Source organism: Medicago sativa, chromosome 3 (genome assembly GCF_051527215.1).
Source record: "Medicago sativa cultivar Bolivia chromosome 3, Bolivia_mono, whole genome shotgun sequence".
Taxonomy (NCBI): domain Eukaryota; kingdom Viridiplantae; phylum Streptophyta; class Magnoliopsida; order Fabales; family Fabaceae; genus Medicago; species Medicago sativa.
The window spans coordinates 75,894,610-76,174,947 of record NC_140751.1 but is presented as its reverse complement, the minus strand read 5'-3'; the positions used below and the strand labels follow the sequence as shown (position 1 = coordinate 76,174,947).

The window sequence follows — 280,338 nt, the reverse complement described above, 5'->3', positions numbered from 1 at the left end:
CATCATACCATAAATCACATAGCATCTTATCATAAATCACATAGCATCTTATCATAAACAACTTCATAATCAATCATCATAAGCAACTTCGTAATCAATCATCATACACATCATAATCATTCATCATCTTAAGCATCATAATCATTCATAAAGCACTTCATTAATAGCTCATGAACTTGACATCTTAACATCTTAACATCTCGATAACTTGACATCTTAACAACTTGACCTGACAATGCATCTAGACTCGACTATGCAACTCTTAACGTCTTAAACCATCTTTGATCATCATGAAAATGCAAATGCATGTGGTACCATTTTAGGGCATAAGCCCTCATCATCGTGGTTGAGCATAAATATACTCCTAGGGCATAAGCCCTCATCGTCGTGGTTGAGCAAAAGCTCCATCGTCGTGGTTGAGCAAAAAGCTCCATCGTCGTGGTTGAGCAAAAGCTCCATCGTCGTGGTTGAGCAAAAGCTCCAGGGCATGAGCCCTCATCTTTAAATGAGTATGCATGGACTCAACATTTTACGTCTTAGAAACTTTATGAACATCTATGACATCCTAACATCTTGATATCTTGACAACATAACATCTTAACAACTTGATGACTTCATAACGACTCGACGACTTAACAACTCTTATCATCTTAACGTCTTAACATCTTAACATCTTGACAACATATGGATCACATAAATAATTCATGTCATATCATAATATAACAATATCAAATGATAATAAACAACATCTTAAAACATCATATTCATCAATCATAAACAACTTCATATAACATCGTATTTAAACATCGACAATAATTCACTATGTATCTTTGTAAAAACATAATAAATTATCCACAACATATTTTCATGTCAAACCAAAGCTACTGGAAAGATATCACAAATATCAACAACTTTCATGTTTAGAACAAAGATCAATTCAAAACAGAAACATATGAACAAAACGCAAAAACATGAAACAGAGAATGTTGTCACCGTACAATTTCGCTAAGACCTTCCTGTAGTATTTTAATCATAACTCAAAGACCAAACATCATTTTCACGTCAAACCAAAGCCACTAGAAAGCTAACAAAATTATCTAAAACTTTAATGTTTATGCCTAAGACCAATTCTGTACTGATCAATACCAGTTTTTATTTTAAATTCGGAAAAGTTGTGCTGAAAGTCCATAAAAATTCACTGTGACCTACGTGCAGTAATTTGACCATAACTCAAGTTCTATAAATCTTATTGACGTGAGACCAAAGGCATTAGAAAGCTAACATCCATACCTACAACTTTCGTGTTTACACCTAAACCCAGTTCGGAACTTAAACTTGTCAAACTGAGACAATAAAAACGTGTTTTGCACATTGACAGCAAAATCGCAGTTCAGCTGCGATTTCGCTTTGGGGAAATCTTTTCCACTTCTTATTCGATCCAATACTCTCCAAACTTGATCCTAATCATTACTCTATGATTGCCCTATCATTAGAACACTAATTATTTATCAACTTACTGTATGCAAATTCAAAGGGTTCTCAAATCTATTAACAACCTATTACAATTATTAAACCCTAATTCTTAAACTCACCAACATCTCATCCAATTTCATGGTTTTAACCTCAAAACTACATCCAATAATCATCCTATGGGTTATCTAAGGACTGTATACAATTTCTACATCAATTCAACAAGTTTTCATCATCAAATCTCTCTCAAAACCCTAATTCTCAAATTCTCACAAACTTTCCCCAACTTGTTAGATGCAATCTAATGATTTAACAACTTAATATTAATGCAAGATAGTCTCACCCTCACCTTAGATTAATTCCTGAATCAGCGGCAGCGTTCTTCTTTCCTAAGGTCTTCTCCTGTTCTTTTCTCTCCTCTTCTTTCTTGTTCTCCTCTTTTCCAAAAAGCGGTTTCCGGTAAACTCTTTCTAACCTAAGCTTCTCTATTTATAATACTAAACGCTCTTCCTAAATCTATTTTGGCCCAACAACTTATTCTTCTTTCTATTCTAACCCCCTTCTTATTTCTCTTACACCTCAAAACTACTATATTCCTCATAATCTTATTTATTTCTAAATTAAATATATCTCTCCCCCACTTAATAATAATAATACACCAATAACAAATATATCTCTAACAAATAACAAATATATTTCTACACCAAATAACAAATATATCTATAACAAATAACAAATATATTTCTACACCAAATAACAATTATATTATGCAAGTAAATACCAACATATAACATAAGAAAATATCACATAAATCATGTAAATCATACCAATCATATAAATATATTCTAAAACTAATTAAAATAATTAAATAAAAAGGAGGGCGTTACATGACCACCTGGATTTTGTAATTTATGCGTAGCAGAACTTTATGCTGAAGTATTGTTTTTAGTTTTTGCTAGATTTTGTCTCCTTTTCATAAATTCCTTGATTGATTTATAACCGCATGTTCAAATTGTTATAATTTATAAAATTGAATGTCCTTGCTTAGCTGCTAATGAAATTGAACGAAAATTTTATGTATCAACTTGATATAGGGCACTTGTCTTGTCCTGATCTTAATTAAAAAGATGAGCATGAAGCGACCAATATAGTCAAAAACTATGGGGGAAAAAAATCAGACATTTCTAAACATTTAAAGCAGGCATAGTACTTGGTTATAATTGAAATATGACATGTTAATGACTGCTTCATTGTTCCTATCTTGTGACTGCATGTCATGAAAATTTAGTTGACGACGCAATCAGGATGGTGAAGAATTTAAGCTTCAAAATCTTGCGAAAGGTATCTGTTACTTATCTTGTGTCTATCTGAACTTAATATCATTGTTACTCATTCATTGTTCTCTACATTTAATAAAAATATTGTTTCTTGTGGTAATGAAAATTATGTACTTAATGGTGTTATCATAGATTTCCAGATTATTGTACTTTATATCACATTTCTCAATTATTTGTGGATCTACATGATATCACAGAGAGTTTATTCAGTGGGAAATTATCAATAGTGTCTAAATTCTATTTATGATGACATTACATATAAGAAACAAGACGTTTATGTTCCTGCTCTTCGGTTTTTTATTTCTCTAATATTCTTTCCGTTTTAAGGTTACTTTGAAAGATGCAACAGGTTTGTGTAGATGATAATATGATTTTATTCTCTTATTCTCCCTAATTTGTTCTTCCAAAATAGCTTATATTTATTGACTTGAGATACAACTCAGATGGTTTCTCCAAATCTTGTGATATAAGTCTAGCTTTTCATTAACCTATTATTGTTATAGTTATTATTATATTGATATTTATAATTTAATGGATTACGTAGAAAGAGTTTTACTCAATATCAGTATTGTCTTTCTAAATATGAAAACTTTCATTCCAAATTTTGAATTTTATAAGAAACTGAGGGGATTTTATTTTTCCAAATTTATTTTGTGAGAATAAAATTATTTTTTGTAAGTGTGAGAAGAATGCAAAGAATAATCAAAAGAATAAGAAGATGAGGCGATGGTGGGTGGTAAATGGTGAAGATGACGAATGATGACAACAACAATCACTTTTATTATGGTAATTGTTTTTCTTTCAATTTGAGTTTGAACCATGACTTTTCTTATCCCTCAGCCTTTTCAGTTTCTGATTTTCCGCAAGAAACATAATGCTTTTGCTCAATGATGCCAAAAATTTTGGTTACCTCATTGAAAATTGTTTAACCTAATGATGCCAAAATTCAGTGTCAATGACGTAATTGTGTTATTTGTCTGCTACTCCATATTTGACCAAAAATTTAGTGAAAATTGTTCAAGTTCCAAGTGTTCTTCATCTGGGAGGTTTTTTATGTATATAATTTTGTAGCTACCTCTTACTCGATTGTAACCCGTCAAACCAAAACATCTTTTCATTTTTTCACACCTTGTTGCAAAAGAAAAAGGTTGCTTGTGAGAGTGATTGTTTGTGAGTGAATAAGGATGACAGACTGCACAAAAGAAAATGTGAGCTATTCTTCTTCAACAATGGAACTTGAACTTTCTGATGTAAATGAAGGCATAAGGCAAAAGGTATCTGTAACTTGTGATTTAATTGTAACATAGCTCGGTTCCAACGTAGTCTTTTTTATTCTTATCTAACATTATGTTGACAAAACAATGTATCTCTCTAAATAGCAGATAAGGAATCTGCGGAAAAACGGCGTCTCAAATGTTGATTGGGCATTACATGACATGAAAGACGCTTCCTGGGAAAACAACAAACAAGAACCAATGTCTTATTCAATTTTCAACCATTTAGGGACAAGAAATATGATTCCTTAGACGTTGTTGTTGCAAATGACATTTCCATTGCAAAAAGGTATGACCTTTTCTCCATCTGCTTGATATCCAGCACCCCCATATACTTCAACTTACTGTTTAGGCGGTGGATTCTTCTGTTGACTATCAGATCTTTTTGCACCACCAGGTCCATCAGCTCTCCTCTTCCAATCTGAGGCAAGTTCATTCTTAGGGGAATCATGCCCTTCCTCCACAAAGTAAATCATCACTAAGGTTTCCCCTTCTCCCTGGAAAAGGGAGCTATGGCAAGAAGTGTGTTGTTATGGAAAACCTTTTCTTTTGTTGAGTTAGCTAAAAAAAGACAATCATCAGTATGATGTAAGTTCCACTTTCAATGGTGTGTAGTTATTTCTTACTATTTATCCTTATATTTATACTAATTGATAATGTTCTTGTGCTAGAAATAAATTGCTGATGCTGATGCATTTTGAACATAACAAAAGATACTCCAGTGTTCAATCAAGTTTATTTGGATGAAGTTTCTCTATCGGTAGTAAAATGCCCCGTATGCTATTTTGACATTGAAGTTTCCGTGCTTTAGGACAGTTCAAAATATTATGATGCAATTACTATGGTATGACCTCCTGGATTTTGTAATTTATGCTTAGCAGAACTTTATGCTGAAGGTATCTGTTACTTATCTTGTGATTTATGTGCTTTAATTATAATATAGATAAGTTTCTGCATAGGGAGTATTTGATTCTTACATAATTTAATTCATTATGTTGATATAAATATGTATACTTACTTTCTACTTGCTGATTTGGAACTAGCGGAAAAACACCATCTCAAATTTTGATTGGGCATTACATGGCAAGAAAGATGCTTTCTGGGGAAACAACAAACATGAACCAATGTCTGATTCAATTTTTGCCACCATTTACAAACAATGGATATGTTCCAAGGTCTGATGATTTTCTTTCACATGAAGAAGATATTATCAGCAATGCTTCAGACATTACCATTATAGGATACATTTCCATTGCAAAAAGGTATGGTCCTTTTTCTATCTATATGCTGGTTTGAAAAATTAAACATAAATCAATAACTTCATTTTTTCGATATTAAAAAAAAAATAATTAACATATTTTTCCCTTTGCTGTCTTTGCTTATTTCTTGTTCTTGGATATGTTGCAAATATAAACAAAGCTCATAAGTGAATTAGTCTATCTGAAACCATGTTTGGTTTTGATTTTTTTCTAATTGTTGCAACAGGGTTGATATGCATATTCTGTTTCTATTAGCATGAGTTTATAACAAACTAAGGTATTGTTTTTGACAAGAAAGAAACCACCATGATAGTAACAGCAAAATAACCAAAAACCAACTAGTATGAATATTCAATTTTGTTGTTTCACTTTCTTTGGAAGAAGATACACTATTCAAATGGCACACTTATGTTTTCATTTAATGGAAGATATAAAAATTAGTAATCCATTATTTCAACCCAAAACAAACTATCATCTTTGATTTTATGGTGACAGTTGAAAATTGACTCAATATTGATGTTGAAGTTCTCAATATTGTGGCACAATTTGGTTCAGTAATTTGGAGGTTTTGGTTCACAAAAAATCGTGACACGATTGGCAAATATCGTGGCGGGATTTTGTATCAGGTTCACAATACTATGTACGATCTCCAAATTGTGGCGCATTCCAGGAAAATACATTGCAATTTGTGAACAAAGTTTTCATTCTTCAATTTTTTTGAGTGTCTTCAACAGAGAGAATCTTAGGAAAACTTAAGGAGAAAACTTTAGAGTTAAGTTTCTTTGGGTGAGGTTTTTGGGATTGGGAATACTTCACAAACACCTTTGGTTGTGAGATCTCATTAAAGAAATAATCAAAAAGCTTTATGTATTGTTTCCTCTTTGTATCACTGATTTCGTAATGGATTATAGAGTTGCTCTCTTCCCTATATGTAGGATAAATTTTTCCGAACTAGGTAAACAAATATTGGTGTGTTGTTTTTCTTTTCCTTCTTATCTTGGTTGCTTTGGTTATGTTTATGGTGTTGTTTCACACTTAGATCTAGGTATGTTTGTCGTTGATGTTGCTTGAAACTACTTTGCTCATTGATTATCCTTCCTTTGCCCCGCCCATCTAAAATTTGTTGGTGTGATTTTATTGTTCGAATTCACAATAGTGACGAAAACTAATTATGATTAAAAAAATTGAATTATTTTAGAAACAAAACTAATTTTGAATGTCAATAATACATATTTCAACTGACAATATCGATAATGTTAAGTTGAACACTTTCATATGAGTTCGAGCTTGAGACCTCATAGTTTTGTTTGTAAATTTCATGTGGTGATTGCCACTCTAAAAAAAAAACTAATTTTGAGAAGCAAGACTATTTTACTTCGAAAATATCAATCACTCAAATAATGATCGAGAAAAGGGGATGTTGGAGTAAATTACATTGACAAAAATGTGCTAATGTAATTTCGATAACTAATCAACATTACAGTCTAAGTGAAACTGGATCCAAGTCGCTTATATAATGTCTTAATCAACTAAATTTTTTAAGGGAAGATTGTCCATCAACAAAATCAGTAAAGATTTCACATTAATAATATGGATAGATATTAGTTAAAAAAAACATGGGTAAAAATATGTTTTGAAATTCCGATAGCTAAATAAAACAAGTTTGAAGAAAATCAGATAATTGTAAACGGGTCGAGGCTTGAGAGAGGTAGGGTATTATTTTTCCAAAGTTGCCATTGAAAAGAGGATATTAATTTATTCAGTCAAAAAAAGGTTTATTAAATATATATGTTTTATTATATTTATTTTTGAGAGACATATTTTTTACATAAAATTAATCGAAAATTATTCAAAATATTTTTTATTCAAAATAAAAAAATTTAAAAATGTAAAATTATATTTTGAGGGTATTATATTTTTTATTATATTATTTATTACTTAAAAATGTAAAATTATTCAAAATAAATTTTTAGAAAAATGATTAATATATATAATTATTATTTTATTATTATTGTAGACGTGCGTGTCTATTTCTTCTCTTTTTCTTTCTTTCATCTTTTCCTTTCACATGTCTTCAAAAACTATGGCTATGGTTTTAATTATTTGATTAATATAAAAGAACAATATTCTAAATGTAATTTTTTGAAGGAAGAGTTAAGTTGAAACAAACAACATTTACATAAAACCTTAATGTTCGTTCACTTTACATATTATATATACTAGCGGAAAAATACATTGATGGTCAAAAGTATTTGGACATTTTCTTTGGACACATTCACTAACTTGAGAAAAGTTAGAAAGAGAAAAGAATAAAATAATATATATATATATATATATATATATATATATATATATATATTCTAAAAATAATTGAAAATTATAAGTATTTTTGTGTGAATTAAAACTATGCCATTAAATATTTGTAACAATCCAAAACTTCTTCTATCGTCAACTCTCATTTCCCCCTTTGTTTTCTCTTTTGATTTTCCACTTCTTTTATTTTTTATTTTCTCTTTAAAGACAATGTCTATGACTATCATCAATATTATAATAATGTTATTAATGTTCTTCAAATTTACAAGTGATATATACCAAAAGTTGCAATTTATAATAAAAAAAATAGAAACTACAAAATTTTATACAATTATTTTAAAACAAATTAGTTATTTGACAAATAAAATAGATAAGAATTATAAAGTAAATCATTTTTAAAAGACAAAATGTCAACACCAAAATTTGAGAGGAAATTTTGGTCAGAAGTATTAAGACTCACATTTAGATATAAACACAAAAAATATATCACTCAATTATTCTATAAATATTTTTTTTTCTATTTGCTCTGAAGATTTTGTTCAAATACTTACGATGAATTATGATTTTACAAAATTTGATTATTTCTTATAAGAAAATATTAACAAATGTCTTTAGACAAATTTTTAAAGAATTAAAAAAAATAGCATGAAAAGTTGTGAATAGAAATGTCAATGTAGAACTTAGCAAGGACGGAGGTAGAGATGGAGGTGTGAAGTATGACGTAGGTAGGAGGAACGAGGGAGAAAAAAATAGGGGAAATAAGGAAGGAAAAAAATCGAGGGAGTTGGAAGAGAAAGTGGATGAGAGAGGGGATAGTAGGAAGTTGGTGTTAGAAAAGGTGAAGGTGGCAGCCATCCGGAGTGAGTTAGAGAGGGAGAGGGAGAAGGTTTTTAAGGTGGGGGATGTTGAATGTGGTGGAAGGAAGGAGGTGAAGACGACGAAGGAGGAAGTTAACAAGTTGAAGGTGGAAGAGGTGCAGGAGGAGGGGAGGCCGAAGGTTGGTGAGGGGGAAGGAAATGAATCCATATGTGGTAATATTGCTTCAGATGCGGCTCGAGAATATTTACCGTTTCATGATGATGTAATTTGGGCAAGCAAGAGTATTTTGGCCAAAATTAAGGATGGTATGTGTTTTTCTGTTATACAACAATCTTTGTTAGATGCTGGCTTTGTGGATTTCAAGTTAATATCCTTGGGAGGGGATAATGTTTTATTACATCCGTGTGTGGAAGGTGATGTTACAGAAGTATTTAATTCAGCAGCAGGGTTATTGGGTAATTTTCTATGTGACTTCCGACCTTGGACGAAGGACACTAATGTGCAGTATGAGAGGGGTGCATGGGTCAGATGCTATGGGGTGCCACTACATGCATGGAATGACATTTTTTTCCTAGAATTGGCTTCAACTCGAGGAAGACTACTCAAAATAGATGATGCAACTGTGAATAAGGACAAATTGGATTTTGCTCGTTTCTTGATAGCTACTTCTGAATTGAAAGAATTAAATTATGTTGCTCATTTTTTGATTGAAGGGAGAGTGTACCCTATTCGTTTTATTGAAGATTTAGAGTTTGGGTTTGCTGAAGATGCATGTTTAGTTGAGTTTGAGGATGACAACAAATCACAATGTTCAGCCCCAGGTTGTATGCAACAGGATGAGCCTTTAATTGATGCTCTTGTTCATCAAATACAAGAGGATTTTGTTAAACATTCTAATGAAGTTAAAGGTGCAGCTGAACCCGATACCATTCAGTTAAATCAAAGAAAGGTGGAGCAAGGTGTTGTTAAGGAAATTTCGGTTTCTTCTCCCATGAATCATATGGCCGAGTGTGCACCAGTGAAGGGTGTGGAAGGGATTGTCAAAGGGGTCAAGAATAAGTGCGTTTCTAAAAGAAACAAGGCGGCACCGTCGGTAACTGGATTGAAAAAAATTGCAAGACTTTCAGAAGCCGACAGAAATATGTTGATCAGGTCCTTGAAAAAAGCTAAAAGTGTAAAAAAAAAATCAGTGAAGGGTAAGTCTTCTAAATCCTCTTCCAATATTTCTTCTTCCAAGAAAAATGTGGTTTCCTTGTCAGCGGGATCAGGTCCTTCAGGTAAAACTAAAGATTGGGAGAACTGGGAGATACTTCATGGGAATGCAAAGGTAGTGGAGGAAGATATTTTAGAGGTGGGAGAAAGTATTGGTGTCCGGTGTAGTAACAGTTTTCAGGTTCTATCTAGGGGGGGTGTTCGTGGAGGGTCAGAAGGAAGTGGGGAGGGGAGGGTGAAGGGGGTGAGGAAGGTGAGGGTGGTTTAGGGGGTTTCGGAGCCGTGTGGAGGGGTGTGGGGTGTTGGTGGTTTTTATGAAGATATTATCTGTTAATATTAGGGGGTTAGGGGCGCCAGAGAAGAGGAGGGAGATTAATAGGTTGGTTGTTGAGAGGAAGCCGACAGTGTTATGTATACAAGAATCGAAGTTGGAGGTTGTTGATGAGTTTTTGTGTCGCTCTTTGTGGGGGTCGGCCCCTATGGCATTTTCTTTTAAACCTTCTGTTGGTGCGTCTGGTGGTATTATTACAGTGTGGGATCCTTCTGTGTTGGATGTTTGGTTCACGGTAAATATTGCAAATTGCTTGATGATCAAAGGGACGTTTATTAAAAATACTGAAGTGTTTTGTTTGGCAAATATTTATGCTCCTTGTGATAATAGGGGGCGACAGGTTTTGTTTGACGCTGTCTCTAATTTGATTCAGTTACACGATGATGTTGTTTGGTGTGTGCTTGGTGATTTTAATGCCGTTCGATCTACTGCCGAAAGAAGAGGCCGAACTGAATATACCTTTGATACTGACTATGCTCCTCTTAATCAGTTCATTGACGATAATTTTCTCATTGATTTACCTTTATGTGGGCGCAATTTTACCTGGTATAGAGGAGATGGTGTTTCGATGAGTCGTTTAGATCGGTTTTTATTATCAGAATCTTGGACGACTTTATTTCCTAATTGTATTCAAGTTGCTCTTCCTAGAGGATTGTCGGACCATTGTCCTATTCTGTTAACCATTGATGAGGAAAATTGGGGACCTAAACCTCTTCGAATGCTCAAATGTTGGGCGGATATACCGGGGTATGGTGACTATGTTAAAGAAAGTTGGCAGTCGATTCATGTGCAAGGCTGGAGTGGTTTTATTCTGAAAGAAAAGCTCAAAAAATTGAAAGAAAGGTTGCGGAATTGGCACTTGACTCATACTCTTAACATTGATAGTAAGATTCAAGGTGCGAAGGTTAGGTTGGCCGCTTTGGATGCTATTGGTGAGAGTAACTCCTTGAGTGATGAGGAATTGACTGAAATTCACATGCTTTCGGCTGACATCAAGGCTTTTTCGAAACTTCAAGCTAGCATGCAGTGGCAGAAATCAAGGGTTGACTGGTTGAAGGAGGGCGACGCTAATTCTAAGTTTTTTCATGGTATCATGTCTTCCAGAAGGAGGATGAATTCAATTATTTTTTTGGTGTCCGATGGTGTTACTATTGAAGGTGTGGAACCTGTGCGCCATTTGATATTTCAACACTTTCAAAATCACTTCAAGAGGAACATTCAGCCGCGGCCAGATATAGGGGGATTGATCTTCAAATCTTTGTCAGTATCGGATGGGGCAGATCTCATCAAACCCTTTTGTTTGGAAGAAATTAAAGCAGCAGTGTGTGACTGTGATAGTTATAAATGTCCCGGCCCAGATGGTATTAATTTGGGTTTTTTCAAGGACTTTTGGGAGATTTTGAAGATTGATTTATTGAATTTTTTTTGCGGAATTTTATCACCATGGTAAGTTAACTAAAGGTCTTAATTCCACTTTTATAGCTTTGATTCCAAAAGTTGAAAGCCCTCAACGGGTGGCTGAGTTTCGTCCTATAGCTTTGGTGAGTAGTGTTTATAAAATTTTATCCAAAGTATTAGCCAATCGCTTGAGAAATGTGGTGGGGAATGTTGTGTCGACTTCTCAGTCTGCTTTTATAAACGGTAGACAGATTCTGGATGGGATTTTGATAGCAAATGAATTAGTAGATGATGCGAAGTGTCATAATAAAGAGTTACTTATGTTCAAGGTGGATTTTGAAAAAGCGTATGATTCCGTGGATTGGAGATACTTAGATGAGGTGATGGCCAAGATGAACTTTCCGTATTTGTGGCGCTCTTGGATTATGGAGTGTGTTACAACGGCTACAGCATCAGTGTTAGTTAATGGCTGCCCGACTGATGAGTTCCACTTTGAGAGAGGCCTCCGTCAAGGGGATCCACTTTCTCCTTTTTTGTTCCTGTTAGCTGCTGAAGGTCTTAATTTGATGATGTCAGCGGTTGTTACTAATGGTTTGTTTACGCCTTATAATGTTGGGGCGCAGGAGTCTGTGCCAGTGTCCCATCTTCAGTTCGCTGACGACACACTACTGATTGGTGTTAAGTCTTGGGCTAATGTTCGGGCAATGAAGGCTGTTCTCTTGTTATTTGAAACTGTTTCAGGCCTGAAAGTTAATTTTCACAAAAGTATGTTGTTCGGAGTGAATATCAATGAGTCTTGGCTTCATGAGGCAGCGGTGGTAATGCATTGTAGGCATGGTCGGATACCTTTCATTTATTTAGGATTGCCTATTGGTGGGGATTCTCGTAAACTGCAATTTTGGTATCCGTTGGTTGAGAGAATTCGTCGGCGGTTATCCGGGTGGAAGTGTAAAAATTTATCTTTGGGTGGTCGGTTGGTTTTGCTAAAGTCTGTTCTGTCGTCCATTCCAGTTTATTTCCTTTCTTTCTTCAAAGCTCCCTCAGGTATCATTTCTACCCTTGACTCTATTTTTATTAATTTCTTTTGGGGAGGGGGTGAGGATTTTAGGAAAATTTCTTGGATTAAATGGGACAATATTTGTTTGAAAAAAGAGAATGGAGGTTTGGGGGTGAAAAGGTTGCGGGAGTTCAATATTTCTTTATTGGGGAAATGGGTGTGGAGGGTGTTGGAGGAAAGGGAGAGTTTGTGGAACGTGGTTTTGCGAGCGAAGTACGGAGAGGTTGGAGGGAGGGTGCGGTTTTGTGAGGGAGTTGGGTCTATTTGGTGGCGTCAGCTAAACAATATTAGAGCTGGTGTGGGTATGGCGGAAGCTACGTGGTTGGTTGATAACATAGTTAGGAAGGTAGGAGATGGGTGCACCACCATGTTTTGGGAGGATACTTGGTTGTTAGATGTTCCGTTAGCTGTGTCTTTTTCTAGACTCTTTGAGTTGTCGGAACATAAAGAGGTTTCGGTGAGGGAGATGTTTTTGTTAGGTTGGGGGGCGGATGGGGGAGCTTGGAGGTGGAGGCGGAGACTATTTGCTTGGGCGGAAGAGTTGGTGGGGGAGTGTGTGGAGAGGTTGGCTAACTTTGTTTTGCAGGTAGACACATCAGATAGGTGGGTGTGGAGACTACACTCGTCACAAATCTATACGGTGCATTCAGCTTACTCTTTTCTAACATCGGTGGACAGCAACATCACTGTAGAGTTTAATCAATTTTTATGGCTTAAAGAGGTTCCCTTAAAGGTTAACATTTTTGTTTGGCGTCTCTTTCTAAATAGACTTGCTACAAAGGACAATCTTCGCAAGAGGAATGTTCTTGAGGTCAACAATACTTTGTGTGCGGCCTTGTGTGGTAAGGAGGAGGAAAGGGACCATTTGTTTTTTCAATGTGACTATTATGGTCGGCTATGGCTCTTGATATCGAATTGGCTTGGTTTTGATACGGTGTTTCACGGTAATCTAAATATGCATGCTAATCAGTTTTGTGCTCTTGGAGGTTTCTCAAAGAACTCTTTAACAACGTTTACTATTATTTGGATTTCGGTCTTATTTGTTATATGGAAAGATCGCAACAGGAGAATTTTCCAAAACCGTATTGATCAACTTGAAGCTCTACTTGAAAGGGTTAAACTTCAAACGTTTTGGTGGTTGAAAGCAAACTTCATCACATTCGCTTTTGACTATCCCTATTGGAGACAAAACCCCTTATGTTGTTTACAGACTATCTTGTAATGTCTGTTTTTGTTTATGATTTTTGGCTGCTTTAGCCTTACTGTATTGTAATTAACTTTCTTCAGTTCCCTTCGGCACACCTTGTGCTTTAGGGACTGATTGTTTCTTAATATAATTTCTCTTAGTTTCTTCAAAAAAAAAAAAAAAAAAAAAAGAACTTAGCAAGGACTGCCTTGATTTGATGGGGAATTTTTTCCGACGGAGATGGAGAAGAAATTTAGTAAATTTTAAAGGGTATTAGGGTGAGTTTCAAAAGAGTTCTTTGAATGAGTTTTTTTTTTTTACTCAATTTAGTCCCTGGAATGTATGTGTAACAAGTAGCCACTGTAGTCTCTCAATGCATTGAAATTTTGAAATAATCCTTGATTATGCATGCACTATGTTCGTCAAAATAGTTCATTACGTTAAAATGATTCGTTAATAGTGTTATCTTAGTCGCTCAATATACTTACTTATTGTCATATTAGTCTTTATAATTATTTATTTAATGTCATATCAGTCCCTGTATGAAAGCAGTTAATGTTAATATCGAGAGACTATTCTAACGAAGACTATTTTAACTAACGAAGTGAATATCGAAAGACTATTTTGAAATTTTGACATCAACCTATTGTCATGGACAAAAATTTAAGTTTAAAAATTTAAGTTTCAAAAGAACTCTTATGAAAAACAAAACGATGAAGAAGTGGTGATGAGTGGTGCATGGTGAATGGTGATGGCTACAAGTAACTTCAAAGCTTTCCACTCTTCTTCACTTCAATCACTCTACAAGTAACTTTCTTCGGTTTTCTGCTTTTTCAATTTCTTGATTTTCCGCGCCAGGAAAATCAAAACAAAACAAAAACCTTTTAATTTTGGTTAGCTCAATGAACAGTGTTTAGCCTAATGAAGCCAAAATTTCTTATTATCATTTGTCTCAAGTTAATAAATTTCAAAATTATTATTTGACCAATGAATGTGTTCCAATTGCCATTCATCTGTACAATTTACCGTTTCCTTTGAAGAGAGTACTATTTCACATAGACGTTCTTAGCTTCAAGGATGATCACAAATTCTTAGCTTTATTTTAATTACAATATTCAGTTTATGGAAAATTATAATTTAATACAGTATTTGCAATAATTGTTTTCCATTTGTGCTTATCACAATTTACACACAAATCTCACAAAGAGAATTTGTTGTATATAAATAAGTAGCTACCTCATAAACCATCTAAAGAAAAAGAAAAAATAAAAAGCTTTACACTGAGTTAGTGAGTTGTGAGTGACAATGACGATTGAAAACAAAAACATTGTGAGCTCTTCTTCACCAACTACTACAGAAGAATTGCCTCAAAGTTTTCCTGCTTCTAACAATCTGGATTCGATCGAGCTTTATCTTTCCAATATCAATGAAGGCATGTTCATACCAAGGATCAGAACTCGCCCTGGCCGAGAAGACTATTTTAATGGGAATCAAGTTGATAATGACAGTACCTCTGAGGATGGAAAAGGTTTTTTCTTTTTAATTTGATTTTTTTAATCTGTGTGTGTGTGAAAAAATGAGTTCTTTTGCTTAACAGTAGCATAACATAAGTAGAAAAAAAAAAATAGGTTCTGTTTGATCTATGAATGCTATTGTGTTTGGTTCTCTTAACTGAACATTGGATAATTTGCTGAATAGAATGATTGATCATATGTCAAGTCTTTAATTTAGGTGTAAATTTTATTGTCTTACTGCTTATTGATTTCATGTGCCATGAAGGTTTGTTGTAAATTTGGATGGTAGAGAAAGGAGGAAAAGGGAGGTGAAAATTTGAATCTTGTCCTTGTTGTGAATTCTCTAAGCTGATCGAGATTATCAATAAAGCTTCTAAACGTAATCCTTTTAAAAAAAATATTGCAAAAACAAGTTTTCCCCTAATTAAGAGAATTTTTTATGATTTCACTCACACAAATTTTCCCCTAATTGCAAAAACATGTTTCTCAGATTTAGCACCATTATTTTTTGTTGCTTATTGGTATTTTATGAGCTTGTGCATCTGTATCAGTGTATGTCATGCAAAATGTAGTTCTTTTGCTAGAAATAAGTTGCTGATGCTGATCCATTTTAAACCTAACAGAAGGTGATTCAATTTCCAATCCTATTGATCTTCATAGTGATTCTCCATGTGCTATAAAATGTCCCACTTGCACTTTTGAGATTGAAGTTTCTGCACTGTGTGACCGTTCGGAAGATCAGACATATGACTCATATACTATGGTACAACGTACTGGATTTTATAATTTATGTTCATAAAAACTTATTGATAAAGTATTTTCCATTTTTTTAGATTTGGTTTGATAGATTTGATAACAGGACTAATGACTTGTTTTTATAAATTGATGTCTTTGCTTAGCTTCTAATGAAATTGGACAAAAAAAAAATTATAGCAGCTTGATATAGTGCACTGTCCTGATCTTAACAAAAAGATGAGCATAAAGCAACCATTTTAGTTAAAAACTAAGGAAAAAAAATGAAAGAAGACTTTTTAAACATTTAACGCAGGTATACTTAGTTATAATTGAAATTTGATATCTGAATGATTGCTACACTGTTCCAATATCAGAATTGTCCTGTATGTGATGAAAGCTTAGGGGAGGATGCATTCAGGATGGTGCAGAACTCAAGCTTTCCAACCTCGCCAAAGGTATCTGTTGCTTATCTTGTGATGTATGTGCTTTAACTGTAACATAGCTCAGTTTCAGTGTAGTATTTGATTCTTATCTAAATCAATTCATTATGGTGATATAACAATGTAAGCTTTCTACATAGGGCATTTGGAGGCCGCGGGAAAACTCCGATGTTGATTGGGAATTGCTTGACAAGAGAGATACCATCACTAATGCAGATGTTCCATCTCAGGACAATGCATATGTTCCAAGCTCCGATGATTTTTTCTCAGATGAAGATACCATCAGTAATGCCTCAGACGCTGCTGTTAAAACTGGCATTTCCAGCGGAATAAGGTATGATCCTTTTCTTGGATATGTTATAAATATCAACTATACTTACGAGTGAAAATTTCTATCTGAATTTAATAACAGTGTAGCACATCTCTACAGATAATAAAATTATTGTTTCTTGTGGTATTGAAAATTATGTACCTGATGGTGTTACCATTGATTTCCAAATTATTGTACTTTTTAGTACATTTCTCAATTATCTGTGGATCTACAAGATATCGCTGAGAGTTTATTCAGTGACAGATTATCTATAGGGTCTTCATTCAATTTATGATGAGACGTTACATATAATTAACAAGACCATTATATTCCCGCTTTTCACATTTTTATTTCTCTAAGATTATTTCCGTTTTAAGGCTGATAAAGGAGGTGTGAGTAGATGATAATATGATATAATTCCGATCTTCTCTATAATGTAGTGAGAGGTTTACTAAGTAACTTATCATTATTGTCTTTCTGAATATGTAAACTTTTATTCCAAACCAACCTTGAGTTTTGTAGAGTTGTGTGACACCCCCTTTTATCGCCAGAATTACTTGACTTTGATCAATATCTTCCTGTGATATGGTTCACAATCACATTCTCTCGAGAAGTAAATCTGTATTCTACGTCTCTTTGTATATGTTTGTTTAATTACTTGTAAACGTGGAGTAATATCTGAATTTTGAAGTGGTACCATGAAGTACATTCCAAACATCTATGTATTAAATATTTGTTGAAGTAGTTTAAGTTCTTTATACACATTTTTAAACTATGCTTTAATTTTTTTTTCAAATTTTACCGATGGTTTTCTGTATGCAGCTTTGAGAAAGATGCACCAGATACCGGCGATGAACAAGATGTTCAAGAGAGAAATGACAGGGCTGCATTTGCTCAGGAGCTGCTCATTTCAGCTTTATTCATAGATTAATTGAATTGATACATAGTCGTTGCGAGGAACTGCTTAATTATATCTTCAGAGAGCCTTGATGCTTGTAACATCAAGCATTGAGTTTTATTCTGGTGCATGAATTATTAATATAGGATAACAACATATCTTTAGCATATTGGATAGCTAGCAAATTGGATGGTTGGTTGGCTTTATTTTGTGGCAATGTGGTTACTGAACAATTTAGTTACATTTATTTATTTAAAAGTTTTATGTTTTACTTTTCTTTATTATCACCATGTTGTGATATGCATATTTTCATGGAATGTTTCAAAATTTGAATTGGAAATCGAATCGTAGAGACTTCTTAGTCATGATTCGTTAACCAGCCTATTTCATGATCAACAGACGACTCATATGCAATGGTATGACCTCCTGGATTTTATAATTTATGTTCAGAAAAACTCGTTGATAAAGTATTTTTCTTTTTTTTCAAATTTGGTTAGATAGATTTGATAACTGGACTCATTGAAGTTCTGCACTATGTGAAATTGAATAAAAAAATTATATAGCAGCTTGATATAGATCATTGTCCGGATCTTAATAGAAAGAATGGCATGAAGCAACCATTTTAGTTAAAAACTATTGAAAAAATGAATAGGACATTTCTAAACATTTAACACAGGTATACGTAGTTGCAACTTAAATTTGATATCTGAATGACTGCTTCACTGCTCCTATATCAGATTTGTCCTGTGTGCCATGAGAATTCAGGGGAGGAGAAAATCAGGATGGTGCAGAGTTCAAGCTTCCCAACTTTGCGAAAGCTATCTACTGCTTATCTTGTGATTTATATGATTTAAATGTAACATTAGCTCACTTTCAGGGTAGGTGTATTTTATTCTTATGTAATTCAATTCGTTGTGTTAACATATCGATGTACACTTTCTACATGGCGCATTTGAAACTCGTGGACAAACGGTGTCTCCGATGCGGATTGGGCATTGCATGACAAGAAAGATACCACAAGTAATTTTTTCTTAGATGAAAATACCATCAGTAACGGCTCAGACGTTACCGATGCAAATTGCATTTCCATTGGATAAAGGTATGATCCTGCTGTTTGATATGTTATAAATATCAACTATGCTCATGAGTTAAAATGTCTATCTGAAGTTAATATCATTGTAACTCATTCACTGTTATCTACATTCATTAAAAATATTGCTTCTTGTGGTCTAGAAAATTATGCACCTGATGGTGTTATCATAGATTTCCAAATTATTGTACTTTATAGTACATTTCTCAATTATCTGTCGATCTACAAGATATCACTGAGAGTTTATTCAGTGGAAGATTATCAATAATTTCTAAATTTAATTCGTGATGATACATTACATATAAGAAACAAGACAGATATATTCCCACTTTTCGGAATTTTATTTCTCTAATATTCTTTTTGTTTTAAGGTTACTTTGTAAGATACGGAAGGTGTGTGTATATGATATCATATTCTCGGAAAATCAAAGGAACACTTAACAATACATTTACTCAGTAATCTATCATATTGTCTTTCTCAAAATGAAAACTTTCATTCCAAACGATGAATAAATTTTATTGCTAGAATTACTTTGACTGTTAATGTGGTGTGGCAGTGGTTAAATTATTCCTTTGATATGGTTTACAATTCCATTCTCTCGAGAAGTAAATCTACAATATTTTTCTCTTTGGTTTTATGTTTGCAGCTCTGGCGGAGCAGCAGTATCGGACACCGGCCATAAAGAGGATGTTCGAGAGAAGTAACAAGGCTGCATTTGCTCAAGATCTGTTTATGTCAGCTTTATTATCGGAATAATTAATAGGACAATTAGTCAATACATTGTGAGGAATTGCTTAATTACATCTTGAGTTAGCTTTGTGTCTAGTAGAAATTACAGCATTGGCTTTTATTCTGATGCATGAGTTATTATTATTATAAGATAATAATAAATATTTTGCATATTGGATAGTTAGCAAATTGGATGGCTTGCTCTATTTTGTGGCCATGTGTTACTGAACAATTTAATGACATTTATATACAAGTTTATGTTTTAAATTTTCTTTCATATCAGTATGATTTGCAATTGCATACATTCAGGGAAATGTTTTGAAATTTGAATTGGAAATCGAATCGGCAAGACTTCTTGGTTTTGGTTACTTTACATATTGCAACAGGGTGGAAATGGAAATGGTGAGCAACAATACTCACAGTCTATTGAATCACCAAAGTAAAATCTATGATGGTAGTTTTACGAATGATCGATTTCATATGAAACTAAGATTTCAACGAGAGAAACCATGATAGAAATCGAAAAATAATCGAAAGCTAACTGGTATGAATATTCAATTCAGCTGTTTCACTTTCTTTGATAAGAAAAATAATCAAAATGGCACACTCCTTTTTTAATACTCCTTTCCCAACTTATTCAATTCAGCCACTTCTCTGATGTTTTCATTCCAATCACTTCCCTTTTCTCAACTACGGTGCTTTTCTTCCCATCTATTCTTCATTTTCGCTTCATTTTCTTCTTTCCCTCTTCCCTTTAAGCTTCAACTATGCATTTTGAGTTTCTACCTCTACCTCGTTACCTGTCAAACCAAAAAAAGCTTTTCAGTTTTTTACACCTTGTAGTCACAGAGAGTGATTATTGAGTGAGTGACAATGACGAATTGCAAATAGGAAAAACACGATATTTTTATGAAGGCCATAAGAAAAATATGAATTGCGCGCGAGAAATCAATAGGGTGGGAGAAGGAGTCTTTTTTTATTGATATGGGCTCAAATTGTGATCCAAGCCCAAGATTGTGAATAGAATTTGCCCAGATGATGATCAAAGCCCAATATTATGATTGGTAAGGCCACTTTTGTAACAAGACACATGTACATGGTGCATGTGACACAAGTAGCCTTTTTCATGTAAGGCAAAGTGGACAGTTGCATGCATTGACAAGTTGCAAGATGCATGAGATACAAGTGACATGTTGCACACTTGGTTGTTTTGCATGGAAGACAAATGGCTGGTTGCATGTATGGAGCTATGGTTTACCTCTCCTATAAATAGCAAGTTCATTTGCACAATTTCATTCATCCCATCAAGTAACAACAACAACAACAACTGGAGCTTGTTGAGAGTGAGAGAAAATATAGAGGAAATATATGTTTTCTATCTTGTGCACAAATAAATAAGACTGCAATTTATTTATTTGTTTTTTGTACTGCTCTTTTTGTTTTCTTGTGCAAAAAGGAGTTGCTGAGCTAGAAATAACTTCTTGATGCTGATTCATTTCGAACCTAACGCAAGATACTTCAGCGTTCAATCAATTCGATTGTAACTAAATCATTTTGAACCTATCTGTCAGCCATCAAAGGTAGAGAAATTAAACTAGGAGCAAAATTAAAAATAACGATTGTGCAGAATTCAAGCTTCCCAATCTTGCAAAAGGTATCTGTAACTTGTCTTGCAATATCTATGTAAATTAACTGTAACATAGATCAGTTTCAGTGTAGTATTTGATTCTTGTCTAACTCAATTCAATATGTTGATATAACGATGCATAATTTATATATAGCAGATTTGGAACCTGCGGAAAAATGGCATCTTGGGGACAATTTGTAATAACAACGCTTTCCTTGAAGAACGGCATGTTGAAGAAAAATACACATTTTCTTCATCTAAACGTTGTTATTACAAAAGACATTTCCCTTTTCTAATGTTGGTTTTTTATAATTTCACTTTATATTTGTTGTTTGATCTGTTTACTTTGGCTACGTTTCTGGTGTTTGATTTTTGTTAAGGAGGTTGGGCTCTGCACGATGGACGCGACAACTATGGCGGTGAATGTGATGGTTATGGTGGTTGGGAAGATGAATTTGCCTCAGATCCTATTCAAATTCAGACATTTCTGGTGGGAGGATGAACTTGCCTATGACTAAGGATCAGGTGGAGGAAACACCGAAACTTGATAGGGTGCTGATTGAGTTGAGGTAGCTTGGTACACCTCTGGTGTTGGTTACCTCTCTGGGCCGCCATATGAAGGAAATACATCATGGCCACCTCCAGCACCTGCACCACCACTATATCCATCTCGGCCACCACCAAATCCACGGTCTCCTTGCTGAGATGACCCTCCTCAACCCCAACAGTATGGAAGGCCTACTGAGTATCAAGAAAGGGGAAGGGGAAGCCCTCCTCAACCCCCATCATTAGATATTCAAGTGGTCTACAATACTGTTGTTGGGGTTGAGGAGGGCCTTCTCAGCAAGGAGACTGTGGATATGGTAGTGGCCGAGGTGGATACGGTGGTGGTGCAGGTGTTGGCGGTGGCCATGTTGTAGTTTCTTCATACGGCGGCAGACCGGTGTAACCAACACCAGTGCTGTACCAAGCTACCTCAACTCAATCAGCACCCTATCAAGATTTGGTGTCTCCTCCACCTGCTCCCCAATCTGAGGCAAGTTCATTTCCCAGCCACAAGAGGTGTCTGAAGTTGAACAGGATCTGGGACAAATGACATTTCATTCTTGAGACTCATTCCCCTCCTCCACAAAGTAAATCATCGCTGATGTTTCCCTTTCGCTCTGGAAAGGGAAGCTATGGCAAGATATGTGTTGACAGTGGCGGAGCCAGGAAAAAAATCTCGGGTGGGCCATAAACAGCGATGGAGCTTAATTTTCTTATAAGGACCTTCATCAGTATGATGTAAGTTCCACTTTGAATGATTTGTATAATTACTCTTTATCCTTTTAATTATACTTACCGCTAGTATTTCTGCTCTTGGTCGCGTAGGTAACAATTACTCCAGAAGCGAATTCTAGAGGTGTGAATTTTGCAAGTATGGAGCAGTTTGTGAGGTTGTAGGTTGTATCATGATTCATACTTGCGAAACAGACTTCCCTCTTATGATGGCTATAAGTAGCTTATACTACAAGCCCGCTTCCTTTTATTTTAAGGACTTTAGAATCACCCTACAAACTGATGGGGAATATCGTTAAAGCCTCTAAACCTTACCCTTTTAAACAAAAAATTGTAAAACAAATTTTCCCCAAATTTAGAGAATTTGTAATGATTTAAATCACACAAATAAAGGAAAGGAAGAGGTCTTTAGCACCAATTTTTTATTGCTGGTAATTTGTGAGTTTGTGCATCTGTATGCATCAGTGTAAGACATATTTATTTTCCTGTACTGCTCTTTTATTTTAAGAGCTGCTTTGTATGCCATGTAAAATGCCTCAGAAGATACCGTTGCAAAAGGCATTCCATTGGAGAAAGATATGATCCTATTCTTGGATATGTTATAAATATCAACTATACTCATGAGTGAAAATGACTATCTGAATTTAATATCATTGTTACTCATTCATTGTTCTCTACATTTAATAAAAATATTGTTTCTTGTTGTATGGAAAATCATGTACCTAATGGTGTTACCATAGATTTCCAAATTATTGTACTTTATAATACATTTGTCAATTATTTGTGGATCTACATGATATCACTGAGAGTTTATTCAGTGGGAGATTATCAATAGTGTCTAAATCCTATTCATGATGACATTACATATAAGAAACATGACGTTTATGTTCCCACTCTTCGGTTTTTTATTTCTCTAATATTCTTTCCATTTTAAAATTACTTTGAAAGATACAGCAGGTTTGTGTAGATGATTATATGATATCATTCTTTTATTCTCCCTAACTTGTTCTTCCAAAATTATATCTTAAATTTGATCAAGGGAGTCACAAAGTGTATGCCAGTAGATACACTCACTTTTCAATTTTCCAGTGTTGCAATAGGTGGAAATGGAAATGGTATTGGTGAGCAACAATGCCAAACAGGAATTAATTCCGTCAACTACTTTCAGTGTGTGGTTTCGTCGGTTGTTTGACTTAGCTGAGAACAAAACCATTATTGTGGCTAATTTGTTCTCTCTTGATCTGGAGCAGGGAGGGGAGGGGTGGAGATGACGCCGTAGGTTGTGGGCGTGGGAGGAGGAGTTGTTACAGGAGTGTAGGGTTTTACTGCTTGATCTCTCTTTGTTTCCAAATGTTTTAGATACATATGTGTGGCTTCCAGACCCTCCTGAGGGTTATTCAATCTGAGGTGCTTATGAGTTACTAACATCATGTGATACTCCCCTTGTAGATTCGGCAATGGATTTAATATGGCATCATCAGGTTCCTCTGAAGGTCTCAGTTTTTGCTTGGCGGCTCCTTCGTGATCGATTACCTACGGAATCAAATTTGACGGTTCGAGGGATTATTCCTACAGATGCGACTTCTTGTGTTTCAGGCTGCAGACATATTGAAACGGCTCAACATCATTTTTTATCTTGTTAAACTTTTGCTTCGTTATGGCAGCAGGTGCACGATTGGATTGGATTCGTGGGGGTGGATTCTCATAATATTTTCGATCATTTGGTGCAGTTTACACATATGACAGGTGGTGGTAGAGCTAAGCATTCGTTTTTGCAACTAATATGGCTTCTTTGTACCTGGGTTGTGTGGAACGAACGAAACACCCGTCTGTTTAATAATGTTGTAACTATAATTCCCCGGTTACTGGACAAGGTTAAATTGTTATCTTTAGGTTGGCTGAAAGCTAAAAAAGCCTTGTTTGTTTTTGGCACTCAGAGGTGGTGGTCAAGCCCTTTAGCTTGTTTGGGCATTGGCTAACTACTTATGCTTTTTCTTTTTCGATACTGACTAATCTTGTATATTTGTAGTAGTATCCTAGGCGCACCTTGTGCTTTGGAACTACTATTGTTGTGGTAATATAATTTCATTTTGGCTTGTTAAAAAAAAAAGAATAATGAAGTTGATAAGAAACTATGATTTTGATTTTGACAAGAAAAAAACCATTATAGAAATTGGAAAATAACCAAAAACTAACTGGTATGAAAATTCAATTTGGTTGTTTCTCTTTCTTTGGTAAGAAATATTAACCTAATGGGACACTTCAACGCCAAACAAACTTTCATTTTTTATTAAAAGGGTTTTCGATCATTTTAGGAACAAAATTTTGATTAGATGTAACCAAGCAATTGAACTCAATTAATTAATGATCGTCACTATGACAAAATATTCAAGAGAATCAATTTCTACGTGGAACAATTTTTTGTATTTTACTTATTTTTCGGCCGAACTCCGAATTATCAAAGTTCTTTCTCCTGAGAACGTGAAAGGTTAACAAAAAAAAAACAAAAACAATTGATGGGAAATTATTTGAATCCTTTTCAGAAATAAAACTAGTTTTACTATAAATAAAACATAAGAACACTAGAATAATAATCAAATTATTTTATGTTTCAAGTGGTCAATTACTCTAAATGGATAAGTTATATGATGCACCACACACATTTTTTTTTTTCATCTTCTCCCTTTCCACTATAGAGTACATGTTTTAAGCGAAGGTTGTATTCTTTTAGCCAAATCAAGCGAAGAGTAACACATTCAAAATGTCTCAGCCGATGGAGTTACATTCCATTGTCAAGTCATGACCTTTTAGGGGTTTGGCTTTTGACATTATAGGACAAATTCATCCACCTTCTACTAAAGATGATAGTAACCGATATTGTTGATTGTTTCACACATGTAAATACACAATTTTAATCTTTTATTATCTTTAATTATCTATTACTAAAAGTTATAAAAAAATATATTAAAAAAAACTTATATTTTGAAAATATTCATAGACATAGGAGTTTAGTAAAACTCGTCATAACATTTTCACTCATTAATTTTCATAAAAAATTAGGTTTTGAAATTGATTTTGCAACTAAACGGAACCTTTTTGTTGACAAATACAGTTTGATGGTAAAAGCAATATGCAAATTCGACACTCAATATTACCGATTTAATTTATTATTTGAAACGATTTCATACATTTGTGAAAATAAGAATTAAACAATTTCCAATTTGAAAAACTTCTCAGGATAGATGCAATATTCACAATGCCTATATACTACGAAAAGATATTATTGCCTCTTATAAAATGGAGGCTTCTGTTGTCGCGCCTACTGCATACCCTCAAGTCCACCTTTGACCGGAGTGAGTGTGTGTAATTAACGGGTAGTGACTTGAGAGGAAGGTAGGGTATTACTTTTCCAAATTTGCCATTGAAAAAAGATATTAATTTATTCAGTAAAAAAAAGGTTATTAATTTATTATATTTTTAGTCAAAAAAATTTATCTTTTTTATTATATTATTTAATACTTAAAAGGATAAAATTATTCGAAAGAAATTATTAACAAAAATTATTATTATTTCAAAAAATTATTATTATTATTATTTTATTATTATTGTAGACGTGCATGTCTATTTCTCTCTCATTTTTTTTCTTTCATCTCTTCCTTTCAACTTATGACTACAAAAACAATGGCTATGGTTTTAATTATTTTAAAAACTCAATTATTTGATTGATATAAAAGAACAACATTGTAAATGTACTCCCTCCGATCTTTATTATAAAAGAAAACTCAAAAAATATTAAAATCAATACAATCATTAATTATTAAAACATTATAATTAAATAGGACAAATATATATTTTTTTTCATAATAAGGATGGGAATGAGTAATAATTTAAATCAAGAGTTAAGTTGAAACAAACAACACTTACATAAAAGTTTAATATTCACTTTATATAAAAAAAAAAATAGTCGAGTAGTCTAGCGGTTAGAAAATTCACCTTTAAAAGTGAATAAGTGGAGAACGTAAGCCCCTGTAAATATAATGCATATCCCTATCAACTGAGCTAAACTCACGAGACTATTCACTTTATATATTATACATTGTTGGTCAAAAGTATTTGGACACATTCACTAACTTGAGAAAAGTTAATTATTCAAAACAAAAAAAACTTGAGAAAATTTAAAAAGATAAAAGAATAAAATAATATATATTCTAAAAATAATTAAAAATATATGTATTTTTGTGTGTGTTCAAATTATGCAATTAAGTGTTTGTGACTATGCAAAACTTTATCTACAGTAGTCTACATATGATCATATATCAACTCTCTCATTTTCCCCTTTATTTTCTCTTTTTATTTTCCAATTCTATTTTTTTTTTTCTCTCTTTAGAGACAATGCCTATGACTTTTTTTCCTGTTTAGAAGACGAGAAAAGGACAAAATTCAGAAAAGTGAGTGTAATCAAAAGAACTCTTCTGAAGAAGAAGAAGAAGAAGAAGTGGTGCATGGTGATGAACTCTTCCCTTATTCGGAAGAAGAATTCAATCACTTAACAGACTATAGACATGCACTCAAGTGCTTCCACTATGCTACATTTGCTTCTCTCTCCTTATTTTCTTCACCCCATTTTCACTTTCTCTCTGTTTTCTCATATGCTTTTTCTTCTCTCTCTACTTTTTCAGTTTCTGCTTTAGCCCAATGATGCCAAAATTCTTTATTATCATTTGTCTCAACTCAATCAATTTTGAAAATATTATTTGACAAATGAATGTGTTACAATTGTCATTCATCTGTACAACTAACCGTTTCCTTTGAAGTTTGTACTATTTCACAAAGACCTTCTTGGCGTCAAGGGTGATCACAATTTCTTACCTTATTTTATTCACAATCTTCACTTTATATAAAATTATAATTTATTACAATAACTACAATTTACAATAATTGCTTTCCATTTGTGCTTATCACAATCTCACATAGAGGTTTTCTTGTATATAAATAAGTAGTACCTCGTAAACCATCGAAAAAGTTTTTCAGTTGAGTAATTGAGTGGTGAGTGACAATGACGATTGAAAACAAAAACATTGTGAGCTCTTCTTCATCAACTACTACAGAACTGCCTCTAAGTTTTCCTCCTCTCAGCAATCCGGCTTCAATGGAGTTTGATCCTTCTGAAATCAATGAACTCTTAAAGTCCATACCAAGGATCAGAACTCGTCCTGGCCAAGAAGACAACTTTATTGGGAATCAGGTTGATGATAAGAGTACTTCGGAGGAAGAAAAAGGTTGTTTTTTTATTTGATTTTAATAATCTGCGTGTGTGAAAAAAATGAGTTCTTTTGCTTAATAAGTTCTGTTTGATCTATGAATGTTATTGTGCTTGAATCTCTTAACTGATCATCAGACATTTTGCTGGATAGAATTGATTGATCATATGTCAAGTCTTTAATTTAGGTGATGAATTTTATTGTCTTGCTGAGTTTGATTTCATGTGCCATGAAGGTTTGTTGTAAATTTGGATGGTCGAGAAAGAAGAATTGCAAAAACAAATTTTCCCCTAATTAAGATAATTTTTTTATGATTTCATTCACACAAATTTTCCCCTAATTGCAAAAATAACTTATTTCTCAGCTTTAGCACCATTCATTTTTGTTTCTTGTTGGTATTTTGCGAGCTTGTGCATCTGTATTAGTGTGTATGTCATGCAAAATGGAGTTATTTTGATAGAAATAACTTACTTATGCTGTTCCATTTTGAACCTAACAGAAGGTGATACAATCTTCAATCCAATTGATCTTGATGCTTATTCTCCATCTGCTATAAAATGTCCTGCATGCAATTTTGACATCGAAGTTTCTGCCCTGCTTGACCGTTCGGAAGATCAGACATACGTCTCATATACTATGGTATGATATCCTGCATTTTATAATTTATGTTCAGAAAAACTTGTTGATAAAGTATTTTTTCGTTTTTATAAAATGATGTCTTTGCTTAGCTTCTAATGAAATTGAACAAAATATTTATATAGCAGCTTGATATAGTTCACTGTCCCGATCATAATAAAAAGATGAGCTTGAAGCAACCATTTTAATCAAAAACTAAGGAAAAAAATGAAACAAGACATTGAAATTTGATATCTGAATGACTGCTTCACTGTTCCTATATCAGATTTGTCCTGTGTGCCATGAAAATTTAGGGGAGGAGGCAATCAGAAATATGCAGAGTTCAAGCTTCCCAGCCTTGCCAAAGGTATTTGTTGCTTATCTTGTGATGTCTGTGCTTTAATCGTAACATAGCTCATTTTCGCATAGTATTTGATGCTTATCTAAATCAATTCATTATGGTGATATAACAATGTATGTTTTCTACATAGGACATTTGGAACCCGCGGGAGAACTCCAATGTTGATAGGGAATTGCGTGACAAGAGAGATACCATCACTAATACATATGTTCCATCTCAGGATAATGCATATGTTCCAAGCTTCGATGATTTTTTCTCAGATGAAGATACCATCAGTAATGCCTCAGACGCTGCTGTTGAAAAAGGCATTTCCAGCGGAATAAGGTATGATCCTTTTCTGGGATATGTTATAAATATCAACTATACTTACGAGTGAAAATTTCTATCTGAATTTAATAAGATTGTAACACATTTATTGTTCTCTACATGTAAAGAAATTGCTGGTTTTTGTGGTACTGAAATTATGTATGTGTTACTATAGATTTCCAAATTATTATACGTTATAGTACATTTCTCAATTTCATGTGGATCTACATGATGTCACTGGCAGTTTATTCAGTGACAGATTATCAATAGTTTCTTCATTCTATTTATGTTGAGACATTACATATAACAAACAAGATGATTATATTACCGCTTTTCACATTTTTATTTCTCTAATATTCTTTCTGTTTTTAGATTTCTTTGGAAGAGGTGTGAGTAGATGATAATATGATATCATTCTGCTGTTCTCTCTAATTAGTTCTTCCGAAATTATATCTTAAATTTGATTAAAGGAGTCTCATAATGTAGGCAAGGCAGATACATACATGTACTAAACCCACTTAAATAGCTTGTATTTATTGACTTGAGATACAATTCGTACGGTTTCTCTAAATCTCATGATCTAAATCTAGCTTTGCAGTAACCTACTATTAGTATAATTACTATATTGACAGTTTAAAGAATAATGTAGCGATTAGCGGGAGGTTTACTCAGTAACTTATCATTATTGTCTTTCTGAATATGAAAACTGTTATTCCAAACTTTGAGTTTTGTAGAGTTGTGTGACACCCATTTTATCGGAAGAATTACTTGACTTTGTGCAATATCTTCCTGTTATATATGATTCACTATCACATTCTCTCGAGAAGTGAATCTATATTCTTAGTCTATGTGAATATATTTGTTTAATTACTTGTAAAACTGTAGCAATACCTGAATTTTGAAGTGGTACCATGTCGTACATTCCAAACATTTATGCATTAAATATTTGTTGATTGTAGCTTAAGTTCTTTATACACATTATTAAGGTATGCTTTAGTTTTTGTCAAAAAATTTCTCATGGTTTTCTGTTTGCAGCTTCGAGAAAGATGCACCTGATACCAGCGATGAACAAGATGTTCAAGAGAGAAGGGATAGGGCTGCATTTGCACAGGAGCTTCTCATTTCAGCATTATTTTTAGATTAATAGAATTGATATATAGTCGTTGCGAGGAACTGCATAGTTATATCTACAGATAGCCTTGATGCTTGTAACATCAAGCATTGAGTTTTATTCTGGTGCATGAATTATTAATATAGGATAACAACATATCTTTAGCATATTGGATAGCTAGCAAATTGGATGGTTGGTTGGCTTTATTTTGTGGCAATGTGGTTACTGAACAATTTAGTTACATTTATCTATTTATAAGTTTATGTTTTACATTTCTTTATTGGGAGCCCCTAATATGGTCCTCTATTTTAAAAGGTCCATCCATGGTCCTCTTTAATTGACCTTCTAATGCAGGTTTCACTTTTTTTTTGTCCATGGCCCCATACAATGTAGTTACATTTATGCCTGCCTAAAATCCCTAGGCTGAGAAATATCATTTTGCTCCTCTCTCTTCATTTCTTTCTATTAATGGCTACAGGCCCTTCCTTCTTCCTCTATCTCATCTTCACCTTCACCCCTCCATTTAAACCATAATATGTGGGACAAAAGTTGATCAATTCACAACCGAGATCCCAACCCTTCTTGGTGTGATAGACAGAAATGTGCTGAAATGTTATTTTTTATGAAAAATATGTGGGACAAAAGTCAGATTTAGATTTTTGTCAAAAAAAAAAAAAAAGTGAGATTTAGAGAAATTGTGGGTATATGTAACCAGCAGTTGAGAGTACATTTTCATGAGGGAAATCAATTCCCTTAAAGACAAATCACCCAAGACCTACTTTTAAATGTCAAATTTCAAGATCATTTTTACGGTGAATTATAAATTGTTGTCACTGCACAAAAAACACAAGTGATAAACCAAAACAAGAACTAAGATCCAATATTTTTATTTTTATTTTTATTTTTTGACTGGATGCTCATTACTAGCTGGAGGAATCTGACTGTATATTTATTTCAGAAGAAGAAGAAGTAGTAGTATGGCTATGAAATGAGAGAAATGATTTTGCACCTACATACTTTGGTGTTATATGGAAGGGCACAAAAGTAATCTTTGCTGCTACACTTTAAAAAAGAATTTTTTTTGCTATGTGGGGCATGGAACAAATTTTTGTTTTAAAACCTGCTATAGAAAGTCATTTAGAGAGGACCATTGATGAACCCTTAAAATTGGAGACCATATTAGAGGCTCCCTTCTTTATTATCTTATCACCATGTTGTGATATACGTATTTTCATGGAAATATTTCCAAATTTGAATTGGAAATCAAATTGGAGAGACTTCTTGGTCATGATTCGATAACCAACCTATTTGATGATTCGGGTGAAGCCAAACCAGCTATCTTAACAAGGATCGAAAACACAACTTGAGGTCTTTTAGGTTGAACGAAGCATGCATGCCATGTTTGGTTTCGATTTTTTCTAAATGTTGTAACAGGGTTGAAATGCAACAATGCTCATTAAGAGATTACAAGGTCATGGACAAGGTAACAGTTTATTCCGTCTCTATTAGCATGATTTCATAAGATACGGTGATTTTGTTATAAAGAAACCATCATGATAGAAACGGGAAAATAACCAAAAATATTTCAACTTTGTTGTTTCACTTTCTTTGGCAAGAAATATTATCAAAATGGCACACTTTTTTTTACTACTCTATCCATAACTTATTCAGCCAAGAAATAAAAGTGGGGATAAAAATTGGCAACTCTGATGTTTTCATTTATTGGAAGATACGAAAATTAGTACTTTTACTGTAACCTCAAACAAACTATCGTTTTTTATTTTTTTGGTATCGAAAACTAATTTTGATTAAAAAGGATTTCAATCATTTTAGAAACAAAACTAATTTTGATTGTCATAAGATTAGCTAAATTGACAATGCCGGTATTGTTAGGCCGAACACTTTCACCTAAGTACGAACATAGGACTCCATAGTTGTGTGTGAGTTTTAAGTGGTGTTTGTCATTTCATCTACATAGGCCGGACACTTGATTAGAAGTGATTTGAATCCATTTTAGAAACAAGACTAGTTTTACTTCGAAAACACGAAACACTCAAATAATGATCGAGAAAAGGGGACGATGGTGTAAAATAGTTTTACACTTATGTCCAATAATAACTTAGTATTAGGTTGTTATTTTAAAAAGTTATTATGTTTACTGTTTACATTAGATGACGGTGTAAAACTATATGTTGTGATGCATCTTCATTAAAAAAATTGACAGAAGTCTTCATTAAATTATTAATAACAGTTAGATGTACCAAATCTTTTTTTTTTTTTTGAAGGAAGATGTACCAAATCTTTTGATCCAATGCACGAATCAATATCCATTTTCCCCCTTCCAACTCATCTTTTACTAGAAATGGTTTTATCATGAAATGAACATGAAGGAAACCTCAGCATTGTTACTAGAAATGGATTCGTGATTGTGCTAGAAATCTAAATACGAAGGAAGAGACAGAGAGTGAGATGGTTGAGTGGTGAATAGCCACTTATGCAACAAAAAAAAAATGTTTTTTTCTTTTTACAATTGACATTAACTTTAATGGAATGCAAGATGGTCATTTGACATTAATTTTTTGAATACATATTGATTGGCCACAAAGGCACAAACGCCTTTCATTAATGCTTTAATTTTGTGCTTCAAACAGTACTAATTTGGCATTCATAATCAATCTTTGAGAGGCTATAATTTAATTTTGTGCATTTAACTTGAGCGTTCAAATGAAAATGAAAAACTTGAGACTAAACGCAATATAACATAGCGAAAGACCAGGACTTTATTTTGGCATGATAGGTGGTTAGGTGATGTTCCTTTGTATAGGTGGTTTAGTCGTTTATTTGACTTAGCGACGAATAAGTCAAGTACAGTGGATGATATGTTCTCTCTAGGTTGGGAGGAAGGGGTGAGGCGTGGAGTTGGAGGAGAAGGTTGTGGGCGTGAAAGGAGGAGATGGTAGTTGAGTGTAGCTGTGTAGGCATTTACTTAACAATATTGTTTTGCAGCCTGACATTTCTGACAGGTGGCAGTGGTACCCTGACATTGAGGGGGGTTACACAATGCGTGGCGCTTATCAGATTATAACTACCCAGGTTTCTCCTTTAGTTAATGTCACGGGAGATCTCATTCGGCATAAGCAGGTACCCATGAAGGTCTCTATTCTTGCTTGGAGATTGCTGCGTGACAGATTGCCAACAAAAAAATAATCTCTTGTGGCGTTGCATTATTCAAGCCGCGGCTATCAGGTGTGTGGCGGGGTGCGGGCTCGACGAATTAGCATCTCATCTGTTTCTTCATTGCGGGCAGCATATCAAGACTTGGATTGGCGTTTTAGGAGTTGATCCTCATAATCTTCGTGATCATTTTATTCAGTTTACTCACTACATAGGACATTCGAAGACTCACCATTCTTTTCTTCAGCTTATCTGACTTCTGTACGTTTGGCTAGTTTGGAATGAACGTAATAACAGACTTTTCAATAACATCCAAACTCCCATCATAGAGCTGATGGGCAAGGTTAAATATAATTCTTTTTGGTGGCTGAAAGCTAACAAAGCCACTTTTGTGTATGGCTCTCAGAGATGGTGGTCGGACCATTTGCTTTGCTTGGGTATCGACTGACCTTTGATATTGTAATTATTAGACTGACTGATTGTATCTTGGGGTGGCCTTTTTAGTACACCGTGTGCTAACGAGGATTCATTGCCGTTGTTAATATATTTCATTTTTTATTCTTAAAATATATATATATATATATATAGTTGCAGATAATATATTTGTGTATGAAATGTGGATCACGATTCACGTCCACTCTCAACAAACTACAGTATCAAATAAGAAAGTAAAAAAAGTCCTCGTGAATTTAGCACAGTTGATAGAGAGAATGGATAATATATGGGAAAATACTTGGGTGACATTATGTCACCCAAGTATTTTCCCTAATATATGCAAGGTCCGGGGTTCAAACTCCGACACCACCACAAAAAAAAAAAAAAGTAAAAGAAAGTAAACACTCTTTTATGAGCAGCTATAATAAAACCATGATCAAAACTGCTGAAATCTAGCAACTTAGATCTCTCCACATCCACCATTAAAATTAATCAAACTTGATTTTCATTATATTAACCGCTTCTCTTGGTTTCTTTACTGCTCTCTCGCTTTCTCCATTTTACGTCAACCAAGATACAAGAGTTCATTTGTCAAAAAGAGATGGAAGAGCCGGAGCATATATGAAAGACCAGGACCAAATATATAGCATGAACATCGATCAGAGGAGGAATTAGTGAAGTTTGCTAAGTTTTCAAAACTCAATTTGCTTACATTTTCACATCATTTATTGTTGTCCATTATAGCACGCATATGAGGCATCAACCACAGATTATGGGTAACATTCAACTCTATCTAATTAAGGGTAAAACTGTAACAGTTGATCCCTCAACACAATCTCATCATTGATGCAATTTAAGGAACTCAACAATAAGAGAACAAACAAGTATAAGCAAGTAACAACAACAACTTACAAAACATCCCGATGGAAAAATAGTATCCAATTCGACTAAAGACAATCCGAAAGTTAAATTTAACCCTATAAAATTACCGCAGACAAGTTGTATGAAGGCCAAAAGTCAATTAATTGATTGCATCAAAAATAAAATAAATAAAAAGAAACTCCATTTGAAGAGTGATGATGCAGCAACTGGATAGCAATCTTCATTCACTCAATGATAGCTCCGATAACACCAGCTCCAACGGTCTTCCCTCCTTCTCTAATAGCAAACCTCATTCCTTGTTCAATAGCCACAGGGACAATGAGTTCAACCACCATCTTAACACGATCACCGGGCATCACCATCTTCGACTCCTCATCCTTGTCATTCATGATAGATGTAACTTTTCCGGTAACATCTGTGGTTCTCATGTAAAACTGAGGCCTATAACCAGCAAAGAAAGGTGAATGTCTTCCACCTTCTTCCTTCTTCAAAACATACACAATACATTCAAACTTAGAGTGAGGAGTGATAGTTCCAGGCTTAGCCAAAACCATCCCTCTTTGAATATCAATCTTCTGAACACCTCTCAGCAACAAACCCACGTTATCACCAGCCATAGCATCGTCCAAAATCTTCTGAAACATTTCCACTCCGGTCACTGTAGTGCTCCTCGTTTCCCTCAAACCAACAAGGTCAACTACATCACCAACCTTAACAAGCCCCCTTTCAATTCTTCCGGTGGCAACTGTTCCACGACCAGTGATTGAAAACACATCCTCAATAGCTAGCAAAAAGGGGAGATCTGTTTGTCTTTGAGGGATTGGTATATAGTTGTCAACTTCATCCATAAGTTTATAAATCTTATCCACCCACTCGTTATCACCACGTTTAATAGTAGGGTTTGCCACTAATGCTTCCAACGCCAATAGCGCTGAACCAGAAACAATCGGAATGTCATCTCCAGGAAATTCGTAAGACGAGAGTAGCTCCCGAACTTCAAGCTCCACAAGTTCAAGAAGCTCCTCATCATCCACTTGGTCCTGCTTGTTCAAGAACACAACCACACTCGGAACACCAACCTAAGATACCAACCAATCAAAAAACAAACAAACATTTCAACCATTAAAACCAACGATTCAAAAACCATACATAACGATAATCACCAAAATTTATATACAGACTAGACATCTATCAATAAATCTTCTACACACGCCTAAATTCCATACAGCTGTTGCATTAATTCATCACTACATTAAACAATAGTGTAACATTGCATTAAATCTTCACTAATTCTAATCCTAACTAAAATTATTAGTATTAATACTACTAATAGTCTAATACTAATCTAATAACTAGATTAAGATAAGATAATTACCTGCTTAGCGAGAAGGATGTGTTCTTTGGTTTGAGGCATAGGACCATCGGCACCGGAGACAACGAGAATAGCGCCGTCCATCTGAGCAGCACCAGTAATCATATTCTTGACATAATCGGCGTGACCGGGGCAATCAACATGAGCATAATGACGAGTTTCAGTCTCATATTCAACAGTAGCAGTATTAATTGTAATACCACGAGCACGTTCTTCAGGAGCAGCGTCAATTTCATCGTATTTTTTAGGGGCACTGTTACCTAGAGAAGCCAAAGCCATGGTGAGAGCAGCGGTTAAAGTGGTTTTGCCATGGTCGACGTGGCCGATGGTTCCGATGTTGAGATGAGGCTTTTTGCGCTCGAATTTGCCACGGGCGGCACGGACGGTGAAAGGGGAGGAGCGAGTGGTGGTTGGTTTGGAGGAGGGAGTGAGGTGGAGGATTGTGGAGGGGTTGAGGAAGGAAGAGGAGAGGCGAGTTAGGGTTAGTTTGGGACGGAGAGTGGTGGAAGGGGAGGAAATGGAAGCGGAAGTGGTGAAGGTGTGGGTGTGTGGGGGGTGTTGTGATAGTTTGAGTTTGGTGGAAGAAGATGAAGAAATTGAAATTGCCATAGTTGAATTGAAGAGAATTGAGAGTGAAGAGAGAAAGGAGAAGAGAAGAGAAGAGGATTTGTTTTGTTATCCTCTCTTTCGGAGTGAAGAGAAGAGGATTTTGTATTGTATTGTGTGGATGAAGAAATGAGAACCTCTTCTTATCGAAATGAATTGTGTTATCCTCTCACTTTTGGAGTGACGCGCCGCGGTGCACTACTTTGCTTCAGTACTTCAATCCCACTGCAGATTAGATTTTTTAACTATGCTTATTCATTAATCATAATTATTTGTTTTTTGTTTATTGTTGGTGTTTTTTTGTGGATTTGTGTTTATCACTCGTATAAGATCTTTCTAGGCTTTGTACTTTTAAAGTATTTATTTATTATAAAATTTTAAAATTTATTGTTTTTACTTATTTCAATTTTGTCTATGTAGTGTAAAGATACAAACTTAATTTTGTGATTTGATTATAATGTTATTATGTCTTTTTCTAACACATTTTTTATAGATGAATTTTAGTGGTTAATTTGTTTGAAGGTGAGATAACCAGTTGGTTTTGACAAATTATTTTTAAGTCAAATTAGTTCACTAAATTGACATCGAAAATAATCGAATCTAAAAGGGGTAATAGTCATTTTGGTCCCTGAAATTGTAATGAGTAGTCAAGATAGTCCTTCAATGTATCAAAACTTCAAAGTAGCCTCTGATTGTGCATTTTGTTAGTCAAAATAGTCCTTAATGTTAAAATATTTCATTAATATTGTCAGAATAGTCCTCCAATATACTTACTTATTGTCATATTAGTCCTTATAAGTACATATTGTCATTTTAGTCCCTATATGAAAAGAGTTATTGTGAACATTGAGAGGTTATTTTAGTGTCGATGACTATTTTGACTAACAGAATGCTCAATCAGGGACTATTTTGAAATTTTGATACAATGAAGGACTAAAATGACTAATCATTACATATTCAGGGACTAAAGTGACTATTACCCCAATCTAAAATATGTAGAGAAACACCCTCAAGTTTTTAACATTATTTCTAACATTACTTTAAGAGTAATGATATTTTGACATCCATTTAATGACAACTTTGTTGACAACCTTGGTTTTCTCACTTCTTATTGGTCAAAAACAATGGAGAGAGAAAAAGGAAGAGAGAGGATAACAACATCATGTGAGTATGAGAGAGAAATTTGTCAAAAAGTTGTCAAAAAATAGTTGTCAAAATATCATTTCTCTTACTTTAGTGTTTAAACTCATACCATTGAGTTACATTTTTGAAAACAACTATTATTTCTAACACCTATTGTTACGTAGCTTATGTACTAAAGATATTATTATATGTGGTATAATTTGGTTAAGAGAAATGATATTTTAACAAACTATTTTGTGATAATTTTCCACATCATATGTTTTTACTTTCTTTATCTATTGTTTTCTTTTCCGTGTCAATATTTATTTTTCGTGTCACACAAATAGTTGTTCAAATAACATACATCTTTGATTAAATTGAAAATGATCATCTATATTTTAAACTCTTTTTTTTTCAAATTTTTTTGTTACTTAGTTTTTAGTTCAAATACATATGTTTTCAACGTAAAATAATTTTACACATGTATTCAATGAGAAATCATTATATACAATTAATTTTAAAGAAAAAAGTATGTACATTGTTAGTGTAAAGTAGTTTTAAATTGACGTCTAATAAAAATGGAGGATTTGGCTATTGTTTTTTAAAAAATTCTTTATATAATAAGTATACGTGACAATTCAATAGATTCTTATTGGATGGTGGTGTAAAATTTTAAATCCATTAAACTCAATTTTGAAACACTCCTTTTTCTAAGGTGATGTTAATAAATAATGAATTTTCTAGTGTCTTTTTTTAAAATCTGTTTTTGTTTTACTTTTTATTTTGTTTTGACAACCACGTATATTTACTCCTTTGTGCTCTAAATATTTGGGGTATTCCCTTAAATAAACATTTTTAAGATTAGAGAAGCTCCACGGAGACTTGATTGTGACATGTATTCAACCAATGTCTCCACATTAAGGAGACTTGTTGGAAGTCAAATCCACCACAAAAAGAACTCAAGTCTTGCTCTAGTTACTTAGCTTCAAATAATGTTAGTACCTCTCTTGACCAAACAAAACAAAAAAGTTACATCTAGACCTTACTTAGCTTCAAATAAGTGAAGACCTTACTAATCGAATTGGAACATAATTCCCGCATATCCGGGGCTTAACGAGGTGCATGTTATTTTGCGAAGGTAATTCTGAAGCCACAATGGTGACACACACGAACTGAATGTTCCACTCAGTCCAGAACTGACTTTGCCTAAATCTACAAATATATAATACTTTTTTTTTTGGGTGAAATCAAATACATAATACTTACATCCTAGTGCCAAATATGATTACATAGACTTATGAAACTGACTTGACATCAGAGGGTAGAAGTGTCATTCTTCTTTATTCGATTGATCAACTATAATGAAGATCAATATTCATGGAGAAGCTAACGCTAGCTAGTGTCTCACACTGATCCTAGTATCATATATTGGAAAGTCATTCAACTCAGAGGCCAATTGCAACAAGCCAACAACCAAAAACATATTCATATATGGCTATGGAGAAGAAGCTTCACTAACACACATTTCTGGTATGCTTAACTTGAGTTAAACCACACATATTCCACAAATTTTTAAGAAATTTTGGTAGAGAAATTGAGCTCGCTTCCCTGCAAGTCCATTTAAATGGCCACACCCTTCTTTCTTCCAAGAAACTCATTAAATGGCCACACCCATCAAATAAACTCATTAACAAGAAACAAACTATGATCCTTTTATTTAGTATAGTCCTATAATTTATATTTTTATTCAAAAAATCTTGTGTTAATATAGTCCTATAATAACATGGTTATCAAAAACGAAGAGTCCCAAATCTTTAATTACTATTTTTTTTTTAAAAAAATAATAGTCTATAAACTTGATCTTAATATGCACATTTTAAATATTTCGTTCAAACTACGTTTTAACTACAACTAATTTTACTTGTTCAAAAAAAAACTATAATTAATTTCATAAAATTAAAATAATTGAAAATTATGTTCACAAAGTACAAACTTCCACCAAATTAAGTCTATGATGCCAAAATTATGAGAATACTTTGACATGATAATAAATTAAAATAATCCGCAAAGAGAACCGGGTCAAATAGTTGATCTCAAAGCCCTCAACTCCACCAACGGTGAACTCCTAGCTGGGAAGAACTCCATGTAAACTTAATATGTACAAGTATACACTTCCTATAGTTTAATAACTTGTACCAAACTATGTACAGATTTTTTTGGGAAATGAAATTGATATGATCTGGTCTTTACAATTACCTATCATTTCACTCCACGCTTCATTCATAAATACACCAACAGCATCCAAGCTCGAGAGTACACTAAGCCTTCACTCAGCCAAAATCTTCCTGCAAAGATGATCCAAAGTTATTTTGTTGCAAAGTAGATGATCCAAAGTTATGACTTGGCTACATTTCCTCCTAACATAATTTGAAGAACATTTTAATAAAAACAAATCCGTCTCTTAAGCAATCACAAACCCAAAATATGAAGAGTACGCAATTTGATCCAAGCAACATACATTAAAGATTTCAACTTCACAATTTCACAACTTCTAAGTGTCCTAATGACCACAAACCCCACAAAATGGGTATTTAGATAAGGAAAGGGAAAGCTCACCCTACATTTCACCGTCAGGCATCTGCAGGTTGCACATATTTAGAACCTGTAAGGAAATTTCTGGAGAAAATTCATTCAAAAAATCCGAGACAGCTAATTTGTGCTTCCTCTTCAGTTCGTCTAACTCATCTTGTTGCATAACCAACAAAGTTTCCAGCTTTGTTGCTATTTTATTGATGTCTTCTGTTTCAGAATCTTTCAAACTTACAGATATTTCTTCTTGAGAGGACATTCCACCAGTTGATTCAGAACAGTCTGATGTAATACTTTTTTCGTTGGAGGGGGAATCAGCAGTCCCATCACATTCCTTCCCCGTGCTATTTGCAAAGAGGCTGCCTTCCTCAGCAATCACATCCCCTTCATAAGACAAGTTTGAAGCAGCGTGCAGACATGGAGAGTTTCCACCAACCCCCTTAGGTGAGTCTGACCAGTACTTGCGACCTGAAGGTAATATTTCCAAAGCAAGACTGCCAGGAGATTCATTTCCCATAGGAGAAGCCTCAGGCATAGTTTCAAGGGTATGACCTGAATCTTGACAAGAACTATTGTCAAGAGTTTCAATGGGATTCCAATTAGGAATGTGGTATCGAATTTCGGAGTCAATCGTCATAGCAATAGTCGAAACATCTTGATCAGTAAGCTCCAACTCCTCAACCATTTCACTGGCAACAGAGATTGAAGTGTCTGCTTCAATATCGAAAGGAAAGTGGATATTTCGAATATGGCCTGCAAGCAAATGAACATCAGAACCATGAAAAAGCAAATAGATGCTCTCTTTCTTTGAAAGAAAAAAAAATAAACTAAGAGAATACCTGAGGAATCTGCAATTCTCAGTTTTAAAAATATTGTATTAACATCTCTTCTCTGGCCTTCCACTGTGAATTCCCTACCTGTCTCAGCAGAATTATCGTTGGCACTTTTTCCAATGGATTGATTATCAAAGTTATTTCCTGCATTTGATACATTGGATGGTAAACAAAAGTAGATCATTCATTTGGAGCTTTATAAGTTAAGTATATTTACCTGATTGCTGGGTTCTAGATCTCGAAGATCGACCGACGCTGTCACCATCCCAATCTGACTGAAGGAAGGGATCCATCAAGAGAGCCTTTGCAGGCAACCGTTCCGTTACATGAGCAGTACACTTTTCTATAAATGCTTTAACTTCAGGATCATTTACTTTTGCCAATGATGCTGGCTTTATTCCCTATCAAAAAAAGAAACAACAGTTATATAATCATGACAATGATAGAAGATGATAGGAACCTATGTGTATGTGGTTCTAGAAATTGTTTTCATTTTCGTTTCTATTTTCACTAATGACTACATAATCACAAATGGTAGAAGACAGAGGATCTATTTTCACTAATGACTACATAATCACTAATTACTACTACTTAAATGACTTCTTTTTTCACTTTATTTCCTATTTACAAATATTTGAACAAAAAACGGCAAAACAAAAGCAATAAAACATAAAATGAACAAGGATTTCTAAACAGTTATTTGATCACAGCACAGCATGTCAGTAAAACAGTAAAGCAAAACATATTTTTCAAAGTTTTGCATTTAAAAATTTCCATAAGGACATCTTTTCGGTAAGATTTACAATCTAAAAGGTCATAATCAAGCCTTGTCACAAGTCTCCTTAAAAACACTAATCATATCTCAAGCAATTTCATACATAAGGAACACTGAGACTTAAGATGATTCTTATAAAGAAGATAGAGCCTAATTAGAGTTCACGTGCACCAAGTAGAGAAGAAGAAAAAATTCCAATTCAGACATTATAGGATTTTTATTTTGTTATTTTAAGTTTGTCCTGCAAATTCACCAATTTTTTCTTGACAAAAGAACCCAATTAGAAGAAATTTCTGTAATATTTAACATCTGCCCAGGTTCGTGAAGTCTCCAATACTGTTATTGATAACTCAATATCTGACTAGCTGACTCGTGAAACAAGCAATAGGTCAAAAGTGATTTTATCAAGTTGATGCTTAAATTGATTCAAATGACTTTTAGTAACAAGCAGTAGTTCAAAATGATTCAAATGAAGTAAATGTCACAATGTTACATCTTAGAGACTGTTGTACAGCAGAAGTGATTTTATCAAATTGATGCTTAAATTGATGTACTATCCAAATTCCAAAGGGTTCCAGAAAACCTTAGTCTTTGGAAATTTACATGGCTTTCAGATTGAATGCTATATACATTTCAATTGAGATAGGAGTTAATAATTCTAAAACAAGTGCTCCATCACACCACAAGTAATATTGTCTCAACATTTTGAAAACAATGCACTTACAGATGTCACTTTCTTGTATATTTGAGCAGCATTGGCACATTCAACATACGGGTACTCAACAGTTACCAACTCTAGCAAGCACATGCCAAAAGCATATATGTCAACAAGCTCATTGTACTCCTCTTCATAAAGTTCTGGGGCCATAAACTCCGGTGTACCTGGGATCATGAGGGAATTACATATACTTTCAGTAACAATATTTTCACAGTAATACACATAAGAAAACAATAACACATGTAATGATTTCACAGAAAACGGTTACCTATAACACTGTGAGCTGAAGTGGCTTGTTGAAGAATAGCTGCCAATCCTAAATCACCAATTTTCACCTCCCCTTGATTCCCGTTGACAAAAATATTGTCACACTTAAGGTCTCGATGAATAACCGGTGGATTATGACTATGAAGATACGAAAGGCCCTCCAAAATCTGCCTAGACCATTTCTTCAACGCTCTCAAGTCAACATGCTTATGTTTCTTCCGGTATCTAAATTAAGAAAGGTAAACTTAAAACTCAAGAAGAGCTTGCCAAAATCTAAACGAAATCACAAATTATAAACAACAGATACATAAACATAACAACGAGCCAAAAGACACTTACTGGCGCAAAGTTCCGGATGTAAAAATTTCAGTAATGAAATTAATATTCTCATTCTTTGTATCAACCCATGAATTATAAAATTTAATAATATTCTTGTGCTTCAAAGTCTTGAGCAAATGAACTTCAGAATAAAGACGCTCCAAATCTTCAGAATTTCGCAATAAATCAGACACCTTAACCTGATTCCAAGCCACTTCAATTCCCTCCAACTCATCGAAAGCTCTATATCTACATTTCCAAATTACTATCAAGGAAAAACAAATCATCATACTTTCATTTCATCCCAAACAAATCCATGTCACATATAATAGACACAATGAATTACCTCCATAGTACATTGAATAAATATTATTAACATTTATCAATTGAGCATAAAAATTGATAAACAAATAAAAAAGGATACACTTTTTTGAAAGCCCCCTTCCCTAAAATTTCCTTGTACTGTGAAATTGAGAAAACAAAATCAGAAACACGAGATATAGTTATAGTTAGTTGTGGATCAGATCAATAGAAAGATTTGAATTTGACAATAAAAAAAAAATAGGAAATGAAAATTGAAAAAGAGAATGCAGTAACGAATTGAGGATCATGAGAGTTGAGACTAACCCGACCATAACGACCGGTGGGATCAATTTCGGCGAATTCGGTATCGGGATCATCGTCTTGTTCGGCGGAATCCGGCGGCATTGGTGAGAACCTAGCTGATATGGATTGGGTCAAATAATTTACGTTGCTATACCTGAAAATACGCTTCCGTTTCTCGTCGCTTTCTTCTTTTGCTTCAAACTAAGGAAGGAAGGTACAGTGTTGGTGACACGAGACGCAACTACACTCACGTCACGTGTTTATGTGTCTCTTATTATCGCTTTTTTAATAATTAATGTTTGTCCAGTTAAAGTACGGAAAACACATGAGATAAAAGTAAAACATTCAACACTACTATGTTAGAAACTAGTGTAACTTCCCGTGCCAAGCACGGGATTCATTTTATTTAAAAAAAAATTTAACGGGGTTTACATATAAATAGGTTTTTTTAGATATTATTTGATTTTGTTAATTTAATTTCATTTTAAAATTTTGATATTATGTGGTACTTTATCCTTGTATTTAAAATTGAAACAAAAAATCACTGTTTATTAACACAAAAAAGTTAAATTTTAAAAAAATATAATTATTTTTGTGAGAGTCACCACCCTCCTTCTCCTCCACCCTCCTTCTTTGCTCATCCTACCAAATCCAAACCTTCCCTTCACAATGTAACCCCATGCATCAAGGAGGTGGTGGTGTGATTCTTTGACCACCTCCAAGAACCCCTTTTTTAGGATTGGTTCCATCAAACCAGTCAGCACTTGCCATGGATTGTTGCTCTCAAATCTGGTTTCTAGACAGAGACAATATGATGTGGTTGTCTCATGTTTTGCAGATCAAGTTTTTTTTCTTGGTTTATTGAAACCGCCGTGAATCTCCTCTGTTTTGCGGTGGTTGGGTTAGCGAGCACTGTGGTTGTGTTTCAATGGCGGGGGTTGGGTTTTTCGACGCCATTGTTGTCGGGTTTTGTGTTATCCTACAAATCATGTTTGAATTTTTCCTTCACAGTCTGATTCTGATTATGAGCTCGACATTGCTTCAAAGTTGCGTTTTTTCATATATGGTCTGACAAAAAATGGGGGCGCTGTCATCGTTGTCAATAGTGAACTGTATGGCTTGAAATGGCTTTTGAAGCTTGTTGTTGTCATGTTAGATGCATTGGGTTGGTGGCGTGTGGATCTGTTTTCGTGTTGGCTATCAATTCCTTACCGCCTTCAAAATTGGGATTCGGGACTCATCAGTTCACACATCACATTTCTTTTACAATTTGGTTTCGTGCCTGTACTGCGGGTTCGCTGGATTGTGCATCGTGATGTGTGAGTCTAGTTATGAATTCAGATTTGTTTCTTTACCCATTGGATTGTCATGTATTGTATTATCATATGGCTGGTTAGTTTTTTTGGTTTAACTGGATTAGGCACTATGTCCCTTAGTCTTTTTTTTTTCTTTCATAAAAACAAAAATATTTTAATATAATTAGGGTGCTGCAGATCTATCTGCATCCCATTTCCTTAAAAAAAAAAAATATTTTTATGAGTCATAAAATAGTGGGCAAAAGTACAACTATACTTAAAATATAAAAATACTATAAATAATTAATATATTCTTAAAAATAAATCTAATTAATAAGAGTTCAAATTAACTTTGGTTTCGCAGTCATTCAATATATTAAACAGGTATGATTACCTCCGTTTTAATTTACCTGGATGAAAAAAATTATTACTTTTTTTTTTATTTAATCACAATACTCTCGGATTTCAATTATAAAAATATCTAACTTCAAAATTTCACTTATATGCAATTAGTTTTCTTGATTTGATAAAAAAAAACTATGAAAAGTACCATCTATTGGAACGTGTTTCATGAGAATAAAAGAAATTAAAATGAAACTTACATGAACTAAAGTGTATATTAGGACAAATAACATTAAATAGAGTCAAAGTAAGTTATATTTTTTTTTTTAATTTAAGATAAAAAATATAATTATTTATTTTTTTATATTTAAGATTGGAGAGAGTATTTCTCTCGGAAGCAAATTATCGCCAGTGAGAAAAAATTGAGAAAACAACTTTCTTTAATCTCCTCCCATCATTTTTTTTAATTAGAGATCATGAGTCACAAATTAAAACAATCTAACCTAATTTTGTTATAGTTTACTGTAATTTTGATTTCGAATTCATTGCTTCCCCTTTTTCCAAACAAACACTTCCTCCTTCTTAAAGTTCCTAACCGAATACCACAAACTAAAACCTCCACCAAACGTGGGTTAGAAAAAAGTGGGAGATCTATGTCAACCCACTCAATTACATGCAAGTTCTTCAACTCATTAATGGTGATCCTAAGAATAAGGTTAAACAAACTCTTCTAGTATGCTAATGCGAGATAGATCAGGCAACTAAAAATAAAGGTAAAAAATAAAGGTCATAAATATTACCATTTATTAGAAATTGTATTAACTAAAATGATTGTGAAAAAAAAAATCCTCCATCAAAGTAATCATACATTTTCTTTAGTTATTTTTGTCTCCATAATTTAACGATTGAATATAACGTATAATTAAATCATATCAAACAAAACATTTTATTAATTCAACCGTTAAGATAATTATAAAGCGTCTAAAAATAAACTGTTACATTGAAAAATAAAACTATCTTCATTACAAAAATAATTAAATTATTGTGTTATTTTTGTAAACAAACAATAATATTTCTTCCAATTTACAGGAAGAAAATTATAGTCACTTACCAACCAAGTAGTTGTTGTTGTAAGATTCATTGAAAACATCAGGTGCAGGTGTAAACGTATACACGTTTCTTGGGACCAAAGCAGTTTTAGATAGTTTGACTTTTGTGTTGATTGTGAAATTCAGTTTGTATTCGCTACGTGATGGTCGATACGAATCACTGTTGCAAGAAACGTCAAATGAGAAATTGTGAACACCATTCTCTCTTGGAGCTGCTCCTTGAACTTGTAGATCAATGTTCTTCGTATAGACGCACCAATTCGACCACACTAGATAACAAAGATTAAAACACTATACTCACTATACTTTAAACAAAAAAAAAACAAAAACTAAAACGATATAAAAAAAGTATCTTTCGATCCATTAGAACCAACTCCATGGAAAATGGTAGTTTTTTATTTTTGTAGTCTTGAACAAACCAAGCACGAACAACCCTCACAACCAATGTCCACAATTGTTTTCTTGGCTAAACATCAGAGATGAAGTCGTGTTTCGTAGACATTTTTCTTTGCAATAGAAAAAATTACAAAAATAACTTAGAATATAGATATCAGAGAACTAGTGAACAGAAAAAGAAGAACTATATTTTGTGACGGTTGTGTACTCGTACCCAAAAGCGCAACTATTTATATAGAAAAATAGTACCATAACGGTTAATATCTATTAATTATTAATTTGACCGTTTTAAAATTAATATTATTAGTGTCTTTAATATTATAAAATATGCATTACACGATTAGATTATATTTCATGTAACCTACAAAAAATTAACTTCATAACATTTGAAATTTAATAATATCTTATTAATATTAAGTAATATAATTTTGTAATGAATAAAAATTAATTATATAACCTTAAAAACTAATTACTGCAATTAAATTTTTAATTAGTAGGTTACTGTCATAGTGTAACGAACCAAAATTCAAAATATAATTTATTCAAGTTATTTATTATAATTTTGTATCCTACTAAATTTTTAACGTACCGTATAAATGTTAATCGAATACTTATTATATTAATAATTATTTGATTGTAACGTACAAATTTTTAATGTAACATATAAAATATTTGATTGTAACGTACCAATTTTTTAATTTAACATATAAATTTTAATCAAAACAATAATTATATTAATAATTATTTGATTGTAACCAACTATGTATTTTATGTACAATTTAATGTTAAATAAAAAAAGTTTTTTAATAATAATTATAATTATTAAGCTTGTATTAAAAATTAGGAGAAATTTTTGGAACAAATGCCAAGTAGGATTATGATGATGTGGACATCTTTAGAGGAAAGGATTTTGGAATAAGCTATTTCTAAAAACTCTAAATTGTTAGTATAAAGATTTTTTTGGTATTCAACAATTTTTTGATTTATTTGATTTGTTTGGTGGTTGTTTTGATATTTTAGACACTTTATTATATTTTAGTGAGAGATAAAAAAATTAAATTTTGTCTTGTTCTCCACTCCAATTTGTTTTCTTCTTTGAACAGTTTTACGATTAAACATGATATAATTGAATTATAATTAGTGAACATATTTATTTATCAGAGCAAATATTGGGATGGATATATTTTTGCGAGAAAAATACACAAATGAAAAATTAATAGAATTCATTAGTAAACTCATTTAGGTTGGTCTGATGATAGTTGGTTTAAATCTTAGTATATTCATTTTTAAAGTGTCATATCTAATTCTTCTTGAAACCAATTTTTTTTTTTGTGGTGATCGGGATATGAACTTCGGACCTTGTTTATGCATTGTCCTTACCAACTGAGTTAAGCTCACGAGGACTCTCGATACCAATTTAGATAAACTAATTTTTCTTCTTAAAAAAAATAGAATTCATTAGCGGATCCATTAAATATAATAGGTCTAATTAATCTTCCACATGTATAAGTAAATGAAAGATTGATAAAATGAAGTAAATCAGAACTCTCTATCACCTACGTCTATGTTATTCATAAATGCAAACTTCATAAAGTTTATTTTTTCTAATATTGTTTTAATAATATTAATATTTAGTCAAAAAAGTATTAAGAGGCCTAGTCCATATCTTTTGAGATGTTGATACTTAGGCTAGCTGGCTTGGATTGGGTTTTAATTTTCCCCAAATTGTGCATCATGTTCAATTTTGAGGGTTTGGACTTTGTACTTTTTTTCTCTTTTTTGAAGAATGGCCTTTGTACTTCTAAGTTTCAAATTCCGTACTCAATTTAATACTACATTACATCAGAGAGATAGTTTTTGATAGAGATTAAAAAATTGTAAGAAATAAAAGAAGTTAACATAAAGCTTTTTTAAGGGCTGACTTACCATTAAAGCTTTTTTTAAGATAGTCAACGTATTTGTAAATATCTGGATCTTTCATTAATGATTGTCTATAAAGTTGAGTTCAATTTGCAATGTCGATATTGTTGGTTGAAAACCTTTGTTTGAGTTCGAATCTGAATCTCGCAGTTGTACATATAAGTTTCAAGTGACACTTCACATTTTGTCTACAAACCAGTAAAATACAAATAGTGTGAAGGAAAGTAAACACATGAAGTGGCAAATATTTGTCAAAGACAGGAAAAAAGGGTTGGATCATGCTTGTGCTTCAAGCGATTATATTGTACGTCATGAGATATTTTCTTGTTGACTCATTTTCTCAGCGATAAGATTGAGAAGACGATGACTTCCTTTTTGGTACGGTTATGGAGGTAATGAGTCTAATGAAATTCATTGGTTACCATAGGAGAATATCTTTGTGAGAAAATATGATGGTTGTATGCATTGTTGTCAAAATCGCAACTTAAATCTCAAAATCTAGGATTTTGCGACTTTACTCACTTTCAACGATTTAAATCCATAGTAGAATCCTGAATCAGGCAAAATCCTAATAAAATTGCATCAAAATCGCACAAAATCGTGAAATTCATGCAAAATTGTAGGATTTTAAAGAATTTTGTCCATTTTTATGATACACGTCAATTTTGACTAGTTCGTCAATTGACTCAGTTTGTACCCGTAACCTCGGTTCTATAAATACATAAAAGACCAGGTTTTTTTATTCTTTCATGCCACACTATCTCTTCAACGTAAGAGATTGATGAAGATGAACGTGTTGATATATGATGAAGGATAATCCATATAATTGGCAATTTCTTCGTGATTTATGATTGCATCAAGGCTTTGCCTTTAATGTTTTGTTAGGTATCTGGTCTTTATCTTTAAGTATTTTGTCTAGGTTATTTAGCATTATTATGACTACTAAAGAATATTTGACATCTAAGATTCGAGACATTTATGTATAAGTATTTTGCTAGGTATATCTACTCAAGGTTGTTTGCTATTCTACAATAACTATCACCTGAGAATGAAGCTTTTGTTTGTGGTGAATATATGGTGTATTTGGAAATCAAAAAACCAGTGGGTTTGGGGTAATATTATTGAAAGCTCAATTGAAATTGTTATGAGAGCTAAAATGATGATTGTCAACTGACAAAAAGCTCAGTTGATGCGCCTACTTCAACCTGGGACTTAGGTTGAAGATAGGTTGGACTTAGGTTGTGCATTCTAGACGAGTTTGACAATTTTGTCTTAGCTAAAACAAATTGGATATCCCCTTTGTCAAGCTAGTGAAGTCGAAGTGTGTGGTCGTTTATCTAGTAACTAGTAACAATTGGGTGCATGACTTGCATGCAGTTGGACAATCTGAACAATATTTTGTATGTGAATGCAAGAAATAAAACAAAATAAAAAACTTATATATATATATATATATATATATATATATATATTTATTTCCTTTTGGTTTGTATTTCATTGGGAGTTTCTGAAGATAGTAATTGAGTTTTTTTAAAATATATTTTAAAGCACATGAAACTAGGTATGGTTGTTATGATTTAAGATGAGATCGACATTTATTAACATATTTTATGAAATTTTATCGAAGAAATTGGATTGTAATATATGAGCAAATTTGGGGATTTGGAGGATTGTATTATTATCAAGGTTAGATATAGCTTACAATAATTGTCTTTCTATTATTGTTATTAATTTTTCATGTATAATTCATGATTTTCTGTGGTGGTGCTACACTTGTTGAGTATTGGTACTACATTTCATGCTACATCATTCAAGTGTTTTTACACTTGAGTTTGTAGAGAATGCAACATGTTTGTCCATGTTTCATGGTGCTTATCCATGTCCAACGCTTTTGGTTTCTCTTTTGATTTAGCAGGGTCTGTTGGTTTAGCCTATTCCTTGAATTGAATTGTGTAATAAATAATAGCAGTTGATTTTGAATCCTGTGATTTGCTACTAGTTTGTTTCTCTCAAGGGTTATTGGATTGAAAAGTTTTACTAATATTATTTATAATTTAAATAATTTTCCTAACGTTTTGATGAGAGAAGTTTTGGTTCTCTTCTAGCCCTAAGACTCTTCAGGTGGTAAGAGTGATCCATACTATAAACTCAATGTCAAAAATGAGGTCTCTTAGTTTTAAAATTAATTTAGTTTAAAGTGTATAATTTGTTAAATGAGAAAAATATTTTTATATGGTTGATTTTAGGATAAGAAAAGCAGATCATATGATATTGAAGACATAGTGATAAACAAATAAAAATCAAAATAAACAAAATTTGAGAGAGATCCACAAAAATATTAACCTATGAACAGTAAAACAAAAATTAGGGTAAAACTAGAAATCAAAGGTCTTACTAATTCATAGGTACAAGCATTTATGATTTAAAATCTAACTAAAAATAGGAAGAATTTAATATGATTTATACTGATTGCAGATACATATTAGCGGATTTTGGAACATGTCAACTAACTATGTAACCAGTAGATTAAGAACAAGATTTTACCAACATGAGAATGTACGGTTTTGTTGTATATGATCTGTATGGGAAACAATGACAATATCTTAATGAATGTAATATAGACCAATGATTTTAATGACATGCCTTCAGGATGAGCCATCTTTTGCATTGCTGTTGGAGCAATCATGATAGGCAGACATATTTTTAAGCCTTGTATAGTTGTCGTCAAATCTATCTTGCTTACATCCATAAGAATTGGCGGCCTGAACTTACTTTCAGTAAAAATATATATTGAAATAAGGGTTTCGATTCAATAGAACGCACAAGATAAAAGGTTAAAGGGAAAATGGAAATCAAATAAAAAATGTTTGTAGATTACAGAATTCTTGCGAATGCATTTCGGTTATCTTGCAAATTCCGCTGATCTTCTGCCCCTGATTCATAGTAGTCATAAACCATCTTTGCCAATTTTTTCTTTGCAATTGCTTCATACTCCGCTCACATTATTTATCAAATCCATCTTCCTAAGGTGAGTAAAACACAATGATAAAATAACATGATGTTGAGTTTCACTCTCAACTTATGAAATTTTAGGAAACATTCTGCTTTGGATAACTTCTATTATAGCAGTTAGTTAGTTGACTTTGGCTATAAGTCTGTTGCATAGCCTTGCTTTGTAACCTAATTCTAATGTCATTCCTATATCAATTACCTCATCCAAACACACTCTAAGGAATTGGAAATGTGGCTGCCGGAAATTTCAGTTGGCCACAAGGCTGCCAAAATGTTTTCCCGGAAATTCAGAACATTCGTGTAGTGTAAGCTCTTACGCTTGGAGGAAGTGAAGTTGCATGATAAGCTTATGACTCCATTGTGATAATCAAAGCGCAATTCATCTTTCAAGGAATCAAGTCTATCATGAGAGGACAGAGCGTGTCGATATCAAGACAGATTTTGTTAGAGAGGTGTTGGCTAAAGGGTCAGTGATTGTGAAGAAAGTCTCTATTGATCATAATCGTGCTGATATGATAAAAAAGGTGCCTGCCTAACTGTAAATTCTTTCACCGCTTGGGGCTGCAGCCACTGATATCGGAAGTTGCTAAGTTACTGGTTCAAGTAGAGAATTGTTGAGTTTGGCTTAGTCTACTTATGCAATTTTAGTCAACATTCTGTTGGAGTAAAAGTCAGGTTTGTTAACTGACTCTAACTGCTTTTGTCACAGCAATTACATAGTTCACTCTGGCTATAAGTAGTTTGTTGCATAGATTTGCTTTGTAAGCTAATTTTATTCATTCCTAGACAAATTTTTTGCTTGTAGAGAGAGACTGTAATCCTCAAATGAAATAGAAGATCATCAATAATAGTAGCTGCCATGTACTAGACTAAAGCACAATGTTTTATGATCAACCCACGTAAATTTTTTGGTGTTGTTTAACTGTTTTTCAATTTTAATTTGCTTTGATTGTTCTTAGTTTGTCTTGCTATCTTTATAATCATTTCTTTGATTATTAAGGAAAGATATTAATCAATTGTTTTGCAAGTGTTAATCTATGAGGATGAGGATTATCCTAACACAAACTCATTCATACCAGTTCCCTTCGAATCCAAAGATACAATGGAACATTTATAAATGCATTCAGTTTAAAATTGTTTACACACTCAACAAATCACAACCAATCATTTGTGTGACTTTAGAAGTAGTTATGATTAAAGTGAAATGTTTTTTAATAATATGACGATCGATTGATGCCATAAAAAAAATTACAATCACAATGTATATGAATTAAATCCTAAAAATAAATACATTATTTTCACAACATAAATTTATCATGTGAAAATTACATACAAAAAATCGCTAAATTTCATGTGAGAGAATCCCCACCCCCTCAATAGTACTTGAGTAATCAATCATCACTGAGTAATTTTTTTGTATAAAATATAAGGGAAATGTTGCTTATAGTGAAACATGTCCTCGGGAAGGCATCATGATTGGGTTGTAGTCCGTAACTGTATCTTTAGTGGGCCCTCTTATTTTTATTTTATTTTTTATCCAACAACCCATGTTGTCAGCTAAAGGAGATCTAAGTAAGGGTGCAACTACTTCGTGAAATTGCTCTTGATGAGTATTTCCCTTTAAATAGCAGTACTGAAAATATAGACAGACAACTATAACAAGGTACTAAACAGACACCAGACATTAGAATTAGAACACAATTTGATTGAACGTGTTCAAAATTCATTAGAACTATTACATCCATACAATACAAGTGAGATAAAAACAAAAAAGGCCTATAACAGATAACTTCAGCATCCATTCAAATTATTGCCCAGTTCTAGGGCTCACCCGAATCTAAAAAAACTCAAACGAGATGATAAACCAAATATCAATATAAGGTTGTGGTGGTTTAGACTTCAGAAGCAAAAGAAAAATAAAGAAAATAAAATATCATGATGAATAATCTAGTTTAACTGGACTAACACAACGGATTTACCAAAAAAAATATCCCAATTAACCGTGTCTTCGCAGTAATCATTGGCATAGCTGCTCAACTGCAGTCACAATTTGAGCAGGTTGAACCACTGTCCATTCTTCCAATGTTCCGGCATATGGGGTCGGCACATCCTGAGAGGATAAACATATGATAGGAGCATCCAAATAGTCATGGAAATTTTCAGTAATGGCAGCTGTCAGACTAGCGCCAATTCCACCCGTCCGCATACACTCCTCCACTATGAGAACCCGATGCGTCTTTTTTATTGAATTCCCAATTGTGTGAAGATCAAATGGTTTCAAAGACCTGATGTCAATTACTTCAGGGTCATACCCCTTGTTCACTAATGTCTTGGCAGCTTGCATGACATGATACCTCATCCTCGAATAAGTTAATATTGTGACATGCTCACCAGGCCTAACCATCTCAGCTTCTTCAAGTGACAATACATACTCTTCATCTGGAATTCTTTCCTTGAGGTTATAAAGCAAAACATGCTCAAAAAGTATCACAGGGTTGTCACTTCGAATCGCAGCTTTCATCAAGCCCTTGGCGTTGTAAGGTGTTGAACAAGCCACCATCTGAATACCAGGGATTGATTGAAAATACGATTCCAAACGCTGTGAGTGTTCTGCTCCAAGTTGCCGACCAACTCCACCGGGGCCACGAATAACAACTGGTATTTTAAACTGACCTCCGGATGTGTAATGCAGCATTCCACAATTGTTAGAGATTTGGTTAAATGCCAGAAGTAGAAATCCCATGTTCATGCCCTCAATGGTTGGCCTCAGACCAGTCATGGCAGCTCCAATGCCCATTCCAGTGAAGGCGTTCTCAGCAATAGGGGTGTCCAAGACTCTGAGGTCACCAAACTTTTCAGCTAGGTTTCTAGTCACCTTGTAAGATCCTCCATAATGACCTACATCTTCGCCCATAACACAAACACAAGGATCCCTTTCCATTTCTTCTTCCAAACCTTCACGGAGGGCTTCAAAAAGGAGAAGTTCATGCCTGGGAACAAAATGCACATCTGATGAATGCCATTGTTATTGCCTATTGGTCATAACTATTCAATTAATGCAACCAATAAAAAAAAAAAATGCCAACACAGGTTTTACCAACTTCAACCAATCAATGCAAACCAATAAGAGAGAAAAAAAAATGCCAGCGCTGAATAGTCATGAACCAACTACTTCAAAAGCTTATGCTAATGAGTAAAAAAGCACACATATGGTCTTATAACTAATATACCACCACAAGCAAGAGCCCTTTGCTCATGAAACATGGATTATGCACAAGCATGCCTTGCACAAAAATTTAACATTTAGAAGACTGAAAGCATGGTCCACTTAGTCACACTCACGGGTGATCCAATACCGTGTCATGAATTACCACAAGGGCTCAATTTTGTTTGATGAAAGCAGGAGAAGGGTCTTAGATCTAACATTTTACAAAATAACCTCATAATATCACTATCGTGTCTTAGAATAATTAATGTATCCTCTAGACATTTCTACCATACAGGAGTTGTTTCCATATTTCATTACATTTTCTAAATTAAGATATCCTCCGGATATTTCTAACATATGGGAAACAGATGGATTTAGCTTGTGTTGGTATTGCATACATAGAAAGGAATGTATAGAACATGTTTGCTCTTCAATTCAGAGATGTATTGTTGTTTTCAGATGGAAATATCGCCTTGTTCATCACAAAATAAAATAGAAAAGGAAAAAAAATTGCACAACACCATTTTATACTTTGAGAAAACATTGATAAACAAGCCAAAAGATGAACTAAATTGACTAATTACATCACAACTACATCCTGGAACTAATTACATCTCACTTATGAGAGCGTAAAATGTGCTTGTGCAAGGATGAAACAGTATACAGTTCCCCGCATTCTTTACACCTAAAAAGGTAAGGAAGTTTAGGCTATGCTTCACTGTTTTGGCCTTCCCTTCTTTTCAAGGCTTAGCTTTCATCTATACCAAACCAAGCATGCACTAAAAACATTCTTAATTGAAGTCCCGATCGAATATAAGGCATGTAGATTTTATTGTGTTTGATTTTTAAAAAGGTTGTCAATTCCAGTCCGGATCGAATATATTAGATTTTATTGTAATTTTAGGAAGAAAAGGGTAACAAAAATATGAATATATATTGTAAACAACAGAGAGTTCAATCAATGAGCAAAAGCATAAACATAACAAATAAACAAAAAAGATTAAATTGACATAACAAGAAGTGATTGTAGGATAGGACATACCCAGGTTTTGAGGCCGCAGAAGCCAGGGAACTGCTTCCCTGTTTTCATTCAAACTTGATTACACGATGCAATTACACAGAAATGTGGAATGGAGAGTGAGAGTGATGAGATAACTTACTGCAACTGCATTAGGAATCAACAATTGACCACCCTTACGAGTTGCTCCTCCTGATTTCAAAACCACCTGATTCACCTTTGCATCAGATGATCTGACAACAAAAATGCTGCTACCTTTCCTCTCTGAAATCGGTTACAAAATGAAACAAACAAATAATACTAAAATCAAAATAAAACCCAACATCAAAAAACAAGTTTATCCAAAAATAAGAGCGATAGATTGCATAAAAAACAAACCTTTGGATTGAAAGGAATTGGATGGAGACAAAGGGGTAACAGCAGCTCCCAATGCTTGGAAAAGGGTCGCCATTGGATTGGATGAGAAGAATGGAAATGAAGGGAGCTTTCTATGAAGAAATGAAATCGGGCGGAGAAATTAAGGAAGATTTATAGTTGTGTATGTTTGTTGTTGAGTACCGCTGGTACTAGTAACTATATGTGTCTTGTTTCTTACCACATTGTACTACTAAAATAACCAACAAGCTCCCTCCGTCTCATTTTATTTGTCCTCTTAGAATTGTGTGATTTTTAACAATCATATCATATATTTATAAAATTTAATTGTATCACATAAAGAATTTGTACAATTGAATTTTTTTTTTTTCTCTATTGATTGTTATCTATCTATCTTTTATGGCGCCGTTTACCGTGCACAACATCAATGGGTCTCCTGCCGTGCATTACTATTTGACTTGTCAAATATGTAATTATATTAAGGGTTTTTCTATCATGTGCAAATTTGCACATGATAAGAAGTTTAAAATAGCAACTTTGACTTGGAACTTGTGTTTTTTAAATAAATATGTAGCTTTTGAATAAATATTTGTAGGTTTTCAATGAAAAGTTACTACTCTTGGTTACCTTAACATGTGCAATATTGCACATGTTAGACAAACCCTTATATTAATTAGACATTATTGTATATTCATTAGGCATTATTAGTTTCTATATCAGAAGTCTTCGTGAGCTTAGCTCAGTTGGTATGGACAATGCATAAAATATGCAAAGGTCCGGGGTTCGAACCCCGACCACCACCAAAAAAAAAGTTACTATATCAGAATCATGTAACACAATTCTCATCAATAATAATCAGGGAATTATATTCTTGCAATTGAGACTGAAATTACGTATTGAAAATTTTATAGGGACCAGAACATATACTTTTTTTTACGAGGACTAAAAACGAAACTGACTATATTTATATGGATCAAAAACTTATTTAACCCATAAGGAAAGAAGCAATTGAGACTAAAATTACGTATTGAAAATTTTATAGGGACCAGAACATATACTTTTTTTACGAGGACTAAAAATGAAACTGACTATATTTATATGGATCAAAAACTTATTTAACCCATAATAATATTTATACTTTATTTTGTGTTATAAATCTCGGACGTATTTTCTCATGTACAACTATCAGAATGTTATTTTCTTGACCCATTGATTTTCAATGACGTTGAACTTAGTTGTAGGATCATCTACATTACACATATGTGCTAATGAGTTTAATGATGTATCAACTTTGTAGAAAGAGGTCAATAAATTTGTTGAATGTGCAAGCCATGTTTTGGTTAGTTTTATAAGAAAAAAATCTTTCTTTTTTTATGTCAGAATAATATGTAATTTGTATGGTTGAAAAACACAAATTGATTTTCATTACCATGAATATATTCCAGCATCAGTTTCAAAACCCATTGTATAGAAATCGAAATGGATTTCTTATAATGTGCAATGCTTTTTCAAAAGAAATTTAATGTTTTTAATCATAAGAAATGCTTTTTTAATGTGTAATGATTTTTTAATGTTTCAAAAAATTTATTGTAATGCTTTTTTATCCTTCTTAAAATGGATTTCAATATATTTGTATCGTTTTTAAGAAGGATAAGAAAGACACAAAATTTTATAAAAATGACGTTATCAGTAAATCGACTTAGATAAGGGCGCATAATGGGGGTTATAAAAGAAAAAGTAAAGTTTGAAGATAACAACAACGTAAAATGACCATCTACATGCACATTCACTGTGGTGGCAGACAACTCCTCCCATAGTGTGAGGTTAATTGATTGAGTATTGAAGTAAAAAAAAAAAAAAAAAAACATAGAAAATTCAACGAAGAAGAAAAAGTGAAAGACACGAATAATCATGATAGTGTTATCATTTAGATTTAGGGCCTTAATTAAAGGCATACATTATTTTTTTAATAAATTAATGCTTTCTAGTATATCTAGCCAACACTTATTACACTTATTGCGGACCATCTCATTCTTTAATATAGATCTTCAAGCATAGATGCTATTTTTTGATAAACCACTTCATGCATGTGATGTCATGTCATGTGTTGAGAATAGAGCTGTCAATTTAAGGGGCCTTGACAATTTGAGCCCCAACTCCAATAACACGAGACTTGAAATATTTCAGCTTGAGAAGGTGGGTGCCGAAGAGTAAACATGGTAAGCTCGTTGGATTATACAATAGATTGTTTAATAGTTACATAAATTATTGTTACTTTCCATGTAATGATTTAGGACTAGACTCTGAATTTACTTTTTGCGTTTCACTTATCTACTTTACATTGATTTTCGCAAGTTGAGCGTGGTTAATTTCTTCGATGTTTAAATGAAATTTTATTTGGATCAAGAAAGTATATTGGTATGTTAGTTGGAAAGATTTTGTGAAACATGCCAATTTAAAAGTTGGAGTAAAATTACATTTTTGTTGTGAATGTTTATTTTTTAAAATTGAAATGTAAACATCTCTTTAAAATATGTAATGTTTTGTTATTTTGAGGCATTGTATAGTATTTCATGTTAATGTGAGTAATATATTTACTTTGATATGTCTTAATATTTATTTTGCATGTGTCTATTTTATATGTAATAATTTTTTTTCTTCTTATAAATCTATGTAATGGATATAGTGAATCTAAATTAGTGAGATTGTATTATTATTGATGTTGTATTCCGTTGAATGTTTCTAGCAAAATCCAATCTCAACTATTTCTCTTTATTTATGTAACGCCCCATTTTTATTCTAATATTTTAGTAGATGTGTGAATATTTTATATATGACTTTAATTGCTATATAAATGATTTTATGTGAAATATATGTTTTATATGATTTTTATATGAAATATGTTATGATGCAATTTTATTATATGAATATTGGGGTTGTGTATTATTTAAATGAATGTTGTTATTATTTGATAGAAATAATATGAGAAATAGAAATATTATAGAAATAGTATTTATTTTTGGTTAATGGGAATTAAGTGGAAATTAATAGAAATTAAGGGAGTTGGGTGAGAAAAGAAAAGAGAGATATTTTTGAAGTAAAAAGAAAGAAAAAGGGAGAGAAACATTTTCACGTGAAAACATTAGAAGAAAACCTGCTTTTGGAGAGAAAACCTAGAAGAGGCAAAGAGAGAGCTAGGAAGGAATCGATTGCGGTAGCTTGTCGTTTGGTGTTGCTGAATTAAGGTAAGGGTGGGATTCCTTTCAATAATCTTGATATATAATTTGAAAATTGATGAAATTGTTGTTCTTGAGTTTAGGGTTTGAGAGGTTATGTTAGATGATAATTTATGATAAAACATGTTGTTTAATTGTATGAATATAGGTTGTTTTACCCCTATGATGTATATTAAACCTGTAAACATTGTTCTAATTCATTTTGGGTGATTGGGGGATCAAAAATTGGGTTTTTGGAGTGAAAACTGGTCTTTCCCGTAAGCTGTGAATGTCCAAAATCGGGCCCCGAACTGCCAAAATCGGGCCCCGAATTCTGAGCTGATTTTTCAGCTTTGGTTCGACAAAAATCGGGCCCCGAACTGCCGAAATCGGGCCCCGATTTTCTGTCAGTCAAAACTGGAAAACACTCACTTTTTCGCCCGTTTCTGTTTTGAATTAGCTTTCGGTGTAAACATAAAAGTTGTAGATAATTGAGTTAGCTTTCTAATGGCCTTGGTTTGGAGTGGAAAAGATTTGTAGATTTTGAGTTATGATAAAAATAGTCCAAGTGGGTCTTTAGCAAAATTTAAGAAAACTTAGCATAACTAATCCCAAGTTAGTCCAAAAACTTATGGTTGGTTTCCCAACTTCAAACTTAAGTGTTAGGGCTTTAGTTGAGGTGTTTTATGGATATTTGACTTATGTTCTATTGATCAAAACTTAATTGCTTTTGGGGGATGTTTTAGACTTGAGATGAATGTAATTGATTTATAAATATATGTTATGTTGTTGATTCCGTTGTTGACGTTGTTGTATCATCTAATGTCAAAGTTGGGGAGTGTGTCATAATTGTTTTAGGCACATATGTTGTTGTTGTAGTCGCTGTTGAAGTTGTATGTTTGATATACACAAGTTGAGTCCATTTGCATACTCACATCTGTTGGAGGCTTATGCCCTGGAATGTTCATCATTCAACCCGTTGGGGGCTTATGCCCTGGAATGTTTATCATTCACCTGTTGGGGGCTTATGCCCTGGGATGCTTTAACCATCCAAATTGTTGGGGGCTTATGCCCTGGAATGCTTAGCATTCAACGCGCGTAGATTGGTACCACCTGCATGATGCATAGTTGTTGTTGTCGTAGCATTGTTGAGTAGTTGTTGTTGTCGTAGCATTGTTGAGTCGTTGTTGTTGTCGTAGCATTGTTGAGTCGTTGTTGTCGTTGTAGCATTGTCGAGTTGTCGGTGTCGTTGTGGATAATGTTGTTGTTGTTGTTGTTGTACCTTGTTGCTGAAATTAATTATGTTGTTGCTTATGTATTTATTTATATACTTTATTAATGATGCATGTTGTGATATGTTGTTGTTTTCATTAATTCGATGAATTATATATTATTATTATTGGATAAGTTTCTCACCCCTTCTGCGTATATGTTGCCTCGACCGTGGGTAATGTGCAGGTAATGATGGCTTGTAGGTTGATTGGCTCAAGTGTCTAGGGCTCTGATACATATTAGGATGGGGATCGTCGCGAGTGTCTTCTCATTTCTTTTATGTATCACATATTTTGGAAAGGACTTGCTATTAGAATAAAGTTGAATTATGTTGTGGCCTTTGTGCCAAGATTTTTATTGATGTTGAATTTGGTTAAATTTATATTTTAAAGAATTATTCCGCTGCAGTTTGTAAGATAATTTAAATGTTGGTATTTAAATAAATAGATATTTCCTATTTATGAAATTTTGATTAGCAGTGTGACACTCCGTTGTGTGGTACTCTGATTAAATTAACTAATATTACGCTGTTGGGAGAACGGGGTGTTACAATTGGTATCAGAGCAGGTCGGTCCGTCCGGCCAATTAGTAGAGTCGTGTCGAGCCTAGTAGTGTTGTGTGACAATTTTGTATTGTCCTTGTTGTCCTGTTTGTTGTTTGTTGTGTAACCCTTAGTACGAACAGGTTGGAGTACAACCATGTTCATATTAATTGTTTTAGGAAGACGGTGTACTTTTCTTCTGCTGAAGAAGAGAGTGGAGCAGAATTTTTATCTACCAAGCAGCTGAAGCAGTTAGAGCATGATGGAAACTTGATGTTTTCCTTGATGGCGTATTTGTCTGTAGAGAATCAGTCGATAATTGATAGATTGCCCGTTGTGAATGAATTTCCTGAAGTTTTTCCTGATGAGATTCCAGATGTGCCACCAGAGAGGGAGGTTGAATTTTCAATTGATCTAGTGCCGGGTACGAAGCCTGTGTCGATGGCTCCTTACCGTATGTCAGCTTCAGAGTTGGTAGAGTTGAAGAAACAGTTAGAAGACTTGCTTGATAAGAAGTTATAAGACCAAGTGTGTCACCTTGGGGAGCACCTGTGTTGCTAGTTAAGAAGAAGGATGGTAGCATGAGATTGTGCATAGATTACCGTCAGCTGAATAAAGTGACGATAAAGAATAGGTATTCACTTCCGAGAATTGACGACTTGATGGATCAATTAGTGGGTGCTCGAGTGTTTAGCAAGATTGACTTGAGGTCAGGTTATCATCAGATTAAGGTGAAGGATGAAGGTATGCAGAAGATGACCTTTAGGACATGGTATGGACACTATGAATATAAAGTGATGCCTTTCGGTGTTACTAATGCGCCTGGTGTGTTCATGGAGTATATGAACAGAATTTTTCATGCTTTTCTGGATAAGTTTATTGTTGTATTTATTGATGATATCTTGATTTATTCTAAGACTGGAGAAGAGCATGCAGAACATTTGAAGATTGTTTTGCAGGTGCTAAAAGAAAAGAAGTTGTATGCTAAGTTATCCAAATGCGAATTTTGGTTAAGTGAAGTAAGTTTTCTTGGCCATATTATTTTTGGTAGTGGAATTGTTGTAGATCTGTCGAAGGTTGATGCGGTATTACAATGGGAGACTCCGAAGTCGGTTACAGAGATTAGAAGTTTCTTAGGTTTGGCTGGTTATTATCGTAGATTTATTGAAGGATTTTCGAAGTTGGCACTTCCATTGACTCAGTTGACCTGTAAAGGTAAAACGTTTGTGTGGGATGCTCAGTGTGAGAGTAGTTTCAATGAACTGAAGCAATGGTTGACGACAGCTCCAATTTTAATTTTACCAAAGTCAGATGAACCTTTTGTTGTATATTGTGATGCGTCCAAGTTGGGCTTAGGTGGTGTGCTTATGCAAGATGGTAAGGTAGTAGCTTATGCTTCTAGACAATTGAGAATTCATGAGAAGAATTACCCTACGCATGATTTAGAGTTGGCTGCTGTGATTTTTGTGTTGAAAATTTGGAGACACTATTTGTACGGTTCCAGATTTGAAGTGTTTAGTGATCATAAAAGTCTGAAATATTTATTTGATCAAAAGGAGTTGAATATGAGGCAGAGAAGGTGGCTAGAGTTGTTGAAGGATTATGATTTTGGTTTGAATTATCATCCGGGTAAAGCCAATGTGGTTGCAGATGCCTTGAGTAGGAAAACATTGCACATGTCTGCTATTATGGTAAAAGAATTTGAATTGCTGGAACAGTTTAGGGACTTGAGTCTTGTTTGTGAATTGACACCTCAGAGTGTGCAGTTGGGTATGTTAAAGATTAATAATGATTTCTTGGAGAGTAACAAAGAAGCACATGAAGTTGATGTGAAAATTGTAGACTTGAAGATTGCTAGTAATCAGGCTACAGGTGGTGATTTTCAGGTTGTTGATCAAGGAGTGTTGAGATTCCGAGGCAGGATTTGTATCCCTGATAATGATGAATTGAAAAAGTTGATTTTAGAAGAAAGTCACAGAAGTAGCTTGAGTATCCATCCGGGAGCTACAAAGATGTATCATGACTTGAAGAAGTTGTTTTGGTGGTCCGGGTTGAAGCGAGATGTCGCGCGGTTTGTATATGCGTGTTTGACTTGTCATAAATCGAAAGTTGAACATCAGAAGATTGCTGGTTTATTGACACCATTAGATGTGCCAGAATGGAAATGGGATAGCATCTCCATGGACTTTGTGACGAGTTTACCAAACACTCAAAGAGGGCATGATGCCACTTGGGTTGTTGTCGATAGATTGACGAAGTCGGCACACTTTATTCCGATTAATATCACTTATTCAGTAGCTCAGTTGGCGGAGATTTATATTCATAATATTGTGAAGTTTCATGGTGTCCCGTCGAGTATTGTGTCGGATAGAGATCTGAGGTTCACCTCAAGATTTTGGGAGCCTGCAAGAAGCTTTGGGCTCTCAGTTGAAGTTGAGTTCGGCTTATCATCTGCAAACAGATGGTCAGTCGGAAAGAACGATTCAATCATTAGAAGATTTGTTGAGGGTGTGTGTACTTGAGCAAGGTGGAGCTTGGGATAGTCACTTACCGTTGATAGAGTTCACATACAACAATAGTTACCATTCGAGTATTGGTATGGCACCTTTCGAAGCTTTATATGGTTGAAGGTGTAGAACTCCTTTATGTTGGTTTGAGTCGGGTGAAAGTGTTGTGCTGGGACCTGAAATAGTTCAGCAGACTACGGAAAAGGTCAAGATGATAAGAGAGCATATGAAAGCGTCGCAGAGTCGACAGAAGAGCTATCATGACAAGCGTAGGAAGGACCTTGAGTTTCAAGAGGGTGACCATGTGTTCTTGAGAGTCACTCCTATGACCGGTGTGGGTCGTGCATTGAAGTCCAAGAAGTTGACTCCGAAGTTTATTGGTCCTTATCAAATATCTGAGAGAATTGGCACAGTGGCTTATAGAGTTGGTTTGCCACCACATCTTTCAAACTTGCATGATGTGTTTCATGTGTCGCAACTTCGGAAGTATGTAGCGGATCCTTCACATGTCATTCCTAGAGATGATGTGCAAGTTAGAGACAACCTTACGGTAGAAACTTTACCTTTGAGGATTGATGATCGCAAGGTGAAGACGTTGAGAGGCAAGGAGATACCTCTAGTGAGAGTTGTTTGGGGGGGAGCAGCTGGTGAAAGTCTTACTTGGGAGTTGGAGAGTAAGATGCAGGAGTCTTATCCTGAGTTGTTTACTTGAGGTAATATTTCGAGGACGAAATTCTATAAGTTGGGGAGAGTTGTAACGCCCCATTTTTATTCTAATATTTTAGTAGATGTGTGAATATTTTATATATGACTTTAATTGCTATATAAATGATTTTATGTGAAATATATGTTTTATATGATTTTTATATGAAATATGTTATGATGCAATTTTATTATATGAATATTGGGGTTGTGTATTATTTAAATGAATGTTGTTATTATTTGATAGAAATAATATGAGAAATAGAAATATTATAGAAATAGTATTTATTTTTGGTTAATGGGAATTAAGTGGAAATTAATAGAAATTAAGGGAGTTGGGTGAGAAAAGAAAAGAGAGATATTTTTGAAGTAAAAAGAAAGAAAAAGGGAGAGAAACATTTTCACGTGAAAACATTAGAAGAAAACCTGCTTTTGGAGAGAAAACCTAGAAGAGGCAAAGAGAGAGCTAGGAAGGAATCGATTGCGGTAGCTTGTCGTTTGGTGTTGCTGAATTAAGGTAAGGGTGGGATTCCTTTCAATAATCTTGATATATAATTTGAAAATTGATGAAATTGTTGTTCTTGAGTTTAGGGTTTGAGAGGTTATGTTAGATGATAATTTATGATAAAACATGTTGTTTAATTGTATGAATATAGGTTGTTTTACCCCTATGATGTATACTAAACCTGTAAACATTGTTCTAATTCATTTTGGGTGATTGGGGGGATCAAAAATTGGGTTTTTGGAGTGAAAACTGGTCTTTCCCGTAAGCTGTGAATGTCCAAAATCGGGCCCCGAACTGCCAAAATCGGGCCCCGAATTCTGAGCTGATTTTTCAGCTTTGGTTCGACAAAAATCGGGCCCCGAACTGCCGAAATCGGGCCCCGATTTCCTGTCAGTCAAAACTGGAAAACACTCACTTTTTCGCCCGTTTCTGTTTTGAATTAGCTTTCGGTGTAAACATAAAAGTTGTAGATAATTGAGTTAGCTTTCTAATGGCCTTGGTTTGGAGTGGAAAAGATTTGTAGATTTTGAGTTATGATAAAAATAGTCCAAGTGGGTCTTTAGCAAAATTTAAGAAAACTTAGCATAACTAATCCCAAGTTAGTCCAAAAACTTATGGTTGGTTTCCCAACTTCAAACTTAAGTGTTAGGGCTTTAGTTGAGGTGTTTTATGGATATTTGACTTATGTTCTATTGATCAAAACTTAATTGCTTTTGGGGGATGTTTTAGACTTGAGATGAATGTAATTGATTTATAAATATATGTTATGTTGTTGATTCCGTTGTTGACGTTGTTGTATCATCTAATGTCAAAGTTGGGGAGTGTGTCATAATTGTTTTAGGCACATATGTTGTTGTTGTAGTCGCTGTTGAAGTTGTATGTTGATATACACAAGTTGAGTCCATTTGCATACTCACATCTGTTGGGGGCTTATGCCCTGGAATGTTCATCATTCAACCCGTTGGGGGCTTATGCCCTGGAATGTTTATCATTCACCTGTTGGGGGCTTATGCCCTGGGATGCTTTAACCATCCAAATTGTTGGGGGCTTATGCCCTGGAATGCTTAGCATTCAACGCGCGTAGATTGGTACCACCTGCATGATGCATAGTTGTTGTTGTCGTAGCATTGTTGAGTAGTTGCTGTTGTCGTAGCATTGTTGAGTCGTTGTTGTTGTCGTAGCATTGTTGAGTCGTTGTTGTCGTTGTAGCATTGTCGAGTTGTCGGTGTCGTTGTGGATAATGTTGTTGTTGTTGTTGTTGTACCTTGTTGCTGAAATTAATTATGTTGTTGCTTATGTATTTATTTATATACTTTATTAATGATGCATGTTGTGATATGTTGTTGTTTTCATTAATTCGATGAATTATATATTATTATTATTGGATAAGTTTCTCACCCCTTCTGCGTATATGTTGCCTCGACCGTGGGTAATGTGCAGGTAATGATGGCTTGTAGGTTGATTGGCTCAAGTGTCTAGGGCTCTGATACATATTAGGATGGGGATCGTCGCGAGTGTCTTCTCATTTCTTTTATGTATCACATATTTTGGAAAGGACTTGCTATTAGAATAAAGTTGAATTATGTTGTGGCCTTTGTGCCAAGATTTTTATTGATGTTGAATTTGGTTAAATTTATATTTTAAAGAATTATTCCGCTGCAGTTTGTAAGATAATTTAAATGTTGGTATTTAAATAAATAGATATTTCCTATTTATGAAATTTTGATTAGCAGTGTGACACTCCGTTGTGTGGTACTCTGATTAAATTAACTAATATTACGCTGTTGGGAGAACGGAGTGTTACAATTTACAATCCAAAATTATTCCTCATATCTTTCATCTTTCATCAAACATCATTGTCTCCATAATTATAGAAAGTATGACATTGTCAAAAAAAAAAAAAACCAAGGAGGATATTTGGATATTATTATAGCAACAATCTGGTCACCATTTTATGCACATAATTTTGTAGTAAATCATATATTGTGGTAAATGATTTGAAAATATAATTACATATATGAATTAGTATGTGTAAGTGGTGGCCCTTAGCACGGTTGTAATGATCAACCCCCAGGATCCATACATAAAAGGGCACCAAATATTTTTAGTAATACATGCATATCCTATGTATAAATGTATAGAGGACACTAATTTTTATAATAATTAGTATACGTTAATAGTTAGATTAGTATCATTTTTTTTATATTTGTGCACTTGTGCGCTCGTAAAATATCTTTTGTTTTACGCGTTTGCGCTAAAAATAATTAAAGAAAAGGAAATAGAAAATAATAGATGAACCAAATGAGATAACAAATAAATAGTTCATGATGTTGATGTTTCTCATCTAATTTTAAAGTAGTAAATAATTTAATTTACATTTTATCCATAAAATAATAGAATATTACAAAATCTTATGCGTTTATTTATAAATAAAAAATCGGTTATTTGATAGATAATAGATACATAAATATAACAAGAGTTAAAATTTACAACTACTTTATATTTCTAACATATATAATATTTATTCTCACATGACAGACATGATTCAAAGAGTCGTATTTAATAGATGAAGAATAAATGAGGTATGTATTATTTGAAAGATATATTGATGGTTAGTGCATGTGTTGGTAGTGATGTTTGTGGTTGAAATTGATGACTCTTAGAGTCATATTAAATACATATCGAACAAGAAAAAGAGAGAGACATTGCTTTTTTCAAGATTTATTGATGATGCGTGCATGTATTAAGTTTTGTTGTTTGCGATTGAAATTTATGACTCCAAGATTCAAACTTATTCCATGGGAACGAGAGAAAATGACTAGTTATGATTTATGTAATATTTATAATTGATTTTTTTATTTAAAATTAATGATATATTAATTGTGTTTTTATATTTTGTTTCATTAATAAAATATACATTCATCAATGATTGACAAGGTTCTAAAATACTTATCTTTGTTAATTGATTCAAGAAAGTTGTGAATCAGTTATATACAACATTGAATGTTGTAGTAACTAGTTTTTTTTAGTAGAATTTAAGTTGCTTACTTTTTAAATAATTCCATATCAACATTCAAGCACTCACTCAATTGTTCATTCGTTACTCTCAGATATCAGGGCAATATGTCAATCCTCACAAATCTTCCATTTTTGCTGGTTCTATTTCTCAACAGAGACTTACTCAAATATCTCATCTGATAGGTTTTAATATTGGTACACTTCCTTTCACTTATCTTGGTGTTCCAATTTTCAAGGGCAAGCCTAAAACTATCCATTTTCAGCTAACTACATCTCTTCTTTCTCTAGCAGGGAGAGTGCAATTAGTGAAAAGTGTCATTCATAGCATGCTTCTTCACTGTATTTCTATCTATTCCTGGTCAGTCAATTTGATTAAGATGATGGAAAGATGGTTCAAAAACTTCATTTGGAACGGGGATATCAACAAAAGAAAATTAATGACAATTTTGGCATAAAGTCTGCAATCCTTTGAAGGGAGAAGGTCTTGGCCTCAGATCATTATCAAAGATAATCTCAACCTTTGCTGGGAGTTAACACAATCTAATTCTCAATGGGCTCATTTTCTCAGGAATAGAGTTTTACGCAATCAATCCCCCATTTCTTATCACATTTCTTCATCTATCTGGAGTAGTATTAGACACAAATATTCAGAGGTGATTCAAAATTCTTCTTGGCACGTTGGTAATGGAGCAGATATCAAATTTTGGACTGATACTTGGTGTGGTAAGCCTCTAACCCCAACATTTCATATACCTCACAATATCCATCATAGGCTTCAGTCAACAATCAACCTTTTCATCAACAACTCAAAATGTAATACTCCACATATTTTGAATTAGGCTTTTCCTACTTTACAGAATTATATTGATAAGATTCCAAAAGATGACAAACTTGTTTGGTCTCATTCTCACAATGGAGAATTATCTTTCAAGGAAGCTTATCTATTCCATTGTCCTATTGGTCAGAACATTCAATGGGCTAAAGATGTAACGCCCACTTTGATATTTAATTATTTTTATTAAGTTAGAATCTATTTATGTGATTTATTTGTATATATGAGGTGTTAGTATTTTATTATGTGGCATTATTCTATTATTTATTAGAATATGAGAATTATTAGTGTAAGTAGAATTGGAGGTTAGAATAGAAAGAAGAATAAGTTATTGGGCCTAAATAGATTTAGGAAGAGTGATTAGTATTATAAATACGGAAGCTTAGGTTAGAAAGAGTTTTATGTTAAACCGCTTTTTGGAAAAGAAGAGAACAAGGAGAAAAAGGGAGAAAAGACAAGAGAAGAAGAGAGAACTCTGGAGGCTGCCGATTTCATCTGTTATAAGGTAAGGGTGAGACTATCTTTCACTAATATTAAGTCTGTAGATCATTAGATTGCATCTAACATGTTTTAGGATGAGTTGTGAGATTATGAGAAATTAGGGTTTGAGTGAGAATTGATGATTAGATGATGGAAAACTACTGAATTGATGTAAGGGGGGAGTCTCTATTCACCATAAGGGTTGTATGAACATATTGGTAGTGAAGGGTTTGTGTTTTCTTCCTTATTTTCATGATCTTATGATGAATATGTTAAATTCGTGCTCTAATTTATGACCGTGATTTTGATTATATTATTGTCTCTGAATTCCATATTTTCATGTGCTAAATTTGTAGTTGATTCATAGTTATGTTCTGATTTGATCTTGAGTGTCAAAGTGTGAAAGAGTTGTTAGCCTCCAATGATTTCTTAATTCTTTTGATGACTATTTGTTTGTTAGTTTCCCTGAAAATGTTCCGCTGCTCCACAAGGATTAATCTTTTATTGTTGTGATTGCTCAAAGCTTTTAATCATGCTTATTGACAGGGTTTAATAATCTGAGAAAATAATTATTCTATCGTATTTCCTTTTATCGATCTATATATATACATGGTTTGTGCCGCTGGTTTAGGTTTTAATCAATCTATTATATTTAATTGTTTCATGTTGCTTGTTCGTGATCCGTATCAGCTGTAGTAAATCATTATATTAATCTTCACATGTGCATAATTGTATGACTTAATTCCACTTTTTCCAGCTGTCCAATTTTATATTTGTGCAACATATATCATATGTGCTTTCTTGGTATTCTTTGTTCTTTTCACGGTGCCATTAATTATGTGTATATGTACTACTCAAACCTTGGCACTCGATTCAATATGAATTGTTCCTGTTACTAATTTTTAGTTGTGCATCATGAAAATATTTGTCAAATTGAGACGTGGCCGTAGAACAATAATTTGGCTGCATATTATTAATATATATACATGACATAAAAGATGAATCATTCTCTAGTTAACCTTTTATTTCTTAATAAAAGTTATTAAGTACTACCTTATATTTATTTTATTTATACTTGTTCTCGGTATAGTCTATTTGCAAGGTCTCTATACTATAAGCTTCTACATATTTATAAGTAGTGTCCTTGTTTCTTTTATATATGTACAGTTATTGTGTTAAATGATTATACTAATATAAGTAGTGTCATTGCTTATATCGTTCTTGTAAAATATATTTATATGAAATGCGTGGGAATGTATATATTTATGAAGTGTGTAGAACAAGTCCATGGCTTTTACAAACTTAATTAAGAAATAAATGAATAAATAATGAGTTTATTTGGTTTATTTGACCTCATGAGTAGTAAACCTTAGAGTATACTTTTATTTTATTAAAAAGAAATGTCAAGGTTGTTATTACTTTAATACTATAATATTAATAAAGGTGCTGATTGAGGTCAATCATCTTGAACTGTTCTTTTGTGTGCTTTATTTAACGAAGTGTGATTGATGAATTATTTGACGAAGTGTAATTTGTGAATTATGCAATGATTGTAAAATTAATGTGATAATGTTATATATACATTATGTGGAATATTACGATGTTAAGATGTTGTTGATTATCATTTGATACTGTTATATTATGATGTTGATATGCTATGAATTAATATGTGCTGCATATGTTGTTGTTGATTTTTATTAAGATGTAAATGTCGGTCTAAGTCAAAGAGTTGTAAGATGTTCATAAAGTTTCAAAGACGTAAGATGTTGAGTCCATGCATACTCATTTAAAGATGAGGGCTCATGCCCTAGAGCTTATGCTCAACGACGATGAGGGCTCATGCCCTAGGAGCTTTTGCTCAACGACGATGAGGGCTTATGCCCTAGGAGTATATTTATGCTAAACGACGATGAGGGCTTATGCCCTAGATTGGTACCACATGCATTTGCATTTTCATGATGATCAAAGATGGTTTAAGACGTTAAGAGTTGCATAGTCGAGTCTAGATGCATTGTCAAGTCAAGTTGTTAAGTTGTGATGTTTTAACGAATTACTTTGTGATGCCTTTTAGTATGATGATATGTGACGATGATTGTGACTGCTATATGATGATATATTGCTAAGATGAAATGATGATGTCTATGTATCTGATTATAATTGTTAAATTATAAGATGTTTATATTGTTAAATGTAATTTATGATTTATGAGCTTAATATTATTGTTTGAGAAATCTCACCCCTTCTGCTTGAAAATGTTGCTCTTCGTATGGGTAACTTGCAGGTAATCAAGATTAGCTGCGGTCGAGGGTGACTATCTCTCACTGTGTCCTTAGATGCTCTGATACGTAACGGGATGGGAATTTGTTATTGCTTTCTGTTCCTTACGTATTATTTAAAAGTTTTCATGAATTATTATCGAACTAAGTTGCTTTGAGATTTTATGTTGAGGCCCTTGTGCCAAAGATTATTTAAGATGTTGAAATAATTTCCACTGCGAAGTTTTAGATATTACATTGTTGGATTTTGAAGGATAAATTATTATTTATTCCATTTATGATTTTTAAGAAATGTGACACTCCGTTTTGTGATGAAAAACTCTGATAATTATTATGAAATTTTTATATTGGGAAAACGGGGTGTTACAAAAGACATCTGGCATAAGGACATCCGTCCTTCCAAATCTATAATGGTCTGTAGATTCTTGCACAATAAGCTACCAACAGATGATATTCTGTCTGCTAGAGGATGTATTTTTCCTTCAATGTGCAGTTTATGTAATTTCTCCAATGAGACTTCACAACATTTTCTCTTTGATTGCATTTTTGCAAAATCTATTTGGCAATGGCTAGGTAACATCCTGAATCTGCATTGCAATTTTAACTCAGTCTCTGATGCAATAGATGTCTGCAATAGAGGCTGGTCTCCTCTCTGCAAGCTAGTGGTCCTTTCAGCCACCATCAACTCTTTTAATACAATCTGGTACTACAAAAATCAGAGAAGGTTTGAGGACAAAAAGATTAATTACAGATCAGCTATTGATATCATTATCTCTAACACCTCTTTGTCTGGAAATTGCCCTAAGCTTCCTGCTAGATCTTCTATTTCAGATGTTGTTCTCCTCAAAGCTTTTTCAGTTAAGCATAATTTGGGTAAAGCTCCAAAAATCAAAGAAGTCTTATGGCAACCTCCAATTTTTAATTGGGTGAAGTGTAATATTGAAGGTGCATCCATTGGCAATCATGGCCCCTCCTCTTGTGGAGGTCTTTTTAGAGACAACAATGCAAACTTCTTGGGAGCTTTTTCTTTCAACCTGGGCATATCAAACTCCTTGATAGCTGAACTTCATGGTGCCATTATATAGCAATTGAAATGGCTGCTAAAAAAGGTTGGATGAATCTTTGGCTAGAAACTGATTATATGCTAGTCACTCTAGCTTTTAAGTCTAAAGCCATTGTGCCTTGTAGCCTTAGAACCAGATGAGATAATTGTCTACACCTTATTTCTTCTATGTCTTTGTTGGTGTCTCATATCTATAGAGAAGGGAACCATTGTGCTGATAAGTTGGCTGCTCCCTTAGTACTAATTTTTGGCGGGATCATCTTCCTAGTCAGATTAGTGATGATTTTGCTAGGAATAGATTGAGATTTCCTTATTTTAGATTTTGTTAGTTCTTCTAAGGGTTTTGGTTGTTTTGTTCCCCCTCTCTTTTTGTATCTTTTGTTTTGATATTGCTAAAACACTCCCACATAAAAACTAGTGGGTGTGTTCTAATCAAAATTAAATTCAAATAAACAAGTATGAAAGTGTTGGTACATTAATATTTGTTTGAATAGAATAATATATGTAGAGTGCGTTTAGAAGGGGAAAGTAAAAGATTTTTCCACCATAGGAAAGCTCACTTTTCACCCATTGATATATTAATACTTTAAGTCAGTCAAAATATTAGCATGTTTAACTCAAACACCCAAAAGCATCTCTACCTGCAATTAATATTTGGGTGTGGGTCGACCCACAAATTTGATGACCCAAATCGACCAAACATGCTAATTGCACGAATCCGACCATTTACATGTCTAACTCAAACACAACCCATTATAACCCACAAAGTTTGGTTCGGGTATTGAGTTTAAGTGTTTGAACATGTAGACCCAACCCGCTAGTATTCGTTTATTATATTATTATTACTAAGTCAAAAAAACTTAAGTAATACATGTCTATTTTTTTTTATATGTGCTCAATTTCTACCAAAAACAGTTATAAGCCAAACCTTATCATAATTTTATTTAGAATAGATTCCCATTCCAAACCAAATTTTTTTAGAATTTAAATTATAATAAATTTTCTATCAAAATTATATATTTTTTATATTAGACGCATAACCCGTGAACCCAACCCGGTCCAACTCGTTTTGTTGATTTGGTTTGGGTTTGGTACTGAAAATGCGGGTTGGTTGACGAACCCGACCTGTTGAAAGTTGAATGGTTGGATAACAAGTTTGACCTAACCCAGTCCATGTGCACCACTACATACAAGTATTAAACATGTTTATTGAATTATGTGTAAAAAAAGCCTTTACATTGTCGATGCATATAAATGGAATAATTACATTTTTTTTTTTGAATCGGCAAAATTTATTAATCCAAAACTCACGCAAGACGCGAAGAGCCGGAGAAAGAAAAGAAATACAAGATGCCGCCTATAAGCGTAACATCACCCAACACACAACAAGAAACAAAGATTGCAAAAGCTATGTCTTTGAAATCCAGCGGTGAACACCAAAGTTCAACCCCATAGCCAAGCCTCAGATACAGCAGGCCAGCAACCAAAAAAAATCTCTAAAAGCCAACAAGAACAGCCGACAACCAGCAGAGACACCTGCTGAACTAGCCAAAACAGCAGGATACAGCGTTGGCAGCAGAAATGCAGCACTGCTGGGACAAGCCTGCCAACCAAAACAGCAGCAATTACTGCACCAGAACTAGACGGGGGCACCAGCACCACTCATAGAACATGCATGCCGGTATGGAGGTTCTCCCAAGAATCCACCTCCACGACATCACCTTCACCTCCTCCACTAACTCCTCCCACGTAGTCACCACATCATTAAAGATTTGTTTGTTTCTTGCCTTCCACAAAACCCAAATTACCGCCTCCCAAATCATCCTCAATCCCCTTCGAACCTTTTTATGCAAAGGCCCCCCGCTCCAACACTCCCAATGAATGAACAAATTAGGCGGCAATACAAAATTCAAATCAAGCCATAACATTAAATTTAACCAAACATTCCTAGCTAAGTCACAATGAAGGAAAAGATGCAAGGAATTTTTGGGCCTATCCCCACACCAAACACAATTACTACCAACGTCAAGAGGTAAACAATTCTTTTCCAAATTTACTCTTGTCAGAATTCGATCAAGAAGAACCTTCCACACAAAAGCAATGATGACCTTAGACGGAGCCCCGGTCTTCCAAATTTGATCAAAACACCCTCCTTTCCCCTTCCGGGTGTCCCACTTCTAACATCTCCCTCCCCTTCAACTTCAAGTACATTGACTTAACCGAGAAAGAATAATCTTCCTCCCGCTTCCACCTCTAACTATCCTCCTCTACACTTCCCACGAAACCATTCAACTCTTCAAGAAGCTCCGTTAAAAGATTATTTTCCCAAACAAACAAGTTCTGCCGCCAATTAAAAGCCCAATCCCCTCCGGATAAACTTGGCCTCCACAAATCATGAACCGAAGCATCTTGATTTGTAGAGATAGAAAAGAGCCTATTAAATTTAACCATAAACGGAATACTACCTCTCCAAGGTACCCTCCAAAAACTTGTAGTCCTACCGTTCCCCACATTTCGAACCACCTCCTCATTAAAACAATCTACCTCCATTCCCTTAAAGAGCGACACCAAATCTTTCCACCATCTCGAAGCATTCGTAGGCCACCTTCCGACGCCATCCGCCATTAACTCACCTACCTTAGGACCATACCTTTCCATAAGAGTAGACTTCCAAAGAGCGTTATGATCATGCAAAACCCTCCATCTCCATTTAGCAAGAAGACTCAAATTAACCTTGCTAACATCCCTCACACCTAGACCTCCTACCTCTTTAGGTTGACACACCACCTTCCAACTAACCCAATTAATCTTCCTACGTCCTTCCGTGCCTCCCCAAAGAAACTCCCTTTGAATTCTAATTATCTTCTTTGCCACACAAACCGGCATTTTAAAAAAAGAAAGATAAAAAATTGGAATTGCATACAAAACGGAGTTAAGGAGCACAATTCGACCTCCGAAACTAAGGTACCTATTTCCCCAAGAAAACAATTTCTTAGATAATTGGTCCAATAATGGATCCCAAGTCTTAGCACAACCCGGATTCCCACCCACCGGCAACCCCAAGTATTTGAACGGGAAAGAACCTTGGACACAATTCAAGAATGTACACGCCATATCCATGAACTCCGGAGCCACATTAATCCCCAACAAGCAACTCTTGAAAAAATTAATCTTTAAATCGGAAACCATTTCAAAACCCCTCAACAAAGCCTTCAATGTCCACAAATTCCCTACCGTTGCCTTACCCACACGAAGAGTATCATCGGCGTACTGAAGATGAGAATAAACAATCCCATCCTCCTTAAACTTGAAGCCCTCAAAAAGATTAAGACGCACCGCATTGGACATAAGACCACTAAATCCCTCCGCCACCAAGAGGAAGAGAAACGGAGCAAGAGGATCTCCTTGTTTAAGACCTCTTTGAATATTAATCTCTTCCGTTGGGCTACCATTCACAAGAATCGACATACTCCCACCACACACACAAGCTTTCATCCAATTAATCCACTTGGCGCAAAAACCCACCCTCCTCATCATATAAACCAAAAAACCCCAATCCACCAAATCATATGCATTCTCAAAATCCACCTTAAGAATCAAACATTCTTCATTCAACTTCTTGGCAAAATCAACAATTTCATTAATCACCAACACTCCATCCGCTAGATTCCTCCCTTTCAAAAAAGCCGATTGGTTTTTAGAAATGATTCGGTGCATCACCTTTGCCAACCTCCTAGCAAGAACCTTTGCCAAAAGCTTATAAAGACACCCAAGTAACGAGATAGGCCGAAAATCTTTCAACTCCATTGGTAAATTAATTTTAGGTATCAAAACAACAAAGTAAGCCAACATTGCCTTAGGGAGCCTCCCATTACCATGAAATTGTTCAAACATAATCCGCACCTCACCTTTAATCAAATACCAAAACTTCTTCACAAAAGCAAAATTAAACCCATCCGGGCCCGAACTTTTATCTCCATCACATTCCTCCAAGACACCTTCAATCTCCTCCAAAGAAAACGGAGCCACCAAACCCGCATTCTCCTCCTCCTCCAATTGGTCAAAAGGAACGCCGTCTAGTTTGGGGCGCTCCCAATCCGAGGCCGCTACATGATTAGTGAAAAATCCACCACCACTCTTCTCACATCCGTCGGGGATTGCACCCAATCTTCTCCTACTTTTAAAGCTTTAATAGAATTCCGACTATGCCTCAATTTCACACACTTATGGAAATACTTAGAATTAGCATCCCCATGTTTGAGCCAACTAGATCTTGCCCGTTGCATCATATTTGCATCCTTGGCCCTAAGAAGAGTCCACAAATCCGAAAACATAGTCTTGCGCCTATGTATTTCCTACCCATTTAATCCAACCAACTCACCCCTCACATCTAACTCATGAATATCTTCCACCAACTTGTCAACTCTCGCATCCATATCACCATACTCCTCCTTATGCCACTCCTTGATTCTCCCTTTAAGAGCCTTGAGCTTCTCCTTCAACACAAAACACATCCACCCATTACTATGTAGAGCCCTCCACTCCTCTTCAACTACATCTTGGAACTTCCGATTTTCCAACCAATAATTGTTAAAGCGGAACGGCCGAGGTCCCCAATCCCAACCTCCATCTATCAAGACAAGCGGGCAATGATCCGAAACGTCACGGGGGAGCACCCAAAGAGAGTTTTCCCCCTAAAAAGATATCCACTCTTCCAAAATAAGCACTCTATCAATCCGACTCATCGAAGTCTCGTTAGGGTGATACCAAGTGAATCTTCTACCCAAAACACTCAGATCCTCCAATTGAACCTCCCGCACGAATGTAATATCCCGCTGAATTTGTAATAAATTGTCGTATCAGTTACATGTCATAACGGAAATAATTTTCAAAGGATTAATTACTTATTGAGAAATCGACGATATTTGGTAAGTTTCTCGTATTACTATTCCAACGGACATGAGAAATTAAATGGTTACGAATTAACGGAGGATAATTATGTCTTTTTCACTTGAAGGGCATTTTGGTAATATTTCCACCTAAGATTATTTAAATGAAAAATCCCTCACTTTCTTCATTCTTCTACACTCTTCTCTCACAAAAAAAAAATCAGCACCTCCCTCTTCTCTTCCTCCTCCCTCACGTGTTTCATTCTTTCACTCCCACCATTACCTATTTCACTTTTGTAGCAAAATCAAGCTAGAAATGACATTTCATGTTGTAGAAAAATGATTTTGTGTTGTGTTTTGAGCATTAGAGGCAAGCTTGAGCAAGAAACAAGAACATTGAAGCTAGGGTTTGGCTTGGTAAGAAGATTGAGGCAGGGGCTGAATGTAAGTATAAGTGATTAATAGCTTAAATTGAGGTAAAAGTGATTATTTTGAGAAGAAATTCAAGTTATGTTGATTGATTAGAAGTAAAAGTTTTTACTGCCTTTGGGATGCTGTGATGACTCTGTTTATGGGCTGTTAGTAGTATAAATTTTGTTGTTGCTGCTGTTTGGAATGAAAAGTTAGAAGTTAAAAGCCATAAGTTGTTCCAAAAGCTTCCATAATTGATCATTGAGTTAAATATGTTAGAATTTCTTTATGACTGGTGTAGGAGCTGTGTATACATATTTTCTTTGATTCTGGAAAATTTGAGTTGAAATTGAATTGTCTAGAGGTCATAAGCTGTCAGTAAGCTGTTTTGGGAATTTTGCCTTAAATGACTAAGTTGTGGATTAACCGGCTGTATAAGTGGTTCATGGGGCTGAGTATATATGTTGGAACATCTTTGTTAAAGGATGGGTCGAAATTAATTTGATAGAAGCCATAAGCTGCTAATTAAGCTGTTTGTAAGTGCTTAAATAGCCAAACGACGTAGTTCTGGTGCAAGGACTGAAATTGAAATTTTCGTGTATGCTGGTTGATGAAGTAAGAGTATGTCACAAATGAGTTGAGTTGTTTTGGAAAGAGCAAGAACTATAAGCCAAGACATAAGCTATTTTGGAAAATGGATTATGGAGATTTGGAGCTAGCAAAAGCTGCAAATTGTGGATAAGCTGCTTGCGATTTCGGGACTAATGCCAAGGTGAGTTCCTTTAGTTTAGAACCCACCTTTGGGGATCAATTATGATTATGTTAGATTATTGAGATAATATGAATAATTAGACCATTTTTATGATTATTGGCCGACTGTGCAAGCATGACTATCATGCCATAGGATTGGTACATTTGAAACATAATAAAAATGAGATAGTAGAATGATTATTTCTGAATTAGGTTTGGGGTATTTTGATGATGAGTATGAACATTTGAATTAGAGATTGAAATTGATGAATTAAGATGATGGGCAAATTAATAATGAATTTAAAGAACTCACACATGAGTCTTTATCGCTGAGGAAATAGTGCAGCCATATGCATATTATATGTTTGATGTTTTGTTTGTTAGAGAATTAAAGTTATTAATTTATTGGTATGTTAATGGTTGATATTAGTATGTGCTAGAAAGTAAATTAAATTTGTTGTACCGAAACTAACTGTGATTGATGTGGTTTACTGAATTCTTGAAGTGGTCTGATGAATAAATGCTAGGTAAGTTAAACCTAGAAAGTTATTGATGTCCTAATTGCATATGAAATGATTTGAAAGAAAATTTGAAATGCACCCTATGAGTAATATGCTCACATTGAATTATAGAAAATCACAGAAAAATGGAACGAGGAGAAAAATTGAAATGAGTAACATGCTCATAGAAAAAGAAAGAGAAAGAAAAGAAGAAAAAATGAGAATATTAAGAAAAAAACTCTGTTTGCTGCAACGAAGAGATAATGCAGCCTATGAACAAATTGTTCATAGTATTTTAAAATTTATATTCCGTTCGCCACAACGAAGAGATAATGTGGTATATTTCCCGTTCGCCACAACGAAGAGATAATGTGGTATATTTTCCGTTCGCCACAACGAAGAGATAATGTGGTATATTTCCCGTTCGCCACAACGAAGAGATAATGTGGTATATTTCCGTTCGCCACAACGAAGAGATAATGAGATAATGTGGTATATTTCCGTTCGCCACAACGAAGAGATAATGTGGTTTATGTACAAATAATGAAAAGAGATAAATGATGAAATAGTTTATATTGAATGGTACAGATGAGAAAATATTTTATATTGATGAGATAATTTATATTGAGTTGTATAAATGAGAAAATAATTTATATACTTTGTTGATAGTAAATTCACATCATGAGATGAGATGATAAAGTATACGGGAATGTGTTAAATTTCAGTAGCTTTGTTCTTTAGAGAAGTGTATCGATATGAAAATTATGTTTGGAATGAATTAGCTACGAAGCAATATTTTATGGGCATTCTACTAATCGTTGGAAATGAGGAATTTTAGTTATGGAAATCCGGCTTAGTTAGCCGAAACTAGTTGTTATCAGAAAAGAATCAGAGACATACTCAAATAAGTATGTCAAAGTATAAGTTATATCAGAATACAATAGATTGGATATATGTTTATGATTATTGTAATGTTTATGATTAAAGTTATGAGTATGACTATATTTATTATATGATCAAAATAGTATTTCAGGCAGCGATTTTAGTTATCCCCTGATCGCTCAGTTATGCATAATGAAATTGTATAAACTCAAAATGGGTTGAGGTTAGAAACAGATGGCGATCCTAGGTTTACCGAGGTTGCCTACAACCTAGGATAGATGGAACTCACTGAGACATCTTGTCTCACCCCAGTCCCTTTTATTTATTTCAGATATACGAGTTATTATACAATGGAAGGTTCTTGATGAAGAAACAAAAGTAGCTGGACCATATAAAGTACATGTCAGTGGCACTATTTCTGAGTTAACAGGTGAGAAATTCTATGATTTGTTCAGAGAGTTTTTATTTATTGTAATTTTAATGTACCCGATGCTAAGTTTAACACTCATGCTAGATATACTAAGAAATTTTCTAGTAGGGGTGTTTCAATTTGGTATCAGAGCAGGTCGATTCAGATCGTGCCTTGGGTCATTAGAATTCAATAAGATGTAGTGTGGCTATTGGGTTCCAGATATTTATTCCAAATGTCATGTCTGGCTGAGCCTGATCAACTCAAACTAGTATATGACAGTTAGAACAAATGTCTGAGAGCTGAATATGACCTTGGAGGAATGAAGCGTACGAAGAAGGAAAGGCATGATGTGAAGTTTATAATGAATTCTCTTAAGGAAGTATACAACGCCAATGGTGGCTGGTACCTGTGCAATTTAAATTAGTCAGTCAGAAAGAACCAGTTAGTAACAAATGTATGTTAGAGCCTAAAGTCAAAAGTATAGAGGAATTATTGGTAGTTATTAGCAAGTAAATCCCTAAATTTTGAGGACGAAATTTCTATAAGGGGGGTAGATTGTAATATCCCGCTGAATTTGTAATAAATTGTCGTATCAGTTACATGTCATAACGGAAATAATTTTCAAAGGATTAATTACTTATTGAGAAATCGACGATATTTGGTAAGTTTCTCGTATTACTATTCCAACGGACATGAGAAATTAAATGGTTACGAATTAACGGAGGATAATTATGTCTTTTTCACTTGAAGGGCATTTTGGTAATATTTCCACCTAAGATTATTTAAATGAAAAATCCCTCACTTTCTTCATTCTTCTACACTCTTCTCTCACAAAAAAAAAAAAATTCAGCACCTCCCTCTTCTCTTCCTCCTCCCTCACGTGTTTCATTCTTTCACTCCCACCATTACCTATTTCACTTTTGTAGCAAAATCAAGCTAGAAATGACATTTCATGTTGTAGAAAAATGATTTTGTGTTGTGTTTTGAGCATTAGAGGCAAGCTTGAGCAAGAAACAAGAACATTGAAGCTAGGGTTTGGCTTGGTAAGAAGATTGAGGCAGGGGCTGAATGTAAGTATAAGTGATTAATAGCTTAAATTGAGGTAAAAGTGATTATTTTGAGAAGAAATTCAAGTTATGTTGATTGATTAGAAGTAAAAGTTTTTACTGCCTTTGGGATGCTGTGATGACTCTGTTTATGGGCTGTTAGTAGTATAAATTTTGTTGTTGCTGCTGTTTGGAATGAAAAGTTAGAAGTTAAAAGCCATAAGTTGTTCCAAAAGCTTCCATAATTGATCATTGAGTTAAATATGTTAGAATTTCTTTATGACTGGTGTAGGATCTGTGTATACATATTTTCTTTGATTCTGGAAAATTTGAGTTGAAATTGAATTGTCTAGAGGTCATAAGCTGTCAGTAAGCTGTTTTGGGAATTTTGCCTTAAATGACTAAGTTGTGGATTAACCGGCTGTATAAGTGGTTCATGGGGCTGAGTATATATGTTGGAACATCTTTGTTAAAGGATGGGTCGAAATTAATTTGATAGAAGCCATAAGCTGCTAATTAAGCTGTTTGTAAGTGCTTAAATAGCCAAACGACGTAGTTCTGGTGCAAGGACTGAAATTGAAATTTTCGTGTATGCTGGTTGATGAAGTAAGAGTATGTCACAAATGAGTTGAGTTGTTTTGGAAAGAGCAAGACCTATAAGCCAAGACATAAGCTATTTTGGAAAATGGATTATGGAGATTTGGAGCTAGCAAAAGCTGCAAATTGTGGATAAGCTGCTTGCGATTTCGGGACTAATGCCAAGGTGAGTTCCTTTAGTTTAGAACCCACCTTTGGGGATCAATTATGATTATGTTAGATTATTGAGATAATATGAATAATTAGACCATTTTTATGATTATTGGCCGACTGTGCAAGCATGACTATCATGCCATAGGATTGGTACATTTGAAACATAATAAAAATGAGATAGTAGAATGATTATTTCTGAATTAGGTTTGGGGTATTTTGATGATGAGTATGAACATTTGAATTAGAGATTGAAATTGATGAATTAAGATGATGGGCAAATTAATAATGAATTTAAAGAACTCACACATGAGTCTTTATCGCTGAGGAAATAGTGCAGCCATATGCATATTATATGTTTGATGTTTTGTTTGTTAGAGAATTAAAGTTATTAATTTATTGGTATGTTAATGGTTGATATTAGTATGTGCTAGAAAGTAAATTAAATTTGTTGTACCGAAACTAACTGTGATTGATGTGGTTTACTGAATTCTTGAAGTGGTCTGATGAATAAATGCTAGGTAAGTTAAACCTAGAAAGTTATTGATGTCCTAATTGCATATGAAATGATTTGAAAGAAAATTTGAAATGCACCCTATGAGTAATATGCTCACATTGAATTATAGAAAATCACAGAAAAATGGAACAAGGAGAAAAAATGAAATGAGTAACATGCTCATAGAAAAAGAAAGAGAAAGAAAAGAAGAAAAAATGAGAATATTAAGAAAAAAACTCTGTTTGCTGCAACGAAGAGATAATGCAGCCTATGAACAAATTGTTCATAGTATTTTAAAATTTATATTCCGTTTGCCACAACGAAGAGATAATGTGGTATATTTCCGTTCGCCACAACGAAGAGATAATGTGGTATATTTCCCGTTCGCCACAACGAAGAGATAATGTGGTATATTTCCCGTTCGCCACAACGAAGAGATAATGTGGTATATTTCCGTTCGCCACAACGAAGAGATAATGTGGTTTATGTACAAATAATGAAAAGAGATAAATGATGAAATAGTTTATATTGAATGGTACAAATGAGAAAATATTTTATATTGATGAGATAATTTATATTGAGTTGTATAAATGAGAAAATAATTTATATACTTTGTTGATAGTAAATTCACATCATGAGATGAGATGATAAAGTATACGGGAATGTGTTAAATTTCAGTAGCTTTGTTCTTTAGAGAAGTGTATCGATATGAAAATTATGTTTGGAATGAATTAGCTACGAAGCAATATTTTATGGGCATTCTACTAATCGTTGGAAATGAGGAATTTTAGTTATGGAAATCCGGCTTAGTTAGCCGAAACTAGTTGTTATCAGAAAAGAATCAGAGACATACTCAAATAAGTATGTCAAAGTATAAGTTATATCAGAATACAATAGATTGGATATATGTTTATGATTATTGTTATGTTTATGATTAAAGTTATGAGTATGACTATATTTATTATATGATCAAAATAGTATTTCAGGCAGCGATTTTAGTTATCCCCTGATCGCTCAGTTATGCATAATGAAATTGTATAAACTCAAAATGGGTTGAGGTTAGAAACAGATGGCGATCCTAGGTTTACCGAGGTTGCCTACAACCTAGGATAGATGGAACTCACTGAGACATCTTGTCTCACCCCAGTCCCTTTTATTTATTTCAGATATACGAGTTATTATACAATGGAAGGTTCTTGATGAAGAAACAAAAGTAGCTGGACCATATAAAGTACATGTCAGTGGCACTATTTCTGAGTTAACAGGTGAGAAATTCTATGATTTGTTCAGAGAGTTTTTATTTATTGTAATTTTAATGTACCCGATGCTAAGTTTAACACTCATGCTAGATATACTAAGAAATTTTCTAGTAGGGGTGTTTCAAGTTGGTATCAGAGCAGGTCGATTCAGATCGTGCCTTGGGTCATTAGAATTCAATAAGATGTAGTGTGGCTATTGGGTTCCAGATATTTATTCCAAATGTCATGTCTGGCTGAGCCTGATCAACTCAAACTAGTATATGACAGTTAGAACAAATGTCTGAGAGCTGAATATGACCTTGGAGGAATGAAGCGTACGAAGAAGGAAAGGCATGATGTGAAGTTTATAATGAATTCTCTTAAGGAAGTATACAACGCCAATGGTGGCTGGTACCTGTGCAGTTTAAATTAGTCAGTCAGAAAGAACCAGTTAGTAACAAATGTATGTTAGAGCCTAAAGTCAAAAGTATAGAGGAATTATTGGTAGTTATTAGCAAGTAAATCCCTAAATTTCGAGGACGAAATTTCTATAAGGGGGGTAGATTGTAATATCCCGCTGAATTTGTAATAAATTGTCGTATCAGTTACATGTCATAACGGAAATAATTTTCAAAGGATTAATTACTTATTGAGAAATCGACGATATTTGGTAAGTTTCTCGTATTACTATTCCAACGGACATGAGAAATTAAATGGTTACGAATTAACGGAGGATAATTATGTCTTTTTCACTTGAAGGGCATTTTGGTAATATTTCCACCTAAGATTATTTAAATGAAAAATCCCTCACTTTCTTCATTCTTCTACACTCTTCTCTCACAAAAAAAAAATCAGCACCTCCCTCTTCTCTTCCTCCTCCCTCACGTGTTTCATTCTTTCACTCCCACCATTACCTATTTCACTTTTGTAGCAAAATCAAGCTAGAAATGACATTTCATGTTGTAGAAAAATGATTTTGTGTTGTGTTTTGAGCATTAGAGGCAAGCTTGAGCAAGAAACAAGAACATTGAAGCTAGGGTTTGGCTTGGTAAGAAGATTGAGGCAGGGGCTGAATGTAAGTATAAGTGATTAATAGCTTAAATTGAGGTAAAAGTGATTATTTTGAGAAGAAATTCAAGTTATGTTGATTGATTAGAAGTAAAAGTTTTTACTGCCTTTGGGATGCTGTGATGACTCTGTTTATGGGCTGTTAGTAGTATAAATTTTGTTGTTGCTGCTGTTTGGAATGAAAAGTTAGAAGTTAAAAGCCATAAGTTGTTCCAAAAGCTTCCATAATTGATCATTGAGTTAAATATGTTAGAATTTCTTTATGACTGGTGTAGGATCTGTGTATACATATTTTCTTTGATTCTGGAAAATTTGAGTTGAAATTGAATTGTCTAGAGGTCATAAGCTGTCAGTAAGCTGTTTTGGGAATTTTGCCTTAAATGACTAAGTTGTGGATTAACCGGCTGTATAAGTGGTTCATGGGGCTGAGTATATATGTTGGAACATCTTTGTTAAAGGATGGGTCGAAATTAATTTGATAGAAGCCATAAGCTGCTAATTAAGCTGTTTGTAAGTGCTTAAATAGCCAAACGACGTAGTTCTGGTGCAAGGACTGAAATTGAAATTTTCGTGTATGCTGGTTGATGAAGTAAGAGTGTGTCACAAATGAGTTGAGTTGTTTTGGAAAGAGCAAGACCTATAAGCCAAGACATAAGCTATTTTGGAAAATGGATTATGGAGATTTGGAGCTAGCAAAAGCTGCAAATTGTGGATAAGCTGCTTGCAATTTCGGGACTAATGCCAAGGTGAGTTCCTTTAGTTTAGAACCCACCTTTGGGGATCAATTATGATTATGTTAGATTATTGAGATAATATGAATAATTAGACCATTTTTATGATTATTGGCCGACTGTGCAAGCATGACTATCATGCCATAGGATTGGTACATTTGAAACATAATAAAAATGAGATAGTAGAATGATTATTTCTGAATTAGGTTTGGGGTATTTTGATGATGAGTATGAACATTTGAATTAGAGATTGAAATTGATGAATTAAGATGATGGGCAAATTAATAATGAATTTAAAGAACTCACACATGAGTCTTTATCGCTGAGGAAATAGTGCAGCCATATGCATATTATATGTTTGATGTTTTGTTTGTTAGAGAATTAAAGTTATTAATTTATTGGTATGTTAATGGTTGATATTAGTATGTGCTAGAAAGTAAATTAAATTTGTTGTACCGAAACTAACTGTGATTGATGTGGTTTACTGAATTCTTGAAGTGGTCTGATGAATAAATGCTAGGTAAGTTAAACCTAGAAAGTTATTGATGTCCTAATTGCATATGAAATGATTTGAAAGAAAATTTGAAATGCACCCTATGAGTAATATGCTCACATTGAATTATAGAAAATCACAGGAAAAATGGAACGAGGAGAAAAATTGAAATGAGTAACATGCTCATAGAAAAAGAAAGAGAAAGAAAAGAAGAAAAAATGAGAATATTAAGAAAAAAAACTCTGTTTGCTGCAACGAAGAGATAATGCAGCCTATGAACAAATTGTTCATAGTATTTTAAAATTTATATTCCGTTTGCCACAACGAAGAGATAATGTGGTATATTTCCGTTCGCCACAACGAAGAGATAATGTGGTATATTTCCCGTTCGCCACAACGAAGAGATAATGTGGTATATTTCCGTTTGCCACAACGAAGAGATAATGTGGTATATTTCCGTTCGCCACAACGAAGAGATAATGTGGTTTATGTACAAATAATGAAAAGAGATAAATGATGAAATAGTTTATATTGAATGGTACAAATGAGAAAATATTTTATATTGATGAGATAATTTATATTGAGTTGTATAAATGAGAAAATAATTTATATACTTTGTTGATAGTAAATTCACATCATGAGATGAGATGATAAAGTATACGGGAATGTGTTAAATTTCAGTAGCTTTGTTCTTTAGAGAAGTGTATCGATATGAAAATTATGTTTGGAATGAATTAGCTACGAAGCAATATTTTATGGGCATTCTACTAATCGTTGGAAATGAGGAATTTTAGTTATGGAAATCCGGCTTAGTTAGCCGAAACTAGTTGTTATCAGAAAAGAATCAGAGACATACTCAAATAAGTATGTCAAAGTATAAGTTATATCAGAATACAATAGATTGGATATATGTTTATGATTATTGTTATGTTTATGATTAAAGTTATGAGTATGACTATATTTATTATATGATCAAAATAGTATTTCAGGCAGCGATTTTAGTTATCCCCTGATCGCTCAGTTATGCATAATGAAATTGTATAAACTCAAAATGGGTTGAGGTTAGAAACAGATGGCGATCCTAGGTTTACCGAGGTTGCCTACAACCTAGGATAGATGGAACTCACTGAGACATCTTGTCTCACCCCAGTCCCTTTTATTTATTTCAGATATACGAGTTATTATACAATGGAAGGTTCTTGATGAAGAAACAAAAGTAGCTGGACCATATAAAGTACATGTCAGTGGCACTATTTCTGAGTTAACAGGTGAGAAATTCTATGATTTGTTCAGAGAGTTTTTATTTATTGTAATTTTAATGTACCCGATGCTAAGTTTAACACTCATGCTAGATATACTAAGAAATTTTCTAGTAGGGGTGTTTCAAGTTGGTATCAGAGCAGGTCGATTCAGATCGTGCCTTGGGTCATTAGAATTCAATAAGATGTAGTGTGGCTATTGGGTTCCAGATATTTATTCCAAATGTCATGTCTGGCTGAGCCTGATCAACTCAAACTAGTATATGACAGTTAGAACAAATGTCTGAGAGCTGAATATGACCTTGGAGGAATGAAGCGTACGAAGAAGGAAAGGCATGATGTGAAGTTTATAATGAATTCTCTTAAGGAAGTATACAACGCCAATGGTGGCTGGTACCTGTGCAGTTTAAATTAGTCAGTCAGAAAGAACCAGTTAGTAACAAATGTATGTTAGAGCCTAAAGTCAAAAGTATAGAGGAATTATTGGTAGTTATTAGCAAGTAAATCCCTAAATTTCGAGGACGAAATTTCTATAAGGGGGGTAGATTGTAATATCCCGCTGAATTTGTAATAAATTGTCGTATCAGTTACATGTCATAACGGAAATAATTTTCAAAGGATTAATTACTTATTGAGAAATCGACGATATTTGGTAAGTTTCTCGTATTACTATTCCAACGGACATGAGAAATTAAATGGTTACGAATTAACGGAGGATAATTATGTCTTTTTCACTTGAAGGGCATTTTGGTAATATTTCCACCTAAGATTATTTAAATGAAAAATCCCTCACTTTCTTCATTCTTCTACACTCTTCTCTCACAAAAAAAAAATCAGCACCTCCCTCTTCTCTTCCTCCTCCCTCACGTGTTTCATTCTTTCACTCCCACCATTACCTATTTCACTTTTGTAGCAAAATCAAGCTAGAAATGACATTTCATGTTGTAGAAAAATGATTTTGTGTTGTGTTTTGAGCATTAGAGGCAAGCTTGAGCAAGAAACAAGAACATTGAAGCTAGGGTTTGGCTTGGTAAGAAGATTGAGGCAGGGGCTGAATGTAAGTATAAGTGATTAATAGCTTAAATTGAGGTAAAAGTGATTATTTTGAGAAGAAATTCAAGTTATGTTGATTGATTAGAAGTAAAAGTTTTTACTGCCTTTGGGATGCTGTGATGACTCTGTTTATGGGCTGTTAGTAGTATAAATTTTGTTGTTGCTGCTGTTTGGAATGAAAAGTTAGAAGTTAAAAGCCATAAGTTGTTCCAAAAGCTTCCATAATTGATCATTGAGTTAAATATGTTAGAATTTCTTTATGACTGGTGTAGGATCTGTGTATACATATTTTCTTTGATTCTGGAAAATTTGAGTTGAAATTGAATTGTCTAGAGGTCATAAGCTGTCAGTAAGCTGTTTTGGGAATTTTGCCTTAAATGACTAAGTTGTGGATTAACCGGCTGTATAAGTGGTTCATGGGGCTGAGTATATATGTTGGAACATCTTTGTTAAAGGATGGGTCGAAATTAATTTGATAGAAGCCATAAGCTGCTAATTAAGCTGTTTGTAAGTGCTTAAATAGCCAAACGACGTAGTTCTGGTGCAAGGACTGAAATTGAAATTTTCGTGTATGCTGGTTGATGAAGTAAGAGTGTGTCACAAATGAGTTGAGTTGTTTTGGAAAGAGCAAGACCTATAAGCCAAGACATAAGCTATTTTGGAAAATGGATTATGGAGATTTGGAGCTAGCAAAAGCTGCAAATTGTGGATAAGCTGCTTGCAATTTCGGGACTAATGCCAAGGTGAGTTCCTTTAGTTTAGAACCCACCTTTGGGGATCAATTATGATTATGTTAGATTATTGAGATAATATGAATAATTAGACCATTTTTATGATTATTGGCCGACTGTGCAAGCATGACTATCATGCCATAGGATTGGTACATTTGAAACATAATAAAAATGAGATAGTAGAATGATTATTTCTGAATTAGGTTTGGGGTATTTTGATGATGAGTATGAACATTTGAATTAGAGATTGAAATTGATGAATTAAGATGATGGGCAAATTAATAATGAATTTAAAGAACTCACACATGAGTCTTTATCGCTGAGGAAATAGTGCAGCCATATGCATATTATATGTTTGATGTTTTGTTTGTTAGAGAATTAAAGTTATTAATTTATTGGTATGTTAATGGTTGATATTAGTATGTGCTAGAAAGTAAATTAAATTTGTTGTACCGAAACTAACTGTGATTGATGTGGTTTACTGAATTCTTGAAGTGGTCTGATGAATAAATGCTAGGTAAGTTAAACCTAGAAAGTTATTGATGTCCTAATTGCATATGAAATGATTTGAAAGAAAATTTGAAATGCACCCTATGAGTAATATGCTCACATTGAATTATAGAAAATCACAGGAAAAATGGAACGAGGAGAAAAATTGAAATGAGTAACATGCTCATAGAAAAAGAAAGAGAAAGAAAAGAAGAAAAAATGAGAATATTAAGAAAAAAAACTCTGTTTGCTGCAACGAAGAGATAATGCAGCCTATGAACAAATTGTTCATAGTATTTTAAAATTTATATTCCGTTTGCCACAACGAAGAGATAATGTGGTATATTTCCGTTCGCCACAACGAAGAGATAATGTGGTATATTTCCCGTTCGCCACAACGAAGAGATAATGTGGTATATTTCCGTTTGCCACAACGAAGAGATAATGTGGTATATTTCCGTTCGCCACAACGAAGAGATAATGTGGTTTATGTACAAATAATGAAAAGAGATAAATGATGAAATAGTTTATATTGAATGGTACAAATGAGAAAATATTTTATATTGATGAGATAATTTATATTGAGTTGTATAAATGAGAAAATAATTTATATACTTTGTTGATAGTAAATTCACATCATGAGATGAGATGATAAAGTATACGGGAATGTGTTAAATTTCAGTAGCTTTGTTCTTTAGAGAAGTGTATCGATATGAAAATTATGTTTGGAATGAATTAGCTACGAAGCAATATTTTATGGGCATTCTACTAATCGTTGGAAATGAGGAATTTTAGTTATGGAAATCCGGCTTAGTTAGCCGAAACTAGTTGTTATCAGAAAAGAATCAGAGACATACTCAAATAAGTATGTCAAAGTATAAGTTATATCAGAATACAATAGATTGGATATATGTTTATGATTATTGTTATGTTTATGATTAAAGTTATGAGTATGACTATATTTATTATATGATCAAAATAGTATTTCAGGCAGCGATTTTAGTTATCCCCTGATCGCTCAGTTATGCATAATGAAATTGTATAAACTCAAAATGGGTTGAGGTTAGAAACAGATGGCGATCCTAGGTTTACCGAGGTTGCCTACAACCTAGGATAGATGGAACTCACTGAGACATCTTGTCTCACCCCAGTCCCTTTTATTTATTTCAGATATACGAGTTATTATACAATGGAAGGTTCTTGATGAAGAAACAAAAGTAGCTGGACCATATAAAGTACATGTCAGTGGCACTATTTCTGAGTTAACAGGTGAGAAATTCTATGATTTGTTCAGAGAGTTTTTATTTATTGTAATTTTAATGTACCCGATGCTAAGTTTAACACTCATGCTAGATATACTAAGAAATTTTCTAGTAGGGGTGTTTCAACGAAGTTGTTATACCCAAGCATCTCTTCCCTTTGAGTATAGGACACTTCCTCATTCATCCCTCTTCTTTCCTCCCTTCCTCCCACCGCATTAAAGTCTCCTAAATACACCAAGCTCCCTCTCCCAAACTCCTCCTCAAATCAACTAACCTCTCCCATAACCTTCTCTTAGCCGGAAGATCACACTTGGAATAAACATTAACAACAAAACACTTTTGCTTCAACACTCCCCAATCCAAACACACCCCAACATACCCTTCACCTCTAAAAGTAAAATTAAAAGAAGAATTTGATTTACTCCATATCGAAAGAATACCACCACTATTTCCTTCCGACGGAAGAAAAGCCCAATCACAATCCTCCCCTCCCCAAAGGTTATTACAAAAATTTTGCGTAATTACCTCCATCTTAGTCTCTTGCAAGGCCAAAAACTCCACTTTATGTTTGCGAACAAGCTCCCTAATTTTCCTTTTATTGATCGCACCTCCTAGACCACGAACATTAAAGGTTGTGATAATCATTGATCCACTTGCCTAGACTCCCTAATCACCTTATTCTTGACGTCCACCACATCCATTACCTCCAACCTCTCGGTGTTACATTGACTCGGCGTTGTGAACGAAACACCCATAACATTTTGAATACCAAAAAGGGATTTAGCCTCTAACTTTTTGAGGGGATCCCCACTAGCTTCCTCCAACGGTGTTACCGAAACTTGCGTGCCTTCCTCACCAAGAATCAATTGCAAACCCGATGGTGGAGAGGCCATAACCTCGGTATGAACACCCACTTAGGTCACCTCTGTCGCTATCCCATCCCTCTCTTCCGGCACAACACCTTCAAGGGAATAACGATCCTTGTAAATCTTTTTCCCTTTCCCTTTTCCACCTTTAAAAACTTCAGCCACTAGGACAAAATTTGATGCACCCAAAGGAGGTGCCTTTCCACCCCCTTGGACCTTTTTCTTGGCTCTACGTTTCACCTTCTGCAGTGCCTTCTTAGCTTGCTCCTCCCCCAAGTCTTCCAAAGAATCACTAAAATCCGATAAATCGGAATCATCCGTTGTAAAACGCATATGTCTGTTGACTTTCTGCACTTCCCTTTCCTCAACATTAGCTACCACAGCACCCTCCAAAGAAAGCAAACCTAACGGCCCACCAACAGAATTCTGCAAGGCAGGCCCAATAAGGCAGGGCCCCTCTATCTCTTCTCTCTCTTCTGAATTAGGAAGCTCCACGCACTCCTCACCTTCCATCCCACCAACATGCTCGCAATCCTCTTTGCTCACATCTTCCTCCATCACGCGCTCCACACCCCTCCCATCCTGGGCTGCCACTTGTCCTCCATCCAGACAAGGAGAAAGTGACAGTCTCTCCCCTGCTCCCCACTATGCAGCAGCTTAACTGGAGAGGCTTCAGCACTTGCTACTTGTCTAGTCACGACAGGCCCATTTGAAAAAGGTTTGGGAATAGCAGGCAGCATATCCTGACCCACAGATACTTCAACTTCTGATATCCTCATTGGTCTCTGCAAAATTAAATGCTGATTTGGCTCCCTAGACTCACCCAACCTTTCTAGGTGTTCAACGCTACACCCCCTAGGACTAGCCTCACAACCTTCATCCCCTACCTCTAGCAACTCCGGCTGCTCCCTCATACCTCCATCGTGAGAAGACATGGAAGAAGCCACCTCCAACTCCTGGCTCTTCACTATCTTTCCCGACACCACCAAGACCTGCTCCTCCACCACCCAAACATCGTAGCTCGCCCCCATAACCTCAAGCTTCAAATGTTCATCAATTAAACCCATCCTGCTTGTATTTACTAAGATTCTAGCAAAATCCAACCTCTTAAACCCAATGGTATCTTCATCAAAATCCAAAAAGGAACCATAAATACCACCCATTTGTTTGAAGCTTTCTTCCTCCCAAACATGAAGTGGAAGACCCACAACCTTCAGCTAGACCCTCCTCTTACTGGCCAGCCTGTTTGGAGACAATCTCTTCACCAACTTAAACAACCCTCTCCACCAATTCTCTTGCTTTCTTTCAACTTCCTCTATCACCTCAGTATTGACAGCTTGAAGAAGAACAAGATTGTCCCCCATAGGAATCACTGCAATCTTCTCAAAACCACCCATCACCAAGCTATTCCGGATCTAATTTGGCTCCCTGAAAAAAGCCATATCCGCCACAAAGCAACTTTCCAGCACCTTCAGCCTGTCCTCTGATGGTGTGAGCACCACCTTACCTGAAACTGGAACCGGCTTCTGAATCCTGACATTAGCAACAACTTCCTTGTATGTGACGACAATCGGACCACCACTCCCACCACCAGTAACTCCAAGCACCTCCCTTCGCCTAACATCCACCTGAGGGCTGACGTGTTCTCTACCGAAGCGGGCCTTGTTAACCTTCATCTTACACTCCCCCATCCACACATCCTCCAGTCGGTAGCTCAACGCCTCCACGTCTTCCACCTCCAAAAACTTAACAAACCCAAACCTCCTACCTCTCTTATCTAGCTTTTTGGCCAGAAACACCTCTCTCACCTTCCCAAACTGAAGAAAGACCTTCCATAGATCCGAGAGGAGACAGTCATCAGGAAAGTTTGTGAAAAAGAAAGGATTTGTAGTCCTATCGATCTCTGCCAGTTTCCGTTTTTGCTTCACAACCATCGGACCACCACTCTGTTTGTCCCATGTGGACCCTACCCCACCCTTTGTTTCTCTCTCTAAGTTCCTCTCCCTCTCACTCATACTTTTTGCAGCTGCTGCAAATGGAATAATTACATTGAAAGTTGAATGGGTTGGATAACAAGTTTGACCTAACTTGACCTAACCCAGCCCATGTGCACCACTACAAACAAGTATATTAAATATGTAATTATTCCATTTATATGCATCGACAATGTAAAGGGTTTTTTTACACATAATTCAATCATTAAAAATATTAATTTTATTTTAATTATGTTTATCTTCAAAGTCATACAAATGATGATCTATGATTTACTGACAATGTAATTTTTTTTTAACTGCAGATGTATCAAAATTGAACTCAAATAAAGAATTATGAAAGAAAAATAAGTTAAAACAAGGGTTGTCAATTCGTATACGTGCATGCGGAGATCCCACAAAGACAACTTTGGAGATCACCTTGAGGACCATCCCATTTGGGGATTGGGTGTGTGTGTGTGTGTCTATATATATATATATATATGTGTGTGTGTGTGTGTGTGCGCGCGCGCATGCAAAAATTTCATTTACGTGATGTTCTGTGATAATGTCTTAATATTTTATTTACTTCATGACTAAATTTTAATTTGATTACTTCCATTTGACTGCAAATAATATAAATTTTGTGTTCTTTAAAACAATTGTTATTAATTTTATGTTGATGAAGTCCCTGTAGGGGCCTGAGGAGGCGAGGACTGAGAGAATGAGAAAAAAAAACTTCCAGAAGCAGGAAATGAGGACATGAGTGCTAGAGATCATTTCGGGTGGTAGGGTCGGGGAGCGATGAAGTAGGGCTGGACTAATATATTAAGAGGCCTAAAACAAAACAAAAAAAATTCAACGAGGCCTTTTAAATTAATCTTTTAAGAAAATAATTTTGTGGTGTCAAAGATTTGAAACCATGAAAGTCTAAAACAAAAAAAAAAATGAGGCCTTTTAAAGTAATCTTAAAAAAAAAATTGTGGTGTCGACGAGCTGAACCCATGATCAAGAGTATGATTGTGGTGTCGACGAGCTGAACCCATGATCAAGAGTATGACGAGTTGAACTCACGATCAAGAGTATCTAAGCATTTTTAATAACCAATTAAACCATGCAAATGTGAATAGTTTATTTTTCCATAAGATATATTTTTATAACCAAATTAAATTTTCTTGAGGCCTTTTTTTGATTCAAAATTTTGAGGCCTCAAATCCTTACTCGAGTTGCTTGACCCTTAGGCCATTCATACGGGGAAGTACTCCCTCGCCCCCTCACCCGTTCACTCCGTTTACATCCCTAGTTAAGACATACAACATAGAGAACTTTGAAGTTTACTATTCAATTTTTTCTTTTAACTAATGCATTCATTACTCAAACAAAATGCATGCATCTTGATGACATTATAGTATACTCCTCTTAATATCTCTTATTCGAATCTTTTTGGTGTCAATTTCTGTGAGTTAATTCATATAAACCTTTGTGCCGCCTTTAAATGGATTTCCCCCAAATTAATAGATCATTGAATTTGATATCAAAGTTTAAGAAGAAATATGTTACGCCTGTTACCCAAACACTACTTACTTTTCTTGTTATTTATGTTTATTACTTTTATTTTTTGCTTTTTATTTGTGGTCGATGTGTGAATTTTTTTTTTCTTCTGACCCTCAATCCAAAAAAAATGATACATATGCCCTTTGTTGAAAAGTATTGATAAAAATACCCTTGTTAGCCAAATGAATTGGCGAACATAGGTTTTTTTTCAATTTTTTTATACATGTTATCCTGTGTGTTTGGTAAAAAGCTAGGTGCACGCAGAAAACGGGCAGGCTTTTCATGTTTGTTCTTTAATTTGGCGAACATGCAGTTTTTTTTTTTTTTATGTTATAAGGACTAAATGGCCAACATGTCTTTTGAATTAGTTTTTTTTTTTTATTTAAAAAAATATATTTTGATATTTTTATAAGGATTATAAATATTTTTTGAAATCAAAATATGTTTTAATTAAAATATGAATTAAAATGTTTTAATTAAGGGTTAATTAATTAAATGGTCCCTGTCAGAAATTTGTTTTTAGTCCCTACAAAATAAAATCACACTTTTTGGTCCCTATAAAATTTTTCATCAGCATTTTTAGTCCTTATAAAATTTTTCATCAGCATTTTCAGTCCCTGTCAAAAATTTCCATCAACATTTTTAGTCCCTAAAATGCTTAAGGAAAATGTCACAGGGACTAAAAAGTGTGATTTTATTTTGTAGGGACTAAAAACAAAACTGTGAATATTTATAAGGATTAAAAACTTAATTAACCCTTTAATTAAAATGTATTTATAAGCCGTTTTAGGATGACTTTTTCTTCTTCCAATTATATATTTAAGCAAATTTAACTATAAGAATGCTATTTCGTTGAGTCTAAAAGTTACAATTAATTAACTTAAAGGACTTAAACATTACGAAAAATATTTAAAAAAAGAAAATGAAGTTACATGTTCGCCAAACAAAAGAACAAACATGGCAAAGCCTGCAATTTTCCTGCACACCTACATGTTCATCAAACACACAATATAACATGTATAACAAAATTGAAAAAAAAAAAAAAAAAAAAACTATGTTCGCCAATTCATTTGGCTAACAAGGGTATTTTTATCAATACTTTTCAACAAAGGGTAGATGTATCATTTTTTTTGGACCGAGGGTCAGAAGAAAAAAAAATTCGTCGATGTGTATGTCTTAGCTCTTAAGCAGTTGGAACGTTATCCTATTGCACGTGGACTGTTATGGATCTTCTGGTTGTTACATTTCCTCAGCTAGGGCAATGATCAAATTCAATCACTAGGATCAAATAAATTCAAAACTTTCCATAGCATTTTTCTTCCCAGGTTGAGGGTTGCTGATTCCAGACAAGGACTCTTTGTCTTTAGGCTAAATGCTGAGTTAGTCCATATATATGCAATTGTAAAGATTTCGATGGGATTTCCTTTCATCTCATCTGCCTTTCTTTGACGTAAAATCTTATAAATTGGATAAAAGCTAAGGAAACATAGTAGATTTACAAGCATTAAAAAGTATATTCCAAATTATTTCTTTATAAATAAATTTAAAAGTTAGACTTAATTACACTTATGATCTCTCTATTTTTACATGTCCACGAAATTGACCTTCCATTTTAAAATCATCTAGTTTTCGTCCCTTTTTAAAATTTCTAAACTCAAATATGATGATGTGGATATTTTAAATAATGTGGCATACAATCTAATGATGTGGAATGATCAGAAATTGGAAAACAATTTCTTTTTTTTTTTGAGGGATGGAAAACAATTTCTTAAAAACTTCAGTTTCTACTTTAGAAATTATTATTCATTTTTGTAATTTAATTAATAACATATAAATAATTAATCCATTTGTATGACTCTACTGCATTATCATATTGTGTGTCATGTCTTTTAAACACACCATATCACAATTTTAGTTTAGAAATTTAAGGAAGAGAACAAAATTTGGTAATTTTATAATCGGAAAATATGAGATTAAAATTGTAATTAAGCCTAAAACTTAATTAATTGATTGTATAAAATAACCTAATTCTATTTCTTAAGTAATTTTCAGTATATATTTAGTAAATTGTATCATAGTATATCATCATGCAACTTTTTTTTTTGGGTGAATTCATTATTATGCAACATACTTTGATTGCATGAAACTTTATTTTATTATCCTCCATGTATAATTATTAAACTAAAAAATTTAAGATGCAAAGTGTCACGAGAGAAAGGTAATAAAACTGTTGCATGCTAAGGATGTGGAAATAGAGATATTAAACATGAATTTTATACGAAAAAGCCAACCCTCAAAACATCAAAATTTTGATTCCTCTTTCAGTTTTGACATGTTATTGACCTTATCATAGTCTTGTATCATGTTATTTTCCCCTTTCATGTGCTATCATGAATAAAAATATGCAAGGTTCGGGGTTCGAACCCCATCCACCACAAAAAAAATGAATAATTAAAAGACCACATCTAGAGTGAAGAAATGTCACATATACCGTAGATTATTTAAAACTCTTAACAATAACCAAGACTACTCTTCATAAATAGAGGCTTATAGTATTAATTTTCCTCACGATTAAGGTGCCTAGTCGATCAATGTCATTTCAACAAAAAATAAGAAGAAAAATTACTTTAAAATTTAAATTTATTTTAAAATAATTAAATATAAAAAATTACATGTTATTAGAATGATGATTGTGTATTCAACAAAACTCTAGAGTATAGTCTTTACAAAAAAAAATGTATATGTTGAAAATTAAGAAGTTTCACATATTGAATAAAACTAAAGTTATTATAAGTGGTGGAGAGTTTGAGTCTAGTGGTTCGAACATTTGGACTATGAACATTCACACTTAATAACACAGATTAGTCCACAACTATATCACAAATCAATTAAGAGCTAGGTTAACTAAAAAATCCTATAATTTAGACCGTGAACTTCTACTTAAAGTTGTGGATATTAGTCTTTGTTGAAATTTTAAGTCATTTTTTAAGCTTCACTCCACCGTAAACTACATGATACACTCCATACAATAGCAAAATTTGTTAATTAAAATGCTATTTGTCCTTAGTTTTTAAACATCCATACACCAAATGTGATGAAAAATGGCCTCCCTACATCTACCTATACCTAGAAATATGCACCTTTGAATATAGCCAATCAAAACCACATTGGATCCGAAAAAACAAGCTTTTCAAGTTAAATGTTAAACTAAACCAAAATATAATACTGCTAAAGTGCTAATAATAATAACTAAAAGAGGTGACAGGTAAGAGATTATAGACAGGTGTGTATAATATTAAAAAATTAAAATGGTTGTTCTTCTGTAACTCTCAGTCATTGCCAGTCCATATGCCAGTTTGGAAATACATATTTATTTCCCTTTTCAAATCCCATTAATAATGCTTTCAATAACACTCTGGCATACCTTTCATACAGCTTGTCACTAAGATCTCTTCTAACACCAACAAATGTTATCCGGTTGATAATGAGTTGCCTTATACTGCGTAAAGGAGTGACTTCAACTTTCACCGCTAAAGTGAAGACTTTGTTGGTGTAATTTATAAGTATTTTTGTCAACGCGTTTTCTTAGCTTTGGGACATGTCCGAACTCTAATGTGTTTCGGGACCCAACTCACCTAAATTTATTTATCTATTAAATAAAAAAATCTCTTCTCTCATCTCCCACTCCTTAAATTCCCTCTCACTCCAATCTGTTCACATCATTTTCATCTTCTCACTTTTTTTTTTCTCTCTCTCCAATAAACTCATCATCAACAACAATGCAAGACTCAATTGGAATTCCTGCATGTTTTTCTTCTGCAAGTGATGATCATCATCATCATGGAGCTGTGATACGTTCAGGTAAAACTGTTTACATGTCAGTATACAGAACAAAGTTAGCTGGTCACTGCCGTTTGATCACAATCACATGGTGCAAAAACTTGATGCTTCATGGTTTATCAGTAACAGTGGAAAACCCTGAAAAGGAAACTCAATATAGCTGCAAGGTTGAGCTAAAGCCATGGTACTTTTGGAGGAAACAAGGTTCAAAACGGTTCACGGTAGATGGAAAAGCAGTAGATGTCTTTTGGGACCTTAAATCTGCAAAATTCAATGGTGAAACTGAACCAACTTCAGAGTACTATGTAGCAGTGGTTTGTGATCAAGAGGTTGTGTTACTTCTTGGTGATCTAAAGAAAGAAGCTTACAGAAGAACTGGATGTAGACCATCACTCATTGATCCAATTCTTGTTTCAAAAAAGGAACACATATTTGGTAAGAGAAAATTTTCAACTAAAGCTAAGTTTCATGAGAAAGGTAGGTGTCATGAGATTTCTATAAAGTGTAAGAACAAAGGAAGTAGTAATAATGTTGTGGAAGATGGAGATTCTGTGATGATTGGTGGTGGTGTTCAAGTTCAACCAGAAATGGAGATAAGATTTGATGGGCATTTGGTGGTTCATGTGAAGCATTTGCAATGGAAATTTAGAGGGAATGAATTGATTCATCTCAACAAAATGAGAGTTGAGGTATATTGGGATGTTCATGATTGGTTATTTAGTCCTGGTTTAAAACATGCTTTGTTCATTTTTAAACCTGTTTTTACATGTCATTCTATGTCACCATTTTCTTTATTTTCACCATCTTTGTCATGTTCATCTTCTTCCACTACTCCATTATCAAATGAGACAAGGAGTAGTACTTGTGAGTCAGTGGAGGGCAGTAGTGTCAGTGATTCATTATCATCCTCATCTGAGTATTGCTTGTTTCTATATGCTTGGAAGGTTGAATGAAAAGTATGCATCATACAATATGTCTCATCCTAACGATGAATTTGACAGAATCACAATAACATTATAATTTTGTTATATAGTTTTTGACAAAATTACGGTGACACTGTGATTCTGTTAAAAATTATCGTCAATCTAAAGATGCAGTTAAGTGGGGTGTGGGGCCAAAAAGGTATATAGGAGTTAGCAACAGCTGGGATTGGAGAAACAAATGTACATGATGGACGGAAGTAATTGAGTTACAAACCACGTGGCCAACAATAATTCTTTGTCCAGAGGCATCTCTGTCTACATCTATCTACATCTGTTATCTACTCCTTTGAAAAATAATAGTACTCTTTACTATTTTGATCTAATGTTGAAAACTGAGCTATATTTGTATCAACCAGAGGTGTATGTTGTCTAATTATATTATAATAGTATATAGTACATATAATTATGTAACAGAAATTATATAGACAACAGATTACTGAACTGAATGTCTGTATTTGGCCATATAATATAAAGTTCATGCATGTGAATGAGAGTTGGTGTCCCGGGAAGTGAGGACGAGTGTTTGGTGATGATGTAGAAATTAGGATCACGAGAAAAAATATCCAACAGTTTTGGATTTATGATATAGAAATTAAGGAAGGTTGGTTTGATAGTTAGGAAAACTGACGATAGTGTCTGCATTTTTGTTAATTTGAAAATGAAATAATTTTGTCTATATTCACATTGTTCTGTTTCGGTTAATTATATTATCAACTTACTGCTGTTATCTGATAAAAAAGATATATGGTTTGGCTGCCTAATTTCAATGAGTTTAATCCTTTTCATTTCATAAATTTTAAACAAAAATATGTTTGCCGGTGTGGTCCTTTTATACGGTTCCACAATTACCTACATTTACGGAAACACCTCAACATAACTTAAATTCTAGGTACTAGAGTTTCATTGGGTCGGTACCCGTAGGCAAAATTTGTTTAACATTTAAATTTATTTTAATATGAATTTATATAAAAATATGGCATGATATTAAATGATTGGATGAAGGATACATACTCAACCAAACCCCATGGATGGCATTGTGTTCACTCATTCATAATCTCAAATAAGATTACAAGAATTTATAAACCAACTCAATAAGTGAATAATGTAACGCCCTCCTTTTATTTAATTATTTTTATTAAGTTAGAATCTATTTATGTGATTTATTTATATATATGAGGTGTTAGTATTTTATTATGTGGCATTATTCTATTATTTATTAGAATATGAGAAATATTAGTGTAAGTAGAATTGGAGGTTAGAATAGAAATAAGAATAAATTATTGGGCCTAAATAGATTTAGGAAGAGTGATTAGTATTATAAATAAGGAAGCTTGGGTTAGAAATAGTTTTTACGTTAGACCGCTTTTTGGAGAAAAGAGAAGAAAAGAGGAGAAGTCTGCGAGAACCCTAAGAACGAAGAACGCAGCCGTTGGAATTCAGAAAAATAATCTAAGGTAAGGGTGAGACTATCTTGCTTTAATATTAAGTTGTAAATCATTAGATTACATCTAACAAGGTTGGGGAGAGTTTGTGAGATTAAGAGGATTAGGGTTTTGAGTGAAGAATTGAGGATTAATGGATGAAAATTGTTAGATTGATGTAGAAACTGTGAACAGTCCTTAGATAATCCGTAGAATGATTATTGGAATAGTTTTGAGGTTTAAAACATATGATTAGATGAGAAGTCGGTGAGTTTAAGAATTAGGGTTTATGAGCGATTTTGATGATTAGATGATGAAGAACCGTAGAATTGATGAGAGAATCATGAACAAACCTTAGATATCCTATAGGAATGTTATTAGAAGTAGTTTGATGGTTAGAAACATGAGAATGGATGAAAAGTTGAGATTCTAAGAAAAAGTGATTTTTAAGTGTTTTTGAGAAATAAGTGATTCTAGGATAAGCTGTTTTGGAGATTTCAAAATATGATTTTTCAGTAAAATATGATAGGATTTGTCGAATAGAACGCGTAGGCGAAAACGGAATCGGATTCGGAGTAACGGTTAGGTTTTTACGGACGAAACGGTGAAACCGAAAAAAATGGGACTGCACAGAGCTGCGTCGCAGGTGGGCTACTGCCTTCCCACGCCTGGGCGCAGTTTTCCACGCCTGAGCGCAGCAAGGCAGCACCTCATGGGTGACTGCTTGTTGTGCTTTCGTTGCGTGCTGTCAGAACCTCGATTGTTGCGTTCTTGTGTCTTTTTCACCCGTTTCCGTGTTGAATTAGCTCTCGGTGTAAACATGAATGTTGTAGATAATTGAGTTAGATTTCTAATGGCTTTGGAGTGACTAGAAAATTATGTGTAGATTTTGAGTTTTGATGAAAATAGTCCAAGTGGGTCTTCAGAAAACTTTAAGAAAACTTAGCATAACTAATTCCAAGTTAGTCCAAAAACTTATGATTGGTTTCCCAACTTCAACTTAAATATTAGGGATTTAGTTGAGGTGTTTTATGAGTATTTGGCTTATGTCTCATTGATCAAACTTGATTTGCTTTTGAAGAATGTTTTGGACTTTGATATGAATGTAATTGATTAATGTATATGTGGTTATTGTTGTTGATATGTTGAAATACATTATGTGAGTATTGTATGATACATAATATTATGATGTTCTATGATGTTAAGTTGATATGATTCATTTCTTATTGATGATATGATATTCTAGCACTGTTATATGCTGCGATTGTTGCTGTTTGTTGCTGCTGAATCTTAGTGAAGATGTATAAGTCGGTCTAAGTTGTCATGATTTAAGAAGTTGTCCATTTTAATGGAATTGTATAAGATGTTCACGTTGTTGTCCAAGTTGTAGGAAGATTGTGTCGTTGCATAGTCAGTGATGGGGGCTTAATGCCCGACAGGTTCTTTATGACCTTAGCGATGGGGGCTTAATGCCCGACAGGTTCTTTATGACCTTAGCGATGGGGGCTTAATGCCCGACAGGTCCAAATATGACCTTAGCGACGGGGGCTTAATGCCTTGGTGGTACCACATGCATATTGAAGTTGTCTAAGTTGTTGTTGAAGTTGTCTAAGTTGTTGTTGAAGATGTTGTTGCATTGTAGAGTCGTTATAACTTATATTTGATGATGATTTAATGATGATGTTTGTTTAAGAAGCTGATTACGAACTTAATTATGAAGTTGTTTTCGATAAATGATATGCTTTGATAATGATACTTATGTGAAATACATGATGATGCTTATGATTATATTTGGTGTTAGATGTTGATGCTTATGATCATTATATGTGTTGATGTTTATGATTAATATATGTGTTGATGTTTGTAATTAATATTTGATGATGTATGCTGATGTTTATGAATTAGTAATTGATGTTATATGATGATGTTTACGTCTATAATTAAGATGATATAAGATGAAGTGTATAACTAATGTAGGAGATTAATGATGCTAGTTAATGGAGTATAAGATATATTAATGATGTTTAAGTTGTTGAATGTACTTTATATGATTTATATGTTTAATATTATTGTTTGAGAAATCTCACCCCTTCTGCTTGAAAATGTTGCCCTTCGTATGGGTAACTTGCAGGTAATAAAGACTAGAAGTGTTCGTGAGTGGACTCCTCACTTGTGTCTAGGTGCTCTGATACGTAACGGGATGGGACTTACTTTCATATCTATTCCTTGTGTGTCTTTTATGAACTTTTTATGAATAAGTATTGAACCAAATTATGAGATTTTCTGATAAGGCCTGCGTGCCAAGACTTTATTCATGTCGAACTATTTCCGCTGCGTATTTCCAGACTTTTATGATGTTGAACCTAGAAGGATATTTATTAATATCTATTTTATGACTTTAAAGTAGTATGTGACATTCCGTTTATGATTTAAATACTCTGATTTAATATGAAATTTTTATGTTGGGAAAACGGGGTGTTACAAATAACCCTACAACATTCTCACTAAAAAACTATAAAGAAACATAACCACTCACATATCAAATGATCATCCACATCCTTCTCTCAACATGATTGGGGATGCATAAATACATGATTACCCAAGAATGGAAATGCTTCAACTATTCATGAGTTCTCCTATTTCTAGAATTAGGAAGAAGCTTCCATTCGTGAATATAACATCGTGGACATTAATTTCCCCACCTCTCTTTGTGATCATGAGATTTTCAAGTGTAAAGATATATTCATCCATCTCTTAGAATGTACCCCCTTTGTACTTAATCTTTGGTCATTTAAGAAGTAATAAAATTTGATAAGTTTAGACCTTAATTAACAACATTCATTTAATGTGTGCCTTTGGTTTTTGTAAGAGGTAGTCCAAATAAAAAACATCATTAATTGTAGATTTCCTAAAAGAACCAAAGTGTTGAGTTGAGACAAAACTAATGTACTAGTTAAAAGATCCAAAGAGTAAGATGGAGGAGTACCTCTTGAAGTTCCAACATATCTTCCCTCGATTAAAATTTCTGAACTTCTAACCATCACAAGACTAAGTGCCTCCGCTTGTAGACCTAGCAACTCCACTTCAATAACCTTGAGTGTGTTCCCTGCCACAGCTCTGATCTCAACATTCATATACCGATATTGACCAACATGATCAAAAAATATAACTATTGATCAAATGATCAGTCGCACTCTCCTTTCTCTAGACCTTAGTTGGGATACATCAAATTTCCACACGATCATCCAAAGGTCTAAGACACTTTAACTCTTCAAAAAACTTCCTATTTATAGGAGAGGAAAATGAGTTCAATTCGCAAATATAGCATAGTGGATATTAATTATCTCACCATTCTAAGTAGCTTCACTATAAGTTTCCAAGAATCTGTATACTCTCTTCACCTATAAAACATATCTCTAGCTTTTTCCTACTTGCATTAAAATTTATTATTGGTTGAATTTTATAAATGATTCCTTACAGCGCTTGCCGTAAAGTAAAGTAAAGTAAAGTGAAAAGGTCTGAAGTAAATAGAAAGCAGTCGAAAAGCTGTAATTCAAGCTCTGTTTGGTAAAAATAGCTAGAAGCTAAGAGCTAAAAGCTCTTTTTTGGTGTTTACCAAACAGCAGTTACATAATCACAACAAGGTTTTCGCTCTAATAATACACAACAGCAGTATGAAAGTGCTAAAAATATGTAAATAACTCTAATAATACACAACAGCAGTTACATAATCACAACAAGGTTTTCGCTCAAAGGTATGCCGAGCGATTAAGTAAAATTTCACAACAGTTTTATAATACCGATTAACAAATCACATAAGCACGGTAACAACCCCAACAATGCTGCATGTTGCATCATTGCCTCTCTCAAAAGGAATGAGCATGTTTATTCAAGAAGTTGCAAGTTAGAAGTACCAGTTACAACCGCGTTATTCCAACTTGGGCAGTACTTTAATGAGACCATAGGTATACTCCATAAATTATTGATTAAAGAATGTGTGTCTTCTAAACATCATTTCATACAAATTGAAGTTATTGATGATCAAAATGCATGTCGGTATTCGCCATTCTATCAGTTCCTACAAGTGATATCTTGTCATCATAGACATAAACGCTTCCAAATGCATCTGTACCAGGAGGACATTCAAGAGCAGCTTCAAGAACTCTATGGTGTACCCCATGAGAATCAATGGAATACCCACCTTTATGATCGTGTCCAGCAAGAACGGCTTTAACACAACTGTATCTGTGTATCAAATTCATCACTTCATCACAATTCCACAATAGCGCCTCCTCGGTTGCTGCACAAGGATCTAGAGGCAGATGACACGCGACAACCACCTTCTGTTTCAATTTGGTTGCATCCTGGAGAACACCATCCAACCATTCCATCTGTTCCTTTCCAACACCGCCGTTAAACATAAGAAACCTTCTTTCAAGCCCCTTCAAATTATTTGGACTGTTCTTATCTTCGTTTGGATTCTTCTCCCTAAGCAATTTCAAGGCCTCCAATGTTTTTGGATGATCCTGAGGCCAACCAATGGCACTGATGTCATAGGTATCCAGAACTACAAATCTATATTCTGGCACAGGGGTGAAGTCATAGTAAGCACAACCATCAAGGGTTGGGATCTTCAATAATGGAAGTAACGTGCTTCGAGGAAGATTGTAAAGACAGTGATTGCCAATCATATGATACACAGGTCCCTTGAACATTTCAAATTCATCCACAACTTTCTTTACAGCATTAATAGATTGGTCTTTGGGACAAAACCCATCAACAATATCTCCTAAATTAATCACAAACTTATGCTTCTGATGAGAATTCCATTCTTTCACTGCTCTCTGCAACACAAGAATACTATGCCTATAATACCGCGGAACACCAAGGAATGAGCGGCCATCAGGAATGTCAGCGTACTGGACGTCTGAAATCAATCCAAAAGAAAAAAGAGGCTGTGTAGTAGCGACCCCAGCAGCAGACACCATGGCGTCTCTCTCTCTCTATGAGCACCTGCCATACATATAACATTGATCATGTCAGAAAAGTAGTACTTTCCAAACCCAGTCTAAAGAAAAACTAACAGGAACCAATCATTTCATTCCCAACCTCTAAGTAAACATCCAGAGATGGATAAGGATTAAGAAACAAATTATACAGCGAACAAACTAACTATTAACTAACTATAGGGTAACTGACTTGGCTTCTATTTGAATTATCTAGCATTTTCTTATCAGAAAGTAGTTTCCCTTTACTGCATTACAGCCTACTTGGGGATAAATCCATCGATCTGAGTTAGTCAAATGTAATTTCCATTGCGCATGTTTTCCCAATTTGTACAAATAAAATTTAAACATAGGTAACAGATATAACTTCGATATACTTGAGAATAAGTTTTTAAGAATCATTTTCTGGTTTCAGGTATGAGGATGATAGAACTAATAAACACAAAACAATGGCAATTGGTGAAATTAAGAATAAGGATAGTTTTTGGGGGGTGAGGGGATGAACCTGTTAAGGATGACACTTCTTTTTAAAATACTTTTCCTGTATGGCTGCAAGTAAGACATTACTTAGGGGGGTTTGAGAGCTTACTATGTGTTGTGGGGAAGATAGATGAAGGTCAAACAGTGAAAGACTAAGATGATGAAAACATAGATATGTTGTTGAATTTAAAGATAAAGAAATCAACATTAAACAATGGTTGATAAATCTTTACCTTGGATTCTACGTCCTATGTCATCATAAGTTTTGTTTTATCTACGTATCAATGGTATCATTAGCACACACAGACAGAGGTTTAATTAAAATTAAAAAGAATAAATTATTTTTCTTTTATCCTATATAACTGAGCTATCTCAGTGTTATATAGGGCAGATTGCAGAAAATAGCAGTATGTTCAAATTTCACTATGTAACAATGTTATCGTGCTGCTATAGCTGTTGTGTTACAATCTTTTTTGCTAAATAGTATATTGAGGAACAATAGTGATAAGTTCAAATTCCGCTATTTAACAACATTGAACTATCTAAACCAAAGGTCTAAAACAATATGTAAACAACACAACCGGCCAATTTGCAACCATATTATAATAATGAACAAAATATGCGACGTTACAGAATCATCTATCGATCACAATCACAACTTAGAACAATTTAACTGTATAAACTATTGAAAACGAAAAAGAAAAAAAAGAAAAAAAAAAACTTGTAATAATGTAGTATGCGAAGCACAATTCACCTAGGTAGGACAAAATAATCAGCTGATTAATAAATCAGATTGAGTTATTGAATTTGAAGCGATAAGCAAACGCACGTGATCTGATTAGAGTAGACACGTGAATTGAAAAAAGAACAGGAAAATTGGTTTGATAAACAGAGAAAGAAAGGAAGAATTGATTAGGGAAAAGAGAAGCATAGACTTATACCGGTGTGAGTTAGGAGTATTGATAGTTTTGAAACAAACGGGAATGAGTGAGAGACGGGTGAGGGTTGCGGATTGTGAGGGATTGGGGGTTGTTTTGTTAAGTAAGGGTAGTTGTCGGAGACAGACAAGGGAGTGGGAACTTGATTTGATTCTTTAAAACCCAAGTCTTCTCCTGCCATACACACATGTTACCCACTCACTCCAACGCTAATTTAAAACGCTGAGATAATAAATGATTATCAGAAGAAAGTTGGATTGATTGGTGGTAAAATGATGTCTTGAGCAGTTACATATCCAGGACCTTTGAAACAAATAGATGCGTCCCGATTGATTCCGTGTCCTCGTACACTCCTGTCATGCTACCTGATTTCATTGCTTTGGATTGGATTTACTCCTTCGTTGTTTTTTTTTTTTTTTTTTTTATTTTGATTAATCGGCAAATGTTTATTGACTATTGTTATCAAATGTTACATGTTCATTATTATTTTGGGTTAAATAAGTTTTTCGTCCTTGTAAATATAGTGAATTTTGATTTTAGTCTCTAAAAAATTAAACTGAATGTTTTCATCCTCACCAATTTTTTTATTTTGTTTTTCGTTCTTAATTGCCATTTTATATTCATATAAATGGCAAAATTATAACTCTTTTATATTCAAATTGTATTCATGTTATGTCCGTTTATTATATTCGACATTTATATATTCATATTATGTTCAAAAAATGTCAAAAACACCTCAAAATTATATCCATTAAGGACGAAAAACAAAATAATTTTTTTTATGTGGATGAAAACATTAAGTTTAATTTTATAGGGACTAAAATCAAAATTTGTTATATTTATAGGGACGAAAAACTTATTTAACCCTTATTATGTTACTCCCTCCTTCCCGAATTAACTGAGTCATTTGCTGATTTCACACATATTAAGAAAAATGTATAAATAAAGGAGAGAGAAAAATGGTTTTAAGTGCTCTTGTTAAGTATTGGTGCAAAGTGGAATATATTAAATTGAGAATGATGAAAGTAGTATTAATTAGAGTTATAAAAGGGAAAAAACAATTAATATTGTATTGAAAATTGAAATGACTCGGTTATTTTAGGACATTTTTTGTTGATAAATGACTCAGTTATTATGGGACGGAGGGAGTAGTTTTTCTCATACTTAAATGGCTTAAAATTTAATAAGGTTAATTTTGGATTTTAACATAAAACTAGTTACAAACCCGTGCTTCGCACGGGGTGGATTGCTTTTTTTCGGATAATTTTGTTGGCAAACATATATTTGTTAATACGCTTAAAAGTAAATTGATTTGAAATTTATATATAACATGCATATAAATATAATAAACCATGATCCATAACATATCAAATCCTAGATACGTCTACCATAAACGAAACCAAAACAGAAGTTATACAACATAGATTCTAAAGTAGTTGTGTTTGATGGAAAACAAACAAAAATCTAAAATTAGAAAATATAACGGGTTGAATAACGTATTTTGTAAAAAAATTGTTCTAGAGGAAAAATGAGCAAGTTAAGGAAGATAGTTGCATTTTTCTAAGAGATTGCTGTTAATTATAAATGTGAGAATTAAGTAAGCATATTGCACAGACATTAGAAATCTGCACCTTTTTAAAATATTTATCAAAGCATCAAAACAGCATATACTACAATCAACATTCGAGATAGTAGTCAGGTCTATCTATTTAGATACAACACTAATTATCTCAAATAGCTAAAATAGACCCGTGTATATACATTAACGACATTGAAGAGATCTAAAGACAATCGAATTTTACAGAGTAAAAAATCAGCCACCCTTAAAAAAATTGCTACAAAGATTTCCTTCCTTTTGAATAGTATTTGAAGTTGCATTATACAATTTTGTTTTATTCTGATCTTCAATTACAGTACTTATCTTTTGTTGAAAAATATTGTTGATCTAGGAGTATGGATTGTCGAGGTAGTACTCCAACATTCTTTTGTTTCAAAAATCATAAATTGATTTGTTTCCTTCTTATTTTTATTAACTCATTTATGGGTGCAAGAACTATAATTTGAACCTTCATTTTAGTTATAACTCAATGATATAGTGGTGTCCTTCATCTCAAAAAGATAATAATGTAGGAGTATGGACACTCGCATATTTAGAATTTTTCTTCCCTAAACCTCAATGCAATATTTTTATGAAGTCTCAACTTAAAATACTTTCAGAAGGTATGCAGATGGGCAGAACAGCTGCATATGTTTATGGTATTCAACATTTTATAAGCAATCATCATTCATTATTAAAAAATAATTTTAAAGCTACAAAGTCAATATTTTTAAGGAATGTGAGTTGCTTCTAATAGCTGCTCATTCCCTCTAATTGCAGCATCTGTGCCAGCTGATATATATTGAAATCCAACCTAGGCACAATCTGAAACACATGCTTTACAATAATATGCACCAGAATCAGGAGTCACACTGTGGTGACACTTACAAAAAGGGTACCATCATTCCTGCCCCTCAACCATACCATCAATTGTAGCACAAGCAATAAAGGTATCACTCTCCCCAACTTTTAGCTGCCATACTGATTATGTTGCTTAATCTCTCTGCTTTTCCTACATAAACCTCAAGGAGTTTCCTCACAAGACGGTTATAGTCCTCGCTTGCTTTTCCCATCTCAAATTGTGCTCTAAAGTTTAGTTCTATTATCGCCCTAATATCTGTTTTCTCTTTGCTTGTACTATACATCACATCCAAAAATGTATGTTCCCCTGCATAGTTGTAATGGCATACATAATTGTTAGATTTTGATCACTACATAATAATTTCTTGAAGCTTATTCTTCTTATTTTTTTAATTGGAAATCCTGTTGCTTTTCAAAAACACACACACACCTAACACCTAATACATTCTTGTCAATATAGCTAATGGTCCTGATTAATAATAGTGCTACAAATAAAGGTAAAATATTTTAGTGATTTAAAAGGGACTTAAAGTCAAAAGAGATCATATGGGACAAGTTTGTTAACTACTAAAAGAAAAAGTGTTACAGTTTCAAAAAAAGAGAAAAAGATGCATGCATTTGTAAGAAATATTATATCATATTATAAGTTGAATGATTGTTTAAGGTGTAAAAATTACTAATTAAATCAAATTACCTGATGGAAGATTATGTGAACTTGTCCATTCAGTATTACAAATGGCACTGTTAAAACCAGCATTTTGAAGCCGGCTAGAGACTTGTCTCATAAAACAGTTTGGACATGATCTGGCTGCACGACTCTGTCTACTGCAACTATACTCTAACTTTGATCTATCTATTTCCTCAATTGCTTCTTTCGTTGCATTCCTTATGCTTATTTCAAACTACAGAACATTGCCATTCTTCGTAAATTTGAGAACGAAGGACGCATAATAAGAATTTTGGTTCTTCGTTGTCTAATGCTAGTCTAGTGAGGAAGAAAAAAGAAAAAAAAAAAACTTAACTAAGAAACACTTATTCTGACAGTTACAGAAGCTGATATTATTCCCTTGATCTCAGCTTGAAAAAGAAAAAAGCAAACAAACATGCACAACATTAAATAACTTATGATGCAAGTCACTGAAACAAACACTATTCATATGAGCAAAGAAAAGCACACAATGTGTTTCGACAAACACAGATGTTTTAACTGCTCATACTCATATATCAAATATTTAGACTATCAAACTATAATTAAGGTTTGAATAAATTGAGTTGATGATTTCAAGTTCGCATGTTCGACACTTGACCGAAATGCATACTCGATCAACACAAGGTGAGATGCCAATAAAATAAAATTAGTGTTCAATCATTCACACCAAAATTCAATGTCTTATCTACCCTCACTTATTAAAAAATTACAAATTTGCAAAATTTATTGTAAGAGAGTAAATACTTAAATAAAAAATTGGTCAGGGATACAATCAACCAAACCCAAATGGGTTAATACCAGGTGATCAAATCTTATCTCCCGCATACAACTATCACTCGAAAAAAGGAATTGAGTACTTCATCGGAGCCTTCTATTTACTATCACAACAACATGGTTTATGGATTCTCAATACAGCCTTTGAATGCTTTCAACCATTCGGCACCAATCGCCCGTTTCTCTGCGCGGATCACCATTTTGGTTATTAAAATTGTGGGAATCAGATGATTTAGCTCTTAAATTGGAGAACTTCAATCAATTTAGTCCCTCCAACAAAATATCACTTTAAAAAACATCCATCAAAACTTATGAAATGTCTCCATATTAGCTTCTCTCTTGCATGCATGTGAGTTGGACAATATAGAACATTTAAAATTGTGGTGTTAAATTTGAGAAAATTACTATTAATTGACGTTTTTTAATTCAATGGACTAAATTGTCATTTCCTATATTTGAGGGACTAAATTGTCAGACTCAGACAATCAAAATATCAAGGACAAATGGTGATTCAACCCATGATCACAAAAATAAGGCTAAATTTAAGTCACAAAAGGGATTTAGCTCCACTAAACAGTAAAGTAATATATGTCAATGATCAATAAATTATATAGCATAAGTAACAACATCAGATTAAGAATAATTACCATCTATAACACGATGATCACAGCTGAGGGTCACGGCCATGAAGGAAGCAAACTTGAATTCTTCACCACCTGAACCTGGAATGACCCTCCTCTCAGCTGCTCATGTAGAAGCAAAGGCAGGGAGATGATCATTATGAGAAACAACAAATGCAGCTAATAAAGAGGACACCATAAATGTACCTCCCTGCAATGTATATCAGTCTCCAAATGCATGACGAACTATTCTTGCAAATTGTCAAAACAGTTTTTCAAACTCTATCACCATATTTATATATGTATAAATAATGAAAAGGGTTAATGAAAAATCTCATTGTTTGGAAGTTTACAGACTTATAAAAGGGAAGAAACAGAGAGTAGCCATTCCCTTTTCGAACCCTAATTTTTTTTTGTTCCCTTTCAAATTGCAGGTTGTAGAACCTATAAAGAAACTTTACATTTGTGACCCTTCCACTTTGTTCCATCAATTAATCATCCAAACAGGGAGAAGAAGGGATACATATCCTTTCCATTCCATCCATTCCCTTATACATTTTTCATTAGTATTACAGTTCCCCATAGGACCGGTTAGAGCAGGCATTTTAACAAACCATTTCTAGCAAATTCATGGCAATTTTAAGTCCCAAAAACTTGAAGTCATGCTGTGACAGCAAGGAGAAATGCACACTGTAAATAAGTCAAAATTATTTGTCCCTTCTCCATTGTCTCAATCTACCCAGCACAGTTGGAAAAAATCTAACACCAAATTTATACCAAGAACTAAACTGTATTTTTAGATCCAATTTCACAAAATAAAGACATCAATGCATCAACAGAGTAATCTTACCTGGGATAACAATATCACCAAGTCCAAACATTGAAAATGGCCTTGCAGAATCTGTTGTGCGGAACAAAAGCTGCAAAACAATTTAATTAACATAATTAGAAAGAACTTCGTAAGTTTTTTTTTATGAGATGGTTATCATGGCCAGTGTAACGCCCCATTTTTATTCTAATATTTTAGTAGATGTGTGAATATTTTATATATGACTTTAATTGCTATATAAATGATTTTATGTGAAATATATGTTTTATATGATTTTTATATGAAATATGTTATGATGCAATTTTATTATATGAATATTGGGGTTGTGTATTATTTAAATGAATGTTGTTATTATTTGATAGAAATAATATGAGAAATAGAAATATTATAGAAATAATATTTATTTTTGGTTAATGGTAATTAAGTGGAAATTAATAGAAATTAAGGGAGTTGGGTGAGAAAAGAAAAGAGAGATATTTTTGAAGTAAAAAGAAAGAAAAAGGGAGAGAAACATTTTCACGTGAAAACATTAGAAGAAAACCTGCTTTTGGAGAGAAAACCTAGAAGAGGCAAAGAGAGAGCTAGGAAGGAATCGATTGCGGTAGCTTGTCGTTTGGTGTTGCTGAATTAAGGTAAGGGTGGGATTCCTTTCAATAATCTTGATATATAATTTGAAAATTGATGAAATTGTTGTTCTTGAGTTTAGGGTTTAAGAGGTTATGTTAGATGATAATTTATGATAAAACATGTTGTTTAATTGTATGAATATAGGTTGTTTTACCCCTATGATGTATACTAAACCTGTAAACATTGTTCTAATTCATTTTGGGTGATTGGGGGATCAAAAATTGGGTTTTTGGAGTGAAAACTGGTCTTTCCCGTAAGCTGTGAATGTCCAAAATCGGGCCCCGAACTGCCAAAATCGGGCCCCGAATTCTGAGCTGATTTTTCAGCTTTGGTTCGACAAAAATCGGGCCCCGAACTGCCGAAATCGGGCCCCGATTTCCTGTCAGTCAAAACTGGAAAACACTCACTTTTTCGCCCGTTTCTGTTTTGAATTAGCTTTCGGTGTAAACATAAAAGTTGTAGATAATTGAGTTAGCTTTCTAATGGCCTTGGTTTGGAGTGGAAAAGATTTGTAGATTTTGAGTTATGATAAAAATAGTCCAAGTGGGTCTTTAGCAAAATTTAAGAAAACTTAGCATAACTAATCCCAAGTTAGTCCAAAAACTTATGGTTGGTTTCCCAACTTCAAACTTAAGTGTTAGGGCTTTAGTTGAGGTGTTTTATGGATATTTGACTTATGTTCTATTGATCAAAACTTAATTGCTTTTGGGGGATGTTTTAGACTTGAGCTGAATGTAATTGATTTATAAATATATGTTATGTTGTTGATTCCGTTGTTGACGTTGTTGTATCATCTAATGTCAAAGTTGGGGAGTGTGTCATAATTGTTTTAGGCACATATGTTGTTGTTGTAGTCGCTGTTGAAGTTGTATGTTGATATACACAAGTTGAGTCCATTTGCATACTCACATCTGTTGGGGGCTTATGCCCTGGAATGTTCATCATTCAACCCGTTGGGGGCTTATGCCCTGGAATGTTTATCATTCACCTGTTGGGGGCTTATGCCCTGGGATGCTTTAACCATCCAAATTGTTGGGGGCTTATGCCCTGGAATGCTTAGCATTCAACGCGCGTAGATTGGTACCACCTGCATGATGCATAGTTGTTGTTGTCGTAGCATTGTTGAGTAGTTGTTGTTGTCGTAGCATTGTTGAGTCGTCGTTGTTGTCGTAGCATTGTTGAGTCGTTGTTGTCGTTGTAGCATTGTCGAGTTGTCGGTGTCGTTGTGGATAATGTTGTTGTTGTTGTTGTTGTACCTTGTTGCTGAAATTAATTATGTTGTTGCTTATGTATTTATTTATATACTTTATTAATGATGCATGTTGTGATATGTTGTTGTTTTCATTAATTCGATGAATTATATATTACTATTATTGGATAAGTTTCTCACCCCTTCTGCGTATATGTTGCCTCGACCGTGGGTAATGTGCAGGTAATGATGGCTTGTAGGTTGATTGGCTCAAGTGTCTAGGGCTCTGATACATATTAGGATGGGGATCGTCGCGAGTGTCTTCTCATTTCTTTTATGTATCACATATTTTGGAAAGGACTTGCTATTAGAATAAAGTTGAATTATGTTGTGGCCTTTGTGCCAAGATTTTTATTGATGTTGAATTTGGTTAAATTTATATTTTAAAGAATTATTCCGCTGCAGTTTGTAAGATAATTTAAATGTTGGTATTTAAATAAATAGATATTTCCTATTTATGAAATTTTGATTAGCAGTGTGACACTCCGTTGTGTGGTTACTCTGATTAAATTAACTAATATTACGCTGTTGGAGAACGGGGTGTTACAATTGGTATCAGAGCAGGTTGGTCCGTCCGGCCAATTAGTAGAGTCGTGTCGAGCCTAGTAGTGTTGTGTGACAATTTTGTATTGTCCTCGTTGTCCTGTTTATTGTTTGTTGTGTAACCCTTAGTATGAACTGGTTGGAGTACAACCATGTTCATATTGATTCTTTTAGTAGACGTTGTGTTTTTCTTCTGCCGAAGAAGAGAGTGGAGCAGAATTGTTATCTACTAAGCAGCTGAAGCAGTTAGAGCATGATGGAAACTTGATGTTTTCTTTAATGGCGTATTTGTCTGTGGAAAATCAGTCGGTAATGAATAGATTGCCCGTTGTGAATGGATTCCCTGAAGTTTTTCCTAATGAGATTCCAGATGTGCCACCGGAGAGGGAGGTTGAATTTTCGATTGAACTAGTGCCGGGTACGAAGCCGGTGTCGATGGCTCCTTACCGTATGTCAGCTTCGGAGTTGGTAGAGTTGAAGAAACAGTTGGAAGAATTGCTTGATAAGAAGTTTGTAAGACCGAGTGTCTCACCTTGGGGAGCGCCGGTATTGTTGGTGAAGAAGAAGGATGGTAGCATGAGATTGTGCATAGATTACCGTCAGTTGAATAAAGTGACGATAAAGAATAGGTATCCACTTCCGAGAATTGACGATTTGATGGATCAGCTAGTGGGTGCACGTGTGTTTAGTAAAATTGATTTGAGGTCAGGTTACCATCAGATTAAGGTGAAGGATGAAGATATGCAAAAGACGGCATTTAGGACACGGTATGGACACTATAAATATAAAGTGATGCCTTTCGGTGTTACTAATGCGCCTGGAGTGTTCATGGAGTATATGAACAGAATTTTTCATGCTTTTCTAGATAAATTTGTTGTTGTGTTTATTGACGATATTTTGATTTATTCTAAGACTGAAGAAGAGCATGCAGAACATTTGAAGATTGTTTTACAGGTGCTGAAAGAAAAGAAATTGTATGCAAAACTATCAAAGTGCAAGTTCTGGTTAAGTGAAGTAAGTTTTCTTGGCCATATTATTTCTGGTAGTGGTATTGCAGTTGACCCGTCGAAAGTAGAAGCGGTATCGCAATGGGAGACTCCTAAGTCAGTTACGGAGATCAGAAGTTTTCTTGGTTTGGCTAGTTATTACAGAAGATTTATCGAAGGATTTTTGAAGTTGGCACTTCCATTGACTCAGTTGACCTGTAAAGGTAAAGCTTTTGTGTGGGATGCTCAGTGTGAGAATAATTTCAATGAGTTGAAGCGAAGATTGACGACGGCTCCAATTTTGATTTTACCAGAGCCGGATAAACCTTTTGTTGTATATTGTGATGCGTCCAAGTTAGGCTTAGGTGGTGTGCTTATGCAAGATGGCAAGGTAGTGGCTTATGCTTCAAGACAATTGAGAATACATGAGAAGAATTATCCTACACATGATTTAGAGTTGGCTGCTGTGGTTTTTGTGTTGAAAATTTGGAGACACTATTTGTACGGTTCCAGATTTGAAGTGTTTAGTGATCATAAGAGTCTGAAATATTTATTTGATCAAAAAGAGTTGAATATGAGGCAGAGAAGGTGGCTTGAGTTGTTAAAAGATTATGATTTTGGCCTGAATTATCATCCGGGTAAAGCCAATGTGGTTGCAGATGCCTTGAGTAGGAAAACATTGCACATGTCGGCTATGATGGTGAAAGAATTTGAATTGCTGGAACAGTTTAGAGACTTAAGCCTTGTTTGTGAATTGGCACCTCAGAGTGTGCAGTTGGGTATGTTGAAAATTAATAATGATTTCTTGAAGAGTATCAAAGAAGCCCAGGAGGTTGATGTGAAATTTGTAGACTTGATGGTTGCTAGTAATCAGAATGCAGATGGTGATTTTCAGGTTGATGATCAAGGAGTGTTGAGATTCCGAGGCAGGATTTGTATCCCTGATAACGATGAATTGGAAAAGTTGATTTTAGAAGAGAGTCACAGAAGTAGCTTGAGTATCCATCCGGGAGCTACAAAGATGTATCATGACTTGAAGAAACTGTTTTGGTGGTCTGGATTGAAGCGTGATGTCGCACAATTTGTTTATGCATGTTTGACTTGTCAGAAATCGAAAGTTGAACATCAGAAGCCTGCTGGTTTGTTGACACCATTAGATGTGCCGGAATGGAAATGGGATAGCATCTCCATGGACTTTGTGACGAGTTTACCAAACACGCAAAGAGGGCATGATGCCATTTGGGTTATTGTCGATAGATTGACGAAGTCGGCACACTTCATTCCGATTAATATCACCTATTCAGTAACTCAGTTGGCGGAGATCTATATTCATAATATTGTGAAGTTGCATGGTGTTCCATCGAGTATTGTGTCGGATAGGGATCCGAGGTTCACTTCGAGATTTTGGAAGAGCTTGCAAGAAGCTTTGGGCTCTCAGTTGAAGTTGAGTTCAGCGTATCATCCGCAAACAGATGGTCAGTCAGAAAGAACGATTCAATCATTAGAAGACTTGTTGAGGGTGTGTGTACTTGAGCAAGGTGGAGCTTGGGACAGTCACCTACCATTGATAGAGTTCACGTACAACAATAGTTACCACTCGAGTATTAGTATGGCACCTTTCGAAGCTTTATATGGTCGAAGGTGTAGGACTCCTTTATGTTGGTTTGAGTCGGGTGAAAGTATTGTGTTGGGGCCTGAAATAGTTCAGCAGACTACGGAAAAGGTCAAGATGATAAGAGAGCATATGAAAGCGTCGCAGAGTCGACAGAAGAGCTATCATGACAAGCGTAGGAAGGACCTTGAGTTTCAAGAGGGTGACCATGTGTTCTTGAGAGTCACTCCTATGACCGGTGTGGGTCGTGCATTGAAGTCCAAGAAGTTGACTCCGAAGTTTATTGGTCCTTATCAAATATCTGAGAGAATTGGCACAGTGGCTTATAGAGTTGGTTTGCCACCACATCTTTCGAACTTGCATGATGTGTTTCATGTGTCGCAACTTCGGAAGTATGTAGCGGATCCTTCACATGTCATTCCTAGAGATGATGTGCAAGTTAGAGACAACCTTACGGTAGAAACTTTACCTTTGAGGATTGATGATCGCAAGGTGAAGACGTTGAGAGGCAAGGAGATACCTCTAGTGAGAGTTGTTTGGGGGGGAGCAGCTGGTGAAAGTCTTACTTGGGAGTTGGAGAGTAAGATGCAGGAGTCTTATCCTGAGTTGTTTACTTGAGGTAATATTTCGAGGACGAAATTCTATAAGTTGGGGAGAGTTGTAACGCCCCATTTTTATTCTAATATTTTAGTAGATGTGTGAATATTTTATATATGACTTTAATTGCTATATAAATGATTTTATGTGAAATATATGTTTTATATGATTTTTATATGAAATATGTTATGATGCAATTTTATTATATGAATATTGGGGTTGTGTATTATTTAAATGAATGTTGTTATTATTTGATAAAAATAATATGAGAAATAGAAATATTATAGAAATAGTATTTATTTTTGGTTAATGGGAATTAAGTGGAAATTAATAGAAATTAAGGGAGTTGGGTGAGAAAAGAAAAGAGAGATATTTTTGAAGTAAAAAGAAAGAAAAAGGGAGAGAAACATTTTCACGTGAAAACATTAGAAGAAAACCTGCTTTTGGAGAGAAAACCTAGAAGAGGCAAAGAGAGAGCTAGGAAGGAATCGATTGCGGTAGCTTGTCGTTTGGTGTTGCTGAATTAAGGTAAGGGTGGGATTCCTTTCAATAATCTTGATATATAATTTGAAAATTGATGAAATTGTTGTTCTTGAGTTTAGGGTTTGAGAGGTTATGTTAGATGATAATTTATGATAAAACATGTTGTTTAATTGTATGAATATAGGTTGTTTTACCCCTATGATGTATACTAAACCTGTAAACATTGTTCTAATTCATTTTGGGTGATTGGGGGATCAAAAATTGGGTTTTTGGAGTGAAAACTGGTCTTTCCCGTAAGCTGTGAATGTCCAAAATCGGGCCCCGAACTGCCAAAATCGGGCCCCGAATTCTGAGCTGATTTTTCAGCTTTGGTTCGACAAAAATCGGGCCCCGAACTGCCGAAATCGGGCCCCGATTTCCTGTCAGTCAAAACTGAAAAACACTCACTTTTTCGCCCGTTTCTGTTTTGAATTAGCTTTCGGTGTAAACATAAAAGTTGTAGATAATTGAGTTAGCTTTCTAATGGCCTTGGTTTGGAGTGGAAAAGATTTGTAGATTTTGAGTTATGATAAAAATAGTCCAAGTGGGTCTTTAGCAAAATTTAAGAAAACTTAGCATAACTAATCCCAAGTTAGTCCAAAAACTTATGGTTGGTTTCCCAACTTCAAACTTAAGTGTTAGGGCTTTAGTTGAGGTGTTTTATGGATATTTGACTTATGTTCTATTGATCAAAACTTAATTGCTTTTGGGGGATGTTTTAGACTTGAGCTGAATGTAATTGATTTATAAATATATGTTATGTTGTTGATTCCGTTGTTGACGTTGTTGTATCATCTAATGTCAAAGTTGGGGAGTGTGTCATAATTGTTTTAGGCACATATGTTGTTGTTGTAGTCGCTGTTGAAGTTGTATGTTGATATACACAAGTTGAGTCCATTTGCATACTCACATCTGTTGGGGGCTTATGCCCTGGAATGTTCATCATTCAACCCGTTGGGGGCTTATGCCCTGGAATGTTTATCATTCACCTGTTGGGGACTTATGCCCTGGGATGCTTTAACCATCCAAATTGTTGGGGGCTTATGCCCTGGAATGCTTAGCATTCAACGCGCGTAGATTGGTACCACCTGCATGATGCATAGTTGTTGTTGTCGTAGCATTGTTGAGTAGTTGTTGTTGTCGTAGCATTGTTGAGTCGTTGTTGTTGTCGTAGCATTGTTGAGTCGTTGTTGTCGTTGTAGCATTGTCGAGTTGTCGGTGTCGTTGTGGATAATGTTGTTGTTGTTGTTGTTGTACCTTGTTGCTGAAATTAATTATGTTGTTGCTTATGTATTTATTTATATACTTTATTAATGATGCATGTTGTGATATGTTGTTGTTTTCATTAATTCGATGAATTATATATTACTATTATTGGATAAGTTTCTCACCCCTTCTGCGTATATGTTGCCTCGACCGTGGGTAATGTGCAGGTAATGATGGCTTGTAGGTTGATTGGCTCAAGTGTCTAGGGCTCTGATACATATTAGGATGGGGATCGTCGCGAGTGTCTTCTCATTTCTTTTATGTATCACATATTTTGGAAAGGACTTGCTATTAGAATAAAGTTGAATTATGTTGTGGCCTTTGTGCCAAGATTTTTATTGATGTTGAATTTGGTTAAATTTATATTTTAAAGAATTATTCCGCTGCAGTTTGTAAGATAATTTAAATGTTGGTATTTAAATAAATAGATATTTCCTATTTATGAAATTTTGATTAGCAGTGTGACACTCCGTTGTGTGGTTACTCTGATTAAATTAACTAATATTACGCTGTTGGGAGAACGGGGTGTTACAGCCAGTAGACTACAAAAATTAACACGAACGTATACAAAAATTAGAAACAAATATTTCCATTGCACTCGGCAAAGATTTTAACCTTGATTGGAGCATCAAATGATTTCGCAACGCTAACCATCACAGGAGTGAAGAAAACCCAGAAAATGTCATATACAAAAAGACCAGCTTGAAAAATATGTGAATGTAAAAGAGTAAAAAATGAAGATTTGAGCACTACCAAGTTCAATTTAAAAGAAGGAAAAAAAACATACCAAGAGAATGGCACCAGTCTAATAGAGAATCTATGTCGAACAGTACATTTGAATCAATTAATATTGCTGAAGAATCAAGTAAAAAAGATTGAAAAAGAGTTGAAGCATATAACAGACCAAGTTACAATGATTTCATAAAAAAAAAAAAAAAGGATAGCCTGCACATCAAGTTAAAGGTAGAGTGCTGCATCAAATCGCGGCATCAATGGTGGAATGAATACGTCAGTTACATTTCTTCTCAAATCGTTAAAATTTCAAACCACATTATATCAGCAGTCATATTCTTTCTCTCTTTGTGAATATTATGTGAGACTTGTTATCAGATAGAATAGCACATCAAGCAAAGGTAGATTGCGGCGTTAAGTCGCGGTGTTAATTACAGTAATGAAGACTGATTTACAATCATATACCAAGTTTACAAACTTGCAGCATTTAGATAGAAATTTAATTTATTTTTATGTGCCCATCTTCTACAGAATAAGCTTAATTTGTAAAAAGGTATTGTTCCATTTCAAACCAGGAAAGTGAATACCAAAAATATGCACAAAACATAATTATTGGTTCAATTAACAACCATGAGTTAATAAAAGAAACGGTTGAAAGGCAAAATCATACACTCTTTCAAATTTTAACACAATATACTAATTTCCCTAGAATATGGTAAACCCAATGAAGTGTAAATAGAGGAAGAAGATCACAGCAAAAAAAAAAAGGCATCTTTTTTTCATGGGCTAATCCAAAAGTCATCATGAAAGTTTATATTGCAACCACAAAGGACTATAATAATAACAGTATAAAGCAATATGATGATAGTAGTAAATACCAATCACACATCCGCAAAAATAAAAATAAAAGTAACCCAAAAAAGAAAAAGAAAATCACCATGTCATAATTGCCTCACAAACAGCAAGGCCATCTACAATTCTGCAGATCTGACCCAATTCTCCTGCATGAAACATGTCAAAATTCATCCAAAAACAGTTCCCAAACAGCCCAAATCAGTTTAATCATCAATTTAGAATCAAGGATAGTATTCAAAGGTAATAGACATAGTTTAATCATTAAATCTATTGGGATTCCTAAAATCATCATTCAATTACTCAATTAGAGAACTTCAACTCTACTAAATTTAAACCAATTCAAGCTATAATGTTTTTTCAAAGAAAAGAAAATAAGTTCATTGCCAATAGAACACAACCTAAACAACTGCTAGAAAGTGAATATCTTCAATGCAAAGCTTAGCACTATAACAAAGATCAACAACTAATAGAAACGATGCATTCAGACAAAGCAACAGTCAAATGTTACAACACATTGCCCATACTACTTAATCTGTCTTATATAATCAAAGGAAGTCGGATATTTGTAGGGACCAATGCCATCATCATAGTTAACTTATTTATAGTTAAATTTATGCAGCAAACTTGTTTTCAATACTTTTGAAGCAAAGCTGATCCCAAATTTTGTACCAAACACTACCATCATAATCTCATTCTAAGACAGTCCTTATACACCAATGATTTATCCAAACATCATCTTTCACCCAAATCTCGTATGAACAAACTATATTAGTTCCGGAACCAAAAATTGAAAACAACAAATCACAAAGAAAAGCCTTAAGGTTACTTGGTCTCAAAGTCACCAACCACATCACAATTACTTAAGCTTTTCAACAGATTGTTTCACTACTCAAACACAGACCCAAAATCACAAAGAAAAGCAAAGAAACCAATATTGCAGACAACATAATTTGATAATTCAGTCATTAAGAAAATGACATATCCAGTGAAAGGAAAACAAAATGAAATAAACAAAATGAAGATTCATTGATTCCATTAGAAAATCAATATCTTCATTCTCAAATTTCAGAACAAATACTAATGTGATTAGTTCAGAGAGTGCAGCGAAATGATCATGATTCTCGCGCAAAATACCATCGATATCAAAAAAAAATGAAGCAATATCCGAGATTTCTAATTTATGAACTACACAAAATTCAGTATCATTTTGCTTCAGAGAAACAAACCTGTTTGTATTACAAACATTTCAAATCAAGCCCAGTATCATTTTATTCACAAAATTGAGATTCTCAAATTCTTTCAAACTCAATTCTCAAATAGAACCTTTTCCACCAAAAACTTGAGATTATACATGACTTTTTCCAACTGAGTTTGCTACTTCAACGCAATTTGTTAACACCAAATGAGACAGCAAGCATGCATTAGTTGTATCCAATTTTTAAGCATGTATAAAAATTCTTGTACAAAAATTTATTGCATTTTATAAAAAAAATCTAACATAACATCACAGATGTGTGAATCAAATTCAAAGAGAGAAATCAATTTCCTATATTCAACCCAGTTTTCCACCAGTCACATAAGCCCAATTGAAGTGTAACAATGAGAAAAGTAACCAATTTCCTCTATCCAACGCAGTTTGTTCATCATAAGCATTTGACAACCAAAACAAACATGCATACATGAAAACAAAATCCAGTAAAGTAAAACAAAACATGCAAAAAACAAAACCCACCAACACAAACAAACTCAAACAATCAAACAACCAAATGAAAAAAACAACCGAGAAACAAAAAATCAACATATAACAGAAGAAAAACATCATTTCACATTCTTGTTACCTACTATCACAAAGCCATTCAAATTCTGGGTTCCCAGCATATTTCAATTCAAAATAAAAGATGGTTTCCTCAAACATGCAACCGAAATCAGTAAAAAAAAAAACCAAAATCAATTAAAAAACAAATTCAAACAACCTTATTAAAAAAAATCAACATCTAAAATTCAATACAAAAAGAAAATCACCCAAAAAAACAATAAACACATAGAAACCACAAAAGCTTCACAAAACATAAACATGCATGGGAATCAAAGATAGAATACCAACCTTTTTCTTGATCAATCACTAAAACACACCAAGGAAGAAGAAGAACCGGACTCAAGTGATGAGAGACATGAATGAGGTAGTGGGTAGGAATGAATGAAATAGTGGGAATGAATGAATTGAAACCGTACCAAACATATATATATATGGGGGAGATGGTTATTAACCAATTTACGAAAATACCCCTCCAAGGGCAAAATCGTAAAAAATACATCCATTCATTTTTCTATCTAGGTTAGTAGATTAGTGTAGTTTTGTCAGAGTAATAAAAATATTAATAGTCTACCTTTTTTACTCTCTAAAAAAATCCAATTTAAGATAAAAAAAAAGTGATCTTACAACCACTTTGGTTTCACTCCCTTCTTCCTCCCTCCCCTCTTAAAAATTTAACAAAACACATTAAAAATGAAAATACTCCCTCCAATACACTTTTCTGAGAGACTCTTATCCTTTAACTCAAAACAATACACTTCATTTTTTCGTTTCATTTTTTTAACTCATTTATTTATGTTTTATTTTTAATTTTTAAAATAATAAAAAATAGGTGAGTTGGGTTCAATGACTCACGTGGCCATAACATGCATCACAGTTTTGAAAAATATTTTCCCTCAAAAAAAAAAAGTTTTGAAAAATATTAGTAAAGACACATACATATTATCCACTTATGCGATCCAACAAGAAAATAATGTTTAATTAAGTGATTAAACTCAAGCAGTTAATAAACTTTATCATATGATTAATCGTTTGAAAAAACACTTGAGTTTAATTTTTAGGTGGAACAGTTCGACTTTTAAATTACACATTACTTATCTCTCGTAATACATTTTTAACAAATTTACACACACAAATATAAGTGTGTGTGTGTGTGTGTACACACACTAATATATTAACATGTAATATTTTATAATGTTTCTACTTCTTAAAAAAAAATGTGATATTTTATAATTTTAATAATAGATTTTTCTACAATATTCTAATTTCAATTTCAATAAAATTTTACTTTCCTGGATTATAGAAAATAAGAAAATTACCATGGTGATAAAATCACATATACTTGTTAAATTTTAATATTAACCTTAGTTTATTTTATTTAATTGATACCAAATTCTATTTTTTGTTGTTTTTTAAAATGACGAATAGTTATCCCCGTAAACTTAACTCAGCTGGTAAACATGTTGCATATACAGGAGTGGGGGGTTCAATCCCAGACACCCCACTTCTCCACGATTAAATTGTGCGGGTTATAAATTACTTAAAAACAAGGACGAATAACGAATAGTTCATCATGAAAGAAAGAAAAAACTACTAAATAACAGTGATAGTGATAAACTGATGTCGGGGAAAAAAACAAAGAGTGGGATGGGAGAGCGCGAATGAAAGCTGGACTCGTTCCCTTTCTCGTCACACAATCTAATAAGACGAAGCAATCACCAATAATAATAATTCAATTCTTCATTCACATGTAACAAAACCCCTTTTCTTCACTACTTTCTCAATTTCCCATTGGCCATGGCGTTGAGAACCGGTAACACAAAACTCTCCTTCGAGGTTCTCCGCCGCACTCCTTCCATCGAAGAACAAGAATCTCTCCTTCACCGTTCCAAATCCGATCCCGATCGCAAAAAGCGTAAACATAGAAGAAAAAAGAAGCTTCTCGATCCCCTCGCCAATTCCGTTGATCCACACCGGGAAACTAAATCGCCGATCCAAAACGGAATAGTATGTAACGGTAACGGTTTCGGTTTCGAGCTTGATGCGATGAGATACTCCGGTACAGGTGGAAGCGTTGTGTGTGAGGAATTGAGTGAACCGAGTGTCTGTTCTACGTTTCCGACGAGTGTTCGTGGTAGTGTGGAAGGGTTTAATTTCGGTGAATTGAGGCAGAGGAATGTCAATGGTGGAAGTTCTGAGGATTTAGTTGCTTCGGTGATTCGTGATGACGATAGTATTGGGAAGGAGAAGGAGGATTGTGTCAAGCAAATGAGTCCGATGGAGAAACCGATCAAAAACGACGCGGAAAGGGAAAGGAGTGTTCTTACGAAAGCGGAAACCATTGAATCTGTGGATTGGAAGCGAATTATGGAAGAAGATCCTAATTGTGAGTACTCAATTCTCCTTACTCTGCTTTGCATGCATCATTGCTTCGAGTACTTTCTGTGATGAATTATGAAGCACTGACGACACCTAGACACTGGTAAAAATTTGAAATAAAAATTTTATCGAATGTAATCAATCACTGTGTCTGTGTCTGACATTGATATGTCGGACAGTGGACACACCTTCTATCAGAAGTATCGGTTGCTACAGAAGTAAGGAATTATTGAAAGTTAAGAAATTTGAACCTATAAATATGTGATCAAACTGTTATTTGCAATTTGGAGGAAATTAAACTAATCAATGCTTGTTTAGCTTTCAAGAATTAACTTCAGAAACAGCCAATGGTTCAAAAACTTTTCCGTGTATGCTAATTATTTTCCAAATACCATGCAGCCAATGGTTCAATACTTGTTTAAACTGAATCTGAATTCTGTTGTAGTGTGCAAGTTTGGTTTTACTTTTGGTGTTCTAGTTCATGCATGCTTCAGACTAGCTACTATCTAGCTTCGCATATTTTCTTAGATTGCATAGGCTTGGTAATCCAACTATGGTATGACAAAATTACACAAAGGCCTCATAATGTCCACGAAAACGAAAGTTTGGTTGTTACCATGTCCCTATATCTAATGTGATTGGTGGTATGACAATGAAATGGGCAGTTATGACAGGGCTAAAATCTGTTGCTTGTTTTCTGATTATGCACCAGCAGCTCATTTATGAATCAATGCTAGTAAATCAATACTAGTAAAATGGTCTCTGTGATTTCTTTATGCGGATCAATTTTTATGACTCAATTCTCTTATTTTGTCATTTCATTTTACTCATGTTGTTTGTGCTTTTTGGCTTAATTACATTTGTGGTATGTTTTGATGTCAGACGTGTTCAAAGTAGATAAGTCTCCTGTAGCATATTTCTTGGAGGAAATGTACAATGGAAATTCTTTACGAAGCACAACTACTCTTGGCAATGAAATTGAACGAGAGAAAGTTTACGATACTATCTTCCGCTTGCCATGGAGATGCGAATTGGTACATTTCTTTTTCTCAAATAAAAGGAAAAATAAATAAAAATGATTTCAGGTTATATTCGTGTTATATCATCTATGGACCTCTTATCTTTTAGTTTCCTGTACTTTTCCTCCACAATAATCAAAATAAATTCAGAATCAGATGTTTAGGGGAAAAGAAGTTAAACGCAAACCGTCCACTTAGTGCATAACAGCTAACTTATATTTTCATATTTTCATAATAGCTAACTTATATTTTCGTATTGTGGAATCTTAAACATGAAATGCAATTGCAGCTTATAGATGTTGGCTTCTTTGTCTGCTTCGATTCATTTCTTTCATTATTAACTATTATGCCAACGAGGATCTTGATGACCATTTGGAGGCTTCTAAAGACAAGGTTTTCTCCTTTCTTAATTCTTCTTTCCTTGTAATAAAATGCTAGTTGGGCATAATGTGAGGATTTTGGTGATAGATGAATCTCACAGCGTCAGTTTCTTTAATTTAGACTTGCATTTAAGCTGTGTTCATCGAGTACAATCTTATTAGTGCTTTAGATATCATTGTAAATCTTGCAACGATGTAACAAAGTGGTTTTTCTTGAACATGTCATCACAAATTAGGCTGTTAGTTCAATCTATATGATACAGATTTAGCTGTTAATTCTCTCCCAAAAAAAAATAAAAAATTAGCTGTTAATTTAAATACAGACCGGGTTAGTTAATGATTCTCTTTTATCTGATAAGTCTCTCATTAATACATGTTCTTGTGCTTTGATTTGTATATTCCCTTAACCTGTCCAGTTAGTATTCTGTTATTAAAATTTGTGATAGTCTATCATGGTTTTCAGTTTTACAATATATATGACCTAATCATGCTTGTGACAGACAGTTCAAGAGGCTCTCTACAATGGAATTGTCAGATTTGGGTTGTTTTATTATTATGAGCTTTGGAGTTGCTCTTTTGCAGAGAACAGGTACAGTGATTCTCTACTCCCCTGGTTACATGTTATATCATTCTTTTTAGTTTTGACCGGGTTCCATGTTATACTAATTCTGTTCTATTCCCTCTTCCAAACTTGCTTCCTCAGATATCAGCTTAATATATCATATGATTCGTGGTCAAGGAACGATAAAATTATATGTGGTCTACAATGTTTTAGAGGTGAGCATCAATTAATTTGTTAATCTGGATTATGGGATTATTTAGTTCTCCACATTGCAAAATATAACCACAAATCTACAATGTATATTAATGTTATTGAGTTTATGTGAGCAAGATCTTCGAGTGACAAAGGGAATTTTTCATTATATGCAACAAAATTTTAAAATTTACATGTAAATCATGAAACTCTGACATTTGATGAGATCAAAATTTGCTGTATCTGAAAATCATTATTAGTAACAATATACATCTCCCGCTTGTTTAGCTTGTCATCGCACCCATTTTATGCCGTAGCCTTGTCAGTTTTGATCATATAAACTATAAAGTAGTAAACCTGAATTAGTGACAAAAGAAAAGGCTGATTCTTATTGCCTTAGAATTTGGGACCCTAACCCAAAGGGTAATTTAACTACGTGAGTGGGATTAATGGATGATATAAATAATCTTGAGGTAGTTTTCTGTAACATTCATATGTGTATTCAGTGGCCTTTTGGTGTTTAAACAGTTCAGTTCACAAGTACTGAAATTGTAATCTCTACAGCTAGAGATTTTACTTTGGTTACCTACTTTCTGTTAATTTCATAGGTGTCAACAATCATAATATCCATAATGAGACTTATATTGTATGTTTGTAGCTGATAATTGAAACTCTTGCAGATATTTGATAAATTATGTCAAAGTTTTAATGGGGATGTGTTGCAAACATCATTTCATTCTGCCGAAGGACTTGCAAGTTGTCCCCCAGAAAATATGAGATTCTGGCTTTGGAGATTTGTTTGTGACCAAGCTTTAGCTGTGGTAGCTTCAAATATCCTTTTTCATTGAGATGATTTTTGTCCAAAGTTGTTTTTATAACTATTTTCTTATGTAAAAACAAAAGAACTCCAGAGTAAGTGATTTGGTTCCTTAACCAGTCTTACTTGTTCATTCTTTTATCTTATTAGCTCAGGCAATCACTTTATCAACATGTATTGTTGCCCACAACAATGCATTGTTAGCTTTGCTGGTGTCAAATAATTTTGCTGAGATTAAAAGCAATGTTTTTAAACGATATAGCAAGGATAATGTTCAAAGTTTGGTTTACTTTGGTAAGTTATTTTTCTTACTATAGTTTGTGTTCTTTGATTTCAGCTTAATACATTCAAACATGGAAAACAGCTTCTGTAATTTGTTACGGCCTCATTATCATATTACTATTTGATGCCGGCGAAGTGAAATTACTTTCATGTTTGTACGCCAAACTTGCGTGTTTTTCTTTTGAATCCTGTTATTTGAGTCTAATGAGTAGTGCCTAGACTTTGCTTTTGCCTTCTTTGGCACCTTCGCTCCTGTGCCGTTTGGTATCAGGAATTTTTTTGCTTTAAGTTGTTTGACTCCTTTAATTTTCTTTGTATAATTCATGTTTGAAACGAAGTATACTTTTGCAGAATCAGAAAGGGAGTGCAAAGTCTTTTAATGGAATGACAGTTTTGTTCCAATAAAGGGGGGCCTTGGCGCAATGGTAAAGTTGTTGTCACGTGACTGAAATGTCACGGGTTCAAGTCCTGGAAACAGCCTCTTGTGTAAAAAACAGGGTGAGGCTGCGTACAATACACCAAAATGGTGGGACCCCTTCCTGGACCCTGCGTATGCGGGAGCTTTAGTGCACTGGGCTGCCCTTTTTATTTGACAGTTTTATTCCAATATATGGACACTTAGGAATGTAATTGTATTTCATTCTATATATTTTTTATGTATGTTCATCAGTCAGGGAATTACTATAACTATAAATAATGAGGATTAATAAGGAAAATCATTAATTTACGCCCAGCCACTTGAGGATTGGGGTTGTCTTTCACACAACCAAAGCATTCAAATCGAGTTTGTCTTTCCTTCGTACCAAACATGCTTGTGAAGAGTTTATCTGTCTTCTTTATGCCGAGGAAGAGACAAATGAAATGCAAACATTCTGATGGTGTAGACTTCTTTGTTCAGTGAAAGTGCTTCTAATATTAAATTCCCACACACAAATTCAATTTTTTTGTTGAAATGGGCTAAATGACCAAGTGTTTAATAGGATATTTGTTCTGCGTTTGTCATTTCATATAAGTTTTGTTTTTCATTTTGTCTCGTAATAACTTTTAAATTTTTTTTTATTTTCTCCGATTTATTTTGGTGCCAAGCAGATTCTGTGGAGAGATTTCACATTTCAGCATTTATCTTATTCGTTTTGGCTCAGAATATTCTTGAGGCAGAAGGCCCCTGGTTTGAAAGCTTTCTTACTGTAAGATTTGGAAATATTTTAGCTCCTACAATTTATTGAAGAAGTTTAGTTTGTTACGTCGAATCAATTTCTCTTCTTACCCTAGTCTTGCGCCTGACATATATTTTGTTTGGTGCAGAATATTCTCTTGGTGTACGTATGTGAAATGGTTATTGATATTATCAAGCATTCATTCATTGCTAAATTCAATGATATTAAGCCCATTGCATATTCTGAGTTCCTTGAAGACCTGTGCAAACAGGTATTACATTTGATTTATGTAGATATAATGCAGTATGATTAGTTGTTTTGAAAGGTATATACAGCTGGAACCACTTTGATAGGAAAATGTGGTATCTTCATTCGAATTGCTACTTAGAGCTGAGCTAATAACCTTTTTAGGTTTTTGAGCAACACACCTTAATGCACCAAGATCCTCCACAAATCTATTTCAAACGCCTTTTGGAATTATTTGCCACAATAATCTTTATTGTCCAGCTTTTTATATTAGAAAAAATGTCCTTTTTTCTCAATTCATTTTAAGTCTTTGTCTTTGATTTTATTTTGAGTCATCCCCTGCCCATATAGTTTATTTCCATTATGTTAAAAAATGAATTTCTGTTGCTATGTAGCAGTTTTTTATACAATATTACGCATTAGTGCATACATGTGTGGTGTCAAAACAAAAATATGGCATTTAGTGGACACCTGAGAAAGCTACTGTTGGTGTGACTAGAATTCCGGATCTTTATATTCTGACTAGAATTTTCACTATTTTGAATTTTCACTATGTTAAGAATATAAACCTAACCTTGAAGTTTCACTTTATGCAGACTCTAAATTTGCAAACAGAAGGTGTAAAGAAAAACCTAACCTTTGTCCCCCTTGCTCCGGCGTGTGTGGTAAGCATTAATGATTTTCATATGCTCATTTAATTGTTCTGTTTTTTTGGTATCTGATTTAATGCCTGTATATTCTTTTTCCTTTTATTTCTTGTTCTTAGGTTATTCGAGTGCTAACCCCAGTATATGGTGCAAACCTTCCTCAAAATCCTCTTCCATGGAGAATTTTCTGGATTATGCTTTTTTTAGCAATGACCTATGTTATGCTCACAAGCCTCAAGGTTCTCATGGGCATGGGCCTACAGAAACATGCCACTTGGTATATCAATCGCTGCCGAAGGAGGAAGCACCACCTTCATGCAGATTAGTTTAGGAGGAGGTCAGATGTCTTGAGTTAGTAATCTTTGCTGCCCAAGGAGTCCTATGCATGTGCCCGAAGAAAATTTACTTGCATGGGCCCGAAGAACACCTACGTGTATGGAAACTTATCTGAAATGCCATGACTCTTGGATTATCATTGGCGAATGGCACATACGAGAACAACTTTATCTGTCTGTTGATATACATGAAGGCAAACCTGGAGATGGTTTCCCCTTCCAATTTTGATAGCAAGATATAGGTTGATGATTACACAATAAGGATATAAGTTTTTTTTTTTTTTTTGACAGAATAAGTATAGAAAGTTATAGGCTGCATAGTTGTCATTGTCATGGGTTGTAATCAAGCCTCCCCTTCCCAGGCTAATTATAACTTGAAAAAACCACATCATATTTTTTCTTTTTATAAGACAATTTACTTCCCATTCTTCCTTAAAGACGTGTTGGTCCTAAGTCAAATGTGCCATGCAAGTTGTGTTGTACAACAGATTCCAATAAAGGCAGAAATGCATAAAACGAATACTAATTGCCACTGGAGAGTGATTCGAATCAGTCCATTTCTCTAGTGCTGGTTTTTCTTGAAAGCGATTTAATGGAGAAAGAAAGCAGAGAAGAGAGAAGACGCTTGAGACAGCCTAACTTGCTTGCTTGACTGTGTAAGTCACTAACCACTTATTTGAAATTTATTTGCGTAAAACTTGTTCACTACAAGTTGCATAAAGCATAAATCAAAATAAGCTAAGATGAGCACCTTTATTTTCTCTCCTATTTTTTACTATAACGATACAAGTACAAAAAGAAGTGTGAAATTATTCTTGGAAATTATTGTATGCTATTGGTTGGAGACAGAGAGGAACTTTCTTGGTGACTGTGATCCCAAATTTCTCAGTCATGTCTATGTCTTGAAGAGATGCGCCATTTGTAGGTTGCTTCCAATCAAACCAGTACAAAAGATTGGCAAGCATATACTCGGTGGAAGCAAGCCCAAACGCCATACCTGGGCATTTTCTTCTCCCAGAACCGAACGGGATAAATTGAAAGTTTTGACCATTGAAATCAACCTTGTTGTTTTCAAATCTCTCAGGTAGAAACTCTTCTGGCATTTCCCAAAAATCAGGGTCCCTGTGGATTGCCCATGCATTGACATATACAATTGTTTTATCAGGAATATCATACCCTCCGAGTTTAACACTAGATGTTGTTTTTCTAGGAGCCAAAAGAGGACCAGCTGGATGCATCCTCAAAGTTTCTTTGATTACACATTTCATGTACTCCATTTGATTGACATCACTGTCCTCTATTTTTGATTTATTCCCAACAATCCTTCTTGCCTCTTCCTGTGCTTTCTTCATTATGGCTGGATTTTTTACAAGCTCTGTCATAGCCCATTCTACTGTAGCTGAAGTTGTGTCACTTCCTGCTAAAAACATGTCCTGAAATTATGGAAACATAAAACAGTCACAATCGCAGTCCCAAATATTTGAATATAAATTGGCAATGGATTTGCTTTTCTATGATGAGAAAGGGAAAGAAGAAAAACCATTAACAGTGCTTTTAAGTCCTTCTGTGTGAGGTCGAACTCTGAACGACCATCATCCTGAAGTTGAAGGAGAATGTCGAGGAAATCTTTCTTGTTGGGGTCCCTCCCAGCCATCTTATGCTCTACAATTACACTATCAAAGAAATCATTCATTTCTTCAAAAGTGGCCTTAAAATTTTTAATTTGGCCGGTGAGAACATCAACCCAACCCAACAGAGGAAACAAATCTCCTATGCTAAGATCTAAAACTTGGGCCATTATCCTCCTGCCAAGTTCTCCAAATCTGTAGCCATCACCATCATACTTCCTTCCAAATATACACCTACAGATTATGTTGTTTGCAGTTTCAATCAACATCTCACCAAGGTTCACACTGTGACAACAACCATCACTCAAACTCATAGCTTTACGTATCTTATCAACCAATGCCGCATTTTCCTCCTCTCTAATAAACTGTATTGATTGCACCCTTTTCTGACTCAACAATTCAACCACACACAGTTTCCTCTTTTGTCTCCATGTATCACCATAAGATGCAAACGCAACGTCCTTACATCCATAGAGTAAGTTTTTTGTTGATGTCATGCATGGTCTGCTTGCAAAAACCGTGTCATGTGTTTGCATGACTTCCTTAGCCATATGTACTGAGGAAACCACCAACACAGGAAGCTGACCAAGATGCAACATCATTAGAGGACCATACTTTTGTGAGAGGGATTGAAAAGAGCGATGAGGAAGTGTTCCTAGTTGAAGGTAGTTGCCAATTATTGGCAATCTAGGTGGGGATGGAGGTAGATTTAATTTGTTTCTTCCAACTTTGAACTTGAACACCAGCAGCATGCTGATGAAGAACGAAAGAAATGTGAAAAGGGTGGCATTAAGATCATGTGGTACTTTCTTTAGAAATGAATATGGTAGATTTTGAAACATTCTTCCTTCCAACATGTTGATTGATACAAAATACTTATGTTAATGTATTTTCTTTTATGTATATGATGTTGGTTCGTTATGCATGTGTGTAAATACTGAGAAATTAACCTCGTACCATAAGAATCTACACAAAAAAGGGATACGTGTTGCATTTAGGTGGCAGTTGGTGGCGCAATTCTTCTGATCAGATTCAGACCCATATAATACCAAATAAATCGGCATATTTGATAAGGCTCTTAACTTCAAAAGGATTAGAATTGGCAATGGGAGTATGTGCCCTTTTAAATCGGTGTTTCGGCAGATTTCTCCAATATCAATTCTTCTTGCTTAATTAAAATATATCTATTTGTCTGTATATATTTTGCATGTTCATGTGGTAACATGTTTCATTATTACAGTTTTCTAAATGTATAGACACCGTTTTGTTCTCAGAGTCAGACATTAGAGTTTCAACAAAGAATATTTCTTGATAAATATTTTAATATCTCTCTACCAAAGTAACTATTGAACTTCCTAGTGTATATCTTTCTACAAGGACAAAACACAAATCCAATGACAAAACTAAGAGATCATAGCACGGTTCAAATAGGGAAGACTAATATGACCAAGACTTATAAGAAAATTCATAGATGGCTACATTATTTAACTGGTTTTTTTTGCATATATATACAACGGGAGAGATTGACCTCCATGGAGTACACTATCAAACTAGCTAGCAGGATATAATTTATGCGCTCTTTTTCTTCTATTTTACTAAATTACCATACCAGATATACCAAAAAGGAAAAAAGAAAAAGGAAAAGAAAAAAAGACAATAGTGTTCTTACAAGAATATAGGAAAATAAAGGTTAAACATCATTCATGGAATCTATATTCACATGATAGGTAATGGTCGTTGAGATCCAAATGAGTGTAGTGTAGGTTCAAGATGAAGTGGTACTTTCTTGCTAACAGTGAGCCCATGAATCTCACTCATGTCTATATCTTGCATATGTGCACCAATCTTAGGCAGCTTCCAGTCAAACCAATAGAGAAGATTAGCAAGCAAAAGCTCAGTAGAACCAAGTCCAAATGAAATTCCAGGACATCCTCTTCTCCCAGCACCAAATGGAATGTATTGCAAATCTTGTCCTTTAAAATCAATTTCTGGTTGTTCTTCAAATCTTTCAGGAATGAACTCATCTGGCTTGTTCCAAAATTCAGGGTCCCTCTGAATTGTCCATGCATTCACAAACACTCTTGTTTTGGATGGAATATCAAACCCTTTAACCCTCACATCAGATAAAGTTTCTCTAGGTATCAAAAGAGGAGCAGGTGGATGTAATCTCATAGTTTCTTTGACTACACACTTCAAGTAATTCATTTCATTCACATCATTTTCATCCACTTTTGATTTATACCCAACAACTTTTCTTATTTCTTCTTGGACTTTCTTCATGATGTTTTTATGCCTCATGAGTTCAGCAAATGTCCACTCGAGAAGTGTTGAAGAAGTATCACCTCCTCCAGCAAACATGTCCTGAAATTGTGAAAATGGAAATTCTTTATGCTCTTGTTTTAAGTTGGGTGTGCGCGACTATGTCTAGTTTGGATAAACACTCATTTCAGTGTTTATCACATAAACGCTTATCATATTTATACATAAACTATTTTCATGACAAGGGTAAAATAAAGTTAAATTGTTTTCATATGAATTATTTTCATAAACTATCCTGGAGAGTTTATGAAAATAAGCCGAAAACAACTTTTGTGCAAGCAATAAGTTGTTTTCATAAGCTCATTCAAGCAGTCACGCAAGTGTTTATGTTAGTAGACAAGCTCAAATAAACTAAATCAAACAGGAAAAATTGAATAGTGATATAGTCTAAATAGTGGTAATAAGTGAAAGTTATGAAGTTTAGTATCAACTTACAAACCGATTCTGTGAAGTGGAATTAGGTCCGAATTATGCTCAATCTAAATCTTTACGAGTGATGTGATATCTGCTAAGAAATAGGGAAAAAAATAATAGAGGAAAAAGCATACCATTAGGATTGCTTTGATGTTATCATTTGTGAGTGGAAAATCATACTTTGCACCATCTTGAACTTGAAGTAGTATCTCCACAAAGTCCTTCTTATCTGATTGGCCATCTTCACTCTTCTTCATCCTCTTGTGATCTGCAATCACCTGATCAAAGAAAGAATCTAATGCACAGAAAGTGGCCTTAAATTCAGATATTTGGCCAGTAAGAATGTCAATCCAACCCAATGAAGGAAAAAGATCTCCAACACTGAAAGCTGCTAATTGTTTCATCATCTTCCTTCCTAACTCTCCAAAGCTACCACTAGTACTACCATCTGGTGTATCATACTTTTGTCCAAGAACACACCTTGAAACTATGTTATTTGAGGCTGCAATCAGCATCTCACTCAGATTCACTATAGAAGACTCTTTACTTGCACTTGCACTTGCACATGCTTCCTTTAAAGTATCAACAATCTCTGCTACTTCTTCTTCTCTTATGGACTGAAAAGATTGCACTCTTTTCATGCTCAGAAGTTCAACAACACAAATCTTCCTTCTCTGTCTCCACTCTTCTCCATAGGGTGCTAAAGCGACGTCTGTGCATCCATAGAGAATGATATTTGCAGCCGTGTTCGGAGGCTTGTTGGAGAAAACAACATCATGGTTTTTGAATATTTCTTTGGCCACATCAACTGATGAAACAACAATTGCGGGAGTTTGGCCTAGTTTCATCATCATGAGAGGGCCATATTTTTTAGAGAGTGCATGGAAGGATTGGTGTGGTAGTGTGCCAAGTTGGTGAAGATTGCCAATTATTGGTAGCTTTGGTGGTGAAGGAGGCAAATTCAGTTTATTTCTTCTTATCAGTTTAAGCACAAACACAAGGCTAGTGAAGCAAAAGATAATGGTTAAGTATTGTGTTGAAATTTTCTCATACAACATTTGCTTTAGAGCTAGTGGCTGCAGAAAAGCCATTCTTTCTTGAGTCATTTGATTTTTCATAGAAAATGTGCGTGTGCAATGTGTTTCTATCAAAATACTAGACACATATTTTTTTCAAATTTGGCCATTGGATTACAAATTTATATCATACTAGCGTAAAAATGGACAATTGTCATTCTGCTCTTTTTTTCCGGTAACGTTTGTAAATTATGAACGTTTTTTCTAGATGTTTGTGACTTTCAAATTATAACAAATCAAACAAATCATGTTATATTATTTCAATGACACAAATAGTATAGCAACTATAATATAAATTTTTATTTTTTTAATGACACCAGCAATAAATATTAATATAAGAAAATTTGTTTAAGGGTATAATTGAGATAATCAAAAGGTCAACCCAAAACCACGTATTTCCTTTATATATGGTATAAATAAATCATTCATGTAAAATTTTACGCAAATCCAAAATTATTTTATATGTTATTGAGATTATCAAGATTAACGGTGTTCAATTGAAACGCATAAATCCTTAATCAACGCTAGACATGGAGGTCGTTAAAGGTGGTTGTCAAAGAAATGACTGGTCTCAATATTTGATTTCACTATTCAAAGATACTCATATTTAACATCTGATTGTTCATCTTATATGATTGGATTTGATTGAACTAAGATGAAACCTCGTTACACATACATTTATAAAGAGTGAGTAGATACGTGGTGTCATTTTATCATGTCCATGTATATATCGACATTGTTGAAAAATAATTAATAGGAGGAACTCATTAGTCAATGGAGCAATATTGCAAAACACCTACTCTTTCAAACTAACGACTTTCTTTTAAGTGTATGAAGGTGAAACTATCTTTTTCTGACAATGTAACATTTTGTTTAGGAGAATATTAACCAATGTTCTATGAGTAATGGTTAAGCGTCTAAAATAAGTAAGTTTTCATGAAAAAGTTGTGTAATCATTACTTTATCAAAATAACATCTTATATTTTCAGGACAAAATTTTTATTTATAGATTCCTTAACCATTGTCATGAAGGTATTAGTTAGCAAGACCTTTTTGTTTATTATCTCAACAATTCCCTTGTTCAACAATTTTTTTGTAGATTCTTTAACCATTGTCCTAAGGATTGGTTAGCAAGACCCTTTTGTTTATTATCACATAACGATTCGCTTGTTCAACAAGTGAGAGAACGTCTCAAGTCGTCTAAAGTTATTTCATCAATAAGATTAAAAAACAAAACAGCGCGTAATGTGCCGTTATCTTTGCTCTTCACGTTGCAATCGTTGTCCATATGGTCAAACACTACTTCAGCAAGGGTATACGTGCAAGTAAAATTTCAATTCCTGCTTGATAATTCATTTTGATAACGACTCTATTAAATTAGTCATGTATTACATAACTTTGCATGGTAATTTATACTAGCTATTGTATTGTCCTTTGGATATAGTCAATTAGGTAAAAACTTAAAGACTATCATCTAATTGATTTGCTCCAAAAATTTGTCTTTCTTAACTTTAACCGCTAATAGCTTATTTTATGTGCTGGTCAAATTGAAAGTTCAAGAAACACATACCGGTTCAAACTTTCCATGAGGAATACATGCAGCTGAATAATTATGGATAATGTATTCAAAACATTCCACATTTGTTCTATACATTCCACTCGGTTGTTTTTTGTAAAATACATGTTCATTAAATTTTATAATAAATAAGGATTGGGTCAGACAGGCTTGGAGGGGAAGGTGCTGTTGTATAACCATCTTCACTTATCAGACAAGCTGATAATATAAATATTTATTTACAAGCTTTCCTTCTCCTTACACTCACATTTGCACTTTTGACAGATTCAACTTGGACACTAGGCCTCTAAAAATGGCTAATCATCTCCTAAGGTGATCTCTCATAAAGAATGGATGTCTCAGAGCATCTCTAGCTGTAACTCTTTCAAATGGGTCATATCTAAGTAGCCCCTGTAAAAGATGTATAAGATCTCCAGCCGAATGATCGACATGCTGCATTATAAGGTTCTGCAATTATAATAGAAAAATTAAGAGTTAGAGAAGCACAGCATTAACTATTTACCATTGCTGTTGTAAAGAACTGAATATTAACGTTTACATGACCAGACTTGAAAACAAACCTGCAGTCGAGGAAGCTTCATTACAGCCTTAATACTCTCCCTGGAATTTGCACCCTCTGGCCAGTCCAGTCTCCCCCTTCGGACATACTTCTCAGCATGTCGGCTAATCATAACATGAAAAAGAAACACTGGTTATTTCAAAGACTTGTACAGTGACAATCATAGAAAGTTCCCACGGTAAATTACTTACTCAACTCTCTTCAATATCTGCTGCGGTAACGGACCAAGCACCCTCTCCATCATGGCAAGATGCTCTAAATTTTCGTGAGTCTGAAACAGAGCTTCACCCTGAAGTAGAAGCATACAAGCCAATTTAAACACAATACGGACAACAAAAACTGGCCGACATTTTTCAGAAGTATTCAGAGTCAAACTTACAGTGCATAATTCGACTAATATACAACCCACACTCCAAACATCACATGGATAGCTCCACCCAAGTCCTAAAAAACCATTACAAAAATCAACTATTTAGCTGGCATATCAATAGCGCCATGATTTATAAAGATACAGCATTAAGCGTATGAACAAGATTAACTACAAGAAACAACATTTTGCAACATAGCAATTATATAGTTCGTATACATACCAAGGATAACTTCAGGTGCCCTATAATGACGTGTTGATACAATGTAATTTTGGTTTTCTCGTTCATAGGTAGTGCTGCCAAAATCAATAACTTTTATAGCACTTGACTTGGGCACTCTTTTGTAAAAGGAGCAAGGTGCTCTGGATGAACTCTGTTGATTACCAACACTGGATGTCAGATATCATAACCAACAATTCACTTGGCAACTTAGTTATTTAAGCTAGCATCCCATCATAGATGCTATAGCTAAGAAACTTTTGAAAGACAAGTCTAATGCATCAAAAAAAAAAAAAAGTTTTCTCTAAACATCAGCATTGAACATGCCTCACCTAGTATGATTATGTCTAAAATACCAAAATCTATGAGTAAATAAAACAGGTTCATAGACAACAAAAGTACCTTGTAGTCGGGGATTTTAAGATACTCTGATGAAACAAGAAGAATGTTTTCAGGCTTCAGATCAGTATGGATCATGTGTAAGTCATGCATGACTGCAATTTTTTGAAAATTAAAACACGATTAGAAAACCACCCTTCTTTGACAAAAAAAACAACAGATAGAGATGTTACACATATGATGAAGTGCTATGATAATTGTTCAAAAAAGTTGATCAAGAATAAACTACACACATGCAACACATTCCAATAGTTGTCTTCCAATCTCGCGAACAAGATCAATGGGAAATGAACGATAATTGTTTTTCCGAAGAAAATCGTATAAGCTTGGTCCAAGTTTCTCAAACACCTGTTGCAATCATTTGAATTCACCCACGTCTTAACCCCCAAATCACGTATATTGGGGAAATCAATCCACACAAATCAATCAAATACTTACAATACAGATATGATTACGATAGTCAAACCAGTTCCGTATTTGCACACAACTGCAAGGAATAAACCCATTTAACCGACGCAATGTAATAAAAGGTGTTGCATTGTCTTATAATATAAATAGCAATTAAAGCTCAAAATACTTACCGATTGCCACCTTTATCATGCTTCCCAAGTTGCTGCAGCATTTCAATTTCAATCATGGCTGCCTCTCGATACTTCTTTATCGCACGAACAACTTTAATGGCAACCATCTCCTTCCTTTCTCTGTCCCAGCACTCCAAAACCTGTCCAAATGTTCCTTCACCCATTTTTCCGTGGACTCTATCTGTAATCATATAAAATGGGGTATAAACAATATAAGTCAAGCCAAGCCAACAAAAACTCCAAAATCCATTTTAGAACATGCAAAGTTCAAAATGACTCTACATCTTGAAATGTGTACGTATTAATATTATTAAATGCTTCCTAAACCTGAAACAGGATTACCTAGGGTGTAACAAGTACTTAAGTCCGTGTTTGAAAGTTTAGGGAATCTATGAGCTGAATCTTTCAGTTAAATGACAGCTTTATTTTAATTTTAAACATGTTGAGTATGAATGTAAACTTGTTAATTAATGATGGTAAAGTGTAATTACAGCGAGAAGTTAAATTATCTCCAAGCTCAAACATGTAATGGCCATCTTTGTCGTCATCTCGCCATGGGGGAGAACCATTTCGAGCAACTCCCTTAAACAGAGAACTAGTGATATTATGTTCTGAAGGAGCATAGCTTGAAATATTCTCAACCTCTTGTCCACAAAACAATCCTACCTGAGCCTACACACAGCCATCCATACATGTACCACTTAAAACACAAGTTAACAGAAACAATGTCACATCCCACCATCATGATTTCACAACCCATGTACTTGTCCCCAATGAAAATCATCACACAAAATGACAAGGGTGATAAAAATAAGGTTAAAATATGATTTTAATCTCTGCAATTACAGAGTTGTTGTTTAAATCCTGTAAATTTTGTTGTTTAAATCCGAGCTTTACAAAGTCACAAGCTGTACGTCTTCGTCTCTGTCGTCACATGCATCCCAATATAATCAAGACACGTATGACGTCAGAGACAATAAACAACAACTTGTGATTTTGAAAGGACTAAAGATAAACAAAAAATCTTACTAAAAACAAAAACACTATAATTAATTGCAGGCACTAAAATCACATTTAAACCTACAAATAAATAATCACTCTAGAACATAAAATTAAACCTCAACAAGCTTGAAGCACGGACACAGATACAAGTATACAACACATCAACACCGATAACGACATAATTCAATATAATCACATGTTATGTTATGTAGGACACCGACACATTGGACACCAGACACACCTTCGATCACAAGTGCAATACTACAGAGTCAATAAGTAATGCAAAAAATACACGTACAAACATACAATTTCATCAGAACAGACATAAACTATTAAAACTTTTCATTCAATTAAACTTATTATAAAAACGTGAATAAAAAAAACACAAGTATATTGTTTGATTGAAATTTTTGTTTGATTGAAATCCAGCTAGTACTAACTTTTCATTTTAAAAAAAAAAATTATATAATGAAAAAAAATTGGTCAAATCATAAATTATAAAAACATTAATAAAAAAACGAAAACTTCAATCAAACAATATACAGAATTGTTAGTACTAGCTAGATTAACGTTACATGAACCAAACAAACTGAATATATAAAAAAAATCACCAGATCTGCAACAATAGACATAAGACAACCTCAAAAAACACGAGATCTGAATTTTTAGGATGAAAAATTAGGTTACCTTGGGGGTTTCAGGGATATCCCAGCCCAATCGCGCTCTCTTTCTCGGTGGGCGATCCATGTAATTGCGAGAGAATTCAACCATGCGTTCCATCTCCATGATTGTACGGAAGAAAAATCAGAGGAATTTGTTGAAGAACGATGAACGAAACGGTGAGTTTCAGGGGAAATAACGATGATAAGGTTTCGTTGGTTACAGTGAACCCTAATTTTCTAAGAACCACGATTGAAGCGGTTTGGAGAAGATTTGACCGTACACGTGTCTTGGTAGGTTGCTTTGTGATTGGTTGATTTGGTTGTGGTGTTAACTATGTGGTGTGGTTACGGATCGTCCTTGCTTTAACCATGGTTTGCGTGTGCTACTTTTTTTCATTTTTCTTTTTGATAAATAATTGAGTTTGCTTTTTAAATTCATAATAATAATTGGTGAAAGAAAAACAGAAAAAAAAAAGTTATGTGTTTTTGACTGAAAATTTTGATACGATACTTTGATAAAAGTTTATAAGGTTAACACAAATTAAAAATAAGCAGTTACTAGTCATGTAGTTGGTCAATAAATATAATAAAAATTGTTCTATAAAAAAAAAATATATATATATATATATGTAAGAAAAATATCACAATTGATTAATTATCAACTTAGCACAATTAATCATAATTCTAAACATCATTAACCATGCAAATTGTTCTATCAAAAGAAAATAAAATGCAAATTTTGTTTATAACTATGTTCAAATATGCATGTTATATATTGTTCCAAACACGAGTCAGCAACATTGCACTTACGAGGTATTGTTTGTTTTGAGTCATGTTTGAGTCATCAGAGTTCTTTCATTTGTAAAAAGTACTTCGTTGAACTAATGAGGTTGAGTATTGTTTATAAACTAAATTTTGTCTCCACTCTCAAACAATGTGAGATTTTTTTGGTGTATCAGAGTCATAACTCTTAGTCGAGACTAAGGGGGCAAAAGACTTAAGAGCACTCGAGCGTGACGTAGGTTAGACCCCTAGCTAAGATGTTAATGTTCCAATCTCGAGTCTACTAAACTAGATGAAATTTTTCACCTAAAGCTTTTTTTTTGGCTTTACACCAAATAGATTTAATTCATATAAACATGTTTTACACTGCTAGCAATCGTATTTTTATTTCTATAGTAATATATATATGAACGGTTGTGATTAATTGACAGCGTAACAACTTTTCACACTAACAACAGTCAATAGATACCACAGGCATAGCTTGAGTTTCTATTGACAAAAATAACACAGATAATATGTTTGTGAACAATTCAAGAGATGATTTGGTGAAGGTCTAATGTGAGTGTGAGCCGACTGATCTCAGTTAGTGATGAGATATTTTATTTATTAATTTAGTGAATCTGGTTTCCTCTACACGTTGGTTCACATTTTAGCATGGAACAGAACCATGCAACATGATAAGGTTTTTTTTTCCCTAAAAAATACAATATGATAAGGTTAAATCTTAACATAACGGCACCATATCGTATAGCACTTTGCAAACTACACTCCCTCAGTCTATCAAATGGCTATGTTCCAATGGCTCAAGGAAAGCCACAAACCATTCTTCCTCTGTGTATTCATTTTCATAGCTCTATTGATGAAATTTTTCATAAACAATTCAAGAAAGAGAAGTTCCAATCTACCTCCTGGTCCTCCAACAATACCTTTCATTGGCAACCTTCACCAGCTTGGCACCATGCCCCACATATCTTTACAAGGCCTTGCAGATAAATATGGACCCATAATTTTCTTACAACTTGGAGAAATCTCAACAGTGGTTGTTTCATCTGCTAGACTAGCAAAGGAGGTGTTGAAAACACATGATCTTGCACTCGCAAGCCGACCGCAACTGTTTTCAGCTAAGTACCTCTTTTACAATTGTACGGACATCGCTTTCGCTCCTTACAGTGCTTACTGGAGGCATGTGAGAAAAATTTGCATACTTGAGCTTCTAAGTGCCAAAAGGGTAAACTCATACAGTGCTGTTAGAGAAGAAGAAGTTGCTAGCTTAGTTCATAGGATTGCAGGGTCTTATTCAGGAACTATCAATTTGTCCAAGATATTGGGACTTTATGCAAATAATGTTGTTTGCCGCGTAGCGTTTGGAAGGGACTTTACAGAAGGAGGGGAGAGTAAAAAATATGGTTTCCAAAAGATGCTTGATGAGTACCAGGAACTCCTTGGAGGATTCAGCGTTGGTGATTTTTTTCCTTCCTTGGAATTCATACACAGCTTGACAGGTATGAAAGCAAGACTCCAAGACACTTCAAAAAAATTTGATCAACTCATTGATCAGATAGTGAGTGAACACAAGGCTTGCAACAAAATAAAGGAGCATAAGGACCTTGTAGATATTTTACTTGAGGTACAAGAGAATGACTCGGGTGAGATGCCTCTTACCATTGATAATATCAAGGCAATAATCCTGGTAAGTGATGAAGCCTTAATAACCATGTATTGGTTTATCTCTCAGTATGTTGAAAGTGGATAAGGCATGAGATATTATTCACTTTGCTGAATTGACTAATGACATTTTGACAATACTTTGTTTCTCTCCTTTTTTTTTTTTTTTGCAGGATATGTTTGCTGCTGGAACTGATACAACATTTATTACCCTTGATTGGGCAATGACAGAGCTGCTAATGAATCCTCGTGTCATGGAAAAAGCACAAAAGGAAGTGCGTAGCATCCTGCGAGAAAGAAGAGTTGTTGCAGAGAGTGATTTGCATCAACTGCAGTACATGAAGGCTGTAATTAAAGAGATATTTCGGCTGCACCCTGCAGTACCAGTATTAGTCCCTAGAGAATCCATGGAAGATATTATCTTAGAAGGGTACAAAATTCCAGCTAAAACAAGAATTTTTGTCAATGCTTGGGCAATTGGTAGGAATCCGGAAAGTTGGGAAGATCCAACTGCATTTAAACCAGAAAGATTTTTAGAAAGTAATATTGATTATAAGGGGCAGGATTTTGAGCTAATACCTTTTGGAGCAGGCAGAAGAGGTTGTCCAGCTATTACATTTGCCATTGCAGTTGTTGAGCTTGCTCTAGGTCAACTCCTCTATAGCTTTGATTGGGAGCTTCCTCCTTGTATTACAGCAAAAGACTTGGATCTCACTGAAGTTTTTGGCATCTCAATGCACAGGAGAGAAAATCTTCTTGTTGTTGCAAAGCCGTATACATTCTATGAAGACTCATGATACAGCAAAAAAAACGTGTGAATTCTGGATTTGCTTTTTATTGATGTATGTATATGTGTGACCGTAAACAAATATAAACTTTTGATTTTCTCATCAAAGATTAAAACATTATATTTTTTAAGTTGGATAACCATGGTTTGTGTGGTATTTTCTTCTTTCATTTATCAACTCGGCGATTTCTAGTGCTTGGGGTAAATAGAAAGAAAAAAAAAATGTTTACAATGTCACGTCCATAAACCAGAGCCCAGAGGGATTCGTAAAAGAAATTGAAATCAAAATTTTGGAGGAGACTCTGAAAATTAGTTAACAGAAACTATTTTTAGAAGTATGCAACACCTGCAATCTCTGTGTTTCCGAAAATTGTTTATTACAACAATCAGCTTAAGTAAGGGACAGAGAAAGAACAGGGAATTGAGGAGCATCTGCAATTTGTCAACCATTTTGTTTTCTTCATCTTGATTTTACAATAATGGAAATGTAGCGAAAATAACAAAACTGAAAGGCCAACATACATCCTTTGATGCTTAGAGGCTCTTGTTATGCTACTACTTAGTGTTAACATTTGTTGCAAAATGTCTTCTCCTTTTCAGAAACGATCAACAGCCTAAAACAGCCTAATTTCACAAGGAGAGAAGAAATTCTCAACAGATACGGTCAAACACAAACATACCCACATCAATACCTTAATTTATCCACAGCAGTAAGGGTTTCTGTTATGCAACAATATAATCACAGTTCGGAATTCATTTACTATATCAACGTCTACAATACATGCACGTGCCAAAATATTAACATTCACGAAGCAGTATTATCACATACAAGAGTTTGGCCAAAAAACACTATTAGTGCATAGCACATGGAAGAAACCTAAACTAGGACCACAGCCCATCTAAACTTGGATTTATGATCCCATTATAACATAAATTTCAGAAAGCACCTGCTGGTAAATCTAACTAAACCATGGGCAATAAGCCTCTGACAAGGCCGGCATTCAAAATTGAGTTCCTCAGCTAGTTGTCTCTATTTTCTCATCCACAAGGAACATTGTCTACACCAGGATAAATCAATAACTCAAATGTAACCATAGTATCTCAATGGGTCCTAATCTCCTGAAGATAGCGCCCAATTTGCTGAGCGCCAATAAATAATGCATCGGCAACAAGAAATACTCCAATCTACGCAATAACCATTCAAATTTGTGATGTCAAAATTGAGAAATAAAATTCACAAATTAAAGCATACAATAGATTAATTACCAGGCGTGCCGAAAACACTAATCTGTATCCCCAACCTTCCTTGGCTGCAGCAGCTCTTTGTTGATCAGTCCAACTGGAAATAATATTGCAGTCAGAAATTTACCAAACTTTTAAAATTGTTCTGATTTTTTAGATTGTATCAAGAATTCTTTGAAGCCTGCATATCGTAAGCAAAAAGATATATATGCATAATGCAATTAAGTTTGTGCAATTACAATGGCCAACGATCTATGAACATTCTTCTACATGCAGAAAAGTTGTCGTCAAATAGATGATGAATCAATTTCTTGTTATGTGATGCAACAAGAAAACTAGCTTATACAACTTTTGTGCTACTATTGTCAGCAAGAATTTACATATGATCGTTTATCATGAATTCATGGCAATCTGGAATACATAACACATGGTTCTTATGTCATTTCCCAATGACATAAGAATTGCAGTTAAGTTACTCGTATGCATATAATGATAATTTGACAACCGATCTCAAAATTGATTAGTAAAGTAGCATGTAGTTTCATCTTTTGGCAGGACTACATATAAATCAATGCCAATAGACTGTCCGTCGATCTAGGAAAAAATAAATCAATTCCCAAATTGATAGTTATTAACATCAAACCTCCCTTTTGTCATTGAAATTGTTTAAAAAAATCAAGAGAAACCAGCATATGAAAAAATAAAGATATCTCGTCATTGAAGTTTTTTCTTAAAAAAAAAAAAAAAAAAAATCACCATGGGTCTTCAACATGCATCAACTTTGAATTCTGCCCATGCACTATACCATGCCCCAAACAACAATAAAGTAATTTTGAACGTAGATTTTATATCAGTGTTACCAACCAATTAAACTTGTGAGAAGTATAATGTTCTAGTGTGGCAACTGGCATGAATTCATGAGAAAACATTGCAAACAATATAAATTACAAAATAATTAATGTCCTTTCAAAAAAAATATATATTATGTTATCCATCAGAGAACTCTTAAACTAACAAGCCAAATTAGAATTCATCATGATATTGTAGCATTAGAAATTAGGAAGTAAGGTTAGAGGTGAGATTAGATAGCTACCCAAGGAATTCCGAAACACCACCAATTCCTGCAAACTTAAGAGGCGCTGAACCCTCCACGACAAGATCCTGCTCCACAACAGACCAAAAGGATTAAGCTCACCAGAGAAGTTATTTTTATTTTCCTAAATTTAATTAGAGTACAGCACAATAGAAATTCAGAAAACTGAAATGGGAAAACATGCCTCTTCTTCAGCAGCATCAAAGCCTCCTTGAACCCAAAACAGGTTTGTGTAACCGGCATTATATAGTAGTTCACAAGCAGCTAATGATCTGGCCAACAATCAGGTTCAGAACAACATAAGGTTTACATTGTCTATTTGGCAGACACTTGTTAAATGATTAGAGATGGATCAACCACAATAATTTGATTGAACCAAAGATTTAAAAAATGAAATGTGACTCAAAACACAAGGGGCTGTACTGTACCAATTACCAAATACATTTTAAGGAAATGGAAAATTATAATTAGAAGCAACTAAAATCAGTATGCAACCTATTGAATGTATAGAGCTCACCTCAGTCCCTTCTGGCATGCAACAATTAGTTCTGCATCTTTGGGGAACTTCTCCGCAACTTTGGGTAAGAACAAGCTGTTGAAGAGAGTAAAGAAATGAATAATAAAATTGAAGTGCACAGAGAAAGAGTCAGAAGAACAAGAGTAAAGATAGTTTATGATACTTGTCAAAAGACAGTGTAGGCATGCCACTCCACCAACCTCCTGTTCACAACATCAGGTCAAATGCAATATAATCGATTGTATAAATGTAATGAAAGACTCAGCATAGATCTTTTAATACCCATAGCAAAATTTGTGATTTTCCTGGGAATGGTTCCAACATCTAGACCATCATCGACATTGAATATTGGAATCCAGGTTGAACCTTTCACCCATGCCTTCAAAACATGCAAAAATAGCAATCAAAGATCACAACAATAATGTGTGGTTTATTTACAAGAATTGAAAAAAACAAAAGCAAGAGAGCAAATTAATTATTTTCAGTAAGAACTACAGTTATGAAAGTTTAATAGAATCGATGTGCAAGTGCAGTATATTGGCCAAGGTAAACAAAAGCAAGAGCTGCATCATAGGATAAACCTTGTTGTGTTCATTTGAGGGCCGAACATCAAGAAGGGGCTTGTTTGAAAGCTGAACTGCATATCCAGCTTCCCTTGGGGTAAGAACCTTAATTTTTTCATCCCTGAGCTACAAAACAAACACAAACAAACCCCATTAAAATACAGCCATCCAAACACAAAAGGAAACTGCAGTATGAAAGGTGTTTAATCATATAAAAGATAGCACCGATAACAAACACTATTAGATTATACAGTTTACTAAAGAGTGCCGTGTAGGTAGCTCGGTTGGTAAGGTAAGAGACATTGAATGAGTTTTAAGCAATAGGTCCTGGATTCGAACCAGAAACTAACATGGCTATCAATTACAAATCTGTGTCTATAAAAAATACAGTGTATTAAGGATGCTTAAGCTCAAGCCTTTGAGAAATCCCAAATAATCTATACCACCATCACCAAACAAATAGCTAGAATAAGAAAATTCAATTCAACCAAAATCTAGGCTTCATTTTTAAAAATTTGTGTTAATTTGGCTTGTTAACAAAGAGATAATAGACTATCACAGTCAACAACCGTATACATTTTTTAGGAAACAATGAAAATGAAAAGGAATTGTTTTTATTATTTCGAGAAATGCATCATCCCTAGCTAGCATTTCATTTTCTCTCGGTTCGCTTCAAGAGTCTCGCATTATTTGGAGTAATGTTATGTTAAGAAATGAAATTGAATTAAAAAAAAAAAAAAAAGTGAAAAACCAACCAGAGCTTCCCATCTCTTTCTGGCAGCAGCCATATCCCTGACTTGCTTCAATTCAAAATCTTCATTCTCAGCTTTTACACGAACAACATTCTTCTTCTGCAAAGGAAATGCAATGCAACAAATATCAATTTTTATTCACATATTTCATTAATAATAACAGAAGAAGAAATACCAACCATGGTGAAGAGTCTGGTTGAGGAAGAAAGACGGTGTTGTAAGGAAGAGAGTGAGGCATAATTAGTAGCAGCACTTAGTGAAATGTAGGAGGTGTTGCTGTTGGAATTGGTAACACTGATTGTTGGAAGGGAAAGTGCTTCCATAATAATTAAGAATAAGATTAAAGGAAAAGGAAGAAACAAGATGAGGGGTTTTTCGAATTACACACTATCCTAACTAGAACACTTCTTTACTGACTGACCCCATCATCTAGATTCTCTAAACTCTTCTTATACCTTACCCTTATCGATATCTCACTTCATTACAATTTTAAATTCTTCAGTGACGTCAAAAATATTTCTCAAAATTAATTAAAGTAAAATTATCATTTACACACTTATCAAACTAGAGAGATTAATTGTACCAAAAATAAAAATAAAAAAAAAAGTAGAGAGATATTACATTATGGGTGTGTTTGTTTTAAGTGTACCAAATTTATTCATAGAAATAACATTCCTTGGAATATAAAGATAAGAATTTTATTCCAAGGTTTTTAGAAAAAAGATGTTTGGTTAACATTATAATATTACAAGGAACCTTAAAAATAGGGAATATAATAGGTAATTACACATAGAGCCCGTTTGTTATAGCTTTTTTAAGGTAAAAATCACTTTTTTAAAAAAATAATCACTTTTAAGAATTTTGCATCCGTTTGTTACAGATTTTTTTAAAAATCATAATCTAAAAATAATCTAAAAACAGCTTCAAATGAGAAGCTCTTAAGAGCAGCTTCTCAAAAAATAGATTTTTTTTAGAGGAGAGAGAAAATATGATTTAAAAGATTGAACTAATTTTGTAACAAAAAATCTCTTTTATATAGTTGTATCCAAACAAACTAAATTATTTGTTAAAAAAAAGTTATTTTTATTACAGTAAACAAACGCAAAATAGATTCTGATTTTTCACAAAGTCTTTAAAATATAATCTCTAAATTATTTTATATTAAAATCACTTTTATTTTAATCCGTAACAAACGGACCCATAATTTAATTCTCATCCCCATGGGAACTTTATTCCCACCATTTTCTCTGGGAAAACTTTTCTATTACCAGGAACATTTTATACCCGGGAATAAAATTTAATAAACTTGTAACAAACATCGACATGTGCATTTTTATGATTTTATTCCCAGGAATCTACAAATATAACTTAAAACAAACACCCCCTATATATGTAGAAACCGAAGGTAAAACTTTGAATTCTCAATTTATTTACATTACAGATGAAATTCTAATTTTTTTTTTTTTTTTGAAAATAAACAACATTTATTAATGAATTATATCAGAAAAGTACATAGCTTGGGCCGGACTAGGAACTTCGGCCCACCAGATATTATTGGTCTCAACATGAGCCAAAGAAGCTAAACTATGTGCTACTTGGTTACAATTCCTAGGGGTGAATTGAAATTTACATATCTCAAAATAGCCAATCAAATTCCAGATTTCCTTGAGAATAGATCCCAGATAAGATCTATCATTAGTGCTCTTCTTCTTTAGTTTATCAATAACCACTTTGCAGTCACCTTCAAAGATCATCTGCGTATAACCATAGGAAAGGGCCAACACCATAGCTGCATACAAAGCAAAAGCTTCAGCGACAAAAGCGTCTTCAAAACCATTCCGACTCCAAGTAGCAGCTACTTGAACAAGACCATCCTCATCACGAATGATACAACCCATACCCCATCTCCCTGGGAGCTGAAGATTAGCGTCCGTATTAGCTTTTAGACAAGGTGGGACTGGTTTGACCCAGAAACGATCTGAGTGCGAGCTGCTGTTATGCTGATTGGTGTGGTTGCTCGCGCGAGGGGGGTAATTATCATGCAAAGTGTCTGATGCATCAGAGGTGGCCTGAAGGAAAGCAGTGACACTGGAACTGGCACGTTGGATGATGGTAAGCTCAGGGACAATAACGTCTTCAAAAACAGCCTGATTACAAGCATGCCATAAACTGTAAGTAATTGCCGCCATAAGTTACTTGAAAAGAAAAGAAAAAAAGATAATAATGTATGAAGTTAATTTTTATTAACATAATGGGTTCAAATATTGTAACACCCCAAATTTCTCAATATTATATTTTAGTAATATAGAGATAAAATATTATTATATTAAGGGTTTATGCTATGATGTGATAATTTTCTAATCTTGCCTTCATGTGTTTGTCTTAATAATTTACATGAATATTAAACATATTGATTTTATTAAAAATAATCATTAGAGAAAAGTGTATTTTTTACAAATTATAAAGTAGTATAATTAGAATTAGAATAATAGCCATACGGTGGGTTGGGCTAGAATCACTAGTAGGTTAATATATTACTAGACGTGTTTATGATCCATTAACACAAGCCTGGCTACTTAGTTACTGGTGTATAAATAGATACTTTGACCTAAGGGGGTAAGACAACTGATCAAAAAATAAAAGAATTAGTGCCGCATAGTGAAACGAAGAAAAACTAACCTAATACGGAAACACATCAGCCGTACCTCGAGAGAACTGGCAGCAGCTTAAAACAATTGTCAACGGTGAAGAGAAAAGTCATTGTGAGGGTGAAACAAACTGGCTACTACATTAGATAGGTTGTCATATGGGTTCTTTTCCTCTACGCCGACCAGAAAGGAGATGTGAACCTATCACTCTGTTTGGAGCCGTTGTTGTGCCGTTTAGTTAGTTATATATTGTGAAAGCTTCAATCCAGGTATGGGGTGAGAGAGAAGAGTTCGAGATCATGAGTGTAAATTAATTGGGATGAACGGGAAAGCCGTATTTCCCAAAGTTCATTCGGGGCTCACCGCGACGGTTGTAGCCCTTTGAGAGAATAATTAATTAATGTGCAAATTTAGATGTGGGAGGTTAAAAGAAGAATTAGAAACATTATTAAGGTGTTGCTTGATTTAAACTATGTGAATATGTGGTATTTGAAGTCATGGATAAATTTGTGGTGCTTATGCTTGATTTGCTGCAACTATTTAGATTGATGACTTATTTAATGATTGATATAGATGTGATGTTATGTATTAGAAGTTGGAATTGTAGTGGTGTCGTATGCCTAGTATAAATAATAGTTTATTTTTTTAAGTGATTTTATAGAGATAATAATTGAAATTATTCTTACTATCTTTGAATGTGTTTGAAATAAGATTTATTCTCCTTATAGATGTGTCTTGGATACCATAGTGCTAAATGTATTATTTTAAGATGGGTAAATGAAATATATTATTTGACTATGTGATATTTGAAGATGTATATGATTTAAAGATGTGGTATGTAAAGATGTGATATTTAAGAAGTATAGTTGATGTATTATTTGACTAAGTGTAATTTGTGAATTATTTGATGATGTGAAATTGATGTGTTAAATTGATGATGTATAACTGAAGTGCTATTTAATGATGTGTATTTGATAATGATGCTATTTAAAGATGTTGATGTTTATCGTTTGATGCTGTTGACCATTAATGTCATAAAGTTGTAAGTGTCGGTCTAAGTTGTGAAGTCGTAAGAAGTTGTCCAAATTATTGGAATCATATAAGTTGTTTAAGAAGTTCAGGATGTCTAAGTTGTAGGAGTTGAGTCCATTGCATACTCATTAAAGTTGGGGGTTTTAGGCCCGGCAGCCTTTGTGCTCATTAAAGTTGGGGGCTTTAGGCCCGGCAGCCTTTGTGCTCATTAAAGTTGGGGGCTTTAGGCCCGACAGCCCTTGTGCTCACACTACGTTGGGGGCTTTAAGCCCGGCAGCTTTATGCTCACTTGTTGAGGAGCCTAATTACGCTCATATATGTTGTTGAATGGTACCACATGCATTTGCATATCAAGAAGTTTCACGATGATTTAAGTTGTTAAGTTGTTAAGAGTGCATTGTCAAGTTGAGTCGTGTTGTCGAGTCAAGTTGTTAAGTTGTAATGTTTTAACGAAGTTAAGTTGTAATGTTTTAACGAATTACTTTGTGATGTCTATTAATGTAATTGTGTGAGACGATGAAGGTGATTATTCGTTGATGTCCTTATGAAGATGGTTATTGGTGACTACATGTGTTGTGACTAGTTGGAATTGAATTGTGCCATTGTGTTTGTGAAGTTTTTTTTTGGTCCTTAAGTTGTGATGATATTTTCTACTAATATAGATTGAGATGATATAGTATATTCTTTAAGGTTCTGAATAATATGTTTGTGATGTGAAACGACTTTGACTTAATTGCTTACGTGTTCTTCTCATTTTTTTATACTATTACATGTTCTCGGAACTCACCCCTTCGTTGTTTATGTTTGCTGGCTTGGCCCTGCGGTTGCGAAACCGTAGTTATATAGGTTATGAGTCTTGGAGTCAAGTGCATGCCTTTCGTGAGGACTTGTCTTGTGTCGTCGATTATTTTGGGGAAAAGCACCGCTCTGATAGTGACACGGGAAAAGGGATATGCTTACTTATTTAATTTTGTGCAAGAAAACCATTGTCTATGATGTAAAATGAAATATTTTCAAAAGAAAAAGATTCGATGTTATTATTACTATAATGTTTAATGAAGTGAAATATGAATTATGTTTGTTATGAGCCAGTGTGATATCCTAAATTTTGTGGAAGAATTCCTATATCATTAGAGAAGTTTTTATTTGACACTTTCCGCTGCGAACCAAACTCTATTTTTAATTAAATAATAGCAATAATTATTCTTGGGATTTAGGGTGTCACAAATATCATCAACAAATGATCTAATTGAATGAAAAATTAAAATTTTGTTGTATGCAGATTAAATCTTTAGTTATGATTCATATTTACTTTATTAATTAACTTAAGGGTCATGCTAACCGGCGTCCCCGGGCACTGATTAAGCATACCAAAAAAGGAAATTATTACCATAAAAGAAAATTGTTTTTGATTTTTTATGAATTAATTATATAATTTCAATGCATTAACTACTATATAATTTCCCTTTTAGTATGTTTAACCAGTGTCCCGAAGGCACCGATTAGCATTTCCCTTGACTTAAATCTTCAACTTGTTTTAATAAATTTAGGAAGCTTTCATATATTTTTTTAGGCAACAATGTATCAAATATTTTTAATTTTTTTAGGCAACTGTATATCAAATATTTTTAATAATAAATTATGTGTGATTGAAATGATAATATATGATAATTTCTCTTTTTTTTTTAATATTTTTTAGGGTTAATATGTGTTTACCCCTGTAATTTGGGCGAGTTCCGGTTTTCCCCCTGTAAAAAATTTTGTTAAAATTCAGACGCTGTAATTTGAAGATTCCGTCGAAAACCCCCTTGGTCGAATCTGGCACACGCCAGGTGCTGATGTGGCGTGCCACGTCACCTTTTTATGATGACGTGACACGCTGACTGTATAATTATTTTTTTAATTGTACACGTGGCATTTTTTATTTTTTTATTAAAAAAATATTATTTTTTAAATTTTTTAAAAAAAAACGAAAAAAATTCTTAACAAATAAAAGAAAATGAAAAAATAAAAAAAATACCGAAAAAATTAATAAAAATGAAAACAAAAATCTGGAAAATTTTAAAAATAAAAAATAAAATCTGGAAAAATTAAAAAAAATGAAAACATTCGGGAAAAAAATTAATAAATTTCAAAAAATTCATATTTCCAGATTTTTTTCAATACCGGAAAAATGAAAAAAATTCTTTTTTTTTTTTCGGAAAGTACTTGTCTTTCAACCGTATAACATGATTTATATACCGGTGTCAATCAATATACATTGTATCCTGTTATTCGGACATGATTTTTATAAATATGATTAATCTTGAAAATTTTGAAAATGATTAATTTTGAAAAAAGATTAATCAGCTCTTTGGGACTGGTTGTTTCTTTTCAAAAATGTCCTCAATTTTCAATACAAATAAAACATGTAATACATCGTAAATATTAAAAAAAATTCCAGATTGTTTTTATTTTTCGAAAAAGAAGTTTTTCAAATTTTCTCAACAAAAAAAAATCTTGAAAATATTTTTATTTTTAAAAATCTGTGTACAAATTTATTTAAAAATTTAGGAAAATTCAGATTTTTTCAATTTTTTTTTGCGATGTGTTACAAATTTGAGAATATTTTCTAATATTTAAAAACTGAGGATAAAAACAAGGGTTAATATGTGTTTACCCCCCTAAAAACACATATTATTTTCTAATATTTAAAAATTCATTTCTGAAAAAAAAATGAATTTTTTTCATTTTTCCGGTATTGAAAAAAATCTGGAAATATGAATTTTTCGAAATTTATTAATTTTTTCGAGAATGTTTTCTTTTTTTTAATTTTTCCAGATTTTTTTTACATTTTTATTAATTTTTTCGGTATTTTTTCATTTTTTTTTGTTAAAAATTTTTTCCGTTTTTTTTAGAAAAAATATTTTTAAAAATATTTTTTTAATTAAAAAAATAAAAAATGCCACGTGTACAATATAAAAAATAAAATAATTATAAAGTCAGCGTGCCACGTCATCATAAAAAGGTGACGTGGCACGCCACATCAGCACCTGGCGTGTGCCAGATTCGACCAGGGGGTTTCGACGGAATCTTCAAATTACAGGATCTAAATTTTAACAAAATTTTTTACAGGGGGGAAAACCGAAACTCGCCCAAATTACAGGGGGGTAAACACACATTAACCCTATTTTTTATAATAAATCTAAAACATCTTCAAAAATCAAAATCTCTAAACTCTCATTATACCCTAGAATTTCCTTGTATAAACTAAAACAAATCTCATTTTCTCTTATTCTTTTTTCTTTTTTGTTAATTGGTTGCAACGAGGTTGCATGATTGGGTATGTGTGGTAGTACAACTTCACCTACTTATTGCCAATCCCATTTCCATCAAAAAAAATTCTTAATTTTTGATAATACGTCCACAATGAAGGATTGGGTAAGAAAAATTTATGGTAAATTGAGAATTCAAGGATTTTGATTTTTGAAGATGTTTTAGATTTATTGAAGATGATTAACACGTGTTTGACTTTATTCATTTTTATGAAGGTGTTTTCCGAAATTTTGTGCCGATTTATGAAGATGGTGATGAACATGAAGAACAACAATGAAGATGATAAACACACACAATGATAAAAGAAAAAAGTAATTGTTTATTATTTATTTAAAGATTGAAGGAATTGTTTTTAGTTTTAAAATGTTTGTTATTGAATTAAAAAAAATAGTGATGTTATGTATATAAAATTGTCCACCTAGACACGCCACATAAACAAAATCGACTTCATAATGGGACGAGGGACCAAAAATGAAGAAAACTTAAAATTGGAGGATCAACAAATCCCAGATAGTGTAGTTAGTCTGATGCCGTTGTGATCTTTTGAAGACCCCTCATGCCATCAACGCATTGATTTATATATTGAGTTATCACAGATTTGAACGTCTTCGTCCATCAGCGATGTGTCATTTCTCGTTCTTGCTCGAAACCCATAACAAGTTCTCTGATCCATCTCATTTGTAGGGTAGGATCAGTTTGTGTGTATAGCTACTTTTCAAACAGTCGACGGTGTCACCGCCGTATGTTATGTGTCCATTGACGTGTATGTGTGCAAATTCTCATTGGTTCATGATCTAGCTCGACGAGCTTGCTTCGTCCTACCTTGATATTTTCTTTGGTTTGTTTTGGTGTTTTGTTTCAAGATTGGGGACCGGGTTCACATTCTGAGGCCATTATACAAGTGGTTCACATTCCTGATTTGTTGTTATCGCCGTTCAAATTCATAGTTCACATGCCACATTTTTTTGTATAGTTTGGTTTCACGTTCATACGTTGAGTTTGTTGGGCTATTCACATGATAAGTGTTCGGTTTTTTTTAATAGCAAATTTTATCAAACAACCAGATCCCTACTCAAGACGAACAAAGACCAGTAAAACTGAGAATACAAACAAAAGACACCGTATATAAGTGGAACACCCGAAAATAAACACCCTAAAAACACTCCAGAGGACAACACCCACCAAAATACACATCACAATCTAAAACAGACTCCCTCACGAAAACAACTACTGAAAAAACGATATCCAACACCACATGTTGTCGCTACTCGCCCCTAAAGAAAAAAAAACCCTCAAAATAATTCCCATCCCTGAACACCAAAGATGCTAGATGGGTCACATCGAAAAGCTCCTATCTAAAAGATCATACAACTTCCACCACCTCTCGACCTCCGATCCATTGAAAGAAACCATAAAAAGCGCAAAACCAAAAATGACGATAGTTCTTGTTCACACTGAGATTGTTATTTTCAATATCTCTTTGTGTGGTGTTGGCTACTAAACACCTTTGGTGTCGTTTGATTTGTATTACTCTTTTAAGGTTGTCTAATTGTGTGAGTGAGATCTATGATCCCAATATTTTGCATCATCCTCTTTTATTTTAATCATTTCCTATTTTGCTTAAAAAAAATTAAACCAAAAATGATAAACAAAATCAATTTTAATATAAGATAATATAACCAAATACACCAAAATCACATCTCATTACCGCATACCAAACATGGAATACGACAACAATGTATGTCAATGGAACTCCTTCAAAAAAAAAAAAAAACAATGTATCAATCAATGAATGAAAAAGCTGGCCCGTACGTGAATCCGCGGTTGACCGAGTAGCACTTTGGTGCCATAGCTTTGGTGCCATTGGTGCCATAGCTTGCATCTCCACCACACACACACACATCACACACACATCCCCACACACATCCACACACATCAATGGCCAGGATTTCCCCAATGGCACCAAAACTATGTCATGGAAGTATTTCCCTTTACCACTCACTCAAACCTCATCATCAAAACAAATTCAATATAAACCGACAAGTTCAAAACATGCAATTTCGCCCATGGTATTCAACCAAACCAGAAAATGATCATCATAAATAAAAAGTTCATGATGTATGTATCTCATAAAATCGCACACTAACTCAAGTTTTAACATCATTCTCATATTTGGAATTCAATATATGTCACGGCTTTTTCGTATATAGATGATAGACCTTTTTTTCCTGTTGAAAATAAATATATATCATAGACCTATTTATGCGTTTCGATAGGTTAATTAATCTCCTAAAAAAACAAGTTAATTAACCTGAGTAAAAGAAAATGTCAAATAATCTTCTTAAAAAAGTCAAATATTCTCCACACTTTTATTAGTAAGATGTAACGGTTCGGTTTTATTTAGTTTTTAATAAAAAGTTGTCTAAACTAACCAAATTTACATTGGTTCGTTTTTAATATTTTCTAGAATTAGAATCAAACAAAAAGTAACAATAATATCCGACTTGGTTTGAATCGGTTGATTTTTTTGTTATGAGATTAAAAGAATAACTTCATTTTTTTAGATGAAATGAATTAAAAAATAATACATCAAAATACCTTTAAATTTTCAACTTACATAGATTTGCAAAAATAGTTAAAAGATATTTACTTGACAAAAACATAAATTATTTAATCAAAATTTATAAAAATTTGTATACTCTCATTGAAACAATTTATAAAAATTTGTATACTCTCATTGAAACAATAAAGATAAAAAAAATATGAAATACTATCTTAGTAAACTTATAATAAGCATGTACAATGCAGATTTGATCCTCTCATTCTATCTTTCTCATAATCTCACCTATTCTCTAATTTGTGTCTATCTCTCTCTTGATCTTCTCTCTATTGATTTTATATTATTTTTCTCTCTTTTGATCTTCGATATAAACTTTAAAGAAAGATAAATACAACTTGATAAATAAGGAAGAAGGAGAGAATGAGGAGAAGAAGAAGATTCATATTCAAACAAATGTCGTTTTTTTTTTACAAACAAACAAATGTCGTTTGTTTTGTGGTTTTGTGAACCTAAAAAGTTTAGTAAAAACATTGGTTTGTTTCATCCGTTCATTGAAATTAAAAATAAAAAATAGAGAATCAAACCAATTCAATTAAAAAATGATTGACTAAATGGTTTTCGTGCGTAATTTTTTATTTTTTTAAGGAATCTGTTACTCTTATTTATTGATTTTTTTTGGTAAATAGATACGAAATTGGCAAATATAGCTACTATAAACTCAGTAAATTATCTACTGATCTTATTATTTAAAATAAAGTTTAAATGTAACAGAGGATAAAGTAATAGCTCTTTTAGAACAACAAAAGTGGCTTTTTTGTTTAAAAAGTTAGGTTTGTGTAACTTTTCGATAACATGGAGATATATATTACTACATTAAGAGAATATAATATATTATATTGTTTTTGTCAAAAAAAATATATTATATTGTTCAAAATAGATAATGTAACAATATTATGAAAAAGAAGACGATGCAATACAATGGTATAAAAATTATAATATCTCCATGTAATCAAAAGCTTTTTGAGTAACACACACTTGCACAGAATCATATTATCACTTTTCTCCTTATTTGGAGGACAACGATATACTATTATTCTAATTTTTTTACAAGAATACTAGTTACAAACCCGTGCTTCGCACGGGTTCAATAATGTATTCGATAAAAAAATCTTTGAAAGAAGAGATGTTAAAACGACGAAACATTGTGATTCATCGTAAAATATGTATGGGCTGATTAAGAGAGCATATAATCAGTTTATGAGATTAAGAATTGACATAATATTTAGGATGAAAACAATTGGAACCAATAAAGGAAACAATGATGTGTGAATTATGATTACATACTATCCAAAATTATAAAAAAGAGTGTTGTTGTTATAGAGTTACCAAAAAAGGATTGATACCCATATTTAAAACAGATGAAATCAAGCAAAGAAGTAGCATCAGTGAGTGAAGATAATCTAGTCTAGGATTAGAGTTAAGATGATCTATTGAAAGTGCGGATCATGAATACCAAATCTTTATTTGGGAACGACTTGAACGTGCATATTTTTAGGTGGCTTCTCTAGGTCAAAAATTAGCTTATCGCCTACCTCTAACATATGTTCTCGGCAAAAGTTTAACCAGCCTAAGTATTTTTCGTAACTTGCTCTCTTTGCCGACACTTATACCTTTTTTGAGCTTGTTTGTCGATGAGTGTGATTGTTTTCCGTGTTCCTTTTAGAAATGTCCTTGATATCTCATTTGGAAAGTGCTAGGTACAAAACAAATTGCAGTGTTAATTAGATGTTATATATATGTACATTTCTAAAACATTTACCAAAGCATTATAAAGATTTGTTGTAGGAAAAGAGCATGTTCTATTTTGTTCAAGAGATTAGGAAAACAACATTATAATTAACATGATACTAATTGGAACCAATGAAGGAACCAACAATTTGCAGATTAACGTTACATAATAGTTAGGTTTATAAAAGAGACTGCAAGTGTCATAGACTAACCAAAAAGGGATTTTTGCCAATATTTACATCAGACAAAATGAAAAGAACAAATAGCATCCCAAAGTCAAGATAGTTTACGATTACAGTCAAAAGCGATACGTCAAAATAGTAGAAGTTCAAATAGTTCAGCAGCAAATATCTACTTTGGAACAACTCAAACGTGCAAGTTCTTCGGTGACTTTTCGAGATCAAAGATGAGCTTACCACCTTCTTCCATCACACGTTCACTGCAGAAATTGAACCATTGTCCACCCAAGTATTTTCATAGCTTGCTCTTTTGGCTGTAATGAGGCGACATTTATACTTTCTCTGTGTCTGGTCATCAATAAGAGTGATTGTTTTGCGCTTTCCTTTCAGAATTGTTCTTGACACCTCATTTGGGAAATGCTAAACAGGGAAATAATTACAATATTAGTCTAATGCATATTAACATGGATAAGATGTATGCAGATATAGTTACATATAATTTATAAAATAAAGGTAGCATAACTGATTTTAAGCTAAAGAAAATGTACTATGACTTCTAATTTATCTTCTTATTATCTTCATATAAAGTCTAGATAAATGCATGCATGTGCATTATATGTACCCCGTTGACCAATTAACATTGTTGAAACAAATGGAAATTAAGCATCACTCCCGCATGTGCATCTATAGCTAGCACCAGTTGACATTGATGTCTTCAAACATTTGGTGCAACTCTCATAATACCATTCAAACTGGTTAGGATTGAATTTAGTTGTTTTCCAAATAGTGATGCAGAATGTATCCTAACACAAATTATGCATATGAAATAAAGAATAATGCAATACATATTTTTAATTTATGCGTAAAAAAACTTAAAGCATGTTTGTGCATAAAAAAAGCAGACCTTGACTAAGTTTATAAATTCAGCAATTGGCCTAACCTGAGACAGATTGGAAAAATCGTTGTACGAAGTACATTGAGAAGAAGCCGAACTCTGACTTAAGTTCTGACTGAAGCTTTAACTCTGAGCTTGAGAAGTATTAAGGTCACGACAATAATTTAAGAAACATGGTCAAAAAACAATCAAATCAGATTGTGAAATAATAAGTTACTCTAACACTGTATTGTGAAATCATAATGCAAATTTAATAAGTCTTAAACTTCTCAACAACCGGATGATGTAGGTTGATGAGCAGCCTCGAACCTGACCAATTGTTACATATATTTGGGTTGCAATTGACTACAAAATGGTAGCAAAGAACTCAAGGTAAATAGATGGTAAATGATAAAGCTACGAAGTATTTTTCTCATAGGGTTACATCAACTATATTCCCACTACATAAGGAAAGACATCTTTCAGATCATTATCAAACTTATATAAAATCCTATCATCTGATGCTGAAAAATTAGAAAATAATACATTTTATCTTTCAACACAATGTTCGTACACAGTTTCTTTCCAGTCCCAATTGGCGTTGTCTTGACAATCTCATGAAGAAGCCTGATGATTTTTTTTTATTTTAAAAATTACATCTATAAGAACATTATAATCGAAGAAAACACAGAAATAAATTAAAGCACATAACTATACCATATAAAATGGCAGTTTTGAATTTTCCATCTTGAATTTTCTTAAATGACTTAAAGCGAAATTCAGTCAACTTGTCATACTTCTGCACCTTTGTACCAGAACCAAAAACAACCTTAAAGGGATTAAATGCAATGTCATTATCAAACACATGACAATTATACAAACTATAAGTCTTGTTTTCCTCGATCAAAGCCTTCCAATGCTCCAATTCTCTACATCGAGTTATTATATGAACTCGATCACCCTAAATCCGAGAAAGAAACCAAAAAATATAAATAAATCAAAATGTACACTAATAAGTAACATTGATAAATCATAAAAGAAATTACAACAAATCTTAACTAACTCATCTAACCTTTGCATCGCAAATAATGAGCTTCATATGTTGATTCTCATTACTACCAGTCACAATCCAAGAATCCAGCACTCCAAATCCTATTTTCTAAATGTCCAAATCATTTTTGAGATCCTTAATGTAGTCATAATCTCTTGACATTTAAAGTCCTATATAGAAATACAATAATACATCATTTCATTTTATTTCCTTTGTTCATTCTGATATCGAAAGAATCTAACATATTTCTATGTGATCAATTTTCTATCATCAAATCAACCTGATCTTAAATGCACAAATTTCGGTATCATCAACCTTCTGGACCTCACTGATATGATAAAAACAAATTTACACCAATCAACTTTCGTACGACTCAATGATATAGGAAAGAATAAACCAAATATAAAAACTGTTACAACTTTAGGATTACTCACAAAAACTAAAATAACCCACATGAATCGAACAAAATTCAACTACAGTACCAGAATCTAAAATAACAATTGTTTCAAAACCTTACCATGAGCTAAAATTCAATCATCATGACCTCTATTATACTCCACATTACAAAGGAAGATTTTTCTGCAATCATGCAACATAATAATTTCTGATACATAATTCACTAACAATTGAAAAAAAACAAAAAAAAAAACCTTAAAATGCATAATCGTGAAAAAAGGAAGAAAACCACCTATGATGAAGCAAAAACTAAAACAATGTTGAAAAATGAACCCCTCAAGCCATAAAAATCAGTCAACTCAAGTCATGCTTGGTCTCAGAACCATGAAAAAAGGAAGAAAATGGCCTCTTATGAAGAAGAAAGTGAAACAGTGTTCCCAGCTGAACTTAGATACCGTTTGGCCAAGGTTTTTTACGGTCTAAAAGTTACTTCAAAACAAAGTTAAAATAAAGACCTTTAAGAAAGAAGCTAAAGTTGTTTGTTTTCTTTGTTTTTTTAGTTTTAAAGCTATTTTTAAGTTAAATGTTGTTTGCAAAATATTGTACAAACTTTGAATATGTTTTTTATGGTGTCCGGGGTTCGAACCCCGGACTTGGCATATATTTATGAATTGTTCCTATCATCTGAGTTAAACTCACGAGGACAAAACTTTGAATTTATTATGAATTAACATAATAAATAAAAAAATGTTTAAAATATTTTGTGAAGCCTAAAAATGTTAAAAAATAAAAGTTTTTTTTTTTTTTTACAAATACTATATTTACGCAATAACGTTTATTTTGTGTAACATGAATACAAATCTGTATCATCATATAAATTTTTTTTTTTGTGGTGACCGGAGTTTGAACCCCGGACCTTGCATATATTATGCATTGTTCCTATCAACTGAGCCAAGCTCACGAGGACACTTGTTAAATATTTGAATAGGAGTCTGAAATAATAACATAAATAATATCAAAATAGTTGGTTTTTTCTATTTCAATTATACTCTATAACTAATTTCGTTATAAGAATACCATATTTTTGGTGTCTTTCAAAAAGATAAGAATTTATATTATATGATATTATATTTGTTACATTGTTGGTGTCATGGAAACATATATGTTTAGTTTTTTTTGAATAAGAAAAAGATATGCATAGTTTGTTAATTACAATATAAAGGTGCAAATATATATATATATATATATATATATATATATATATATATATATATATATAAGTATAATTTTTTTGGCATCTAGACATTTTTTGAAGAAAAGACATCTACAATTTTACTTTTAATTAAAATCAAAATTTTATATAAATAACCATACATATTATGCAACACCAAAAAAAATTATACGCATTAGGGTAACAAAAAAAACAGACACACATAAAGTATTACTCTAAACACTAATGTGTGTGTGTATATTTGCGAGGTTGAAAAAAGAAAATAAAAATATTTGGTATCATTAAATGACAGCGTGAATAAAAATATTTGTGAGGTTGTGATGATTAAACTATATTGAAATTAAATATATAAGTGATAAAAAGATAATAAAATTAAATGGAACCTCCTTTAAAAAAAATTTAAATGGACGGTTCCAAAAAAAATTAAATGGAAGAAACACACATATTGTAATATAATATTAAAAAAATAAAAGAAAAAGTTCCCAACGTGAATTGAAGAGAGACGCTTGTGAAATAAATTACCAAGAAGTAGTTTTTTGAAGTAGCATTCAAAAACTTTTGGCCAAAGCTCATTCCATTCAATTTTATGCATTAAAAAGAGTACATTTTTTAGTAAGTACTTAATTGATATTGTATTTGGCCTAACTTCTCCTTAAAAATGTAGAGAAGTTGAAAAAAAATCAGGTTAAAAGGTATCTTAATCTCTCACAACGGCAGTGTAAAAGCAACTGAATTTGGGAGAAAAAATTGGAAAATGGTTAAAAGTTTTTAAAAATATAAAAATTGGAAAACAGTTAAAAAAAATCGGTGAGGTATCACTCAACCAAGCAACACTAAAAAAAATTATATGCATTAGCGTAACAAAAAAAAAACAGACAGACGGACATAACAGATTACACTAAACATTAATGTGTGTGTATATTTGTGAGGTTGAAGAAAGGAAATAAAAATATTTGGTACCATTAAATGACAACGTGAATAAAAATATTTGTAAGGTTGTGATGATTAAACGATATTGAAATTAAATATATATGTGATAAAAAGATAATAAAATTAAATGGAACGGTTCAAAAAAATAAAATAAAATAAAGTTAAATGGAAGAAAAAATAATATTGAAATATATATGTCGAGAATTAGTTTTTTAAAGTAACATTCAACAACTTTTGGCCAAAGCTCATTCCATTCAATTTTATGCATTCAAAAAAATTACTTTTTTTTAGTAAGTACTTAATTTATATTGTGTTTGACCTAACTTCTCCTTAAAAATGTAGAGAAGTTGTAAAAAAGCCGGGTCAAACAATACCTTAATCTCCTACAACGGCAATGTAGAAGCAACATAATTTGGGAGAAAAAATTGAAAAATAGTTAAAAACGTAAAAAATTGGAAAATAGTTAAAAGTTATTAAAAAATATAAAAATTATAAAATAATTATAAAAAATTGGTGAGGGGCAAAATGGTAAAATGCACCCATAAAAAGGTGAGGTGGCAAAACCAAATTCTACTAATTTTGAAATTACAAAAATGCCCCTTCTAGGGGCAAATTGGTAAAATTATAGGGATTAATATTTAATATATAGTAAGTAGACAACTAATTCATTTTATTCATAGCTTTAATTATGACATAAGATGACTATGGTTATGAATGTACGACAATGACGCTTTTGTTCAAGAACGAGTGTCATTTTTTTATTTTTTATATGTAAAAAATAAATATGTAAATGTAATATTATGTACTACTATATTTGAATGAGGTATAAAAATTGTCCATAAAATTTAGATGAGGTATAAAAATAGTCCATGTAAAAATATAAACAGAAATTTCACTCTTATAATTTTAAATTCTTTATATTTTACCCTCATCTTTATAAACAAGTATTTGTATGAAGTTTGAAAGTAGTCATGTAAAAGTTTAAAACATATAAAATATTTTTATGGGCTTTGGCCCTCTTTTGTACCAAAAAAAAAAAAAGAATTTAAAATTAGATCAATGAAATATGTGCCTTTATTTTTACAAGATCTATTGTCAAATCCCGCCCAAAGTACATGAGTTAATTGATGTATTAACCCTTATTTAATATTATTAAGGTTTTTTCTAAGTTGCATTTGAAGAATTTTGAGTAATTTATTCAACATCCAATAAAAAATATTGACTTGAGTAAATTTACAAGTGGAGGACAAATTTACTTGGGTTACTAATTTAATTTCAAATGGATTTTGTATAAAATATTTGTTTCTTTTGTAGAATTCCTTTTCACATAAAAAAGAGGGACGATACAATTTTCTCCCCATAAAATAACAACCAAATCGGTTTCTTCCATTTTTATATTAGGACCGTTTCTTTTTGAGAAACAAAAGGGCCTAAACTCAAGAAAAGAGAAAATTAAAAAGAGATTATTCTAGGGGTCACTATCCCCATAACATCAGTTAACAGAGGACTTAATCTAACTAGACACTGCTCATACACACGCAACTCAGATGCAAGCTCGTTTACGATAAATCAAAGACTAATTTATACTACAAATAAAATCACTTATTTTAAAAATATAATCACTTTTATATAATCTCTAAAATATAATCTCTAAATTATTTTATATCAAAATCACTTTTATTTTAATCCATAACAAACGAGCCCTAAAAAAGTCAGAAATTATTTTTTATAAAATATAAAATGATGATACAACAAACTGGGTCTAAAATTGGGCAGTAAAAAAATGATTTACGATCCAATCGGTTGAACAATTTGTACTCGTGCGGTAAGTTTTGTGTTTCACTTTCATGCGGCTCCGTCCTCGATTTTCATCTCTATAACTATAAACCTAGTACTGTGCGATAACACTATTGTTTAAACTCACTCTTGGTCAAAAAGTGGGTGAAAAAAACCACAAAAGATTTAAAGAAAGTTCGTGGAAGCAACCTTCTTTTCATTACCCACCGTTTATCAAATCCATTGCTGTTACTTCCACTCACACACTCCCACCCACACCCACATCTTCTTCAAGGTATTTTCAAGATTCAATACTTTCCTTTTGTGTACTTTCTTTCTTAATAATCATTATTCTCTGTTAACAACAAAATTTACAATGGCCCATGTTCTTGAATTCAAACCAATGCAAGTAGATTAAGAAAAGACCATGTTTTTAACTTGAATTGTGGATTTCATGTAATGAAAGTAAATTAATTTTTGTCAAGATGTTGTCTTTTACAACAAGAATGTGACTTTGATATAGTGAAGTTGAATTCTTAGATGTTTGATTTGAATGCTTAAATTGGGCTGCTAACAAATTCATGTGTGTTAGAGATTTTCTCTTTCTTAAAGAAGAAAGAACAATGGCCAAATTTGTTGAATTGATGAAACCAATGTGATATGAGTAGATTGACATGCATTTTTTTTTTTGTCTTTTTCTGGGGAGGGGTGTTTACTTGAATTGTAAATTTTATGTAAGTAAAGCCAAAAAGATTATCTTTTGCAACAAGAATGTGACTTGGACATAATAAAGTTAAGTTCTTAGAGATTTGATTTGAATGCTTGAATTGGGCTATTGAATTTCTGTAGGATAAAGAAATCATGGGTGGATCACATTCAAAACGGAGGGGCTCTAGGCAACGTTCTTCATCCTCAAGGTCAAATCCTTTGTTTCCTCAATATCAATCACCTTATTTGCCACAACAAACTCAAGATCATGGGTATAATTATGGGGTTCCACCTCCAGCTCAAAGCTATGGTGGTGTTGGTCATGCTTCTCAACAAAGCAAGAAGTCAGACAAGAAGTTTACAAAAATAGGTGACGATTATAATAACTTGGAACAGGTAACTATCGCTAATTATTCAAAGAGGTCCCATTTTTTTGACTTTAAGCTCTTAAGTTTGACAAACAACAGTGTTCAGGTCTTGAATCATTTGGAACTATTTGGTGCTTCGAGTTTAATTATACATACTTGCTATGTTACGGAAAAAAAAAAAAGATACTACTTGCCATTTCCATTCATTGGTCAAATCCTTTTAAAACGACTGCATGAATTTTAGAAGCTGTGGAAACATTTTCTTTTCTGGATCATGTACTTAATTCTTTTAATTGTTATCTTGGCATTATCATTATAAAGAGGGTCATGAATTGAATATACTGTAGTCTATTAGTGTTTTCTGCATGTTTTATACATTTCTCTTGACACATGATCATCATTTTGTCCAAATGTTCATGTTGAGCAACTATTAGTTTCAAGATGTTTCTGTAATTGGAGGATGTAAATGTCCGATCAACGTGCCGACTTTTGGCACTACACTAGTGATTATTATTCATGTGTTTTTGTGACATTCTGAAGTATTTTTCTTTTCCATATTGAAAGGTAACTGAGGCTCTAGCGAGTGCTGGTCTAGAGTCTTCTAATCTCATTGTTGGTATTGATTTTACAAAGAGCAATGAATGGACAGGTTTTGCTTCATTCGAGTTATCTTCTTTATTTTCTCCTTTTTTTTATTTGTGTCAACACTCAACATGCATAACTTACCTTCGTATTATTAGGTGCAAGGTCGTTTCAAAGGAGATGCCTGCATGACATCGGGCATGAACCAAATCCATATGAACAAGCTATATCCATCATTGGGAAAACATTATCATCCTTTGATGAGGATAACTTGATTCCCTGCTTTGGATTTGGAGATGGTAAGTGAGATGCATTGTTGTCGATTACATTTGTTTTTTAGAATCTAATCTAATCTCTGGCTGAGTTATATTGTTTGTTGGTTTACATTGGCAGCATCAACACATGACCAGGAAGTTTTTAGTTTCAATGCTGAGGATAGATTTTGTCATGGATTTGAGGAAGTGCTGTCACGGTATAGGGAATTGGTCCCTCAATTAAGGCTTGCAGGTATTTGAACATGGCCACACTTCATATCTTTCTTTATGTATTTCTTTGAACCTTTTGCTTATGCTGTTTATTGTCCCTAATTTATTGCAGGACCTACATCATTTGCCCCAATCATTGAGATGGCAATCACCATTGTTGAGCAAAGTGAAGGCCAATACCATGTTTTATTGATTATAGCAGATGGGCAGGTAGGGAAAGTACTAGAGTTCAAATTGAAAAGAGTTTTTGTTGTTATTTAGATGAATGTATATTGAAATCAAATAAATGAAGTGGTTTAAGTAGCTTGCACATGATTTGTTTTGAAGATTTTATTTTCTTTCAAGGGGTAAAAGGCCGAGATTGTTGATGCTGAAATTAAAAACATCCTTTACTGAACACCTCAACACTTATCCATATTAAATAATAATAATAATAATAATAAAATGAATGCAACATTTGTGGTGGTAAAGACCAAAAAGATTAGTTAAGAGGGATAAAGAGATACAATAACTTGTTGGGCAATCCGACCCATTTCCCCCCTCCTAAAAACACCACCTAAATGTGAGTTTGTTGTTTCCCTTCAACACACACTACTCTCTTCCCTTGATAGCACTAGTAGCCTAAAAAGCCATATTGCAGAACCAGGTTAGTTAATTGGGCAATTGAATGCTCGATCAATTAATGTTGATATAAAATAGACTTTTTTAGGGGAGAGGTTTCTTTTATAATCTCTATTTAATATTTACTCTGAAGGCTTAAGTTTAATGGTCAATGTGGCTGCTAAATCACATTGAAATCAAAGTAAGAATTAGCCATAGTTTTTGTATGGAACTATCAAGAAACTTAAGAGATAGCATTAGCTAAAGAGCATTCTGTCATGGTGTGGCTGTGCTTGTCGTTGGCTGTCAATTAGCAATTAGAGAATAAGTATGACAAATAGATTGATGTTGAAGATTGTCAACTTTTCGCAGGTGACAAGAAGTGTTGACATTGATCATGGGCAATTGAGTGCACAAGAAAAGAAAACTGTAGAAGCTATTGTGAAAGCTAGGTAATTATCTGCCTGTGGTCCTTTATTCTTTACCTTTGCTACAATAATGTGCTTACTTCTGTTACAAAAAATTGTGTTTACTGCCAGTGAATATCCCCTATCAATCGTGTTAGTCGGAGTTGGAGACGGGCCATGGGACATGATGAAACAGTTTGACGATAACATTCCTGCACGAGCATTTGATAATTTTCAGGTATGTATCTCCTATTCATAGAAGTTGTCGGTTTTGTTGTTTCTGCAAAGCATATTCTGTTGACACTTGTAATAGAGAGAAAATGAGAGGCATATGGTGAAGCCGTGTGTTTGAACTATACAGTAGAGTCGATTACTCGATTTTATTTAGGCTCAAGGCAGTAAATACAAAAATAAATATATGAGAAACTATCCTCTATTTACTTGATATGATATTCCTATACAATAAACACAAAGGTCATAAGATATTTTCAACGAATGCTAAACTTGATTTTTCTTTTCTGTTTTGCTGTGTCTTCTGTAGTTTGTGAATTTCACGGAAATAATGTCAAAGAACATGGATCGGTCTAGAAAGGAAGCTGAGTTTGCACTTTCTGCCTTAATGGAAATACCTGACCAGTACAAGGCAACACTAGAACTTAGTATATTGGGGTAACAATGTTGAATCTTTTCTTTGTAGGCTTTATTGTATTGGATTTGAATATAGCATCTGCGTATGATGAAGCCATTTAAGTTGACGTTTTTTTTATTTTTCAAACAGCAATCGTAGTAGAAGGAATGATATACACAGGATTCCTCTACCGCCACCTCAATATGGCGCACCATCTTTCAACCCCCCAAAAGCTTCCAGTCAAAACAGTTTTCGCCCCAGTGCACCATCTCAGAAACACGGTGTTACCACGAACCCCCATGCAAGTTCTGCTTCTGATAATCAGGTACTTCAATTGTTTGCTTTCTCTTGCTGTTGGCTTATCTGTCACTGCCGTAGCATTTCGACTTCTCTTTTTTCATTCTTGATCCTCATGTAGAAGTCTATTTGTGGATCAAAGTGACACCAAGTCACTGCAAAGTTTACTTTATCATAAATGATTTTGTTTAATGCAAATTCAAAATCTATAAACTATTTTGTTTTGTCATTCTTGCAGTTTTGTCCCATTTGCCTCACTAATCCAAAGGACATGGCCTTTGGTTGCGGACATCAGGTTAGGAAGCCAGCCACTTCACTTGTTCTCGCATGCATTTTAGATGATTGAATGTCGAATAATTATGTGTCTGTTTAATTGATTTGCAGACATGCTGCGAGTGTGGACAGGATCTTCAGTTATGCCCCATTTGCAGGAGTAGCATTAATACTAGAATAAAACTTTATTAGATTATATACCTCTGAAAACTTGTGCATGATTTTTTGTGTTGAGGTATGGAACCTAGTTTTCTGCAAGTTTCTTGATTACCAGGGAGGAGGTTTGCTTTACTAGCTCCCCTGATGTAAATATTTTGGGCATTACATACTCAAGTCCATGCTCTGAGCGCATTTTATATTAGTTTTAGTTCTCCATTGATAATATATACTACTGCTGTTTATTTTGTGGAAATCCATCAATATAATTTTCCACGCTTCTTGATTTTTTTAAGAATATATTAGTGTGTTTGTGAATTGGATTAGATTGGTTTTGAAGAGAAAAAACATTCCAGTTAATCTATTAGTTTTTCTTATTTTATCAGGTAACCAGTCTTGTTCTAAACTTCAATTTGGTTCAATCTTGAGTGGTTTGGATATCAATTTTGACAAGGAGGTTCTAAATGATTCTTTAAAATATAAATATTTGAAAAACGTTTCAAATTATCATATATCCCATTCGTAAGTCATAAAATAATAATCATAGTAAAATATTTAAATTCATACCATCAATAAAAGAATTTAGAAAATCTCATTAATTTTCCTTTAAAAAAAATATCTCATTAATTTTATTTGTTTTTAGTCAAAGAATACCAAATTATCTCAACCAAGAAAAATGCAAATTCTAATCTAACACCTAACTTTGCAATATATATAAAATCTATTTTATGCGCCACACGTTAAAATGGCTATGTTTACGGTAAAAAAATTAATTTTAAAAAATGCTTCTTTATTTTATATTGTTATTGGTCCAAAAAAAAAAAACACATACAAGCAGGGAGAATTTGATGACCCGGGTTTGAACCTAGGATTCTAGAAAATGTTCTTACAACCAAATGACTAGTTTGTAAAATTTGAAGATAATTTTTCAAACCACATTAGTATATTTGTTCAAATCTTTCAAAATACACTATGACTATAACATGAAGGGGGAATTGAGAAATTATAAATATTTAATTGGTATCAAATTTCACGTGATGGAATGCTTTCTTGATTTTATTTACCTTTGGGTCAAATACAATTAATCGATCGGAAGATAGCTTCCAATGGATTTTTAGTAAAAAAAAAAACGATCAAAAGACATGTTCCGATAAATTGAGGAACTTTTGAGCAAACACTAGGGTCTATAGAGCAACTATGAAGATTGTTTTACAAACTAAGTGCATTCTTGCATGATCCCGACTGAATTGGATCTCACACAACACAAAAATTTCAAATATTATTATATGATCTATAAACTTCCCTCATGACAAGATTACCATGAATATTTTAATAGCACATTTTATGATGAGGCTAGCTGGTTGAACTGAAGTTTTGCCAAATTGGTTGCACCCTTTCAAGTGCATGACTACTACTAACTCGGTTCCAAGCAAAACATTGTCCTACAAAAGGACCTTCCTATTTGTAATCTTACAACCATCCAAGTAGTAAAACATGTTTGTTGTGAAAAATATGTTCCTGTCTTACACTAAAATCATGATTATTATACTATTTTTCTTGGTTTGTGTTGGACTAACCAATGGTGCCAATAAAAAAATACCCTTCCAAGGTAGAGAAGGGCAGTGGCAACTGCTTCTCAACAACACTGGCGTGGTTGGCATGCATATGGCCTTAACCTACAAAAACACTGTCATAATGTTTGATCAAACTGGTGCAGGACAATCTCGTTACAAACTTCGCAAACGTTTCAACAACGGCACCAGGTGTACGACAAACCAGCACGATTTAACCGATTCAACATGCTATGCACATTCAGTAGAGTATGATATTACTGCCAATAGAATAAGACCTTTGAGACTTGACACTGATCCTTGGTGTTCCTCTGGTGCTTTCCTAAGCAATGGAACACTTTTACAAACAGGAGGTTATCATCAAGGTGCCAAAAGGGTTAGATTCTATAGACCATGTGGGAATAATCACCTATGTGATTGGATACAATCAAGGAAAACTTTATCTGATGAAAGGTGGTATGCTTCTAGTCAGATTCTACCGGAACATGACAGAGTTGTTCTTGTTGGTGGAAGAAGTGTTTTCACATATGAATTTGTTCCAAAACATAGTCCTAATGAAAAAGCTTTTGATCTTCCGTTTCTGCACCAAACCAATGACAGAAACTCAGAAGGGAACAACCTTTATCCTTTCACTCACCTTTCATCAGATGGAAACTTGTTCATTTTCGCCAACCGTGATTCCATCTTACTCAACTTGAGACGCAACAAAGTTATCAAGACGTTCCCTCGGATTCCAGGAAACGGGTCAAGAAACTACCCGAGCTCCGGCTCATCAGTGTTACTCCCATTAGACCATAAAGACAAGTTCCAGAAAGTTGAAGTTATGGTATGTGGAGGTTCAGCTACAGGAGCACTCAGAGCTGCTAGAAGACAAAGATTCATTGAAGGTTTAAGATCATGTGGGAGAATGGTGATCACAGGGAATAAGCACAATTGGGAAATGGATTACATGCCGAAACCGCGTTTCTTACATGACATGTTGATTCTACCTACAGGGAATATCTTGATTATAAATGGTGCTAAACATGGTTGTGCAGGATATGACAATGCTAGAAATGCTTCGCGTGAGCCTTATCTTTATAGTCCAAATAAAAGACTAGGGAAAAGGTTCAGTGTCCTTAAGAGAACAATGATAGCAAGAATGTATCATTCATCAGCAACTCTTCTTCCTGATGGGAGAGTATTAGTTGCTGGTGGTAACCCACATGGGAGATACACCTTTAACAATGTGGCATATCCAACTGAATTGAGACTTCAAGCATTTGTTCCACATTACATGGAAAAGAGGTATCATGCTTGGAGACCAAGTAACTTGACCATTGAAAATCATGCAATTGGGTATGGTAAAGAGTTTAGTGTGAGGTTTTTGTTAGGAAGGAGGCCAAGTGATGAAATGAAGTTTAGCGTTTATTCGCCACCATTTACTACTCATTCTTTTTCAATGAATCAAAGGATGTTGAATCTGAGATGCAAGAGAATGGTGAGAAGTAGTGAGGGGTGGGTGAATGCAGTATTGGAAGCTCCACCATCATCTGTTGTTGCACCTTCTGGTTATTACTTGCTCACAGTTGTGAATGGAGGTATTCCAAGCATGTCTCAGTGGATTCAGTTTGCACATGCCTAGGCTTTCTTTATATGAAAAAATATATCAAAGGGATCTATACTTGTTACAAGTAATGAAAGAAAGCTATATAGTCATAGTCATAGTTGATACTAGTTAATTATATACATTTCCATTTATGCTTTGAAATTAGTATATCTGATAAAAAAATTATATGAAGAGTGGGGTATGCTGTAGTGGTTTTCATATATATAAAAAGAAATTGTTTGATAAACTTATAGCTCATGTTTCTACTTGAATGAAGCTCGTTTAAAATGGAAATTTCCTTTTGTTTATAGCCTTACTATTTCAAAATCAATGAAAATGTAGTCCTCTGACCAAAATCCAGAAGTTTCTTTAGTAATGATTTGCAAACCCCCGAGGTTAATCGTATATTTGTTAATAATACTTATATACATCACAAATCAAGCGCAAAATATATAAAGAAGACAACTATGAATGTCTTCGGTGAGAGGTGTTATATATGCAAACACTCAGACGCTCAAGTCAGTGGAAGATTGACAAGAGTGAGAGCTGTATAGAATGATGCATACCTTTCACCTAAGTGCCAAGGTCCTAATATAGTGGAGCCTTTTAGAAGCTTTGGAGGGAAAGCTGTCCTTGAGAGATTTCTTCCATGATCAAAGGATCACCGTCTTATCTTCATCATTTGGCAAAGGGTGATACACATGAATGCTAATGAAACAGTGTATGCTGTGTGGACCCTCAAAGTGGAGACTAGTTTGGATGGATCTTGATCTAGTCAGAACAATTATTAAACTTAAATTTTACAAGTCATTGGTTGACTGCGACTTAAGTTTCAGCTGACAATTAAACAAATATCTGAGTTGTCGTTTTTACAAGTAAATTTAAATCAATTTACTCATGTAAATGAACAAGTGAATTAAATAATTTTAGTAAAATAATGTAGTGTTTTCTAGTTTACCCATGAAGAATTGTTGGTAATTTATCCAACAACCAATAAAAATTAGTCATACGAGTATGTATCTATGCAAGTAAATTAAATTAGCCACAAACTATATTTACTCTCCTTTACAAATTTATTCATGTGACTAATTTTCATTAATTGTTGGATAAGTTACTCACAATTCTTCAAAAGTAATCTAACTCTCACCAAATTGAAGTTTTTGTCTCTAACAAACGGTTTTTATCCCCAAGTTTCAATCAAGTAAATGAAATTTGGAAGTCAAATTTGAGCAATTGCGAAACTTGAGGAGTCAAAATGACTTTAAACATATTATTTTATTCAATGTTGAATGTATGAATTAAAAAATGCGAACTAGTATATTAAAATTGTGTATGTGAGTTTTATATGGGTGTTTGTCACTTTGTCTATTGTAGAAAAAAAAATACACCATTAACTATCTATCGAACTTAAGATCTTGAAGATGAACGCACTCATAGGTCCCAATCAAAACCATAAGGCAAACCCAAGCGGATTAAAAGTTTTTTTTAATGACAATGTTAGTAATTAATTTTATGTTAGTTTTTTCTCTTTTGTCTAGGTTCAAACTCATGACCTCCAACAAACCTTTTCTCTTATATCAAACTAATTGAGCTACCCTACCCACCCCTTTAAACAAAAAATATCATAAACTTATGAAACGTGTGAGAATACGGAATAGTAATGTGATTGGCTGAAAAGTCTACCTAACATTCTGGACCGTTTGGATAAAATTTCGCGTAAGCTGAGTCATCCTTGACGTGGCACCGCATTTGGTAAATGAAACTATTAAGTTGTAAACGAACTACTATACTCTAGTAACTACTTTTGGATATATACAACCCATGTATCTCTGTTTATTTTATTACTATAAAGAAAAGGATTAACATAACCTTATCCTAGTTCTAGTTCTAGTTCTAGACACAATTCAAAACTCTTTATTCAATACCTGTTTCCCCCATACGATACAACCATCACCAGTTGTTTGTCCACTACTTGCATACTCCAACAAAATTTCGAGTCAAAGCACAAAATTCTTAACAAATTAAAAAACGTTGGTAAATATCTATGAATGAATAAAATATTGTCACCTCCCTATAAATTAACCAACCTTCTTCCACCCCACCTCAAATTATACAATTCATCATCATTCATCAACTTACCTAACAAATTCAACTATCCTTTAACATTCTCAACTTCATTTTTGTGTTCTTATTCTGTTACTTCTCTCAACTTTGTTCATTCTTTGTCTACAAACATGACTATTTCGGTTGTACCTAAAGTGAAGGACGAGTGCCTTATGGTGAGGGGCAACCTGATTCTCACAAATGTCCCTCAAAACATTGTTGTTTCACCTGTTTCAGCTGGGTCTGCTTTTTTAGGTGCAACTTCTCCTATTCCTAGTTCCCGTCATGTCTTCACCCTCGGCACTCTCCGGTGAGTCTCATCCCTTCTCCTTTCTTATAGCAGATATAGCGAGCTATTGGTACCGTAGCTGATAGCCGATAAGTTAGCTAATAATGAATATGATTGTATTATATAAAATTTACTCATGATGTATACAAATTAATCCTTAGTATATTAATTCAATGAGACTTTATAGAAACTTGATTTTTTTGTGTATTTAAAAAAATATGCAGGGGATATAGGTTGTTATCTTTATTTAGAGTCAAAATATGGTGGATGATACCACGTGTTGGGAAATCCGCAAGCGATGTTCCAATGGAAACTCAATTGCTTCTAGTGGAAGCAAGAGAAGAGTCTGCTCTTAAGACAGATTTTTCTTCTGATTCTGAAGAGACAGAAGAAGAGATCAATACTTCCTACATTCTCTTCTTGCCTGTTTTGGATGGAGCCTTTCGCGCAACTTTGCAAGGAACCGCGTTAAACGAGCTCCAATTCTGCGTTGAAAGTGGTTAGTTAGTTAGTTCATTTTTCTTTTTACATACATGCTTTGTTTCATGTGTTAGAAAAATATTTAACATTTTAGTAATATGAACTTTGATTTTTGAATGCTTTAGGAGATGCCTATGTTCAAACTTCACAATCCCATGAGGCAGTATTTGTAAATTCAGGGGACAATCCATTTGAGCTAATCAAAGATTCTATCAAGTATGTTTTCTTGTTCTAGAATTTTCCATACTCTCTACACAATGTTTATTAGAGTTTAGGACATATTTCATATTCATTTTTATTCCTAATGACATAGGATATTGGAGAAACACAAAGGAACTTTCTGTCATCTTGAAAATAAGGAGACTCCTGTACATCTTGATTTGTTTGGATGGTGCACTTGGGATGCATTTTACACTAAAGTAAATCCACAAGGAATAAAAGAGGGCATTCAAAGGTTTGTAGTACTAGTAGTACTATACCTATGTGATAAGCCTGCAAATTTGAAAACTTTGATGTTGATTTTGTTTTCTATTAAATTAAACAGTCTCTCAAGTGGAGGTTTTACACCAAAGTTTATCATCGTTGATGATGGATGGCAAGAGACGTACAATGAATTTTTCAAAGAAGGCGAACCGATAATTGAAGGAACCCAGTAAGTCTCTCATTTCAATTGAGATCACATTTTTTCCTTCATTTCTTAGTTCTCATGCTCACATCTTTTATAATATGTTAGGTTTGCAACAAGGCTGATAGACATTAAGGAAAATTTGAAGTTCAGAAGTGATGGCTCCAACAGTTCTTGCAACAATCTCCATGATTTTATTGACTCTATCAAACAGAATTTGAGTGTAAAGTAAGACACCTTATCTCAATAAGAAGCCTATTGAACTTCCATCCCATGATTCTCATTAACTTAAGAACCGACAATGAGTATGCTTGTTCATTCCGCAGATACGTTTACATGTGGCATGCTTTAGCTGGTTATTGGGGAGGAGTACTCCCATCTTCAAACGCAATGAAAAAATATAATCCGAAGCTTGTATATCCAATTCAGTCAGCTGGTTCCACAGGGAACCTTAGAGATATAGCCATGGACAGCCTGGAAAAATATGGAGTGGGAATGATAGATCCATCAAAATTTTATGACTTTTACAATGACTATCACAGTTATCTTGCTAGCTGTGGCGTCGATGGAGTCAAAGTAGATGTCCAAAATTTGATAGAAACATTAGGTTCAGGGTGCGGTGGACGTGTTTCATTAACAAAACGGCATCAAGAAGCATTAGAGACATCAATAGCAAAGAACTTTGAGCACAATAACCTCATTTGTTGCATGTCTCACAACTCTGATTCAATTTACAGGTTTGCATTCTCACTAGTGTTAAGCTAATAGAATCTTAAATTTTTTTCATATTCCTTTTTCTGATGAATCATCCTTTTTTCATTACTCTCAATTGTTAGTTCAAAGAAGAGTGCAGTAGCAAGAGCATCTGAGGATTTCATGCCAAGGGAACCAACATTTCAAACCTTACATGTTGCGTCGGTAGCTTTTAACAGTCTTCTTCTGGGAGAGATATTTGTGCCAGACTGGGACATGTTCCAAGTAATATTCTTGTCTCATTCTTTTCTAAATATTTCATGTCTGAAAATGTTGATGAGTCTGGTAGCTTCATATTGACTCTGAAATATTTCTTTTGTAGAGCAAGCACGAGACGGCTGAGTTCCATGCAGCAGCAAGAGCAATAGGTGGTTGTGCAGTATATGTTAGGTAATGCACCAAATCTGATAGAATTCTTGATCTCACTTGTTTCCCCGCAAAAACCTTTTTAATTGTATTAATTGAAGAAAAACTTATAATCATCAAATTTGATGCATTACAGTGATAAGCCTGGCAATCATGATTTTAAAATCTTGAAGAAGCTAATACTACCTAATGGATCAGTCTTGAGAGCAAGATATGCTGGCCGTCCTACTCGAGATTGTTTGTTTCAGGATCCAGTAATGGATGGTAAAAGGTAAGTTAAATTGTAACTATTTGTCTCTAAATGGCCACTTTTCTGATCAATTTTCATTCTTACTGAATAACCATATTATTATCGATTCTTTACAGTCTGCTGAAAATTTGGAACTTGAATAAGCTGACTGGGGTCATAGGCGTCTTTAATTGCCAAGGAGCAGGAAGCTGGCCAATGAAACCATCGGAAACCACACCGACACACTTAACCATTTCAGGAAAAGTTAGACCACTTGATGTTGAGTTTCTTCAAGAGGTTGCTGGTGAAAATTGGAATGGAGATTGCATACTATATGCCTTCAATGCAGGTTTGAATGTTAAATTTAGGGCATGTCTGGATTAACGTGTTTAAATTTATCTACTTATATAAACACTTTTAAGGCTGTTTGAGATAGCTTATGGAGACAGCTTACGATATGCCTATAAGTTGTTTTCAGCTTATTTTCTTAAGCTTTTCAGGATAGCTTACGAAAACAGCTTATAACTTATAACAGTTTGACTTATTTTAATACATAAGCACTTAAATATATAAAGGGCTTAAGTAATGTCTAAGTCATTTTCAACTTCACACATCCAACATGCTTACAAACTGTACAATTTTGCAGGCTTGCTTTCCAAGCTGCCTAGTAGAGGAAAATTAGAAGTATCCTTGGAGACTCTTCAATGTGAAGTATATACAGTATCTCCAATCAGGGTTGGTGTTATGACATTGTTATATAGTACATTTTATGAAAAAACATCTCTGATTATTTACCAAGTCTAATAATGTTATAAAATGTTAACATATGTATAAACAGGTATTTGGTCATCATATGCAATTTGCGCCAATTGGATTGCTTGACATGTACAATTCAGGAGGAGCTGTAGAAGAATTGTCCTGCATAAGGGATGCTGCAAATTGCACAATAGTAAACATCAAAGGCAGAGGATGTGGCCGATTTGGAGCGTACTCCAATGTTAGACCGAAAAGTTGCTTGGTGGACATGCAGGAGAAGGAGTTTTCCTACAACTCTGAAGATGGATTACTGACCATTAAACTTGATGGTGAAGGCAACTCAAGGGACATAGAATTTGTATTCTGAGGTAGCTGTGTTGAGTCCCAAGCGAAAGTCGATTCTTGTTGAGTGTTCTTTTATAATTACCTAACTCCTATCGTAAGCATACAAAAGAATTTTTCATTGTACCAAAAAGGTAAAGAATTTGTTCAATTTTGATGCACAGAATTACTCAACATATTTTTTGTATTGACAATAATGATATGACACGTTCTCATTCTAAAGGTTGAGCCAAATAAAAAAGAATTCAAAGATACTTATTATCTATTCATTCTTTTTAAAATGTATTAAAAAGGAAAATTATTATTAAGATTATAAACAAGTAGTGGAGAAGTATTTATTTATCGTAGGATTTGGCTCCTTCAAAGTGAATGATAATAATAGTTTATACATAAATTATTGATATTATATGCATATGCATAACAAATTATGAATAGGTACGATGTGAAATTTTGATTTTCTCACTTCACTAAGTACTTTTTTAGAATCTAAAATTTTCAAATCTTATTTATTGGCCATTGATCACATGTTGTCTATCAAAGATAAGAGTGAAGTGAATCCTATTCTTTGTGGCATTTAGTTTGTTTTTTTTACTATTGATCTAGTGTTCAACAAATACACAAGTACACAAGAGGATAGGACTAGGAGTGTCGTGGGTTGAACCCACACACCACATTCATGTCCCATTAATGCTACCATTACACTACAGCATCAAAGACAAAAATGTTATGAGACTAAAATAAATGAAATTTGCTTAACCATCTTTTGTATTAATGGAGAAATTAAAATGTCAATTAGACAAAAAAGAATGAAATGCGCTTAACCATTTATTATCTTTATGGATAAAAGCTAAAATGTGAATTAGGTAAAAAATGAATTTGTTTAACTATCCATTAATAATATGAACTAATGTAAACCAAGAGTCCTTAAATGAAATAACATAAATCTCTTTTAGTTTAATCTGGGTCTCAGGTTCGAATTGAAGCTTGTGCATGCAACAATATTAAAACCCTTTGAAAGAATTGGTCATTCATTAGATCTCATTAAATTTGATGAATTAGTCTATGCAACTGCGTACGAAAAATACTCGATTTACACTCAAAATAATATGAAATGTCTACGTGCATGAAAATTCATTAAATTTAACAGTGTCTCGTGTTTCATTAATTAATTTTTTTTGGTACAAAAAATAATTATATTTTAACGGTTATTAAATCATAATCAATATATAGACTGTGTTCGTTCTATGAAATTTAGCACAAATAATTTAGCACAAACACGTCTTTTTACGTCATTTTATATTTATCAGTCACTTCAACAGCTAATTTTATCAAACACTTTTAATTTTAATAAGCTAACTTTTCAGCTATGAGTCATCAGCTATCAGCTATCAACTAACTTATAGCTTATTTTTACTAAACACATCCAATATGTAACTACTCTTGATAACGTTTTCATGAGTGGTTAGGTTTCATTAAAATTATTGAGTTCATTAAAACTATTGAGAGAGGGTTCACTCTAATCTATTACCTATCTAACTAAGGAGATTGAATTCTGCAATTATAAGAGAGACTATTTGATTAAAAAAAAAAAATACAACCAGTCAACAACTTTCAGCTAAAATTTTAGATCGCCTACAATGAAAGTGTCTTATTCTTTTTTTTTTTTTGTTACAAAAGTGTCTTATTCTTTAAGACTTATACCTAAATGATACTTTTATTGTGGAAAAAAAATAGTTAATATTAGGGAACCGTGTTTTGTGAATTAGAGTGATATAGACCCATATTTTTAATATTAAAATATTAAAATGAAATAATATTGAGTTATTGATAAATGATTAACGAGTCTCATTTAACACATTTGTGTGAATGTGTGAGGTGTTAAGTTAAAGAGATTACATATTTATTAGGTACTACTATTATTAAAAAATTATAAATGAAATATATGTATAAGTTTCATACTCTAATGAGTCCATTAATTTGATAGGAGATTGAGTTCAAACTCTCAAAATACAATAGTAGTATGCTCAGTGGTTGTTCACCTGCCACCATTTTTATTATTTTATTTAACACCTGCCACCATTTTATTGTTAACAAAAATAATAAAATGTATATTCCTTAATCTCTTTATATAATTACAAGCAGTAGTATAATATTCAGGGTCGGCCTTGGCCTTAGGTTTGGGGTGCAACCATCCAAGGGCTAGGTTTGTAGGGATAAAAAAATTGTCCTCAGTTTGTTTTATAATATTTTATGAAAATAAATACACTCATTCAATCACTAAAACTCAACATCAATTTAGTGACTGAACGAGTATATTTCATTTCTTATATAAAAAGGACTTTTTTTCTTTTTTAACCGTTTGTAAAGGGAGTATAAAATATCAAAAAAGAGGCTGATAATATTTTGGGTTGTTAACATGTGCAATAAAGATATAAATTAAACGTTTAAAAAAAATTAAATTACATAATTTTTGAGACAAAATTAATATATGCTTACACATGTGACATAAAAGTACACGTTAATAGAGCCGGCCCAACGGATTAAGGGGTCTAAAACAAAAAGTTTAATATGGTCTTTAAAAATATATTTTTAAAACAGAATATTTATATAAAATCAATTTTGCAGAAACCATAATTTGAATTCATGACCGAGAGCAATTGAAGTCTTTATGGTAATCAGTTATGTTATGCAAATGTGTAATTTATTTGTCATATAATTTACTTATAACCAAATGAATTTTTTAGAGGTTTTTTTTTTCACCCAAAATTTTGAGGCCTAAAGCCCTTGCTTGGGTTGCTTGGGCCGGCTTTGCATGTTAATAATTCAAAATTTAACGTGTTCACTTGTTAGCCTTTAGCTGACGAGAATTTATTTCACATGAGAATATCTCATAATAATCAATTAAGATTCTTTCTTTTATGTTAACCCCTCATTTCAAATGAGAAGGGGTGTTAGTAATTTGGAATTTGACCGTGTTACGGACCGGCTAAGAGCCAATAAGTCGAGGCCCAAACACGACGAAGGTGCATACTAAACTCCGTGTGGAACACCGCACTGGATCACGTCTGGGTCTATCTGAGCTGTTGGAGCCATCTCTAACCGTCTCCTATAGGGGCGTCACATTTCATGGAGACAATTATTCTCCTACACGTTTATGTAAGGGTGACATTGCGCCACCTTCAAGGTACAATTCATTTTTACCACATTTCGCACATATTCACATCATTCTCATACTAACTTGAGGGTTGGAGTGCCAGACACAATTCTCCTTCGCCGTGAAGACCATCGCGAAGGATCTACATCCACCGCAACAGAACGTCCAACACAACCGTACTCTTTTATAGATCTTCATTTGACATATCAGGCCAAGAGGTAAATAACGTTTGAACAATAATTGTTCCACCCAAAAAACAAAGAAATTTCATATTTGAAGAGGGATCAAATTACATCAATGTTACACCGTTCATTATCATTTTACTCATATATTTTTCAAAATTTAACCGTTAAACTGTAAATTTATATCATATATATCATTCATGTAAATTTATAAAAAAATCTAAAATCATCTAACATGTTACTGAGATAACAATTCCATAATTTAATAAAACTTATTAACCACTTACCCTTGTTAATTGGTTAATCAGTTGTGAAATTCCAAAAACGGTAAGTTAATAATCTGAAATTTATTGTACCAAAAAAAAAAAAAATCTGAAATTTAACCGTGTTCACCATCAATATTACCTGTTAGTTCTGTTTGCGATATTTTGTCACAAAACCCTTTGGTACTTCGAAATAGTATATAACCCCTTATCCTCATTTTTCTCCTTCGCTACCTTCATTCCTTCTAAACCACCACCACCACCACCACCACCACCATGTCTATCACTTCCACCACTCCCCTCTTCAAATCCCTAACCATGGCCGATTCCTGCCTCCTCTCATCCCTCTTCCACTCCAAATCCAAACCCACCTTCTTCTCCCTTCCCTCCAAACCCCTCAATCTCCATCTCTCCATCAAAACCAACCGCTCTTTCTCTCCCTTGTTCGTTGCTCAAGAAGGCGACACGCTCACCACTTCTCTAGACGAAGAAGCTGGATTGAGTCTCGATTGGGAGCCCACTGCCGACGCCGCTGAAACTGAAACTGAAACCACTGGTGATGATTCTGCTGAAGCTGAAGCTGATTTTGTTGAACCACCTGAGGAAGCAAAATTATTTGTTGGTAATTTGCCTTTTGATGTTGATAGTGAGAAATTGGCCATGCTTTTTGAACAAGCCGGAACCGTTGAGATTGCTGAGGTAACACACACGCTTTTCAATTTGTTAATGCTATTTGAGTTTATTTTTTTGGTTAAATGAAATTGAATTATGATTGTTGTTATTGTTGTTTTAGGTTATTTATAACAGAGAAACGGACCGGAGTCGTGGTTTTGGATTTGTAACTATGAGTACCGTTGAAGAAGCCGAGTCTGCTGTCCAGAAGTTTAACGCCTATGTAAGTTCAATGAAATTCATACATTTTAACATCATAACACATTCTAAATTATAGGGGAAATGTCGATATTTCAAGCTATGGTGGTATGCATTACAATTTACATATCAATGTAAACTATAAGGTTGAATAAATGAAATTGAAAAGATAAGATGCAATGAAAGCTGGTCAATACTAGTTTGAGAAGTATTCAACTTTTCAAAGTTTCAGCATGACTAAACGTTTAAGCTATGAAGCACAAACACAGAGACAAAACATGACACTAACACCGACACATTGAAACTACTAATAATTTGAGAAAATTGAATGGAATAACATGTGATATTTTCAAACACTGGCATGTGTTGGACACTAGACACCCCATTATTGCAAACATTAGGTGCTACATATTGTCTAAGCACCAATGTGACAACCATTTTGAATTTTGGTGCTGGTTCCTAATCCTATCTTGAGTTCTTCACTCTTGAATGAAATATGGAATTTTCCATCTTGAACAAATAGAGGATATGAACTTATTTACAATTCATTTTTCTTGCTTTCTTGGACCTGTAATACTTCTTATGTGTCTTTCGTTTTATCTCATTAAATAAATCCCCTTAGAACGCATACTATATAGTTGCAATCTCCGAGTTGGAAAATTATATGAGGTGGTTTAGGCTTGATATGACATTCCAGTGCTTCATACAAAGTATGTTGTTACATCATACCATTGAAACTCCAATCCGTATGACTAAATTGTAATATTTATTTTTTAATCAAATACTTAAAACAATGCCATTTTTTTTCTTGTTAGATTTCTTATTTATATGGAAACTTTTATGCATGTGCGTCAAAGTTTATATGTTTTGTGCATCTTTCTTTTATACTAGTCAATGTTTCTTAATGTTTATTATGCTCAAGCTATAAAGTACATGTTTTACTGTTGTCATTGGTGTTTTATTTCTAATTTTTTTTTTTTGTTGTGTTTTCTTGGTTCTGGTCCATTTTCATGTGACAGGACTACGATGGAAGATCGTTGGCTGTTAACAAGGCTTCTCCTAAAGGATCTCGGCCCGAGCGTACTGAGCGTGCACCTCGCACTTTTGAACCTGTCATAAGAATTTATGTTGGTAACTTGCCATGGGAAGTTGATAATAGTAGGCTAGAGCAAGTTTTTAGTGAACATGGTAAGGTTGTGAGTGCTCGAGTAGTCTATGATAGAGAGACTGGTCGATCACGTGGATTTGGCTTTGTCACAATGTCCGATGAAACTGAAATGAATGATGCCATTGCCGCTCTTGATGGTCAGGTATAAACTTCAGTACTTTGCTAAATTATCGGTGGTTAGATGCATTGATAATGACATGTTATGGAAATTGAAGGGAATATGATTTTTATGGGCTCGTGTTGAATGGGTGAAATAATACATTAAAACTCAATTGATGACTACTTGCAAAGTATGTTTTTAGATCATTTTTTGATATGTGCTTTCATTGCAGAGTTTGGAGGGTAGGACAATAAGAGTGAGCGTTGCCGAAGACAGGCCCAGACGCGGCTCCTTTTGAGTAGCTCGTCAAGTACTCGCCTATATCAACTGCTAGAGTTATTTGTGTTTTAATAGTTGAGGATCTCAAGTCTTATATAATTTTCTTCTGGAGTAGCCGGTTTCATGCTAGGTTTATCCATTTTACTGTTATTTATTTGTTCAGTAAAAGTAAGTTTTGTTGCATTTTTTGTTAACTATTTGTTACAATTTACGAAAGAGAAAAAGACGGGGAATTAGTCACTTTAGTCCCTGAATGGGGAACGATTCGTCAATTTAGTCCCTGAATGCATATAAATTGCAAAATAGTCCCTGAATGTAGACTTTGTTAGTCAATTTAGTCCCTGAATGCAGACTCCGTTAGTCAATTTAGTCCCTGAATGTAGACTTCGTTAGTCACTTTAGTCCCTGAAATTGACCATGCAGGGACTGTTTTGCATATTATCTGCATTCAGGGACTAAATTGACGAATCGTTCCCCATTCAGGGACTAAAGTGACTAATTCCCCGAAAAAGACTGCAGAGGTGGAGAGTAGGCATGGGGTATTTCCTCTTGCTAGAAGTCTATAAAACTCGGACCATTAAATTTTCTTTCATGTTCTACAGTACTTAATTTAGATGAATGACTTATTTTATGTCATATAAATGTGTTTTATTTGACGACTCTTGTGCTTTGTTTGACAATAGAAAATAATAATTTAAAAATTGTTTTTCAAAGTTTATATCGAAATAATGCACTCAATGACAAAATTCTTTCCGGCAAGACTTGATATTTGTTATGTTTCTAAACCGGTAAGGAGAATCAATCCTAAGAAACTACCAATACTGTTTTTTCCTTTTTTGAGGACATGTAATACTGAATTCGCATAACGTCAAAAACACTGAATTTTAATTCACATAACGTCAAAAACACTGAATTTTAATATTTTGAATACTGGATTGTTATTTCATTTATCGAAAGAATTTCAAGGCTACATTACTAACTTTTTGTTAACTATCCAGTTACCTTACCAACAACAGCGTTAATTTTCTTGGTTATTCAAAATATTAGATGAAACATCACAACAACAAATAGGAAAACAGATTAATATAACATTTAAATCAATGGAGCTATTTATAATTGGCAAATTTTAACCTGATTCATTATTTAATAGGCATTATTGTGATTACTGAAACAAACAAGTTTTAACAATTCTACACAAGATATTGATACGATTTTCTGCCACTGTGACCCCTCTGCAAAATGCTTCGCTCAATGAGAGACTCGATCTATTTCTTGAGACGTCCGTTGGATTCACCAGGAAAAGTGATTGCAACTGCTTTGTGACTTCAGCTATAAGATATCTACGTCATGATCCTCACTATCGCCACTTCGATATGAGGCTTCCAGTCCTCTTCCACTTGCTGCTGAGTTTCATGTTTCTCAGATTCAGATTCCTTTTTGCAACTACAGTTCCTATGGTTACCTGGCTATCCAATATGCTAAAAATTTGTTATTATTCTATAATGACTCATGCAATGCAACAGAATAAGACTCAATGCCTCTTTTTACAAGCATCATCAAAGATGTCTGAAGATATAATTAATAAAGCAGTTCCTCGCAAATGCATGCCTATCTATTCTATCACTTAAAAATAAAGTTGACAACCAATTCCTGAGAAAATGCAGCTATTACTTCTCTCTTCGACATCTAATTCACGCTGGTATTCGGTGCATATGCTACAATGCTGCAAACATAAAACCATCGCCAAAATTGCAGCATTGGGTGTGTGTAGTAAGATACTCTTCATAAACCTTATTTCAAAATTTGAAAAAATACTACAGCATACCCAACATTCAATGCACCAGATATTTAATACATAAATGCATGGAATGTGCTACAGGTTAGATATTGCTCCACATTTTGCAAGTAATTAAATAAGCATAGTCAAAGAGAAAAAGAATGTAATTATAAACCATATCACAGGAATATATTAACCACGATAACAGTAATTTGATCCCAAAAAATATATATATTAACCACAATAAAAATTCATTCAAGGTTTGGAATGAAGGTTTTCATATTCAAAAGGATAATGCTTAATTAATATAGCAAAAGTGATTTCCCGAAGAAAAAAAACACAAATACGCAAAATCTTGCTTTATTGCTCTAAACCTACTTCGCAGCTCAATCCCCTGGGCAGAACAAAATTTCTCCCTAACTAACCATCACAGTGGGACTCATTCCAATTCACAAAGCAAGACAGACATCTTGTCTACAACAACATCACACCTCTAGCTTAAACCTATGTTACGTGTTTGTCCTTGAGTCTTCCTTTTATGTTGATTTTAAGTAATCATGTATTAGTTAAACCTATATTAACTCTATGGTTTGATTGTAATGATATGGTAAAACAATCATGAATATGTAATAAACTCTTTTGTTATGGTTAAATATAATTGGTTTTAAAAATGAGTATGTGGAGAGAAGGTTGTTTGATCAAAGTGCTAGAGTTACTTGTATAACTAGTTTTAACTTTTAATAGCCATTGGCAATTAGTTTTAAGTATATGGAATTGTCAATCAAGATATTTTCGCGAGGATTTTCTTGAGAGATATAGCACTACCCTATTCAAAAAGACAATAATGATAGATTCCTAAGTAAACCTCTTGTTACATGATCCTTTAAGGTATTGATATAACTGAACAATAAGCATGAAACTAAGCAAGAAACATGCCTTTCCCCAAAAGGCATGTTTCTTGTCATGCAATATCCAACCAACATTCGAGATGTCGTATTGTCGTGGGTTCCAAGTGGACAATGTCCGCTATGATATATTCGTTATATCAATAAATAGAATCGAGTTAGATAAGAATCAAATATTCCGACGCAGAAACTGAGCTATGTTACAATCAAAGAACATAAATCACAAATACCTCTTGCAGGCTTGGTAAGGGTGAATTGTTCACAAACAGGACTGTAAAGCAGTCATTCAGATACCAAATTTCAATTATAACCAAGTACCTGTGTTAAATGTTGAAAAATGTATTATTTTATTTTCTTAGTTTTTGACTAAAATGCTTGTTTTATGCTCTTAATATTGTAAAGATCAGGACAGTGCAATATATCAAGTAGATATATAAAACTTTTGTTCAATTCTATTAGAAGCCAAGCAAAGACATCCATTTATAAAAGAAACAAAGTCATTAGTCCAGTTATCAAATCTACCAAATCAAATCTAACAAAAACGGAAAATACTTTATTAGTAAGTTTTGCTGAACATAGTATATGAGTTGTATGTCCGATCTTCCAAATAGTGGTGTAACTCAGACACTTCTATGTCAAAATCGCATCCAGGGCACTTTATAACCGATGAAGAATCACCATTCAGATCAACTGGATTAAAGACTGAAATATCTTCTGTTAGGTTCAAAATGGATCAGCATCGGCAAGTTTTTTCTAGCACTAGAACTCCATTTTGCATGCCATACAAAGTACATCTCAAAATAAAAGAACAGTAGAAAAACTTATACAAATGCACAAGCTCACATAATACCACCTGTTGCAACATTTAAAATAACCAAAACCAAATTTGGTATCCTTGTTTTGCCGATAAGACCACAAGTTCTGTCTTCGATCCTTGTAAGGATATCTGGTTTAGTTATCGAATCATGACCAAGAAGTCTTGTCGATTTGATTTCCAATTTAAATTTCAAAACATTGCCATGAAAGTATGCAAATCATACTGATAATAAAGAAATATAAAACATAAACTTATATATAAATATCACTAAATTGTTCAGTAACACATGACCACAAAATGGAGCCAACCATCCAATTTGCTAGCTATCCGATATCCAAAATATTTATAATTATCCCATAATAATAACTCATGCACCAGAATAAAAGCCAATGCTGTAAATTTTACAAGCATGAAAGCTATCTCAAGATGTAATTAAGCAATTCCTCACAATGTATTGACTAATTGTCCTATCAATTATTCTGAGAATAAAGCTGACATAAACAACTCTTGAGCAAAAGCAACCTTGTTACTTCTCTCTTGAACATCCTCTTCATGGCCGGTATCCGCTACTTCTGCTCCGCCAGAGCTGCAAACATAAAACCATCACCACAATTTCAGCATTGGGCGTGTTTAGGAAGATACTTTTCATAAAACCTCATTTCAACAACTAATTTGAAAAAACACTAAAGCAAAGTCAAAATTCAATGCACCAGATATTTAATACATAAATGTATGAAATATACTGCAGGTTAGATATTGCTCCACATTTTGCAAGTAATTGAATAAGCATAGTCAAAGTCAAAATTTAATGCACCAGATATTTAATACATATATGTATGGAATGTACTAAAGGTTAGATATTGCTCCACATTTTGCAAGTAATTGAATAAGCATAGTCAAAGAGAAAAACTATATGTAATTGTAAACCATATCACAGGAATATAATAACCACCATCACACCACATTAACAGTCAAGTAATTTTAGCAATAAAAATTTATTCATAGTTTGGAATGAGTTTTCATATTCAGAAAGACAATAACGATAGATTATTGAGTAAATCTCTTGTTACGTGATCCTTTTAAATTGCTGAGAATATGATATCATATACACACACCTCCCGTATCTTTTAAAGTAACCTTAAAACAGAAAAAAATATTAGAGAAATAAAAATCCGAAAAGCGGCAATATAATAACTGTCTTGTTTTTTATATGTAATGTCTCATCATGATAATCTGCCACAGAATAAACTCTCAGTGATATCCTGTAGATCCGCAGATAACTGAGAAATGTACTGTAAAGTACAATAATTTGGAAATCTATGGTAACACTATCAGGTGCATAATTTTCCATACCACAAGAAGCAATAAAAAGGGCAACCCGGTGCACTAGAGCTCCCGCATATGCAGGGTCCAGGAAGGGGTCCCACCATTTGGTGTATTGTACGCAGCCTTACCCTGTTTTACAGAAGAGGCTGTTTCCAGGACTTGAACCCGTGACCTTTCAGTCACATGACAACAACTTTACCAGTTGCGCCAAGGTTACCCCTCATACCACAAGAAGCAATATTTTTATTGAATGTAGAGAACAATGAATGAGTTACAGTGATCTTAACTTCAGATAGACATTTTCACTCATGAGTACAGTTGATATTTATAACTTATCCAAAAGCAGGATCATACCTTTTTCCAATGGGAATATCATTTGCATCGGTAACGTCTGAGGCATCACTGATGGTATCTTCATCTGAGAAAAACTCGTTGGAGCTTGGAACATCTACATTGTCCCGAGATAGTGCCAAATGTGAATCAGAAGTTGGATTGTGTTTGGTTCCCCAGGAAGGATTTATGTTGTCATACAATTCCCATTCATCAATGGGGACACCCATTCTCCACGGGTTCGAAATGGGCTGAAACTAAAAAGAATCAAATACTCCTACACTGAAACTAGGCTATGTTACAATTAAAGCGCATAAATGACAAGACAAGTAACAGATACCTTTGGCAAGATTGGGAAGCTTAAACTCTGCCCCATCCTGGTTGCATCCTCCCCTAAATTTTCATTACACATTGGACAAATCTGATAGGAAGAGTGAAACAGCCATTCAGATATCAAATTTCAATTACAACTAAGTACTATACCATTGTCAAATTTTATTATACAAGGATCAAATGTTTAGAAATGTCCTATTTCATTTTCTATCTTTAGTTTTTTACTACAATGGTTGCCTCATGCTCGCCTTTTTATTAAGATCAGAACAGTGCACTATACCAGGCAGCTATATCAAAATTTTGTTCAATTTCACGACAATCTAAGCAAAGACATCCATTTATAAAACAAAGTCATTAGTCCAGTTATCAAATCTATCAAACCAAATCCTAAACAAATGGATATACTTTATCAGTAAGTTTTTCTGAACATAAATTATAAAATACAGGAGGTCATACCATAGTACGTGAGTTGTATGTTGGATCTTCCGAATAGTTGCATAATGGAGACACTTTGATGTCAAAATCACATCCAGGACACTTTATGATTGGTGGAGAATCATCATCCAGAACAATTGGATTAAAGACTGAAGTACCTTCTGTTCGGTTCAAAATGGATCAACATCAGCAAGTTATTTCTAGCACAAGAACTTCATTTTGCATGACATACAAAGTACATCTCAAAATAAAAGAGAAGTTGAATAAATAAATTAATTAATTAATTAATTGTATGTCTTGCACTGATACAGATGCACAAAATTGAAATCATCTAAATTGGTTTAGAGGCTTTAATTTTTCACCACCCTTTTTTACCTTTGTCTACCATCCAAATATACAACACACCTTCATGGATCATTCAATCAATACTCAGAAAATCCAGAGCTAAATTAAAGACTTGACATATGATCAAATCTAGTCAGCAAAACACATCCAAGCACAATAAAATATATAGATCAAACATAACTTATTAATCTGGCTTCAATTCTAATGTATCAACATTTATTTTTAATTTTTGTTATGCCGCTATTAAACAAAAGAAAAGTTTTTCATACACATAAAGATATCAGAATCAAATTAAATAAAAAACAACCTTTTTCATCCCCAGAAGAAGAACTGTCAGCATCAACCTTATTCCCAATAACATATTTTCTTGGGCCACGAGTTCGGATCCTTCTCAATGACCTCAAGCGTTCATCGATATCAGAAAGTTCATGCTTCATTGAAGCCAAATTGTCAAAAACAGAACTTTCTGGCACCTCGGTAGGAGTTGTTGAAGATGAAGCGCTCATGTTATTTTCCTCTGTGCAGTTCGTCATTGTCACTCAACAATCAGTCTCACGCAACCTTTTGTTAAACAACGAGGCATAAGAAACTGAACAGTTTTTTTTTTCATTTGTTGGGTTATATAACAAAAACTCTTGAATGAGGGTGTGTGTGTAAATTGTGATAAGCACAAATGGAAAACAATTATTAATTATTCTATTAAATTCTAATTTTCCATAAACTGAACATTATGATTAAAATAAGCTAAGAAATTGTGATTAGCCTTAAAGCCAAGAAGGCCTTTGTGAAATAGTACTGACTTCAAAGGAAACGGTTACTTGTACAGATGAAGAACACCTGGAACACATTCATTGGTCGAATTTACACTAAAGTTTATGCAAATTTGAGTAGCAGACAAATAATAATAACTTCAAAAACCCTGAATTTTGGCTTTATTGGGCTAAACATTGTTGAATGAACTAGACCAATTTACTCAATAGTTTATATAAATTATTGCAAAATGTAAGCCAAAAGGTTTTGTTTTGTTTTGTTTCCCTGGACTAGGGGAAAAGCAGAAACTGAAAAAGCATAGGGATAAGAAAAGCCATATTTCAAGCTCAAAGGGAAGATGGAAACAAAAAAAATGAAGTAGCAAGAGGGAGAGAAAAACAAATACCAGAGTAAGACAGGTGAGATTTGTGAATGAGTTCTTCTTCTGACATCACCATACATGCACCACCCATCATCATAATTTTCTTCTTCTTCATCGTAAGACAATGGTGTATTGATTACTCTTTGCATTACTTTTCTTCATAAGAGCTATGACAAACACAAACACAAACATATTGACTACAGATGTCTCACACGTGACATTCTAACCATGGACTGCATTATACAAGTAATTAGGCCAAATCTATATGCTAATGATCGATGTGATTTTACTTCATATAGTTTAGAGTTCTATTAGCAATTTACTAAATATGTATGTAATATAGATCCTAATTATTTAGGACCAAAATAACTTATAGATCTTTCTTTTGGTTTAAAAGAATTAGAATAAGGATCATCTCAAAACAACACTAAAATTGAAATTTTACAGAGAATAGATTTGTTCATTGAAGTTGCAAAAAATAATTTTATTAATGCAATATAATTTAGATAAGTTGAATCTTGACATCAACACGGTCATTATATCGACAACGATATTTGAATTTTGGTCCTTGTAAAATCTGAGATGAATCCTTACCAATTGGATATGGATTAACATACCATAGAGGTAGGAAATAGTATCTAATACTAACTTAATTATCACCAAAAATTAAGTTGTTCACACAAATTTCAATAAAAAAAAAATTTTAAAAGTTCGCAGAAGTAATAAAATCTAAAACTGTGTAGAGCATAAAACAACATAAAAAGTCCACAAATTAAAAAACATAAAAACAGAAGACAAGTTTCATATATTTCATATATTATATCAAAATGATTATTGCTGCAAGTGATTTACATGAATCTAACTTGTTAGAAGAACACAAACATTTTACTATACAAATCCTAACAGCATGTGCTTACATCCAAGTTCCAGCCATTTATAGACATCTGTATAACTTAAACCTTCCAAAATTCATGAAACATTAGCTATGCAAATTCCAAGTGTGTGCATTCAAGTTCCAAACACTGACACCTGAGGCATTAACCTTCCGAAATTCAGGATTTCAGATTCCTCTTAGTAGCCGCGAAGTTGAGCTTCTCGACTAGTGAGGGGCACATAACGAACGGAGGTCTCAGTCCGGACGCTGATAGAACCATCAGAATTCTTATCCACCACCTTCAAATCTTGAAATATGTTGCCTACAGGAATCACCATTCTCCCACCAGGCTTCAACTGGTCGATGAGCGGTTGGGGAATTTCTGGTGCTGCCGCTCCAACGTGAATGGCATCATATGGAGCAAATTCTGGCCAACCTTCCCTTCCATCTGTAAACATAACAATTAATCAAATATTTGAAATTTCATTATTTCTTGTTTGGTACAAACAATAATTCAACACTTTAAATGGATATGATTTGATTCCTCAACAAAGATTAATATAATCTTGTTTAATAATGCAGCCATAGATTAGTGAATCCACTAGATTTAATAGTCATGAATATAGTACCACACTAAAAGATCAGATAATCGTAGCAAGAACAATACTTTCGGGTCATCTCTATTTTCTGTTTTAGTGGACTTGATGGCCTCAAGGAAATAATACATCTTGATAAATAGGTTATATTTTCTTCGTTTATTTTTAGGACTCTAACAGAATTAATTTTTTTAATCATTTGCATTGTTTTTGTCCCTTATACCTGGAACAAGGACTAAATTCAACTTTCATAGTCAACTAGATTCAATTGCCATGCTAAGATGAAAAGCTTCAATCTTTCTGATTCACAGAAATTTTAGAATCATACCACCAACATGAACAGAAAGGGAACCGTCTTGCAATTGTGTAGCTGCAGCACTTTTCTGAATATTTTCTTTTGCAAGGGAAACCAATTCAGGAATATGCTCCACGCCAACAGCACAGCCTTGGGGTCCAACCATCAACGCAAAACACGCAGTCAGATACCCTGTTCCTGCAAACACGGACAAAAAAAGGTGGAAACTATAAACACCGCAGGCAGAGAACAATGATTAGAAAAAGCTGAAAAGCAAAAACAAAGATAAAACTGCTCTGATATAGAACATCGGTCGTTCCATATCACATCTTCAAACCAACAAATATCCACCCTGAATTGGGATTGCGCGGAGAACCTTGATTCTAATTGCCTTTCAACAAACACAGTCATGGTATGTTATCATAACATCTTCACATTATCTTGCTCAAACTATATAACTCGTCCAAGGATGAAGGTTGAAGTATAGCTCATAAGCTACTCTTAATCCACATTGTATGCAATCTAGTTTTTGGGCAAGAATATTCTGTCTTTTTTACTTATCCTTATCATTACCGCTTATCATTAATTAGTGTAAATTATACCATCTATCTCAATATTCAATCGCATCAACACACGACATTAAGTCAGTACCTTGATGATTTTAACTAGTTCATTTATTTATGCCATACCATAACACAACAACGAAAAATTAAATTATCACAAAAAGTAACAGAATGCATATCTAGGAAAGCAAGAAATAATTATAAATAGGTCCATTGACTAAGCAGTGCAGTATATACCAGAGCCAATGTCGAGGGCGTGCATCCCAGGTTGTAAATTGTCTTCGAGCAACTGAAGGCAGGTAGCATGCATGTGAGGTGCAGATATGGTGGCATTGTAGCCTATGGCCATGGGGCTATCATCATAGGGTGATGATCCACTGGGGACAAACAAAGCTCTGTCAACAGTCTCCATTACTTGAGACACCTTACTTGATGTGATTACTCCAAAATTCTGCATCCTCTCCACCATTTCTTTGTTCTTACTTATGCCACTCACGGAGCAGAATCTCTGTATTTATTGTAGTAAAACCATGAATACATACAAATTTTCTTATAATAAGAAAATACAGTGTGTAACCTCTTTTTCTCTTAATTGATATTTATTCCATATATTGATATTTCATAATTGCAAATTTCAATATATAATTAATATATATTCCATATATGTATACCCTTAAAAGAGAGAAATTAGAAATATGCAATGCAATGAATGAGAAATAGTAGGAAAAAGGTAAAATTAGTTAATTAGTTACCTGCATCTTAAGGAAGATAGTGTTCCCCGTGAGGAAATTAGGGTTTTGGAATTGGAACACAGATAGAGAAACAGGACGGTGGTTCTGAGGAGAAGTGCGTGTTGATGTTGTTGTTGCTGCAGCATAACAAGACACGCGGAGGGAATCATATGCCAACAGTACAGGGTTCATTTCTACCTTTTCTCACACTTTCCACAATCTTCTTTCCAATCATCAATATACCATATACACGTGTCAACCATTTCTTTTTTTAAACATCTTCAACGAGAGTCATCTAGGATCGTCTCAATTTATTACAAAGGGTGTTCGCGTTTTGAATCGAATTTGAGGAAAAAAATCATCCAAATTAAAAATAAAAAGGTTAATTAAGTTTTTGGTCCTATAAATATCTGCAGTTTTGATTTTAATCCCTATAAAATCAATCACACTTTTTAGTCTCTACAAAATTTTTCGTTAGGGTTTTTAGTCCGTGTAAAATTAAAATTTGTTTAATTATGCTTAAAATTCTAAATTTTTTAAAGATATTTTACAGACCTGTTCATAACATCGTAACTCTTTTATAAAATCTTTTAGTTTGTTAACATGTAATGAATTAAATATGAATTTTTCTAAAAGCCAAAATTTCAAATTTATATTAATGAAAATTTGGACCTCATAATAAAATTTTTAGTTACTTTTTTGCGGAGGAACTTTGTATAATGTTATAAATAAGTATGTAAAAAATATGTTAAAAATTTAAAAGTTTAAGCACAATTAAGCAAATTTTAATTTTACAAGGACTAAAAGTATGTGTTGGTCCCTGTTATATTAAAATTTGTTTAATTATACTTAAACTTTTATATTTTTAAATGATTTTAACAGACATGTTAAGAACATTATAATAATCTGTTTTATAAAAAATTAGAATTTTTTAACATGTAATGAATTAAATATAATTTTTTTAAAACGCCAAAAATTCAAGATAAAACTAACGAAAATTTTGATCTAAAAATAAAATTTTGAGCTAACTTATTGCGGCGGAATGTTTTATAATGTTTTAAACAAGTATGTAAAAAATCATTAAAAAATTTAAAATTTTAAGCATAATTAAACAAATTTTAATTTAACAGGGACTAAAAACACTAACGAAAAATTTTGTAGGGACTAAAAAGTGTCATTTATTTTTATAGGGACTAAAAACAAAACTGCATATATTTATAGGGACCAAAAACTTAATTAACCCAAAATAAAATTATATGTGATTCGATTCAATTTTGGATGATTAATTTTAAAAAATCGATCTGATCCGATCCAATTTAATGCAGTTTAATTTAAATTGGTTTTTTGATATCCAAATTAAAACTTTTTTTATTAGTAATAATCTTATAAAAATATGATAAAATAATAGATTTGATACGAAATATAACATATGATTTATATTTTTTTTTTTGAGGAAATAACATATGATTTATAGAAAAATTAATGGTACAAAATAAAAATTATTGATTATCTTTGAAACATATGAAATTGAAACAAAATTGACTAAATTAAACTCATATGTAGTATTAAAAGAATTAAAAAGAAAAAAAAATAACAGCTTAATATAATATATTATACTTATAAAAATGGAAATATACATTAAAATATATTATACGATTCGGTTCGGTTTGGTTCGATTTTGAAAAATCAATCCAAAATCTGATAAATCCAATCGGTTTTCATAAAGTATCACACAAACACATCCAATATTATTCGATTTTGTACGATTTTAAATTTTTTTTATCGGTTTGCGGTTTTAATTTGGATCGTTTGAATTTGAACACCCCTATCTATTACTCTCAATATTTCTTCTATTTAGAGATATAAAAACACATAAAAGTTTGAGAAAAAACATAAATAGTTAATTATAGTGGAACCACTTAATGGTAGGACCCAATGTCGTTTCTGAAATTTTGATGGCCTAGGACGAACATATGATTTAAGTACCAAATAATGAGTATATAAATATAAAATTTTTAAACTGTGAAAATAATTTGCTTGAAGAAGATAGTTTTTACTATGTTAAGAAATTATCTAACAAAAACATCAAACTTCATACAAAAAATATTTAATTTTTCATTTAGTATTTAAACTTTCAAACAAAACAATTCACACGATCATTTATAGATGCAAAGTCACTAATAATTGTGTCTACATCAATATGTTCTATCATGTGTGTGTTTGGTTCAGCTTTGAATATAATTGATTCTGACAGAATTGATTCTGAGAGAATTGATTTATGTTTGGATACAATTATGTAGAATTGATTAAACAAACAGAATGTTGTTTCGATGATTTTGATCAAAATTGCTTTTGAATGTATAATTACTAAAATAGACATAGCTAAAGGAGAATTGATAAAGAAGGAGAATTGATAAAGGGCAATAAAGGAAAATAATAGGTTGTAATAATAAAATATAAAATTTATTGGAGAATTGATTCTAGAAAAGTTAGAAGCTAGGATTTGTAGCTTCATGGAGAATTGCTTTTGGAGGATAAAAACAATTCTAAAAAGTCAAACCAAACATGTTGGAATATTGTAGAATTGCTTTTGGAACTGTATAGAATTGCTTTTGGCTTTGCAAAAGCCAATCCAAATAGCCTCCATATCTTTCTAAATACATAAAATGGCTAGATCATTAAACATTTCTTGTCACATTGATGATCTTAGTAGTTTTTCAATAATTTTAACTTCGAAAAACTTCTTTCTATAGATGCCACAATCATTGACATAATTAAATATATTTTTTTGGGCCTAAGAGCATCTCCAATGGGGGTCCTTAAGGGTTCCTTACTTAACAAGGACCACTCCCGGTTAAGGACCCTCCATTGAAGGAAAAAAAAAGAGTCTTTATTAAGTGACAGCCAACTATACAAGGACTCTCTCTCTCTTGAGCAACTAACGAGTCTCACATTTAAAAGAAGTAATAAAATATGTACAAGTTGCTTCCACTTTCAAAAGAAGTAATATTTTATGAGGTAATTTATAATTTAATAAATAAATTACTTTTTATATAATTATGTAAAGTTAGTGGGACCTATTTAAACACTTTTCATTGGAGTCCATGTTAGTGTATTGTTATTGAAGTCATTGAGTTCTTAATATGAACTTTTATTAAAAAATTATAAATAAATGAGGTGTACATGTGGGGACCATTAAAAGCCTATTAGTGGACTACCATTGTGGATGCTCTAATGAACCCCTAAATTTTTTGTTGGGACCAAATTTCGTACTTATTTTTTGGGGCCTAGAATGGTCGCCCTGCCTCAGATACGACCCTGGTAGGACCCACTACATACTTTTTTTGTACCAATCTCTCATCAAATGACATTATCCATTTATTCTAAACAAAGGGAGAAGATTTCTACTCGTCAGTTACCTAACAAGGACTCTCATCTGATGAAGAAAATATTGGTACCTATTAGTTACGAGCACTAATAGAGGTACCAATAGAAACACACTAAAGGGTAAACTAACAAATGTTTGACAAAACAAGAGCTTTATGGATGTTATGTAAATTTCAGGGGATAATTGCACGAAGTTAAAATTTCGGAGGTGATCAATCATTTAATATTCATTAACCACATTTTTTAGAAGAACCCTTTTATTCTAATCAAATAAATAATAATTAATTTAACCAAACAATTTGATTCAAGTGATTATTAAACCTCATTAAACGACAAATTATTTGAGTTCAATTTCAAGTGAAACAATTATTGGACGAACTTTAATTACATCCGGACCAAGAGCAATTCTTACCTAGTCACAAACCCAAATAAAAAATATTTGGGCACACATACATAAATAGAGAGAATTAAAAGAAAAATAAATTAGTCACACCATTTTTTACTTTTATCTTTAAACTTTTCTTATCTATGTGTGTAGCTAAGTCATTTTTATTTATGTTTGTGACCAAGTTAGACTTTCTCCATGATCAAATTCCACATTAACATACTCTTTTTTCGTGATATACAAAAGGTGCGTTTGTTTCAAGTTATATTTGTAGATCCCTAGGAATAAAATGATAGAAACATGTATGCTTGTTTGTTACAAGTTTATTAAATTTTATTCCCAAGTATAAAACTTTCCTGGAATAGAAAATTTTTCCAAAAGAAAAGGGCGGGAAGAATGTTCCCATATAGATGAGAATAATTTTATGTGTAATTACCTATTATAATCCCTACTTTTATGGTTCCTAGTAATATTATAATGTCAATCAAACGTCTTTTTTCTAAAATAAAATTCTCATCTTTATGTTCCAAGAAATGTTATTCCTAAAAATAAATTGGTAAACTTGAAAGAAACACACTAAAGGGTTACGCATAATATATATTTTTTTTTTTTAACAATTAACTTAGCCATAAAAAAAAGAAGAAAATAAAAATCAAATATTTTTATTCAGTGTGTTGCCAAACTCAAAACCTAAAACCCAAAACCCACAACGACGGCTTAAGGAGCACAAAACTTGGGCCACTGTCACATAAAACTCCCCTGCTGCCACAACGCCGCCGCTCGCCGCCCATCTCCACTCCTGTTGCGGTTGCTCCGCCACTCTCCGTCCCTTCCAATGGCAGCCTTTGAGCACTTCAAAGACATGTACGACGTTGCACTCAAACCACGCTTGCTCAACACTCTCATCAGAGAACACCTCCCTAGCGCGGATCATCCCTTTTCCAATCCTTCTGAGCTCTCCAAAGTTGTCTCTTTGATCAAAACACACTCTCTTTTATCCGACTCTGTAACCGAATCGTTGGACCCTAAACTAATTAAAGCTTTGAAATCATCTTTCACTTCATGGGTCGACCGTCTTTTGCTCCTTATTTCTTCCCATGAGGTAAATTTTATTACTTTTCACTACTATGCTTTTTGGGTATTCAACATACATGCTTCTGCTACTGGGTTTTATTTTTCATAGTGAATAGCTTATAAGCTAACTGACCGAATTTGTAGTGTTTGGCGAAGTTAGTGTTGAATTAACTTATAAGTATGAAATGATATATGTTTAATTAGTATTCAATTTTTTCAAGTAAGATGACAAGGGTAAAATTGAGAGTAAAAAATATTAAGCTATACATTAATTGAATTAGCTTATCAAATGCTACCAAGCGAGTTTTTGTCATATGAGCTTATAAGCTATAAGCTCAAAATCTGGCATTGCCAAACAGAGCCTATGGTATGTTTATAATCAGTTTCGTCTTATTTCCATAAACTCTACGAGATAGCTTATGAAAATAGCTTATATGAAAACAATTGTACCATATTTTAGATGTAGCTTATCAGCAATTTTATGATAAGCACTTAAATAAGTTGTTTATCCAAACAATTGTACGTTTTTTTTCTTTTAATATGAAGTGATTAGTCTTGAAGTTTGAAGTTTTTTTTTTTTTGGTTATTCAGTCTGAGTTGACTAATCAATTAATTGAAATGGCTGGATTTTCCTTTTTTTTTTACCCCAGCCTGATAAGCGTTGGGCAGGAATATCCTTGCTAGGGGTTACTTGTGAAGAGTGCAGTTTTGATCGTTTTGAAGAATCTTACACTGTGTGGTTCCAGAAGTTGCTAACTTCTCTACAGGTAATCAGTTGTTCTTTTCCATGGCTGCACATAATTCTCTAACTAGCTTTCTTGTATTCTTCCTTTTGGGAATATATCAACTATTGTTTAGTGCACGTTTATAACATCCTTTATGTTGAGAGTGTCAGCATGGCCTTAAAATGTTTAGTGCGGTCTTGTAGGGTTGAGTTAGTCCCAACCAAATTTTTAAGATGGTATTGAGGTCACAACCGATGTTGTCAATCACAGATAGCGGAAAATAGTGGATTGTTAAAAATCAGCTACACAATAGTGCTACAACGCCATTATAGCAGCTATTTGACAACATTTTGTACTAAATAGTGCATTGCAAAACAACAGCGGTCGGTTTGTCCAAATTCCGCTACACTATAGCGGTATAGCCCTATCCTAGATCTGTTAGGCCACCCGCAATTGGCCCACTTGAGTCACACTCCAGTCCTTCTGTGAGGGGTATGTGTCAAGTGTCCCAAATTGGATGAGAATTAAGATATAGCCTGAAAATGTGTTTATAGGTGTGAGGCGTCCCTCACCTTATAAATCGCTTTTGTAGGGTTGAGTTACGCCCAACTCAAACTTAAAGATGAGTAGTATTACCTTGTTGCTCTAAAATTGACTCATAAACCAAGTTTGATACCATAAAATTGATAATTTCTTATCTCTCTTTATCTAATGGATATCGTATGCATTGTATCTCCCTAGTTGAATGATTTAGACTTCATGTGCCTCCAACACAGACGTCACTTATTTATTTCTTTGGATCTTTGAAAATCAATGTTCAAATTGCTGAAATAAAATCTTAAATTTTACTTAATCATGATGTGTTCCGTGATCTTTATATATTACAGTCACCGGAAGAATCTCATTTAGTGAGGGTGGCTGCTTGTGCTTCCATATCTGATCTACTTGCAAGGTTAGATATTTCTTTTCTTACTAAAAGGAAGTCCCATTGGTTGATTCAATTATTGGAATATGTATTATACCCATGTTTGGTGCTGCTTGAGAGCAGTGCGTATGCTTTGTGAACAATAAGATTAAATTACCTGTCAAAGAATATTTGATAGTCTGGAAATGTAAATCAGTGATATTCCATTAACTATTTACAAATGATGGGTCCTATCAAGTTGCCTAAATTTGACATTTCAATTTCATATGCTTAATTGGAAGCTAAATTTCTGAACTATAAATAGATCATAGGGTCTTTTTGAAAACAACATTACTATAGCGATGCATTTAGTCTTAAAGCTAGAGTAAGTCCAATACTGATTTTGTTGAGCATTTTCTCTCAGTTGTTTGTATTACATGTCAAATTAGTATAGCCTGTCGGCCCATTTTCTAGTACTGTTGCTGGTAAGTTCTGCCTTCATTGAATCAGCTGGAAGCTACCTGTATTAAATTTCTGTTATGAATGCTAGGTTAAGTGGATTTCCAAAGTTCAAGAAAGACGGGTCTGCCTCTGCTGTAAAAGTTGTTCAGCCTGTTCTAAAGATGTTACACGATGACAACTCAGAGGCAGTATGGGTAAGTTATTAATTCGAACTTTATTGAAATTTTAGCTTCTATTCAACATAGACAATGAAAAAGCTTCCATCATAGTACAATGGATGGAGGTATATTTATATTTTTAGTGGTTACATTATATTTTCATGTCGAAAGCAAAAGTGATAAACTCTATTCCTGTAAATTTGTTGAAGGAGAAATACTTGTTTTGAAGTATATGTAGTTGTGCTTAGAGTTGCATTTAAACATTGATGTAAAACATATGTTGATAGATCATATATGTAATCATTGCTTTATCATATAATGCTTAGTTAACAACATAAAAAGAACGCATATACAAACACTATTGTAATTATGCAACCAATTTCACATGTAAATATGCAAAGTATTATTCTTTGACTCATTGTTGTATTCTTCTCGGACTCATGCATTTTTATATGCTAAGAGATGAAATATATTGTGCTAAACTTAGCATAAGTGAAAGATATAAAGTTTATTATTTGGCCCATGCTTGCTGAATGCAGACAAATCTTTATATATATGATATTTTAATTTATTTGCTTGCTTTTGATGATAGACCCTACTTTCTTTGTCATTCATCACATACGTGCTATTTATCTGGACATAAATTATCTTTATTTGTTTACGAGTTTTATTCACTATTCAAATTATGGTGTATCCAGGAAGCTGGAGTTCATGTGATATGTACCTTGATAACTGCATTCCCATTTTCTATTCAGCGTCATTATGATAGTGTAAGCTTCTCCTTCCCTAGTCGCATGATTTTTTACATGCTTAATTCATGTATGTATAATTAGAACAAGAAGATTCGTTACATGCTTAATTTCCATTTTCTTGTATGATGTCCACAACTTACTTTTATACTTATTTAACCAGAATAAGAACTTAATTGTAATTTTGATTTTGATAATATCTCATTCAGAGCTTGAGCATTCCTTTATGGTTAACTGGAATAATATCTGTATAATTTATCCGATGACTTGTTTGAGGCATGCCATATCCACTAAAATGTACCTAGGCATTCATTTACCTTGATGCAACACATCCCAGATAGCATATCAATTAACATGAGGAACAACCGTTGTGAGCGCCTGTTTGACATTAAGATGGTTTTGTCTTTGGTACAAAATAAATTTTAGTAGGATAAAGATGTATATTACAATGGTGGAGGATTAGATGTATTTTAAAAGTGGTACCTCTCTTGAAACTGCAAGGGATAGAACACCGAAGCGAAGGCATGAAGATAATCCTATCCCATAGCAAACTTAGGGATGAAGACATTAGACATGCCCTTAAACTGTGTTCTGAAGGCCAAACATTTTGGCATTCCTTTTTTCTATAAAAATTGTAGCGAAGCCATAAAAACCTGCTTAAAGTAGGATACAATATTGTTCACCAAGACTCCAGAATGATTGTTCTATAGGAAAGTAATTTCCTTATAATGCGAAAATAAGTGCAGTAATGTTTCTGAAATTAAACTGCTACAGAACACATTTCTGTAGAAAGAGCATAAAGGGCTAAGTGGCTAACAAAACCACTGACAATATATTTGTATCTATCCTTGTTTGAACAAAAAGCTTGAACTTTGAGGGAACTTCGGAATTCCCAATGATTTTATCAAGAGCCTTTTTTACACATCAAGAGAATCTGAAATCCAATCTATCCTATCTGAACTGATAGATAGCAGTAGAAGTGGATTCAAATTAAGAGCAAATATAATTTTGCCAGCTTTCCCAACACATAAGTTTTTTTTTTTTTTGAATGTGAACATACCAATTTGTAAAGGACTCTAAATTTTATAAAAAGTTAATTTAATTCGCGAATGATACAATTAAGAGATACTGTTGGGTAACTTGGGTTGAGGAAATGCCTCTATGGAAGAAACATTCACCACCCAAATATCCTCTCCAAAATTGAGCCAAGTGCTCTCACCCGCATTTAAAAAAAAAACACCAGTGATATAATAGAGTCGTCATTTTGAAGATAGAAACAAACTTCTGGACTATCACGAGTTGTAGTAATTGCAGGGTTGGCATTGCAGTGCCTTCCAATCTAAACTATACAAAATTTGTATTACATGAGGCCATAATGAACACTCTAGTTACCCAACAGGACTTGGAGAGCTCTTCTGGGTTTACCCTTTAATTAAAAGAATCATACAAAGCACAAGTAAAAGGGATGCACATTTTGAATATTTTTGAGACATTGCTGTTTTTGCAGCGTGTATTTGCATATGCACATGCATGATATGGTTTACTTATTTGAGTTCAAGACTCCTCGGTGGGTCTCTATGACCTGCATGATTAAAAAACAAAGGGCATGATGTGTTTGCATGTAAACTATACCAGTTTTTCCCGTTGCTTTTATGATGAAAATGTGTAGGAAAGCACAAGAGTTTTGTTGGTGCTGTATTCACGATTTTGACGAGTGTTTTGAATTTATGCAGGTTGAATCTGCTATTGCAGTTAAACTTGTGTCTGGAGGATGCAGTCATGATATGATGAAGGTAATGTGACTATCAAATTTTTAGGAGCCTTTTCTAGGGTATGTATGGTTTATTGCGATGATCGCATAAGAGTGGATGAGGGGGCAAAAAGGGTCTTTTGCAAGATCCAAAGAGAGATATATTAGTACATTGTTAAATTGAAAATTATGTGTGTTTATTTGATTTGTAATCTGTTATTTTTAAATTCTTGTTCCCAATTCTCTTTGTTCTGTGATGTTTTTCTCAGAAAAGCAGAAAATTTGAAGTTAATGAAAAATATTCGGGGAGTATAAACTTTTGGCTTTAATGTCGGTTTCAGCATTTGATGGTTTTTAGTGAGTTGCATTAGTAGATATCCAATAATGCTGTGAGCATTCAATAACGAGTTTCTTTTCCTCTTGTTTAGAAGGATGCCTCGTCCTTAACATTAGATTCTGAATTTTGGATGGAAAATTTCTCTGATAAATACACATAAATCGTGTTCTGTCATCTGATTTTATATTGTACATCCAGAAACTTGCACATTGCCTAGCATTACTTCCAAAATCAAAAGGAGATGAAGAAAGCTGGTATGTGATGATGCAGAAAATTTTGATTTTAATAAATGATCAATTAAATTTGACATTTCAAGGTCTAGAAGAAGGTATGTAGATGTTGGTGCTATGTGTTTTCATAAAAGCCATTCTTGAAAAGTAGGTCGTGACCATCTTTTTCTAAGCATTGCAGAAACCATTCGAAAGGAGTTCAATGGGTTGTTAATTCTGCCGGGGAAACAACCTCCACCACCTTTAGGATGCGATGTATCAACAGAAGAAGTTAGTAACAACACAAAAAAGAGGTCTAAGCAATCGCGGACATCTAATGTCTCTTTACTCATGTCTGGATGCTGCATGCTTCTCACAAATACATATCCAGTTAAGGTACTGCTTAATTTATCCCACGCACGTTCCTTCAGAGAATTCTGTGGTTTAATGATGATGATAAGTAATGTGATTTAATTGTTAGGTTAATGTACCTGTGCGCCTATTATTGGTCCTTGTCGAGAGAATTCTGATGGTAAATGGCGCTTTGCCAGAAATGTCATTGCCATTCATGACTGCCAGACAGCAAGAGAACGTTTGTTCAGAACTTCCAGTTTTGCATATGTGTAGCCTGGAATTGCTTACAGCTATTATAAAGGCGACAGGCAGGTATGGCTGCGTGTTATCCATACCCCTTCCTTTCAAAAGAAAAATAGACTAAAATGAAAGAGAGAGAAATGACAAAGGGGGTTTTGTAAAATTAATTTTTAAGTTTTTGGATCCTTGATGTTGTAAATTATTGTGTTTAGTCTTTTCTTTAATGACAATTTCTGATTCCTGTTTTAAATATTATGATTTTTCTATGTGCTATCTTGTTATCAAATAGTGGCTTTAACAGCGGTACAGCGTAGCAGAATTTGAACAAATTGCTATTGTTCCGTGAAATACTATTTAGTACAGACTGTTGTCAAATTGGAGTACCGTAGTATTGTAGCGTATCCAAATTTCAACCATCTGCTATTTTCCGGGATCTACAATAGATAGCATTCGTCCTATGAATTATCTAAATGCTGACCTTGTACTCTTATGGTGTTTCAATCCTGCTCCCATGCATGATTTCCATGTTTCCTCTGATATATGTTTGATGTATTTATTTCTTGAATGAAAGTAGAATTCTACTCATTGCCCGTATTTGTATTGCAGTCAACTATTACCTCATGCTGCCTCCATTGTACGTTTCATTACAAAGTACTTCAAGACATGTGCGCTGCCAGAATTAAGGATTAAGATCTATTCAATTGCAAGAATTTTGCTCATATCCATGGGTGTTGGTATGTGAAATCTCTTAGAATTTCCTTTCTGCTCATAGTTTACCAATAGCAGCGGCTGACCGCTATTCTCTAGCCTTAGCATTGTGAATTAACGGAGTGTCCTTTGGCAGCCCCAATCACGGTCAAATAGTGGCACTATTTCCCGCACTAGGGAAGGGACCCTTGAAAACCCAAAACACCCTTAAAAAGAGATGTTTTAGACGGGGTTATTTTGGGGAATTTAAAGTTTAATTTGTATATAAGTGGAAATGTTTTTACCAATAATCCTTTTGCAAATTTGCTTTTATTTCCATCAAAAAGAAAAGGAAAATATACAGGTAGAGAAAGGGGGGGAAGGGAAGATAAATGAATGAGGCTAAACGTGTATTTTATTTTTGTTTAATTTCCATATATCTCATCATCCTACATCTGATTCCATGTATAGTTAATATTTCCCCACAGACAGTTTCGACAACTCTATTCACAAACGCCTTGATGATTTTTTCTTTTTTCGGCTCCACTTTTTTGATGACCTGAATTTGTTTGTTTCCCCTTCCTAGCTGTTTGACTAAACTATATCGAACCATACATAATGGCTTTTACTCATTAATTATATCGAACAGGAATGGCTTTATGCCTGTCAAAGGAAGTTGTCAATAATGCTATTAATGATTTGAGTACCATAGAGAAGAAGAATGGAGGTTTGTCAAATGGTTCTAATACTGATGGCTCCACTGTAGCACCGCTACCGGCAAGTAGTAAAAAAAGGAAGCACAGTAGCACAACTGGTTCGTTTCAGGAGTATGATGCAGGTGGTGGTTTAGGAGTAGAAGTTCCAAAGAAATGTACCGTTGCTTCAATTTCTCTGAGGGTAGCTGCACTTGAGGCATTAGAGGCTCTTATTACCGTGGTATGTATCTTTTGTTTGAAATAACTATTTTTTTTCCCTTCACAAACCTTTCCCTACCTTTAATGACTATTCTCGTTTATAGTTTTGTTGCAATTATAGGATTTGATGGAAAAGGATGAGGAATCCATTTAAGTAAAGACTGAATAATTGTAATAAAAACGCCAGTCGGATGGTTTTTTGTACTAATATTTTTACGCAAAAGATGTGTGAAACAAATAGCATATAACATTATAAGAAGCTAACGCAATAACCATCCTAATTTTCTTACTGTAACTCTGTAAGCATAAATAATGTCGGTAAATGTTGTGCATGCTTATTTTCTTATTTTAAGTGTCACAATATTGGGACATTGCTATCTCGGTGAGCTACAGTTTTGGACATTGCATAACAAGATACACTTTTATTTGTCCAACTCCAAACAGTTCTTTTACTTATTTATAAAGGAATATATAAAGGAAAAAAATTATTGGTGAGAAATTAATGACTAGAAGTTGTTGAAGAACAAGGTATCCTCCAAAAGAAACTATATACTGAAGATAGTTGCCAAAACAAAAAAGTATGCAGTGAGCCTAATAGAAGTTGCATATCCTAGATAGCAATCTCCTTGAAGCAGCCATAAGTATAGCATCAACGAGGAGCCAAAATACTATTCTATCGCTAAACCAAAAAATGAGGGAAAGATGTTGTTCTCAACAAGGTAGACGATCACAACAGGATAAGTGGAGTTGCAAATGGAGGCTGGTAAGGCGGCGCATGTAGCTCACGCACCGGAGAAGATGTCTTACTGAGACGGTGCATGAAAGTGCATGACTGAGAAGATGTCTTGTATTCTAACACTGGTCAAATATTATAGTGCTGTCAGCATTTCCTTTTTTCTTTACCTCTGTAGCAAGTTTTTTATCCCCTTAATATCTATCTGATGTGTTTGAAGAGGAGATTCTCCCAAAACTCCATGGAATTCTCTTTAATTTTAAGGGTACATCGAATGACTCTTGATAGTGGAGATTGTAATTTTGTTCTCAATTTTCAAGGGCCTGCATAATAGTTTTTTTATTTTATTTTTTATTTTTTACAGGCTGGTAATTTAAAATCAGAACAGTGGAGATCCAAAGTTGATAGTCTTTTGATAGTCATAGCAATGGATTCTCTCAAAGAAGGTTCATCTAGTGAAGAAATAAATGTGTTTCAGAAAAAGGAACTTACTGCAACTGCAGCAGATTTGCAGCTTGCTGCATTGCGTGCTCTTTTGGCGTCTTTTCTTTCTGTGTCGCGGCCCCCATATTTATCACAGGGCCTTGAACTTTTCCGAAGAGGTACTTCTATGATTCAATATGACATTATTTTTTCTTGTTGATATTTATGTCCCTATTGATGATTACTTTAGCAGTAGTAATATATCGGGTTTCATGCATGGAAGATTTGATGGTAGTTATTATTGAGTATTGTTACAACTTACAAGACAGATAGAGTTTTAACTTTTAATAGCGTTCACAATTGGTGCTGAGATTGTTGGAAAGTAAACTTGTTTAAGGGCTGTACTGTATATATTTTTGATTTGTTGTCATGTTTTTCTGGACTTAAAACAAAAGTTCTGAATTGTTCAGGAAATCTTCATTACAATTGTATATATAACATGAGCTACAATCTTTAACTTCAATAAGTTAGGGCTCATTAAAAAAAGTTCAACAAGTTAGGAAAAACTGGAAAATGGTTTTATGCAAATAAAATCCTAATTATGGTTATAAGGAAAATGGACAGCCAATATACAGCCCCTAAATATGTGACCCTTCACATAACTTTCTATCAAATTGGAATATATACCAATCATATGCATTGAACTTGTTATTGATGAAGTGGTTATAAGGAGCCCAAAGAGGGTTTGTAAGGTTATCTGCAAGCTGCTCACCAGGGTAAACTTGATAGCAATTTGGCTTGAAAATAACTTCTTTGTAGATAGAGTGAAATTCAATTTTCTATATGTTTGGCCCTCTTATGGGAGACTAAACTTGAGTTGATATGTAAGCCACACTATTATCACAGTATAGCTTAGTACGATTAACATTTCCAAATTTTGATTCATGACACAATTGTTGTACCCATTGCTATAGCCGGATATTAAGCCTCTACATTAGATCTAGCAACTGCGTTTTGCTTTTACTTTTTCATGATGGCATACCAAGTTACCACCAACAAAAATACAATATCGCCGTGTTTGGAAATCCATAAAATCACTGTGTTACCTCACGTTTAGAGAGAAGCTATGACTTGGAGAGTTTGGTTACACTGCAGCAAGGTATGTTTGTGACTGAAAGGGTGATAAATTAACCAATGACCAAATTTGGACTAATATGCCAGATTTTCATCTCTATCTATGTTTGAAGGGTTTTTATTTGAGAATGAATGTTTTAAGTAATATAAATAAATTAGATTCTTTTAATATAAGTTTCTTCTTTTCGGTTTTATTATTGAATAGAGTTATCAAATAAAATATAGCATTTTAACCTTCTTCATGCTCATACCTACAATCTTATGAAATTATATTTGGTTTCCTCCCTATTTGCTTGAACAACAACATGAAATTCATGTCATTGCAGGAAAACAACAAACTGGAACAAAGCTTGCTGAGTTCTGTGCCCATGCTATGTTAACCTTGGAAGTGCTTATACATCCTAGGGCACTTCCGCTGGTTGATTATGTCCCTCCAAACAACAATACTTATGATGAAGTTCACTTCAATTTCCGAGATGAATATGCTAGCCGGAACCACACTACTCCATTTGGTTTGCATCAAACAGAACCTCCCGACGGTGTTAATAATATGTTTGCTGACTATTTGGCAAATGGTGACGATGATATGGGTGGGCTATGGAAGGAAAATACGAAAAACGCCAAAAAGTCTTCTGAAATGACGACATCCCTGCCTTCTAGCGCCGATATCCAAGAAAGGAGTGAGATGGTAACTGAGACTACCACATGTGCAGATGTTGAGATGAGAACCGTCGAGAATGAAACTGTATCCAAGTCAGATAATCCTGGAGAATCTGTCATGCATTTTCAAGAACCTGCCACTTGCACGACAAGCAATCCGGCCGTCATTGACATTCGTGTTGATGCAGCTACTGATACAGAGGCGGAGAGGATTGTTTCAGACAATGCTATAGCTCATAATGAAGCTAATCATGTGGAATTAGCTTCACAGAGCAGAAGTTCAGCTCAGTCATCAGACACTAATATGCTTCAGCAATTTGAATTTAAGTTAGACCATGGCAATTCCGTGGATGACGATGATGATCCTTTTCCTGAAATTGTGGATGGAGACCCTGATTCCGATTCCGATTCCGAATAAGGGGACAATTTTGAATCTTTTTCCATCGAAAGAGGCACAATTCAGGGTAGTAACAATATTTATTTTATCTTCTTTTATATGTTTTCATTAGGTAATGCTGTTGTATGCAACTTTTTTGACTGACCAAAAATATATTTAATATATTTTTTGAAGGGTTATGAATTACATATCTTTAGTTTCTGGTACTCTTTAAATGGCACAGAAAGTTAAAACCGAGAGCACAGGAAAAGGTCACCTTCCTCTTGCCTTGTTTTCGCAAACATTCCATTATGTTTCTATTCATCTGCATTATTCAAATTAATGTAAAGCTAGAGCAAGAGGAAGTATGTGTTGGCTGTTCTATTACCATTATGTTCCACCCGCAATCTTGGTGCTTGTTCTATTACCATTGCAGAATTATGTGCTATCTTCCAAGATCTTTGAATTGCTCATGGTAGAGGTTTCCCATTATTTTGATTGAGTGATTCATTAGCTGCAATTAAATTTATGACCAGTGTCATCGCAACACACATGAAGTGTGTGAAATTTTCTTGTGTGTTTAGAGAGGCTAATCAAGTTATCAACGCTTTGGCAAAGATTGATTTATTTCAACCTACTTTGCAAGCCGATAGAGCTAGTACCCTCTTTTCAAGAGGTTTTTAGTTTTGTTTTGTTTGTTTTGGGATTTTAACCCCTTTTGTTCAACAAAAGAAAAAGGGAACACCATCACTATAAAGAAGCAAACATGAAAACATACTGGTTATGTTATCATCAATGATGAATCTTGGTGATAGTTGAAAAGAATAGTGTTGCAAATGTGGTAGTTAGACTCAGGCTCAAGTCAATTTTTTTCTTCTTCCCAGTTTTCAACCTTGTTGAACACGATTTGAGGCCAACACACCAACATTCAAACGTTATCATGAGAAATGGTGTTTGCATTACATTTAAAAGACATTTACTTAATTTTTAATAAATAATTATCTTATATAAAAACCTTAAAACAATGTCCTTAGGCAACACCTGATTTTAATTAGATATATAGCTAGAAGCTACACAACCTGTACTATACGAATAAGTTATCACATCCATACTTTATAACTGAATAAGTTATCACATCCATACTGTTCTTTTTCCTTTTGATTTAACAGCTTTAAATTTGGAGAATAGAAACATATCCATGGTAGTCCTTAATAAAAAGAAATCCATGGTAGGTAGCCACCTTGTTCATTTAGTTATTTATAGATATGTTAAAAAAATTCTTTAATATGCACAACCATGTTACTCCGTCCGTTTTAAAATGAGTGTCGTTTTAGCTAAAAAAAATTGTTTTAAAATGAATGTCACTTTCAGTTTCCAATGTAATAATAACTTTTTCTTTTCAATTGTACCCTTCAATTAATACTATGTCACACTACTTCCAAAGTATTATTTTTTCTTTAATGAAAAACAAACCAATAGTTTATTAGGATAATTTGGTAAAATTGCTATGACATTTGACTACTTTATTCCATTCCTTAATCTGTGTGCAATTGGCTAAAGCGACACTCATTTTGAAACGGAGGGAGTAATATTTTACTATGCACAAACTAATTTTGCATCATTAAATTTTATTTAATTTAATAATAAAATTTGTTGATCAAAATATTAAAACAACATTGTGCATGGAACAAGGCATGTCCCGCGTGTACCACATAATTGATCATATTAAAATATTGATATAAAATACTCCCTTAATTTTTAGCAAAAAAAACTCCTTTAATTTCTTCAATATTGTCAATTTTTAAATGGATATGTATGTTATTGTAATCAACCATTATATTTTAAAACCTTGTATTTCCTTGAATTCATCCAACACCTTTTATCTCTGTCTATTTCATCTTATCTTATCACTACTCTATTACATTTATCATAACAATCTCTCTTATATCTTTCTCTCTTGGCTGTGTTTGGATCTAGAGAAAGATAAAGGAAAGAGAGGTGAATGGAAAGAAAGTTTGTGGAAAGATTGTCTTTCCACGGTTTGGCAGCACTTAAAAAAGAAGAGGAAAGAAAGTTTGAGGTGGGACCCACTCTCAAAAACTTTCCTCCCTTCTTTGGACGGAAAACACATAGAAGCACCAACTTTTTGTAAAAAGTCAAAAATACCCTCTATAATTTATTAATATTAATGTGTTCAACTTCAACTAGCATTGGTAAGCAAGCAGGTTATGATTTTGAAACATGCTATTTTTACTCTTGGCGTGATGTTTTGAAAAAAAAAAACATTGATAAAAAATTAACAAATGTTATATGTAAATTAATATTTATATTTATTAGTAAAATATGTTTAAATGTGTAGATGGTATAATTAATTTAAAACAAACACATTTAGCTAAAACAGTTTAAGGTTATAACTGTCGTTTTGCAAATATACATATCTTTCTTTCCTCTAACAATCTATTCACTTTCTTTTATACCAAACAACCAAAACAATCATCTCACTTTCTTCTACCTTTCTTTCCTTATACTATCTATCCTTTCACTTTCTTTCCTTTAACTTTCTTCTCCAAACCAAACATACCCTTAAGGTGCATACTCTCATATGAAGTGTAGATCAAACATTTGTTTTTTATTGGGGAATTAGTCACTTTAGTCCCTGAATGGGAAACGATTCGTCAATTTAGTCCCTAAATGCAGATAAATTGCAAAATAGTCCCTGAATGTAGACTTTGTTAGTCAATTTAGTCCCTGAATGCAGACTCCGTTAGTCAATTTGGTCCCTGAATGTAGACTTCGTTAGTCACTTTAGTCCCTGAAATTGACCATGCAGGGACTGTTTTGCATATTATCTGCATTCAGGGACTAAATTGACGAATCGTTCCCCATTCAGGGACTAAAGTGACTAATTCCCCTTTTTTATTTTCTTTCTAGTAACGCCTCTAAAAAATTGGATTACACTATAAAATGACAAATATATCCTTAAAATGTAATTAGATTTTCAATTCTATCCAAAACCCATTCATAAACCTAGAACCGTTCATCTCCATAAATATTCATTTTCATCTATGCAATTTTTCTAGCTCACTGCGTATCAAGTTTTCAAACACCCCAGTTTACTAACTGAATTTACCTATTCTACGTAAACTCAATTTACTTAAGTTATATGAACTGGGTTTAGTATCAAGTCATCTTAATTCGTGTAGAGTTGGTTCGCGAACTTAGTTTACATAGCCTACATAAACTCAGTTTGCGTAGCCTAAATAAACTCAATGTACGCTCTAAAATTTTAAAACAATTCATACATAGTCTTATTTCACTTAAGTTACCTTAATTCAGTTAACACATGTTCTTTAAAATATGAGTTTTGACACATACGTGAACTTAGATTACCTAGTGGTACGTAACTTTAATTCACGTAAACCGTAAAATTAAACATTTAAACAACATGTACATGGACGGTACGGTTTCCAAATTCAGAATGATCAAACATGTAATCACAGAAGAAAAAACGAAAACTTATAAAATCATTCTTGAAAAAGCAGCAAATCACTTATCTATAGAATAAAGTATATTAACGAAAGACTTTGTGATTCAATCTTTAATCTTTTAGATTGGTCACACATCCATTATTGAGAGATGAGGTGAATATTTAGAGTGAGAATTGAAAAAAAGGTTTTGAAAAATTTATATAAACAAGGACAATTTTGATATTATCATTAAATTTTAATTACATTTAAGTGTAATCTAAATTTTTTAGGGCGTGACTAAAATATCCAAACATTTTTCTATAGCAAATTGATCTCTAAAACTACACGCACTCAAGATAGAGAAACAATATTTTGACAATAAACATATTTTTGGACATCATGTAAACGTACAATTTTGTGTTATTTATTTATTTTTTTCTCTCATCACATTGACAATTTTGTGATATTTGTACTCTTTCAATTTTCCGACACACATTCAAACTTTCATTTTCTCTTCATAATTATCTTCTCATCGCATCACCAACATATCATATTTATCATGTCACTTTCTTTATTCCTTTCTCTCTTAAAGTGTGCAAGAGGTGTATGAGTGTCTATCAAATATTTTCCTGTTCTAACAAGTTTGCCAGAATTGTGATGTTAATATAGATTTGATTAAGAAAATAATGATGATGATCAAAACAAATTACCTGCTGATGTAATTTCTCTGATGTCATAAAGCACAAAATCTTACTTGTTATTTAAGCAAATAAACATTGGTCTATGCTATAATATTTGTTTATTATATGTGTGTGAAGTAAATGAGAAGCTGCATGATCCACCATTCCTAAGCCTTGTTCACTTCATTCTTTCTTATCCTAATAGGATAGGACGATCACTTTAGCTTTTGTTTTATACCCTCTTACAAGCAAGGTAGCTGTTCAGTAACCCTTTATTCCACTTTCTCTCATTATATAAGCTCTACATTTGAACCATTTATACTCAAACCAAAAAATATTTTCCCTGTTGTGTTTGTTTTTGCCTTTTCAGTAACATGGCTAGTGCTAATCCTCGCCAGTTATCAGCTGCTTCTAACAGAATGCAGCTAAAGAAGGAGAGACGCATGTTCTCTACTTCTGATGATAGTGCCATGATGAAACAAGTTCAGTCCACTCATGCCCCTGATGGTCGTGAAATCGATGTCAAACCACTTATCCAAATTGTTGATGAAATCTTGATTCAAATCATTGCTCGAAGTGTTGACGGTCATGAACAAGTAATTAATTAAGACATTATAATTCATGCACTTGTTTGTTTAATTTAATGTTTTTAGCACTCTTTCTTTTTAGCTTCTTTGCATGCATGCATGCATGTGTCATTTGGTCTTAATCCTCCTAGGAGTTCAGCCGAGGGCTAAGTAAAGTTTGACCAATGATTATTTTGGTCAGAGTTCAAACTCGGCTACTCCTGATTGATATGACCTTAACTGAATCTCGTTAACTACTCTCATGTGCCATTTGTTTTTAACCAGTTTATTTAGATAGTTTTTGTAGTACTATTAATATGATTATGGTTTTTTACGTTCCATTTGGCAGGTTAAACATGAGACAGATACATTGGAAACTACTGCTGCTTTGGCTGAATTCGATATGCTTGATGCGCTGGCTTTTATCATTAACAAAATTTCCTGTGAGGTTGTTTTTATATGAATGAATACCTTAACTTTCATGAAAGTTCATTATTATTTAATATTTATTACTGTTGTCTAGGATAAAAGTGTTTTCTAAATACTAGTAGTAATTAAATAACTCACAAAAGTATGTTAATGTCGAAAAAGGAGTGGAAGAATGATTCTTTTCCTCTCTTAACTTAACTTTTGATATAATATCCTTATCTTTGATTCCAAGGACAGCTTTAAATTACATCGTACAAAAAACGAGCATTAATATGTGATTAAAAAACACACTTAGCTTAATTTTGCTTTTAGTACTACAAATAATACTTATGACTGTCACAGCTTTTAGTTTTGTCTTTCTTTAGCTTTAAGAAAGAATGCAGCGGAAAATTTGTTATTCTGATACCATATTACTAAAATGTGTCCTGTGTCATTTCTGTCGAAATTTCGGTCTCTAAAGCCTAAAATGAAAATGATCAATTGGAAAAATTATATTGGCAGCTATCATGCAAATGCTCTGGAGGTGGAGATGCACATGCATCAACAATGGTGTTACTGAATTACCTATCTAGCTATCCATGGCATGCAAAAGTTGTGTTAACCTTAGCAGCATTTGCTGTTATTTTTGGAGAGTTTTGGCTTGTTGCTCAATCAAGTGTTTCAAACACACTTGCCAAATCTGTGGCTCTCCTTAAACAACTACCTGACATTGCAGAGAATTCTGTTTCGTTGAGACCACAGTTTGATGCCCTCAACAAGCTTGTGAAGGCTGCACTTGATGTTACCATGTGCATTGTTGAATTCAAGGATTTACCATCTGAATATATTTCAGAAGATGCTCCTCCTATGTCTGTTGCAAGTGCTCATATTCCTATTGCTACCTATTGGGTCATCAGAAGTATTGTGGCTTGTGCTTCACAAATTGCAAGTCTCATAGGGATGAGAAATGAGTAAGCTAGCTAGCTAATTAGCATATGATATAAATAATACATTTTCATCACTTGAATCAAATCAATCATTTTTTTTTAAATGATAATTAAGGTAACGACTACGATGGCCGTTATTTTTGCAGGGCTATTTCATCAGCCTCAGAAGCATGGGAGTTATCCAGTCTTGCTCACAAAGTCACTAGTATCTATGAGCATCTCAAGAACCAACTTGCTCTTTGCTACCAAGCTATAGGTGAGTTCATTGTTGAAAACATAATTTGAAACTTAATTTGGATAGTCTACTGAATTTGAGTCTTCTTCGCCACTTTTATGAGATATTGTGTTTAGCAATACGAAACTTTTTGGTGTACGGGAAGATAGCCGTCTCTAACCTGGTACATCTTTAACAATCGCGTCCTTACTCTGGTACAGATGAGAAGAAGCATATTGAGGCATTTCTCTATCTGGTACATCTTTTCGAGACGGTTCATGTAGACAACATGAAAATTCTGAGAGCCTTGATTTATGCAAAGGACGATATTCCCCCACTTATAGATGGAACTACAAAATTAAGGGTTTGTATTTAGATTATAGTAACAATTAATTAGTCCCTTTTGTTTGTGAGACTTTATTATTCTATTCTACCGCATGGTTTAATTAAAATCTTGACTTATACACATGACAAACAGGTTAGTCTTGAAGTACTAAGGAGGAAACATGTGTTACTTCTCATATCAGATCTCGATCTTTCACTAGAAGAGATTATGATACTTGATAATTTATACAAAGATGCTAGATCAAGGGGTGAGACACACTATGAGATGGTATGGATTCCAGTTGTGGACAAAGCAACATGGAATGAAGTGAATAAGCAAAAGTTTGAGTATCTTCAATCAACAATGCCGTGGCACAGTGTTCGTGACCCTTTCATTATTGAACCATCAGTGATTAAGTATATCAAAGAAGTGTGGAATTACACAAAGAGAGCCATTCTAGTAGCTCTTGATCCACAAGGAAGATTGTCCTCCCAAAATGCTCTTCACATGATATGGATTTGGGGAAATTTGGCATTTCCATTCACAAGTGAGAAAGAAGAATCCTTGTGGAAGCAAGAGATTTGGAGCCTTGAGTTGCTTGTTGATGGCATTGATCCTGCACTTTTGGACTGGGTATGTAATACTATAATACTCCTATGTCATATTAAGTGTCACATTTAAGATATTTTATCATGTCGTATTATTTGTCATTTTAGAATGCTGATAAAACATTTATACATTCTCTTGTCCTTGTTGTAGATGACAGAAGGAAAAATCATATGTCTATATGGAGGCGAAGATCTAGAGTGGATAGAAACATTCACAAAAACAGCAATGAACGTAGCAAGAACTAGCAACTTCGAGTTAGAGATGGTCTATGTAGGAAAAAGCAATGCAAAAGAGAGAATGCAGAGAATGATCACTACCTTCAACAACAAGAAATTCAGTTACTTTTTTCCAAACGTGACATCAATTTGGTTCTTTTGGGCAAGACTAGAGAGCATGTTGTACTCAAAACTACAACATGGTAGGACAGTTGAAAATGACAAGATCATGAGTGAAGTGATGACTGTGCTTAGCTTCGACGGTAGTGACCGAGGTTGGGCAATATTCTGTAGAGGACCATCTGAAATGGCTAGGGCTAAAGGTGACACTGCTTTAACAAGTTTGAGAGATTTTGATAAATGGAAGCATAGGATTGAACAAGATGGTTGGGTTCCAGCATTGAATGATTATATTAAGGAAATTCAGCAACCACATCATTGTAATAGGCTTATTCTTCCTGGGAGTACTGGTGGAATACCTCAGAAAGTTGTTTGTGCTGAATGTGGTCGTCAAATGGAGAAATATTTCATGTATCGTTGCTGTGTCGAGTGAGACAAATGTCCCGTCGAATCGTGATTCCCTGCAGTCACCAATTGTACGTGTTCACACAATCAGCGCATCAGTGGTTGTTGAGTTAAGAACAGATGATTCAAATTTCAAGCTCAATATCATAATCTAACGACCATCGATGTGTTGACTGCATGAAGACGTGCATTCACTGACTGCAGAGAATTCAAATGTCTAGTGTTACATACTATCATTATTATTACTTCTTCATATATTTATTTAGGTTTGAATAATGTTGGTTTGAGTTAATTATGTTATATTTATAGGGTCATAATTAAGTTACATCTTTTGTGAGATATATGTAGTGTTATTTATTTATTTATGTAAGGTGGGGATAAATGTTTATGTTTACTAGCTGGCAAGCTATTAAGGTCTTAAAGCACCATTTGTTTTAAGCTTGCTAATAAAGTGTGCTTTTTTTTTTTTTTTTTGAAGGAGATAAAGTGTGCTAATTGTAGAACTTTAACATTACAATAAAATAATGTTTTAAGTCATTTTGTGTAGTAAACACCTTTATTTTGTTTTTTTATCATCTGCTTACTCCTTTTCAATTTCTACAAGTATTAAAGAAACTAAGGCAGTAACGATCAGAAAGAAAAAGAGGAACAAAGAAAGACAAGAATATTGGGCAAAGAAGGAAAGGATCAATGGGAACAGAGTGTGAGTAAAGTATGGAATTTTCAAAATAAATCTAAAGTGTATTGTTTTTTTGACTTTTATTTATTTATTATTTTCATTTAAATTTATTTTATCTAAACAATTTATAAGAGAAATGATGAATTTGGTCACAAGAAGAAACAAGAGAAATATTTAAATTGCGCAAAAAGAAAATGTACAAACAGGTCCGACTCAAGGAGCAATCAACAAGACCTTTGTCTGAGATATTTCTCAAAGAGAAATAATACCACGACTAATACTATTTATCCTCCCTCATATTCTCCAACGCCTCCCCAATATATTTTTATTTAGAGTGGAGATTCATTTGTCTCTGAAAAAATTCGAAAAAATCCAATTTAATCCTTACATTATACCAATGTTCTTTTTTGATTTTTCCTTGGTACATCCTTAATATCATGGAAGAAAAAAAGTGTCTTGCTCATCATCCGAAGCCTAATATCATGTACTTTATCAAACAACATGTGAAGCACAATGACTTTTTTTTCACTAACACAAAACACATTGAGATGGATTGTCATGTGGTTGGTGACAAAATTTAAGTTGAAATTCTTCATCTTCTGCTCGTGCTAACAATTGACCCAATAACTGTAAAATGAAAAGAGAAGATGAAAATAATTTGGTTGTATTTTATTCAGAAACGTAGAAGCAATATATACACAGATACATATCTCTAATGTGATGATAATGCTGTTATAACTCAGCAATCTATTCCTACAATCAAGCTATTCTAATTTGACTAATATGACTGTTACCATATTTACAGCTAGAATCATGGGATACAATTAACTCTCATAACAACAAGAATCATAAAATATAGTTGACTTTCCTAACACTCCCCCTCAAGTTGGAGAGTGGATATCAAGAACTCCCAACTTGCGCTTCATTGTAAGAAAGGATTCCTTTCCTAGTAGTTTAGTGAACACATCGGCAACTTGTTCTGCTGAAGCAACATACTCAGTTGCAATTGAACCATCTTGAATTTTGTCACGAATAAAATGACAATCAATCTCTATATGTCGAGTTCTTTCATGAAATACCGGATTGGACGCAATGTGAAGAGCTGCTTTGTTGTCACAATACAACAGTGCTGCCTTTGAGTGCAATATCTCCAAATCCTTCAACAATGAACGTAGCCAGGACAACTCACAACATGCGCCTGTCATAGCTCTATATTCTGCTTCAGCTGATGATAGAGAAACTGTTTTTTGTCTTTTTGTTCGCCAAGAAATTAGAGAGGATCCCAAAAAAACACAATACCCTGTAGTTGATTTTCTGGATATTGGGCAACCTCCCCAATCCGAATCACAAAAGGCACGCAAAGATAAATCATTTTGGGAAGTGAAAAATAAACCTTGACCTGGATTGTTCTTTAGATACCGCAATATTCGCATGGCAGCTTCCATATGAGGTTTGCGAGGAGCATGCATGAATCTACTCAATATGTGCACTGAGTAGGTGATATCTGGACGAGTAACAGTCAAATAAATTAGGCGCCCTACAAGTCTCCTATATGAGGATGGATCTTTCAACAATTCTCCTTCATCTGACAATTTGACATTTTGCTCCATGGGAAAGTTCACAGGCTTAGCTCCCAAACATCCTCCATCTTTTAGAATTTCCAAAGCATATTTCCTTTGCGAAATGAATATACCTTTTTTTGACCGAGAAACCTCCATGCCCAAAAAATACTTCAAGTCACCCAAATCTTTAATCCGGAATTGATTATGCAAAAACTGTTTCAGGACAGTTATGGCATTGAGATCATTACCAGTTATGAGGATGTCATCAACATAGATCAGTAACGCAGTAAATGATTTTCCTTTCTTACATGTAAACAATGAGTAATCTGCTTTTGATTGAATAAATCCAGCACCTTGAATAGCTGTAGAGAACTTGGCAAACCATTGGCGAGAGGCTTGTTTTAATCCATATAAGGATTTATTGAGGCGACACACAAGGTTCTCCCCCTGTCGCTGAAAACCAGGAGGAAGAGACATATAAATTTCTTCAGAAAGATCTCCGTGAAGAAATGCGACATCAAGTTGATGAAGTGACCAATTTTGAGCAGCAGCTAAAGCTAATAAACAACGAATTGTAACCATTTTAGCAGTAGGCGAAAAAGTGTCATGGTAATCAATCCCTTCAAGTTGTGTGTAACCTTTTGCTACTAACCGTGCTTTATAGCGTTCAAGAGAACCATCTGATTTGCGCTTGATTTTGTACACCCAACGACAACCAATAGCTTGCTTTCCAGGAGGGAGAGGTGTGAGAGACCAAGTATTATTGGACTCTAAAGCATCCAACTCAGATTGCATTGCTATTTGCCAATGAGATTGGGAGGCAGCTTGTTCATAACATATAGGTTCAACATCGTTAGTAATAGTAGCAATGAAGGATCTGTGTTGTGGTGAGTAACAATCATACGATATAAAATTGCAGAGAGGATATCGTGTACCTTTACTTGGAAAAGATGAAGGGAATGACAATGATTCGAGAGAACTTACTTGGTTACACACATAGTCACTCAAGGCTGCAGGGGGGACATGAGTTCTTTGAGAACGACGCAAGGGGACAGATGGAGAAGATGAAGTGGCAGGGGTAGATTCTTCATGTGTTGGTTGGATAAGTGAGGAATCTAAGACAGCAATGGGTATGACAAAATCTGTTTTAGGTGGTGAAGAAGAAATGGATTCATAGGGAAAAATATCCTCGTGGAAAATGACATCACGACTAGTGAAGACTTTATTAGATTCAATAACCTTGTGTGACTTATTCATTGTAACCAAGTAATAGAGTCCATTTCGTTGTTCACCCAAACCAATCGTCATCCCCGTCATCAAATCCTGCAAAATACACAATTGAGGATAAAAGGTTACTGAACAATTTAAATCTCTTGTGACTCGACTCACAGACATCAAATCCACCTTACAAGATGGCACCCCAAGTACATTCTTCAAATAAATAATATGACTCAAAGGTAAATTTCCAGTAGAAATAATTGGAGCTTGATCTCCATTTGGCATAACAACTGGTGGTAAAGAAGTGTTTTCTTTACTGTTGACAAGTAAAGATGGAGAAGAAGTTATGTGATCAGTTGCACCACTATCAATTATCAAATTGGGTGCAGACAAACCTGAAGAAAGATTGACAGTATTTGCCTTGGGAGCAGCTGATTGAGATGCTCCATTTCCCTGCATAATAGACAAAATTTGTTGTAATTGTAATTCGGTTAGTCCATTCACAAGGGGCTGAACATTTGCTGCTGAGGTTTCTCTGACATTATTTGCAGAAGATTGATTGTTGCCATTAGGCTTGAAGTTTTTGGCCGTGGTATGCTTGGACTGTCCTGGTGGATAACCATGTAACTTCCAGCATGTCTATCTGGTGTGATGATCTCTGTCACAGAAGGAACAATGCAGCGGTTTACGATTATTGGTATTGGGACGAGAGGACGGGCCAGATTTGTGTCGAATTGCAAGAGCTACTGGTTCTTCCTTTTGGACAGCCATGGCAGAAGCTTCTATTGTCTCTCTTCTTGCACCCAAATTGCTTTGCTTTTCTTCTTGAATGATGGAAGAGTAAGCTTGTGAAACATCAGGTAAAGGATTCATCAAAAGGAGTTGACCACGAACAACACTATAAGATTCGTTCAACCCCATGAGAAATTGCATCAACTTGCGCCTTTTGTTGTTTGCTCCACATGTACAAACAGCATCATTGTAGGATCCTAACTCATCCCACAATTTTTTCAACTTTGTATAGTAAGCAGCAACTGTCATTTGATCTTGAGTAAGGCAAGCAATCTCTCTCTCGATCTGAAAAATGCGTGGTGCGTTGCTTTGAAAGAAACGATTTTGAAGATCTTCCCAAACTTCATGAGCAGTGTCATAAAAAATAACATTGTCTGCAATATCAGGGGTCAATGAATTAAGAATCCATGACAAAACCATATCATTGCATTTTTTCCAGGCTGCATAGTCTTCTGGTTTGTTTTTGGCAGATGGTGCCTTGAGGGTTCCATCAACAAAACCAAATTTAGATTTTGCATTCAATGAGATGGTAGTTGCTCGACGCCAAGTCGAATAATTGTCTCCATCGAGAGGTTTAGAAACCAGAATCATTCCAGGATGATCGGAATGGTGAAGGGAGTAAGGGCTATTGGAATCAGATTTGTTGGAATCTGATGTGCTTCCATCGCCAGCCATAATGGTTTAGAAACTAGATGAAAAAAGTTTGAAAGGTAAAAAAGAAAAGGAGAGAGAGCAGGTCGTTACCGCTCTGATGCCATGTAAAATGAAAAGAGAAGATGAAAATAATTTGGTTGTATTTTATTCAGAAACGTAGAAGCAATATATACACAGATACATATCTCTAATGTGATGATAATGCTGTTATAACTCAGCAATCTATTCCTACAATCAAGCTATTCTAATTTGACTAATATGACTGTTACCATATTTACAGCTAGAATCATGGGATACAATTAACTCTCAAAACAACAAGAATCATAAAATATAGTTGACTTTCCTAACAATAACAAATATCTTCACTAAAGCTTTCCTTTTCATTTTCTTAGACTACTTTCCAAACTAGAAATGCAAGACAAGACATTCATTCTAGTTTGAGGGGTATTGATAGCCGTTGATTTGATATCGGACGGTTCAAATTTCAAACTAAATTTTACACAATAAAATAATCTCGACTATTGATTTAAAGATCGCACGATTCACATTCTTTACACGATCCTGCTGTTACAACAGGAAATCTACTTCTCTCGGTAGACGTAGTCTCCTCTTTCAGTTATTATAGTTTTATAACACTAGTCCAGTAGGCTGGTAAAGGTTTGTTAGTTGTTTCACTCCCATCCTTTTAGTGTATCTTTATGTGATTATTATTTTTAGGTATTCATTGTATTTTGTATTTTCTGTTTTCAATAATATGTTGAGAGAGTCTGTTAACTCGTGTAGCCAATGTAAAATTGATTTGTAGACTTGACCAATAAACTCATAATGAGTTTGTCTAATATTAAAATAACCTACTTAGATATATTATAATACCATTAAAATGATAATTTAACATTAATTTATATAATAAATTAAGCATAAATAATTTTAAATAGATAAATATTTATGATAGACCGAAAGATATGGTGAAATAGAAAAATGAAATGGTGGTAAAACAACAAACTTTGAAAACATAATATTTGTCACTCAACAACACTAAAAAACTAATCCTTCAAAAAAAAACACTAAAAAACTAATTACTTTTTAAAACCAATAAATATTGCAACACATAAATAATTTAAATAAATATTTTCAAATATTTACAAAAAAAAATATGTTCAAAGACTAAACTTTTATTTATTTTCTTTAAAATATGAAGAAGCTATATTATTGAAGAACGACCTAATGCACAAGGAGTACCAAGAATAAAAAGTACACTTACAAATCACAAAGTACTCAACCATAACCAAAGCCAAAAAAAGAAAACCGAAACCTCCCTATCCAAACAAAAAATAAAACATGTAAGCCAAGGATCTCAAACATATAATAAAGGACGTGTGTCGATCATCGATGAAGTTTAAACTTGAATCACCACCAAGACCATAATTTAATAGTTTTATAAGGTTTTTCGAGACAAGCTCTTTACATTGAATGATAACTAGATTGCGTCCCGTGCTATCGCACGGGTAAACGAAGAGCACATTATAGGACTACAATAAGCCAAAACACCATAAAATACAACGAAAGGAAATTTTCATTACAAACACGACATGATGATCAACTCACGACCAAAATACTTATGACTAAAATAACCTTATCAGGTGAAGTCAATCACAATCTTGTAATTACCTATCTTATACATGATGATCAACTCTAAATCTTTAGCAACCGAGAGAATAGAAACTCTTAGATGTCTATTGAAATACAAAGTACTGTATTTATATGGAAGCTTATAACAAAGCTATTGCTGACAGTAGAGCTCAAAAATGTGTATCAAGTGCTTGGTAGAATTGAAAGCTACACAACATAAACGAAAATCATCAAACACTGCAAGTTGAACTCGACTAATTGAAAACATCATTTTTTTTAATGCGCAAACATCATTAAAAGACTTCTGAGCAGCATTTAATATTAGTCTACTCAATGTTATCTTGATATAAAATCCAACATTAGTATTAGTTGCAGGGCTGGTGGGCTAGGCTAAGATTATACTTTCAAAAGATTCAATTTATGAGCATGCCTCTAGAGGAATTAGTGGCAATAATAGTAATGTTAGATTCCTTATTAGGGACATTTTTTATTGGTTCAAAAATAGTGATATAGCATTGTTAGCAGCCTAATTTTACAATTTGAAAGGCTCAAAATACATGCTATTAATGAAAGTACTGCTATCTTGAACACATTGTTCGTCATTTATATATCAGTTACAATTAGAGTATCAGTTAACACCTCATTATTTATCTGGCATTGATATGGTAACATTCTAAGTGTGACCACATAAAGCATTTATATATCAATGTTCATAACAGATCACACACTATATATGATGAATACGATTTGAGCTACACAGTGGAAAATTATGTGCATATTAGGAGTTTATAGAGTATGGCCTCATGTGCACACTATAATAACATATCATTACAATATTATAAACCAGCTATAAAGATTATTTAATCTTCAAGTCACTGTAATGCATAAGCTTAAACCAATGACAGACTTTTGTCCTCTTTTTTAAAAATTTAATCCAATGAAGAAACCTTCATTAAGCCAATCACAGATCTACTATTAGTCCTTTGATCATCTGTTATTTTCAAGTAATGAAATCATTAGAGGTAGGACTGACCTTGAGCACACGACATATGAGCAGCCTATTGTTCATTGTTGAATGTAATAAGTATAACAACTAAGTATAAGTATCCTACATTGAGCACACAACCTATGGCTATGAGTAGGATTATATTTAGCAACTAAGATATCACATATAACCAAGATGATATTATGCTTACATGCAGCTTTGCAGACAAAAAAACCTATGAGTAGGATTATATTTAGCGCCTAAGATATCACAACACCCAAGCTTTTTGTCTAGCACCAACAATGCTTTAAATCACAAAAAATTGACTCTATGAACTCATATACCTGTTGAAGGCCGAGAGGACCCAAAACAGTTTGTCCTGTTTCAACGTCAGCCCAAAAATCTTATCAAAAAGCCATAGTATCACTGCTTTCTGCAAGTCTCATCAATAAAATAGTTGCAAATATTTCGCTTCACACAAATACATCAGATGCAATGCCTGCCATTCCGGTAAGCTTTACAAAAAGCTCCTGAACAATAATATATGAAATGATCAACCTTATACTCTATCTAGCACCAAGACTTGATGTTGAAGATGTGTACAGTGTCTGACACATTTTAGTGCCCGACACCGATTTACATGGATATATTCAATCACTTCTATTTACTTAAATTATTATTGACATCTATATGTCCTAATGGGATAACAGCCATTACACGCGGATGTGCTAAACAGCATAGCAGGCCTAACCCATGCAGAACCGCAAAAACAGAAGGGGAAAAGCCTGAAAAAACCTGCTGAAAAACACCACACACAGCGCCCCTAAGTTGTCAACACCTCTCCTATCATGTGGCAGCCGAAACAGAAACACAAAGATAGCCTAAACACAGCAGCACACAGAGGCTAAAACAGGACAGAAAAAGCAGCAGAAAAAACAGCAGAAACACCGCGAAAAGAGCACCTATAACAGCCACCACCACTCACCCCAATCGAACAATGGTTTGGGAGCAGCATGCAATAAACTGACAACAATGGTTTGTAAAATCAAATTAACTGCATAAAGTTTCACATAATCAATGTATTGTATTTTATAATATCAGATTTTTTGTCGTCAAAAAGAAGATAACTTCAAATAAGAGGAAGGCACTATAGTTCCTTCCTCTCACCTTGAGAGGAGATGAAAAACAATAGCCATAGAAAACAGACAAAGCAACCAAAATTACATTTCACAAAACAATATTAGCAAGCCTAGGAACAATAAATCCACACAAATAAGTACTCATCCAAAATATATAAAAGAAAACTGAAGTTAATTTGAAAATTTGGAAGAAAATGGGACTGAATTCGGTCAAATTTTGTGATATGTCTTGAATGCACAAAAAAAGGAATATAGGCCAGAGAAAAATGCTATACCTAAGTGAGATTTCGATCATTGTTATTTCATTCTATAATTTCCATGTCCAATTATTTATCAAAAACTTGACTTGGTCTCAAAAACAACATTATTTTATTCTATTACCATTAAGTTTCTAAAATCAACTTTTGCTGTACCTTCTGATGCAATGCCTGCCATTCTGGTAAGCTTTACAAAAAGCTCCAGAACAGTAATATATGAAATGATCAACCTTATACTCTATCTAGCACCGAGACTTGATATCGAAGACATGTACAGTGTCTGACACATTTTAGTGCCCGACACCAATTTACGTGGATACATTCAATCACTTCTATTTTTTTAAATTATTATTGACATATAAATGTCCGTCTGTGCATTGTTGTGTTCAATGTCTGACTTATGTCAGTGTCCGACACCAATGCATGCAATACATTCAAACACTTCTCTTTTCGCAAATTATTACTAATATGTCTATGTGTCAGTGTCACTGTCGTGTTCAATGTTTGTGTGCCATAGATTATATTACTATCACTATGCTTATATGAATGCATGTGATATATAAACATGCTATTACAACATAACAAATTAGAAGTGTAGAGCTATAACCAATGGAAGCATGAAGCATCCTTTGTTTGTTTACCTGAAAAATTGGAGAAGGAAACCATTCAGGTATCTCCCCTTTGTCCTCCATATCCAAATACATTTGAGCATTCAATAGTGGTACTCCATCTTCTGCCAAGAACAATGGCCAAATAGAAATTAACCTCCAAACATGTTCGTCAAAACTACCAAGAGAACCAAGCATGATATATAAAATTAGGAGAACTACTATTTAAATTCTCAATTCACTTCCAAACATAAGATGGACTAATACAATTAAAAAGAAAATTACAGGAGCAAAATCAAAAACTGAAGAAACCATAAACAAATTCAGATAAATTATTTAATCACATAAATAAGAAGAAAAAAAGGTTAACATCAAATCCTTACATGAAAATCATTTGAGGAATCAATAAACACTGCATCTGTAATCTTTTTAGTCACATTCTGCTACAGTCTTTTATTCTTCAATCCATCCAATTCACATTTCAATAAATTCGATCAGCAATCACTCGACCTACTTCACTTTCATAGTCGCTCTGAAAGATTCGTACGTAGCTAACTGTCAGCAAATTCATTTAAGAACAAATCAATAATGATAAATCAAATCTTCCAAAATGATTCAACCCACTAAAATAATGAAAAGGAAGAAGAAAAAAAGATCAAATGATTGAAGCAGAAAGAAAATAATATGCAGGTTGGTATGAAAACTTCATTTCTGAAGAGTTTCGTTTAATATCTGTCATGCTTTTTAGAACGCCTTTATAGAGAGAAAAATTATAAGGAGGAGTGAAATAATGAATTTGGAAAATAAGTATAGATTTTTAACACAAATCAGAATAGTTGGTAGTGATATAAAAAAACCAAAAGCATTTTTTTGTGATGCCGCATAAGCTATGCAAGCTTGATTTAACAAAAGTTCACTGTAAACCAAACAAAACACCTTTCCATTCTACTTTGCATATTTATTACAACCTCCCAAAAGCCATATAACATAACGACAAACTCGGATGTCATATGTAAAATTAATTGAGTCTCAAATTTTACAATAAAATCTTTATCACAGAGAATAACGATCAAACATCATATTTGTCACATCTAAACCTCCAACAAACGAAAAAAAATCGCACACAAAAACAATAGTTATAGTTAAAAACTTAAAAAAAAAAAAAAAAAATCCAAAAACTAAAATTACAGTCCTCAATTTAAACTCAAATTACAGTAGCAAAATAGATGAGAATACAATTCCAAAATCTTACCTGGTCACGAACAATAAAAAATTGAAGAAACAAATTCTCCCCTATTGACGAAATTAGCATAAGAGTGGTGCGTTGTTTTAATAATAATTACCATGACCAAAATCCTCTTCAACCTGTAGTGAAAAATAAAAAACAGTGATGATAGTCAGTGGCTAACAAATGCACAATGCAACCAAACATAAATTGTCACTAATCCTACACCAATGGGGGAATCAAAACTGAAATTGTAGTGGGAATCATAAAACCACAGAACAGAATCACAGAAGAGGGTAGAATCACCCATTTTTTTTCTCTCAGGAAGTTCACCCAATTAACCCCAAATAATTGAATTTTTTTAGGAATTAAAGAAGATAGCATGAGACTTAACCCCATATCCTCCATACATTTACTCTCTGATCACTACCTCCCTCTCATCTTCTCTGCTCTGGCTACCACAAACACCATCAATCATTTTTTGAACTCATGAACAAAGGGAAGATATTATCCCAATGACTCACTGAATCTCTTTCGGTTCCGCTTGCCGTCTCCGTTTCCACACGATACATGAGTAGTGAGAGAGAGAGAGAGGACGAGAGAGAGGGAGGGAGTTTGAATTTGTGAAGGAAAGATTGAAAATGGGTTTTGGGAAAAGGAGGAAGAAGATGGGTTTTGAGAGAGAGAGAAGCTGGTTATGAGAAGAGAAAGAGAGAAGAAGTTCTGTTGTGAGAGGAGAGGGTCACGTGACCCATTTTATATTATTGGTTTATTTTGCTGTACTTACCTCTTTAAATGGTCAATTTGGTTGTATTGTACTCATTACACTGCACATGGATACATCTCTTATTCTTAAAAGTTATTACGTCTGGCTACATGTAAACCTAATTATTTCCCTCTATAATTACCTGCCATTAAATGTTAATCTGTTCACCCTAAACTCTTTTTTCCCTCCCAAATCGCTATAATTAATACAGGTTTAACCACTTAAAGTCATACTACCTCCGTCCCGATATAATTGACCTACTTTGGTTTTTCACACAGATTAAGAAAAGTGTATAAATAAAGGGGAAAGTGGAATATATTGTATTGGGAATGATAAAAGTAGTATTATTTAGTGTTATATTGTATTGGGAATGATGAAAGTTGTATTGAAAATTGAAATGAGTCGGTTATTTTGGGACACTTTTTTTTAGAAAATGGGTCAGTTATTCCGGGACGGAGGGAGTAGTAAACTCTATCGGCTCCCCAACACAATTTCTGCATTGCATTAAAAGCTTTGTCATCCACTTAAATTGAATTTGAAATTTCCCTTCCAAAACTCAACTTATTGCCCACGTGAACAAATCTTTCCATCTTCCACCAGCATTAAAATTCCCAAGCAATACATGTATATAATCTCACCAGCATTAAAATCACACCTACTTCCCATGTAATCAAAATTCATCCCCTTTCTCATTTCTTCTTTGTTGATTCTTCTATGCTGAATTTGTTTATGTTTTATTTGCTTCATCTTTTACTTTATTACTACGTACCTTCCAATTTTGATTCATATTTCTAATTATAATTATATTTTGTTGAGTAATAATTTGAAGAGCAATGGAATCCGAATGAGCTCTATTTTCTTGCTATATATATGTATCAATTCCTTTTCTCTTTTACATCTATGATTTCATTTTATTTTATTTTTTATAAATTCACTTCCATCTCAAATCGTACGTAGCTATTTCTTGCTTTCTTCTCAAACATGATAAGCTTTGAAGAAAACATATTTCTTTTTCTTATGTTTAATTCACTTTAACATTTTTTTTTATGTACGTAGAAGGTGAAGATTTTGGATTGGAAGAATTTAATTTAATTTCTTAGCAGCTAATGAAAATTTGTTTATATTAAGATTTATCAATTTTATTTGTTTTTGTCTTGAACGATATGCAACAATTTGGTCCATCATGTTTAGATATATTCATTTGAATTTGTTGTTGTTGCTCTCCTTCATGTATGAAAGATTTGGGTTGATTTCTTATGTTATAGTACTTTATTTTATGAATTTATCTTTTAATTTTTAAATCAATTGTGGCCATTTTATTTGAGATTGAAATATCATGATAACTTTTTTTTAGAATTTCCAGTAAAAAAAGAAAACAACTTGCTCTTTCAATTTTTTTAGCATTTTAAAGGGTAAGAGACATGTTATAATATTCTTAAATCCATGTGTTTCAGCCTATGTTTATTGAAGTTGTTTAATGTTGATGACATTACTTGAATGAATGTATCTGCTTGACATACATTGCTTGCTCAATAGTGTTATTCCTTATAGATAATTCCTAGATAAAGGAAGTGGAAGTTTTTCCTATTGAACGATGTATTTAATTTCGCAGGTTGTAGGCTTAGTTATGGTCTTTATTCCTCATAAAAGTACATATACAGACCTTATATAGTACTTAAAATATATGATATATCTTTTGTGTTTGGCTTCTGGTTTTCCTTGCTGGTATGTGGGTCTCAAGGTTTTTTTCCCTGTTTTTCTGAGGTTGTGGCAGCAATTCCGTTTCTGCTTGGTTGGGGTCGTTTGGGTGTGTTGGTGGGGGGTCTGTTTGGACTTTGGTGATGTTTAAACTTTTTGTGCATCTTCTTTTTGGATAAGTTAGGTGTTTGTTTTGCTATCTTTTTGTTTTTTTTTTCTGCAACTACTTATATACAATATGCCTTTAATTTTACCAGCCAGTTTAAAAAAAAATGAGATACCTTTTGGTTATTAGTTGTATTTTGCAGATTACGTGATTGCATGAAACAATATGCATTTGAGCTTTTAGTCCATTATGAAGGCTGTTGATGGAGATAATAAATGAGAACTATCATAAGTTAGTTAGATTGTTTGAGTTGGCACCAAAGACACATGTTTTCTCCCTAAACACGAATTACATGGTCGCTTGCTTTTCCTTAGGTGTTTGTGTCTATTTTTTTTGTCTATAAATATAAATTGCATTATTGATATCTTTAGTTAATATAAATACAAATTGCATGTTTTGTTTCTCTAAAAAAATTGAACATAAATTTAATGTTATATTTGTAATAGCTCATATTGACTGCTCCACTTTTTTTGTGTGCATTAATCCTCCGATTTTTAGTGGGAAGAGAGTTTTGAAAATTTGGAGTTCGAGCGTAGGGTAAGTATAATGGTAATATTTTTATTTGTGGTGGCCGAAGTTTGAATCCCGGACCTTGGTAAATATGTTTGTGATAACTAACGTTGTTTGCAACTCATTCATAAAAAAATGTTTATCTACTATGTTTAATGGTAATACAAATTTCGCCTAAAACTTAATTTTTAGTGTGTTGATAAGATCCGTGCGACGCACGGGTCGACGATCTAGTTAAGGGCTAAATTGTCATTCCCTCAGTTTCAAACCCTAGGGTTTTCCCTCCATGCCTAAAATCAGTACAAAATTGAAGAGGATGCCTAGGGTTTTGCTAGGGCTTTGGGGCAGAACTATTTTCCATTTAAATATTAAGGATAGTATTTCGAGCTTTCCAAATGTCTCACAAGCAAGTCATACAAACCGTACACAATATTTTACAATGCACCTTCCTAAAAAAACATAAACCGCCAATAGAAAAGAAAAAAATGTTCCAACCTCCTATTTGCAATTGCACTACTAACACCCAACCAATCAAAAACTATATTTCAAACATTAACTAAAAAAATTCACACTCTACAAATAAAGAGCAGTGCTATCTAGTACGACTCAATAACTGACGGCATCACACGACAATATTGAAATCAACGGATAGCATACAATACATGGGGGAGAGGGAATAAAAGCAATGCTGCACATTATTCATCCAAGGATTATATTAATGGTGTCGTGCATTTTCGTGTTTGTATTGGTGTCGTGCCAACAAGCAATTTCCACAAATAAATGTTGAGAAGTTTAAGTCATTCGAAACACTAATACATCATAACTTTGAATATGTTTCTCCACAATTTGAAAGTTTATTTTTTGTAGAAGGTCTATTTTGCAATACCTTTAAACAGAACCGTAAAATTTACCAATGATTTTTTTTTTTTTGAGGGAACAGAACAGTAAAATTTACCAATGAAAAATTATAAATTTATAAACCACTAGTGAAGTAGAATTTACCAATTTTATCAAAAGTTTCTCTAATTAATAAAAGTTTATTAAAAATATAATTTACATGGGAATTAACTTGTTTTCATGACCTAAAATTATAAACTCGTAAGAATTTAAGAGTTCACCCGAGAGTTTGACAACTTTCTTTCACATTTTAAAAAACAACATTGTTTTACTTTCACACATACGTAGAAAAATAATGAGAGTTGTTGTTCTCTCAAGAATAATTTCTTAGAAACACATAGAAATGACCAAAAAAATCCAACAGTCATTAATTACCGCTAGTTTTATGTTTATAAGACGGCGACAGTTAACTACCATTGAGTATTTTTTTTTTTTTGTAATTTACATGTATTTCTAAGAAACAATGGATTTTAAAACAGTAATTCTCAAAAAATAATAAAACTCATAGCAAATGTACATTAATAATTGAATAATTGAATGAATGAACTCATTTTCTTCATTATTCATCATCACTCGAATCGTTTCACGTTCATTTTCTTTGTTCCTTAATTGACACGTCAGACTACCATCTGGGACACATCAATATCATCAATATTGAGTGAAACTTTCAAGCACTGTTCACACTTGCTACAAGGCTTTTCAATTGCTTGCATTAAATGTTGAACTGATAGTTTTCACTCCAAAACACTATTCATCATTTAAAATTGTATTTTTAAATTTATATTTGTACGGTTTCTTATGGCTTTTGTCCTGGTGCATTAATTGGATGAAATTTTAGTTATATTTATTGTTTTATATCTTGAAAGGTTTCAAGAGCTTTTCGCATATCATGTCTTTTGTCATAAACTTAGTAACTGCATTTTACATTTTCAAAGCACTTTAAGATTTATAGCAGTATAATAATATGGCGCGGGCCTATTTTTAATCTATTTTTGTACAAAGGTATTATAATATTACAACAAATGTCTTAAAGGAGCATCCAAAACAATAAAAATTGAGTATTATATTATCCTCAAAAAATTTATAGGGGATGTCCCACAACAAAAATCCTATTTGAACCTAAGAATACTACACCTGCAATCTTAATATCACAGTATATACACTCAAGTGCTAAAACCTATAGCCACATGCCCACATAATTACCTATTTGTTCCAAAGAAATTTATTTCATTGCTTAGATCATTTGTTCATAGTCTATAAATACCCACCATTTGATCAGCTACGCCTACAACCCATCTTCTTCCATTTCTGCCAATTTCAAAAAATTCTACAAAACAGAAGTTGAAACCAGAAACAATCAGTGGTATTATTGAGATTAAACTGAAACAGAAAATAACTTCTTTTACAAGGTAAATTTCTTTAACAGATTCAGTCCACAATGACTATCTTTACATGTACAGAACACAAATATGATGATGAAGATGACGACGACGACGACGACGACGAACCCACACCACTATCATCAACAAGTTGATATTTCAATTACCTTTTCAAAAGGAAATAAGGTAGAACTGAATGTACAGTGTCAGTGAACAAACTTTATTTCTGTTAAATGGCTTATATCATGTGGAGAAGTTGCAGGAGTATTTAGATCCGGTCAAGAAGAACCAACAACTATGATTATTTCTTCAAGTACAGAACATGAAAAAGAAGACCTTTCAAAGCTATGTAGAGAATGGTATGGAAATGCATGTTTACTGAAAGAAAAAGATCATGCTAATTTAAAACTCATTTTAACTATACTGTAATTTATGTTCATAGTCGTCAAGGCTGCTCAAATTAACTGTTTTAGTACCCACCAATTCAAACCAGTTTGCATGGTTGGAAGTTCAGCTATAAGCAATGTTTGGGAAATTATAAACTCTAGAATCAAAATGTTTAGTCCAATTTGTAGAATGGTGAGAAATATGAACATGACAAAGAAGTGTTTAAAGAGAAACAACAAATGTGAAGGTATAGGAGAGGTTGTCACTACTGCCAACTACACTATTTAACCTCTACATTCTTTTATTTTCACTTATGCAAAAGTAGTCATAAAATTTCTGCTATACATCATATTAAATCATACACAAAAATCACTGTTTCAATGGTGAATTATGGCCTAAAATAGAAAAAGGGAGGAAAAAAGTGTTAAGAACTCCTTTATATAGGAGTAGCCATTTGAGGGAAGAGAAAACACAGAATAGACATTAGCAGACTGATCAAACTAATCATCATTGGTTGTTTTCTCAATGTAAAGCTATTTGTTAATTTTAGAGTAAACAAAGAGAAATTTGTTTTTTTTTTAATTAGTTTATTTCATGTTGGTACAAAACTCAGGATGCTAACATTGTATCCTTGATGATTACTATGATTCAAGATGATTATTAGTGTATTTAAATTGTAGAAATGAGTTTTGACATCAATTAAAAATAATCCCACTTGATGTTAAAACTTGACCTGAGCATCATGAAATTAAAAAAACAAAACAAAAAAACAAGAGAATGCTTTACAAGAGCTGTAGAATGTGAATTATGAGAGCTATATAAGAGGGTTACCTCTTTATTTGAAGTGTCATATAATGTACACTTTTTTTATCTGTTCTGTCTCTAGCACACCAATTGTGTCAAAAACAGAGTATCAATCTCTCTCTTTATAGCTAATTCATAAATCCTGCCAATCAAGAATGAAATAAGTCATGTAGGTCTAATGCAAGATGCACTTTCATGAAGACAACATAAGCTTAAAGATCAAACTATCTTAGTATTATGATCATACTAAGATAGACCAACTTGTGAACATGGTCTAAACACAACAAACCACAATAATAGACCAATTGCAACAAAAATTGCTCAAAAAAAAAAATCTTATGCCTTGGAGAAACAACAAAGTACAAGTTGTCCAACACATTTAGAAACTTGGATGAAATTTTGAAACAAAAAACAGTCTAATATATCACCAAAAACGAAATTTCAGATTTGAATTCCGAAGGAATTGGATTTCAAGATAGGAAATGAGAACGTGATTTATACATAAATAAGTCTTAAAGATTTGGAATTTATGATTTAGAAATGATTCTGAAAGTCAGATTAAGCAATAAAACAAATACTACAAGATTAAGTTTGAATTTAGAAGGGAAAAAATTGAAGTCTCAGAAAAATTGGGACTTATATGTTTTTTATGCAACTAGAGGGCATAATCTAAGGTTATTGCATAACACTGCTACCATGATTATGTTAATAACTTTTTTAGAAAGAAAAAAGCTACACTTTCTATGCAACGTAAAATTACTTAAAAGGGAGTATTTCTTTGAGTATTTGATTGGACAAAACTTAGCTGCATTTCTTAGGCGCTTTGCATATGTTTCATAACTAAATACACTTTTCGTGGCTATAACAAACTTTGACAAAATTGTGGATTAGTTAAAATTGTGAGTAGTTTAGTTAAGAAGCATACAAAGAGCACCAAAGCAAGTGCACCTATGTTTTTTCGTTTTTGATTTCGTTTTAAGAAAATCTTGAGTAATTGTTTTAAAGCTTGTGAGACCTTATTGTTTATTAAAAAGCACAAATGTAGAAGACCTAATATCTATAAAATAAAAGTTATCAGAAAGAGATTAGACCTGGGAAGACCAGCCATCAGATGATCCAACTAAAAATACTTCAGAGGACAAACGACACAAGTGGGCTTCAAAAATTTCAAAGCTGATCAATCTTTTTCTGTTCTCATAAAAAATCTTATATGTAAACCTGCAAATGAATGATATTTATATTTATTAGCGTGCAAATTAACTCTAAACAAGACTAAATCTTCAAACAAATCATATTCAATTTAATTTAATTTACAAAACATTCACCAGTATGGAATATTGGTGATGAATAAAGACGTGCTGAATTGTTGGTATTATTTTTATCATAAATCTATGTGGTCCTGTCCCACAACAAAACATAGACATTGAATCCCTATTGCAGTGCTCTTAGCTTCCATCCAAACTCAAAAATAGAAAATGGAGCAAGCAATCAAGAGATAGGCATCAATAATAGAACATATTCAAACTTAATATTTTCTAATTTGTTGTTGAGTTGAGTCTAAGCTGGTATGAAACTTAAACTTTTCAAGGCTAAGTAATTGTATTTCAATTTTTTAATGGTCTACTTACGTTGGATTTTAATTATGCATCCATCTCTTAACATCCTACACTATTAACAAGAAAGAGCTTACTACACATCAAAAGGCAATGACAACAAGCAAAGGAAACCAAAACTACAACGTTTCAATCAGAAGGTAACTTAATTGAGACACTAAAAAACCGATGAGGGTAATGATCATGAGATACGTAACTGAAATACATAAAACGATCTACAGAAAGAAAAGTGACATTTTTTTGCTCGCGTTTTTGTTTACAACTAGAGCAAGAAACTTTGGTGTTTACAGCAGGAGAAAGAAAGACATTCAGAACTTTGTTTTTTCTTTTCTTTTTATAGTCAAAGTGGCAAACACCATATGAAACTCAAACAATTGCGAGGTTTCGTGTTGTAACGCCATTGAAAGTGTCCAACTAGAAAAATGGACATTGTCAATTGAGCTAGGTCATCCAGACATGGGAGAAAACATTTATGTCCAACTCAAACAGATGACCAAGTTAATATGTTATAAGCATAAAAAGGGTAATTTCTCCCACACACAGACACAAACACTTAAAGAAAAATTATCAGAGAAAACATGTTCCTACCAAAAATGGATGAATAATTTAATACATTATATGCATAAATCGAATAAAAATTTCAATTTATCAATAGGTAAAAAAATTATAAAAACAATCTATGAGTACATCTAAGAATGATTTTAGCGATTCAAATCAAAATCAAAGGAAAAAAGAGATTTTTGGATAAGAGAGTGAAACTGAGAAGGGATTATTGACCTGAGAAATGGAATGAGGCGTTGAAGAGTAGATCTCTGAGAAGAAAGAAGCCCTAATTTGTTGCAGAGGAAACTCGGGCATAGAATGCCAACACCGCGATTTGAAAAGGAGTAACTGAAGTTGAAACTTGAACATTGAATGGTTTTGTAGAGACAATGAAGGATGGATATGTTGCTGGGAAACTCTGACCGTTTTTTCGATATACTCTTTTTGTTATCCTAATTGAATAGAGAAATTGGCCAATCGAGTTCCCGCAAAACCAGATCGATCTCGATGGTGATGGCGGGAGAAAATATGGTGCTGGCGGCTGCTTCTGAGAGAGGACAAAGCATAGCTCTCCTAGGGTTTCAGATGATAAGAAATGACTCAATGAGGCCGCAGTTTGATTTGGAAGATTGGGCTTGGCCCAATTCTGGTTTTTGCAGGAAGAGTATGCCTAAAACAGTGGTGTCAATAACAATAGGTTCAAAATTGCATCTTTGTTAGATTTAATTTAATAAAAATTCAGCGCAAAATATTTTTTCATATGCAACCAATCAAATTGCATCATATTGGGTTTTTTATAAAAAAAAAAAAATCTACTATTTAGTTGGATACATGTGTAAAAAATATTTACAAACAATGCTTAGAAATTTATATTTAATTTGTATTCACTCGCAATGTAAACTCTATCGATGTAATATTTACAAACAATGCTTAGAAATTAAGATTTAATTTTATAAAGAACATGTGACACATATTTTTCACTAATAAATATAATAAAAAATATTCTTTCAAAAAAAAATATAATAAAAAATATTGAAAAAATATTTGTCACTAAGAAATATATAAAGAAAAACACGGGACAATATTTTGTCGCAGATAAATATAAAATGACAATATAATTATCTATCACTATTGGACGTGGGAGAAATACTTATCATGAATTATATGGAAAAACATGGTACAATCTTTCGTCATTGATAAATATTGAAAAGAAAAAAAAAAGACACACACAAGAGACAAATATGTGTCATTGAAATATTAAGGGTTCATTTATGATATAATTTATAAAATTCACCAAAGGACGAGAACGGTTCACTTTGCTCATTAGCTCATTAGAGCTTGCATTGAGTTCCAATTGGGTGATTTTGTCTATATCTCGGACTCCTAATCAATCATTCTATGTAATCAAAATATATTTTATTTTAATCTTTATTTATCAATTAAATACACTTAACTACTTAAGTCACAAAAACTCAAAGTCATCAAAGTATTTTTCACTTGCATTTGCTTGCATTTATTACTGGATTGACATCTTCTACTTGCAGACATTGTTCATTATTTAAAATTGCTCTTTACTCAGTATATTCATACGAGAAGTTGTGATGACCCCGATGTTGTGATGACCACGATGGTTCTTACAAGGTTAAGAGGAGTTGTGATGACTCTGATGTTGTTGATTCCTTTTTAGAACAAGTATTCCATAAAACCCAAGCATGCTTGGTATAAGTGATCACATGAGTACATGAGTATCTGTGGAGCTATGTATTTATTAAGGATAGAGCTTTTGTAACTGTTAAAGCATTCAATATGTAACCCATCTTTAATGTTGTCAATGTGATCCTGGGTAACTGTACTATTGTATTAACTTAGTTGTCAATGTGATATATGGTGACTATCATATGTATCTATCAAACATAGGTAACTTAGGTAATTGTCATATTTTATTACTTTAGTTATGTTTAGATATTGAAGTGCATTAAGTCTAGAGATGCTGCTCAAGTTAAGATTAAAGATGAGGTTAAGCCTATGGAGAGACCTCTTGCCATCCATGATGAGAAATTCAAAGATTTGAACCCAAGTCATCAATCTTCTAAGAAAAACTGCAGAGTGTCCTCTTACGTTTTTGAGTGTTGAGATTACTGATCCTGTTTTTCAAGCTACAAATCCCCTTGTGAGATCTGTTTGCTTTCAATTGTTTGTTTTTCATTCTATGATTCTATATTGGTCATTGTATAATGTTAGCAGACTATGTTAATTTTTTTCTCCCTACATTGGACTTTATTTTTTCAATTTCAGAATATTCTTAGACACATTGCTTTATAATTCACACAACGGAAGAAGATGTCAATTATTTTGATGAATTTGCACACCATGGAGGCATATAAAGCTGACATTATCCCGTCTGAGGATAAGAATGAGAAATGTATAAACGACGCTTGGATTCAGTTTGCATTTGACAATACTCTTCAAGTAGGCGACAAAGTTTGTTTTAGCGTTGACTTCGACTTTGACAAAGTTTGTTTCTTCTTATCGAGATCAGAAGCGAAGTGCAAAGTTCAATGAGTTTGTAATTTAATTTTCACTGTGGATCTGGAGACCATCATTAGAATCTGTTTGATACATTTTTGTAAGGTATTAGGTTGCCAAGGTTCAAGGTACCAAGGGCTTTTGCTTTGATTTTCTTAAAGATACTGTTGTATCTACCTCTAGCTTTTGTTGTGCATGTGGTATGATTCTTGTGTTTAACGGAGTATCTACCCATGGTTCAAAGTGCCAAGGTTCTGTTAGCTTTTTAATTGTGTAATAATCTTTTGAAAATGGTGACTTTAATACCAAATCATGATAGTAAATTTGCTTTTTGGTTGTGTTATCTTTTGAATGATATTTTACTATATGGTATTGGTGGTTGAGGATTGTCCGTTTCTTAGTTTAAGTCATGTTAGTCTTCATAATTTTTGTGTCCTTTTTTTTGTGTTTATATTTTAAATGTTTGCGTATTTGTGTGATGTAATTCCATCTACTTCTATTTATTTTTCTGTGTCGCGTTGTTTACTCTCTGACATACACGTTTGTATACTTTATACCCTGTTATTATCGTTGTTGTAAACCTTTGAGTAATTGTATATTAATAATAAACTTTTGTATCTTACGGTGATCCTTGGTATTGTTAATCAACGGTTGTGTTGTCCGTGCATCGCACGGGTTACACACTAGTATTAAAACAGAACAATAATTCATGTGAATGAGTGCGAATCTGCGATAAATAGAAAAGAAAAGAAAAAAAAGGGACAAATGGTCCTTTTCTGATTAATTACGAAAAACGGCAAAGTTATGGGCCAACCCTACCCCACCACCCAGCAATCTTCAACAACGACTTGTTGACTTCGTTGGTTGACTTGACTCATGGCAATTACGATGAAGGAGGGTTGGATTAATACATGTTAGACTTTAGTAACTTGGGTGGGATCCATGAAGTTTCCATTTAACTAGCTCTCAAACAAATATTCACTAAGCAGGATTCAGAACCAACACAAAATAAAAGAAAAATCTGTTTACATTTATTGGAAGAAAAAAACTATAATACTCTATAGACTTTGCAGATTTGAAGAAGGAAAATGTTTGCGGACACTCCATCAATGGTATACATTTTGAGAGAGAAAAAATATAAGAATGTGATAAGTAATAGAATGTGATATGAAAATAAAGTGTTTAATAAATGTAAGAAAATACGAGATGTATATAAATATTATTGTTGATTGATGAACTAAGTCCGTTTGGAGAGTCTTCGCCGTGTTCATTGGGCAATAAAAGTTACATTTCTTTCTTGATGGTGTTAGTTTTGGCCATACTCATACTCTCATAATATGAAATTTTCATTCAAATATTGTTTAGAAAATTTGCACTTCAAAGAAAATAATGTTTTCTTGTTTTTTTCTTCCTCATATTTTGCTGCCTCTCGTTAATATCAGATTTTTAATTTCCATTACTATCAACCATACATCCATTCATTTTGTGTAGGGGTTTAGACCCTTCAGGCCATTAAAAAAAATCCATTCATTGGCGATATATATATATATAGTCATCTCATACACCACTTTTTTTTTTTTTACAAAAATAAATGATATTCATTCATTTAAATTGATAGAGTACATTGATACAACGCAAATTCGAAAAAAAAGGATGAAAACTCACAATATCCATGTTAATAACATAAAACGGCAAAGTACAAAAGCTTGCACATATGACTATATTCAAGTCTCCAGAATACCCATGTCTCCGGATCTGCAACGTGGACGACACCAAAGTCATTGATTGAATCTGCACTGGATCGAAGTTGTTCTGACAATATAAACCGAACAAATACTTGAACAAAACAAGAAAGACAAACAACGCTACACAAAGATGACGAAATCACAAAATAAAAAAAATAGATGTGAAAGTCACTTATTTCAATAAAAGGGAAAGCGAAAAACGAGTTAGAGGGGTGATTTTGGGTCAAAAATTGGTCCTAAATCACCCCTATTCGGTGGATAAAGGAGATGAAACTATGGTTTTGATAACGACTCACAAGAGAGAAAGGGAAAAGAGAAGTCTCATACACCATGTTTATACACTGCATTTACCATTTAATTTTGATATTGAAAATTATGATGCATTACAGAGTTTTGTTGGATATAGGTATTATACGGTAAAAATTAATTAAAAATTTAAGTAGATTCATAAGTTCTACAAGATTTTTATAAAGAGATAGTCTTAGGTGGTCACATGACCAAAAAATTTGATTTGGTCACTAGACACCAAAGCATTGCCAATTTCTTTTTTCTTCTTTTTTTAATTTTTTTCTCTCTCTCATTGTTGTGGGGTGTCATTCATTGATTGGATGTGACCAAATTCATATTCTTGGTCCAAGACCACTCAAGAATTTTCCTTTTATAAATGTCAGACTCAATCTTAAAAATAAGAATATGACAAGTGACAGGTTAAACTTGTCCCTTAAATTTTTTTATCAAGCCAAGTTGGGTCTAACCTGATTCAGTCTATCTTATTTGAACTGTTTTAGACATTAAATATGAATCTTACAAAGCCTAGTCTTAGGATCATCTATTTTTCTCGGATACCTCATAGAGATGTAGACCAAAAAAAAAATGATATTGGTGGGTCCCACCAAATGTTGATCCCACTAAAAATGAAAACCACCAACCTTATGAGACAACCCTATTCGAGATGTCTCATACACTAAATATAATAAATACTTTTCTAAATCAAAATTTGAATATTGATTCGTCACATTGTAAGAGTTCATTAGCTGCATCCAACCTCTACTCATAACTCATTGTGATTTTTTAGTCATATATCGTGATGTAGAAATTACTTTTGTATATTTAATTTCGGTTTAAGATTTGGAGAGCAACAATTTTGATTAAAAATAATCTATCTCTATTTCTTATATAAATTAAAAACCACATATTCTTCTATCAAAGTTGATTATGAAGTTCACAAACATATTGTTTTGAATTACAGAAACAAGAAAATGACATCAGAGTAAACTCAAGATAATACTATTGGAAAGAAAAAAAGACCAATCACACAAATTAAAATTAAAATGCTTAAACCCCTAAAATGGTGTAGAAAAATTCAAAGCAAAGACCAAGTAAAAAGTCCCTAAGTAGTCCACACGTTTTATGGCTATAAAAAATAAAGAAAACAAGTGAAACTATCATCAAAGAACAAAGATTCAATAGAGAGAGATTTCATTTCCAGTTCCTGTTTCAAAACAGAACACAAACTTGGCCTCAATGGCTAAGAAGAACAACATCCACAAACACCTCTTACTCTTATCATTTTTGTCTCTTCTTTTTTCAATCCATGCTAAACTCACCCTTCACCCTTCAGACACAAAAGCTCTTTCAACTCTACAAAACAACCTAGGACTCAACCTCGACACTACAAACCACCTATGTAACACAGAAGGTGTGTTCTGTGAGAGAAGACTTACCAACAATGAGAGCTATGCACTTAGAGTCACAAAACTTGTTTTCAAATCAAGAAAACTCAGTGGCACACTTTCACCAACCATTGGAAAACTCACAGAGCTGAAAGAAATCTCTCTTTCACACAACAAACTCGTTGACCAAATACCAACCTCTATAGTTGACTGCAGAAAGCTTGAGATTCTGAACCTTGCTAATAATCTTTTCTCTGGTGAAGTTCCTTCTGAATTCTCTTCTCTCATTCGTCTTCGCTTTCTTGATATCTCTGGAAATAAACTGTCTGGAAATTTGAATTTCCTTAGGTATTTTCCCAATCTGGAAACTCTTTCTGTTGCAGACAATCACTTCACAGGAAGAGTTCCGGTTTCGGTTCGTTCTTTTCGCAATCTTAGACACTTTAACTTCTCCGGTAACCGGTTCCTTGAAGGCGTGCCGCTGAATCAGAAGCTTCTTGCATATGAAGATACCGATAATACTGCTCCCAAACGCTATATTCTTGCTGAGACTAACAATTCAAGTCAAACAAGGCCTCATAGGGGTCATTCCCCAGCATCTGCTCCAGCTCCTGGTCCTGTGGCTCCTCTCCACAAACATAAGAAGAGTAGGAGGAAGCTAGCTGGATGGATTCTTGGGTTTGTTGCTGGAGCATTCGCCGGGATACTTTCTGGTTTCGTGTTTTCGTTGCTGTTTAAGTTGGCTTTGATTTTGATCAAAGGAAAAGGAAAGGGTTCTGGACCTGCAATTTATAGTTCTTTGATTAAGAAAGCTGAGGATTTAGCTTTCTTGGAGAAAGAAGATGGTTTAGCTTCGTTGGAAAAAATTGGACAAGGTGGATGTGGTGAGGTTTACAAAGCTGAATTACCAGGAAGTAATGGAAAAATGATTGCCATTAAGAAGATTATTCAGCCACCTAAGGATGCAGCTGAGTTGGCTGATGAAGATAGTAAGCTTTTGCATAAGAAGATGCGACAAATTAAGTCGGAGATTGACACAGTCGGTCAGATTCGTCATCGTAACCTTTTGCCGTTGTTGGCTCATATTTCTAGACCTGATTGTCATTATCTTGTGTACGAGTTCATGAAGAATGGAAGTTTGCAGGATATGCTACAGAAAGTTGAAAGAGGTGAAGCGGAGTTGGATTGGTTGTCAAGGCATAAGATTGCACTTGGTATCGCGGCTGGTCTTGAATACCTTCATACAAGCCATAATCCGCGTATAATTCATCGAGATCTCAAGCCTGCAAACGTTCTTCTTGATGATGAAATGGAAGCTCGAATTGCAGATTTCGGTCTTGCAAAAGCTATGCCTGATGCGCAGACGCATATCACCACTTCGAACGTGGCTGGTACGGTGGGATATATCGCACCTGAGTATCATCAGATACTCAAATTCAGTGACAAGTGTGACATATATAGCTTTGGTGTTATGCTTGGCGTCTTGGTGATAGGAAAGCTTCCTTCTGATGATTTCTTTATGAACACAGAGGAGATGAGTTTGGTCAAGTGGATGAGAAATGTGATGACTTCGGAAAATCCGAAGGAAGCAATTGATGCAAGGCTCATAGGCAATGGTTTTGAGGAACAAATGCTTTTGGTTTTGAAGATTGCTTCCTTTTGCACCATGGATAATCCTAAGGAGAGGCCTGATGCTAAGAATGTTAGGATTATGTTGTACCAAATCAAGCACTAGTCAATTTGATGAATATATGAAATAAAATGTATAATAATAATGTGTGATTAAGTGTGTTTATTTAGTAGTATCAATGTATTACTAAATGATAGGTGTTGTTAAAGGTTAAACAAACCATTATAATAGTGTTGCATTCATTACAACATGCTGAATTTCAAGAAAAGAAAAAGTAAGATAGAGAGAAATATCCAGCATTGTGATGATCTATGTCTAAATGAATCTGTAACTATCTGGTTGCAATATGTTTCTGTATTGATCAAGAAAATAAAATACACCTATGTTGTAACCATACTTTCATTCTTAGTATTGTTATTGATTAACATTTTCCATCATTAATTATGAAAAGAAAAGGCAGCCCTTGATTTCATTGCTAAGCTTTAAATTTAGAGAAAAGGGTGAATAGGCATAACCCAATCAGAAGAATATTCTCCATTAAGAATCTGCATCAATAGTTAATAGTAAAACCATATAAAATAAAATCCTAAATTTTTCTAGTTCTTTTTGTTTATATTTCTTCTACACATTTCTTTTTCACTCATCTTTTCTCACATCTATCACTTTCTCCCTTTTTTTTCTTTTGGTTTTCTACATTTTCTTCCTCTCTGTTCTCACTCATTATTCTATACAATGTATATGCAAAGTCAGCAGTCAACACATTTATAGTCTTGAAGCAAGGATAAATGTGTTACTCATTTGCCTTAGTCATCCTTTGAAAAGTACATAGAAAAGTTTACAAGTGAGCTTCCTTGTATTTACTAGGCTGCCTCAGAAATAATTGACATTTGATTTATTGATTGATAGTACAAGAGTTAAGAAGATGCTGTAATGAAAGAGTTTTTGGAGAAAACATGTTTTATGGTGGAGCCTAAGGTGTGACAGAAAACACGGTACACCAGTGTACCGTGTTTATTAGCCGAGCAGACAACTCGGTTGGTGAGCAATGCCTTAGGAGTTCTAAGTAGGATGCCTATAGTTCAAACCATACACAATATCTTTGTAGGTGGTTAGTGTTTTAAGGATTCTTATTGTCATGTGGAAATTATTACAAAACAAAAACAAATTTATCAGGAGCTTGGAAATTCTATGTTTAATCAGCATTAGTTAGTTAATAATTACAAGAAACATATCATTAGTCCATATGACATGTTTCTTTCAATAGCATCAGTCTATCTCTTAATTAAAGTTTATGCTTTAAAAAACTTAGCTATGCATTTTAAGTGAATTTGCATCATGAAATTTTACTAAGTTTATTTTTTCTGTTCACTAGAGAAATACTAGGGAAATACTTCAGTGAATGATTGACTTGGGGCAACGTGGATCTTATGTAAATCTTGTGTGGACTCCAATGTGGAAAGCAGACATCTTATCAAGACTATTACTCCAATATGGACAGTAACAATGATTAATGTATCCATCATCGTATCCATTACTTTGTACTCGCTACAATCCGAATATCTCAAATTTCATGTTCGGATTCTACGATCCAAACGGTGCTTTTTACATAAACATATTAGTTTTTCTGATAGGGAGTTGGGTGGCTCAACTGACTTGAGCTTAAAGGATAAGGAGTTGGGAGTCCTCTGTTCATACCTGGATAAAAGAGAAAAATAATCTAACAACTAACCATTTGCCATTCAAAAAAAAAAAAAAAACAGTTTGCTGTGGATGCTAATCCTGATCCCCCGGTGATTTCAAGCATGACATTACACCACGAGTTGTGGATCCTCCTGCAAATGTGAATTCACACATTGCACCTCCAGTTGTGGATCATTCAGCTGATTTACTTCATGAGACGGGTTGTTGACATGGATTCAAGGTGATGCAAAGAAGTTATTTCAAAATCTGATTATGAGGGGAACAAAAGGCAATGTATTGTGTTGAGATGTGATATCAAGAGCACAAGAAGTTGAAACGAAAAGAAACGTGTCCTTGAAATGCGAGTGTCCATTTTTATTGAGGGGTTATTTTTTAAGCAGCGGTCGATTAAATCTTATAGTTGAGGACTTAATTCTTTGAAGATTACAATTTTGATGAAATGCTTGCACAACTCCATGAGTTTGTTGTAAGAAAGGATGAAGTGATACGTGATTCTGATGGAAACATTGTCATGTTTCAATTAGTTTGCAATAATGAGTGCATTGGTGATAAGAAAATATAAAGAATGACAGCGGACCAAGGCCAACTATACTATTCGTTTTGGTTGTCATGCGAAACTTCAAGTAACATATGATTTTGTTACAAGAATATGGGTGATTTTCTATTTTCAATCCCCCTCACAACCAATAAGCTCCATCACATTACATTTTGTTCATCTGATTCCCAATTATTGTAAATTGAGTGAAGAGATAAACAAATTGTTAGTGGTTTGTGTTCATAAGGCGTTATAACTTGTCATATCTTGAGTTTTATGATGGTTCAAAAGGGTTGTCATGAAGGTTTCGAGTTTATCAAAAAGGACTATCAAAAGGAAACATTAGTTGTACCATATTGAGGTACAAAATAACATTGAGGAAACAAATTGTGTCCTGATATAGGACACATTGAGGTACAAGCTAACATCAAGGAATCTCACTCTAAATTAATTGAACCTAAGTTTCAAAGGACATATTGTGTCATTACTAGTAATTTTATCTATATATAATTGTAATTTATTTACATTTATTTTATATGTTTATGCAATGTTTGGCTAAAATATTTCATCCCAAAACGATAATGACAATTAATTAATGAAGATTATAAGTTGGCAGTTTATATATTTGATCATCCATCTAATCAAATAATTGATGAGTTAGCCAAAAAATTTATTTTATTTTGAATTTCTTTTTAAAAATTTCATGTTATTTAATAAGCTGTACTTTAAATCATATGATTATTGTTCTTAAAAAAATTCATATGATTAATGTTAATTAGTGTATGAGTGAGATCATGGTTAGTGCGCGCATATGTGATATACTCAAGGAACAAAGGGGTTGATACAATGTTTGAAGCCCAAAGAAATGATTGACCAAGATACATAATCCAATTTGTATCAACAGTGAATTGATACTTAAATCACTAACGGTAAATGTTAAGATAATAATTTCTCTTCAAACTATTTCATGTAATTGATTTGGCTGCTTACATGTTGACTTACGATGAGAGATTGGAATCACCTTATTATCCTAAATATAAATTATTTCTTCCTTTCACATTATCGGTAAACTAATTATGATAAATAATTTTACGTATAAATATTAATTATTTCTTCCTTTCAATTTCTTCCTTTTCCTTTCACATTATCGGTAAACTAATTATATAAATATTAATTATTTCTTCCTTTCAATTTCTTCCTTTCACATTATGGGTAAACTAATTATGGTAAATCTTCCTTTCACATTATCGGTAAACTAATTATGGTAAATAATTTTACGTAGAATATCAATTTCTTCCTTTCACATTATCGGTAAACTAATTATGGTAAATAATTTTACGTAGAATTTACAAGTTTTTTTTTTGTGGTGGCCGGGGTTCGAACCCCGGACCTTGCATATTTTATTTTATGCATTGTCCATACCAACTGAGTTAAGCTCACGTGGACAGAATTTACAAGTTCAAAATAAGCTCAATGTGGTTTAAAATACATATATTTAATTAAAAATTCATGTTGACAATGGATACACCAGAAGAATACATGTTAAAGGATTTTCGAAAAAGATTTATGGGGAGTGCTGCTTTGATTTCAAAGGTAATTAATATGTTTACGTAAAACTTATAAATTCATTTTATTTACATAGTTATTAATCTAATGTTTTAAATATAATCAAATATTTTTACAAATACATGATGTGGAAAAATTTCATTAGTTCTTTATGATAATTGACTTTGAGAGAAAAGAATTGGTTTATCTTAACTCGTATTAAAAGTTGTCAACGTTTCCCAACATGAAGACAAGTATCGATAAACTAGTACGAAAATACAATGTTTTTTAATTTCTCTCTTACGATTTCAGCCATGATAGAAAATCACTAACATATATAATCATGCCTTTTTAGTCTCTTTGTATGAAAGAATTGTTGATGAATCCCTCTTTTTATGATACCAGTTCAAGTTTCGGTTCAAATTATGGACAAAATATATTAGAGCATAAATTTTCCGCTCAACGCGGTTACGGAAGTCAAGGACAAGACTCGTAAGATATCAATATTTTTGTTTATCAAATTTTTATTACTTATTAAAATTTTCTACTGATGATATTTTACGTTATGAATGATTGTGGAATTTGGGTGATAAAATGGATGATGCAAAAGGGAGCAATTGAATATAAGATTAAAGTATGAAAAAAATATGTTGCTTAATAAAATTGAAAACTTTAGTAATGCCCATTTCGGATAGAGCAGTGATATTTGAACAACCATTTTTGACAACTATCATGACAACTTCCTTTTCCTCTCTTTCTATTGGTCAAAAACGATGGAAAGAGAAAAAAGAAGAGAGAGAATAAAAATATAATGTGAGTATGAAAGAGAGAGAGTTGTCAAAAAGTTATCATAGAATGGTTGTACAAATATCATTTCTCTTTCAGAAATAAAATTGAAAAGTTTATTAAGCAACCTTTTCTTTTAATACTTAAATATTATATCCAACAACTCCCTTTTGCATCATCTATTTAATCATCCAAATTGCACAAACATTCCTAACATAAAAAATCACCCGTAGAAATTTTAATAAGTAAATAAAAATTTGATAAACACAAATATTGATATCTCATAAGTCTTTCACTTGACTCACGTAACTGTGTGGAGCGACAAATTAAACTATTATATTTTTTGTCCATAACTTAAAATTGAAACTTGAAGGGATCCCGTAGAAATAGGGATCCATCAATAATTCTTCCATAAAAGGAGACTAAAAAGACATGATTTACAATTGTTAATGATTATCTATAATAGTTGAATTTGTAAGATATAAACTAAAAGGGGGCCATATATTTTTTTTCACAATTTATTGATATTTGTCTTTTTGTTGGGAAGTGATGACAAACTTTGATAGGAGTAAAGATAAACCAATTATTTTAACTCAAAAGTCAATCATCATAAGGAACCAATGAAAGTTTTTCATGTATTGGTAAAAATATGTGATTATATTTAAAATATTAGTTTCATAACACTATGTAGATAAAAATGAATTTGTGAGTGTCACATATACATGTCAGTTACCTTTGAAATCAAAACAACACTCTCCAAAAATCTTTTTTAATAACCCTTTTATCATGGCTTTTATTGGTGTATCTAATATCTAACACGAATTGTTAAAAAGATGTATTTTAAACCATAATGACCTTGTACTTAACTTGTAAATGTAAAATATTTATCATAAATAATTTACCGATTATGTCGTAGGAAGAAACCAATATTTAGGATAATATGTTGATTCCAATATTTCATCGTGAGCCAACATGAAAGCAGCCAAATCAATTACCTGAAATAAAATTATTGTATTAGCATTTACCGTTAGTGATTTAAGTATCATATATCAATTCAATATTGATACCAAATCAGTTTGTACAACTTAGTCAATCATTTTTTAGGGCTTTAAACATTGTAGCAACCTTCTCCCTTAAGTATATCATATATGCTTACTAACCACGATCTCACTCCTACAAATATTAACAATAACAATTTGATTAAATGTACAACTTATAAAATAAGATGAGACAAATAAAAAAGTCATAATAAAATAAAAATCTTGTTAACTCATCATTTTCTCGATTAGATGGACAATATATAAAATATAAAAACGGTCAAATTACATTTCTTTGGTTACTTTCATTGTCGCATTGGGATGAGATATTTCAGTCAGCCATTACATGAACATATAAAATAAATTAAATGTAAAAAGAAAACGACAGTTATATCAAGATAAAATTATTAGTAAAGACAAAATATGTGTAATACCTTTGGAATATTAGGTCTTACTAATTTAGAGTGAGCTTCCTTACCTTTTGAAGGTGTTATCTTATACCCCAATGTGTCTTGCTTGCTAAAATAAGAGATGTGTAACCTTTTGATAAGTTCTTTTTGATAAACCCAAGATCTTTAGGACCACCCTTTTTACCAATCAAAGAACCAAGATATGACATGTCTAAGCCTTGCGAACACAAACCACTATCAACTTGTTTACCCACTTCATTGTCAATCAAATGAACAAAACATGCAAGATTTAATTCATGGTTGAAAGAGGGCTTGAAAATAGAAACTCACCAATTCTTACAAAAAATATCATAGACTATTCGAAGTTTTGCATGACAAACAGTTCGAATAGTTGGCCTTAATTAGTTGCAATTCTTCTTATCAATAATACCTTCTTCCAGCAAACACATGGAATAATTGTGCAAACATTTCATAAAAATTTGTAGCTATTTTTCTCTGTGTTGAATTCAATACCCCTAATGTCATCATTTGTCACATCATTGATGCATTTGTAATATCTTAATTCATATTCTACATGGTGCTGAAGCCTTTATAAGATACTCTACTTGGTGTTCAAGTCTATGTAAATTTTTCACATAAATGGCAGTGACTAGTATTGTGTTTGTTTTGTACTGAAATTATATGACTTGTATCAAGAGCATGACACACTTTGCAAAATTGAATATATTAATCTAAGGTCCCTTTTGGTTAAACATAAATTATCTTAGTGAGGGAACCAGAAAAATAAACAGTACCAAGTGGACTACTATCATCTAACCTAACTATTACTTAAAGTAAACCCAATAACAATTCATAAAAACCCAGTTTTGAAAAAGAGAAAAAACATTGCACAAAAAGTTAACTCCAACGCACTCATAGCTGTAGCAATCTAATAGTAGTGAGAAATAAACAAAAATGAAAAAATCAAAGTAAGAAAATAAATCAAGTCATACATTAGCATGGGAGAATGAGAGAGAAAGATCCTCACAGCCATAAACAAGAGAAAACATGATGATTATGGAAACCAAGGAGATGGTCGTCATAGGTTGAAATTGAAAATGTATGATTGATCGTACATAAGAATAAGAAAAGAAGATTTTGCTTGATCTGAAATTGAAATTGATATAACCCAGAAATGTAAGTTCATCAAAATTGAAAACCTAAAATATAATTGATAAAAATCAAAATTGAAAACCTAAAACATAATTAATAAAAAATAAAAAAATTAAAAGTAATAAAAGCTCACATAAAATCATTGTTGGTGTGATGTTTGTTTCGGCTATGATGACATGCATCTCTACTACCAAAACAAGCATTACAGTGCGGTGTCTGAGGCTGGAACTGAATCCACCTTCAAAAAAAAAAAAAACTTAATGGACTACTAAATTAGAAATGTAAAGGCTCAATAGCTTAAACTCAATAACTTTATTATTTAACACCTCCCTCAAACCCGTGATGCAACACTAGTAAGCTTTAAGAGTTTCTAATGTATGGATGGGGAGCATCCCAACATATATGATCCATTTGATTGTATTGATGTTATTTTAGCATTTCAATGAATGAAGCTTATTTCTTGTAAAAAAAAAAATTAAGCATTAAAAGTTTGTCAAACAAAAAATCGGGAACATACTCAGTAATATAATGCTACCCCTCAAACTAAAGTTTACTAAGCTTTAAACTTAAACTTGTTACAAATTAACTCGGAGAATAAACCAAACTAATTAACTAATAGTGTAACCAAGCAACCAAATTGATGGGGTATTAATCGTGAATTGTCTAAGAAATTTATAATTATGGGGAACAAAAATTCATAATTTATTCATCCATCGTTTGAAAACTTCAAAATTTCATGGTTGAGGTTCTTATGATGTTATAAATATGCTAGCAAAATTAGGAAACAAAATTTGACCCATAAGTATGCTTACTTGGAAAAATTGTAATTTTGTACGTTTAGGTCCAAAAAAAATTTGAGGTTGCTTTAGAATACTATGAAACTTCTAATTTTTACGTGGAAAATAATATTCAACGTCCCAAGCATTCATGCAAAAAATCATAAAAAAATTCATCCCCTAGGTTATTTGTCTGGACTTTATGTCGTGAGAAAATAAGAGGGCAAAATAGAAAGACTTTCAAATTGTAAGGTTAAGATCAATATTTCTTTACAAGGTCAAAATTAGCTAAAGAAAAGTATCTTTAACAACTTCAATAACAAGCAAAGGTTTATTGATATTCTTACGTTTGGATATGATCAACATGGTTTTTCTAATGATTTTTTTGAAGTGACGCGATGATCAACCTAAAATTGACAAGTAGAAAAACTTAAATTTAGTCCATATCCTAGCTCAACTGTTAAAATGTCGAAATTGTTATGATGCACGTCATGACTGGGTTTGAACACTGACACCTCCATTTGTGTGTGAGTTTATAATGGTTGTCATTTCGTCTATAAAAAAAAAAAAAAAAAAAAAAAAACTTGAATTCAAACATCACTCATAAAGAAATATATGTTTGTCTTCAACCTGATTGGTCGGGCTCAAACCGAAACCTCTTGTTTAAGTATCGATAACGAAAAAAAGAAAAACAAGAGAAGCGAAGAACGGTTAGCCTTAGCCTAACGTTCCTGAATTGTGAGATACTTTATTTTCTGAGTAGGAGTGAGATAGGAGACCCAAAAAAAACGTTACCAATAAATTAGGAACAATATAACTCCCACAATAAGAAACCGTGAGAAATTCATTCTATAAATATGCAAACATCACACGTAACAAACACAATTTTCCAAAAGAAAATTAGATGAAGCTACAGATCCAAATCCTTTCATAAACAAGATCTTGTTTCATTTACAAAAAATAATCCCTACACATTAACAATGTCACCTTCAATGTTTTTTTCACCGAAAATCATTGTTGTGATGTTTGTTTTGGCCATGATAACATGTGTCCCTGCCAAAGCCAGCACCATAGAACATTGTATAAGGTTGAAACTGAATCCACCTCCACCAGCACCGCGTGCGGCACCTGGACATCGAACGAAATTTGATTATTTGAGTCGCGTTGTTTGTAAGGATGCTTTTCGTGCCGTGGGACATTCTGTGAAGATAACAGGGAAATTGCCATGGAGTTACTTAGGTGCCCTTTGTAACGTCTTTGGTGATAATGATCAAAAGATTGAGCATTACATTAAAGATGCCTTCAGAGTTAACGATTTTATTAAACTATATGATGGTAGAACTTGTGCTATCGTTAGAAAGAAGTTGCACCCTACATCACCTTCATCTTTGCCTAGGCCTTAGGTTGTTATAGATTGATATGGTTAATGATTCAACCTGGTTGTCATGAATAAATAGATCTATGTTGTTGGTCATTGTTAAATTTATTATCGTTTACATTCATTGCTTCAAATTGGTTTGTACCAAAAAAAAAAAAAAAAATCAATCCTTCAAGTTGGAACACTGTTATTGAACATTTGAAATGATGATATACCGATTGTTATGTTGATCTACCAATTGAAGGTTTTTTTTCTTTCTATTTCTTCAATCACATGCTATTTTCTTTGACAATATATATTCATTAAATTGTGTTTTTATAGCTATATAGTATGAAGGTGAGAAAAAACACAAGAAGGGGGGTTGAATTGTGTTTTGAAAAATTCTTCGTTTCTCCTAAAAACTGAACACACTGATCAGAAGCTAGGTGAGACAGCTTCTGAAGTGATAATCAGAATCTAAATGCAGCGGAATAAAACAGAGAGAGAGAAGAAGAACGACACAAAGCAATTATACTGGTTCCTTCCACAATCCGGAAGTAGTCCAGTCCCCCTTGCACTTCCAAGGAGATTTCACTATGAGTAATATCTGATTACAAATGCTCAAGCACACAAGCAAGAGACTTCCAATGCTCAAGCACACAAGCAAGAGACTTCCTTTGCTCAAGAACACAATCAAGAGACTTCCTGCTCAAGCACAACTGCAAGAGACTTCCTAACTAAACAAAATTACACAGAAAATTGTTTAAGGTTGAACACTTGATATACAATCAGAGGTGCTCACAATACAAATCAGATACAGACTCAATGGACTTAAGAATTTCTAAGATATGACTTTGAGACACAGAAATTCTAAGTGAATGCAGAACAATTTCAGCAGAGGTTTGGTACTTGTGAAAATCTTGTGAGTCTTTCGTTCAGCGTTCTTGCATTACCAAAACTCTAGGTCTTCACTCCTTTATATAGAGGTGTGAAAGAGACGTTGTGAAATTGCCAGCACACCAAAGAGTCGTTATTGAAGCTTGATCTTTCACCAATGATCTTTTGCCTGATTTGGTTGTTGTCCTATGAAGAACCAATTTGAAATCCATTCCTTATCCAAAGGAACATATATGCAGGCGAGACCGTATTCTGGAGCTGTTTTCTTGTCTTGAAGCGTGGACACAAAACAGAGTAGTGGAGAACGTGGTTGTACAATTCGTACAAAGTACAATGTCAACGCTTTCGTCCAAAATGCAAGCACAAGCCTTCAAACACCTTTGAAAAGACCGTTGCAAAATTCCACTAATCCTTTGTTTGTGTTTTCGAATCCAATAGACAGTTTTTGCATTGATAATTCTTCAATTCTTGAATCTTTTGCAAATCCAGTTGAGATTCAGCTTATGGTGAAATAGCTTCTGATGAGGCAGCTTCTGATGATGCAGCATCTGATGATGCAGCTTTTGCAGCTTCTGATGATGCAGCTTCTGATGATATGACTTCTGGACTTCTTGTCTTCAGGAGCACTATTCTTCAGGAGCAGCTTACTTCAGGAGCGCTATTTCTTCAGGAGCAGCTTGACTTCAGGAGCGCTTTGCCTTCAGAATCATCTAAGCTTCATTTTCTTTTGCTCTTTATTTGCTCATTCAGAACCAATGATGATGTAACTTTTTAACTGTGGTCCTGTACACTTGAACAAATATTAGCTAGTCCAATTTACAATTTTTAATACCTTGTTATCATCAAAACTCTTTAAGGTTCATTGTTAAACACATTTTGTTCCAACATAGTATATTTATTTTTTTGGTTGCTGAGTGTATTGATTTAGCTTATATGGTTTAATTGTGAGATTAGTTTAATTAGCTATGCAAGCTTGTAAATTTTCTTTACGAACAGAGCTTGTAAATTTTGTGGAATTGAAACTTGAAAGAGAGTTGATTGATATCATATTGTATGTCTTATAATGGATTTTGGAAGAAAGTTTTATGATGGTGGCTTACTAAGCACCTGAAAATTGCTAATTTGGTTTGACAAAAACTGATTGGGAGTTACGTTCCAATCAGGTTTTACACACAAAAATTGTTGAAATCAGATAGCAAAAATGAGGTGTTTATGGATCAACTTTGAAGATTTAAAGATCCGAAGTTTTAAAATTTAATTGAAACTTGAAAGATAGTAGATTGCTATCATATTGTATGTCTTATAATGGATTTTGGGAGAATGGTTTATGATGGTTGCTCAATAAGCACCTCAAAATAAGCACCTAAAAAAAAATTGGTTTAAAAAATTGCTTCTTTTTGTTTTCCGATCAGATTTTACACACAAGAATTGTTGATTGGGAGTTACGGCATGGTCAGATAGTAAAAATGAGGTGTTTATCGACCAACTTTGAAGGTTTAAAGATCCATAGTTTTAATGCAGGTTAATTGTTTAAATTGACCATGTAATATACACAAAGTCTGAAAAATGACCTTGTAAAAATATAAACACATATTATCACCTTGCAATTTGAAATTTTTCTTATTTTTGAACCTTTAATATACGTGTAATCCATAAAAGTGAATTCAAAGTTGATTTTTTTTCATAATTTTTTGCAGAAATGTCTATGATGATAAAATATGACGTTCCACAAAAAATTATAACTTTCAGACAAGAGACCAATTAATTATAAATTTTTAAAGCGCAAAAAATTCAAAAATGAAAACAACATAAATCTCGACCTAAAAATTGAATTTTTAGCTGACTATTTGTAGATACATCTATAAAAAAAATAAAAAAATACTTGGAAAGGATCATCAAAATTTTATAGCATTTGGAAGAAGCCTCAATTTATTTGATTTTTTAACCAAAAGTTGCAAAATTGCAATTTTGTTCCGAGTAAGCATATACTCACATGTCAAATTTTGTAGGTAAGGTTAGAACATCATAAGAACCTTTATCATGAAATCTTAGATTTTTTAAACGAGGGATGAATTAACTATATAGCAACAATTGAAAAATGTTGCCAGAACTCTAAAAAGCGTTGCCTAAAAGAATAGGGGACGTTTTACAGGCGTCTCCTATGCGAGCGTTGCCTATTATCTAAGGCGACGTTTTTCTCAGTTTCTGGGCACACTATTTATAATCGTCGCCTAAAGTATAGGGAAAAGGGGACGTTTTTTCCTAAGCATCTAAGGCGACGTTTTCAAGTGTTGCCGTAATGTGCAACTATGAGCACCAAAAAAACGTACCCATAGATTACTTACAACAGTTCTAAAACGTAGCAATAGGTAATTGATTTAAAAAAAAAAATCAGATTCAAAATTAGCTGCAATAGATATTCTATTAAATTTCTGTATAGACAATTGCACAAGGAGTTTAAAGATTATACACAAGGAGTTTAAAGATTATATCAAGTAACAGTGACATTATTAATCATTTAAATAATCTTTAAATAGACCAATTGTCATGGCTACTTTTTGTCTCGTAAAACTTGTTACTGCAAATTCTAAGTCTACAACAAAAAATGTTACAATTGAAACACTAAAATGAGGGATAATTGCTCCCATGTTTACACTAATGGAAATTTGGAGATACGTTAAAAATGTTGGGCTGCACACTTGAATCTGATGTTGGATTAGAGGAGACCTTGCCACTCATGCGAACCCCACCAAAAACTAATGCAGCCGAGACTTGACATTGGTAGCTGCACATATTTTAAAGTGTAGAATTAGTGGTCAATAGAAGGAGCAAAATCACTTAAAATGAAAGTTCTGACTCAACTTGAAAGTGTGTCTCTTAACAAGCATCAATGCTATAACAAATCTTGATTCTCGATCAATATGTTGCAGTAACAACCCTCTTTAAATTCAATTACACTTGTTTAACCGAAAGAGTTAATAAACAAGATACATAACATTTACCCAAATCGAAGGCATGAACTGAATGATAAATCAAATCATAAGAGATAATAGTAATAAATCATGAAATAGTAGTATAATTTAATAATGATATTTTAAAAGAAAACTGGTAGTAAAAATTATTCAATTAAAGTCCTAAGAAACATGATATTCAAAGAAAACAATATTCTAAGATAAATAATAAGGCATGATTCAATTGCTTCATCTTAATGGTAACTTATCATATACACAAGTTTGAATTAAATGTTAGTAGTATAGATTCAATTCTTTTTTATTTTACATACATTTGATACATTGATTGAGAATGATCTAAAATAGAATTTTAAGCTATGAAGCACGGACACCTCTACGATTAGGGGTGTCGCGGTGTCCGACACACGTCGATGTCTAACACTCGTACCACACGTGTCAGACAAGTGTTTTAAATAAGTTGTTTTTTCTTGAGTTTGACACTCCTTAGACCGGTGTCCGACACCTATATAACATTTAGATAAGGCATGTCGGACAACTCAGACAAATACTACTATATCTTGTTATAAATTTTTTTTTTAATGAAATAAATTTCTCAAGTTAGATGTATATGTATATATTTTGATTCTTAATTTAGATCTTTTATAAATAAATTAATATATAGTTAGCGGTGTCGGTGTCTTATATTTTTTACATTACCGGTGTCGACGTGTCTGTGTCAGTGTCGTGTCAGGTGTTCATGTCAGAGTCTGTGCTTCATAGATTTTAAGTAAGGGACTGACATGGTTCTAGTAAGTCATCCAAACAAAACAAAAAAACATAGTCAACAAGCAACCCAAAACTACTAATATCATATTTTCTAGAGACATTATCATACTCCCACCAAGCTTCATATCACTAAACTTCTAGAATGAAGTTGTGTATAGTATTGATGCATTCTCTTTCAATTTCAAATATGTCAAACTTCTAATAACCTACAAACAAATGATCTTACCAAAATTTTTTTATAAGTGGGGCAACTTTATAGTGAAAGCTTAAGCAGTTATTAAAATGTTTACAGGGTTTTGCGCCATAATTGTAGCTACACACAACTCAGTACATGCACCCTAACATAAAAAGCACATAAAGCCCATGAATCTAAACAACACAAAACCTCAATATATGCCAACAATGGGTGATTTGAGATTTAAAGGGAAGTATACATTTAGGACTTCAAATTAAATTGGAATTTTTTTTTTATTTTGAAACACAGTTGAGCAAATACGAAATTTATACAAAATCAAGACACCCATGGATCTAAAAAATGAGTTATTTTCCGATCAAAGAGAAAGGATGTTAGGGATTTAAACAAAATAAATTTGGGATTTTAGGTTTGAAGCATAAATTTAGCAAAATATAAGAATAGAAAACTAACCCTTTGAATGAGAGAACGCCATAGCAGCTGTAGAATTCCGGTGCGGTGGTTTCGTAGAAAAGCGGTGGTCCAGTTAAAAATATTTCCGAATCAAACAGAAATAAGTAGAGAATGAAGGGACTCAGTACAGATTAGGAAGAACATAAAAGAGGAAAATAAACAATTGACAAGAGGTGGTAATAAACGACGTTACCGCGACGGAGGGAAGGAGGCGAACAACAACGAAGATACTCTTCTTGAAAAATTGATCGGATCAATAGATAGATCTGGTGATGGAGAGATCAAAAAGTGACTCATTTTTTACGATCCGGTGGCACGGTGGCATGGAATTTTGGTGATGCCATAATGAAACGAGAAAGAGATGAATGCTTCCTCTTCTCACTTTAGGAGAGAGAAATGTGTGGTAGGTAGAAACGAAATGTCAAAGGTAAAAAAGCTACTTTGATTTTTATTTTCTTTTATATAATTCGGCCAAACTACTTTTTTTGTACGAACATACTTTTTTTTATGATTAAATAAATGCTTTTTTTTTTATAGGGAGAATACTTTTTCTATACTTGTATTTTTTTTTTAGGCGTAGAGATAATTGTCAATTTATAATATCAATGCAGTATTTATTTTTTCTCACTATTACCTTTATTTATTGAATTTCATCCAACTTAAAGACTTCACTAACTACAATTAATAATGGTATTTTAATAAATAATACAAATTTTATCATTGAAATCAACACAATTAATAATTTCCTTAAAAATCGTATACAAACCTTAAACGATTTTTTTTTTTTACAAAAACAAAACGATATTCATTCATTCAAATTAATAGAGTATATCAGATACAAACTCATGATATAGCATACAATAGAAAAAAGTCAAGTTAATAGCAATACAATAGAAAAAAGCACAAATAATATGATATAATCTAAGTCGCTGAAATACCCACGCTTTCGGATCTGCAACGATGACGCCGAAATCAATGATTTAATTTGTAATTGACTAAAGTCGATATTTTAATAGGAATCAAATGAATACCGCGACAAGACACGAAATCAAACGCCAGACAAGATGACAAACAACACAACGTCACACTTAAACTACGAAAACACAAAAAACAAAAAAGGAAAAATTTGATATATGTGAAAATCACTTATTTAGATTTAAAGATAGGGGAAAAAAGTTGTAGAGTGGTGATTCTAGGTCAAAAAATGACCTACAACCACGTCTCCTAGATGAATGAATGAGAAAGAAAGTTTAGATAGAAGTTGGAGATTTCAAAATAAGAAACGATCGGAATACTTAATAAAAAATTAATTTTAAAATTAAATATCTAAATGCACAATATATAATTATAAGTAATATATATATATATAATATTGTTTTTGACCGGTCAAAGACCTAGGCCCAACCGCTTAGGCCCAATAACAAATCAAGCTCAAATATTGCATTTGGCAGTTTACCTGCAACACGCCCCTTCTCTGCGAGGGGGGTGCACAGAGCAACTGAGACTAGTTCAAACGAATTGTAATGTTTCTTTCCCACATTCTCGCGAATATCTCACCGGCGGTTACACTTCCCCCAATTTCGTAACTGTCGGATACACATGTGTCATTACAACAGTTCTACATTCACCCACCTCTGTAAATAAGAGGCTCCTCGCAGCCTTCAAGGTAGAATCTCTTTCACTTCTCAACTCTCACTTCTAAAACTCTACTGAATTGAGCGTCGGAGTGCTTGCAGGTACACACCTCTGCCGTTCCAGCACTCAACTGAAGTATTTCACCACCTTCAAACCACCGCACTAAAGAAGCACCCGCAACTACCTTCTGATCAGACACGATTATATATATATATAATAACATATTTTGACTCTTTTGGGTCGACTTTTTCTCTTTTCAAAATTACCCTCAACTTTCAATACAAATAGTATATATAAAAAATAGACAAGAGTAGATTCAAATATTAAAAAGTGTGACAAGTCAAGTGAGATATTATTATTATCATTATTATTATTATTATTATTATTATTATTATTATTATTATTATTATTATTATTATTATTATTATTATTATTATTATTATTATTATTATTATAGCACAAAGATGAATAAACATTATTTTAACTAGCGAAAAGACGGACACTCACGTGCCCGTCTTTTCACTCTTTTTATTACGCTGATGCTTGTAAATTATCAACAATATTTTATAGAAATTTTGCGTGTAAATTACTAACGATATTTTATATAATTTTTTTATATAGATACAAAATTATAAGTATAGATATTTGTGACTTTCATATGTAAAAAAACTCAACAAACATATTAATATTTTTCAATGAAAAAAATAATATAACAAATTTAGTAAAAAAAACAATAATATAAAAATATTTCAAATTTATTATATATTTTTTAATAACACCGATAATATAATATTAAAAAAAATTGTTTCAGGGTATAATTGGAATAACAGAAAAGCCAGCCCAAAATCTTCCCAAAATTGAGGTCACTTTATAAAAGAGAAAAAGTCAGCCCAAAATAACTGAAAGATGTTAGTTTCTTTATATATAGTATAGATATAAATGACACAACAATATGACATTATTATATGAAAATTTTGTTTGATGATATAATTGAAATAATGAAAAGGACAACTCAAAATTCATAATTCCCTTTATATATAGTATAGATGAATAAACATGTATTATAAGTATAACGAACAATCGAGTTTAAGTGATTAATAAGCTACATCAATGACAAACTGTTGAAAAGAACTCAATTCGATTTTTTTCAACAATTTTTAGATTAAAATAATACAAAAAATTGATTAAAATATTATTTATTAGTATTCAAACAAATTTTTTCGTCAAGAAACAAAATTTACTCTAGCTATTGCAAAAAAATTGTTAAGTATTTCAAGCAACAATTGATAAATGTTGCCTTTTGTAGCAATTTGGTGCATCGCTCTAAAACTGTCCCCTAAAACATCTATGGGTACGATTTCTGTTGTTGCCAACTACATGTTGTTGTTATGCGCTAAAATCGTTGCCTATTAGATTTTAGGGGACGATTATGTGCTGTTGCGGGAACATAACAGGCTACGCACATAAAATGTTGCTAGAGACTAGGTTTAGGCAACGATTTACACATGTTGCATAAAAAAGGGTTGCCAGAAGCAATACATGGTATATGAATTGTTTAAGAAAATCATAATTACGGGGAAAGAAAATTCATAATTAATTATTTCCTTGTCGAAATTTTTTAATTTTTTGTGGAAAACCGTAGTTCAACATCCTATACATGCATGCAAAAAATCATAAAAAAATTCAACCTCTAAATCGTTTTCTTAGACTTCATGTATATTAAAGGGTAAAAAATAGGAGAATCTAAAATTACAAGGTTAGAATATGTGTTTTAATTTTTACATCATCATTTTTCAGACTTTAATCCTTTTAAAATTTGAAAGTAAGAGAGGCTCATCTCCCATAAGATATAAGTTTTTCTTTTTGGGTCAATCCCGTAAAGTTGAGTGGAGAGGATTAAGGGTCTGTTTGGTAACACACAAAAAAGAGCTTATAGCTTATAGCTGATAGCTTATAAGCTCGTCTGACAAAAAAAGCTCTGTTTGGTAACGCATTTTTACAATGAGCTTATAGCTTATTTCAGGAGCTTATAAGCTATTTTTTAGAAGCTACTTCAAGTAGCGTTTGAGTTTATAGCTTATAACTTATCATTTTTTCTCCCATCTTTACTCTTGCTATTTTCTCTAAAAACCCATTCTACCCCTTTATAATTTATTGATTTTCTTTTGTTATTCTTGACATTTGTACTCCGTTTTTCTACGTTGCAATTTATTTTTAGCTATTTTCTTTCTATTTTTTATATTCATAGTCCAATATTTTGGTTCACAATTTTTATTTTTATTTTTGGTTTATTAGTATGTTTTCGGTTTCTTGATATAGAAAATTAATTTGGTTGTGAATAATATTTGTCTCGTGCCTTAAAAAATAAATGCTTCGTTAACATCTATTTTCCTTCCACTTCATTTTCATTTTTTTTAGATATATACAATATAATCTTCATATGTGTTTTTTTATTTAATGAAAATATACCTTCCTATTTTTGAACTGAATTTACCTCTAAAAAATTGTTTGCCAATTTCATTATTGTGTGCCAATTTTTACGTCAAAAAATAATACATTTGGTAACCGTCAATTTTTATGTTTAATTTTATAAAATATAAACACTTAAATGAAAATAAATATAAAATAATTTTTTAGCAAATAAAATATAATTTATAATATAAAAGATATATTAAGTTGATAAACTTAAATTACTTTTTCAAACAAGTAAATTTAAATTATGAAATTCTAAATACTTAAATATCATTGATATAAATTTTATTATGAATTAAGAATCCCCTTTTATGTAATTTTACATTCATCAGCTAGTTGAACCGCTAATTTTACCAAACACTTCAACTAGCTTATCAGCTATCAGTCACCAGCTATCAGTTATCAGCTATCAGCTATCAGCCATCAGTTATCAGCTAGCTTATCAACTATCCGCTATTTTTACCAAACAAAGCCTAAAGGACCAAAATATTTTTGATACCCTACGCATAGTCATATCACCCCCTCCTTTTAATAAATAAATCAATACCTCTCATTTTTTGTAAAATTCAAATTTTTATTTGGAGGAATATATTATACATTCATTAAATATCATAAATAATTTTTTTTGACAAAATATATCATAAATATTTATATTTAGTAAAAAAATATTTACATTTATCCTAAACTATTAAGGAAAATGGATGAAAAAGTTGAGAAAATTTGAAAAACTAAATAGAAAATTGAAAGATGACAATTAAAATGGGTCTTACTAACGAGTGTCATAAGAACACTCTTTATCTTTAAGGATTCCCGATTCAAAAATTACATTTACTAATAAGTCAAACAGTTCAATTTCCAATACACTGAATACACAAGTTCCAAAGTTTTAAGATCATTAATTTACTATTTTAGATGTTTAAAGAGTGTCCTTGAGACACTCGTTAATATTTTCCTATTAAAAATTGGAAAATGTTAACTTGTGCCCTTGGGGCACAAGTTTAGAAACTAAACATAGAAACTTTTTATTGGAAATTGTATATTCAATATATTAAAAGTTTGAAATTTCGTCTTTTCAATACAAAAGTTACTTTTTAATTCCATTTTTGGTTTCTTAACTTGTGCCCTAAGGGCACAAGTTAACATGACCCTTAAAAATTATATAAATATATCGTCATAAAAACAGAAGATGAAATTACACAATTTACCTATTAACTTAATTTCAGGTGACACTTTCATCCTTTATATTTTTTTATCTGACTTAACCATGTACTCCCTCCGGTCACTATTATAAGCAAAAATCAACTTTTTAGGTTCATTTATTAAATGAAGTATTTAGTCTATATTATTGACCAAATACATCATTTAATGAATGAATTTAAAAAGTTGATTTTTGCTTATAATAGTGGCCGGAGGGAGTATGTTATAAAATATCAAAATTTTTATCCTTTTTTATATAAAAAAAATCAAAAACTCAACAAAACCCATCAAACTCTTAGATGAGATGACACAAGTTTCTTTTAGTTTAACCAAGGTCGTGGGTTCAAATCCAGTCTTGGGCATGCAGCAACATTAAAACTCTTAGGCTTTGTTTGCGAGTTTGGAGTGGAAGGGAGGGGAAGGCTTGGAAAAAAAGGAATGAATAAGTAGAAGAGATAGAGGAAAATGGGAAGGAGGGCTTTGGGGGGTTAACTTTTCTTCATAATAGAAAACCCTCCTCATTTGGAGGAACTAAAAAATTGTATTGGAGGAGGGTTTTGGGGGGTTTTGGAGGGTTAATAAGAATCCTTCAAATTTAATCTATGTAGTTATAATATTTTTAAAATTTTAAAAAAGTAATCATATGCATTAATTTATCATTCTCAAAAAAACTACTCTTTTAAAAAATTTGAAAAATTTCTCTATTTTTCCTCATATTTTACACCCCTCAAAGCCTTTCCTTTCCTTCCCCTCCAAACTCCCAAACAAAGCCTTAGGGAGAGCTTACCGTCCATATTAGTCTCCGCGGTTGCGCAAGGAGGATACCCGGTTTACACAAAATAAAACCAACTCTTCATCATACAAACCTATAAACCCAGATTTCATTGAAAAATCCCATAAAAATGATATGATATTGACATTTTATAACTTAAAAGATTAAATCGAAGTGTTACTTGTAATTAAGTTAATGGACAAATTGTGTAATTTTAAAAGAAAAAAATTGTATTAATATATGTAAGGTGAAAGTACCAACCTTGCACATTGGACATGGATATTTGTGGGTTGCAAAACGGTGTTTTTCACATCATGTTCTAGTGTATGTTTGGCTATGTGGTGACAAAAATTGATTTTGAGGGAATTGATTGTGTAAAATTGATTATGATTAAAAGTGAGTTGGAAATAAAATTATTTATTTGTATTTGAATACATTTATGTAAAAGCGAATTGAATTTTAACTTTGTGTCTAAAAATTAATTATATAATAAAAAAACTACAAATAACTTCAGAGGTAGAATCAATTCTACTCAAAAACAATTAAATATGCTAGAATCAATTATTCCTTCGTAATCAATTTTGCCTTACACAGAAGTGGAACCAAACATTTAGATAGACTATTTCAGTTTTTTTTTTTTTTTTTTTAATATTGCAATTTGCAACTTGAAAGAGATGGACAAGGACTCGTGTTCCCTAAAAAAAAAAAATGGACAAGGACTCGTGTGTTTTTGTGTGGTCACACTCGTACGTACGCCAACAGGCTTTGATCTTCAATAACTGGATGTTAAAAATTAATTGTCTGAACTAAAAAATAATTGTAAAATAATGTTTTTTTTTTTTGAAGGAATTGTAAAATAATGTTGAAAATTCATTCACCTTTGTTTGAATGTTGATTTTTTTTAAAAAAAAAGAAGTTAATCAGTTATGTGGACCGGCTGTCGTCAGAGCGAAATTATAAATTTTATTATTCTTGTACAAGTATTATTTATGAACAAAAATAACAAGTATTACAAATTTCTTACCTCAAAAAAAAAAAAAATTACAAATTTCTTCCATTTTTTTCTTTGTTAAATTGTGAAACACACGGAAATTTATTTTCGGTCTGAGATCATTTTAAAATGTAACAATACCACCTTAATAGCTTTGATATTAGCCCAACATTTTTACTTGAAATCAAAGTATCATGATCATTAGCAAACTAAAGGTGATAATACACTCTAAACCAACAGGAACGCTCAAGAAACTACCACCTTCTACAACCACTTTAACAGAGTTAAGGCTCTCAATAATCCTACATTAAGAGAAGATTATTGAGCAGGACTCTTTGGACATTGACTCTAATAACCCAAAATAGGCTCAATATAATAGAATAGTCTAAATAGGTAAAGATTATGATGAATTATTTGTATTAGATATATTTTAGAGGTGGGTCATAGTTTTCTAGAATGATCTAGAGAAATCTATTATGGTGAGTCATTGGTTAAGTTGTTAGATTGTCAATGCTATAAATAAGTAATTGGTCATTGTAATCATTATAAAATAAAATGAATGAATGAAGAAATTAGTTTGTTAGAATAGTGTACCGTAGCTTTTAGTCCTTTTTAAAGTAATTTTCCTCCATTCATGAACAACCCCAAAAGTTGTTCATTACATTGGCCTAACTAACACACACCAAGTTCCATCTTTAACATCTAGACGACATGTTCTTGCTCTTCATCGTCGAATCCAAGTATCTCTAATAGACTAAATTAGAAGCTTTTGCAAAATCAACTTTAGATAAAAATATGTTATTTGTTTCTCTTCTTAACTTTATCTATAACCCCATTAGCGATAATAATACCATCAAAATTTATCTACATTTAACAAATACAAATTGAGATTCCAAAATAACATGACCCATTTTCATCTATTTACGAACACTTTAGCTAACACTTTATATACACAACTAATCAATGAGATAGACTTAAAATCATTAAGTTTTGAGGATTATTCATTTTCGAAATCAACACAATGAAAATCTGTCCTATCATCGTTGCCTGTTTATGCCCTTTCTTTCTTCAAGGCTCTGTCAGGTATCATCTCCTCTATTAAATCTCTTTTAAATTGTTTTTTTTTTGGGTAGTGAGGACCACAAAAAAATACATTGGATTGATTGGAATTATGTCTGTATGAGTAAGGAGGTTGGTGGATTGGGGCTCAGGAGAATTGGGGAGTTTAATAATGTGTTGCTTGGAAAATGGTGTTGGAGGTTGTTGGTTGAGAGGGAGAGCTTGTGGTGTAGGGTGTTGTCGACCCGGTATGGTGTGGAGGGCGGCCGTGTGTTGGATGGAGGGCGTGATGCCTCTTCTTGGTGGCGTGTTGTCACTACTTTTATGTAGGGAGGGATGGTTTAGTGACCATGTTAGTCGAGAGGTAGGAAATGGGAAGGGAACAATGTTTTGGTTGGATGTGTGGGGCGGTGGAGTGGCTTTTAGGGACAGGTTTAGCAGACTTTTTGATTTGTCGCTGCTAAAGGAGGTGTCTGTGTTTGAGGCGAGTCAGTTAGGTTGGGGGGAGGATGGAGAGGTGTGGAAGTGGAGGCGGGGGCTGTTTGCGTGGGAGGAGGAGATGGTGGGGGGAATTATGTTTACTACTTCAGAATGTGAATTTACAGGTTGTCAGAGAGGACAGGTGGCTTTGGACTTTGGAATCGAGCAAGGATTTCACTGTTTGGAGTGCTTATAAATTTCTTGTTCATCAGCATCAGCAAGATACTACGGGTTGTTCTTTTCGCTTGGCGTTTGTTTCGTGACAGGTTGCCAACTAAGGACAACTTGTGTCGTCGTGGAGTTCTAGATCCTGATGCTCGTTTGTGGGTTGGTGGCTGTGGGTCGGTGGAAACTTCCCCACATTTATTTTTACACTGTCATTTTTTTGGGGAAGTTTGGCACTTTATTCACCGTTGGTTGGGTGTATGTTCGGTCCTTCCTGGTGTACCTGCAGATCATTTCAATCAGTTTGATCATGTTAGTGGTAACTGTTCCAAGGTGCAGCACTCCATTATGCACTTGATTTGGTTTGCTACGGTGTGGGCACTTTGGAAAGAAAGAAACAACAGGATTTTCAATGACAAAGTTTGCTCGACACAACAGTTAGTTGATAAGATTAAGTCCCTTTCTTTTATGTGGTTGACGACGAAAATCGCAAATCTCTCCTTCAATTACCATGCTTGGTGGCTTAGTCCATTCACTATGTTGGGCAACGGTTAATGTTGTCTTTCTCTGTGTACCTTGTTTCTGTTTTACTGTTTTTTTCTTTGTACATTTGTATGTGACTTTGGTTCTTTTCTGGTACACCTTGTACTAGGGAGAACACTTTGATTCGGTAATATAATTCCATTTAGCCTTTTCAAAAAAAAAAACACAATGAAAATATAATTCGTAGACGTGACCAATCTTTCATTAGAGTGAAATCCTACATAAATCTCATAAAATTCATGTTTTTAAAATTAAAAAAGTTTTTGTTTTTTGTAATTTTATTATATTAGAGACTACTCCCTCCGTCTCTAAATAATAGTCGTTTAAGGTTTATGCACGGTTACTAAGGAAATGATTAATTTTGTTGATTTTGATGGTAAAATTAGTATCATTTACTAAACCACCCTTATTAATTGTAGTTAGTGGAGTAGTTAAGTTGGATGAAATTCAATAAATAAGGGTATAATAATGGGAAAAAATGATGCATTTGTATTCTAAAGTGACAATTATTTTGAGAAAAAGAAAAATGGGTAAAGAGACAATTATTGTGAGACAGAGGGAATAAATATACTCCCTCCGTCCCAAATTATAAGCAAAAAAAAAATCACACTTATTAAGAAAACTAAAACCTAAGAATTTGGAGTATAGTTTTTTGTGTTTTCTTTGGAAAAAGTTTCATAGGAAGATGTAAAATCAATTTTCATTGGCTATTGGTTATGGAAAAAATGAAAGAGAGAGAAAATTGAATGTAATTTGCATTTAATTTTATGAGAATAAACAAAAGTTTTTCTTGAAAAAGAGATTTTTTTAGAAAAACAAGATTAAATAGGATAAAAGTGTGTCTTTTTTGTTTATATTTTAGGATAAAGAAAATGAGTTTTTTTTGCTTATATTATGGGACTTAGGGAGTACTCCCACCGTCCCTATATCTAACCACCCATTTGACTTTATTTTTGTCCATAAATCTAAACCCCTTTTCAAATTACTAGATGCATTTATTATTTTTTCCTAAACATATCCCTAATTAATACTACTAACTTGTTTTGAAATTTAAAAAGTCAAATTTAATACATATATAAACAAAGGACAATATGGTAATATTAACACACAAAACAGACATAATAATTATATTGTCAACTTTTTTTAAGAAATGTGAAGAAAAAAAAATAAAGGGAGGTTACATTAAGACACGAAGGGAGTATAAACTAGCACTCAATACCCTGTCTCTACTCTAGAACCCCAAGTTGACAGCAAGGATAATGAAACAAATATATATTGTATCTAAGCAAAATGGACCCCAATCTTGAACTTGTGGCTTAGATTCTGTGGCTCAAGACAATTGAAGCCGTTGATGGGACTTATAATTACCCAAAACAAGGCACCATGTTCAAATATTCCCCTACAAGGATCCTTCTAAGTTCTGAATTTAATAAAATAAAAAAGAGAGAAAGTTCTATGATGATGAATTATTTGTTAAGTAACATGACATTGGAAAGATATATACATAGGACATTCCCTACAAATATGTCATTGTTTGTAAGGTAAGGTCCCAATTGGCAATTGCCCAAAAACACGATACCGAAAGGGTGTATGCCTTTGAGAGGGAAATCATGGTGATGAAGCATGCAGGCCTGAACTTGTTGACATCAACATGGGACAACCTGTTATTGCTCCAAGAAATCATTTAACTAATTCATACTCTTTGTACTTTTATGTGTTTTTTACTCAACCTTTGCTTCTTCTTTTTACTCATTTTTCTTTGCCTCTCTGCACTCCACTCATTTATTTTATTAAACTCCACCCTAATCATACCAATTTCCAATTTTGTTTTGGATTGCTGAAACAGACAATGCTAACACTATTTTATTTTTGTAATATTGCTTATCCTGACACATACAGTTATTTATGATAAAAATACTGAATAATTTTTTTTAAGATAATAAGAAATTTAATTGTGAATTATCTAGTTTTTGAAGTAAAAAAAGAAAATAGGAAATTCGTTAAAAGCAAAATCTTAATATAATTTCTCTAATATATTATTTAACAAATCAGTATTCCAAATACAACATTTTTTTGTTGATAAGGACTCCCAATACATAGTAAAATATGATTCCAACAAAAAAAACACAATTCTATCAACAAAAAAAAAACAACACAGTTGAATATTATAAAGTTATAGTAATGCACATAATAGAAATTTTGAATCCCTCAAAAAAATTTATAGAAATTTTGAGATAAAATTACAATAAGATAATTAAAGTAACATTGAAGATATTAAAACATGTTTATTTTGACATATTTTCCGTTTATTTATGAGACATATTTTTCTCTTGTTAACTCAACTTCAGTCAGATAAAATACTTTACATTGTTGGAGTTGATCGAGTCAATTAAACTAAATCAGATTGATTAACTACAATATTTTTTTTTGGACTCAACTACTATACTTCTAACATTAGCTTAACTCAGTTGCTGTAGACAATGTATAAATAAAATATGTAAGGAGGTCCGGGTTCGAACCCGGTCAGCACAAAAAAAAACATTATTGAAAACTAAAATTAAAAAGCTTTTAATCCAATATATTCTTTGAAATTCTGAATATTTATTGGATTAAATAGTATTAATTAAAAAAAAAAAACATGTAGCACAAGATGAGGAGAAATTTCTGGACAGAAGGACAACACGTGTAATAGAGAAAGAGACAACTAATTAATAGGTGTGATGTGAATGAATGAAATACTACAGAAAAAGGAGTGTGTAAACTCAATAAAAAAATAACCAAAAAATAAAAAAATAAATAAAACCCTGAGAGAAAGTTCAGTTCAGTTTCACTTCACAAAGACAATAACAAGAAAAAGGAATGTGAAGAAGAAGAAGAAGAAGTGCGTAAGCAATGGGAGGAGTGACGTCATCAATGGCTGCGAAATTAGCATTCTTTCCACCAAACCCACCATCATACAAACTCATCAAAGAAGAAGTAACAGGTTTGTTGTTGATGAAACCATTCCCACACCGTGAAAACGTTGAAGTTTTGAAATTTCCTAATCGACGTGGAATTGAGATCGTTGCTATGTATGTTCGTCATCCAATGGCGAAAACAACTGTGCTGTACTCTCATGGAAATGCTGCTGACATTGGTCAGATGTATGAGCTTTTTGTGGAGCTTAGTATTCACCTGCGTGTTAATCTCATTGGGTCCGTATTTTTTTCAATTTTCAACCTTTTTTTTATTTAAATTTCAATTGTTGTAACGTTTTTTTAGTTTCTGTAACTGAATTATCAAATGGGTGTTTTTTTTTTGTTTTGTTTTTGTTTTGATTTTTAATTGAATTTGTTAGCTGATTTTGTGTTGAGTTGAGTTGACTCAGTCCTGGTAATTTACTTGTTTAAAGAAGCTTGATTGTAGTGATTAGGTTAATTTTTTTTTGTTTGGATTTGATTTTGATGTGATTTTTAGGGTAAATAATTCACTTGTTTAGTTGTTAGTTAGGTTTGATTTAGTCAAAGATGGGAAATTTTTGGTCCTCATTAGTTTATGATATGAAGGGTGAGTCATGTATTATATTTTAATTTTAATTTTTGTGGTTCTTATGTGGTTAGAAGATAAGGATTTTAAGGTGGCAGTGTCGAATAAGTGTTCCATCGTTTTCGTGTTTTAATGTGATCGATGTATTAGTAGAAATGTAGAATGTGGTGATTGGGAGATATTGGAATTTAGCTGAATTCCATCGTTTTCGTATTTTAATGTGCTGATTGTGATGTTGGAATTTAGCCAATTATCTGAAAAATTTACTCTAGCAATCCCCTAACTTAGTGGGATAAGGCTTGGATGTTGGTTAGATCTAACAAATTTACTGTAGGGATTTAAGGGATATGAAATGGCCATTTACCTGCAGGAATTGAAAGGTTTCAATTTCAGTGCCACACATCATGGCTCCTTTTCTTTTGTTCTCATTTTTAGATTTTAGATAGGTTTTCATTTTTTCTTAAACTAAAATTTTAGAAAGCATGAGTTAAGTGCATTTACTACATGATATGGAAAACTGTAAAAGACCATAAAGTTGGTAATTAGATGGTCAGTTTCATTCAGATATTGATATGTGACATTAGTTGAGCTCAATGGCGCGTTTTTCGTTCTGCAGGAAGTGCATATGGTTCATGGTCTGCAGTGTGACCAAAACTTAAGTTTTAGCCTTAATATTTGCTGATCTTTGTGCTGCTAGGAATAATATTTAAATTGGTTGGTGTAGTTGAATTGCTAGCTTCTAAACTTCACAAATAGCTCCATCAAACCCTTTTATTTAATTCCTTGCTTTGTGAGCGGTTACATTCAATTTAGGGCTTGCAGTTACACCTTAGATGCCCAATAACTCAATAACAGATGAAACTGTAAACTTCGTTTGATTACTAAGTATTACTAACACTTTGGATTCTTGATATACCAAGGATGCACATCCAAATATGCAGAGTTCACATATTCACATTCTGCCTTTAATTTGAGTCTTATTTTTTTCTCTTGAATGTTACTTTCATGTGGTAAAAGAAACTGTTTTTTTGAAAGGATGGTAAAAGAAACTTTTAACATGCAAAAAATAGTATATTGAGGCACAGATAAGGGAGTTCACAAGTAGGAGTAATGTTGGAGACCGTACTCGTTAGATCCTCACCTTTTAGAATCAATCTAAGGGTATGCTTGGGAGTTGAGTTTTGGATGGGAGGGCTTTGGAGGGACAATCTGTATTTTGAAATATATTTGATATTTAAAAACAAAACTTAAAAAAATATGATAAATGATCCGTATAATACTTCAATTACACTTAATTCATTTTTAAAAACATTTTAGTGTCCTTAATTTAATAAAGAAAAGTCCTCCCCTCCCCTCCAAAACCCTCATCCAAACATACCCTAAAAACCCCTTTAAAATAGCTGGCTTGCTTATCATATATCTGTTGTGTTGTGTTTGTTATAAAAAACTATATGGTATATGTTATTTATGTTTTCAAGCATCTTGTTTCTATGCATGCAGATACGATTACTCTGGCTACGGACAGTCGTCAGGGAAGGTAACTGCCTTATATGCTTCTTTCTTGTTTATTTCATTCTTTTGTTCTTAGCAAAGAGAAGCATAATGAAAAACGGATATTTTTCACAGCCAAGTGAGCATAATACGTATGCTGACATTGAAGCTGTATATAAGTGTCTTGAAGAGAACTATGGTGCTAAGCAGGAAGATATAATCCTTTATGGTCAATCTGTTGGGAGTGGTCCTACTTTGGATCTTGCTGCTCGATTACCCCGACTGAGGGCTGTTGTTCTCCATAGTCCTATACTATCGGGGTTGAGAGTGATGTACCCCGTGAAAAGGACATACTGGTTTGACATCTATAAGGTTAGATTTTTCATTATCCTATGTATTTGATGTCCTTTGCTTTCGGAATCTTGTATTATGCAACTAAATTTCATTCTGTGTTGATGTAGAACATTGATAAAATTCCATTGGTGAAGTGTCCAGTGCTAGTAATTCATGTAAGTATTCCATGCTTATTTTGTTCGATTTTCCACCATCTAATATTTTGTCACCATAGTATGTTGTTGCTGTCAGCATGTAATGGTATACAATTAACAATTTCTATAATGGTTTTGGTCCTTAACTTGGTGCTTACTCAGTCCGCTAGTTTAGTGTTCATACTGAAATATAATCTCTTTTATACAAGCAATCCGCACATTGTTATTTAAAATCAGCATTTCTCCTGCAGAAATAAGTATAGAACGTCATTTTTCTTAACATAAGCTAGTTTACACAAGTAGGAAGTAGGTACCTATTGAGTGTGGCTGGTTTTACAGCATCAAAGTTGAAAAGAAACAGCCCTTTTTTTTTGTTGATAAAAGCCGAAGTAATATTAAAAAAGAAAAATGGAAACAAAGAAAAATTGGGGGAACAAATGGCAAATGCCTATACCCAGTGAAACAAGAAACAAAAAGCTAGAGAAAGGACCAACCAAAGATTAATCCAAACTAACGCTAAAAAGTGCCAACCTAAATTATATTCTTGTCATCTTGTGAATATGTAATTTGGCAAATATTGCTTTTCTCTAGTTTTTTTTTTTTTTTTGGGTACAGAGCATTTCATATTGCTTTACTGATTTGGCATCATTCTTATATTTTCTTCAGGGAACTGCTGATGAGGTTGTTGATTGCTCCCATGGAAAGCATTTATGGGAGCTATGTCAACAGAAATACGAACCTTTATGGCTCAAAGATGGAAATCACTGTAATTTGGAGCTCTATCCAGAATACCTTAGACATCTCAGAAAATTCATATCGACGGTAGAAAAGTCACCATCCCAAAGACTGAGTTTTAGAAGAAGTGTGGATAGGGTTGAACAATCCAGAGGAAGTACTGATTGCTCGGAAAAGCCAAGGAAGAGCACAGATCACAGAGGAAGTACTGATTGCTCGGAAAAGCCAAGGAAGAGCACAGATCACAGAGACAAACCACCAAGAAGTACTGATAAGACAGAAAAACTGAAATATCATGAATTCAAATTCAACAATCCTGAGAAATTAGAGAAGTTAAGAGTCCAATTTGACCAGACGGAGCGGTCAAGAAGAAGCGTAGAGTACAATGACAAATCTAGAAGCATTGAATTCCAAGAGAAATCCAGAAGAAGTGTCGATGTTCAGTTTGAGAGACCGCGGAAGAGCATCGACTGGCTGGATAGAATTCGAGCTAGTTGAGCTTCTTGAAGCATCTGTAATATTGGAACTGGGTTTGCTAGGCGGGAGGGAAAAAAGTACAAAGATACGACAGACACAGTTATTTACACTGGGTGTTTAACTTATGGTTTGCAGAATGCATATGTTGCTATTGCAGTTTCATACTTCCATTGTATTATTACATTTCGGATATGTTGCAGGACACGATATTCTTCGTTTTCCATTATTCATATTATTTTCGATTGATGTGACTCTAACCTTGTATTACTTTCATACTTCCATTGCATTGTAACATTTGATTTGGATATGTTAGGGGACTGGATATTCTTAGTTTTTTTTATTTTCAATTGATGGGAGTCTAACCTTGGTACAGTTATAGTTATCAAGGGCACAAATATAATTATCAAGTTTTGTTCTCAAACACTAATTTCAACATATACTAAAATAACATGTCAAATTAGTCACCACTTAACTGATGAACTAAATGGTGAAAGTATGAGCCATCAAATCACATTGCATTTTTT

General features: G+C 33.4%; 27 protein-coding genes, 6 long non-coding RNA genes and 1 pseudogene across 83 annotated transcripts; 19 read left to right on the top strand and 15 right to left on the bottom strand.

Annotated features, from left to right (window-relative positions):
* Window positions 1-3,894: 3,894 nt before the first annotated feature.
* Window positions 3,895-6,353, top strand: LOC146940284 (uncharacterized). Of its 2 annotated transcripts, none has more exons than XR_015031961.1 (6): window positions 3,895-4,081; window positions 4,190-4,370; window positions 4,479-4,669; window positions 4,753-4,925; window positions 5,125-5,343; window positions 5,836-6,353. It is a non-coding gene; the product is annotated as an uncharacterized LOC146940284 (long non-coding RNA). The 2 variants fall into 2 exon arrangements; XR_015031960.1 differs by having other exon boundaries at window positions 4,187-4,370.
* Window positions 6,354-6,956: 603 nt separating this feature from the next.
* On the top strand, window positions 6,957-9,952 carry LOC146940283 (uncharacterized). The gene is made up of 2 exons (XM_085749864.1): window positions 6,957-6,960; window positions 8,307-9,952. The coding sequence occupies exons 1-2, from the start codon at window positions 6,957-6,959 to the stop codon at window positions 9,950-9,952; spliced, it is 1,650 nt and encodes a 549-aa protein (XP_085605990.1).
* Window positions 9,953-14,951: 4,999 nt separating this feature from the next.
* On the top strand, window positions 14,952-19,476 carry LOC146940282 (uncharacterized). Its single transcript, XM_085753966.1, has 6 exons — window positions 14,952-15,184; window positions 15,794-15,933; window positions 16,280-16,360; window positions 16,486-16,679; window positions 17,478-18,652; window positions 19,290-19,476. Exons 1-5 carry the CDS (start codon window positions 14,962-14,964, stop codon window positions 17,584-17,586), a joined length of 747 nt encoding a protein of 248 aa, XP_085610092.1. The 5' UTR covers window positions 14,952-14,961; the 3' UTR covers window positions 17,587-18,652; window positions 19,290-19,476.
* Window positions 19,477-27,248: 7,772 nt separating this feature from the next.
* Window positions 27,249-30,207, top strand: LOC146940281 (uncharacterized). The gene is made up of 5 exons (XM_085757971.1): window positions 27,249-27,556; window positions 28,038-28,177; window positions 28,440-28,520; window positions 28,645-28,838; window positions 29,856-30,207. Exons 1-5 carry the CDS (start codon window positions 27,334-27,336, stop codon window positions 29,962-29,964), a joined length of 747 nt encoding a protein of 248 aa, XP_085614097.1. The 5' UTR covers window positions 27,249-27,333; the 3' UTR covers window positions 29,965-30,207.
* A 4,151-nt stretch (window positions 30,208-34,358) lies between these two features.
* On the bottom strand, window positions 34,359-36,517 carry RABE1B (RAB GTPase homolog E1B). The gene is made up of 2 exons (XM_085753965.1): window positions 35,798-36,517; window positions 34,359-35,501 (listed from the first exon to the last, which is right to left on the bottom strand). Exons 1-2 carry the CDS (start codon window positions 36,401-36,403, stop codon window positions 34,647-34,649), a joined length of 1,461 nt encoding a protein of 486 aa, XP_085610091.1. The 5' UTR covers window positions 36,404-36,517; the 3' UTR covers window positions 34,359-34,646.
* Window positions 36,518-39,443: 2,926 nt separating this feature from the next.
* Window positions 39,444-43,873, bottom strand: WNK3 (WNK family serine/threonine-protein kinase 3). Of its 2 annotated transcripts, none has more exons than XM_085753964.1 (9): window positions 43,650-43,873; window positions 43,447-43,484; window positions 43,044-43,271; window positions 42,706-42,929; window positions 42,444-42,601; window positions 41,162-41,345; window positions 40,951-41,088; window positions 40,139-40,864; window positions 39,444-39,867 (listed from the first exon to the last, which is right to left on the bottom strand). In XM_085753964.1, the coding sequence occupies exons 1-8, from the start codon at window positions 43,728-43,730 to the stop codon at window positions 40,140-40,142; spliced, it is 1,776 nt and encodes a 591-aa protein (XP_085610090.1). In that variant the 5' UTR covers window positions 43,731-43,873; the 3' UTR covers window positions 39,444-39,867; window position 40,139. The 2 variants fall into 2 exon arrangements, with proteins under 2 accessions (XP_085610090.1, XP_085610089.1); XM_085753963.1 differs by having other exon boundaries at window positions 40,144-40,864.
* Window positions 43,874-53,386: 9,513 nt separating this feature from the next.
* LOC146940278 (pyruvate dehydrogenase E1 component subunit beta-2, chloroplastic-like) lies at window positions 53,387-56,726 on the bottom strand. Its single transcript, XM_085753962.1, has 4 exons — window positions 56,307-56,726; window positions 56,071-56,192; window positions 55,953-55,990; window positions 53,387-54,692 (listed from the first exon to the last, which is right to left on the bottom strand). The coding sequence occupies exons 1-4, from the start codon at window positions 56,377-56,379 to the stop codon at window positions 53,720-53,722; spliced, it is 1,206 nt and encodes a 401-aa protein (XP_085610088.1). The 5' UTR covers window positions 56,380-56,726; the 3' UTR covers window positions 53,387-53,719.
* Window positions 56,727-72,061: 15,335 nt separating this feature from the next.
* LOC146940277 (uncharacterized) lies at window positions 72,062-72,736 on the top strand. Its single transcript, XM_085749863.1, has 2 exons — window positions 72,062-72,122; window positions 72,225-72,736. Exons 1-2 carry the CDS (start codon window positions 72,062-72,064, stop codon window positions 72,734-72,736), a joined length of 573 nt encoding a protein of 190 aa, XP_085605989.1.
* Window positions 72,737-77,542: 4,806 nt separating this feature from the next.
* LOC146940276 (uncharacterized) lies at window positions 77,543-91,178 on the top strand. Of its 2 annotated transcripts, XR_015031959.1 has the most exons (5): window positions 77,543-78,786; window positions 80,478-82,367; window positions 84,014-85,899; window positions 87,547-89,432; window positions 91,080-91,178. It is a non-coding gene; the product is annotated as an uncharacterized LOC146940276 (long non-coding RNA). The 2 variants fall into 2 exon arrangements; XR_015031958.1 differs by lacking the exon at window positions 77,543-78,786 and having other exon boundaries at window positions 78,793-82,367.
* Window positions 91,179-99,005: 7,827 nt separating this feature from the next.
* Window positions 99,006-104,211, top strand: LOC146940275 (uncharacterized). 2 transcript variants are annotated; one of them, XM_085753959.1, is made up of 2 exons: window positions 99,256-100,090; window positions 103,937-104,211. In XM_085753959.1, exons 1-2 carry the CDS (start codon window positions 99,341-99,343, stop codon window positions 104,057-104,059), a joined length of 873 nt encoding a protein of 290 aa, XP_085610085.1. In that variant the 5' UTR covers window positions 99,256-99,340; the 3' UTR covers window positions 104,060-104,211. The 2 variants fall into 2 exon arrangements, with proteins under 2 accessions (XP_085610084.1, XP_085610085.1); XM_085753958.1 differs by lacking the exon at window positions 103,937-104,211 and having other exon boundaries at window positions 99,006-100,872.
* A 1,269-nt stretch (window positions 104,212-105,480) lies between these two features.
* LOC146940274 (manganese-dependent ADP-ribose/CDP-alcohol diphosphatase-like protein) lies at window positions 105,481-108,434 on the bottom strand. Its single transcript, XM_085753960.1, has 2 exons — window positions 108,233-108,434; window positions 105,481-106,818 (listed from the first exon to the last, which is right to left on the bottom strand). Exon 2 carries the CDS (start codon window positions 106,791-106,793, stop codon window positions 105,837-105,839), a length of 957 nt encoding a protein of 318 aa, XP_085610086.1. The 5' UTR covers window positions 106,794-106,818; window positions 108,233-108,434; the 3' UTR covers window positions 105,481-105,836.
* A 2,061-nt stretch (window positions 108,435-110,495) lies between these two features.
* LOC146940273 (dihydrolipoyllysine-residue acetyltransferase component 3 of pyruvate dehydrogenase complex, mitochondrial-like) lies at window positions 110,496-124,950 on the bottom strand. 5 transcript variants are annotated; one of them, XR_015031956.1, is made up of 6 exons: window positions 124,713-124,950; window positions 122,691-122,754; window positions 113,641-113,710; window positions 112,818-112,913; window positions 111,382-111,589; window positions 110,496-110,994 (listed from the first exon to the last, which is right to left on the bottom strand). XR_015031956.1 is itself a non-coding variant. In XM_085753957.1 (5 exons), exons 2-5 carry the CDS (start codon window positions 122,691-122,693, stop codon window positions 112,293-112,295), a joined length of 231 nt encoding a protein of 76 aa, XP_085610083.1. In that variant the 5' UTR covers window positions 122,694-122,754; window positions 124,713-124,950; the 3' UTR covers window positions 111,919-112,292. The 5 variants fall into 5 exon arrangements, 2 of the variants coding, with proteins under 2 accessions (XP_085610083.1, XP_085610082.1); XR_015031955.1 differs by having other exon boundaries at window positions 122,691-124,950; XR_015031957.1 differs by lacking the exon at window positions 122,691-122,754.
* Window positions 124,951-126,046: 1,096 nt separating this feature from the next.
* On the top strand, window positions 126,047-132,874 carry POD1 (POLLEN DEFECTIVE IN GUIDANCE-like protein). Its single transcript, XM_085753950.1, has 11 exons — window positions 126,047-126,807; window positions 127,683-127,834; window positions 128,109-128,212; window positions 128,700-128,788; window positions 128,903-128,976; window positions 129,634-129,784; window positions 129,897-130,064; window positions 131,142-131,239; window positions 131,358-131,480; window positions 132,052-132,120; window positions 132,222-132,874. Exons 1-11 carry the CDS (start codon window positions 126,219-126,221, stop codon window positions 132,426-132,428), a joined length of 1,824 nt encoding a protein of 607 aa, XP_085610076.1. The 5' UTR covers window positions 126,047-126,218; the 3' UTR covers window positions 132,429-132,874.
* Window positions 132,875-133,094: 220 nt separating this feature from the next.
* LOC146940271 (phenylacetaldehyde oxime monooxygenase CYP71AN24-like) lies at window positions 133,095-135,016 on the bottom strand. Its single transcript, XM_085753953.1, has 2 exons — window positions 133,978-135,016; window positions 133,095-133,870 (listed from the first exon to the last, which is right to left on the bottom strand). Exons 1-2 carry the CDS (start codon window positions 134,920-134,922, stop codon window positions 133,247-133,249), a joined length of 1,569 nt encoding a protein of 522 aa, XP_085610079.1. The 5' UTR covers window positions 134,923-135,016; the 3' UTR covers window positions 133,095-133,246.
* Window positions 135,017-135,518: 502 nt separating this feature from the next.
* Window positions 135,519-138,526, bottom strand: LOC146940270 (phenylacetaldehyde oxime monooxygenase CYP71AN24-like). The gene is made up of 2 exons (XM_085753952.1): window positions 136,933-138,526; window positions 135,519-136,426 (listed from the first exon to the last, which is right to left on the bottom strand). The coding sequence occupies exons 1-2, from the start codon at window positions 137,914-137,916 to the stop codon at window positions 135,782-135,784; spliced, it is 1,629 nt and encodes a 542-aa protein (XP_085610078.1). The 5' UTR covers window positions 137,917-138,526; the 3' UTR covers window positions 135,519-135,781.
* A 945-nt stretch (window positions 138,527-139,471) lies between these two features.
* FC2 (LAMMER-type protein kinase AFC2) lies at window positions 139,472-143,451 on the bottom strand. Of its 2 annotated transcripts, XM_085753954.1 has the most exons (11): window positions 143,266-143,451; window positions 142,068-142,248; window positions 141,577-141,757; window positions 141,434-141,482; window positions 141,229-141,343; window positions 140,999-141,090; window positions 140,600-140,750; window positions 140,389-140,453; window positions 140,201-140,298; window positions 140,011-140,113; window positions 139,472-139,897 (listed from the first exon to the last, which is right to left on the bottom strand). In XM_085753954.1, exons 1-11 carry the CDS (start codon window positions 143,362-143,364, stop codon window positions 139,751-139,753), a joined length of 1,281 nt encoding a protein of 426 aa, XP_085610080.1. In that variant the 5' UTR covers window positions 143,365-143,451; the 3' UTR covers window positions 139,472-139,750. The 2 variants fall into 2 exon arrangements, with proteins under 2 accessions (XP_085610080.1, XP_085610081.1); XM_085753955.1 differs by lacking the exon at window positions 142,068-142,248.
* A 1,078-nt stretch (window positions 143,452-144,529) lies between these two features.
* LOC146940268 (cytochrome P450 71AP13-like) lies at window positions 144,530-146,606 on the top strand. Its single transcript, XM_085753948.1, has 2 exons — window positions 144,530-145,713; window positions 145,862-146,606. The coding sequence occupies exons 1-2, from the start codon at window positions 144,808-144,810 to the stop codon at window positions 146,483-146,485; spliced, it is 1,530 nt and encodes a 509-aa protein (XP_085610074.1). The 5' UTR covers window positions 144,530-144,807; the 3' UTR covers window positions 146,486-146,606.
* A 592-nt stretch (window positions 146,607-147,198) lies between these two features.
* On the bottom strand, window positions 147,199-151,106 carry LOC146940267 (Rhodanese/Cell cycle control phosphatase superfamily protein). Its single transcript, XM_085753949.1, has 10 exons — window positions 150,822-151,106; window positions 150,646-150,741; window positions 149,909-150,016; window positions 149,610-149,706; window positions 149,491-149,530; window positions 149,328-149,402; window positions 148,995-149,082; window positions 148,811-148,878; window positions 147,742-147,814; window positions 147,199-147,660 (listed from the first exon to the last, which is right to left on the bottom strand). Exons 1-10 carry the CDS (start codon window positions 150,963-150,965, stop codon window positions 147,577-147,579), a joined length of 873 nt encoding a protein of 290 aa, XP_085610075.1. The 5' UTR covers window positions 150,966-151,106; the 3' UTR covers window positions 147,199-147,576.
* Window positions 151,107-152,129: 1,023 nt separating this feature from the next.
* Window positions 152,130-152,831, bottom strand: LOC146940266 (uncharacterized). Its single transcript, XM_085749862.1, has one exon. It carries the CDS (start codon window positions 152,829-152,831, stop codon window positions 152,130-152,132), a length of 702 nt encoding a protein of 233 aa, XP_085605988.1.
* Window positions 152,832-153,262: 431 nt separating this feature from the next.
* Window positions 153,263-155,406, top strand: LOC146940265 (uncharacterized). Its single transcript, XR_015031950.1, has 2 exons — window positions 153,263-153,559; window positions 155,161-155,406. It is a non-coding gene; the product is annotated as an uncharacterized LOC146940265 (long non-coding RNA).
* A 13,149-nt stretch (window positions 155,407-168,555) lies between these two features.
* LOC146940264 (E3 ubiquitin-protein ligase RGLG2-like) lies at window positions 168,556-173,218 on the top strand. 2 transcript variants are annotated; one of them, XM_085753946.1, is made up of 12 exons: window positions 168,556-168,717; window positions 169,272-169,526; window positions 170,063-170,147; window positions 170,239-170,379; window positions 170,474-170,587; window positions 170,678-170,775; window positions 171,538-171,617; window positions 171,705-171,810; window positions 172,114-172,241; window positions 172,351-172,525; window positions 172,736-172,792; window positions 172,882-173,218. In XM_085753946.1, the coding sequence occupies exons 2-12, from the start codon at window positions 169,284-169,286 to the stop codon at window positions 172,960-172,962; spliced, it is 1,308 nt and encodes a 435-aa protein (XP_085610072.1). In that variant the 5' UTR covers window positions 168,556-168,717; window positions 169,272-169,283; the 3' UTR covers window positions 172,963-173,218. The 2 variants fall into 2 exon arrangements, with proteins under 2 accessions (XP_085610072.1, XP_085610073.1); XM_085753947.1 differs by having other exon boundaries at window positions 168,686-168,878.
* A 503-nt stretch (window positions 173,219-173,721) lies between these two features.
* Window positions 173,722-176,379, top strand: LOC146940263 (aldehyde oxidase GLOX pseudogene; annotated as a pseudogene). Its single transcript, XR_015031954.1, has one exon. The product of XR_015031954.1 is annotated as an aldehyde oxidase GLOX pseudogene (transcript).
* A 1,811-nt stretch (window positions 176,380-178,190) lies between these two features.
* LOC146940262 (putative galactinol--sucrose galactosyltransferase 2) lies at window positions 178,191-182,548 on the top strand. The gene is made up of 13 exons (XM_085753936.1): window positions 178,191-178,498; window positions 178,702-178,976; window positions 179,083-179,173; window positions 179,271-179,411; window positions 179,502-179,609; window positions 179,691-179,810; window positions 179,909-180,319; window positions 180,419-180,560; window positions 180,658-180,725; window positions 180,838-180,972; window positions 181,068-181,279; window positions 181,577-181,665; window positions 181,769-182,548. The coding sequence occupies exons 1-13, from the start codon at window positions 178,320-178,322 to the stop codon at window positions 182,051-182,053; spliced, it is 2,256 nt and encodes a 751-aa protein (XP_085610062.1). The 5' UTR covers window positions 178,191-178,319; the 3' UTR covers window positions 182,054-182,548.
* A 3,311-nt stretch (window positions 182,549-185,859) lies between these two features.
* On the top strand, window positions 185,860-188,227 carry LOC146940261 (28 kDa ribonucleoprotein, chloroplastic-like). The gene is made up of 4 exons (XM_085753937.1): window positions 185,860-186,326; window positions 186,421-186,522; window positions 187,517-187,807; window positions 187,998-188,227. The coding sequence occupies exons 1-4, from the start codon at window positions 185,904-185,906 to the stop codon at window positions 188,061-188,063; spliced, it is 882 nt and encodes a 293-aa protein (XP_085610063.1). The 5' UTR covers window positions 185,860-185,903; the 3' UTR covers window positions 188,064-188,227.
* A 3,539-nt stretch (window positions 188,228-191,766) lies between these two features.
* Window positions 191,767-196,500, bottom strand: LOC146940260 (uncharacterized). 9 transcript variants are annotated; one of them, XR_015031951.1, is made up of 7 exons: window positions 196,362-196,500; window positions 195,469-195,611; window positions 194,620-194,829; window positions 193,989-194,128; window positions 193,540-193,620; window positions 192,998-193,456; window positions 191,767-192,129 (listed from the first exon to the last, which is right to left on the bottom strand). XR_015031951.1 is itself a non-coding variant. In XM_085753943.1 (7 exons), the coding sequence occupies exons 3-7, from the start codon at window positions 194,843-194,845 to the stop codon at window positions 192,018-192,020; spliced, it is 786 nt and encodes a 261-aa protein (XP_085610069.1). In that variant the 5' UTR covers window positions 194,846-194,873; window positions 195,469-195,611; window positions 196,362-196,500; the 3' UTR covers window positions 191,767-192,017. The 9 variants fall into 9 exon arrangements, 6 of the variants coding, with proteins under 6 accessions (XP_085610069.1, XP_085610064.1, XP_085610066.1 ...); XR_015031952.1 differs by having other exon boundaries at window positions 192,998-193,450; XM_085753943.1 differs by having other exon boundaries at window positions 193,224-193,450; window positions 194,620-194,873.
* On the bottom strand, window positions 196,217-198,710 carry LOC146940259 (protein-L-isoaspartate O-methyltransferase 1-like). The gene is made up of 4 exons (XM_085753945.1): window positions 198,525-198,710; window positions 198,010-198,280; window positions 197,243-197,407; window positions 196,217-196,766 (listed from the first exon to the last, which is right to left on the bottom strand). Exons 1-4 carry the CDS (start codon window positions 198,693-198,695, stop codon window positions 196,516-196,518), a joined length of 858 nt encoding a protein of 285 aa, XP_085610071.1. The 5' UTR covers window positions 198,696-198,710; the 3' UTR covers window positions 196,217-196,515.
* Window positions 198,711-202,967: 4,257 nt separating this feature from the next.
* Window positions 202,968-214,371, top strand: LOC146940258 (uncharacterized). The gene is made up of 13 exons (XM_085753935.1): window positions 202,968-203,377; window positions 204,000-204,116; window positions 204,962-205,026; window positions 205,529-205,634; window positions 206,297-206,368; window positions 208,081-208,140; window positions 208,633-208,762; window positions 208,846-209,039; window positions 209,125-209,309; window positions 209,844-209,971; window positions 210,574-210,860; window positions 211,936-212,173; window positions 213,455-214,371. Exons 1-13 carry the CDS (start codon window positions 203,111-203,113, stop codon window positions 214,204-214,206), a joined length of 2,601 nt encoding a protein of 866 aa, XP_085610061.1. The 5' UTR covers window positions 202,968-203,110; the 3' UTR covers window positions 214,207-214,371.
* A 4,264-nt stretch (window positions 214,372-218,635) lies between these two features.
* Window positions 218,636-222,657, top strand: LOC146940257 (protein SIEVE ELEMENT OCCLUSION B-like). The gene is made up of 7 exons (XM_085753932.1): window positions 218,636-218,907; window positions 219,227-219,325; window positions 219,808-220,256; window positions 220,379-220,488; window positions 220,668-220,810; window positions 220,925-221,404; window positions 221,531-222,657. Exons 1-7 carry the CDS (start codon window positions 218,686-218,688, stop codon window positions 222,146-222,148), a joined length of 2,121 nt encoding a protein of 706 aa, XP_085610058.1. The 5' UTR covers window positions 218,636-218,685; the 3' UTR covers window positions 222,149-222,657.
* Window positions 222,658-228,580: 5,923 nt separating this feature from the next.
* Window positions 228,581-233,598, bottom strand: LOC146940256 (uncharacterized). 32 transcript variants are annotated; one of them, XR_015031919.1, is made up of 7 exons: window positions 233,263-233,598; window positions 232,896-233,008; window positions 232,027-232,198; window positions 231,677-231,821; window positions 229,984-230,018; window positions 229,688-229,762; window positions 228,581-228,861 (listed from the first exon to the last, which is right to left on the bottom strand). It is a non-coding gene; the product is annotated as an uncharacterized LOC146940256 (long non-coding RNA). The 32 variants fall into 32 exon arrangements; XR_015031932.1 differs by having other exon boundaries at window positions 229,984-230,169; window positions 231,677-231,768; XR_015031935.1 differs by having other exon boundaries at window positions 229,984-230,169; window positions 231,677-231,768; window positions 232,027-232,175.
* Window positions 233,599-237,943: 4,345 nt separating this feature from the next.
* Window positions 237,944-242,138, bottom strand: LOC146940255 (uncharacterized). Its single transcript, XR_015031917.1, has 4 exons — window positions 241,866-242,138; window positions 240,567-240,693; window positions 239,503-239,617; window positions 237,944-238,232 (listed from the first exon to the last, which is right to left on the bottom strand). It is a non-coding gene; the product is annotated as an uncharacterized LOC146940255 (long non-coding RNA).
* Window positions 242,139-247,220: 5,082 nt separating this feature from the next.
* SOBIR1 (Leucine-rich repeat protein kinase family protein) lies at window positions 247,221-249,601 on the top strand. Its single transcript, XM_085753929.1, has one exon. The coding sequence runs from the start codon at window positions 247,427-247,429 to the stop codon at window positions 249,308-249,310; it is 1,884 nt and encodes a 627-aa protein (XP_085610055.1). The 5' UTR covers window positions 247,221-247,426; the 3' UTR covers window positions 249,311-249,601.
* Window positions 249,602-258,127: 8,526 nt separating this feature from the next.
* Window positions 258,128-258,550, top strand: LOC146940253 (uncharacterized). The gene has a single exon (XM_085749861.1). The coding sequence runs from the start codon at window positions 258,128-258,130 to the stop codon at window positions 258,548-258,550; it is 423 nt and encodes a 140-aa protein (XP_085605987.1).
* A 3,337-nt stretch (window positions 258,551-261,887) lies between these two features.
* LOC146940252 (uncharacterized) lies at window positions 261,888-264,213 on the bottom strand. The gene is made up of 2 exons (XR_015033488.1): window positions 263,785-264,213; window positions 261,888-262,186 (listed from the first exon to the last, which is right to left on the bottom strand). It is a non-coding gene; the product is annotated as an uncharacterized LOC146940252 (long non-coding RNA).
* An 11,714-nt stretch (window positions 264,214-275,927) lies between these two features.
* Window positions 275,928-280,121, top strand: LOC146940251 (uncharacterized). The gene is made up of 5 exons (XM_085753928.1): window positions 275,928-276,292; window positions 278,124-278,160; window positions 278,250-278,486; window positions 278,576-278,623; window positions 279,269-280,121. Exons 1-5 carry the CDS (start codon window positions 275,991-275,993, stop codon window positions 279,833-279,835), a joined length of 1,191 nt encoding a protein of 396 aa, XP_085610054.1. The 5' UTR covers window positions 275,928-275,990; the 3' UTR covers window positions 279,836-280,121.
* Window positions 280,122-280,338: the final 217 nt, after the last annotated feature.

Coding starts and splice junctions, on each gene's coding strand:
- LOC146940282 (XM_085753966.1), top strand. CDS start 14,962: ATGACGATTGAAAACAAAAACATTGTGAGCTCTTCTTCACCAACTACT. Junction 15,185..15,793: donor TACCTCTGAGGATGGAAAAG/GTTTTTTCTTTT, acceptor TAAACCTAACAG/AAGGTGATTCAATTTCCAAT. Junction 16,361..16,485: donor GCTTTCCAACCTCGCCAAAG/GTATCTGTTGCT, acceptor CTTTCTACATAG/GGCATTTGGAGGCCGCGGGA.
- LOC146940281 (XM_085757971.1), top strand. CDS start 27,334: ATGACGATTGAAAACAAAAACATTGTGAGCTCTTCTTCATCAACTACT. Junction 28,521..28,644: donor GCTTCCCAGCCTTGCCAAAG/GTATTTGTTGCT, acceptor TTTTCTACATAG/GACATTTGGAACCCGCGGGA. Junction 28,839..29,855: donor GGCATTTCCAGCGGAATAAG/GTATGATCCTTT, acceptor TTCTGTTTGCAG/CTTCGAGAAAGATGCACCTG.
- RABE1B (XM_085753965.1), bottom strand. CDS start 36,403: ATGGCAATTTCAATTTCTTCATCTTCTTCCACCAAACTCAAACTATCA. Junction 35,502..35,797: donor ACATCCTTCTCGCTAAGCAG/GTAATTATCTTA, acceptor TTGGTATCTTAG/GTTGGTGTTCCGAGTGTGGT.
- WNK3 (XM_085753963.1), bottom strand. CDS start 43,730: ATGCCGCCGGATTCCGCCGAACAAGACGATGATCCCGATACCGAATTC. Junction 43,485..43,649: donor CCACCGGTCGTTATGGTCGG/GTTAGTCTCAAC, acceptor TCAATTTCACAG/TACAAGGAAATTTTAGGGAA. Junction 40,865..40,950: donor GAGAATTGCAGATTCCTCAG/GTATTCTCTTAG, acceptor ATTTGCTTGCAG/GCCATATTCGAAATATCCAC.
- LOC146940278 (XM_085753962.1), bottom strand. CDS start 56,379: ATGGCGACCCTTTTCCAAGCATTGGGAGCTGCTGTTACCCCTTTGTCT. Junction 56,193..56,306: donor CAATTCCTTTCAATCCAAAG/GTTTGTTTTTTA, acceptor AACCGATTTCAG/AGAGGAAAGGTAGCAGCATT. Junction 54,693..55,952: donor TCTGCGGCCTCAAAACCTGG/GTATGTCCTATC, acceptor TTTTGTTCCCAG/GCATGAACTTCTCCTTTTTG.
- LOC146940277 (XM_085749863.1), top strand. CDS start 72,062: ATGGTCTGTAGATTCTTGCACAATAAGCTACCAACAGATGATATTCTG. Junction 72,123..72,224: donor TATTCTGTCTGCTAGAGGAT/GTATTTTTCCTT, acceptor GGCAATGGCTAG/GTAACATCCTGAATCTGCAT.
- LOC146940275 (XM_085753958.1), top strand. CDS start 99,341: ATGCAAGACTCAATTGGAATTCCTGCATGTTTTTCTTCTGCAAGTGAT.
- LOC146940274 (XM_085753960.1), bottom strand. CDS start 106,793: ATGGTGTCTGCTGCTGGGGTCGCTACTACACAGCCTCTTTTTTCTTTT.
- LOC146940273 (XM_085753956.1), bottom strand. Junction 112,914..113,640: donor TGGTGATATTGTTATCCCAG/GTAAGATTACTC, acceptor CTACATGAGCAG/CTGAGAGGAGGGTCATTCCA. Junction 112,355..112,817: donor TGATCATCGTGTTATAGATG/GTAATTATTCTT, acceptor TGATCCGCGCAG/AGAAACGGGCGATTGGTGCC.
- POD1 (XM_085753950.1), top strand. CDS start 126,219: ATGGCGTTGAGAACCGGTAACACAAAACTCTCCTTCGAGGTTCTCCGC. Junction 126,808..127,682: donor TATGGAAGAAGATCCTAATT/GTGAGTACTCAA, acceptor TTTTGATGTCAG/ACGTGTTCAAAGTAGATAAG. Junction 128,789..128,902: donor TGCTCTTTTGCAGAGAACAG/GTACAGTGATTC, acceptor TTGCTTCCTCAG/ATATCAGCTTAATATATCAT.
- LOC146940271 (XM_085753953.1), bottom strand. CDS start 134,922: ATGTTGGAAGGAAGAATGTTTCAAAATCTACCATATTCATTTCTAAAG. Junction 133,871..133,977: donor ACTTAAAAGCACTGTTAATG/GTTTTTCTTCTT, acceptor CCATAATTTCAG/GACATGTTTTTAGCAGGAAG.
- LOC146940270 (XM_085753952.1), bottom strand. CDS start 137,916: ATGAAAAATCAAATGACTCAAGAAAGAATGGCTTTTCTGCAGCCACTA. Junction 136,427..136,932: donor ACATCAAAGCAATCCTAATG/GTATGCTTTTTC, acceptor TCACAATTTCAG/GACATGTTTGCTGGAGGAGG.
- FC2 (XM_085753954.1), bottom strand. CDS start 143,364: ATGGAGATGGAACGCATGGTTGAATTCTCTCGCAATTACATGGATCGC. Junction 141,483..141,576: donor CATGATAAAGGTGGCAATCG/GTAAGTATTTTG, acceptor TATTCCTTGCAG/TTGTGTGCAAATACGGAACT. Junction 141,091..141,228: donor ACTATTGGAATGTGTTGCAT/GTGTGTAGTTTA, acceptor AAAAAATTGCAG/TCATGCATGACTTACACATG.
- LOC146940268 (XM_085753948.1), top strand. CDS start 144,808: ATGGCTATGTTCCAATGGCTCAAGGAAAGCCACAAACCATTCTTCCTC. Junction 145,714..145,861: donor ATATCAAGGCAATAATCCTG/GTAAGTGATGAA, acceptor TTTTTTTTGCAG/GATATGTTTGCTGCTGGAAC.
- LOC146940267 (XM_085753949.1), bottom strand. CDS start 150,965: ATGGAAGCACTTTCCCTTCCAACAATCAGTGTTACCAATTCCAACAGC. Junction 150,017..150,645: donor GAAAGAGATGGGAAGCTCTG/GTTGGTTTTTCA, acceptor TTTGTTTTGTAG/CTCAGGGATGAAAAAATTAA. Junction 148,879..148,994: donor TTGATGCTGCTGAAGAAGAG/GCATGTTTTCCC, acceptor GTTGTGGAGCAG/GATCTTGTCGTGGAGGGTTC.
- LOC146940266 (XM_085749862.1), bottom strand. CDS start 152,831: ATGGCGGCAATTACTTACAGTTTATGGCATGCTTGTAATCAGGCTGTT.
- LOC146940264 (XM_085753946.1), top strand. CDS start 169,284: ATGGGTGGATCACATTCAAAACGGAGGGGCTCTAGGCAACGTTCTTCA. Junction 169,527..170,062: donor ATTATAATAACTTGGAACAG/GTAACTATCGCT, acceptor CCATATTGAAAG/GTAACTGAGGCTCTAGCGAG. Junction 172,526..172,735: donor GTTCTGCTTCTGATAATCAG/GTACTTCAATTG, acceptor TCATTCTTGCAG/TTTTGTCCCATTTGCCTCAC.
- LOC146940262 (XM_085753936.1), top strand. CDS start 178,320: ATGACTATTTCGGTTGTACCTAAAGTGAAGGACGAGTGCCTTATGGTG. Junction 178,977..179,082: donor CCAATTCTGCGTTGAAAGTG/GTTAGTTAGTTA, acceptor TGAATGCTTTAG/GAGATGCCTATGTTCAAACT. Junction 180,973..181,067: donor CCAGTAATGGATGGTAAAAG/GTAAGTTAAATT, acceptor GATTCTTTACAG/TCTGCTGAAAATTTGGAACT.
- LOC146940261 (XM_085753937.1), top strand. CDS start 185,904: ATGTCTATCACTTCCACCACTCCCCTCTTCAAATCCCTAACCATGGCC. Junction 186,523..187,516: donor TCCAGAAGTTTAACGCCTAT/GTAAGTTCAATG, acceptor TTCATGTGACAG/GACTACGATGGAAGATCGTT. Junction 187,808..187,997: donor TTGCCGCTCTTGATGGTCAG/GTATAAACTTCA, acceptor CTTTCATTGCAG/AGTTTGGAGGGTAGGACAAT.
- LOC146940260 (XM_085753938.1), bottom strand. CDS start 195,559: ATGAAGAAGAAGAAAATTATGATGATGGGTGGTGCATGTATGGTGATG. Junction 193,621..193,988: donor CATACAACTCACGTACTATG/GTATGACCTCCT, acceptor TCTTCCTATCAG/ATTTGTCCAATGTGTAATGA. Junction 192,130..193,223: donor GATATTCCCATTGGAAAAAG/GTATGATCCTGC, acceptor TTATGTTTGCAG/CTCTGGCGGAGCAGAAGTAG.
- LOC146940259 (XM_085753945.1), bottom strand. CDS start 198,695: ATGAACCCTGTACTGTTGGCATATGATTCCCTCCGCGTGTCTTGTTAT. Junction 198,281..198,524: donor CTATCTTCCTTAAGATGCAG/GTAACTAATTAA, acceptor CAATAAATACAG/AGATTCTGCTCCGTGAGTGG. Junction 196,767..197,242: donor CCTTTCTGTTCATGTTGGTG/GTATGATTCTAA, acceptor TTATGTTTACAG/ATGGAAGGGAAGGTTGGCCA.
- LOC146940258 (XM_085753935.1), top strand. CDS start 203,111: ATGGCAGCCTTTGAGCACTTCAAAGACATGTACGACGTTGCACTCAAA. Junction 208,141..208,632: donor GCAGTCATGATATGATGAAG/GTAATGTGACTA, acceptor TTGTACATCCAG/AAACTTGCACATTGCCTAGC. Junction 209,972..210,573: donor GCTCATATCCATGGGTGTTG/GTATGTGAAATC, acceptor TATATCGAACAG/GAATGGCTTTATGCCTGTCA.
- LOC146940257 (XM_085753932.1), top strand. CDS start 218,686: ATGGCTAGTGCTAATCCTCGCCAGTTATCAGCTGCTTCTAACAGAATG. Junction 220,489..220,667: donor TCTTTGCTACCAAGCTATAG/GTGAGTTCATTG, acceptor ACTCTGGTACAG/ATGAGAAGAAGCATATTGAG. Junction 220,811..220,924: donor ATGGAACTACAAAATTAAGG/GTTTGTATTTAG, acceptor CATGACAAACAG/GTTAGTCTTGAAGTACTAAG.
- SOBIR1 (XM_085753929.1), top strand. CDS start 247,427: ATGGCTAAGAAGAACAACATCCACAAACACCTCTTACTCTTATCATTT.
- LOC146940253 (XM_085749861.1), top strand. CDS start 258,128: ATGTCACCTTCAATGTTTTTTTCACCGAAAATCATTGTTGTGATGTTT.
- LOC146940251 (XM_085753928.1), top strand. CDS start 275,991: ATGGGAGGAGTGACGTCATCAATGGCTGCGAAATTAGCATTCTTTCCA. Junction 276,293..278,123: donor CTGCGTGTTAATCTCATTGG/GTCCGTATTTTT, acceptor CTATGCATGCAG/ATACGATTACTCTGGCTACG. Junction 278,624..279,268: donor GTCCAGTGCTAGTAATTCAT/GTAAGTATTCCA, acceptor TATTTTCTTCAG/GGAACTGCTGATGAGGTTGT.